The sequence below is a fragment of the Agelaius phoeniceus genome, chromosome 14, assembly GCF_051311805.1.
Source record: "Agelaius phoeniceus isolate bAgePho1 chromosome 14, bAgePho1.hap1, whole genome shotgun sequence".
Lineage (NCBI taxonomy): Eukaryota > Metazoa > Chordata > Aves > Passeriformes > Icteridae > Agelaius > Agelaius phoeniceus.
Window position 1 is genome coordinate 11,770,566 of NC_135278.1, and position 275,849 is coordinate 12,046,414.

The following is a 275,849-nucleotide window of genomic DNA, read 5'->3' on the forward strand; positions in this document are numbered from 1 at the left end:
CATCTAAAGAAAAAGATGTACCTAAAGAGCCATGCCCTTCTGCAGCAGGGTATGGATTTCTGCAGTGACTCAAGTACAAGTGCTTAACTGGGATGCCCCTGCTTCTTTTGCCAATTCACACCCTAGGACAGTATAGCTTCAGGCACTTGGAGATATCTGGAGTTTTTCTTGTGTTTGATTTTTGCCTCGTTTCTGACACAGGTTCATGCTCCCAGAAGCAAGTAATTTCATAAGCCCTTCTACAAGATAGTAAGTAAATACATTGTGGTTCTGCATGAAGGAACTGCAATATATACTGAAAATCAATGCTTGCATAATTCTGAGGGCAAGAACTTCAAGATGTAATTTTACTTCAATAACTTATGTATTTACATGCTCTCACTGGGTACCAATAAAAGCTTAACAGCATTCTGTTTGAATACAACTCTTCTATGGGTATGTACGTTTGACAAAATGTGTACTATTAAAGCAGCTTTGATCTATTCACTTTGTGACCTGTTCTTGTTTTCTACTTAAAGAACAAAGTCAGAATGATAGAAAATTATAGTCAGCAGATTCAAAAATACAAGCAACTGTGGGATAGCAGGCAAGCAGCCTGTGGCTGGCCCAGGAAATGAAGTGCCACTGGATCCTTATCCCACTTTATCTTCACATAGCCAGTTCCCATGATGGTTTTGACCTATTATGTCCCAGCAAGGGCCCTTGAAAGGGGCCCCCCAGCTGAAGAGCTGTAGGGTTTCCATGCAGCAGAGAAGAAAAAGAGCAAGTCAAGCAAGAGCAAAGGGCAGCAGGATCCTGAACAGTGCTCAGGGTGTGAAGCTGGAGCACACAGACCTTGCTGCCCAATAGCTCTGCCAGACAAAACCCAGGGACAGCACCACAGACAGACAGGCAGCAGACAGCTTGAGCAGCCTTCCATGCCCTTGCAAACATCTCTCTGGGTGGGAAGTGTATTACCACCCACTTTGCTCTTGCAGTTTTCCTGCCACTGCTTCAAAACAGGTACTGCAAAGCTCAGTTTCTCTGGCTAGGGTTATATGTAAGCAGCAGAGAGGAGTCATTTTTCCCAGAAAGCACTTGCTTGATATATCTTTTATTTTAAATCAGATTCAAAAGCTTTGTCTTCATCTTCAAAGATATTAGACAAGCAGCATAAGATTTCATGCAGGGCTTAGCTTACAAGAGACTATGTACCTGTCAGCCATCTTTCACAGCAGATTCTCTCTAATGCATCTAAACTAATATATCTAAGTGAGGGCTGAAAGAATGAAAAGCAATCTCTGCACTCACATGTCACTTGCAAATCAGTGCTCCAGTCAGACTTAAGGAGAGACATCTCCATAAAGAAAGGAGGTCCAATTTTAATATTCACAGACTTCACAATTTAGTCCACCTGATAAAATATCAGCAGGGGGGAAATTAACAAAGAAAATTAAGTATTGTGCTGCTTCCTTTCAGTTTATGAGATGTGGGAGCTTCTTTTATTTTAGTTTTAAGTCTGAAGTTAAATAAGGCCTGGAAATGTCTGATGGATTTTACTGTGATGAACCAAAGACAAAATCATCTACGGTTTCACTGCAACTGATAGAAGAGCTACAGCACACTACTGGGTTACAGCACAGTCTTGCACATGTATGTGCAAATTTGCACATGTAACATTTATCTGGAATGTGCTGTGACTTTTCCTAGAGGATATTCCACAGAATTTATCCATAAACCCCTGAAGTAAATGCAAAAAAATAAAAAAAAAAAAACCCCTTGGGAAAAGGTACATTTTAAAACATCAATATTTTTAGAAGGTTTAGTTAAAAATACATCGTTTTCCTTAAAATGACAAATTGATGATTTTTTACAGTGGAAAAGCAACTGCTGCCTTCTCAAGCCTTTGAAACCTCCCTGTTTGGCACCCTCTGAACACCAGGCAATTTTAAATATCTCATCAACTAGGAAATGCAGGTGGAAAAAGAGCATTGATTGAGAAGAGAGATTGAACTGTAACTCTGAACAGTTTCTCCTGTGAAGGAGACAGAAGAACAAATTGCAATACAGTTCACATGAGTGAAACTGTATAATTGCAAAATGCAATCTCTCTCCATGGATGAGAACAAAGTTTCCCTATCAATATTTATAAGCTTGGTATTTCTGAATCTCATTAGAACATGTCTGATACATCACAGGTTGCATAGAAAATAAAAATAATGGCATATTTGCCATGGTTTTTGAGAAACGCCAACTTCTTTTTAAATAAACACCATCCTGCATCCAGCACCCTGTGCTCACTGAATGTTCTGTCTGATGTTCTGCTTTAGGGAGTGTTTGTTGCTGCATGTAGCAGAGCATGCCACAGTAAAGTTCATCCTTCTAAGAAGTCAAGCCTGCCTAACATATATTGTTCTCCAACCTAGTGGAAATAAATATTTTAGTTATTTCCCCTCTTCTGCAGTCAGGCTGATGCTTTTCTTCTGCTTCTAGACACAGCCTTTTCCTTTGGGCCTCTTTCATTTACACAACTTGATAAAAGAAACACTCTCCCAAATAACTTCATTTAAATGAAAAGCCTGGTTGGCATTTCCTTCCCCTTTGTGCAAGATCACCAAAGCCACCAAGGAGATTTCAAATAAAAAATTTAAAAAGGCATGTGAAGCTACCATCCAAACTTTTGTACAACTCAGGGGGTGGGGAACAAACAAACAACAAACACACATATTTTTCAGAATTATAGAAGCCTCAGAGGCAGGTCACAGATTCCTGAAAGGGAAATGTACACAAGTGTACACCTTGTAACATCCCTGCATTAATCCAAGTGCAAATATTATGGTCTAATACATCCACAGGCAACATTCTTTCACAGACAAATCATCTTTACCCTCTGTTACTCTCTTTATAACAGAAACATTTTGAAAGTTCATTTTGAGCCATAAGAGTGACAGAGAGTACATTAAAGGCACTAAAATAATGAAAATCCTGCATTATTAAAGCAGATATATCAATAGAGGCAACACCCAAATATATATATATATCTCTATGTTATCACTCTGCCTTGAGCAGATCAGAACAAATATGAGCATTGCACATCATTCAGCAGGAGGAGATGGTTCAGCATGTTCAAACCTGGGCAGGAACAGTAATGAGAATAAGGGAAACTCTTATAATAGAAAAGTCTTCACAACAAATTCCATGTTGAACTACTCCACTAAAATAAATAGTTAAAATAAATCTTGACACAGCTTTACATTTTCAACTTCATTCTAAAATCTTACCCTGCTCTGCTAAACACCAAGAACTCCCACTTGGATTCTCCAGGACTACTTGGTATAAAATACACTCCTCTTCCAACTTTAAAAACAAGTACTCAGCTACTGCTGAAGAAAAGAGAAATTCAAGATGAAATTCCTCTAAGAACAAATAGCACAAATCACCACTACCAAACTCAGGGAGCCACTCTGCATGTTTGTAATGCACTGCCAGAAATATTTCACATCTCCCTGATATAAAAACAACAGCATACTACAATAATACTTCCTTCTCCTTTGACAGAAGTGCTTAGATATAAAAATCCCTAAAAAGCACAACAGAAATCTAAAACAATTCAAGAACAGCAAAATGAAAAGTAAATATGAAAAACTGTCATTGTAGTATGATCTTTCCTAATTAGGAGTAAACAATAAAATGTTATGTAAAGAGCACTATATTTTCCCTCTGTTAGTTCCACAGAAACTGAGCTAGAACAGGAAGGTTTCAGTGACATGTCAGCTTCTTTCCTTTCCTGAGTTGCTTCAGGCAGTAATTAATGCTTTTGTAGGGACTCAGCCATTCCCTTTACCCAGTGAAGTCTCAGCAGCCATTCTCCCTTTGAGCCTCAGAATCAATCTCAAAAAAGCACATGAAGTATCCACAGCAATCAGAGGTCAAATCCCACCACATTAAGTGAAACTTGCCTATATTGTAAGCAATCATTTGCTTGTCTGAATTCATCTCCAGAACAAGATCAAAGCAACACTGTAATCACAATCAAAAACTTCCTACCACTGTTAGTATCACAGCTGCCTCACACCAAACTCTTTCAGAAAGGAGGAAAAAGTGTATACACACATACACATTTCCCCACTGTTACAATCAGGAAGTTTAAAAGACAAAGCACTTACTTGGTCAGAAAAACAGCATATTAAGCTACTGCAATATTTAGTATTCATTATAGACAAAAACATCCCTCAGCAGGTATGTGTGTTTTAGGGACAAATGGCTACACTAAAAGGCATTTAACTGTTTTACTACCACCCTGAAATCAAATTACTCTCCATTATCATCAAATCAAGAAGAGTCCAGAAACTTCCAATGCCATGTTTTCTTCATAAGAATAGCACTGTCATAAAAAAAACTATGCATTTGCAACATTGTCCATGCCAAGACCAACAGCAGGATATTCACAAGGGCCTGTAAGATAAAATGGTCCCAAAAACACACAACTGCCTTCTCCCTCAGCAGGCTAACAAAGAAGCAGCAAGATCCTAGAGGCTTGGATAAGTGACTAAACAAAGAACTTTTTTAAAAGGCTTAGAGAGCCTTTTTTCTTTCAGAATTTTCTAGACAATTACTGAAGTCAGCAATGACCAGGAAATAATTAAATGCCTGTGGTGTGATAAAAGCCAGATTTGTAGGCACAGCAAGGTGGAAGAGAAGATGCCCAGATTGAGCACTAACCCACTGGGAGCCCCCAGTTTAAATCCTTATGGCACTGGTGTCACTTGGAGGACACAAGAGCTCTTGTGTGCAGCACTGGCCCACTCCTGGGGACAGCCCTGCACCTGCAGAGCACTAAGCAGAAATATTTTGAACACTGAAGAAATTCAATACGGTGTCCACAGGGCACAGGAACCCCTCACAGGGATGAATGCTGGAACAAGTCAGGAGATGGTGTTTCATGAGGCAGCCTTTCATCCTGAAGTCAGAAGTCAAAAGACATCTGAAGCCACAGCTGACAATATTTACCCTTTTTTTAACCTTTTTATTGTGCCCACACTGAGTCATTCCCACACCAGCTTCTCAGCATGCAAGGCTTGCAGCAGAGAGGAGTTTGCCCCAAAAGTTTAGGGAGGTATGGTGGATGATGAAAAGGTAGTTCATTGCAAGTTGTATTTCTGCTCTGCAAGAAGTATGGCCAGCCCCTGGGTGCCAGAAGGGAAAGTTTGCTCTGGACTTTCAGGTACTTAACAAGAGGCACAGAATGAAGCCCTTCCAGCCCAGCTCACAGACACCACAGCTCCCCACTGCCTCTGGGTGCCCATGTTTCCCAAAGCCCAGAAATAGTTGTCATTTACCAACCAAAATATTGACACAGATGAACAGCATCTGTGACATGAAACTGTTGATTTAAGTGGTTGTATCTGAAGAAGTGACAACATTTTGCCTCATTTTCCTTCCCAAAATTCAGGTAGCAAAGTCAGGGACCAAACACATAAACCCTGCTCTTACCATTTAAAAACACACCAATAACATTGTTCTGTAAAAGATTACTTGGGCAAACTGCACAGCCAGTAAACAGCACCTTTATTTTTTGCTCAGTGGTAAAATACCTGCCTTGGAGAAGGCTCTAAATGCAGATCAAACTGAGGGAGCTGCAGGCAGGTGTCACATATGAGCTGTAGCAGAGGGAACAAGATTGGCTGAACAGTCAGACACTCGGTAAACACCACACTGCAAACTCCTTCCACCCCTCAGCACAGGCAGGGTTGAAAAGAGCTTTTATCAAAATTACAAGCAGCTGAGACTAGTAATGCATTCCTTTGATATTTAAGTGCATAATCTCCACAAATTAGGCTTTTACTTTAACACCTGCTAAGGGCAGAGGTGTTAAGCACCAACAAAGCTACTCTCAATTGCCTATGCCACATGTGACTTTCTGAGGTCTGGGGATGGTTTCCAAGGACTAAGGAGAGATATAAAAGTCACGTGAAAACATTATTTATTTCTTCTCTGTAGCTTCACAGTAAACTCCTAGATTCAAACCCCACTTACTGGCAAAAATAAATATATCACAACATTTAAAGTCTCAAAAAAATTCTCAAAAAAGCTGAAAACTGAAGGGACAATCCATTAGAAGGATAGGTGTTTAGGATTTTCACTTTGGCATGGAACAAAACTCTCCTATCTCAAGACAGTGTGAAAAGATTCTACCCTTCTGTTCAGCCTCCAGAACTCCAGTTACTCACAGTGCCTGTGATGGAGACTGGCACTGTAGGCTGCCTCTCTCAAGGCCCAGTCTCCAACAAACCATTGCTCATGCTCTACTGCCAAAAGCTGTTCTATGTGGCTGGCAAATAAAGCAGAGAATTTCTAGAGAGAATTACTGTGCTGGTGACCTGGTTAGTTCCTAACTCTTGCTCTTGCACACCATATTGATTAGCAGTTCAGTCATGCCTAAACTGGACTGGTCTGCATGAACATCATCCTGCAGCCTGATTATATCAGCATTTGTTCTGTCATGGCAGCAGTTATTGGAATATTAATGCATTCTGACACATGCCACATCTTTTGCCAGCTACAGCTGCAGAGGAAAACAGGTAATGTTATCACTCTTTGGAAATAAGTGGATGGTGAGACAACATTTGCAATATTTGAGCAAAAAGCTTTCCTGTACAGAACTTCTCATTTTATATCATTCCAAATATGACTGTATAACAGAAGGTGCAAACTTCAATCTGTTTTAATTAACAGTTGCAGGGTTTTATAATGGGCATACCACATTTGGGATGACTATCCTTCAAAAAAAGCACTTTAGTAGGAAAGTGTTATTGATCTAATGGAAAGAATGACTATCCCTAAGGATTACTGCAAGCAAATCTAATAATATTATATCAAATATACATCCAACACAGTAAGTAAAAAGCCTGAAGTACCTAGGAACAAGCCACAAGAAATTGCTAAGTTTGTCTACAGGGTAAAACCAATACATTATTTCAAATTAACAATTCTTTTAACAAAAATCAGCATCATATCTCTGAAGTTATCCACTAGCTTAACTTTTAAAGTTATTGTTCCAGATTTTTAGAGAGATGATTGGATTGTATGCAAGTATTTCAAGAGTTCTTGTCCAGGCTCAGCCAAGACAAAAATGTTATGTAAGGTCAAGTCAACACTGATTTGCATCATACTGTCCTGCTTACCAGGGAGTTGACCCAGCAACATAAGTCAGGTTACAGCTGCATTTCAAGCCTGTCCCTATCACTTGCTAAGGACAAACTTCCTTGGGACTTCAGAGAGAATAATTCCAGAGGCAAGTTCTTCCCCCCACTAACAAGATTTCAGGGTGAGGATGACCCAAACAAGGGCACAATTTCTTTACTGCAGATAAGTTACCTGAAAACAGGCATCTATTGAGCCACCCAGAGGGCAGAGGTGCCTAGAAAAGAATGCTTTGAACAGACAGCCTGCCTGCCACTCTTACTGTACCTGCCCAGGATGAAGCCCCTCACTACAGAAGCAGCTCAGCACTGGCACTAAATGTGCCAAGAGATTTGAGTGTACTTGTTGCAACAGACAGTACCTGTGCACAAAGGGAAAAGAGCACAACCAGTCCAGAGGCTCTTCTGCCTGCCTTTGGGACTGGTTATACTCCAGCAGATGATGGGAAAAGTCAAAATATCTTCTGAGTTCTGAGCAACTCTGAGAATCCAGCAGATGAAATCCTGTTTCAGCTGAATCACAGCCATGGAGATTGTGCCAATGAAAGCCTGGCCAGGTGTGATTGTAGGAGGTACTGAATCACAACCAGCTCTCACAGATGATTCACAAATGCAGAACAAATTCTTCAATGCAAACAGGATGCAATTAGTGTTTAGGGATCAAGATATCTCTTCCAGCACTACAGTTAACTCAGCAGTGTTTTTGAAAGGGAAAAGATCATTCCATAAGGTGCTGAAGTACACATGATCTTTAGGCTAAAATTAAATTTTGATTCAACATGGAAAATTGGACACATCCTTCCTACAGGGAAGGATCTGCAGTAGTCCAAAGCTTGGATATAACCCAGAAAATCTTTCCAGAGAGAAATTTTCCCTTTATTTTTCTTTTTGTTATGAAGCATTTTCCCTGGGAGTTGCTCTATACAGATCTCTACATCAGCTTTCACTTGAAAGGGGCTCCTGGTGACAGAATCTTGGCCCAGGCAGAGTTCAGTGTCTGCATGCAGATACACACAGGGCAAAGCCACTCCACTTAAATTATTGGCAATTAGTGACATGGAAAGAGAACAGTCTCTGCACAGGGGTTTTCCCATGGTCCATTTTGCATCTGCTTTAGAAATCCTTGAGCTGCCCATGTTGGGACAGCAAGACAGGACCCTAAGAGTGTATTCTATTTGTCAAAGACAGAAAGGTCCTTGTGCATCATAACCAGCCTGGCCAAAGGGCTGGTCTGACCCTCCCCTGAAACCTGCTCTAAAGGATCAGAGGCCCCTTCATTTGTCAGTCCTTTACTGACTGATCTTCACCTTCACCACTGTGGTTCATGTGCCACCACTGCCCTTGGACAGCAGCACCAGGGCTTTTGCTTCCACAGCCAGCAAAGCAATGGGGGTTTTATACCCCTGCAGAGGCAACAGCCTTTCCTTACCAAGGAACTAAGCTTTAGCTGGTCCCCAGCTGGAGCCTTCCCCCTGCCTGATATTTATCTCCTAGATAGATTTACAGGCAAACATATCCCTCTCTTGGCCTTTGCAATACCATGCTAAGCAAACAAGCCAAGCTCTTCTAGTCTCCTCTCATAAAGTAAGCTCTCTGTTTTCCTTATCACACTAGCAAGCTTTCTTTGCACCAGTTTATTTCCTTGGACACGGGTCATCAGATCTGTACACAATATTCCAGAAGAAATCAATTCAGGTCCTTGTTAAGTAGCATTTATGCTCCCCACTGTAAGCAAATTCCAGCCACTCAGCCTCCTGCAGCCACTCCATTCCCATTTTCTACACTCCTGTCCCCACAAATGCAGAGCCCAACCACCATTTCCATACCCAAGGCACAAGTCTGCAGAGAGCAAAGTGAGGATCTCAGGGAAGGCAATACCCAGCTGACATTCCCCCCTCTGCAATAGTCAGGGATATTAGGACACAGATGCTAAAGTGTTGTCATCTTATTGCAGGGGTTCCATTCTGTTGTCTCCTTATTGCAAAAGTTTCATACCTGCTTGGTGTTTCTCGAGAGCAGCTCCTCAGAGCACTGACTCTTTCTCCTTCACAAAGCAGCCACTGACTCCAGTTCCCCTCTCACCCAGCCACCCCACTCTTTTATAGCATCTTCTTCTCATTGGTTACAGCTTTGGCCTGTTAAAGTCAGGCCTGTTCCTAATCTTTGATAATTTGCCCAGCTACAACTCCTTAGGGGTGAGATTACTTTCTACACTATCTTTATTTTCTTATATTCTATACCCCTACAGTAAAGTCCTGTCCCAGCTGGAATTTTGCAGCATTTGAGAGCTCAGTCTGGCCAAAGTTGGACAAATCTCCCCCAACTAGGAGCCTTGACATAAAAACTGCAACCAGATGAATTTGGTTTTTTGACTTTTCTTCCACACCAGGCATAGAAATACCAAGACAAGTTAAAGGGCTGCCCTACCTGTCTCACCTGTAGCATTTTCAGAGTTTCTTATGGGTAATATTACCAACACCTTTCTTTCACAAGAAATTTTCTCTATAATTTTTTTACTGGAATTCCTCATCTTTTTGAGTTACAACTGACAATATTATTGACCTGTTTTTTAAATTTTAACTAGAATGCTGGGAAAAAAAAAACCACTGAAGTCAGTATGCAGCAACAAGCACTCTGCAAGGTTTTACTTCTGGCACTGGGCAGTCAGAGCATGTTGCATTCAAGTCCTATTTACACCTTATTCCATTGACTGAAAGATTTCACTGGATGGATGCAGTTGCCTGGAAGCCCAGAATAAAATGCAATGTCTGCTATCTAGAAAAAAATTAGACACAGGAGTATCAATTAACTGTGTTTTACATTGTAATACACACAGCATACCTATTTTTGAAAGAATATGTACATGTTACATATATTTTAACCAGTAGCCTTTACATAATTCATTTCTACAATTGACCATATGCTCCAAAACTTGATGATTTTAACCTACTTTCATTTTCAAAACATAATTTGGGTTTGGCAAAGGAGAGTCTAATTGGAATGCTCAGTGCCCTTCAAATCAGACTTTTAAAAAAAACCAGGACTTAATGAGACTATACAATTAAATACATATATTGTTAAAAAAATAACGTATTGTTCATCATGTCCTACAGTCATAGCCTTCTGCTATTAACAGGAGCCTTCTCTGACCTTCAGCTATCCCATAAAGAAACATTAATTGAACTATACAAATCCTTGGTCAAAATACTATTTATAAACTCAGGAAACACTAAAAGCATGCAGAACTATTCTATGCTTTTTGTGAATAAAATTTGGGAATACAGTATGGCCACAAGTCAAAAAGAACCAGAGTTTCAAATCTATAGCAGGTATTTACAAGCCTGTAATTGAATTTTGAGGGTTTTTTGGTGGGAAGATACAAGGTCACAGAGGGAATTTTGTTAAGAATGAGGAAAAACCTGGCTATTAAATCAAGCACTATTCCTCTGAAGTATACAAGATGTCTCTTTTCAGGCACCAAGTCCCGATTTGGAAAGCACATTTCTCCCCTTGCCAGAATGAAACGTTGACTGAAGCTCTCTCAGTAGAGCAGTCAGTAGCACTGTGCTAGTTAAACACTGACATCTACAGTCGTGTCTTGGGAAAAATCTGGAGCAGGATCCAACAAAACCATCACCCCCTACTCACACTCAGCAGGCACCTCCCCTCCGCCACTGCCGGGTGTGAAACTCTGCCCAGGGTGAGGTCACGCTGTGACATCGGCCCTGCCACCGCCGCTGTTGGTGGTAACAGTGGAAGGACAGATTCGCACAACACCCACAGGAGGCAGGAAAAACACACTCAGCTCCAAGCCAGGCTTTAAAAACGTGGTTTTCAGTGCCTGAACTTCCATCATTTCACCTGATGCTCGTTGTGTGCTGGCACTACCAAGAGGAGGAAACACCTTGCCCCAAATGTGGGGTGAGGGTTAACCATACTATTGATTAGACCAGTAATTGCAGTTAAAAGGAAAAATAGTCAACTTGATAAATTACATAGAAGCAGAACCCCATATATATACATATATATATGAATGTATTCATATACTGCCAATATATACTACTTTTGGCAGTATATGAATACATACTGCCAACAGACATGAGAGGTACAAGTTTAATAATATTTCATATTGAACAAAGAAAAAAACAACATTCACAGCCAGACTGCATCTTTAAATTAGATAACTAACACTGGCTTGACCTTGAATTTTCCTCAGGTAAGACCAGATGCCTGGATCCACACAAACCCTCCCCAGATACATGTCGTTTGTTCTGGCTGCTACAGAAAAAGCTCTCAACTTTTTAAAATATCAAGGAAAAATAAAGCTCTAAGAATTCCAGAGCAACAGTTATTCCCAGGCTCTCTTCATCCCCTGCCATATTTTGACTCCACTGTCAGCTCCCCATTCCTTGCTTTGTCACTCCAGCAACACCACTGGAAGGATCACAGAAGCATCTCAGAGGTTCACTCCTGCTAAATTCTGGTAGCTGACAAAGTTGTTTTAAATATCTCTAAAAGCCAGAAAATAATGCTGGATAAAGGACTATTCTTGATGTTATCTTTCAACATCATGTCAGAGGTCTTGCTATTTAACCAAAAATTCATAAGAAAAACTTATCACAAATGATGTAGGATCCAGGGGAGCCAGCTTAGAAACCATTACTCTCTGAGCAAGTCTCCAGATGTATGAGGAGGCCAGGCACTTATGTTCAGTTCCTGACTGATGAAATTGGTATGCACTGCAAACCCACAAGACAAACTATAGGCAAAGTTCTAATTGCCCTGATTACACAGCTCTACAAGAAGCTTCCAACAAAATAAGACACAGCAGTTTTCCTTTATTTATATCCGACACTGAAGAACATCACAGGCAATCCATTTTTAAAATCTCCCCTGAAGAAGCTATCAGCAGAAGCAAAGAGTAATAAAAACAGGAGATGAAAAAGCAGTGATCTAGTCACTACCTTGAAGTATATCCTGTCTGCTTTAATGCTGCTATTTTGCTTTATTTATGAATGTGTAGGTTTCCTAAAAAAATGCATAACAGTTTTAATGACAAAATAGCAATTTATGTTATAATTTTTTGATGACAATGTAGCATGAAAATCTTTCTTGACATATAAAGAAATGTTTTCTCTCACTAAATAGGCTCACAAAGCAGGTGTGAGCTGAATTTCCCTAACTTGAGCTGAATTTGCCCCTCTACTTCTGACATAAATGTCAACTTATTCAAAAGCTTATACTGAACTGCCAAAGTCTTTTCCACACTTACTTTTCCTTCCTTCCTGAACAATTGAAGAGCAAGAAATCATATGAGCTGCCTAAGCCAACATATAGCCAAATATTAGAGAGAAGGGTAGGGGCGGAAAAGCACCTTCTAGAACCTTGAGAGATGAAATTCTCTCCCAGCTCTCTTCATGCTGCTGTGCAAAGGAGAGGTGTGCAGGGCAGCAACACTCTGACCCCAGTCCCACATGCATCCAGCAAAAGGACACAATGTTATGTCTTGCACTAAGGAAACCCTTCCTCTATCACAAAGGCCTGTTTCATCTCTGGCTCACAAGGTGCCTGCATGAAGAAATTCATATGTGCACATGGACCAGAACAAGTACATAGAAAGCACTGACATTTTTAAATTTTAAAAACTATTATTCATATACCCCATTTGCCAGGTATCCTAGAGCACAAATGGGAATGTATTGTCCTAAGAGTCAGTCTTGTCCTGCCACTTCAGAAGCTTCAAGTACTGACCACTCCTCTCACCAATAACAATAGGGGAACTTCTTTCAGGTATTTGTGATCTTCGTATTGAATTATGAATCATACTCACCAACATCACTTGGCCAATGCAATCAGTCTTCATTAAACACCATCATTTTTACCATTTTAACAGACTGACCAGTGAAACACAGCCTGACACATGCTAATTATTTGGAAGCAAATAAAAGGCTGAAAGAAACGTTGATCAATATGCAAATTATGACCCCAAATTAGCAAGCCAGAGCTGGCACAGCCTGGCCTCCAAATGAAGTCCCCAGCTGGAACACAGAAATCTAGGTGGAAATTCCTGTTCCATTCCAGATTCTGTGTGACTTGGAAAAATGCATCTAGCCCATAGATGATTTTCCCAAATGGTACTTGGTACTTCTTGCAGCTTTCAGGCAGGTCACTCACTCCCAAAGGAAAACACAACTTCCCTAGACATTTGTAAGTATACGTGGGAATTGATCTGCATAACTAAGTGCCTGAAAACAGCTTCGTTTCCCTGTCTTGACTGTCTCCCACTGAAATGAGACAGAGATTGAATCAGAAGCTCTGCTGGCATAAGTCTGGCACACATTTATTTGGCATAAACTTGGTCCAGCAGATTTGTTGTCTCAAAGTTTAAAATAAACTAAAAACAAAGCTGCTGAGTCAAAGCTTTATACTTCATTCTTGGAAGCCTGAGATAGTTCTGGAGAATTACTGTGAAAAATACAAATGGCAATAATACATTTTTAATAAAATTGCTGGTTTAAATCACTTGCTTTTAACATCTATTTTGCAAGTCTCAGAAGAAACCAAAAGCAATTTGGTGGCAGCTTCCTCATTTTTATATATTATGAAAAATCTCCAGCTATAAATATATGTTATGAATGGAGTTTGGTACTGAGGACAATAGCTGGAAAATAATTCCTGGGGGAATGAAAAATATACTGAGGTTTTGATATAATGCTGACAGGAAAAGGCCCAATGCATTATTTCACCATCAAGGTAAATTTTCTGTTCCAAGGACAATATTTTACACAGTGATTGCTTAAAAAAAACCACCAATATTTCTTTTATTACACTTGTCAGTATTTTTCCCCCCACACTTGCATATTGAAATTGCTATAAATCCTATTTGCTCTGGGGAACATTATCCATTTCATTCATTTGAAATGTTATTCATTTGAATATTTTTTCCACTCTTCTGCCCAAGTTCTCAAGAAAAATCTGCATATTGGGCTGTTTTAGTCAGTTAAGGTACGGGGGGGGGGGGGGAGCAATAAGATGCTCTCAACACAGTTTTAGTGATCCTGACCCCCAAAGAGATGGCATACATTTCATGTACAGTACATGAAATCAATGCTCTCCCCAGCCACAGCCACCAATTCTACTTGTGAAATAAGTCCTGTGCAAACTGCCAGCTGCAAACATTGTGCAGCACAGACTCAAGACACAGACAGAAATTCTTGCCTTTCAGGAGACACCAGGAAAAAAAAATACTTTACATACTCTTTAAGCACACCACCTCAGCAGTGCTGTGATTCACCACAACACCAGGCCATGACACTGCTAACAGCGGCTTGCTCTGTACCCCAGAAGGACACTTTTCAGACACATGCAGGGAGTTCCTCCTGCAAGGCTGCTCATTCAACAGCTGCAACAGCTTTTACACAATTTTCCAAATGCAAGAGGCATTAAGGGAAGCCTGGTCAGCAGAGGATTTCTGCCAAGAAAGCAGAGATCACACTGGAGCACAGAGCCAGCTGGACACGAGCTGTGCCTTGCACTCTCCAGCTGCACAGCAGAGGGCTGCTGGGCTCAACCCCATTCCCCTCTCACCCTTTCTCAGTTCAGGAGCTGCAAACAACCTTGGAAAGTTTTTCTCCTGTGATATTTCCATACATGAAGACTTTTCCCAGCTGAGCACTTTTCTAACTATAAACCCATTTTGTCCAATTCCCTTGTGCTAACACTGAAACACACAGACACGAAGAACATACAGCAGGTCTAAGGGGCACTTTCAGAGCCACAGGTTCCTCTGAAAGGAGGCTAGAGAATTTATATTTGCCAATGTTGGTTATAATTCTGACTGTATTCCAGCCAGGAAGTACAAACTCCCTTGACTACATTTTTCAAATTTCCTGCATCTTGAGTTTTAGTCACTGTCACCTGTGGGTCTTTTCTATTTCCATCACCTGCAGAGTAACATCTGTCTGAATAGGCAGAAATGACAGCAGCCCTGGGAAATGTCACTGAAACTTTCCTGCTTCAATCCAGGAGGAAGTTCCCACGCTCACTGTTGCTTGCAATGGCACAGTGGCCAATAAAACCAAACTGGGACAAGGAAGATTGAGTGCTTTTTTGTGATCAAATTACAAAAAACAAAATCAACAGTAGCTGAAGGGAACGCAGGGGATGCAATATCTTGACTTTCATCAAATATCCACTACAATGCCTCACAAATTGCTTGAATCAAATTGGTTTGGACTGAAGCATTGTCAGATGGCTGGAAAGTTAACTGGAAATCATAAGCAGTGAGTAACATTGGGCAGCAGTGTTTTGAGCAAGAATGGCATTTATAAGTGTGCTTCCACAAAGATTAACATTAGCCTCCATTTTATATAACATTTCTACTGAAGCATCTGGAAAACAAACAAGTAGCATATTAAATTTCTGAATAGTAAATGCATGGAACAAAGAGAAGCCAGTTTGAATTTAAAGTATGACCACACAACTATTTACAATGCAGCAAAACTATACTATTTTAACAAGCATGAAAGCATTACAGCAAGAAAAATAGCACAAAAGCAGTAAAAGCAAGAGATGCCTTGTCAGTTGGCCAGCAGAGTAGCCGAGCAATGACTAAGGCCATCTGTTTTCCAAATATGCTGCCATCTTCGTGAGCAGAGTAGATCAGATCACAGTAGACATGACAGCTATTTATGAGATGTACCATCATTTGGTAATATCCAAAGACTAGACACCTCTCAGTAAAGCTGAAAAGTTTTAAAGAAAGGTCTCTATGTTTATCACATATTTTGAGATTTTTCTTGTTAATTAGCAAGCGATTTTCCCTAAGCAGCAAGCAAGATGGAATGCAATAAAAGCTGACACTTGCCAACACTAGGCAAGGACCAGATGGTCCTGCACTCAGTCAGAGGGACCAGGCTATGGACTTGGTCTCTTGATGTGTAATCACTATCCCCTTTCTCTTCCATTATAATAATCTGGAAATAAGGTTCCATAATATAGTCTAGACATCATGGTCAAGCTGGGTTTACTGCTCTCAAATTCACCTTCTTTCAAGTTTGTAGCTGAAACACACAAATTTTCCTTTGATTTCTGTCTGCTGTCAACATATCCCAGGTCTTAACCATATCAGAGACATTTTCATTAACAGCCTACGATCTGTTTTGCACAGCCAGTCTCACAGCTGATCGAGTCACTAGATAAAACACACTAAATTTTCAAGTCCTAATTCCTTTTATCAACTGTAAGAAAACACTCCACATGATAAAATAACAATCTTACAGTTAATCTTCAGGAGGAACCTGGGAGGGAGTGGTAGTGTTATCTGTGATGTTCAGGGTTCTCAAATCATTACTGGCCTGACTCCTGTGGGTAAGTAATGGGAACTTCCAAGAGCACAACAGGTCTAAGGCTAGCAGTGGGAAGGCACAAAATCACAGAAAGCTCATTTCTCCAAAGTGCTTTCTTTTTCAGGCACAGACACGGACCTCAACATAAGTCAAAAGGTCTCACTAATTTCTTCAATGAAAAGAAGCCTTTTTTGAAGCACCACTCCTTCCTTCTTGGTTGTTCTCTGAACACCCTTCCCCCAGCTATTGTTGCAACCTGCAATGGTTTCTACTAACACACAAAAAGCTGTTGACCTGGCCAGAAAAGAACAATTACAGAGTCACTGGGAACTTTAAACTCTGCTATAAAGATGCTTAACTAACCCTGTGATAAGCACACAGAAAGTCATAGGTGCAGACTCCTCTCTGCCAGAGGAAACTCAAGCACACTCTTTCAAGGATAATGTTTCATCAACAGGCTGCTTGGAGCAAAGAAGAAAAAGCATTGCTTGCTCTCTTACAAACTGAGGCAGATCTACTCCATGTTGAGTAGTCAGACAACCACTGACCAGAGAGGAGCACAGTACACTAGCAAAGCAAACAAACTTAGAGTACAGTCCTTCTTTCCTTCCCCTGTCACTCCCTCAATTTAATTCTATTCTATGTATAGCTTAAGGTTCCCTGTTTTCTTATCCCAATAGTGCCCAAATCCCAGAGTGAAAACATTGTACTCACACTGACTTCTCTTAGCAGCTCCTGGCTGGAATCTGTTCCATTCTCCAAAGGGGATGTGGTTCAGCACTCAGAACACTGACCCACAAGCCAGTCAATTCATTAATATTAATTCTTCCTTAGTACCACTGTTCCTTCCTACAGGGCAGCAGAGATGCCATACACAGGCTCTAACAAACACCTCCTAGATCAGTGGCCCCAATAAAGCCACCCAGCACAGGTGGGATTGATCTCTGAGACAAACAGCAGAATTAAGGCACCTGTGACACTTCAGTAACAAAACCCAGAAACACCTGAAGACATGAGCTCTCCGGGGTTAATAGTTATAAGGATTTTAGCTTTGGACTTCCAGGCTGCAATAGTATCTTGTCCCATAACTGCCTTCTTGAGGATCTAAGCCCAAGTAAATTCAGAAAGAAGGGAATAAGCCTTTGCTAGACACCACTGCCTCCCTTTAAGTATTATTCATTTAGGGCTTGATGTGAATGTGGTGAAAGCTCAGACCCTCAAGTAATAACCACCATCAGCCCTTTCCTGTATGCAGAGACCTTGATAACTTTACACCACCAGTGATGGATTAATGAAGACTGATTAGAACCAGCTGCTCCCCATCTGACTATTTGCTCTGATCTTCCTGCTGGCATAGCTTTCCATTTTAACTGGTTCTGCCAGGGATGAGGCTGTTAAGGCAACAAAGCACTTTGCCAGAAAAAAAAAAATTAGTGCTAAATTTCACTACTACTATTAAGGTATTTTTCACAACAGTGAGAAGACTGACCTGACATAACCAACTTTCTGTCAAATGCTTGCATGTGCACATGTTATTGAGGCTACTAAAAGTTTAGGGTCAGCAGACTAGGCAATACAAGGAGAGGCTTATGCCACGAACAAACTCACATCCATAAAATATTATTGACAAGTTTCCCAGCTCTTTCTGTGCAACTTAGAGCTTGCTGTCTTTCAAGAAAAAAATTTAGTACTGCCCCAGGCTGCATCATGTACTGTAATAGCTGCCATAGAAATGCATCTCACTGCTTATCTGTCACACAAAGCACATTTTGTGGAGCTTTGTATGTCCACAAAGCCTAAATCTAAAGCTAGTGTTGGAGGCCCATCAGAAAAAACTATCATTAAATGACAGCCTCCACCAGGTGACTGAATGATGGGGCAGCACCAATCAGCTGCAAGAGACAGCTCTTCCCTCTGTGACCCAGGCAAGGATCAGCACAGAAAGAAAGGGAAGAAAGGCAATTTGTATTTGTACTTATCACATCTCCTGCATCAGAGAGAATATCCATTCCCTCTGATGCAGGAGATGTGATAAGTACAGTCTCTTCTAGCACATTAATGTGCCCACCCTGCTCTTTTCTTGGCTTATTTGACTGGAGGAGAAACATTTCCTGGGTAACATCCAAGTGTTAATGACAATATTTTGAACCAACCCATCATGGTAGAAACACCTTCAGTCCAATGCTCTCTAATACTTATGTCAGGAATAAGGCATTTATTACATGCACATCATAATGTGGATATTAACTTCTAAGCCATAAAGAGCATTGACATTTAAATTTAAACAAGAGTGTAGCTTTTAGGACACAAAATAGTAGCTTCCAGAAGAAGTAAAAAAAACTTTACCCAGCCTGTACTGTGTTCCAGATTGGTCCTTGGACCAAGTGCTGAAAGCAACACCTGAGCAAATGCTGCAATCCCAGCAGCCATATGAATCAAGACAAGTAACTTAATCATGCTGTGCCTCCATCCTCTCATAGGAATAATGCACAGCTGCTTCACTGGGGTAATGCAAAGCTGATTTCATTAGCATTCACAAACTGCTTTCTGCCCAGCAGAGGAAAGTATTAGGGAAATGTTAAGAATCTCTACTGCTGGGCTTCTCTTATAAACTAGCTCTTTTCATAAGTTATGTTTTACCAAGCATACAAAAATTTCTTAGAACCTTCTTAATCAAGAAAGCAAACATACCCTCATTTGCCAAATGCAGCCTTGTAATTATGTGGAAATGAGGCAGAAACAGCACATACATGCATTAACATTGACATGATCAAGAGATAACACCATTAATACATCCTCTTGGAAATGACAGTTTTCAGCCAGACAAACAGTTGGAAAATCACAAGTGGGGTCATTAAACGTTTTCTTTTTCAAAATTAATTAAACAAAAAAGAGAAAATGCTGCACTAACTCAAGGGAGAAAAGGACCCATGGTGCTTAAATGCATTAAACACATTCTAAGCTGTCCATCCAAATGGACCCACAGGTCTTACGTACCCAGAGCAGACATTTAATGGACTCTTGAATAGCTGTAAACAACCAGGTGACCTTGTGTGAGCTCCTTCACCTGCTTCAAACAGAAAAAAATCTCATTAAAATCATTAAAGATAAAAAACACAGGCACCTGATTAATCAATGTTTGCACCAAGGAATGGTACGGGATCCGGAAGGCAAGCAGAGAAATGGGCATAGAAACAGAGCAGTACATAAAACATTTGTCATTACAACACAGGTTACTGAAGGAAAGCACTGTGGAAACAGTGTTGGAATTGTGAATCTGTGTTGGAATCCATTTAAAAGTGAGTGTAAAATATAATCCACTCTCCATTTGTAACATTGAAGAAATTCCTACTCATATCATACCATAGATACCCATACAATTTCATAATGTGTTTCCATGTGCTGAATTAATTTCTTTTTCTTCTTCTTGTGTTTTTTTTTTATTAGAACAAGTTTATCTTTCCAATTTTCACCTTTCAGCATCACAAGTCACCATCAAGTTGTCATTTTAACTCTCATTATTTTCAGCTATGTTGACATTGAGAAATAGAGGAACAGTCCCTCTGTTTTTTATTTACTTCCAAACTCCATTGTATTGTAACCATAGGTGACCTTCTTTTTTTTCAAAAGTGACATATTTGGTAGATCTTTCTCTGTGAGACACAGAAGACAAAGCACTTTTATTTTAGCAATGTTTAAGATTGCATTAGGTTAAACAAATGCAAAGCACTTGGATCATTTTCTAAAACAAATTAAGGATCCAATATACTTTATTAGATCTGGGAAATACCGGATATTTCTCTAGACTAAAAGCTATATTGCTTCTGTTGGGTGATATTGGTACAGCTCAGGTGCTCAGAATTTGTATTAGCACCTTCCAATATCTTTACAGTTCCAGCATGTTGTGAAGCTTTAATTATCTTTTTGCCATTTTATCATTGAAGATCTGCTACATGCATCACTGTACTAAGTCACAGAACAGAGATGTGACTTGGGCAAATAGCACTGATGGGGAGTTCTGGCAAAAAAATAATCTCCTTAATTACATTAATAAGCTTTCCCCATAAGGCAAACTCAGCTCAAGCTGCTGCAGTCTTGATTTCTAAATTGTTTGGAATCTGGTTTGATTTTGTACCTCCTGTTAAATATAATTCTCTTCTGGGCTCTGTTTTATGCATTGATTTTTGCAATTGCATCCATATTACATTGGGACTCAAATCCACAGTTCTCAAATTCATGTTACACAGAAAAATTTAGACAAATAATCATAATTTTTTAATTAGTCAGATACTTTGCCTCTTTGAGCAAAGGTGGGACTCAGAGTAGTTACAGCACCATTTTTCTCCACAGTCAAGGATATACACGAGTAAGTGATGGACTGTTGACTTCTTAAGAGCACACTATAAACTTCTCTCTAGGCTATACTTCCTATGGGAGAAATTTACAGTTTAATGAAGTGAAAGCATTATTTTAAATCACTGTGCTCCAGAGTAGCAATCAGTGCTAGCCTGAGAATACAGAGAATCTCCTAAAACTCTCTGCAAAGGCTCCATCACTAACACAGCACATGGTGACTATTTCCATTTAAATAATCACAAGTGGGGCTGACATTTTCATTTCCAAAAAGTAATTTTTACTGATTTTTATGGCTACTAGGTAAGTTTTAACATGTGTTCATCTCAAAAAATACACACAGAGAAGAGAAACATCATTACCACAGCACAGACTGGTTTCTATTCCTAGCAAGTCATTTAGGGCTTTCTGGGAAATGTAGGTGCAGACAGAGGCAGAGTCTCCTCTCCCTGCTCTCAGCTGAGTTACTTGTGCCAGCACAGCACCATACCCAACCTAACCCAGTTGAAAGCTCAGGGAAAGCTTCTCTCTCTCAGGGAAAGCTTCTCCAGCTACCTTTGTCTTCAACTGGAATGTAAGAAGGCAACAGCTCTGATGATTACAATTCAAAATTAACTGAGCTTGAGACCCTCTCATTTGTAAGGGGTAAATAAGAATAAACGACTTTTTGGTGGTTTGCCAACTAAGTCACTTGGAGCTGGTAGAATTACTTTGTGGGTATGAAATAGAGAATGATATGTAAAAGTTGAGAACCACAAAAGTGGATTTTGGTTTTAGACATTTTGTCTGTTTTATATAAAAGCAATTAAGAATTCTGACTAGCAGCTGACAGTTTCTGCTGCTAGTAAATATTGTTTCAAAGGCAATGAAATCTTTGTGCCTACACACCCTTTCTTCACCCCCTTTGTTCAAAGGGTGTGATCCCCTCAGTTCAAATAAATATTTTTAAACTTACTTTATATAGCAAATTAGAATATTGACAAGAGTCTCCTTTCTCTTTCTCCTCTCATCTCCAGTTTCTTCCTGCAATGAATATGCCACAAGATAGATACTATGGCACTATTTCACTAATATTAAGACATTTCATTTCCTTTCTCTCAAAAACCAGCTGATTAGACCTAATTGCATGACAGACTGTTTGCTTTCAGAATAGTCAAGAAATAGCCTGACTGTTTGGGGGCTTGGTTTTGATGGGTTGGGGGGAATGAGGAAGAGCTCTCTTCTCACTCCTCTTCAAGTGGAGCATAATCAAGAATGGTTTTCTGATATACTGCTCCTTGTCTATGTTTACTCATCACATTGACCAAGGAGTCTGGAATGCTTTAAGTACCTTTATTGTGTTCTCATTTTCATTTCAGACAGTGCCTTCCCCATCATCTCAGACAGAAGAAAGCAGAGCAGTCTGTGATGTGCTACTTTGCCATTGTGCTGGCCACTTTGTACAGAAGAAGACAGAGTTTTCTATTGCTCCACCAGAGTGATCATTTTTGTGCCTCATTATTTCAAACCCTTTCCACTTCATTATAAAAACACCATTTGCTAGAGCTAAGGTAAGTAGCACAATGGCATTTCAAGGCAGCATGAATTAATCAATACAGCCTGTACAGCTGAGAAGTACAATGTCACTCTCGCTGGAAGATGTAGGTTTCATCTCAAGCTACTCTCCATCCTTCTAATTAAGTACTTTATAACTCATCTTCTACAAAAAGCCTCAGCTCCTAGGTATAAAAACAAACATCTCTGTTGAGAAACAGATGTGAATATAACTAAAGTAGAAACAAAATAACCCGTCTGTAGGAAGAAAAAAAGAGAAAAAGAGAAAAATTGAGTCAAACATGTTAGTCCCTACTCCATCTAGAACAGTTAGGCTTGGCCCATATATACCTGCTATTTTACAGTGTTCTCAAGCCTCAGGGTCATTTATTTGATCTGGCAAGAAGAAAGGAGCCAAGGGCCAAGAGAGCTTTCCTAGCCATCTTTTCACTGCCTAACACCTCATCTCATTGTCAAAGAGCACATTTAGCTTGCAGCCTGGCACTCACTAGAACTCAGACAGGTTTTTATTTCTAGGGCCACTATTGAACCAGGAAGCTGTCAGGGTTTAAGGCTCATGATGCTATTTCAGCTTCACTGAGTGACCCATGTGGGCCCTACATCCAACATTCAGTCCATTAGCTGCACTTAGAAAAATCTGAGTTTTGTTCTTGAAATAGGCTACTGTGCTCCATTGTGCACTGTGAGTGGAGATAATTTCCACCACCCACCCGGAGCAAACCAGAGCAGTGGGAGCCAGCAGAGCCCTGGGTTAATTGCTGTAGGAGTTGCCTACCAAAATCCTGTACAGCCCCACCAACACAGTCATCCTTTGTCATTCACAGCCCCTCTGTCCCTGCGACTTGCAACTCAGCCTCTCGAGTTAAGAGAAATGCTTTACAGCAAGAAAGTCAGCCCCGGTCCTTTCTACTTTCAAGACATTATTTTAAGATGTAGAAGAAGCCAAGCTCAGGGACTGTAGTCAAATAATAGATCTTTCTAATTGCATGACGAGGAAATGGGAGGAGTAGCACCAGTCCTTGAGAGCAGGAGGAGTTCATCCCTTCCTGCAGTACAGCAGCACTGTCATCTTCTCCTTCAGAAGGCTCAGAGGCACTAACTAGGAAGTAGCACTCACCTGTTTGCACCTTACCCTGCTGAGGTGGATCCAGCACACACTTTTACCTCCACTGATCATACAGAAAAAAGCAAAAAAATGGGAAAACATCCATGCCCTTGTTACTCCCAAATCTTTTATCTGTTCTGCAGTCAAGCTATAAAGCAAAGACTTTGAAGCAATAGCCAGTTTGTTCATTAACAAGAGGTCTCACCTAAGTTGTTTTTGTTCAGCTATGCCATGTACAGATCTGGTTTAAAATCTTGTAGAAGGCAATGCAGAGCAGACAGAGATAGAATAAATGATTTGAATAAGGAAATGTTGTGCAATTGTTTAATTTACTTTGTGGAAATCCTCCTCACAGACCAAGACTAATACTGTGCCAAGAGCCTTATACACACAACACTGCAGCTCATTCTGTACCACGCTGCTATTTTCCACTGTAATTAAATGTATGGGATTTTATCACCAGTCTTTCAGGTGCAGACCTCAACCAGAACAAAATGGCTCACAACATCTCTTGCTGGCAAGAGTTTATATGTCTGCTTGAAAGGCAACTGGAGTTAAAATATGACAGGCAGTAGACTAACCTTAACCAAGGACGAAGCTTTCAGACAATTCTTTCTCTCCCCAAACACAGCCAGTTCCTCTGGGGTCTGCTCTCCCTCTGTGTTATAAAGGCTGGTAACAGGGTGCTAATCCAGCCCTTGGGGGTGGCTCACAACAGAGATAGTGCTGAGTGCAGGCTTAGGAAAGGGCAGCACTCTTTTGACTGAGGTGAAGTTGGCTGGCTGTTATTTACTTTCTGCCTTATGAATAGATTTGCTTAAAAACAAATACAATCATGCATTTGACCCTGTGGCAGATGGAAAGCAACTCAGTTTTTAGCGACAATATCCCAAAACAGTTTCATTTTTGTTCAGTTTCTAAGTCTATCTAAAAGAAGATCCAGTAGAAACTTGCCTCCACAAAGTTAATCCTGAAGGAAGATGTGCTGGTTTTGCCTGGGGTAGAGTTAATTTTCTTCACAGTGACTGGTAGGGGGCTGTGTTTTGGATTTGCTGAACACAGGGCTGATGATATAGACATGTTTTTGTTATTTCTGAGCAGGGCTTACACAGAACCAAGGCCTTTTCTGCTTTCTGTACTGGTGAGGACATTCCCCCAGTCCTGACTCCGAGTACTCATCAACCCAGCCTGAGCACAACATTCTGGAGCAATGTAAATGGAGGGAAGAGAGCTCAGCATGCAAAGGCTCTTTGTAAGACTGCCCCAAGCTGCAGCACAGACACAAGTGCTGTCTTTGGTTAGCAGGGTCAGTTCCAGTTGCCCAGTTTCAGCCTGGGAAGGGTCAGAGAGCACAGTGACATCTCCCACTGTGCGGGTCTGACACAGCCCTGACACCTCCTGAGCAAATTGCTTTGTTCTGCAAGTGCAGAACAGCAGCTTCTGCAGCTGAGGGAAATGTGCTGGGCTTGCTGCAGAGCTGAAGAAGTGCAGACAAGTGCAAATGCTGTGGGTGCCTGCCAGCACATAGAATGGTGACTGCAAATGCACAGCACTGTCCTCCCACAGCAGAGGTGGCAGGGTGACACTGCACAGGCACACAGCTGGGGTGGGCTGGTACCAGCACAGCCCACTGGCTCTGAGGACAGCTCACACAGGGAGGGTCTAAGCCACAACAGGGCTCATGTGGCACTCTGAGCAGCCCTGCCCTAAAAATGGGAAGCACCTCTCTAGCACATTACTCAACAGGCGCTCACCAGGCAAGATATCTATCCTGCCAGCAATGCTCTTCCTGATGCTAGACAACATCAGAGCTACTCAGCTGAAATCCAGTTTTAATCCTTTTGCAGAGTGAGTTTACAGAAGTTCAAAAGAGAGTTCTCTATCATTGTTACAGACTTCATCTCCTGAGACAAGGTGAGGCAAGCTAATCAAAAGAGAAATGGTTACTAAAGCACAGGAGAAACTGGTGTATTGGGACTGAGCTGGTTTTCTAACTACAGCTTTGATTCACCTATTTTTCTCAAGCCTGTCTCATCTGTTAAGCGTTCTGAGGTGGTACCAATTCAATGCCAAGCTGAGCTATCAACTTTCCACTATTCCTCTGTCACTTCATGCAGCACTCAAGCCTTTACACTAAAAACACTGGCACCACATGGAGAGAATAGATAGTTTAAGTTTAATGCTCACTATGGCTAAGAGTCATTTATTTTAATAGACATTTTTGTTCCTTGGAATTAATCTTCCTCTGGGTTTTTTTTTTTTGGTGGCATAAATCAGAACAAATTCTTTCCCTTACAATTTAGAATACTCTTTCTCTGATACTAAGAGCAGAGAAAGATAATCAAAAGCAATCAAATTACCATATCCTAATGAACTACCATTTGTCAGCTGAGCCAGGATTACTATTTCCTTTAACATAGCAGGAAAACATCAGAGAGGCCTGAGGATGGTGATTAAAGGCAGTATGTTTAATTCTGCATTTGCAGGAGGCACTCTCAACCACTTGCCTTCAAATCTCCATCAATTGCAATCTCTTGTCCTTACTCAGCATTTTCATTTCAGCCTTTTCCAACTCCCCCAACACTTGCTACTCCAGCCAGTTCCTGCTGAATTCCCCACTGGCCTCTGAGTGCTGGACAAAGGCTTCCCTTCATGAGCTGCAAAACTTTTCACTTTTCTTTAAAGTTAAAAGAGCTTTCTGCTGTGCCACTTCCATGTCCTGTTTTATACCATCTGTGTTCCGCCCACTCCATCTGAGGGTTCTCCCTGATGCCCTTCTCCAGATCTGGGTCCCCTTTGAACAGTCTTTCTGTTCAAGCAGTGGGGACAGGAAAAGCACACTCCTCTCTGTTCATTCCCCATCAGCAGTGCTTCCCCCTCTGCCCAGAAAACTGCCAGTGCAGAGCAACCCTGAGTGCTGAGGAAGAGCTGCTCTGGGGGCACATCCTGGACCTTGGGCAGGTGAGAGAGACAACAGGAGAACCAGGCCCCCTCGAGCTGCTTCACACCTGCCTCCAGTAGAAGGGCACGTCCTTGCAAAAAGCAGAGCAGCAGGAGCTGGGTGCAGCAAAGAGGGAAGGTCCTGACACCCTGTCTAAAAGGATGAAGAATATCATCACTTTTAGCAAGATGGTGTTGCCTTTGTGCTGATATTTGACATACAGACCTAGCAAACAGACTCTCCAAAGCAAACAAGACCCATATTGCAAGCTGACTTCTGTAAGCTGCCATTTCCTGTCCTTGGATGGCAGTTACAGGAATATTGTCAGTATATTCATACCAAAAAGTCCAACCACAAAAGCAAAAAATTTAAGAAAAAGGACATTGCCAATGAAAAACTGACCTTTCTGAGATTGACAAGTACTGTAGATGTTGGATGACTCTGCTCCTAAGTACACCTGCAGCCAACCATTAAATATTGCACAATGAAACTGCCCCATAGTGAAAGTTTTGCCCAAGCCTTAGAGGTCACCCATCCTCTAGAGAAGCATTTCCATTCAGCAGAACTACAGGACTACCACAGACAAATAAAACAAATCTGTTAGCAGAGAGTTAGGTGACTTCAGGAGATCACCTTCTAAGAAACTTACAGATATAAAACTCAAAATTAGTGGTGCTAAAAGACCTCCCAGGTTTTTGTGTCCTTGATTGCTTCCTTTGAGCCAAGTCATGCATGGAGATGAAGCACTGGACATATTAATTTCCATGAAACTCACTATCCTGGCTGTATTTCTTACTGATTTGAGTAATTTCTTAGAATTGTTATTCTTTTAGTGATAATAATCTTGCAGGAACCCTGGCCATAGGGTAGAAGGGACCTCATGGGTGACTGAAACCAGCCTCCTTTGCTTGAAATAGTGCCATATAATCCCAGTCACAAGACTTGCCAACCCAGGCTTTAAATAGTAAGGGATCCTGTTCCCAGTGCTCTGTGGATATGGCTTTCCAAGAGTGTCCTGATGCCTAACTGGTTCTCTTGTGGTTTTAGCAAGTTTTATAGAACACTTACAGTCTTTACAGCTCTACCTGCAAAGCACTTCAAAAGATTCTGTTAAGACTTACCAAAGTAAACCTGCTGACTCCATAATACAAATTCAAAGTAATTCCAGGTCAAACCTTTAATCAGAGAGACCTCTGTAAGCTGCTTCTCACCCTTATTAAAGAGATTTAGGAAGCCATGAAGGAGGTTGGAGAGTTACTGCTGTGCCATTTAAAAAGGCTCCATTAAGATTTGGGTATTTTTATCTTTTAGCAAAAAGCATTTGCAGATTATAACTCTAAGAAGACAATTATAAGAGCATTCTGAGAGTCTTTTCACTTTAACTATATGGGGGGGAAATGGCACAGCAAAGTATGGGAAAGAAAATACATTGCCTAAGCCTTTTTCTTGAATAGGATCCTAACTAGCCATGTCACAGCTGCAGTGAAGTGTCTCATGTTCCTGTGATTTATTACTATAAGGGCCACATCATCTGCCAAAGTGTGCTTGTAAGAAATTAAATGGTTTCCAAAGGAAACTTTCAAATAAGACAGATTTTAGATTTGCATTTTCACCCTGATTAGTGTCTGTGAAGCTCCTTTGAAAACTTTTGTATCAAGCACAAATACAAAATTAATTCCAAATGCAGTTTGAATTGGGGAAGGTTTCAGGAAGGAAGCCCAGTTACCCACAGAAAGGGATGAAGAGACTGTTTAGAGGAGTGAGAAGGCAGAACAGTACTGAAAGAGAAAGGAAGTGACAAAGTTCCAACATGCTGTACCTTGGACCCAATTGCTTTCTGTCTAACATGATGAGTTGTTCACAGGCCTGAGTTACTCTGTTACCCTTTTAGCTTGACTGTGGACAATAAGCCTCAAATCAAGTGTAAGAAACAAATTAAAGGCTTGGTCCCATGCTCCCAGTTCCCTTTCACTTCAAGCTTAGGAGGGAGAATGGTATTAAGATCTATATTGATGTTGATCATGGGCATCCATCCAGAAAAATCCCAGAAAAGAAAACTCCCACAATTAGCCTAGCTACTGCAGAAAGACAATTTCAGACCACAGCAGAAAATGAAGCAGCAACATTTCCACTGATCCCAATGGCATCAGAGAACCTCAGAGTCAGCCTTTCAAGACTCTTGTTTGCATATGAGTGTTTCTGCCAACTTGTATCAAGTTCTCATTTTCAAATGAGAACTCACAATATTTGTCCACTGCTGTAAGACTGCTCTGTTTTCCTGATGTAGGTCAGCAAAACTGAGTTCATCTGTAAAGAAGTCCCAACACTCACCAGAAAGACCTTGGAAACATAAAATATTAATCTATTACACCTTTTTTTCATTAAGGTATGGAAAGAGCCAAAACAAAATAGAAATCCACAGAAAAGGAAAAAGTATGTAATAATCTAAACAGATTGGCACGCTGAAACACTGGGTATTCTCTGTAGAATGCCCAGAAGTTTACTACTTTAGTAACAGGCCAAACAAACATCTTGGTCAGTCTTAACTTATGCTATATAAATTACCAAAACAGCAGCAGTGAGGAAGGACTGACATCTCACTGGCCTAAACAACTGACTTGATTTACAGATGAGCCAGGAAGTTGCTGACATTAAATTACTGTTGTGTCAAATGACATGCACTCTGTAGAATAAATGCTTCAAATAAATAACTTTAGTTCTCTAGCATCAGGATCAAAAAGCACAGATAGTTGCCATGAGACACTGGGAACAAAGCAGCTTTGGTAGTTAGCATCAAAGAGGAGATTCTCCCCTGAGTTATAGAGTCTTCAGAGGGGATGTAACCAGATGCAGGGAATAACCAGATGCATGAATAGATGAAAATATGTGGCTAAGAATAAAAACAGAAGGGTTTTTTGAACTTGGTCTTTCTACCTTTATCTGTATTCCTGCTAGAAATGTTTTGCAGAGCTTCTGTAAGAGATTATTTCTGATTTTGAATTTGCAACAGCAGTTGCCCCCAGTAGCACCTCCCTATAAACCATGAATACACATTCAAGGAGCACAAGTTACACCACCACAACACCTCAATCCATTTGCTTTAGCACCAATCTGTAAAAGGATGACACACAACTGTTCAGTCTTCTACTTGCTTCCTTTTCTTCCTCCCAAGATAAAACAAGCGTTTCGCCTAAACTACTGCAATTTCCTTGGGGAGACAGGATTGCATTATAATGAAGCCCATCAAATTTGCTTTAGAACTATAAAATGCTGGGATCAGGCCAAAAGAATCCCTCCAGGCATATGGCATATTTTTCTTCCTATGCATTGTATCTACAGTCTCATTCCAATACCATGTACCAAAGCCTTTTCCTCATGCAGAGAAGCCAGGTAACACATGACAACCCATGGAGGACATGTGTGACAGATTCTTTGACAGATGCTCAAGACATGCTGTTGACACTATATTTTTTACCTGGTTGAGATTAATAATTAAAACTGATTCAGCACTGAGAATCTTCTGACTTTGTACTGATCAGGAAAAAACATGTTCAACTATGAGATGACTAGAATCATTAAAATTCTATTTCAGAGAACTGCTGTTAAGTGATAATTTTGCTCTTCAAATTGGAAGAGAGGATTAATAATTGAATCCAAAGACTTAGTTATATATATTTGGTGGGTTTGTTTCATAATAGAAAGAATGACTTGAACAGAAATCCATTACAATTTTTAGCATTCCCATGCTAGTCTGATTCTAAGCTTTTCCATTAAGCAGCACAGTTATAATGGCATTAACTACTTAAGCAGCAAAAACAGCACATAATTATCACTTTTAATTCAATCTTTTAGTGTGTGAATAGATACTGCACATCACTGACAATTCACATTCCTAGAGAGTTTTTTTCTATTCTGTCATAGCAGCTTCACCTCCTCTTGTACTGATATAACTGATCCAAGCATGTATAATTTTTTCCTCAATTAAAATTCCTCAGATTAATGAGATAGCAAATTTAAATCCAAAGGTATAGCAACCAACTACTGCTTTATTCACCTTAAGATAGATGTTTAGATATGAGCAGGAACTAGGGCACAATTACCCATGTACCAGCATATCAGCATCTTAAACCATGTGTGTACCCTCCAAATTATGAGTATGTTAGATATTGCACATATTAAAAACAAAAGTCCCACATAAAGAGTATAAAGTATATGGAAGCTCTAGAGAAATTAGGGGAGAAGAGAGAAGACTATGCAGCACATAGCATCCCATAATTTTCTGCAGAGGGCCTTTTTCAAATAATCCCAGACTGACAACACTAAGCTCCTTAAAGATGCCACAAAATCACTGCATCACTGTTTCATGCATTTTATTTTAAAGGCCTATTAAGAACCCATTCCTTCTAGTAGAATGGTATTTTCATCTTAACTTTTTTTTTCCTTTGGGATCGTGAAAATAAGATTTCCCTATCATTGCCTCTTTTTTTTTTCTGTTTCTGTTTGATCAATGATGATTTTTTTTTCCTGTGCTTCTAAGAGAGTTGACATTAAAATGCCTAGTTTATATTCTCTTTCTGTTGTACTTTTGCATTGGAGCCACTCACAATGATGTCAGCTCAGCTCCAGGCATTGTCTCTGATAGTTCAATTCCAGCTGAATTGCTGGAGCCAGCAGGACATTAGCATTCACTTGATTGATTTAGCATACTCAGAGAATCAGATGGGCTTTGTATTCAGGGACACACATGAAAAACTGAAGAAATTATAAAGCAGTCCCAAGTTCTTTTGGAGTCACATATCTTTTCCCTCTCACATATCTTCCTGTGCTTGAGGGCACCATCTAAATAACAGCCATTTCAATGCCAATCCCTTCCTTGACAGTGCTCATGGAAGAAAGAGGAGAGAAAAGCAATTTAAAACTTGTTTAACATAGTTCATCAATTTAACAGATTTCAAGTCTAAAAGATCATATTATGCATTACCTCCTATAAATACAGGAGAATTTCAACTGTAATTTCCACATTTTGTCCAACAATTGGAGAGAACGCTTTTTCACAGGTAGATACTTCAAACTGAGTTCTGAAGTAAGTATTAAAAATATAATATTTGATGGCTTTAAAATTTTCTTCCCTTGTCCAGTGCCTACCCTTATGACAAGGTTTTGGTGTTGTATATGACTCAAGATGCACATGACCTACAAAGAGTTTGTGTCTTTTCAGATTCCAGATTCTTAAATCTGGAAAACTGAAGTGAAAAAGAGAATGCAGGGCAAAATTTTCAGAAGAGGTGGCTAAAGTTTGGCTCAGGAATCTATCTGCCTCAAAAGAAATGCTGAGCTGAGCAGGTGCCTGTGAACTAAATGAAGAAATGTGGCTTTATTTTCCTGCAAACTAGAATCTCCACCTCACTATTTATGACTTCAAAACAGGGATTCCCAAAATTTTCAACAATAGGACTGAAGACCTCAGCAGATATGTTTGTTCAATTACACACTTTATGGGCTGCATGAAACAATTGGAAGGACCATACTGTAATAGAACATAGCTGACCCCTTCTTAAAAGCCCTTTTCTTGCACCATCTCTGTTGGCTCCAATGGGTGTTCAGCTACTCAAGGTGAGTTTGCAGCCTTCAGACCATAACCATACTTGACCCCTGTGACAGGACCTTTCACCTCCTGACACAGCCAAAGCTTATCTCTATTTCCCCCATGGCTAAGCTAGGCCAGAATGGTTTGTCTTGGGATGAATTATCTCAGCTGCAAGCACCTTCAGCCAGCAATAAACATCCTTCCTTGAGTGGTGGGAAAGGATAAGCCAGAAATAAGTGACTGACAGACAAGCACTTTTTACAGCTATAAAAGACCACTATGATTTTCATGAAACCAGAAATCTCCTCTACACTCTCTGAGTGTGTAGAGAGTTCTCCTCGATGTGGTGACATTTACATTGAGATACTTGCCTGGGACTCAGAGAAATTAGGAGACTCTTTGCACACCACCATCGTTTGTTGGTAAGTGACATTGGCCCCAATCTATACTATTTCTTTGCTAGCTGTAACATAGGTACCTTTATTACTGTGCACTGTATTTTTATATAGTAGTAGTTCTTTTGTTTATCCTGTGTTGTAAGTAAACTTGTTAAAGCCTTGAGTCTGTTTTCCTTATGTCTATTCAATGAATAATTCATGTTGTAATAGACCTGATTGGTCATTATTAAGGACTTGAGAGAGACAGTGGGTTATGGGGTGCTGGTTGCCTCAATAAAGCTACTGTCTAGTGCCAGAGAGCTGAGCAAAGGCAGGAACTTGTCTAAGCTCTCCCCTTTCATTCATTACAACCTCCCTCTTCTGATGCAGTCAAATGGACAGGTAGAATGTGTGCATTTTCCAGTAGATTCATCATTATAAATATATGGATGATGTGACAACAACATCAGCTGTCCCACTTCAACCTCGCCTTTGCATTTCTCTTAATTCCAACAGTATCTCCTAATTAGGGGTTCTTTCTCTATGACATGTAGCTCAACTGGTGTTTTAACTGCTCAGAAACACCTGCAATAGCTCTCCCTGGCTTCAGTTACCTGTTCTGAGTGCAACTGCAGGCTCCAGCCCAGCCTCCCTGCTGCACACACACATAACAGGAAGACAGATGGGTCTGGACACTCATTTGTGATCATTAACAAGCAGTGCCTGTAAAAGATGACAAGTCATGTCAGCTGAAACATTTCACATTAATTGGAACAAAGTTCCTATCAAATATATTTTGATAATAGCCAATCTCTCAAGGATATTTTGCACCACACAGCGAGAACCTGCTTGATGTCTTTCCTTGGAGGCAAGAAGGAGAACCAGAAGGCAAATGCAGCTACAGCCAGTGAAGAAAGACAAACAGAAAATAACAAAGAAACAGTTCTGTCTGTGGAGATAAGCAATGAACCATGGACCCTACCAGCTCTGTCAGCAGTGTAGATCCTGACACAGATCTGTAGGTTCCAAAGGCTGCTATTGTTCCAGAGGGTGGTACAGACACTATGAAGGATCAGTAGGAAGTAAGAGATGAAATTGCAGCCAACGAACATCTCCAGTGAGTCAGTACCCAGAGCTGAAATCTGGCAATACTCTCTATGAATACAGGAGTGCATGTTTTAATACAAAACTAATGCCAGGCTATTTGTAGTGATCTTAGGAGTCAGTTCTCCTGGTTCATTCCTACAATGTGACTGAACATTTCCCTTGACTTTCCTCACTTAACTTTCATGTTAGGCCTGGCCCTTTCTCGGTTACAAGATTTGGTTGGTTCCCAGCCAATGGCAGAGTCACTTCAAATATGTGAATAGTTCAAATCCCCTGAAGTTCTTAAGAATAATTTCATGTAGTAATTTGAGATGGATAGTTACAGGACTACATGTGTGTCTAAATGAGCTCCAAAATACTTCACAATTGTTGTTGGGAGACTTTATGCATTACTATGGCATTTTAGTCTTTTTAACACCAACCAACAACTTCAGAAGCCAGAGAGTCTCTCTGGGTTCATAGCATGCTTTCCATACTGCTTAGACTTTCTCTTCACTGATCTACTGCTGGATAAAAGCAATGTTGAAAAGACATTAAAGCAACAGTCAAGATCTGTAGCTACATTAGTCATTCTGTCAGAGACCTGGAAAGAACCTCACTGAAGTTAGGCAGGAAAACAATTTGCTGAAGCATCTGCTGAAGCAGTGAGTCGCAACTCATTCAAATCTCTCTAAAGTACCTGATCAAGCAGCTGCTGAAGCCCTGAAAGCAACAATTAATTCTGCAAAGAGGAGATACTAAAAAAAGCTTTGAACTCATCTCTAGTCTCTAGTATATGATAAAAACCTGACTGTCCACATATTTATTCCTTTAAAGCAGTCAGGTGGGGAAATACAGGATGAGTGGCGTTCCCCTAGCACAGCAACAGAGCAACCTGTACAAGCTGACAGTGCTCTCCTATCACTGTGTGTAACTGGCATTAGTTCCACTGAGCTGAGCCATTTTGGACATGCACTGACCCAACCAAAGGAATTATTTTGTAACAATTTTACCTGAACCTCAACCAATTGTTCCCCAGGCCCAGAAGAGCTAAGCAATCAATCATCTCACAGGTCTTTTTGCCAAATATAACATTGTTAAGCATTGAATTCTACAGTAGAGCCTAAAAAAAAACCTTACCAAATAACTGAGGCATCTGAGGGACCCAGACAGGTGCCATAAAATCCCAAGCACCTCAGTTGTAAATTGACTAATATAAAACCTGCTGAATTCATCCAATCAGGATATATACAAGATAGGGAAAAACTGTATAGGGCTTTATCATAATCAATGTCTTGGCTTAAGGGTACAGTTTATCAGCTAACAAAGAGATAAATTTTGTAAAACCTCTTTCTTTTTTTTTTTTTCCCAAGAGGCAGGTGGAAAAAGGGAGCAAACTGTTGTTCTGTGATGCTTGTTCAAATCAGGTGTCAACTCCAATGTTCTTGACAGTTGATGAAAGAGATTCTGACAATCTGGAGATCAGAACAATTATCACAGAAGGAAATAAAAGGTTATATCAGTTGTAAATAAGGTTTTTGGTTTATTCTAAATATTAACTAACTTTGTGTGTGTTGTGCTGTCTGCCAGAGAGGCAGAGGAACAAGTGAAATGTACCATGTTTTAAGCACAGTTTATTGTATCGGTTAGGAAATTTATGGCAGAATCTCCAGGATTTGACCCTGGATATACCTGAAATACAGATATACTTGATATATATTTGACCCTACATATACTTAGATATATTTGATTTGATCCTGGATACAGTTTAAGGCCAGTTCTGCCTTTCCAGGTGCTTGTGAGGTGGATGGACAGAGAGACTGGGGCAGGGGCAGGGGACTGAGGAGGGAGAGTGACACTTGTGGGAGGGGGCACTGTGACGGGATGAAAGCCCAGGGATTGCTTAACTGGGATTCTCCTCGGAGGCACCAGCTCGAGATGTGTAGGTGTTGCTGTGCCGGGAACAATGAGTGCAGTGTGTGGGGAGCCAAGTGGGGCACCCGTGATGTCCCTGGGGCCGCCATGAAGAGGCTTCTGTCCCAGCAGCGACTGTTCCTGGCGCTGGGAGCGTGACTGCCAAGGCTCAGAGCGGTCCGTGTGGGAAGGTTCTCGAACACCTGCGCTGGCACAGCAGGGCCCGCGGCTGCTCCCTTCCCTGAGGGGAGCTGAGGGAGGCAGGGCCGCGCGCGCACCGCCAGGCGGCGCCCCCGCCCCGCCGAGCGCGCGGAGCCCGGGGCGGCCGCGCGGCGCTTCCGGCGGCGCAGGAAGGGGCGGCGCGCGCGGCTCCGGTGAGCGGCGGGAGCGGCGGGGCCGCGGTCGGGGAGCTGCGGCGGGAGCGGCGGTACCGCGGGTCGGGGAGTCTGGGGAGCTGCGGCGGCTCCGGCACCGAGCGCCGTGGAGCGGGGCAGGCGGGGACCGGGCTCCGGGAGGGCTCCCCGCCGGCCGCGTCAGCGCCCGAGCCCGTCCCGCCGCCTCTCGGTGCTGCGGGCGAGGATACGGCGGGGCCGGGGCCGTGCGGTCACGGCAGCGGAGAGGGGCCGGGGCACAGGGTTCGTGTCGTACCGTTACCGAGAGCTCCGACCGGGAACCTGAATGTCGCCACCGCTTACACCAGCCTTGTCCCGGTGCGGGAGATAAGGGAACTGCAGCTGGGTTTAGAGATTGAGGACTGCATTAGAACCGTATGGAACCTGCACTAGTGCACTTATTCCTGTGAGTTCTTACAGTGCGCCTCTTTTCTAGGAAAAATGATTTCTGAAAGCAGCTCCTTCATCAAGGGTGTGGTGCTTGGAGGAGTCTTCTGCATGTTGGTTACGCTCCTCGGACACATTAAGGTGGGCCATGGGACCAAAGCACATCGCCACGAGCATCATCACATCCAGGCTCCCAACAAGGAAGATGTCTTAAACCTCTCAGAAGGGGAACGTATGGAGCTTAGTAAAAACATCAATGTTTACTGTATCATCCTTGTCAAACCAAAAGATCTGGGGCACTGGGCTGCAGCAAGGGAGACCTGGAGCAAGCACTGTGACAAGGCAGAATTCTACAGCTCGGAAAAGGTCAAAGTGTTCGATTCTGTGGCCGTCAACACAAACGATATGTGGGCAATGATGCGGAAAGCTTACAAGATCGCGTACGAACGCTATAAGGATCAATTCAGCTGGTTTTTCCTTGCATATCCAACAACATTTGCTATAATTGAAAATCTCAAGTATTTCTTACTGCAAAAAGACCCCTTTCAGCCTTTTTACATAGGCCACACTGTGAAATCTGGTGACCTTGAGTATGTAGATGGCGAGGGAGGGATCGTCTTAAGCATTGAGTCGCTAAGACGACTCTCCCGTGTTCTTGAAGACCCTGACAAGTGCCCAGAGCAGGGAGGTATGATCTGGAAACTGGCAGAGGACAAACAGCTGGCAATCTGCCTGAAGTACGGCGGCGTGTTTGCCGAAAACGCTGAAGATTCCGAAGGGAAAGACGTCTTCAACACTAAATCCGTGGGGGCCCTCATCAAGGAGGCCATGTCCACGCACCCGCAGCAGGTGGTGGACGGCTGCTGCTCCGACATGGCCATCACCTTCAGCGGGCTGGCCCCCAACCACATGCACGTGATGATGTACGGCGTGTACCGGCTCCGGCCCTACGGCCACTCCTACAGCGACGCCCTGGTCTTCCTGCCCCCTCCAGGCTCAGACAATGACTGATGGGGCCTCAGGGAAGGCCTGGAACCATGGGGTTGGCTCTTCTCACAACACACAGTTGTACTGACACACTCTGGTACTGGTGTACAGGTTCTTTTGCACACTGAGGGTTGGTAAAGCTCTTCATTTTAAAAGTGGAAGGAGAATTTTTTTCTAAATCTTTTATAGAGAAATGCTTCTGGCTTTTGACAGTGCTGGAATGAAAATGATAAAAAGATGTTAATGTTTATTATAAAAGGAAATTAAGTTTATAGGGGGGGTTTGTACATGTAAATATTTATTAATGAAAACTGAAATGAACTTTAGTCTACTCTTAAAAATATATTTTTGCAAGACTTTGATTATTTCAGTTCTTCCAGGCATTTCTAGAATGTCTTTATACCTTTCTAAGTTGTACCAATAAAACTGACTACAGATTCAGTCTCAAAGACTGTAACTTTATGCTGTTTCTTTTACACTCAATACACACTCAATATCTTGAGCTTATATAGCACCTTCCACCTCATGTACAGCCTTCTAACAGCAGGAAGCAAGGTGACAAGAAATCCTGCAGCAGAGTAATATCAAGTGCCCTTTGGACTACTGTTTCTAAGCAGACAAAAGAAAAAGATAAACTGTATTTGAATAGGTATTAACATGGTCAGAGAGTCTGTTAGCACAAGATTAACTCTCATTTAAAATTTCACTCCATCTATAAGCATGTTAGAATAAAGGGTCAGTATTATTTTTATTCCTGTTAGTGGATGCTAATACTGTTCACAAGGAAGAAGTTGATAAATTGTCAGTACAATTTGGTGTTTGGTTTGGGGTTTTTTCATGCTCTTTTTTTTTTTTTTTTTAACAATAGAGGGCACTCAGTTTTACACAAGTTCCTGGGTCACACTCCTACCCACCCACAGCCTGTGCAAACAGCACTTCAGTACTTACCCATTTAGAATTCAGTGACCTGACATGGGTGTTTCAAGACTTGAGGAAGGTATTACATCCATCTGTTACATCTGTCACTGTCACAGGCTTTGTTGGTATTACAATATTCATAAAACACAGGAGCAGACTGTTCTCTCAGCTTTAACCAACCAGTTGTCACACCCTACCCTGAGCTGCAAGTGGGCAGGTGGGGAAGTGAAACAGCTGCTTCAGAGCTGATGAGAAAATCCATCTTGGGTTTTTTGTTTTAAGCATCAGATTTTTCACAAGATAAGACTACTGCTCAGACTCCCATACAGGCTTCCACAGCTCAGCTGCTTTGAAAGGTGAGACAAGAAGCACCTTCTCATCCCCCCATCAGTCAGAGCTCAGCTGACAGCAACGCAATTGCTGCCAAATCCTAGGTAAAACTTGTACCTTTGATGTTTTGCTAATCTGGTATATAAATTAAGCCTGATTTGACTTGTATCTCCTTACAGAATAATACAGCTGCAAAAACTTAGACAAAACCAGATAAAGCAAGCAAAACTTTCAGTGTTTCTGATAATTAAAAACAGTTCTGACCCCCCTGCAGCAACAGCAGTCATAGGAGAATGAGAGTGAACAATTCCAACAAGAAAAAAATCTCATTTGTCACAGATTTGGGTGCTGTAGGACAACAGGAAGAGATAAGATGGAAGCAAACCACAAAAGGCAAGACTAGCTCATTTTACATGAAAAAAAAAAAACACCAGCACTGAAGCATTAACTGATTTCCCATAGTACCAGAAATCAATACATTTACAATGAAATCTTTAAGATGCACAGAAATGTTCACCAGCATTCTCAAGTTCTGAGGTATGATCAAAACTCTTTCTGCAACGCTGCTTAAATTTTGTCTTCCTACATTGATAAATAGTTTCAGATTTACTCTGTCATTTTCAGAAGTACAGTCTTGTTAATAATTTTACAGAATTTTAAAAGCAGCATTCTTTCTGCCATGTCTTAACTTGGCTTTAGAATCAGATGGAGAACACCTTGGCTACTATCATCTGTAAAGGTCCAGGGTGGGCAAACCAAGCCTGCAGAACAGCACCACAAGGCACTGGCACACAAAGTTACATTCTGCTGCTGTAAAATGCATGTGTTAGAATAAAACCTTGAAATATTAATAAATGCTTCCAGAGACAGTTATGAGTGGTAGACCTTAAGTTTCCTTAATTTATTACAGTATTCCATTTTTCCATAGGCATAGCTTTGGGTATGCTGAACAAAGGACTGGGTTATCCAGACAGACACACAGTGCTCCTGAACCCATTCTGTAGCTGTAGAGACATGTGGCAGTGTGCACAAGATGAGAGCTCTTCAAGTTCCACCTGAAAAAGTTGCTCCTGGCTACACTGAAAAACATGTTTTGCTGTCATGCCTTTATTTAACAGTGATTTTGTTTCTGCTCCTAAAATAAGGCGGCACACAGGGAGTAGAGAGCATCAGGCACCAGGGTGGCACACTCTTCACTGGCAGTGTGCCCACCAGTACTACAGACTCCTCTAGAAGGAGAGCAGTATCAAAGTGTTGGCAGGTAGAAATCTGAATGTACATACAGTCTTCAGATATGAGCCACCATAAAAGAATTTCTAATCCACATATCAGTCTGAGTTCATAAATCCTATACAGATAAATGCATATTAAAAAGAGAAAATCCTTAAGTAAAATGAAGTTAATGCTCTTAATAAGTTAAAAAATAGTGTCAAAAAACCTGATTTCTCCACATTCAAGAAACTAGGTAGACTAACAAGATGTCAAGAAAAAATCTGAAATGCTTCAGAGGTTTTGTAAACCATATTTATATTTCACACACACTTTATATTATGCTTTTAGAAGAGCACAAAAATGTAAACATTTCTTGGCTTTTTACTCCTTTCCACTTGAAATAGTCTACTCACAGTCCATGCAGAATCTTTCATCAAATATCTTCAGTCACTGAAGACTCAGGTTTGAGACAAAACAAAATAACTGTAATAAAAAGAAATCTAGAAAACTATTGTAGCCTAACAGTACTTTTGCATTCAACTGATTTATTTAGCATAGCCACAGAACAAAATAATTTGTACATTCAGTCACATTAAAAACAAGGAATTACAAAGCAGTCCACATTTAATCTAAGTGCATTCCTTTGGAGTAACAGTTCCTGTTGTTTCACTTGTATGTCTTCATATGCCAAAGGCCATCATTTAAATAGTGGATATTCTCAATACCAATCCCTTTGTTGACCTTCTCACTGTAGGAGCAAAAACATACAGAAGTATTAGCTAGGTTAAATATGAGAGCACTACAAAATACATTATTTCAAGTAGAAACTGCAACATTTGTCAACTGGAAAGGGAAAGCTACCAATCACAAAGTCATTATCTTCCACAGCAGGTGGACAAGAAACAATATTTGTTATTACATGTGCCCACATTGTTGACTGATAAGAGGACAATATTTGCCTTCCACATTTTTTCAACAGCTTTCCACAGTGCTTTTACTACTTCTTTGTGGGACACAGTTCTTCAGACAACACTTCTGCTACTTTTCTCCATTTTTACCATTTCTCCATCAAAGTAGCACAGCAATTGTGCACCTCCAATCCAACAAGATGACTGGAATGTGGAATCTAACAAGTTCTGGTTCCAAGTGTGCCAATGGCACAATCAAATGCAGGTGAGCTGCCTCACTTCTAGTTGCAGGTCATCTACCCACTTAATAAGGAATTAAAAATGCTAAATTTATGTGCCAAGGACTTTCAGCTTGTTAGAGACATGCTATCCTCCATAGTATTGACTATCTTTTGAGTTATGTCATCTTTTAAAAATTACTGGTTTATGTCTGTGTTTATTTTTTCAGTTTAAAAAAACCCACGAATGAACTAGTTTTGCCACAATAAACAAGACAAATCTCTTTCTGAGAGTGAGTACAAGTTTCATTCCCCTGGAGAATATAATTTACTCTATTTACACCAAGTGTTCCATTACTTACACAATCTATCCAAAAGTAATCAGGGAGGGAAATGCTACAAAGACAGTATTAACAAATTATATGTAGTAATTACACAAAGAGATTGAAATCCCACTGCCTAAACCAGAAAATTGTGGGAAAATGTCACACAAAAAAAAGCAGCTAACAGGCTGCAGAGAGGAGTATCATTTCATTTTCCTCTCCAGTTCATGTTGCTTCTCACAGGAACAGGATATTCAGCTGCAAGGCTGGTGGATTTGAAATTAGGTATACAAAGGACCTTGGTTTGCAATGATCAGTGTGACACTGCTCTCTTAGGACTGGGACACAGGTAGCTTGTCTTTCCACTTACTCTTGGACTCTTTTGAAGCACCACAAAGAATCCTTGAAGAACAGAATTCCTCAACAGCTACAGCAGGTCCAAATCCAGGTTTCTGCAGTCCCACTCTATCCCTGTCCTCCAAGACATTCCCCCCTCTCTGCCTCGTGCTACTATTATGACTTAGGACAGGCTTGTTGAGAATTAACCACACAAAGAGTGACTTGTTTTCACCAAAAAAGCTTCCTCACTGCCCCAAGTGACAGGTCTGGAAACCAACACAGCCCAAACCTGCTGGGTGCACCTCACATCCTGCAAGATGTTAATAGAACTTAAAATGACAAAGTGATTTAGCTACTTATAATTTAGCACTATCTGAAAGCCAAGAACAACTAACATCCATTTCCATTTTCTGTATCTCTTTTCCTTCTCAAATAGTTTTCTGTTTATCCCGAGCAGAACTCTAAATTTCACAAGAGGCTCAGCTAAGTTGGTCAGCACATCAAGCAGGAGTGCTGGGCTGCATGTGGGTACACAAAGAAAAAGAGCAGGCCACAGAGAAAAAAGCAAGCCTGGACAGGCAACCAAGATCCAGCAGGACTTGAGTCTCTGCTGTACCTGCAGACAAAAATCTCTTCAGTGTTTTCAATCCTCTCAAATCCAAATTACACTTCTTGCCCAGCCCAGGAGGTACTCGGTACTCAACACGTGCTGCAACAGCAATGCAGTAACCTTGACAGTGGTGCTTATACTCCAAACTAACATAAGAATAATAACATGGGACAGGTTATATTTCAGCTTTTAAAACACTTACATGTCCTCAGCTGACATCTTCATTACTCCCACACATAATGCATGTTGTTTCCCCTCTGCCATAATTGCCTATAAATTACTGCTAAGGAAAAGAGAGTTCCTTTTAAACTATTTCAGAAAAGTCAAAGCAATATGAAGAAATTACTTCCAAAAACACTTTCAAAAGCCAGTGTTGAACTTTTAATCCTTTAGTAATTCTAGAGTTCCAGTTCTTAAAGATAAGCAAAACAATGCACTGAATTTAACAATTGAATCAGTGTGTAGAACAAAGCATGCATTTATGAACTTGGAACAGCAATTACAGAAAAAATCTCCCAGTGCTAAATTTCTTCCTTTGTGTCTAATACAGAGATGACAGTCTCTGCCTTTCTGGAACAAAACAGCACATGTTTGTGGGGCCATTTTAGATTCCAAGGCACAGAAGAATTGAGACACCAATTTAAAAACCACAAGTACTGAAATCACATGCATCCTTTTCAGAGTTTAGCAACACGTGATGTTAACTGTTGATCTTGTCCAATGGCATCCAACTAACAACAAAAGCAGCACAGCTTGGTGTTATAAATGCTGTATTTGTTCAGGGTTCTTTTCTCAGTAATGTAAGGAGTGAATTAGCACACTTTCCTCATTTTACATACACTAACTTCAGACACAGAGAGCAAGTCCTGATTGCAGTAAAGCTGATCCTACTCACCTTTCCTAATTCCCTAAGAACAGGAGAGAATTCTTCTGAAGGGAATACAAGATTGACTAAGGAGGCAGGGCACAAATTGCACTGCACCTCATCTACTTTTACCATTCTGCATAAAATCAGTAAGGGGCTCCACTTACCAATGAGATTAATGGAACAGCAGCCCACCCAACAGTACAGCAGGAATAGTTATGTGGTTTGGAACATACAGTAAGTGAAAAAAAATGAACAACTTTAACCTTGCCAAGCAATATCTAAACCCCTGCAGCTCCTTTCTGATTACTAGTTATTTCATGAAATCCAATTAAAACACAAAGTAATACAGATAATAACCAACTGAGAACACAAGAACAGAAATGTAACTCATCTCACAGTGAGCAATAATTCATATTTAAGAAGGATACAACAACAGTGTCAACAGCAGCAGGGTAAAGCTTTGCTCCAGGAGATGTCAGGCCAGGGCACATTATATTAGCTCCACTCAGGACGAATTTAATGGCACCTTTATCAACCTGCTGATGCGGGAGAATAAATGGGTCTAGGAGGGGAAAGACACAGCATTGCCATTAATACAGCACCAGGACAACTTGAACAGCTCACTGTAAAGTCAGATTAAACAGGGCAATCAGACATAGAGTGTCCTGCAAGGGTAGGAAGTTTGAGAAACAATTACCAGAGCTCCTGCTGGGTGGTACCATCCCAAAAGGACACAAATACTGACCCAAAAGGACACAGGCACTGTCCTCCCAGACCACATCTTTTATCTAAGAACCAAAGGTAATCCAGCACTTCAGGCTATGGCTCCTGCACACTCTCAGACCCATAGACTGAGCAACAATTTTCCCCTAGGGAAAACAACCACACAAGTTCCCGTCCTAAGAGATCTTAAAACCAAGGGGTCTTAAATGCTGCAAACTCCATGTACTCTTACAAATTACTCCAACATGAAAGAAAAACAGTTTAATGTTAACAGAACAAAAAAGGCAAACACAGACAAAATTCATGAAAGCTGTCAGCTCTCCAAGCCATCCTTCAAGTGCAGGCACACTCTTGAAGCATTTCCAACACCAAGATCTGACTGAGTAACGTTCTTTGGGATTCAAAACAGAGTAACACAATCAAGCAGAACAGCAAGAAAAAAATTGCAAGAGTAAATTGTGAAAAGTAAAAAGCATGCAGCCCAAGTTCCTACAGGAGACAGATACTACCATTAAACTCAGGAATAGTTTTCTAGTAAGAACTTACAAGTATTTGTATAACAACAAGACTTGAAAGAAAAAAGATAGGGACCAACAATAGCAAACTTATATCTCTGTTCTAAGAGAGCCTCTCAAGATTTTTTTACAAAGCTTTACACAATTCAATTCTTACTTATCAAAGTTCAGATTGCTTAGCATATAGCATGGAAGCAATTAACATAGACACATGAAACAGAAAATAAATTCAAGTTAAGAAAGTATACTGTGTCTTTAACATCTATTCTGGAATATGCATATGCATGGAATACATGGAATAGAAGCTCTTTTTAATTTGTTTCTACAGATGTCCTGTGGAATCACACTGTCACCCTTCTCTTCCCAGCACAGCCACCCTCAGGAAACTTACATTTGTGAAGCAACCTTAGCGTTGGGTAAAAAATCCCTTCTCTTTGCCTGAAGAACAGCAACTCCCCATTCACAGTGAGGATTTCTATATGTTCATGACTGCAAGATTAAAAAAAAAGAACATCCAAGAGCTACTTAACCCTTCTACACTTTAAATACAGTATTTTACTTAATGGAGCCTGGTCTATCTTAGCATCTGAGAATAAAAACAGTCAATTAGGAACAAAATTTAAAATAAAAATATTATCTTTTTGTATGACTTGTTCTTCAGCAGTGGTGTCCTTCTTCCCCCTTTGAGAAAAAACAAACCTACTGACCAAATACACAAACTGCATTTCCTTGGTGTTGCTTTTTAAATGCAATACAAAGAGTAAATAATGAGGATTCAGTAAAAATGTGCTACCCTCTATTTAAAAAAAAAAGGGAAAATAATCAAGATAATACATGGAAGCCCAAAAATAGTACAAAATGTTACTGACAGGAATCCAAATAATTTTGAGTTTCCATGTGCATAAAGCTGAATGCTTCCCTTCAACAACAGGCTAATACTTGGAGAGACCCTGAGTACACTGCACATTAGCTACTAGGAAGCATTTTTAAGTTCCTCAAGCATCCTACCAGCATGTGCCTTTAAAGCACAACGAGCACATGCCAACTTTCTAATCTGGCCATTACAAGGACTACTACCTATTAAGGGATGATGGATGCCTATCAAAAGTGGTAGGTTTATTTACTGTACAAAGGAAACGTACAAAGGAGGCAGTCCTAGCACCTTGAAAGCAAAGTTTAACAGAAGAGATACTTACCATCTTACTATTTTGACTGGATCTTTCTTTGGCATGATTTGGTTTAGCCATGGTTCAATAACAGGAAATTGGTCTATCAGTTGATTCTTGATACCTTTAATAACTGAAGTCTTCAGCTGGATACAGTTTGATACATTCTCCTTTTCATCAAATCTGTCAAGTGAAAGTATTTTAGAAATGCACAATTTGCTGCACAAAATATGTATTTTCAGGAGCTGTCTTCAGGAGCTGTGTTTATAAAATCACTACAGAAGTCTAATAGCAGACTGACTGTCCAGCTTTCAAATGCAGGATATTATTAATCTTAAATTTGTCCCCGGGGAACACTTGGGCTGGGGGAAGGCAGGGGGTCCCCCCTTAGTAGCCTGTCTTCATTCCTAAACTTTTTGTACGGCCACAGCCCGTGTTCAGTCTCACAGATAAACCCCGGACCACGGCGCTATTTTATCCAACTCCAAGAGAACTCTGCTGGCAACACAAACACCCACAGCCCTGCTCCTATGCGAACCCTTCACGTCCACCACAGAAACACGACCGGCGCTCTGTACCACCCGAAGTTGGGCTAAGTTAATGACTCAGTTCCATTTACCGAGCGAGTGCCCAGGGCAAAGCCGAGGGCTGCGGGCGGCGCTGCCCGAGGAGGCCGCGGGGCCGCTCCCGCCAGCGCAGCGCCGAGCCCGGGGCTGAGGGGGCGCCGGGCCCCTTCCCCTCCCCTCCCTTCCCTTCCGCCGCGCCCCCAGCCCGGCCGCACTCACTTCTTGAACATCCTGCGGGCGGGCAGGCCGGGGCCGGCGGCGGGCGGGCGGCCACAGCCTCGGCGCTGCTCACACGCGGCTCCGGCCGGGCCGTGCCTCGCTCCGCGCCCGCCGGAAGCGCTGCTCCATCCCCGCGGAACGGGCGGGGCCTGCCGGCAGCGCCGGGGCGGGGCCTGTGCCGCCCGCCTCGGCATCGCCCCCTGCCCGCCGCTGCCCCTCGCACAACACAGATTATTGTTATTATTATTATTGGGCTTTCACAACCACCGGGTGCCTGGTACTTACAGGCACGGCGCTGTTTTCCCAGGTAATAGATAGATTTTTGGTAAAATGAGAAGAGCAAAGTGCTAATAGCTACTGGCATCATTTAAACACAAAATGTGTTTCAAGGGGAAAAAACACAGCCATCTTCGAACTAGCAGAGCAGAAGCTATCCTCGCGACAGCTTCAGAGAGGAACACAAGATACTGTCAGCAGCATTCTGGGGGGGAAAAATAGAGTTCTTGTCAAACAGCAGATACTGGAGCCAGGCAGGGAATCAGGCCCAGGTGACAGTGCCACATCTCTAGGGTGGGGAGGGAACAGAAGCCTGGATTGCAGAGATCTTGAGTGCCAGGCAGACAGATGGATTCTGGTGGGGAGAGCCATCCACAGTGTTTATTAGAATCAAATTAGGTTTTGCCATCACGATGCAGCAATCATGAATAGAAAGCCATAGGCAGACAGAATTTACCACACTGCTTTTTCACTCTTTGAGGAGCAGACCTGTGTTTGTTCTTTAGGCTGCTAACTGCTATACAAACAGACATGCAGGTGATTACCCAGTTTCTTTTTAGAATCATGGAAATGCCACCACTGGCATAAAGGGGAGGGAGGAGAGGACATAAAACACCAGGTTACCATTGTGCTCACAACCGAGTTCTTTTTTCTATACAAAACAATTTAATCACCTTTGATACTATAACACATAATTAAAACCTAATACTTAAAAGTTACATTAGCCAAACAAAGTAAAATCAAGCTTTATACATGGTATCATTTAAATAGTGCACAACAGCTTTGGGAACAACCACACTAATAACTTTTAAAAAGGATAAGAATTAACTATAGCATTACATAAATAGTCAAGCATTTCATTCATGAATGCCACCTTCATCTACTTTGTAGCATCATTAAAAATGCTGAGTGATGATCAAGAATTTAACTTTAACTGAAACACAGTGACACTGCTCATCCCCAGGATTAGAAAATGAGAATGGGAGTTAATCACACTGACAAACTATTCCATATGTTCTGGTGATCCTCAGAAAAATTTTCATCAACTAATACTTTGCTATGCAAACAACATTTTTTTTAAATGTAATGAAAAGTTCATCATATTCTATCTCAAATTATAGAAACAAAAGGTAAACTTCTACCCTTCTTAAGAAAGCACATCTCACTGAAGTCACCTGAGCCACTGTTTTCACCCCTGCCTAAAACAGCAAGATTAGGCCCAAATTTTCAAAAATTGCCTTTGTCAAGAGCAAGGTCTTACCTCTACACTTCTGCTACCTTAAAGCGCTGTTACTGTTCAGCCTCAACACCAAAAGGCTGGAGACATTTGCTCTGGTTGCAGGGTCATTTTAAGTACCACAATTTTAAAAGCATGGTACCTGGACAAGAGTGACAAAGCAAGGGGAACATCCAGCAACCGCTCTGACAGAAACCACCCCTCAGGATCACATGCTAAATAGAAAGGACTTAGAATTTCACCCCCCATAAACTTTGGTCAAAAAGGGGGGAAATCTATCACATCTGGCTCCTTCCTGGATCTCCAGAATGTTACCTTGCCTCCACCTGCTCTCTCATATCCAAAAGCTGAATATTCTAACTGATGGGATAAAGTCATTGACTGTCCTGCCCCTGAATGATTGCGCAGACAGCAACTTCAGGAAAAGGGACTCTTACTCATGTCTTTTTTATAAATCCAATCCTTTCAATGAACCAAGAATGTGTAGAAATTTGCCATCTCCTACATCTCTAGACCACTTATCCAATTTCGCATAAGTGAACATGACAGTTACTGAGGAGCAGAGGAAAACTTTAGGCATACTCACCTAAGTTTTATTTACTTAGCAAACCTATTTATTTCTGTTACATCTGACTTGGAATGTAATTCAGTAGCCTTGGGAACCATAGGCTGTTCTATGGCCAGTCAAAACCAGACTGAAGCTTTGTTTTGCTGGGTTTTTTTTCAAATGTACTTTTCTACACATCACAAGCATGACCTTCCTGGCCTCAGGAGGTGTCTGACAGGGACTCAGTCATAAAACATACTCCAGAAGAGCCTCAGTAACATTACATTCCTATCTCTACGTACCAGTTTCCATCAAGACAAGTTAGCCCATCTTTCCCTATCCAACATAAAAGTGCCACTAGACTTGCCCTGCTGTCTGCTGTACGAGGTGTATGCTCTCGGCTGAATCTCCTGCAACAAAACCTCATCACTTGGTTTGTTACTTTTTCCACAGCCATTTGTCAACAGTGTTTGAATCCTAACAACGTTCCTGGGGAGTTTACAGTCCCTTTGGTAACAGATCCACCAACATTCAAAAAGTGACTCTAAAGGCCTACGATTTCTGTTCTTGTTTGTAAAAGTTACAAATAAATAAGCAAAACAAAAGCAAACCACAGGCTGTAGCCCAGTGCAAGCCTGTATGTATTAAAATCATATCAAAAAGCTGACACAAAATTACTGTTCATAAATAAGTGTAAGAAAAATCATTTCCAAAGCAAGCTAACAGGCCTCGGCCTAGGCCGCAGGCTCCGGGGGAACGAGCCGTGCGAACGCCGCCGTGCACCGCACGGAGCGCTGCCGGAGCCTGCGGCGAGCCAGAGGCGGGGACAGGCCGGGTGAGACAGGGCGGGACCCCGGTACGGCACTCCCCGGTACGGAACTCCCGCGCCAGGGGGCGGCCGCACGCCGGCGCGGGGGGCACGGAGCCACCATCAGTTCCGGTGAGGCCGAGGGCGCCGGCGGGGCCGGGGGCGGGTCCCGGGGAGGATCCCGGGGCGGTCCCAGCGCTTCCCGGCAGCGCTTCCGTGCGCCGCGCCCCGTCATGCACGGCGGGCGGATGCGCCGCCATTTTTGCGCTCCCTCTGCCGTGCAGTGACAATAACAACCCGGCCGGGCCGTCCCCCCTCAGGGAGCGCGGGCACAGGCGGAGAGGGGGGAGCGGGGCCCGAGCGGAGCGGCCGCGGGGCGGAGCGGGAGCCGTGTGGGGTGAGGGGCTGGAGCCGAGGCGAGAGAGAGCCGCGCTCAGCCCTCCCCGCTGCTGCTCGGCGGAGACGAGGCGGCCGGAGCAGGAGGGGAGCGCAAGGAGAAGCCGGGGCAGCGGGCGGCTTTCCGTGGGGAATTCTGCGGCTGGAGAGGAGAATTGAAAGGAACTGGTGGGCGGCGAGAGGCAGGAACGGAAACGCTCCGCTGGGAAAGGAGTAAAAGCAGAAAGGCAACGACAAACTACGAGAAGAACCAAAGTAATAAAGAAAAGGGGAAGAGGAGATAAAGTGATTGCTCCGATAAAGAAGACCGCAAAGGAGAAGGAATACGGAAGGACTCCGCTGATGAGAAGGAGGAGTTGAAAGACCCCCCCAGAGACAGCAAACAGAGACTGACTCTAAAACTCTCCCCCTCTCTTTGTCACACCACAAGGATTTGATGCCCCTCAGCCTGTTCACTTCTGTGTGTTCATGTTTCCCACAGGTTTCTCTTCCCCCAACCCCCCAGCTGCAGCCCAGGAGGTCAGACCTGCCACTGATGGTAACACTAGCAGCAGCTCCTCCTGCAAGAAGAGAAAGTTAAATAACAGCAGCAACAGTAATTCCGAAAAAGAAGAATTTGATTCCATTTCCTCCTGCACCTCTTCTCCTTCCAAAAACACCTCCTCATCATCTTCCTCTGTCATCACCACTTCCTCGTGCTCCTCCTCAGGGGTTGCTTCCTCCAACCATCACCTCCAGAAGAAGCTGCGCTTTGAGGACTCCGTGGATTTTATTGGACTCGATGTGAAGATGGCTGAAGAGTCTTCTTCCTCCTCCTCTCCTGCTGCCTCTTCTCAGCAGCAGCACCAGCAACAGCTTAAAAATAAAAGCCTTTTAATTTCGTCAGTGGCTGTGGGGCACCATGCAAATGGCCTGACCAAAGCTGCCTCCTCTACTGTTTCCAGTTTCGCCAACAGTAAACCTGGCTCTGCCAAGAAATTAGTGATCAAGAACTTTAAAGGTAACAGGCCATAATTTGTCACAACCTGTGGGGATCTGACACTCGACTTTGTGTTTTGTTTTCAGCCTGGAAACCGGTTCCTTTCAAATAGCCCCAGGTTTTGTGGGAATTGCTTTTCTGTGGTGAACATTTCTATACTTATGTAAAGGGGAATCATGATTTCTGATGTGTGCTTGTCTGGTCATGTACACATCCTGGGCTACACTTTGCTGCTTGGAATTATTTTTCAGACTCCATTCACTCTGTCTCTTGAGAAGGTCTTAATTTGCATGTTAGGTGTAAGGTTTTACTGCCTAAGTGTGTAAATCGCCTTTGTTTAAACTTTTAACATTTGATACCTCTTTTCTAGTAATCCCGATTCAGAGCTTAGTGTATATTTTAGTCCAGTTTACGATAAGTGTTTGCATAGAATGTGGATTTATTTTTTTTTTAATTGGCCTTGAATCGGCATGCCTTGTCTCTATCCCTGTTGTCTGTTTATAGGATAATCTGCCTGTGCTTAGTTTTAAATGTTGAAACTAAGGTGATTATCGGGCTATTATGGTGGATTTCCTTTCTGGTTTCCCCACTTGCCTTTAAAGTACGTAGTTCAAATTTTTGCAGAATTTTTTCCTTGTAATGTCCTCGCTGTAATTTTAAATTGTAGTATCTTTTCTCTGTCTTAGCTTACTCTTACTTTACAAATTTACATTATTTTATAAATTCTCTCCAAACAAGTGTCTGAGAATTTTGAGTAGTGTTACTAGAGACCAAGGTAGAGAAATTAAACTTTTCTGATGTGATGCTTCTTCATTTTCTAGTAAATAAAAATACAAATAGGTAGGCAGAAAGCTTAGCTAAAATGCTGCCATTTTTTTTCTATAACGATGAGGCTGTCATGGGCTTTTTTTACTTCCTGCTTGCTGTCTTCCACAGTAGTCCACTACCTTGCTTTCTTGGGTTGCTTCTTTCTCCTCGTGTGTTTTGGTTTGTGGAGGGTAAAAGATATTACCGAAATTAAAATTAATTTTTAAATACACGATTGACAGAAATATTCTGTAGACATATTGCATTAGGTAAGGATTAGGACCCACTGTAATGTTTTGCAGGAATTCATGATCACAGTGTAACTCTTTGCTTTAAGGTTCCAATTCTCAAAAATGTTCTCTGCCCATCAAAGCATCATCATATAATTTGACTGATTATTTTAAAATAGAAACCTATGATGCATTATAGGCTGCTCTTCAGTTGCTTGTGCACTGTTATCTTTGAGGGAAGTTAACTTCTCACCTTTAAAATACCTGTTAAATGTCATGGATTGCATGGTGCTGTGATCATCACTGCTTATGAATTGGTATTTGAACCTTGCTTAAAAGGGATGTCTTGGTATTCTGACAGCCTTGCTTTTTATTTACTCACAGATACTAAACTGAATAATGATCTTAAGATTTTTGTCATTATCTTAGTGTGATAGCAATAATATCCTTTACAAGTTAAATACCTTCCTAAAATCCATAACCTTGGTGTTGCCTGCTGAGCAGCATAGTCAGGAGCTGCTAGTGAAAATAGGCAAGTCCATGGTCAGATCCAGATCAGGCAGCTAATGTTGGGATATTGCCAAAATTGTAGGGAAATGCTTGGAAGAACAAAATAATTACTTCTCTCTGTTAGTTATTTCTAAGGAAATCATAAAGCTTTAAAATTTGTTTTTTAGGTGTGTAAAAGTCAATTTTAATAGAGTATAAACTCTGGGCCAGTTTCACCTGTTGGTAGCATGAATGTGCATGTGTCATCTTCCTCCTCAGATTTTCTTCTTCTGTCTTCTCCATTTAGGAATGTCCTTATTAGAAGAAAAATGGTCACTTTAGGTAGTTACAAGAACATAACGTTTTTGAATAGCTCTTATATTTTGAGGATGTGACTTGGGGAGTATCTTAGCATGTTGTAAATGCTGTGGTCTTGCTGAAGGTGCTGCAGAGCAGGGACATCTCGAGAAAAGAGACAGAAAAAATAACTGAGGGTCAGATCTGGAGCTGTTGGAACATTAAAAGAGGCTTCACTCTAAAAAATATCCACTGGCCAAACCCAAGAGAGACATAAATGGATTCCTTTGAAATTGGAAGGTTTTCCTTGGGACCATAAAGCCTGTACAATAATTACAGTGTTTCCATGAGTGTTTCTTGAGGAGTTCTTTCCAACTGTTAATACGGAGTAGAATTAATGGGCAGTAAATAAAAAACTGGGATACACACAACTGTGTATCTTTTAATGCATCATTTTTGCCTTTGATGTTCCTTTCTTTTGGCTCTGCTGTCCTAGTAATGAGAGTTTAAGGAAGGTATAGATCATTCTTGCTGCTTTTAGCCCTTCTTGAGCTGCTCAGGCCCAGGATTGTGATTTTTGTAAACCACAGATGCTGTTTGGGCTACAAGTGCTGTGGTGTGTATATGAAGAGCAATGCTGAATTTCTTCAATATGTTACTCTTTCAAATGTGAATAAGATACTGCTTTTACACAAATGCTTTCTTTCCATGTAAGTATAAATTAAAAGCTGGACCATCAGCCCATACCTCTTTCCCCTCAAAGCTGCATCCTTTTAATTTCTGTTAAAAGTTCTGCTTTATTTAAATACATTCTCAAACATTATATCATTTATTTTAAAGATAAACCCAAATTGCCTGAAAACTACACAGATGAAACCTGGCAAAAACTGAAAGAAGCTGTAGAAGCTATCCAGAACAGTACTTCAATTAAGTACAATTTAGAAGAGCTCTATCAGGTAAGTGCATTAAATAAAAGTAATGGGTTAGGGCTTTTCTGTTTTGTTCTCAGATATTTTTGCTTAAAACACTTGATATGGTAGTAAGAATATGGCATTTTGCTTGGTAGCTGCTTTTGTCATTGAAAAACTTGTCACCAAATAGTTTCTTCATTTTTCAGTCGTGAGTTAGAATTTCACAAGACCTAGCATCAAACTCATGTTTTGTTTTGTTTTTTTACTTGTCTCAACAAAACCCAAGGTATAGTTTCCCTTGCAGCAGTTGATGAGAATTAACTAAGGCAAGGAGCTATATTCCCTTTTCTTTTTAGGGGGTTATGGTGTTTATCTGCTAAAGATTAAGGGGTTAATGTGCTAAAGATTAAGTCCTCAAATATTGGTGTTTAAGAATAAGGTGATTTACATTAAAATATAATTTCTTTTCTGAAGAAAGTATCTGCTCACAATCAAGTATCACAAATCACTCAAAAACTGAAACTTTCTATTGGCTTCTAGTAGGTAAATAGAACACCATTTTTCCTTCATGAATTGTATTATTTTGGTTTGATTGTAATTTTCGGTCATTGTAGCATTCATTCTATTCTAACAATTGAGAATCCAACTTTATTGCCAGCAACAACTCTGATTGTGTTTTCTTAAATACTTTAGGAAGTGATCAGATTGAACTGCATTTCCTAATGGTTTTTATAAGCTCCACTTCTGCTTTTCCAGCTGAGTGTGCTGGGGAGATTTCCCCTGCTTACCTTTTCCCTACTAACGTCACTTGCAGTTTTAGCAGCGTAGCAGTTGTGCTGCTCTAGCTGGGCATTAAGAAGCACTTGAACTTTTTCCTCTGCTTCTAAAGCCTTTATTACCTGGTCAGTTGTTTAATTTGTTCCTCTGTGTGTGTATATAGCCTTCTCACCACTACTTTTTAGTGTCTCTTCTTCCTCTGCCCTCCCCTTTTCAACAAAAGCTGCATTTTTATATGAGGAAAAAATCCTGTTTGTACAAGGCTTGGGGACAGATTTAAGGAAGAATTAATTGCTGTTCTTCAGTCCACGGCATTCTTAAGATTACTATAGTCTTTTGAAATGTTCAATTAATTAACTAAAAAAAACTGTTTTTAACAGTTTGTCAGAATAATAGATAGTATTGTTATTTTTGCAAAACTTGGTGGAAGTGATAGCAAATTACAACCAATCGTACTGGGTGGTAGTGTAAATTTCTTACTCTAGACTAATGGTGCAAAGAACTGTTAATTAAGAGCTTGAAGGCTATCCAAAATTGTTAAAAAATACAGAGTTCTATTGAAATACTTGCTTCTGTTTAACAGTGTTGCTTAATTTTTTGCTCAATCTTACCACAAGCTTAATTTAATATTGCTTGTGACCAGAAAACAAAAAATAAGCTTTTTGTTTTAAATCTCAGTGTTTCAACATTGTTATTACTTAGATACTTCTCAGTGAAATAGAGTGCAATGAAGTATGATTTTTTTAAATATAAATCTAAAAATAAATGTCTTGATTTAAAAATAGTAATAGGAATCACTAGTGTTTTTAGATGCTAACTAAACTAATGTCATTTCTGAACAGCTGCTTGGTAAAAGGATCTGATCCCAAATATGCCTTGGCAGACACCATTATCCAACATAGAGGGGAATTAGAAAAGAGTCTGCAAAAGTTCTGCTGCGCACCTCAGAAGAGGATCATTATTTTTTTAATGGAGTTAAACTTCTTGCTTTTGGTTTAACTCTTGTCTGTGCTAGAAAAATCCCACTGGGCAAACATTTTGAAGCTTTATTTCTTTGCAGGACCCAAGCTTCTTACTTGCTTTGTTCTTCCTCAGCAAACAAAATGATTCCCATCTTGGAGTAGCTGAAGTACTACAGAATTGAATGCTTCTTTCATAGAATAATTTTCCTTATATTAGTACCTGAAAGTAGAGATCTAGATCTTTGGTACCTGATACATAGCTTTTTTTTTTTTTTTAAATCAATCAGGTTCAAGTACTTCAGGAAAGTTCTGATTTTCTCTCATCAGAGTTGTGTTCAGTTCTTTTTCCATACCACAGACACCCAGGTGTGGATGCTGCAGTTAAAAGGGGAAAAAAAACCAACCAAAAAAAAACCAAAGAGAAAACCAGAAAACCACATCTTACTGCATATGTTACACAAAGGAGGTAGGGCTGTTCAGATTTTCTCACCATCATTAGGTGAGATTCCCTTAACGGAAGCATTTTTTCCACTAATTCAGAATAGGATAATTTTGTGAACTAGTGGCCCTAAAGTTTTCACATGTGTTGATGTTGATACATTTTAGATACAATCAGTATTGTCTAGCACTAGTAATTAAGCAAAGCATAATATTGCAGTAGGGGGTTAATCTCTTAAAAATTAAAGCATTTCTGTATATGTCATCAACAAAGATGCAGAAGTTTTGTACTTTGTTCAAACACCCAATCCTAGCAGCCATGTTTAACACTTTGGAATTTCTGGTAGACAAATGTAAAAGCTGAGCTTTATGTGAACACTCCATAAAAGTAGGTGTATGTTAATACATGCTTATCTCCCTCAGAGTTAATTGTATGCATTTGTCCATCTACAGTGCAGAAGCTAATTCTTTTAAGGATTTAGAGCAGCAGTGCTTGTTTGATAGCAGCAGTTGTAACAGTGTTGGGGTGAGCTGACCAGAAGTCCAGGACAGAGGCTGCTGGTGTCCTGAGCTGGTGGGTTGAAGGCAGAGTAGTGCTGGTTCTGCAGGTAACAGGCAAGTTCCAGCCAAAACATCCCTCCCAGCTCTCAGTTGGCTTCTCCAAAGTGGAAGAAATGAAGAAGCCTAGGAAGATTGCACTTGCTGAATTTCTAATCAGGCTCTTCAAGCTCAGTGTTTTCCATCCCCTTGGTGCACTGAATTAAGTATCAGGTTATATCCTGGTTTGCTGCCTGATCCTGCTTGTCCAATAGGAGGATAGAGTTGAGCAGTGCTCATAACCTCCTCTGACCAGTGAGCTATAGAACACATTTTCCTATCACTTTATTCTATGTTTGGTGTTTCTTAAGTGTTGAGGCTGAGAGTCAAACCTGTTGCTGTTTCCAAACATTAAGATGTGTATACTTGGGTGTTAATTCTGGCTTTCCTTATTTCTTCCTTCAGACCTGTTTTGGTTAATTGGCACTTTCACCCTCTTGCTATACCTGTTTACTCCTGATACTAAGCTCATGCAGGTTTGGGGAGTTTTGTGGTTATTGTGTGGGATGGTTTTGTTGTGGGGTTTTGGTTTTCATGAAGGTTTGGTTTGTGTTTGGTTGGGGTTTTTTTAACTCCTCTGTATGCTAGAGCCAGTATTAGATGTAGTGCACTTGCACTCAGAGTGATTCCTATTGGTATCCTGGGATGAACCCAAGAACTCTTGTTTAGCTATTTGGGTTCTTGCTGTGCTTTCAGTGGTGACTGCTCACTGTGCTTCCATTTGGACTGTTGGGAAATATTCTGGGGTAATGACATAGATCTGCTCTGTGTCCTTCTGAGCTGTGCTGTCCCTCCATGCTTGCCTGCAGGTGCTGGGGAACAAACTTTACCTTCCAGTCTTTTTTTTCCCAAGGAGTTGGTTGTACTAGCAACTGAAATCTTTTCCAATAAGTAAATAATAGCACAAAGCATTAATTGAAAATCAAGTATGCTTTTCCTCTAGCTTCTACAGGTGTTTTACAGAATAATCTCTTACTGTGTGTTTCACCAGCCTGCAAAGAATTAAAGTTGTTTAGTTGCTTTTGAATTCTGGACAATGGGTTTGAATTTTAGAAGTCTTGAGATACACTAATGGACTTAAGAATGATTGTTTTCTTGATCAGTCTCCAAGACATGGCCCCATTAAACTTCTTTTCATTTCTTACTGTGAGCACAGTGGTAATTCTTCTAATACTTGATGAGATCTCAAAATCTGGGATTGTGTCTGTAAATGTAGTCATGCTACTAATATTCAGGATTATAATTAAACTTATTCAGGCAGGGAGTTGGTGGATGGATAGATAAGATAGATAACATATGTATACATATGTACTTTTGGGGATGAGGGAAGCTTAATCAAGGAAAGGACTGCAAAAGGAAATTAATCTGGCAGTGCTTTTCCACTAATATCAGTGTGACTTGCAGAGCACAGCAGTTAATAAAATTATACCTTAAGTGACTGCTTTGAGATATGAAACCCAGCAAGCTACTGGAAGATATTAAAGTACCATCCTTGATTTTAGAGATGCCAGTCCTGCAGTTCCATGGGAGAGACTGACACTGCAGCTAAATTGATGGTCTGGGAGCTGTTCAGGGCACAGCCTGCCTTTATGTCCTGTTACACTGCAGTGCCATGTCTGTCTCTGGTGTTTGCATGCAGCAGTTAACTGGGTTAAAAGCTGGGAGAAGCAGAATTCTTTTCTGGGAAGGGATGTCCTCCTTTCTTGTAAAACCACATGTAAGAACATAGCAAGATTTGTTTGTTTCTCTTTCTCTTTACTTCAGGCTGTTGAAAATCTCTGCTCCTACAAGATCTCTGCAAATTTGTACAAACAATTGAGGCAGATCTGTGAAGACCACATTAAAGCACAAATTCACCAATTCAGAGAATATCCTTTTCTTAGCTGTTGACAAGCCAAAATTGTTTTACCTGCAAGTATATAGTGATTTCTTTGACATTAGGCCATGATAATCTGAATTCCTAGGCTTTGTGTAATTGGTTTTGCTTTTATTTCTTTGTGGGACCTAGGAGAACACTACTTGTTCCTTTATGCCTGTAACCACTGAGAAATTTCTGACAAAACTTCACTGGTATTTTTGAAACACTTTGACATCTTAGAGAAATCTGTGTTAGATTTGCAAGGCTTAAAAAGCCTTTATTGGGTCTATCATGTCTGCCTTTTTCATATTGAACTTGCCAAGGTTAGATAAAATTTAAAGTCTTCCAACAAATAACTGTTGGGTTTTTTGGAAAAATAATGGTGATCTGGCAGCATGTCAGGTTCTGAGGATCAGGATGTTTTGTTTTCAGAAATTTGGAGTTGCATCAGGTTGACGTCCTGTTAAGTGGATATTAATTAGTACCAGAACTATTCAGTTAGCTGAATAAAAGATGAATTTGAAGGACTGAATTTATTTCTTAATGTTAACTCTTAGCATGAGCTGAAATTACAGTGTAGTGGTAAGCCCTTACATGTATTGGGTACTATTGGGTTTTGAGGTATGGGGATATGTATGTTTGTTCCATTCCCCAGGGATGGGGATTAAAAAAAATATTCAAAATTATTTAGATAATTTTTTTAATTGGTTCAGATAATTTTGATTTCTCATTATTAACACAAAGACTCTCATTAAAAAATAAAAATAAATGTGTTGCAAGGAATTACCTGGTAGTTCTTTCTGAGAGTAGGTGAGTTTGTTGTGCCCCCTGCTAAGTGTCTTTAAAAAATAATAAAGTTGGTTCATTTCATTGTTTACACCATCTATTAATCTTGATTTTCTTAATGATTTCTTCACGGATTCATTGGATAGTGTCCTTTTTCTAAAGAAAATAGACAAATGTTGGCAAGATCACTGCAGACAAATGGTAAGTTTATCTTTTTAAGGAAACCCAGTTGCTTTGTCAGCCTGTTTTGCTTAACTTTGATTTTTTTTTTTTTCAAACTTCTGAAACGTCTTAAATTTATGTAAGGTTTCTTTGTGATATACAGCTGTATCTAGTTTGTTAGAAATCAAGCCTTGAAAATAACTTGCCTGTAGTGTGTTTCCTGGCATATGGGTCTGATCTTGGACACAAAGACCCCTAACTTCTCATTGTCAGTTTTATGCAAACCTTTCTCCTTTATACCTATTTTTAAAGGAGCTGCTCTGTAATACAGAAATATGCAAAGTGTCACATTGATCACCTTGCAGGGATTGGCAGAAGATGTTAAATAAATCAGCAGCATCCAAGAAAGCACTGCCTGAAACCAACTGGTGGGATTTCTAGTTGTTGTTGAGCATGATTGGTGTTGCTCTTCAGTTTCAAGAGTAAAATGATTGTGGCTGTTTTATTCCTTCTTGTGACAGATTATGATTAGAAGTATCTTTCTGTTCTTGGATCGAACTTATGTCCTTCAGAATTCAATGCTGCCATCCATTTGGTAAGGGCACAAAGAATTAAATTATTTGGGGGGGCAGAAATAAAATTATTTGGGGATGTGTTTCAACTATTGCTTATATCTTGCTGATTTTCAGATGGATTTTTTTAAATATAAGCCTCATAGTGACCTTTAAATTACATGGTGAATGCATGAATGCTTGTTAAAAAGGAAGATTTTTAATTTATTTGCCATAAATTATAGGATTGTTCTGGAATAGCTGTGATCCCAAATTTCAGTGAAGTAGATATCAGCCTCCAGTTTGCACAGTTAAAGGAAGGGATCTGGTCCACAACTGAAGTGCAAGGGTTTGGGGTGCCCAGTAACTGCCTTAGCAGGCACAGTATTTCAAGTTGGAAAGAGTTATTTAAAATAAAAGCAAGATATGCTTTTTTGGACCTCAACTTCTGCTCCTCTTATTATTAATAATTAGTATATGCCTTACTGTTCTTTGGTGCCTGAATTACTTTGGAAGAGGTTGATGGAGGGCCTGACTTTTCCTAAGCGTGACCGTACCCATAGTTCCAAATTCATGGAAAGTTTTAACTGGGATGGGCATTGCAGAGATCCTTGTCTGTCACATCACTGAGTTCTTCTAAGCTGTGCCTAAGAATTAGAGATGAGTAAAAAAAGGGATATTGTCCAGCACCATAACCATGGAATTGGAACCCAGGATGATATTTTTCGTTTCTCATGAAGGTTGGTGTTCCAACATCCTGTCAACCAACTGAAAAATAAGGATGTTGCAAAAGTTACATGGCTATTTTGCATTGGTGCTTAAAATGTGTAGCTTCATGGTGGTGCAGTGTCATGGTTTATTCTAGTGTTCATATATTTGTTCATCTTGAGTGATTTGGAGGCAGAGGAATGAGGAATTGGAAGAATGCTGGTGTTGGCCTCTTTATTAGATTTAGATCATGTTTTAATAAGAGATATCTGGGATTTATTCTTAAACCATTTATTGACCAGTCTTTGCTTTCTTTGTAGGGATATGGGACTAGAATTGTTCAGAACTCATATAATCAGTGATCAGAAGGTTCAGAACAAAACCATTGATGGCATTCTGCTGCTGATTGAGAGGGAAAGAAATGGTGAGGCTATCGACAGGAGTTTACTGCGAAGCCTTCTGAGCATGCTTTCTGACTTGCAGGTGAGTACACCTGTTTCACCTTTAAACCAGTAAATAGCTCAAATTCTTACTTGGTGCTCAGTAAGCTTTACCCTGGGTTTGTGTCATGTTGTTTCCCCAGATTTATCAGGACTCTTTCGAACACAGATTCTTGGAAGAGACCAATCGCCTGTATGCAGCAGAGGGACAGAGGCTTATGCAGGAGCGAGAGGTATTTGGGATGTTTACAGTGTTTGTGGTGCCTATTGCCAAAGCAGTGTCAGGGAGTAGAAATACTCTGCTGCCTCAGTGTACAAGGCAGTAATGAGACCTTTGTTTTACAGTATTCTGAAAAAGGAAATGCACGTGCAGTTGCCTTCAGTCACAGTGCCAATGATTTTTGACTAAAACTGGAGCTGCTACTTCTGTCAGACCAGTACTGTCTCTTTTTCCCTTCTTGTTGTTTGTTTTCTTTAACATACAAAACTACTCTGGCATTTTCAGGTTCCAGAATATCTTCACCATGTCAACAAGCGCTTGGAAGAAGAAGCAGACAGAATAATCACTTACTTAGATCAGAGCACACAGTAAGTGCAGTTTCTCTTTGCCTGGTGGTATGAGCTGTTTGGCTCCTCTTCTGCTGAGGGCCATTTAAGTAGCTGCAATTTATTTCTGTTATTGACTGACCATCAAATGCTTTTCACTTCCCACGGTTCCATGTTTACAATGAAGCACTGTCTTGGCTCACACAGCTAATAGCATTTTCTTCTTCTAAGTCACTGTTATTTTGGCATAAATGTTGTTAAGTATTTGCATGAAGAAGAATAGGCTGCCTCTCCCAGCCCAGATGTCTCTTTCCTGGTCAAATGTAATTAGTCAACTGTTGTCCTACCTGAAAATGATAAGGCTTGGCATAGAATATTCTTAAGCTAAAGCCTCTGAATATTTGCAAAAAATATTTGCATGTTGAGTCTGGGAAATTTTTAAATAATGTCATTCTCCAATCTTTTGTACTTAGAAGCAGGATTTCCTCCAACACAGTCAGGTGGAGGCCTTCTAACATAAAGCTACAGCTGTTGTGTCTGAGAGAAAATGTAGGTCACTGATATCAAAACCTTTCTGAGAGAGAGGTGTTTTATTGCTGCTGTCATACATTTTGATTTCCTTCCTCTTTCAGCTGTTAAAAGCCTTTAGCTTGTTCAGTGGCTTTCTTCTTCCACACCAATATTAGTGGCCAATTCCCTGTTTTGTTTTAATACCTCTTGACTTGAGATCTGTCCTTGGTTTGTCTCCCAAGACATGAATGTCCTCCCACAACACAGGATTGGGCACATTATTGGATAAATTCTCCCCAACTTCTTAACTGATGGAATCATTGTCCAGCTGCATGCAGGTCATGTACAACAGGCTTATTGTGTGAATTAAAATCATTAGTCAACAAACAGAAAAAAATATTGTTTACTGGGGAGAAAAAGGATAAATGTGTATAATCATTTTAGGTCTTTGGCCACAGATAATTAGAGCACTCCCAATGATAATGTAATTAACATAATCTCAAAAGAAGGATTTAAAACTGTCAGTAATGGAAAAAGGAAAAGTAATTCTAAACATTTCTTCTGTAGGAAGCCACTAATTGCTACTGTAGAAAAGCAACTTCTAGGTGAACATTTAACAGCCATTCTTCAGAAAGGTAATCTTTCTTCTTTATGGAAATGTTTCTAATTACTGCTTTGGGGCTTTCAGCTCCTGTGCTGAAAGAAAGCCATGGTTGCTGGGGGAGGACAAGCTGCACCATTCCTTAACTCCCTTTGCTCCTCAGTGCCCAAAATAGCACTGGCCATTCTGGTTGCAGATAAGGGGACACTGTGCTGTCTTCTGATAACACAGCAAAGCAAAAGGAAAATTAGAACAGGAGACTCAAGCTCAATGTATTAAGTGGCATTTTGAAGTCTTGGAGGTAAAGAAAGGAGTACACTTTGAATTATGGCTGTAACAGAAAAGGGAGATACTGAGTACTTGCTGCGGACAAAAAGCAGCTTATTTTAAAAATGTAGTATAATTTGAGCTGTGGAATAGATTGCCTCAGTTCTACAATAGTCTCTGTGGAGTCAAGTGACCCTCTGGTGATCTCAGAGATAATCTGGAAATAGAAACAGATGCAGCAAGAGTTGAATAATAAACAGTCAGGTCCTTAGTAGCCAGATTCTGAATGAAGCAGGTATGTGAGCATCTTCCTGCAAATGTGTAACAAACTCTTCATTGAGTGGAGTATCAATGTTTACCCATTTGAACCTTGCTCTAGAGCATCAGACTGTCTCCAGAAAGTGAAAAACTGAATGGTGAAGATATTTTTTGAAGCTGATTGCCTTCAGGCATCTGTAAGATTTATTTTACAGCTGGAGTTGAAACTCAGAGCTGTCTTGCCAAGGAATTTTTCCTGCTGATCAGTACAGTGTAAACTTTTCAGGTCTTTAGGGAATAGTAAAGCAGTAAGCAAAGATGTAGTGATAAGGTTGTTATATAAAGTACATGTATCCTAAGTGCAATAAAATCATGTGCAATAATAAGATTCTTAAGGTTTCAGCCAGATATTTTGTGTTTCACTGTTAAATTAGGTACTTTAAAATAAAATAAAAACCCAAAAACCACCACTACTAATGGTCTGATTAAAAAAACTAGTTTTGAAGAGGCCTCACTGTGGTAATAAGCTGTGCTTTCTTTGGGTTACTCTGGTTTTAATTTCTATTGAAATTCTCCCCTTTGCAGGTCTAAATCACCTTCTTGATGAAAACCGAATTCAGGACCTGTCTCTTCTCTATCAGTTGTTCAGTCGTGTGAGAGGTGGAGTACAGGTTCTCTTGCAGCACTGGATTGAATACATAAAGGTATTGTTCTAGAGCTCTGGAACAGATACCACTGCTGTGTCACTGGGGTTTATACACACATACCTGAGTCATCTCTAAACTATTGCATTTTTCTAAAAATTGAAGATATTTGCTTATGTATTTAATAGACAGCTTTTGAAACATCCCAGGAAAGGTACAATAACGTTCTAGCTCTGTTGAAGAAAACAGTGAATATTCAGTTGAATTATTGAACTCCAAATACATTTGAATTTTATAATCTTGCTTTTAGTTAGTTTGTGGGACAGCCATATTTCTTCAGTAGTTATTTGGGTAATGGCAGAATGTTTGTCTTCTTCCTAATAAAATTTCCTGTGAGAATGAGTGGTTGTTTAAGTTACCAACCAGATGAGGTACAAAAAGCACTTGAATATCAGTTAGGATGATTCATTTTATTCCTCAGTGAAAATGTCACAGAAAATTTGGTTGTTGTGAAGGAAGAGTACTATAAAATAAAACTCAGTTTAGTGGGAGCATTACCTATGGAAAACCTGAGGATATAGATGATTAAAAAGGATGTGTTAATTTTGTCATGCAAAACTTAATTTCTTTAGACAGAAGTTCTGAATCCATTCACTTTTTCATCAGTTGGTTTTGAATCAATATGCAAGGGCTAGGGATGATTATATTGTAAATACTTCATAATACAGTAATACATAATAAAGTAATACTTTTGTTGTTACTGGAATAATATAAGTACCAGAAACAACACATTGCAAAGGTAACTTAAGATTTTAGAACTCTTGTCATTTAAATTAATTATTCAGGCTAATTGAAAGATATGTTTTATTTTGCAGGCATTTGGTAGCACCATAGTAATTAATCCTGAAAAAGACAAAACCATGGTCCAAGAACTTCTTGATTTTAAAGACAAAGTTGACCATATTATTGATGTTTGCTTTCTCAAGAATGAGAAGTTTGTAAATGCCATGAAAGAAGCCTTTGAAACATTCATTAACAAAAGACCAAATAAGCCAGCTGAACTCATAGGTATTTTTCTTCAATTTCTTTCCTGTGAGAATTTGGGTGCTGAGTTGCTGATGCACTTACAGATGGGATATGCTGGAATTTTGTGTTAATACATGCACAGTGCACATCAGCCTGGGGATCTGCTGTGCCACCTGATGCAAGGGAATTGTCTGGGAGGGTAGCATCAAGCATTAAAAGCAAGCTGGTCATCACTAAACTGGCTAGGCTATAAAAAAAAGGGCAGAATATCAGAATTTGGGCATTCCAGCAATTGGCTGGTGTCCAGACATGAGAATACTGCTAATAATTAGAATTTTTCAGAAGCTTACATAACTGTGCCACCAGCATGTGTGCACAGGGGTTTAATACATGAAGGGAAGAGAGCTGAGGATGCACTGAACCTCTCATGGTGTGTGGACAGAGTCTCTGGTTTGCAAAGAATGTTACTTACAGATTTGTGCATTACATTCCTGATACTCTGCATTGGAATCATTTCCCCACACAATGAATAATAAATAAATAAAAACCTGCTTTGCAATTGGTTGTGCTGTTAGGCTTGTGGACTGATGATTTCTGCCCTCCTTTTTTATATTAATTCCCTAACTGTAATGTGCTTACCAGCCCATTTGAAATTAAAACAAACAATCTCGTTTGATTGAAACTGGAAATTAAAACAAAATAATGAAATGCTAGAGAAATTCAGCAGTATAGTCAACACATTTAAATAACTGATTTACATATTTTTATCTGATTTTTTTGTTTCTATTACAGCCATGTCAATCTGCAACAGCAGTGACTTTACTTTGAGATCACAACATAAACCAAGATTTTTTTTCATAGGCAAAATGTTTTTAGTTAAGATGCAGTCATTGCTTATCTGAAAAAAGATACTAGGCTGTAATGTTTGTATAACTTTATAACCTCTATGAAAATGTATCAAGGTAGCTATTATGAGGCTGATAGACAGTGATTTCATGATCCTTTCCCTTTTCAAGATTTCATAATATTAGATTTAGAGCTTTTGTTTCACTGTGATATTAAGCATGTGCTAAACTCTATTCTTCAACACTCTTTTAGCTAAATATGTAGATTCAAAGCTTCGTGCAGGCAACAAAGAAGCTACTGATGAAGAACTTGAAAAAATGCTGGATAAAATTATGATCATATTTAGATTCATATATGGTAAGTATTGGACTTTTTTTGGTGGGGATACAGTTATTTATCCAGTAACATAAAGGTACTTTGAAATTATTTTTGCAGTCTGGTTACATTTTCAGGTGTTTCTCTGTGGATGTGTTTTGTTGGTGTAGTGCTGTTTAACTACTTTGCCTGTCAAATTGCAAATAACAAAACCTGTGGAAATCTTCATATGAAGACTCTTTTTGTTTTTCTGGGCTTTGAATCGGGTCTGTTGTAGGTCATGTTTGTTTAAAACCAGCAGTGCTTTGTGTTCACTTTCAAATCTCATCTCTTACAGGAAAAGATGTCTTTGAGGCCTTTTATAAAAAAGATCTAGCAAAGAGACTATTAGTTGGGAAGAGTGCATCAGTAGATGCTGAAAAATCTATGCTTTCAAAACTCAAACATGGTAAATATCTATCTATCTATCTGTCTATCTATCATTTCTATCCATCAGCTCTTTTTTAAAAGTAGTATTTTTAACAAGCTTTCACAGAAACACTGTTGATATTTCCCCTTTCCATGAGGGCAAAAGCCTCTGTGCAGGTCCTGAATGACTGGTGGGTTTTGAGGAGATTCATTTGTTTTTAGTTTTGTAATCATAACAGGAAAAGCCAAAACCCAGGAACTTAAAAGTGCACAGTGTATCTTAGCCTGTGGGATAGAGTTGAGGTTCCCTGCTGATTAAATCAGTGATGTGCTCAGAGAAAAGATGACTTCCAGTTGTTATTCACTGCCAGCTAGTTGTTCTCTAGTCTGGTCTTCATTGTTTCATTGGATGGAGCCTTTGGGTGGTAAGGGTGAGATTTTTAGAGCTTGATCTAATTCTGCCACAGTTTGAAAGGCAGCTGATAGGGATTAGAATTTCATCTGTGTGACCAGTGGCCACCACAGTAAAAGGATGAACAGTCAGGTCCATGTAGTAAAACAACTGGGTTGCAAAATAGCTACCACATCAAAACATCTTCTTTTTCCTTGTTTGTAACCTTATTCTGTTCCTTAATTAGAATCCAGGTCTTTATGTAAGAAAATCTGGTGGAAAAGGTCATCTTGCTTAGAAGTACATTCTGGCACTGAGAATAAGTACTCTGAGGTGTTGAAAAGAAACAGATTAATTTCTAATATTTATATTTTCTCTTTTATAGAATGTGGAGCTGCTTTCACCAGCAAACTTGAAGGAATGTTTAAAGATATGGAACTTTCAAAAGACATAATGATACAATTCAAACAGGTACTGAGGGAAAGCCCTGTCTGTCTTGTCTGTGCTTTTGAAAATATTACTGAATTTATTAAAGGTTTTTCCTTTACAAGGAAGGAAGCTTCTCCACAAGGAGACAAGCTTCTTCAAACAAACAAACAACCCACAGCAATAAGAGAATTGTAAACTTACAAAACATTTTAACACCAGCTCTGAGACATTTTTAACACCACTGTATTCTGGTGCCTGGCTTGGAAGTTTTTGCACATTTAGTTCTGGTGATTTTGTAATGTTTTGATTACAAACAATTTTTAACATTCTTTCCTCTATTCACACTTAGTTAGATCTTCACCTCAGTCTGCTAAAACACTACAATTGCTGTTTTCTTCCTCTGTGGAAGTGTCTTTTGAACTTCAGAAAAGTGCTGGTTCTTACCTGCATTTTCTTGTATGTAACTTGCAGTTTATACAGCAAACACTTCATGTGGTCACTTGTCTTCTCTGCTCTTGCAATCCCTGTTCTAACTTTTCAGTTCTACCTGAAATATGTATAATTAACATAGCTCTATTTCAATTTATTTTGTTTCTCTTTGCAGTATATGCAAAATCAGAATGTCCCTGGCAACATTGAACTAACAGTGAATATTCTGACTATGGGTTACTGGCCAACCTATGTGCCTATGGAGGTCCACCTGCCCCCAGAGGTAATGAACTTCATGGGTTATACAACTATTGGCCTGTCAGAAATGCATCTTGGGGTCCACTGACACTTGGTTTTCAATATGCATAGAGAAGGAAATGCAGAACTATCTTTTTAAAATGAAATTTGTTTTCTTGCAATTCCCTTTATCATTCTAAGCCTTGATTTAAGGCTTAATTGATTGTGGAGGAGGGAAGGATGCTTTTAAAGTAGAAATTGTGTTTCAGTGTTTTGGGATTTTTCTTTCTTTAGATGGTAAAACTGCAGGAGATTTTCAAGACCTTTTATTTAGGAAAACACAGTGGTAGGAAACTTCAGTGGCAGTCAACACTAGGACACTGTGTGCTAAAAGCAGAATTTAAAGAGGTGAGTCTATTGTTTCTATTGCTCCTGTTGTGTTGTTGATTGCAAGTCTGGGTTGTACCTTAGGGATGTATGGGGAAGTTTTTTTGTGCTGTGATGGAAAACTTAACACTGTTTCTGCAATTACTTTTAACCTCCTGCTATCTTTTCCAGATATTGGTAGTTTCTGAAACAGATGTGTTAATGTCTAAGAAAATGCACTCAATTTCTGTATTGGTGGGGAAAGAAAAACCTGTTGGGGAAAATATCCACTGGCTTTAGCTCCAAATTAAAAACTGCCCTCATTTTTATAGTAGGGAGAAAAAAGGGGGCCATGCTTCTTCAATGGCCTTACTTCATCTGATAGCATTAAAAATCTTCACAGTAAGCTTTTCAGTACTGAAATATAGAAAAATTCCAGATTGTACAAGAACACAACTGTTTTTAAAGGGTTTCCAGTTATTCCCCTTCAGCATTTCTTCATGGACACAAGATTCTCATGAAATAGCAATGCTTACCACAACAATTTTCAGAAAAAGTTAATGGTAAAACAAGTATTATCAAACTTGGTTGTTTCAAAGATTCTATGGTTCTTTACACTGTGTTCCTTAAACTAATGTTTGTGTTAGATTTTGACTTAAAGGCCTTCCAAATTGTAATTTTTAGCACTCAGTGCTTTAAGTCATCTGATGCATGTCTTGGGTGAGTTATGTCACAGATAGAATAGTCCAGCCTTGTGGCCTCAAGCTTGTGCTGCATTTCACAGTAAATACAAGTGACCAGTACCTTCTATTCTTCCATATTCTCAAGTGAATAAAATAACACCCTGTTAGTGAAATAACTGACATGCAAGAGTGACTTGTTTCTCATGTTCCCCTCATTCCTTTCCCTCCACCCCCCAGAAAAAACAGCCTGGTGATGTCTGTTTATTTCCCTTGTGACAGGGCAAAAAAGAACTTCAGGTCTCCCTGTTCCAGACACTGGTGCTGCTTATGTTTAATGAAGGAGAGGAGTTCAGTTTAGAGGAGATAAAGCAAGCCACTGGGATAGGTTGGTATCAAAAACAGCCAAGTACTTCCAAGTGTTCTTACTAAAAAAACCTAAACAACTTGTTTCTGCTTTAGAGGATGGAGAGCTGAGAAGGACACTTCAATCTCTGGCTTGTGGCAAAGCCAGAGTACTGACTAAAAGCCCCAAAGGCAAAGATGTGGAAGATGGTGATAAATTCACATGTAATGATGATTTCAGACATAAGCTCTTCAGGATAAAAATCAACCAAATTCAGATGAAAGAAACGGTATATTTTTTTTTAATCTCTGGGGTTTAGATCCTTGGGTTAAGAACTTTATTGCCTGCCCTTTTACAAGCTTTTTTCCTCCTGGTTGTCATGTACATACTGATATCTCTGTCAGAGTTACAGGTGTAATTTGGATGACAGCACATACCTAACAGTGATTTAAATGTGTGCCTCTGTACTAAGACACCAGTGATGCTGGATGTCTCTAAGTAAGGTTAAGAGAAGTTCCAATTCTGAAATGCTCTTTTCATCCTTTATCATTCCATGGAGCTTTACTGACTGTTTGTGAACATGGAAAATTCACTGTGGACTTGTTTCTCTGACAGCTGTCCAATGTAAAATCTGAGCAAAGGTTTTAAATCTTGGTACAAGTGTGTTTTTCAATAGACAATCAGTCTTCTTATCTGTAAAGGTTTTATGTCAGATATTTGACAGCAGGCATTTCGCTGTCTTACACTGAGAATTGTCTTGGAGACTGAAAGAATTGTTTTGGCAGTGCTGGTGTTGTCATTAAGGCTTTTCTGAATGGGTCCTTCAGGTGGAGGAACAGGCAAGCACTACAGAGAGGGTGTTCCAGGACCGGCAGTACCAGATTGACGCCGCCATTGTGCGGATCATGAAGATGCGCAAGACGCTGAGTCACAACCTGCTCGTGTCAGAGGTCTACAACCAGCTGAAATTCCCAGTCAAGGTGCTGTGCTGATTTTAATACTTCTAAAACTCTATCAGGTCTTTTTATCTTCCCTGGCCTGCCCTCAGTTGAACAGTGCTTCTAAAATATGCATCTTTTTAATATTAGAAAGGGCAAATAGTCACTTTCAGGAGGTTTTAAAGTGCCAGTTGTTACTAAAATCTATTTACAAAGGATTTCAGCCCTGGAGTTTGTTAGCAGTAAGGGAGCAGCTGGCTCTCCTCGTAGGCTGTTCCACTGTTTGCAGTGTTCTGGCAAGGTACTCTTGGGCAAAGGAGAAAATGCTTCAGATCTCAAAACCAATTCTGTGTTGCAATCTTAACTTGGTTGATGCTTTTGAAGTACAGTGGTTTTTCTGGATGGATTATACTGGTTAATATATATACTCACATGTATAGGAATAAAAGTAAAATTGGTGAATGTCTCAAAGCTGAAGAAGCCCACAGTTGAGATATAAAATGACTGGCTTATTGTGTACAAATGGAAATGGGATTTCAAATAGACAGTGATGCATTGTTGGAATTCAAATATATGGTGCTTTCTATCAGTGGAATTGTAAAACAAAAGGTCCTGCTATTTAATTCCATTGTATTACCATGTTGAGTGCCTGCAGGTCTGTAAGTATTACATAAATTGCAGTTGGGCTGTGTAAGATTATAGCAGATCATTTAAATAATTTTCCTCACTTGTTATCATGAGGCATTTTTATAAAGTTCCTCCCCCAACAAAATCACAGGGCACACAAACTATTGCACAACTCATTTGCTTCAATAGGAAATGAAACTTGTACTTTTACTGGCTAAAAGTCCAAAATAGAAACACTTTGGTACATGATGCACAAACTGCACTTATTTAGAGTTCAGTTCAAACAGCAGCAAGTATCTTTCCTTCCTGTAAAAATCTGTTTAGCTGCAGGTGATAGCTAACTTTGTAACTTTCTCTTCTATCAGTTATACATTGCAGACTTTAGAAGCTCTGATACTTTAAAGGATTTTTTTAAGTGGGATTTCTGTTTCCTCAGCCATATCAAACAATATAGATATTTGGCTCAAGTGGAAAGAAAAGAACCAAGAAGCATTGACTGCAAAGTAATAATGCTGACATGTGCTTTGTTTTACAGCCTGCTGACCTTAAGAAGAGAATAGAATCCTTGATTGACAGGGACTACATGGAAAGAGATAAAGAAAACCCGAATCAGTACAACTATATTGCATAAACATATGTTGGCCTTTGTTTTACTGCACACTTGGTGTCCTACACAGTTGCCAGTGGATAAAGTAGCCTCTTGATCCCATTAATTGACTTTTTATACTACCGATGATTGAATGAAAGCAGTGTAATGGAAAAGTATAGTAGAGTGGACTTCTTTCAGTGGTTAACATGCCCATTTAAAGAGTAATATTTACATTTTAAGAAGAATGCTGTTGAACTCTTTGCATGTTATTTAGTAAGATGTGCAGAAAGCTGAAAGAAAGTACCTGGTCTTTCTGATTCCATTTGTCTCTGGGTCTGAAGAGGAGTCCCTTGATATATGACAGATATCTTTCACATCTTTAAATGGAAACAGAAGGTTCATTAATATAAGAAAATAGCCTTTAAAATGCTTAAACTGCATGCAAACTTTTAATTTACTGTACAGAATGCATTTCAGTTATACATACCATTGGTTTGGTTGATGCCCACACTTGGATTTGTTTCTCTTGATGGGGGAAAATGGGGAATAAGCCAAGCTATGCTTATTGCTGATCTAATGGCAAATATTCTTGGTTGCAATTAAGACAAAATGGTGCCATTATAAAAGGATGTATAAAGTTTGCAGTGTGGGCATATATACTGTATATACAAACACCATTCTTAAATAACTGCTACAACAAAACAAGTTCAGATTAGATTTATATGGCTTGCCTATGAGACTTGGTGTTCACCTTTGGGAATTTTAAGCATAAAACAGCCATAATGGAAGAAGTGACAGTTTTTACTAGTCATGGGTAGAGGAGGCCTTCACCTCTTGGCAGCAATACTCTAGAATAAAGATAATCTATTAACAGATGAAAAGCCACACTGTTACTGTGGTAAAGCTGTAAGAACAAAAATTGCAAGTGGATTTTAATACTTGTTTTGCTTTGCAACATTCTAAACTTGAACTAACCTCAAGGTTTAGACAGGGCAGCTCTTCTAAGACTGCCCTGCTTTGGATTGCTTTAACTTAAAGCTTTAAGAACTCAGCCCTAGAGCCTAGCAGGCCTCCTAGAACCCAGAAGCCTACCTCTCATATAGTAAGTTAAGTATTGCTACAAGGCATCTAAAATATATTTTCTTAGATGACCAGAGAGCATTCTTTGCATCTTTATAAGACATGGGAGAGTAAGTCACTTGAATGTAGAGCTTTGTTTCAACAAAATACATTTTTTATTGCTTATAGCAGCATGTGCCAGGAATATATGGAAAAAAAAAGATGTCAGCAGAAAAGGAACTCCTCCACGTACCAGTTCTTCCTTACCTAGCCAGGCTTTGTACCTATGATCAGCTGTGTTGCAGAGCACAATGAAAAACCTCATCCTCTTTCAGGCACTGATAGTCCTGGGGAATACCAGATATCTCTTGAAAGCAAGATGTTACTTTTGTTTAGTGGCAGTGTAACTTAGCTCTCTCTGACTCTAACTTCTATCACTGTGATCCCACATTCAGGGGTGTGCATGTGAGAGTGTGTGTGTGTTTTCTATCTGACACATCCCATCCTTAGTGCTTTTTTTTATCTGCTGTTTAATTCCATATATTCTCCAGCCATGTTTTCTCTCAGGCTCTTTTGTATGCAGTCCTCAGCTGACAGATTAAACAAATGTGGGTGGTTTTTTCCCTACTAAATTATTTGCAGTCACCCTCAACTAACCATCATACAGTTCTTTGTGATCTGCAGAAAATCTGCCTTGCCCCTTGACACTATTGCAGCATAACCACTGGTAGACATCCAGGGCCACCCCTGCCTCTGTGAGACAAATACTGACAGTAGAGTTATGTGGGAAGAACCTTGGAGACTCCTCCTGCAAATCTTCAAGTACTAGCTCAAATTGAGATCCACTGGGGAGGAAAGAATGCCTCCCACCATAAAAAAACTTCTGTGTTTTGCATTCAATGTTCCTTTTCTTGTATGTGTTTTGTATCTTCAGCCAATAAAAGATTCCTTTTAAAGAGAAATGGAGAAGAAGCATAAGACTTAACTCTTTGGGAGACAGGAGCTGATGCATTGAGCTGGTTCCATTCAGTCTGTTGTAGCATATAAATCTAACACCACTACACGTGTGAACACCCATTGTGGCAAAACCCTCCCTCATTACACAAGTGTCACATTCACTCAAACAAACTGCAAAGGACTGTAGGTTTATTTCATTTTTATCCTGTCTAATGCAGAAAATATTATACAGAAAATGTCCTGAAATCTCATCAGAATTCACAATCTGAGGCAGACCCTAAGCTCAATCCAGTTAAAGCAACCCAAAGAATGGACTTTGAGAACCCTGGCCAGACCAGGAGAGGGGTGAGTGAGGGGAGGGCAGAAGGCTTCTCCTTGTAGCTTCATGGGTTTTCCCCAAGAACTTGTTCATCTCTTCTGCTAAGGTCTGGCTCATTCCTGGTTCATGACAAAGCTGCAGCCAAGATCTGTCGTCGTACAACTCCGCAAATTCTTGCTGGGATCATGTGCCTGCTTCTTGAGCCATATATATCTCTGTAAGAAAAAACTGAAATGGGCTTGGACCACAACTCATCTGGCTAGAACACAGCTTGTCTTTTGGCCACACATTTTTAATCTTGACTCTTGCATGCAGTTTATAGCACCTTGTTCATAAGAAATTGCAGTTTATTCTTAGAAATATATATTTTAGGTTTTTTAATCTTTATACCCATAAATGGACTATTTTTTTGTCTTGGCTGGTTTCAAAAGTGACCATTTTGTTTAAATGCTGTAATTGCAAATGTGTTGTAAACGTTGTTTTGTTCTATAGTTTACACAAAGGTGCCAAAGTAAATAGTTAATAAAAAAAAAAAAAAAACAAACCCTAGCAAATTGTTAAGTTGCTTTAGCTGTTCTTCATATTTTGGTCTCAGCTTTTTTTTTTTTTTTGTCAGCCTTTCATTTTTTCCTAGACATATCACTTGCCCTAATGCTTTCTTTTAAAACAAAAAAAAAAAGTGCATCTAAAAAAATATTCAAATACCACTCTTTTTTTAGTGCTCTCATATAGTAGGAAGAACATTTTCTTTAAAACGTTACACTAAAATTGTAAGAGTACAGCAGCATTCAAAAATGTAATATACTTTTTGTATAACAGTCTTGAGAGTGTGTCTGGAGTGGGGGGGAAAAACTAACCCTGTTACTTTTCAGAAGCCTCTTCCCTCAGCTACCAGAATATGAAAATGTGCTTTTTCACAGCATCAAAAACTTATAGTTTATGCAGACTTGCAAACAGGGCATGTATCACCGTTGCATCCTTCGATGCAAAAAGCAGCAAAACCTTTTTTATGTTTCATAAGTCTGATATGGGTACAGAGAGTCTTTCTTAAGTTGGTAAATAATGTAAATACATGTCCTTTCAGAGAGTGAGTCTGTTATCTAGGTATTTTGTGTCATTTAATAAATATTAAACAGTTTTGTGTTGATAAACTCTTGTGTGTAAAATGCCTTCTTACTCCAAGTTCTGTATGTTGGGCTTACTAATGTTTATGGCTTCTTTAAATTCTTTAGCTTGTGCTTTGATAGCAAAATACTTGTTTGCTACTTAAATATAATAAGTAGTTCTTTATTCATTCAGTCATTAAAATCCCTTGAGTTTTCTAAGTGGTTCATTCCTGAATTTTTATTATTTTGGGTTTTTTGCTAAGTCTTCTATGGTTCTTGGAGGGGAAGGAAATAAGCATCCTCATAGACCCTGAATTGGGATTAGAATGTGTACAAGTGGCAGAATTACACAAAAACACCAGAGGTGGTGCCTTGTTGCTCCTGAAGGAGGCAAGTGAATATGCTGTGACTACTCCTTGTCTCCCACTTTATCATTATTTTAATGACTCTAGAATGATTATTGAAGTGTGAAGGACAGAGCTGTCCTTCATTCTCCAAAATACAGAATTTGCTTCTCATATTAAGAATGGCCAATTGGCCATTTCTTGATTTTTCTTCTTGGCCCTGAGCAGCTGGGTTAAATCTGAGCAGAAGGGCTGTGTCCAGCCTGGCCCTTCCCAGCTTAGGAGCACTGAGGACTTGGTGGAGGGAGGAGATGGAGTGTTTTGGATTTCCTTTTTTAACCCTGGAAACTGGGATGGCTGCAGCAGAGCAGGAGCTGATCCTGTTCTGGGAAGGCTGGCAGTTCCCTGCACTGCTGGAACCACACAAAGGCCTGAGGCAGGTGGGTTTAGATGGGTCTGGGAAGCATCTGCCACCAATCTTGCTCAGCTGCTTCCTTCCTGTCTTACAGCCTGGAGGGATCTAAATGCACAGGAGGGTTTTCCACCAACACTTCCTCCTTAAGGAGAATATTTCCTACATTCTTCACCAAAAAAAAAAAAAAAAAAAAAAAGTCCTACAGGAACAGATGATTGCTTGGAGACTGACAGGTTATCTGTCTAGTCTGAGAAAAACAAAAAAATCTACAGATTCTGTTCCTTCTAATGATATTTACAGTAACAAGGAAGTTGCAGTAACTGCTTTCAGTAGATCCAACATTTAGATGTGTTATGCAATTAAGGAGTGTAGAGGGTCACTGCCCAGGCCTTCGCAGGGCTCAAGGGCTCCTGTGCTGCTTTGCAAAGCTTAGTCACTATGACTTTGCAGAAAGGGGCTAGCATGCAAGTGAATTGCATCTGAAATGATAAGGAATAGATTGCTTGTTACTATTTGGAGCAATAGTAGTTTTGATTCAGTGTGAAATATCAGGGCTAGATTATTAGCAACATGTTCACTTAATATATAGCTTTATTTTCCCCTTCTGGACTGAACTTCCTAGGAAATTATCACTTTGCCTGCTCTGTTTCACCCTTGTGTAGTCTCTGAAGTTTGAGGTATAGCTGAAAAAAATTCATTATCATGGCCAAAACCAGATACCTTTCTCAAAAGCAGGCCCTTAATTACATCCACAAAGCCCTTCAGCTGGTGCTAGTTTTAGGCTCAAGGCAAAGCTGCTCTTTAATTAATTCATTTTCAGTGAAGGCTGGGCAGGGCACTGCACAGGCCAAGTTCTGCCATGTGCATGCTGGGGAGAAGGTGCAGCTCTCAAGCATGAGACAGGAACAAAAATTACAAAACAGCCTCTGCAGAGGTGAGCTGAACCTTGTCACTGCACAGGTAGAGCTGGTTTGTAGGATGTGGCTGGGGAGTAGGTCAGAACCGGTTCTGCAGCCACAGGGCTGCGATTCTGTCACTTGCAGAACTGGCACTGTGTGTGCATCCCTTCAGTTTCTCCCTTTCTATTCCTACAGCAGCAGTGGCTGCTTCAAATCCCCCTCTAAAAGCACAAAGCAAACACAGAACATCAAACTGGAGAGGGATCATTCCCCAAAGAGCTCTGTTTCAGGACAATGCAGTGAACAGGCATTAGCCTGGTGTGTGCCAGACCCGGTTTCTGATCTCTGTCAGAGCTGGAAACTATAGACTAGCTACAAATATCATTATGTTCTCTGTAAAAGGGATGTAATGTTATTCTAGGTCACAAGGGATCCTGGAGCACTGAAGTCCTGCAGTTAAAATATCCAGTTATGAAAATGACTATATAATATCCAGTTTCCCTCCCTGCCTTGTATTTTGGATGTAACTTCTTTTCCTGCTGAAATCTCTCAGAAAATGTTACAGCCAACACATCTTTCATAAGAGCTGGAAGTGGGCGGTGCCTTCTGTGCAGAGCCGTTTTCACACAATAAATTCTGCTCTGAAGCTGACAGATGTATCTCCAGCAAGTTAGCACTGTGTGCCTATCAAACCACAAAAGCCAGAGTATTGACACACCTCTACTTTGCTGGAACAAGCCCAAAGAACATGTTGTCAGTCAAACAAGTTCTTTTTTTTTTTCTCCACATTAAACAGAGCTACATCTACAAGCAGCTTGGTCTGACTCACAAAATGCATCAATCTCATCTGCTGCCACATGTTAACCCAGCTGCAGCACACACACATCACATCCAGCAGCAGCTGGAAAGGCTTTCAGCACCGCGGGGCATCCCAGGACTGCGGGGCATCCCAACACGGGCACCCCGGCAGCGCAGGAGGGGAAGGGAAGGGAAGGGAAGGGAAGGGAAGGGAAGGGAAGGGAAGGGAAGGGAAGGGAAGGGAAGGGAAGGGAAGGGAAGGAAAACCATTGGGACAGCGAAGGAACACCAGTGGTACAGCAAAGGGATACCAGTGGGACAGCGAAGGGGCAGCACAGGGACAGCTGCTGCCCCAGCACGGTGCCAAGGCCCAGCTCCTGCCCTGCTCGCCCCCCTGAGCTCCATCCAGCCCCGCCGAACCGAGCTGGGTTTCTGTACCAGCCCGTGCCCATCGCCGCTGCCGCCGCCCCCAGCCCGCCCCGGGAATGTTTTTCCAGCTGCGTCGCGACACGACGCAGGTTTTACAGGAAATTTCGCAGCTCTCTGCTGCAACCTGCTCTCTGATCCCTTCACCTCCCCAGCGAGGTTTCTTTTTTTGGCTTTTCACGTGATTTCCCCGGTCTTGACTCAGCAGTTTCCCGCAGAGCCTTTATTGGTTTGGTTTCCCAGCGCCACCTCCCCGCAAAGGGCTGCCGGCCGCTCGGAGCCTGCGCACGGCTTAGATAAGAAGGGTTTGGGGTTTTTTCGGAGCGGCCCCTGCCCCCGAGCAGAGTCACAAGCGCAGCTGAGGCCCTGCAGATGTCACCCTGTGCTGGACGCTCCGTGGTTTTCATTGCGGTGGCCGGAGCCCCCGTGCTCAGTGCCCAGGCTGCAAACCGGGCTGTGTGAGAAGAACTCGTGAATAACGCTCAGCTGTTGGCACAGCCCCAGGAAGGTCCCTGTGGTTCATCCCCCTCTGCCAAGTGACTCTCGGACCTCTCTGGCCAGCATTAATACATTCCTCTTTCCACCCCTTCCATTGAAATGGAACCAAATCTTTCCCCTGCCTCCTGGGAAGGAATAATTGTTCTGTCATAATCTTTTCCCTGAAAAAAACCCCAAGAGTTGCCCTTTTGTTTAGAGATATCTAAAAGAATAAATAAAAATACATTGGAATAAAGCCATGATTACTACATGTCCTAGGGATTATCTCTCTCTTCTTTTTATCACAACCTCTACTTTTCTGCACCAGGAATCAGAAACATTAAGTTACTCAGTGCTTCATTAAACAGTGGACACTTTGCTTCTGACCACACACATCCATCAATTCTGGCAAGTCCCAGGGCTAAAGAAAGTTTGATTACAGAAATAGTATCTAAACTGCTGAAACTGCTAAAGGATTCATGAAGGATTAAGCATATGATGCAAATGAAATTAGGCATGAAATTATATTCCTCAATGAACTAAAGCTTTAAAAAGAAATTATAATATTTTGATATTTGCTCTCATTACATGTCAATACCTTCTTAAAACAACTGATGTCAGGCAGTATAACATGCAGTAAAACTGTAATGCTGTACAGAAACATTACAGTCCTCCTTCTCACATCCAGCAATAAACATAAGGAATGTGAATGTCTTAGAAAACCAGGATCAGCTAAATTAATAAACTATACTGTTCTTTTAATCCCACACTGCTTGCTATTTTTCTTGTGTTATTACACAGAAAAGGATTTGCTTGTTATGTTTGCTGCCATTAGATTTCATTTCAAGCTTCACTAAATTGGCATAAAGGAAACAAGTTAATCAGCCTTCCCATTATGTCTGCAGAACATCCACTTGGTTCAGAGCCCATTTCCTACCGTGCAAGCAAGAGATCCAAACACTCAGAATTCTGAACAAGGGAGTGTTGGAACATATCAATGTATATTCATAAGTCCAGAAGTAAATATTCCAGCAGATGCAAAGGGTGCCATTCCACTGCATGAACTACCTGAAAAGACCAATCATTTTCTCCTCTTCCAATTAATTAACGCTTAATTCAATGTCTGTGTCCTAATAGTCAAATCCTCCTAATTTGATTGCTCCTAACTCCTTGTGAGATCACTTTTCAAAAAAAGTACTTTGTCCTAAAGGAGTGAAACCTGAGGAAATACAAAATCCCTAGAGCAGGACTCTCCCTAGCCTCTGAAATGCCCCACTCTTTGTGGTGGAGCTGAGAAAGACTTGCTGCTTTCAGAATTCGTGGTTTCATCTGTGCTGCTGTTACTGACATTTCCCTCCAGCCTACAGCAAGTCAGTTATTAAATATAAAGTTTATTTCTTCAAATAAATATTTGGTAATTAAGCCTTAAGGATAAATATAAATTTACTCTGTTTTGAAATTATGTGAATCTGAAAGTCACATGCAACCATACTTAGACAAGGGCATGTGCAGGTATGTAACACACGTGCTGAGTGGGCTCTAGGTGTAGTTACTAAGCACAAAAAGAAATGCAAAGAAGCAGTGAACTTCTCTGAGCACAAAAGCCCTTGTGTATGACCCTCATTTGATTGATGCTCTGATTTCTATGGTGGCCCTGACACACCAGTTTTGGTTCTGTGACACTCTATGGGAAAGTACAGGATTGCAAGCATGCAGCTGAGAGAAATTAACTGCCCTTTGATAACAAATTATTTCCACTTCCTCCAGACTGCATAACTGCTTCCCTATCAACCATCTACACTCCAACTGTCCCATTATCAGGTCAATGTGTTTTATTGTCTTCTTCAGACTCCATCTTCTCCCCCCATGACTGGGGATGTGTCTTAGAGCCTGACCACTGAAAATCCTCAGTTCTTCCACAGCATCACAGCCAGGAATATGCCATTCCATTAGGCCCTTCCCTGCTGAGCACAGAGCTCCTGTCTCCTCGGGCCATCTCCTGGCTGTCTCCCAGCCTCAATGCCTTCTTCATTTCCCCTTTCTCTACCAAGCCAGCCTTTCTGACTTGTTTTCATCGGCTATGGAGTTTTGCGGGTTTTTTCCCCCTAATCAATAGTGTCCATCAATCCAGCATCCATCACACTTTATACACACTTTATTCCACCTTCCAGACCCAAATCCACCGAATTTTTTCTCCAGCCGTCTTCTCCCCGCTTTGCACCGCAGGCTCTTCTCTCCCTCATTCGCACCAAACTCCTGTCATCTCCCATCGTTTCCTGCCCCACTTTCTGCCTTTCAGCACCCGCAGAAAACGCATTAAAGCTCGGGGTGCAGGTGCCAATCCCTCCCGCCGCAGGGGCCGGTCTGGAGGGGGTTTCTGCCCGGCCACCGGAGCACCGAGCGGCCCTCATGGCAGAGTGGATGGACAGCAGCGACAGCCATGGCAGGACAGGGGCACTGAGAGCCCACTAACCCTTTCTATTTATTGCAAACACGGGCAATATCTTTATTCTTTATTTGTTTTTCTCAGTGAAAGCCTCTGTATTAAACTTCCCTGGATGGGCACCTCTTGTAAGGTACCCCTTCCCAGACTGGAACAGCGCCAGGGCACACCGCAAACACTGCCGAGGGCCAGAACAAGCCGCCGCTACCCTTCCCCTGCAGAGGCCATCGCTGCTGTCCCCGCTGCCGGTGCCACCGCCGGATCGGGGCTGGGACAGGAGCGGATGAGACAAGACCAGACCCGCCCGCCCGAGGCAGCGCGCGGCGAGCGGCCCGTCCGCGATCCACGGAATCGAGCGGCGGCGCCGAGCGGCGATTGGCGGCGCGCGGGCGGCCCCGCCCCGCCCCTCACATGACCGCTAGCGAGGTTTTTGTCGCGCCCGCTCGCCCCGGCCGCTCGCCGTGCCCCGGTGTCCCCGCCGCCGCCGGCAGCAGCAGCAGCAGCAGCAGCACCACCGCCACCGCCATGGGCCCGCGCCGCTCCGCCGCCTCCTCCCGCGGCCGCCTCCTCCTGCCGCTGCTGCTGCTCGGCGTCTCTGGTGAGCGGGGCAGCGCCGGGGCCCGGGGGAGGGGAGTGGATCTCGGGTGTCCCCGCAGGCTCGCGCCGCTCCCCGCCCCGTCACGCGCGTGACGCGGCGCGCGGGCACCGGGGGTCCCGGGGGGGTCCCGGGGCCGCCTCGGCCCCGCGGCACCTTCAGGGGGCGGCCCCGGGGCGGAGGCGCCGCTGCCGCCCCCCCGCGCCGCCACCCACGGGAGGGGAGGGGACAGCGGCGGGGCCGGGGAGGCCGGGAGCCTCGGGGCGCTTCCGCCCAGGGCCGGGGCCCGGCGGCCGGCACCGCGGGCCCACCCGCGCGGCCCGGCCCGGCCCGGCCCGGCCGTTCTGTCAGCGCTCCTCGGTGTGGGGCCGCGGGCACGGCAGCATCCGTGCCGGGAGTCACCGCGTCGGGAACACAACAGCTGGGAAAAGTTCTCTTAAAAGGCAGAGGGGATTTAACGCCCGTGTGTCTCGAGATGGGAATGGTGGAAGCGCAGTGAAGGCACTGCCGAGCCCATCTCTTGGGGGTCAGCTTGAGCCGTAATCACGGATACACCACGTAAAATAATAAAAATAATAGACCCCGGTCTACAAGCAGCACATTGTTCAGGTGCTGTGTTCATGCCCTTTGGTTTACCCACTGTGTCACCAGAAAGCTGATGCTTACTTCAGAGTCAGAATTCTAGGTTGGAAGGGGCCTCAAGGTTCAGCTGGTCCAGCCTTTCTTGGCAAAGACACGGTCTAGACAAGATGGCCCAACACCCTGTACAGCCAAATCTTAAAAGTGCCCAGTGTTGGGCAGTCAACACTTTGCGATTATTAGTTTGTCAAGTAAATAGATTATAAAACATTCTGTCAATTTTTGCCAGCTTTGACAGCTTTGTGGTGTGCTTCTATTTTTGATGCTTTTTAGAAATCTAGCTATTCTTTTCACTCTCTGGTAAATTGAATATGGTCCTGACATAATTTACTGCTTTGTGATGAGCTGTCCTCTTAAGTGGTTCTAGAAAATTAAGAAAAATCAATGTCTTAATAGCTGATAATCATATCTTACAGGTTTTTTCCAGTCCTATGCAGTTGAAGTAGATATAAAGGATGCTTCTAATGCTACATGCCTGTATGCAAATTGGATGATGAGTTTCTTGATAACATATGAATCAAACAATGGTGATTATGTAAGTATTTAGGAGTAACTCTTGCTGAGAACTGGATTTTGACCTGGATTAAAATTTAAGCTCTTTTACCCAGGGTGTTTGATTTCTTACTTTTTTTTTTTAACTAAGTCGGTTGAGAGGAATATTCCTATATAGTCCTTATAAAGTAAAGAATAAGTTCTCAGTCATACAAATTACTGAAAGTACTCTGTTGCTCTTACTTAAATGATGTACACAAACTCACCAAGTCTAACCAGTATCAGTGTAGTTACGTTCTTAACCCAAGCAGTAAATGTAATTGCAGCTCAACATAATCAAGATTTACAGCCAAGTTGGAGTTGTACTTTTGTACTTGAATCTGATACAGCTCCTTTCTCAGGCAGGTGTCAAGGAGTCTTTACCATAATTTTCCAGAATAACCTAAAATAAACTCACTTATCTTGTGCAAGGTTTCAGCTAACTCCAGCAAGTTTATAAAGTTGTCATGGGGAAGAGCTGCATGTGAATGCATTTTTAATTCCCCTTTTCTTCTAGAAAAACACAACCCTGAATTTGTCACCCAATGCAACACACAATGGAAGCGTCTGTGGCAATGACACACAGGCTGCCCTTCTGGCAGTGCAGTTTGGAGAAGGTCATTCTTGGAGCATTAACATCACAAAAACCAATGAAACTTACCAGGGAGACTTCATCACACTGACCTACAACACCAATGACACAGCTGTGTTTCCTGATGCTAAGAGAAAAGGTAACATTCAGTTCAGAATCTGACTTGCAAAGCAATCTCAGCCAGAAGTGACAGACCTTGTGTACCTGACCTGGCTTGGCTCCTTCGAACTAAGGAGCAATCCAGGAGTTAGTAATGAATGTAATGAGTTCTGTACCACGTGCTGCCAGCTGCTGTTCCTTGTACCTGCCTGCTGGGTAACAGTGCAGGCCAAATGGCTTCACTGGATGTGTAATTCCTGTAAGTGGAAGAGAAAGGGAAGGATAAACAGCTTTGATCAGTGAGGTGGACAGCAAGCTCATGGAAGATTAATTTTAGTGGGCACTGCTTGACCTTCTACCTTGCTAAGCAATACAGTGTTAGGCTGTCTGTGTATTAATGCCTACTAATAATAGAACTATTTTCTCCTTACAAACTTAAGTAAAAGGGTTCACCTTTCTTATGGCTTGTCTAGTTCTGTAAGCTTGGTTACTCCTAGCTTTACTAGTAGCATTACCTATCACTTCAGGTCGGGACATACAGAAGAGAGATTAAGATTGTTAAGCTTAATTATCACTTAGTCTTTGTCTTATGAAGTTATAGAAAATGTAACACTACCTCTAAGTTCTTGTAGTTCATAACGCATTAAAATATTTGTGCTTATTTGTAGGACCAGTTACTGTTCTTATGAAGGATCCTGCAGGTCCAGTTCAGCTGAATACTGTCTTCGTGTGTCACAATTACTTTGTTATTGAAGCAGAAAATATAAAACAGATTTTCTGGAATGTTACTGTGCAGGCTTTTGTTCAGAATGGCACAGTCAGTAAAAAAGGTGAGCATTTCAGTTTGTGAAAGAGCTTTTTTGTATTGCACCTTAGTGCAGGGAGCAAAGTTCCATAATAAAAAATCCACCAATTATAAGATGTGTTGTATTTAATAATATCCATGTAAATATCCTCTAGTATTTCTTTCCTTGTTCCTGGAAAAATAGCTTAGGAGAACGGATTTAGTAGTGTGCTGTACTATTGATTGTTTGCCTGCCAAGGTGGGATTCTTCTCAAGTGTGTATTCCAGTAATTGGGGTATTAAAAATAAGCACTTCAGAGCTACTGTTGCTGAGTAAATCATTTGGGTTTGAGGGGTTTTAGCTGACTGCCTTCCACTTGCAGTGGTGGCCTCTGCTGTTGCATTTGATTAGTCCAGAGCCTGTTGTCTCATCTCATAGCTCAGGAAAGAGACAAGCACAGCATCCTGCTGCATGTAGCCTAATAGGGTCACTTACTTGGCTGAAAGCAGATACACGTCACACTTTTAAAACAACTGAACTGTCTTTGTGTTTTGCTTCCATGTGTCAGAGGCAAGTGGTACTGAGCGTGGATTTAAAACTGAGTGTTACAGGATTTCTGAGAATAAGTGGCAACTGTACTTTGAGTAATGGGACTTCAATAAAATTTCAGTAATGAGATGGTGATTAAAATGTCTTTTCAGAGACTAGATGTCCTGCTGATAGACCTACTTCTGCACCTACTGTTCCACCTACTATTGCCAATGTAACTACTGCACCTACTGTTCCACCTACTATTGCCAATGTAACTACTGCACCTACCACTACTGCGTCTCCTGCTCCAACTCCTCCCAAGCCTGTAGAGAATCCAGACACAGGAAACTATTCTCTTAAAAGTGGAAATAAAACGTGTTTCCTGGCAACTGTGGGGCTGCAACTGAATGTTTCCCAAGACAAGGTGCTTCTTTTTTCTTTTGAAGAGTAAAAGTTGCTGTAGTTATTTGGTGTGAAATCTGAATGCAGAGTATTGCTGTGTGCACTGCTGGCTGTCTAGAACTGCTTCTAAGTATTATATGTAGCACCTCTCTGACATCAGAATGGTTTTGTTGCATAATACAGGTATTCAAAAACCTTACATGGATTCAACAGATCTTTTTATTTGGAATACTTCTAACATGATTAAAAGTCTGGAACTTCCTTAGCTGTTATGGCTCTTATTCCCTGCAGATATTGTCTTTCCCCTCAGAGGGTAGCCTGTTCTGTTTGGGAACAAAGTAACACTTCTCGAGGAATTTGTTTGTTTCAGTACTGCCAGCATGTAAATTTAACTCAAACAGCCTTGGTTCCACAGCAGCCAAGCTCAGCTCTCCCTGCTGTCATATTTATGACAAGCTCTTCTAACCCCAAACTGTTCCTGACTGAGACAATGTATTCCAAAGGCAGCTGAATGTCTTTGATGTGCTTTGTCTGTATTTCAGCCTCTTCTGATCAACATCAATCCAAAGACAACTGTCGCAGATGGTGCCTGTGGTAACACAACAGCCACTCTGAAATTGAATGATGGAAATAGCACACTGATTGGTTTCACATTTGCTGTTGTAAGTAACTTCTTTTATTTTAAACTAAATTTATCATTTAACAGCATGCATGGTGATCACTTACAGTAAAATCCTCCTGTTGCTTGCTGGTGGTTGGCTGTTCCCATATGGGAAGTGTAACTGGCCAGCTGAGTGCCTCAGGACAAACGGAGAACTGGGTTAAAGTGGTAGAAAATGTAAGACTGGTAAATGTGTTGGCTTTTGTAAAGCATGTGTTCTTAAATTTACAAATGCAAAATTGCACACTAACACTTGGTTCTTGCTTCTTGAACAGAAAAATGCGAGTGCAAGTGTACAGAAATTTTATCTGAGGGAGGTGAATGTTACTCTGCTCAACCGTCTGAATGGTTCTGGTAAGAAACAGTATCTGCCTTAAACAAGGGTAATACTTTATTCACTATCTGCATCAAATAATTCTGGCTTTTCTTCAGTGTTGCACATGCTTACTGTTAGCTCCTACTCTATGTCTAGAAGTTGGTATGAGCAAAAATAATAAGCAGAAATGGCTGTAAGAGTTACTTTAAACAGTGTGGGAGCACTCTACGATTCCTGAAACTTCTGCTAATGGAGTCACTGTAAATCAGGAGGGCTTCTTTTCAGTAATGTAATTTTTTGTGGTGTGAAATCTAATTGTACCAACTTCAAAGCTTTTTTCCTAAACCAGTTGTTGTCTTCTTTGTTTTAAGATGCTGCTGTATCTTCCAACCACTTGTACTCTCACTAAAAAAAGGCCAGTCCTTCAGAAGCTAAAGTATACCTTTTTCCCAACAAACATATGTTTTCTTTTTTTTTAAATTGCTTGTCATAGCTACAGCAATTAAAGAGCATTAAAGCTAAAGCACTTGCAACTCTGCAGCACTGAGATCAGTGGAGGTATAAGGAAAGCCTGATGTCATGTACATGTGAAAGAGAGGTTACTGTAATAACTTCAGGTTTTGATTTCTGGTTAAGCTGATCATTCCCACTTTGCACTACTTTGTTTTTCAGACTAGTCAGTGTTGAAGTGTTGGCCCCTCTAGATTCAGCTACTCAGTCTTACTATATTAGCAACTGTCTTGCATTTTAAGTGAACATGTAAATTCTTTCTTTTTTTTCCTTCTTTGTTTAGTCATTTCAAGTGCAGATAACAACAACTTAAGCAAGTGGGATGCTTTCCTTGGTAGCTCTTACATGTGCCGAAAAGAGCAGACCCTTCAGATTAATGAAAATGTTCAAGTACATACTTTTAATCTATGGATTCAGCCATTCCTTGTGGAGGCAAATAAGTTTGCTACAGGTAAGAGTTATGGTTTTTTTTAGTGATGCTTGCAAAATTCTCACTTGCTAAAAAGCACCAGCATTAGGTAGAAGCACTTTATCTCAGAAGCTCTTGTTCCAATTTTTTAAACTATGTTTAGATATGCATGGAATGAAGAGAAGTTCTGAGAGTGACATTCAAGTTCAAGCAAAGCTTTGTTCTCACTTAAAAAATGTCTGCTAAGTGTGTGGTTCTTCTTCACAAAACTTGAATGAACTAGAAACACTGAATAGGGACTTAAGGGTTGCTGTGCAGAATAGGTTAGAAGTTACTTGATAACATCTTGACTTACAGCATTTGTAGCTCAGATATGTAAGAAAATTGGACAGAACTTTTGCAGAAGTTGACTTTGGGAATACTGTTAGGTGTTTTGTTTCTTTTTACCTGTCAGTCTGAGGAATAGGAGTGTTGGGGAAGAATGAACTGTCAGGACTTCCTTCAGAGGCAGTCTTGAGTATCCAGAACGAAAGAGATCCTGAAATGTTTGTTTGCTGCAATATCTTGATCTTGTCTGGAGAAAACTGAAATGTCTTAAATTACCTCTTAATATTTAGTGCAAACTGGTCTTTGTGCTTAATGCTAATACCTGCAGCACAGTCTTATTGGACTAGACTGATCTGTCGACACATAGATTGAAAAGTTCTGGTTTTAGACAGAAGTAAGATAACTCCAGATGTGTGTAGGATAAACAGTTTAGTCTTTCTAAAGAATTAGGGACCCATTTCACTCTGTAGTTAAAGTTGCAGCTAGCTTTCTTCTAGTTATTTTATCTGTGTAACATGTATTTTTTCTGGATAGAGTTTTGATACCAAATCTAGGTCACTTTTTATCCTTAATGAGTGAAAGTACCAACCAGACTTGCTTTAAGTATGAAATAGATAAGCCTGGTTTGTGAATGTAGAAGAATGGCTGCTCCCTTGCCTGGTACAGATCTTGTGGACAGAAAAACTTGTACACCCTTAACTTGCTATAGGTTATCAATGCTTAAATTAAGTAAAATGTTTAAATATGCTAAATGTATTGATGAGACCTCTGCAGTTCTTTCTCTCTTAGTTTAAATACTTGATGTTTTAACACCTTCATATTAAGGAAAACAGATTTTTATACCACACTTGGCAAGTGTTCTGTCTTTATTTATTCCTTATTGCAACCTTTTTCTCACCTACAGCCCAGGAGTGTTCGCTGGATGATGACAGCATTCTAATCCCAATTGTAGTTGGTGCTGCACTTGCTGTCTTGATTGCCATTATAGTGGTTGCTTACATAATTGGCAGAAGAAAAAGCTATGCTGGATATCAAACTTTGTGAATCTAAGTGTGATTCCTGTTACAATTTCACTCTAAACAAAGCAAGTGCAAGTTCTGAAGTCCAAAAAAGACCCAAAACTTAGGAGTAATTACTAGCCACAGCTAATTGGAGTTGAGAATAAAGGGAGAATGTTTATCTCAGATGAAGCAGAATTACACTTTGTTTTCCTGCCCTAAGAAGACCATGTGGGTTTCATAGCTGTCTTGAAGATGTCAAATCCTGGATGAGTTGCTAGGCTAAGGATTTTATCTTGCAAAAGTCCTAAAGCTTTTAGGATTTATTTCTGCTTTTTACAAATACTAGCCTGAAACAATAACACGTTCTGAACTGATGTGCATTGGGCATCTCCCAGAATAGCATAGAATTTGTACTTGCTTCTCTCCTCTGCGTTCCTTAGTTGTTGTTGTAATTGTGGGTTAAGCTGGCAGCATTAGTCACTCTGTTGACTTGTACAGTATTTAACAAGGATTGTCTAATGCCCAATAGCAACTTCGTTTTCCATAGGATTGAACTTCAGGCTGGTGATTAAGCGATCTCTGGAAGTGGCAGCAGTAACTTACTTGCCTTTGTTAGGATTTCAGTAATTTACTCCTGCCTTGGTGTAATTTCAGGAATCATTCCTATACAGTGGCTGTACAAACAAAATGGGTAATTTGCCAAATGGTGAATATATGGGAAGACTTCAGTGCCGTTTCCAGATGCTTTCAAAAAAAAACCTGTTAGGCACTGAATTCTTTGTTATACCTTGGCAATCATCTAAAACACTCACCTAAGGCAGACTTCTGCTAAATTAATGCAAGCTTTTTTTTGCTGGCATCAGTTTAAAGGGAATAACCTTTCTAAATATTCCAGAACTTTAAAGTGCACTTAACTTCATACCATACTCTGCACAGAACTGGTCTGTCTTGTTGCTTTGAATGACCTTTAAAGATGCTTTCATTTAATGAGCCAGTATCTGTTGTTGCAGCTTGAGCTGTTTTTAAATCTTCATCTTGAATGGTTCTCTGCCAGTCCAAGTTCACATTGTAGCTGCCCGCCATTGGCACTCTGAATGTTGAATGTTTGTGTTGGGTTGTTTGCGGTGTAGCATTTATTAATGTTAAGAATGCAAAAGCCAAACAAGTCTGAGATGGACCCACAACACCTGTTTTTCCTTGCTGTATGAAAAGAATAGGTAGGTTAAAAAAGTGCAGTGCAACTGGACTGTTCTTTAACTGCAGCTCTGTAGAGACTAACCCTTGATGCACAACTTTGCTCTGGGCTCCTTGTGCATATTCTTACTGCATGGAAAAAAAAAAAAGTCTTTTAGACTTTTAGATAATTGTGGCTTTTTTGCATATGTCATAACATGAGCTGCCTAAGCTAGTTATTTAATGAACATAACATTGTCTCCCCATTTAGAATGAGTTTAGCCTGCATCAAAGCTTCTCTAGTGTTTTATTAGTGTTCTCTAGGGTTGTAGAGATGTCTGTGGCATGTTTGTATACAAATCATAAAATACACTTCTTTCAGTAATGGTTTCGTTTGGTTTTTTTTTTGTAAAGACAGTTTACTCTTGACACTAGCCAAGGAAGCATGTATGGGTGGATAATGCTTACTATAGCTTGTAGTCTACAGCTTGAATTTTGCATCAGTTACTGAAATGCATTTTAATGAAAGTGGGGAACTGCTATAAGTTTAATCATGAAACAAGCTTCAAGACTTACCATTTTAATTTTTAAAAATGGATCTAATGACTTTCATATTAATATATCCTCAAATGCAGAAGTTCATATAGATTTTTTAGCTTTTTTTTTTTTTTTGTGAGTGATGTTCAGTGGCACCAGTTAAACATGCATCTCTGTTAAGGAGTAATCATCACACTATTCTTCTGACCTTGCAAATTTTTGAACTGTACACAATTTCCAAGTGATAAAATAGAAGATTCATGCAAACTGCTTCCTAAAATCAGCACTAGAAATACCATTGCAAAAACCTGTAAGTACATTGGCTCAGAGTTTTAAGTACTCCTAGACTGATGTGCAGGTAACTGGTTCAAAAAACATCAGTTACACCTGACTTCCTGTTGTTATAAAACCACTAGTTTTCCTGTATGTATTGCTCCATAGGGAACTGTCAATCTGTTTAACCTGTGCTCTAAAAAATAAAGATTGTTCTATTTCTTAAGGAAACTTGTTCACATTTTTTAACTGATTTGAAAACAGACGTCTTGTATTGTCTTTTTTTAAAGAAAATAAACTCAATGAGTAAGGTGAACTCTAATCAGTCTGTATCTGAGATTCTGTTTCATAGCTGGTTTTGTTCTGGTCTGTGGAAACAGCATTTAAATTGTGGATGTATTTAACGCCTGTGGATGTGGAATATTAATGTGTGTAATCTATTACAGAGTGTGGTTGGTTTTGTACCTTATACACAGTTTACTAAATAGTGTATTCTAATGTCAGGGTTTCTGATATTTTAGATTAAAGATGTCATGCTAATAGTCCTCAAAAGCACCATTTCTAGCCAGTGAATGATGGGATTTAGGTTTTGGAAGGGTTCATTTGTTCATTGTTTTGGTTTTTTCTTTGGCTGGTTTTTAAAATTTTTTTATTTACCACAGTGCTCTCTCTTCCTTAGCATATGTTAATAAAACACAAACTTTGGGGCTGTTAGTTGAATCTCATGATTGGAATTAAAAGGGAAGGCAGCTTTTATACTGGGCCTAAAAAAAATTTGGGCCAAAAATGTCTGACTTTTTTGAATGGAGACACGTTCAGCCACGTCAGTTGAAAAAGCTGTTCCTGCTGGCCCTGCTGTGTGTTGGGCTGCAGTTACCAATTCTGCACCTGAAGACACCTCTGAGGCTTCTAACCACTGTACGGTAGCCATACCTGGATTGATGTGTGCCAGCAAGCATGGAATGTTCCTGGTATGAAGCCTTAACCCCTATTTCACCCTGGGAATTGCCTGTAACAGTGCCACAGTGTGATGTGTGCTGCAGCCATCTCCTTCCTTTGAAGAAGAGGGAATTTCTGTCACTCCTGCTGGGCACCTTCATCCTTAGCAAATCCATTCATATTTAGTGTTAGTGTTTAGTGACCCATTATCCAACATCTAGCAAATTGTCTATGTTAATATTTAGTGAACAAGATGACTAAATCTCAAATGTATGTCTCTCTTTAAGATGTTTAAATATTTTCTCAATCAGGATTTCTTGAAGTAGCTGTATAAGGTACATAGTTCCTTTCTCTTGTTTTTTTTTCTTTTCCTTCCAAGTGTTGCTCTACTTGGTATTAGGTGCTCTCAGATAATCTGAGTTCAGTATTTTCAGCTGTTGAGCCTCCACGTGTTGTTCTCCTTGCTCTTAGTCAAAGGCCTGGTATGGCATTTCAGGGAGGGGCCATGGCAAGTGTGTGCTGGACTGTCATAAGCTAAAGCAGGACAATACATTTTCCATAATTAATGCTGATTCAGTGAAAAACAGCAGTCAACTTTTGAGCAAGCGTTGACTCTGTGTGTGATGCTATGTCCTCATTAAAAACTCAAACAAAATCATTTTACCAGGGGTGCTGCCTTATGAAATGCATCTAAAGCAGGCACTGTTCCAGTGCTGGAGAGCCAGGCACGGCCTCCTGCCTCAGCCCACCCCTCCTGGCGCAGGCAGGTGGAGCTCTGCTCTCCTTGCGAACAGCTGCGGTGCCAAGCCCTGCCCCCGAGCTGGAAACTGGTTCCCAGCATGGTGTGCTAATCATCGATGGGTGTTTGTACCAGCAAGGGGCTCCTCACCTTTTACAAGCTGTGTGTTAAAAACCACTGCAGTGTTACAGATGTCTCTTCCGTTTTCCCCTCTGGTGTGGATTTCAGTGAGGTCTGTGTAGTTCTCAGCTGAAACTGATAACCCTTTTGCATGGAAAATAAAGTTACCCACCCCAACAGAGCCTTCCAGTGTTTTCCACGCAGTGCCCAGAGGCACATTTATCTTGGCTGTCTCTTGCAGGTCTCAGTAAGTTTCTGCTTTCTTACTTCGGTCATCCCTTATGCCTTCATGTCTAGAACCCAGAGGAGTACTGGTGACTCCAGGGTTGGGAAGACCCCTGGACAAGGCAGCACTACAGCAGTGTGGGGTTTTTGTTGCTTTATTGCTGCTAACTCTGAGGTGTGATCAACTAATGCCTGCTCAGACTGCTGGTTTGTCCTCACATTTCTAATCTATCCTCTGCTTACTAGAGGAAGCTGAAATTAAATGTACAAATCAGAAGTATATTACTATAAAGGATGTATGAAGTAGGATGTGTTTAAAGAAATCAATCTTTCCATTAATTCTTTACTCAATACTGATTTTACTTTACATGCATTATTGTATCTAATACAATGTAATTTCTCAGAAATGCCTGTTTGCTCCTTGCTTTCTTTGGTTTCTAATGCTTGATTTCCCTTACTAATTTATTCTCCCTTGCTTTTTTTTTGTTTTTTTGTTTTTCCTCTTTCTGCAGCTGAAGAATGCATTGCTGATTCTGACCTGAACTTTCTTATTCCCATCGCAGTGGGCGTGGCGCTTGGATTCCTTATCATTCTTGTCTTTATCTCTTACATCATTGGAAGAAGAAAAAGTCGTACTGGCTATCAGTCTGTATAATCTCTTCATTCCATCTCTGTTGCCCACCTTCCCTGTTCTTTTCCCTTTCCCAGACTTCCTGGCCTGCTCCTTAAAAAACAAGAAAGAAAAACAAATTAATTCAAGGTTTCTTTATTTAAAAAAGTTCAAATTACTTCATGGCAGAATAACAATCACTTCATGACAGAATAACATGCCATGAGTCTGAAGATGAGTTGCAGAAGCTACTGTATGACTTTGGAGAAAGTAAGTGTTCTGAGGACCAGAGAATTGAACAGAGTTGGTGTGTCCCTGTGGGAAATGTGATTATTTTTAGTAAAGAAGACATCTACAAAACTTTCTGTCGTTTAATCTTTTTGTACAAGAAAATTTCTAGATGCCTACAGCTTGTCTTGGTTAATGCTACAGCTAAAACTATAATTAAAGGTGTGAATGCTGTGTCAAAAGGGACTGTACATGCAGTGGGAAAATGAATACCCAGCTCTCAACAGACTTTTGTTGGGAGCTTGGCATATGGCTGTTCTTATGAATCAGCCTGAATTTCCTATTCCTTCTGAATGTAAAAGTAGTACCTGATCTCACTAATACCCTGACATAATATGAGAAGAACATCTGATTCTTCTCGTGAATTACTTTGTTTAACATCCTATGGAGAAGCTGACTGCTAATGTAGGTTGAACAGCTTTGCACTACCCTGGTGTCTAATTTGCCAAGATAAGGTTCAGGTCTGGAGAACTTCAGCTACTCAGAAAAGGCAACAGTCTGCTGAAGGAAATGTCTCCTGTGCTATTTTGTTGAGCTCCATTTTCCTTTTGTTCCGAGCTCAATTGTGAGATGAGGGTGGGAGGCTGGAATTTCACTGGCTGCAGTTTCTCTCAGCTTTGATTCTGAACATAAAAGAAACTACACAGCGTTGGTCCATGTGAGGACCAAAAGTATTTTGAGAGCACTCAGGCTGGCTGAGAACACAGGTTGCTCAGAGATTCCTGCAGTTCCTTTGGACAGCTTGCATAGGTTAACAGGGCATCACTGAAAAGCTGTGATCTCTGAAAGCAAGTGGAGATATGAAACCTTTCAGGTCTGATAGAATTAATCTGCTTTTAACCTCCTCATTATTGCTGTCTCAGTGTAAGAGCACAAAATTTCTAGCATGAAGAATGCTGATCATAAAGCAGGAATGAATATATGTGTAGTGAAGAAAGTGACTTCCAAAGGAATAAGAGCATCTTTCCTGTTTGAAGATGCTTTCTTTGTTATTAGTGCCATACCTTTGCAATTCTATGTTCCATATCCAAACTGTATCAAAATCTAATTTAGTCATTGTGGTTGCGTTCTGCTTCGTTCCCATCGGGTCCATGTTGATGGAATGAAAGAAGCCTCTTGCTCTTCAGACCTTCTTGGTCCATCTTGGCAAAAGCCTTTTGTAGCCAATAAACCCTGAGGGCACCCAAAGTTTTGTCCTCTGCAGCAAGTGTTTACTAAAGCTGCTTCAATGTTTAATCTCCCTGTACATTGACCCTGTATCCATGTTGTGGGGGAAGCACCTTCAGTAATTCACACACACAAAGGTGACAGTCAGCGCTGATGTTTAAGTAACTCACAATAGCTGTGTATCCAGGAAAGGGAGTTTTCCAAAGAGTTAGTTCTGATGTTTGAGAAATACCTGTATATTCAATTATTCTTGTCCTCACAGTGACCAAAGATACACTCTACCTGATTCTGACAAAAGTGATTCCATAGTACAAATGGGCTCTTGGAGCAAGTTGTCCTATTTTTTTTTTTTTTTTAGGAATGTAAATCAATGCTGCTGGACTGTATGCTTTAGGTTTGGTTGTCTTGGTCTCTTGTATCGTACCTTTGCTCTTGCAATACTTGATTTCTCTGCCAGTGTTAAATGGAGTTATTTCAGGTGACATTTTATGAGTACACCCACTTGCCAGTGTGGTGCTTCTCTGCCACCAGCAGATGGATCACAGCTATGTTTTCATGCTGAGATTGCAGACTGAAGTATTTAATATCACTTTTGCTAGGCTATCTTAGTGAAATGTGGTCATTTCCTAGATGCAAACACATACATACGTATATATATATATATTGTATATACATAGAAAGTATTATTTTGAGCTTCAGCAGAAGTCAAAAATTGATCCAGCACTTTAAGGTTGTTGCAGCATGAAGAGTGGTGTGCAAAATTTTCCAGATCTTAAAATGACTGTACAAATATGCTGACAGCAGAAATGTGTATGGAAAATAAAGTTAATTAATATGTTTATTAAGCTTTGTTTCAGTGTAAGTAGACATGAATGCCATTTCTGAGAGCTTTTCCAGAGGGATTGTCAATGTGCTTGGATCTGGATGTTTGTGGAGAACCAGAAGCTTTTGCTTCTAAGCTATTCACACATTTACATCCAAATCAGTTGATTTTTGTGTTGATTTGGTCAAAGCATGGGTCTAGCATCTGCTAAAGGACCTCCTCTTCCATCAGAATCCTTCCAACAGACAGATAGGGAATAGATATTAAATAAAGCTTTATCTTGGTGCTAGTGTGAAGGCTGTTAATTTGATAGCATGAGACACAGTGAGTTTGGTTTCCTTTCAAGACCCCACAAAGACAAATGCTTTAAAAGAGCTAAAGCAATTGGCAGACAGAGAAATGCTTGTGGGTTTAACTTATTTCTGATGTCAAAAGCAGAGCCACTCCCCCAGCAGCATCCTCCTTGGCAGAAGCCAGTTTCTGCTGGTCAGAAGATGCCCTTGCAGATAATTTGTGCAGGCAGAATGAATACATTGCCCTGGTTCTATCAGTGCCATCTGGATAACGACAACTGAACAGAATTAGTTCCTAAACTACCTCTGGTTCAGGTATTTAATAGTTCTTAATAAATCCTTTTTGCCAGATGGTTGTGATGCTTGGTGAAGAGTGAGTCTTATTGTACTGAACTCTTTGGCCTGGGAAAGTTTATCAAGTGCTGAGAATTCCAGGATATTGTTACATGCTGCTTGGAAATTCAGTCCCTAACTGGCAGCACAAACTGCATCTCTTAACACCGGTGTTTCAAGAATGCCACCATAGAGTTAATTTTACTGTAGTCACTTTATTTTAAATAGAAAAAAATCACTTCTTAGAGACTGATATAGATCAGGAAATGACAGCAGATGAAGTTCCTTGGCTATGGATGTAGGACAAACATACCATAATGCCCCTGCTCAGGCAGTAATTTTAGTAAGTGTGCTTTCCCAGTGGTGCTTTACCCCAAGGTGTCCTGTCCTGCTGTGTTTGTAGCTCCCTGCAAGCAGAGTGCAGCTGGTCTGTCCCATCGAGGGAGGCTCAGGCTGCTCAGGGCAGTGCACCCTGTGCTTCATCAGCCTTTGGGGGTGACAGACTGATGCCTTCACTCACCCCAACACTGACCCCTTAACTGTGAGAGGACTGAGCATTTCCCTGCATTTTGCTGCAGCATTACAGCTGGGACCTCTCTGGAATGGGGAAGAACAGGTCTGAGAGCTTTGGGCACTTCTATGCCCGATCAGGAGGCACTGCCAACCGATGAGGTGTGACAGGAGAGCTCCTCTCACTCATCCCTGCCCAAGAGACTGGGTGAGGATTCCTGGGGCAGAGAGGAGTACTGGAGTGAGGAGGGGGGAGGGAGAAATGCATTCATCTTCCCACTTCAGAAAGGAACAGCTGGAAGGGTTCAAGGGCAAATGATTTTCTGTGGCCTTTGCTCAACACCTTGGGTGTGATCAACAAGCTGTGTAAAATGCTGCACTCAAGATGCTTCTGGGGCTGGAGATCCTAAAAAGCATTTTGAGAGCTGACATTTTCACTTTTCCACTCTGTTATTGCAGGAATAATCCAGAATTTTTGCTGTTTATTATTTTAACAAGAATGGTGCTAATAAACTGCCTCCTTTTTAGCTTTTGCCTGAGAAATGCATATAAAACTATTCTAAAAAAATAAAATTTAAAGCCAGGAAAGATGCATTCCACAGAGATCACTCATAAAAGACCTTATGAAAATAGCATTTGGATACCAGAGGTTTTTTTCAATCAAAAGTGAAATATTTTGCAGGTTCTCTCCCCAGAGGAAAACTTCTAATATTTACTAATAATGATTTACATCAGAAGATGAAAAATGTGGATCCACACTCCATTGTATCTTATTGGTTTCCTAACTATGAACAAAAATAAATTAACAATAATCTCCATGTGCCTGTTTTTCCTAGCAGAAAAAAATGCTGTCTTGATGCTTTAAAAAGGAAAAAGCCTCTGATTGACTTATCCTAAGTGCCTGGAGTTGGCAGGGGCTACTTCCCAATGCTGAGTGTGAAGATGATTCGGCCCAGGAAGCGGTCGCTGTTCAGGTCGTTGATAATTCCTTTCCCATTCAGACTGCACTGGATGGGGACCAAGTAATTCCTCTGCACATCTGTAAAGTGCATAGCCACCAGTGGGGAGGTGTAGTTGACCTGGAAAGAAAGGAGATTTAAGTGTAATTTTTGAGAGAGCAGACAAACAAGCAGGGCTTTTATGTTCAGTAAAATAATTTGTAAATGGTTCATGGTTCCAGCATGCTGAGCCTTTCTGTGCCTGTGCCTTAGCAAGATGGATCACTGCACATTGCCTCTTGGGGTCATTGCCCAGGACAGCACCACACCATGGGACTCACAAATGCTTTCTGCTGTCCTAAAAACCACACACACACTCACACACTCTTACACACTCACACACACAGAGTTACACACACATTTAGTTACACACTCACACACTGTTACACACACGCACAGTTTGTCAGAGACAGAAATAGAGCTCTGTAATCCCACAGCCCGTGGCCTCTGTCCTGCCCACATCTGCCCAAAATATCCTGACAGCACATCTGGAGCCTGTGCAGCAGCTCCTGCCCTCCCATTCCCAAGGAAGCAGAAAGAGATGCCAGCCCCTCACTCACGTGGGTGAACTTGCCATAGTAGGGATAATACATGAGGTCAAATGTCCCATTCCCAGGGTAGAAATCCACTGACCTGAGGTGAGTCTCATTGCCTTTCTGTGAACAGCAAAAAAACAGAGGCACACACACACATAGGACACAAAATACAGCTCCCCTCAGAGCTTGTCTCAGAGCAAATGTCCCTTGCCAGCCCCTGGCAGTCACTGCCCTGCTTCCAGCCAGGGGAGAGTGGAGCTGTGGAGCCATGGGCAGGGTTGCAGTTTGCTGCCTGCTGATTCTCTGCTGTGCCTTTGCTCTCCAAGGCAATGATCCAGGAGCTGCCTGAGCAGGGGGAACCCTTCCTTCACCCCATTGCTGTTGGCTTGCAGGGTGCCCCCAGGACTGAGGATGCTGCAGAGCAGCTGGAGACAGAAATGAGGAGTTCCCACATCTTCCCACTGAGCTCCAGGCTCCAGCTGGGAGCTGGCACCCAGCCCACAGGCTGCCCCAGGGGCTGAGCTTGGTGGTGCCCATGAGGCTGCAGGAGCAGAGTGGGAAGCAGGAGAGTGGTGACCTCTGTCACTGTCAGCAGATTGGCCTCCGGTGGTGCCCAGACACATGGGCAGCTCTGGGTCCTGTGGGTGTTTGGGGCTATTTTGAGGACAAGCTGTGCTGAGGTGAGGTCCCTCAGGAGGAGATGTTTGTCCTTGTCCCCAGCAGGCTGCAGGGCACAGAGGAAAGCAGTACCTGCACTTTGCACTCCACGCTCACGGGGACACCGGCACCAGGGCGGTAGCCTATGATCTGCAACAGCAAAAAACATCCATGCTGGTGTGAAATGCAGTGTCAAGCACGTGCTGCCTCCCTTCTCCAGAGCTTAAACCTCTCTGGGTGCCAGCCACATTGCTCAGGACAGGAGCTGTGTGTCCCTGCAGCTGGGTCTGCACCCCACACCGTGCAACCTGCCCAAGGCTGAGGGCCAGATTGCTGCCTGAGAGCAGGGGCAGAGCAGAGGACACAGAGAGGGTCTAGATCCCCTGGAGTAACACAGCCTCTTCCCCATACAGTTCACATCCTCCCCATGCTTATTTTCCCAGCAGTGAGCACTGAACCACCATGCTATTAAACTTAAATTAAATTCTAAGAAAATTCCCATTGTAAAGCACTGGGGTCTGGGGTGTTCCCTAAAGCTCAGTTCCTCATGAAGAAGGGACTGGCAGAAGACCCCCCAAGCACTAAGGCCTCAGCAAATCAAATAGAACAAGTTTTCTAGAGTTTTTTTTAATGTTTCCTAGCAGATATGGCCTGCAGGTTTGGGGATTCTAGTTCCCTTTTCCCCTGGGCCTGAAAAGTGAAGGAGTTTCAGTCCCTGTGTGGTGTTCATCATACTGGGATGCCCCAAAGGAAGAAATGAAAAGAAGCAGCTTTCTCTGTACCCTGTTCATCTTCAGCAGGATGCAGGGCTGGCCTCTGGAATAGCCAAATGTTGGGTCCTGGATGCCAGAGCAGTTCTGCAGCAGCGAGCGCTTGAACTGGCAGGCCTTCTTCTCCTCACTGTCACTCCCCCCTTGGATGAAGTACTGGCCTGGGACACACTCAATATTCTTCTCCTCCTGAACTTTGTCATCATAAGCTGGTGGAGACCAACAGTGTTGTATTTGTGGGGTTCCCAGACGAAGGAAGGAATGATGAATCTGAATCCATGTTCTTAGAAGGCTAATTTATTATTTTATGATACTATATTATATACAAGAATGCTGTACTAAACTATACTAAAGAACAGACAAAGAATACTTACAGAAGGCTAAAGGATAATAATGAAAAACTCATGACTTGCTCTTCAGAGTCCAACACAGCTTGGCCATGATTGGCCATTAAGTACAAACAATTCACATTAAACCAATGAAACAACCACCTGTTGGTAAAAAATGTCCAAACACATTCCAAAACAGCAAAACACAGGAGAAGCAAATCAGATAATTATTGTTTTAATTTTTCTCTGAGGCTTCTCAGCTTCCCAGGAGAAAATCCTGGGCAAAGAAATTTTTCAGAAAGTGTGACGGTGACACAACATACTAGTTAAAACCCCCTGAGACCTGCACAGACCCAAACTCTCAGAGAACATCCACATGTCAAGGGCATTAGGAAGTCATACCTGGAAAGGCAAAGCTCCCATGACCTTGTGAGCCTCTTTTTCCAGATGTGGCTCATGAGGTGCCCAGGCAGGAGACTCCTGCACTGCATGCATGTATCCATGGATAAAAACACCCTCCCCATGGCTCCCAGGGTGACAGAGAGCTCACCTGCTAGGAAGTGGTGCATGTTGTCCACGTAGGGCTGCCATGTGCTGGGCTGGGAGACGTTGAAGGCAATGGTGAAGCCATTCAAGTATGGTCTGATCATCACTCCTGAAGAAGGAGACAGACCCTGGTAAGGCAGATGCAGGTGCAGCATTCATGGGCTTGGGCTGTGTGCTGCAGGGCTGGTTCGTGTGACTGGGCTTGGGCTGGGCACAGGCATGAGAGGCAGTACCAGATCACAGATCAACTCTCTCCTCAACCCGCTGATCCCTCACCTTCATTTCACCCCCAGAGAACACCATACACATCAAAATATCCCAGAAAACATGGAGAGCCTCAGTAGTGTTGTGGGTTGGTGATGGGCTTGGGGTTGCACAGAGTGGCTGCTGGTCCCCTGTGTCCCCAGTGGGCAGTTCCAGACAAGGAGCAGGGCAAGGGGCCCTCTTCCCCACCAACACAAAAACATGGGGAAAATGCTGTGTCTGACACAGGGAAAGGATTTGCTGAGCATTCTCTTGCCAGAACTCCCCCAAATAATAATGCATAAAAGCAACTCACAATTTACATTTTATTTTGAAGGCATGAGGTATAAAGAGCCAGCAGCTGAAATGCATCAGCATCACCTATGAAATACCTAAACTTGGCTTTTGCCTTAAGAATAATGATAACAATAAGCAGTGCAATGAGAATAACAATTAGTATCATCAGGGTGAATGCTTCTCATGGGGCTTTTTAGGATGTCTGCTCCTGTGCAGAGAACCTGCAGCTCTGCCAGTGCCCTGAGGTGAGAACACCCTGTGCTAGGGAGGGCTGGGTGACTGTAGGAGGGCACAGCTCCAGCAGGGCTTTGCCTGAGGTGCTGGCCATGCCATTTTGGTAGGACACTGGTGGCAGAGGTGCCATCTGGCTGGGGTACATACCTGGTGGGGACACACGGTCCCGGTACCTGGGCGTGTAGGGGCTCAGCGTGAGCAGCATCACATACAGGCAGAAGGCAAACATTCCCGCCAGGCACGTGTAGAAGATGAAGTAAAACAGTAAGATCAAGCCTGCAAAACAGACAGGCATGCTGCTGTTAAGGCAAGCAGAGCACATCCCGTGGGATGTGTCCCACAGGGATGCACAGACGTGCTCAGCACGGCGTCCTCTGCAGCCCTGAGTCCGTGCTGGAGGTGGGAGCTTGCAGCCCAGCCCTGCACACACACTCTGCTGTCTGTGGCTGCAGCACTGCCAGCTGCTCCAGTGCTGGGGGAGCTGCTCTTTGGGTCTGTGTCCCTTTTGCTGCATGGCCCTTCCCAGAGCTGTGTCAGGAGCAGGTCTGTGTGCCCGCCTGCCTCAGCTCTCTCCAACAGATGAATCCAACATTCCCTCCTGCCCTTCCCACCCCCTCCTGGCATGGTAACATGCAAAGGTACCCAGTGGCTTCAGCCGAACTCCTGATGGGGCTGTGATGCTCCTGCCCTGGTTCCTGCCCCCTGCACGGGAGGGACCCTGGTGCTGGGCTGAGCAGGCAGCATGGCTCAGGGCTGCAGCACCACTCACTGCTTCATGGCCCAGACGTTCAGGGAATGGGTTTGTTTTTCCTCTGGACCAGGCTGTTGGCTGAGGATGTCTCAAGAGGCCAGAGCCTATGAATAAAACCCAGCAGCTCAGAAAGCAAAACGAAGCCCTAACCCAAATATTTCCCAGGAGAAACGTTGCGGCAGCTTGGAGGGAGCCCTGGGAACACAGATGTGCTCTCCTGCAGTGCCTCTGCCAGGGCCACCGTGCTGGGAACTGCTGGGGCTGTGTCCTGCTGGGGGCTGAGCTGGGGCAGATGGGCCAGCACCGTGCTGGTGGCACAGAGGGGACAATGTCCAGCCCTGCCAGAGGGATGCTGGATGGTCCCTCTGCCCCAGCCTGGCAGCAGAGCTGGTGCTTGTTGGGACATCTTCCCACTACTGCTCCCATTTTTGTGTTTCCTGCAGTGCAGCAGGGAGGAAAGCAGCCTTTCCTTCACCAGCAGAGAGGGGGTGCAGCCTTTCCCAGGGGCTGGGGCCTGCAGGGATGACCTTGTGGCCAGTTGTCTCCCTGCAGTTGGTGAGTGCAAGTCCCCTGAGGCACCCATTTCAGGGGACACCTTCAAAGCCAGCACAGGGGAGCAGCCCCAGGCTGGGCAAATTCCCTCTTCCCCACCCATGAAATGAGAGTGGAAAAGTTCAGCTCCACTCACCTCCAAATGCTCTCACTTTAAAATAAATTTTGATTTTGGTCGTAGCTTCTCCTGCCCCCATGTAGAGACAAGTGAGCACACGTGTGTGCACCAAGGGCACGTGGGGGGTCACATAGCACAGCACAGTGGCCCCAGGGGACAGGAGGATGCTGCACCCACCCCAGTGCTGCAGCACTGCCAGCAGTAGCCTGCCAGGGTCACAACCACACCACATGGGCAAATCCTCTCACAAGGATCTTCTCAGGACCTGGAGGAGGTTCCAGAAAACCAAACCTACACCACTAAGGACTCACCCTACTGCTCCCACACTTTGGTCTATGCCTTCCCATCCAGCAAAGAAGCAGAAAAACTGCTCTGCCTCTGTGGCCAGCAAAGGGCACAGGAGTGCAAACATGAATGTCAAGGTCTGTCCCAGACTCATGCTGGCAGGTTTTCAAACTCCTCTGGTGCTGGTGGGCAGCTTCCTTTGTTTCTCCCAGCTGCCACCACAGGCTTTGCAGAAGACCCAGAGCTCTTGGCAGGGGCATGGGAGGGCTGTGGGGTTTGTGGTGCATTGCCAGTGCCAGCCAAGGGCTGCAAGCACCCAGCAGCACCCCTGGTAGTTCACAGCCTTACACTGAGGGTGTGCAGGTGCCTCTGGATCAGGCTGGGATTTTCACTCTGCCAAGGGGGCTGGGTGCTGGCAGAACAGGGCTGCAAAGATGGGTGGCACCATGTGTGCTTATGGCACCTTGATTTTGGATCAAGCCTGCAGCAGCACTGACCCCACAGGCTGCTCTTAACCACCCTGGGCACCTCCAGACTCAGCAATAATTTTTGCAGGGCACATGGACGTGGATAAAGCAGACAGGGCACTCAGAACCATCAGAGCTGGCACATCCCAGTGCACTGGCTCTGGCAGCACTGTGGGCCCTGCTGTGGGCACCCTGTCACTCCCTGGGGGCCATGGGTGACAGTGCTGACCAGCCCTTCCCTTCCATTCCCTTTCTAGAGCCAGGCTCGTTCAGGCAGGGAGGGCTGCTCTGCCCCAGGGTGTGCACCCTGCACACAACACCTGCCACAGCCCAGGCACTCTTCCCCACCAACCTGATGGCACCAAAGCCACTGTCCCGGGGTCCCTGATTACACAGGCAGGGGCAGGAGTGCTGCTGGCAGCAGGGTGCACAGCTGCAGCACACTGACCTGCAGCTCCCCTGCTTCCTCAGGCTCTACACTTCTTTCTGGGACACACAGTCTGGGCAGCCTGAAATCTTTGCTTTCACACTCTCCCTCAACATTCACCTCCTTCTGCATGGTTTTCTGCTTGTCCTCCTCACTGGTTATTTATTGCACTAGTTAGAAACATTTAACACTAAAGAAATGGGCAGGGGTGGTCAGTCCAAGCTATCAAGGACACTCACAGGCAGGTGAATCTGTTGTGAAGCAGAAAAGGCAACAACCCCCAGAAGAGGGGCTTGAGCAAGGAGGACCTACCCCAGCTCTTGGCTGTTCTCCCCAAGCATGTTCTCTCCTCCGGGTTCCACAAGAATATCTTCATCTCCCCAGCCAGGTCTGCCCAGGTTTTGCTCCCCATGTCTGCCTTGGGCTCGTCCTTCTCTCTGTCAGGATCCTGGACCTTCTCCTCATGCTTATTTTCCTGGAAGAGTTGCAGAACACAACCCCCACAGGCAAGCTGAACTTCTCATTGGCCAAAAATAAATGCAAAAGCACTTAATATCTGGAAATGTTTCAAATTTCCATTTTCCCATCATCACTCTTGAGTTAAAGAGAGGCAGTTTTGGCTGTTCCAACTTAAGATCACTTAGAACCCAGCATCCATTTTTCCATTACATGTACGTCACTGCTGTCACACTGGGCACTGTCTTCTTGTGCTGGCACTTACAGAAACTCATCTTTTTCCACCTGCATGAACATGACCAGAGAAAACCTGTGGTCTGGGAAGGCTGGGACAGTTCCCACACTTCTGCAACATCTCTGAGTTCAAGTGCACATTCTCTGTGCTGCCACAGATGATAGCAGGCAGCAGTATTCAAGAGATCAACCAGCTTGTTTTCCTTGGCGTGTGAGCAAGAATTCAGCCTTTGAAGAAATCCCTGTGTTGTTACTCTTTTAATTACACCGAGTTCCAGGGAAAAGCATCTCCCCAGGTTGCAAGACTTTGTATTTTGCCTAAGGGGTGAAAACTTGTTTGTCCAGATCTCGGGAACTCAAATCCTGTGCCTGGGCCAGAGCCATTTGAGACACGGAAGCCGTCCCTAATTCCCCTTGGATCCGGGCAGGTCTCCAAACGCAGGCGGGTGGGAGAAGGTGCTGACCTTGCTGCCAGCCCGGGGCAGGGCAGGCACGGCCGGGGAGAGGGCGATGCTGTCCCCGGGACGGCACCTCCGGCCTTTCGGGGCGTTCTGCTGCCGGCGGGGCTCAGCGCCCGGGCCGGGCCCCGGCCGGACCCGCGGCCGCTCCGGGGCTGCTGACCGGGCACGGAGCCGCCGCTCCGCGGGACCGCCCCGGGGTCTGCGCTCCGGCACCGGCACCGGGCATCTCCCGGAGCCACGACCCACGGGTGTGCGACATTTGCAAGCCGTGGGCTGCCCCGGGAGAGCCGGGATGCGGCCGGCAGCTTGGCGAAAGCCTTCCTTGGAAACGCCTTTGAATTGGGGACGGGAAATTGAGCTCTGCTCAGACACACAAATACTGCAGCACAGTGAGAATGGGGGAGAATAGTGCCCCCAAAACGTGTCCCCTGGAGAGCCTGGGCAGAGCTGGGGGTTGTAAACCCTCCCCATCCCGCTGGCTGCCCTGATGGGCCGAGCGAAGCTCGGTGGGGCTCTCTGGGAGCGCTGCTGGCAGAAAATGCCCCCGGCTGCAGGCAGGGCCGGGGCAGTGTCGGGCACAGCCCCACAGCCCGGGCTGGAGCCCGAGCCGAGCAGCTCCTGCCTGGCCCGAGGGGCAGGGAACACGGGGTACAGGGCTGAGAGCAGCGGGGGTTGGAGCTGGGGAACAGCAGCCCCAGAGCAAGGACAGGAGGTGTGGGGGCTGTGTCTGCCAGGACATGCACAAGGGAACCAGTGACCAGCAAACAGGGAGAAGAGGAGGTGTTCTTCTTCCCACTCTCCCCATTAAATAAAAGAGCTACCAGGAGATGTTTTGGAAACATTTCTTCAGGCTGCCAGGGCAGGGGACACTGCCCAGATGAACTCCACACTGGTGCTTAGTGCTGCACTGGGGAAAGGCCTTTGAGTCTCATACCAGCTTCTCCTGGAGGCAGCAAGAGCCCACACTCAGGAGATGCTGCCCATGCTCAGGGCTGTGGGGGGATATGGGGACAGCTTCCCCTGTCATGGGGCCTCCCTCTGGGAACTGAAGGAGGCTTTTGTAAGGAGAGAAGTTTCCAGCTCTCCTGGCTCTGTGCTGTGTGATCCTTCACCAAGTGAAGGGTCCTGTCCTGCTGGCTGGAAAGGCCACGAGGGCTCCATGGCAGCCCAGGGAGGCTGAGGAATCCCCAGGCTCACCCTGTGGGGCAGCTGGGCAGGATGGGATGATCCCAGTACCAGGTCCCTGGCAGATGCCTCTCAGCTCAGGAGCTAGGTCAGGTCTGGAATGGAGCACAGGTGGTTTCTCTTTGCAGCCCAGGACAGAGATGGTCTTGGAACAATCCCTTGCACCTGGACAAGGGGCAGAAGGAGTGGCAGGAGCTGGGACAGGAGTGCAGTGGGGCAGGGAGAAGGCAGAGCCACAGCAGGCTGTGTTGGGACACTGGACAGCCCTGAGTCACTGCCTGCTGTGACAGCTTGGGAAGCAAATCTGGGGCTCATCTCTGGCAAAATCATTCTGTGCTGGCTGTTGTGGGTGGCCTGGGGGAAGCCAGGAGCTTTTCCCCATTCTCTCCTCAGACCAGGTCAGCTGTCAGTGTTGGATTCCTCCCGCTGAAGTCCAGGTATGCAGAGGGTCACCCTGCCCAGTGTTCCTGACCCTTCTAGTTCCCCTCACCACCCAGCACCACTGGCCAGAGCTGGCACAGCCCTTTACCCCCCCCTCCCATACAAAGTGCTTTGCCTAAGAGACAAAGCAGCATTTCCTAAAGCAAAGTAGTTATAAACCTGTCAGCCACAAAGCAGGTCCTTGCAGCAGCTCCCACCTCACCTTGTGAAATGAGGCCAGTAGCCCCCAAAATACTCACCACCTTCTGCCTGGGGCTCCTGAGCTGGCCCTCCACATCACTGGTGCTGGCGTTGCTGGCCATTCTTGGGTGGGAAACACAAAAAAAATGTGAGTGTTAGCACAGCAGCACTGTGGGTGTGGGTGCTGTGTTGTGCTGGCTCTGAGAGACTCGCAGACAGCCAGAGCCCCCTCCCCAGCACTGCTCCCCAGCCCTACAGCACCCCCTAAAACAGCAGCTGTGCCGAGACTGTGGGGAGCAATGCTGCTTTCCTTCCCTACCCTGCAGAACCTTGCTGTCCAGGAGTGGATCAAAAAATAACTTGTTTTCCTAACGGGGGTAAGCTCAACGCAGCAGGATCCTATCTTGGGTCCTCTGGCATCTGGTGCCCTTTGCAGCACCCTCACCGCATCCTGCCTCATATTTGAGCTCCCATCTCTGCCAGCCAACGCCCTACATGGGGAAGCCAGGCTGTTCCCCCAGGAGACCGAGGAGCTGTGAATAAACATTAACAAATCGCTGGGGCTTCCGATGGGAGAAGCGTCGGTCAATGTGTGCCTGTCAGTCACAGCGGGGCCGGGTTAAATTGCGAAATCTCTTTTGCGGTGGAAGGGGTAGTGAGAGGGGCAGGCACGTCTATATTTATCCCCGAGAGCGGACAGGAGTTCACAGCCCCAGGTTTAAGAGCTACCCACAGCCTGTCAGACACAATCCAGAGGCACACCTTGCCGTGCCACCCTCAGGCCGGGGCTGGGGAGGCTCAGATTTTCCTCCATCAGTGAATCTCAGGCAGGAGATGTTGCACTGGGGAATCGGGGTGGGTGCTGCGCTCCTGCTGCTGGAGCAGCTCCAGCGTGCGGGGCCGCCCTTCCCTGGCCGTGTCCACGCAGCTCTCGAGGAACAGTGGGGCTCGTTTTACACCTCTGTCCCAGCCTGAGCTCGGCACCATCCACCTGCTGAATCTCCTGGCCCCTTTCCAATGGGAGCGGTGACCCTTCCTTTGCCAGAGAGCCGGGCCCCGTTCAAGGGCGGGGAAAGGCTGCCTTGCCCCGGACTGGGACCGTGCCCGAAGCACGGGGACATGGGGACATGTGTGCCAGCCCCCGCAGGGCTGCACGGTGGCGAGGCACCGTTCCTCCCTCTCCTCTCCTGAGCGTGGCTGAAAGCCGCTCACCGGCTGTGCTGATAAATGGGCGCAGCGGGAGACAGAGAGCTCTGGCAGCTGCCCCGGGCTGGCCGGGGCTGCCGCTCGGTGCCGGTGCCCGTGGCCGCCGCTGCCAGCCCGCCGGCAGCTGTGCCCACAGCTGTGCCCACAGCTGGATCTCCGGGCCAGGCTGGCGCCCTGGGGCGAGGGTCGTCTTCCCCGAACTTCGGCAGGTGGAATGGGATGCAGCCAGGCTCTCGCAGTGCTGTCAGTGTACACTTTCCCTTCTCTCCTGGGAGAAGCTGGTCATTATGCTCTTATCCAGTGAAAGTGTGGGGGGTTTAAAGCAGAGATAGTATTCGTTTCTTTTAAGTTGATGAAATATGCTTGAAATAATTACACGACTTGTACTTAGCACCTCTCAGCCCAGGGCATTAGAGTGATTTACAAGCAATTACGAAGCCTGCTGGGAAGATGCTTTTATCCTCATTTTGCGGATGGGATGTGGAAAACAGAGGTTGAAGGCCTGTTCTTGCTCCTTGGCCATGGAGATTGCAGATGATTGCTGTCTCCATGGAGTAGGGCACAGACAGCAACAGGCATTGCCACCGGAGCGGAGATCTCGAAGTGCCGAGAAATGCAGCGCTGGGCCGGGGGCGGTGTCGGGGTGGCTGCCCGGGACCGTCACTTGCACCTCAGGGAGGAGGGAGATGGGGAGAACGGGGCAACAGAGACGTCCCAGGGAGATTTTGCGAAGGACAGAATGTCCTGGAGCCGCTGGACTGGAGGAGGGTGGGAGCTGCTGAAGGCAAAGGGATGGTGAAAGGTGGGGACAGAGATGGGGAGCCGCTCTGGCCGAGCTGTCGGTGCGTGTGCCGGATCTCCCAGAGGCGGGACGGGACCTCTGCCCTCTCGGAGCCGGGGCGGGAGCTCCGTCCGTCCCTCCCCGAGCCCCCCTGGGGACCGGGCTGTGCGCTGGTCCCGGCGGCGGCCCCGGCTCCAGGCAGCCGCTCCGGCCGGAGCCGCTGACCGCTGCTCGCTCGCGGGGAGCCGGGGCGGCCGCGGGCGGAGCGGAGCGAGGCGCAGGCGCGGCGGGGCCGGTGCCGGTGCCGGTGCCGGGGCTGTGCCGCCGCCGTGGCCCGGCGGGCTGCGGCGGGAGCGGCGGCAGCATGCGGCAGTCCCTGACTCAGCAGCGCCCGGCCGGCGTGGCCCTGCCCGACTCCGTGGGTGAGTGCCGGACCGGGGGGGATCCCGGGGGACGCGGGGTTGGCCGCGGGGCCGTGCGGGGCGCCGGGACCCCGGGGACCCCTCCGGGGCTGCGGCGGCCGGGCCGGCCCCGCCGTTCCCCCCGCCGTTCCCGCCGGCCGAGCGCGGCTCCGGCCGGGTGTCCCCGCAGCCCCGGGCGCTGCGGCGGGACCCGCGGCGGGGCATCCCGCACGGAGGCGGCTGCGGCCCCGCGGAGCATCCTCCGGAGCGGGGCGGAGCGCGGCCGCTGCCCCCGGAGCCCCAGTGGGGTCGGGGACCCCCCGTCCCTCCCCGCCATTCCCCCTCCCTCCCAGCGGCCCCGAGCCCCGCAGCCCCCGCCCGGGCCAGCCGGGCCCGCAGCCGGAGCCGGGGGTCACAGCGAGCCGAGTGACGCGATTGTGGCAGAAAAAGGGGACGAAAGGAGAGGGGCTGGGAAGAGGGAGGCTCGGTGCCATCAGCCCCCGGCTCTCCCGGGGTAAAAGTTGGAGCTGGATTCTTCCTTGAGCTGCTACTCTGTGCCTATTCTTCGCTTCTGGCTTTTCCCCCAAAGAACAAGATGGAGAAGTCGGTCGTGTTTCTGTGCCATCTTGTCCATTTTCTTCTAATAATCGTGGGAAAAAAAAAAAAAAAGTGACTCAAGGGCAGTTCAAAGATATGCATTAATGCAAACTTTTAAAGTAATCTGGAAAAACCTGCTACAGCCTTATCTTTAGAGTGGCTTATAGGGCAAATATAACAAGAGGATGTTTCTGACGCTTAAAAGAAAAACGATCATTCTAAAACCAGTGCCCGTTTGGAGTGCCATTTTAGCAAAAGCAATAGCCAGGCTATGGATGGCATAAATTTCTTTACAGCTCCCTAACAGAGCTCAGCACAGTGTTTTGGATCACCTTGTCTATTTATGTTGTGGTAAGCACTGTAAGTTTTGGGGTATCTGTTTGGGATAAATCCCAGAGAAAAGGCTATTGCTGCCTCTTAAAAGCAGAGATGGCAAAGCTGCTGTAGCTCAGCTTCTGTGGAAAGAACTATATCAAGCTCAGGAGCACACAGGAAGATGATCTGATGGGGAATATTTTCAGCAGAAATTGCTGTTGAGGGAAGGGATTTTGTGAGAGCAGCCCTTCAGCAGCTATTAGAGATATACTGGGTATGAGTCTGTATGCTGAAGCAGCTGCAGGCATCCTTACAGAAGTACAAAACCACTTCCTCTCCACACGCATAGCAAGGTGTTTTCAGAGAAGGAAAAAATGTAACTAATATCCCAATACAGAGGAGGTAGTCACCTTATCTCCTCAGTTTCACATCTCTTTTCAATATCAAGTTAGAAGATTATGGCTGGTTTTGTCTGAACTTGAAATAAAAGCTTTTTTTTTTTTTTTTTTTTTTTTTTTTTTTTTTTGTAATCTATGAGAAATATTGAAAAGCTTTGAGAAAATTTGAGAAAATTTCCAGTTGAAACCTTATGTTTCTGTTCTCTATTGAACATTGGTGTGTGCCAGTCCTAAGCTGGGAAACAACATAGAAATTAAGAGTGAAAAACACGATGGTGCTGAAACAAATACAGCATCTGTACATGGTGGTGTTTCAAGAGGCTCCTTTTAGAGTGGTTTTCATGGTAACTTTTGGCAGCATTTGTGGTGGCAGTACAGGAGCACTGGCTGGGGTGTGCAAGTGGCACCCCCAGCCCAACCCTGCCCACTGGAGCTGATTTACCCTCTGCTCATCTGCCAGCCAAACCACAGCAGTAATCACAAATTCGGTGATTCTGTGGAAGCAAGATGAATTCATCCTTTCTCGCCTTTCAGAACTCATCTATGTAAGAAACAGCAAATTTTCTCCAGGTTTGGCCCCACTGTTATGGATTTTTTAAGATGTTAATGGGACACTTGCATTTAAATGGTTACATCGAAACTGAAGTGTGGCACAATGATAGCATTTGTGAGGCAGTACCTACAGAATGGCTTCATCTCTTGATGATTTTTGAGTGATTTAGAAGCCTACATTTTCTATTAGTAACTTATTTGGCAGATGTAGGAGAATAACCCCAAATGTGACCTGCAGCAAACAGTCACGTACCTTTATCTCCAGCCTGTAAAACATGGCTTGAAAGACTAAGGATCATTGATAAAATACCCAGCCTGAATCTTGGGGTTCTTGAGCAGTTATTTAATTTTGTTGTTTGTTTGTTTGTTTGAAATTAGCAACTACCTAGCTATTTAATTTAGCTATTAGCAACTATCTAGCTATTTTTTTGTTTGAAATTAGCAACTATCTAGCCAGTTGTCAGGCTCCTTGCTCTGAGGACCAGTGATGTCCCAGTGGTGCAGTCAGACCTGTGCTCTGGAATATGAGCAGAAAGTTTGTGGGTGGAGAGCTTTCCTTCCAGAGACACCAGGTCTGTCAGAAAGATTGCTGCTTTATTTTGTTTTACAAACCTCTCTTGCCTTTCAGGTAGGGCAGGCAGGTTGGACTAGATGACCTCCAATGGTCTTTTCCAACCTTACCCTTCTGGGATTTTGTGCTCTCCTTCTGTTGGGCTTTTAAGCCCCAAGTTTGGCCCTTGTCTGTGATTTCAAGCTCATCTGTGGGTGAAATGATCCAGCCCCGTGCCCATGGCAGCCCAGAGCATGGAGAGGGATCCCTGCTGCCAGCAGCACAGCTCCTGGAGCTGGAGCTGGTGTGGAGGAGCAGGGGAGCTGCTGGTTTTTCCTGTGCAGAGCTGTCCTGGGGAGGAAGGGAGATCATTTGTAGCAGCCTGTGTGGGTTGGTGTGGCTGCATCATTGTTGGGGCGAAAGGATCTGCTGGGCATAAATACAGGGATCCTACAGAAGGGCCTGGGGGCAGCTGGGCTGTGCATCTGTGAGACAGAAAGCTGCCCAGCAGGGCCTGGTGTGCTCCTCTTTCTGGACAGTTTGGACCAGGAGGTTGTGCTTGGCCTGACCAAGTTTTCCCCCAGGGCCTTTCCGCAGCTGTTTCACTTTTACCTTGCTGTGCCCAGGCTGCCAGGGAGCCCATGGGGATTCCCAGGGTGGTTTCTTTAGGGAATGTACTCTGCAGTGGTGAAAGCTGCTCCTTGCCCCTGGGACATGTTCCTGCCCTTCTCTGAAACTCCCAGAGAAGTGCTGGGAGCTGGGAATACCCTTGCCTGCTCCCAGGGCCTGCTGGAGAGCCCCAGGCTCTGGGCATGGGATCAGGGTGGCCCCAGCAGCCCACAGGCAGGGACCCCTACAATCCATTATCCTCCCAGCCATTCTTGCAGGTGCTGGGTTGTATCTACGTAATAAATGGAATATGATCAAAAGGATTGTTCCACAAAGTGACAGAAAGATGGCAAAGCACATACAGACCAAACACACCTCTGAAGATGTTGCTGAGTGTAGTGTCACAGCCAGCTTTCCTCTTGGCTGGTGGAATCACTCTTTTATGTTTATGCTCATTTGGGAGATCTATAAATATAGAAAAGAAAAAAAACCCCTCATCATCAGGCAGCTGTAGATGAGTTTTACTAATCCACAAATTCATTATTCAAGCATCTAAAAATACCTGGTCCTTGCTGAAAGTAGAGGAGAAGTGGCTGTTACTGGTGATGTCTTATTTGCATGGAAAACTGTGGATGCCTTATGATTACAGTCAAAATTCCCCTCTCAGAACAAGCAGCATGCAGTGGGGTTATTTAGCTTGATGCAAGTAGACAGATCAGAAAGTATATAAATGTCTAATGTGAATATTTCTCATTAGCTCAATTGCTCCAGGCTAGAGGGGCTGGGAGACTCCAGTGTGTCTAAATGAGCTTTGCAGAGCTGCAGTTCTTAAGGCTCTCTTCATCTACGTCAGAGCAATGTTAGTGAAGGTGAAAAGTGACAGGCAAACCCAAAAATATTCTCGAGTCAGTAGAAGGGAAATTCACCGTGGCATGGTTGGCAGTGGGAGGAGAAATTTGTGGTGCCGTGACTCTCCCCAGATGGAATCAGCAAATTCTGTTGTGTGTGTGTGTTTTTAGGGTCGTTCAATAGAAGAAAAAGAAATTCCCTCTACGTAACTGTGACTCTCCTCATTGTGTCAGTGTTGATTCTAACGGTGGGCCTAGCTGCTACAACAAGAACCCAAAATGTGACTGTTGGAGGTTATTACCCAGGGGTTATTGTAAGTATAGAACTCCTAGGTAGGTCTAGAAAACTTATTGCCTACAAAGTCCCTCGTAATGCTGAAAATATTATAAAGGGTGATTTTGTCCTGAATATTTTGCTCAGCTACTTCATTACCATTTGATTTATTTGTTTTGTTATTATTTTGCACCTGCTGCACATTCCCATGCAAAAATCCCATCCAAGTGGCAGCTTCCTCTGAGCTTAGGTAATAACTTGATTTTGAGCTAGTGGGGAGACAGATAAACAGATTTTATGTCAGTTGAAGCAACTTTAGAACTTCTTTGTTTACATAGATCACACTAAGCAGAAGTAAGGCAAAGAGGGACCTTACTGCCAAAAGCAGTTGAGAGACCAGGTTTTGAAATACTGGTAACATGAACTTGTGGTCATAAAGTTTACTTGCAGAAGTGTTTAACAAATTGGAGTCCCTGGATGAGATGCTGTGGCAGCTTGCCAGGGGAGCACGTACATCAAAGCCACGAGCACATCCATTTCTTCTTTTTTGTTACCAGCAGCTGAAAATGGGAAAGAACCATCTTTTAGCTTCACATGGCTTAATTCAGAGAAGACCACTGGTGTCCAGCCTTCCTGCCATTAGATCTATGCTCTCTTACAGAAGCATGAGGGGCAGGTATGTCACAACCCTCCTGGCATGGGCAGAGGTCTAACACGAGCTGGACAGCAAGTCCTGCTCTGTTCCTGTGCATGCCTGAGACATGCTGAAAAAGAAGCACTGAACTGCAATCAAATTAGGTGTCTCAGTAGATTAAATGCAGCCAGTAGCCCCGGCTAGAGGCTCCTGGTGTAACAGCTGTAGGATGCTGCACATTTGATTTGGAGCCTTGAATTTGGAAGTTTGAAACCATTCCAGAAAACCAGGTGGAGGCTTGTTCTTGTCTTATTGCTGTTTGATTTATTTGCCATGCATTGCTGATCTCAGGGAGGTTTATACTTTCTGTGCCCATGTTCTCTTCTACAGGTGAAGAAAGCCCCTTTACAGCCATTGCAGTGTGGAACATTGTTACAGATTATGTTGGGCCTCTTTGGTTTAGAGTTTCTGGCTTGTCCCAGTATCTCCTGCATTTAGGCCTGATCTTTTTTGAAGAGAAGTGTAGAAGGAAGGTGTTGAGAAAGATGACAGACCAGCTCCAGACTCTCCCCACCTACTCTGCCCTGTGCCAGCCCGAGCTGAGCCTCGTGCTCCAGAGCAGGTCCTGCAGATGATGCAAATGTGCAGAGCCTGCTGCTCACATCCCCTTGACATCTCTGAGCTATTTATGGCCCAGGAACGTCAGCATCCCTTTTGCTTTTCTAAGGCTTTGTCTGCTCAAGGAATTAATGAAGTCCTGGGCTTGGGAAGGGCGTTGAGTTTCTTTATTCAGAGGCACCCTGGCAATTGATGTTTGTCACCAAATTCCCCAGCTTGGTTCATTAATCTGCTCTGTGGAAATGTGTGATGACCTCACCTGTCTCGCTGCACATTTCTGTGTGCTGCTGGGTGCTTCAGAAGGTGCTTAAAATAGCTGATGTTTCATAACAAGCTGGGATTTCTCCCTTTACTGGGGAAAAAGGGCTGGCTGCAGTGAGTGAGTGTTCCATGAGCTGTCCTCAAGCAGATAGAGCCAGAAGTGTCTTTGTGTGCTGGGTGACTTCTCTGTGTGTGGAGCAGTTCCATGGCTGGAATCATCTTATGGAACATAGAATCATAAAGTCATAGGATACTCTGAGCTGGAAGACACCCATCAGAATCATCAAGTCCAACTCCAGGACAACCCCAGGAATCACAGCATGTGCTTGAGGGCATTGTCCAAATTCTTCTTGAGCTCAGACATCAAATGTTTCATTGCTGCCATGCCTAAACCACCCTTCTTTCCTCCTTCAGCTTGTGTTTCTTGGGCAAGCACCTCTTGTGAGAGGAGGAAGATGCAAAGATGTGTCCTTCAATGCAGGGGATTATCTTCCAGGCCTTTGCTTCCAAGAAAGGACAGAACCAGGCACTGGAGACCTTCCACACATCAGTAGGATTTTGTTTGGTTGGGTTTTTTGAGGGTTTGAAGTTGTTTTTTCTCAAGCAGCTCAATTCCTCATTGATAGAACTGGAGAAGCTGAAGCAGAGGGTTCAGTGAATGTCCTGTGGCCAGGGTGCCTTCACTCTCCTCCATGACCACGCACACCTTCCCAGCTGCATCAGGGAATACCTGAGCTGTGTCTGTGTGGGAAACGCCCTCACCTGTGGCTGGATGAGCGAGCTGGCACAGGGGAGCCCAGAGCACAGCAGTGATGTTCAGCAGACAAGAATAATGCTCAGGTGCAGAAGACAAGGAGCCCTGTGGAAGTGAGACTGAGGTCTGTGTGTGTTGTCTCCAAGTTACAGCAGCTGCCAGAATCTGTGTGAATTACTGACCTTTCTTGGGCTTGCACTGGCAAACCTCTTCTGTGATGGTTCCTTGCCAAGGATGTTGGCTTGGGGCTTTACTCTGGAAAAGCACATTCACTTTGTGTCCTGTCCTCCTTTCAGAGAGATATCCCAGGGGATCACATCCACCAGCAAATAAATGATGTAACTGAGGAACATTACTGAGATCAATTTGTCCCATCCATGGAAAAATGAGTAGTTCTTCCATTAGTGCAATGAGAATTCCTGTTAATTAGAATCCATCAATTTATTTGGTCTTCACCTGCTGGATGTACAGACTTACTCTAATTTCTTCTTTTTGAATTATCTTAAATTATCTAAAGCATTTCACTTTTTGTTTTGAGGCTGCTCTGAAACACCATGTGGCTATTTCTCTTAAAGCTCCAAGGACACAAAACATTTTTCTTGAGCATTTGCCTTAGGTGTGTGTTACCACACAAGTTCCTTCTGCTAAACATCACCAGATTGAAAATTACACCTGAATCCACATCACTGTTAATGCCTGGATCTCCCAATCTTTTTTGCTTGGACTTGAACTATAAATGTGTTACTTTAGGAAGGTGGGGGTGTTGTTTGCCTGAGCTAAATAATAAGCCCAGAAGCACTGGCAGGTCAGTGTGGGGAGCTCAGCAGTGCCCTGGGTCTCTGCCCACCCCAGCAGAAAGCAGACCCTGGCTTCAGTGCAGTGCTTCCCACCATGGCAGCTTGTGCCTGGCGTGGGGACAGGGGTCTCAGGGGCTCAGAGTGCCAGCCAGGCAGGGGGGCAGCACAGCCTCATCAGCTGCTCCACTTTAACCCCTGCTGCTCAGCCAGCTGCCCTCCCTGCCTGCAGCACTGCACCAAAGGTTGCTGGGCTCAAGCAGGGCCAGGGGAGACTGAAGCCCAAGTTTACATCACATCTGTGTCTGCTGATGTCTGCACGTGCCTCTGCCCGTTAGTACTGGATTCATCAAACCTTTGTTTTCTATTCCTGCATCTCAAAGTATCGATTCCAGGTTAGTTGACTCATTTTTAATCTCTACAGCTTGTTTCATGCCTTGTTTTTCTTCCTGGGGAGCTGGCCAGTTATTGGGCAGTCTCCCATGGATCTTCACTGGCCCTTGCTCTGTTGTCTGGATTTGCACCTCCTTAGTATGACAGATCCAGCTGCAGGACTTTTCCAGTATTTCTCATTTTGCCAGCCCATGGAAGTGGGGTTGAATGTCCTCTACACCAACCAGTGTGACACAATTCTATTTTTGCATCTCCCCTCTTAGTCCATGGTTCCTGCTTGAATTCCCTGTTTCTGTCCTGGCTGAGGTGTGCTCTGTCCTAGAAACTTCTTAGTGTAGCTTAAGGCTATGGAGAAAGGAGGGGGGGAATTGCTCTCCTGGCTGACTTCACTGAGCTGAAATGAGTGTTGTGAGTCACAGCAGCCAGAAAAGATGATATTTTTGCTGCAGTGCCTTATTCTGTTGGGCCAGTGTGAGCTCTTCTGGTAGAACACCCTGGTTGTTACATCCTCATCCCTGGAAATGAGGGAGGAGTAAGAGAAGACAGAAAACTGCTACAACTTCCAAAGTATAAATTTCCTTTATTTCATGCTTCTCATTGAGGAACTCTCTGAGTTGAGAGCTGAGGTGGTTGCTCACAAGCTCAGTCACAGAATCCTGGTCCTGGGGGTTTTAGTGCACTGGTCCTGCTAGGTTTGCACCTGGAGGCTACTGAGTGTTTGTAGGGCTGCTCCAAGACAGCAATGCACATCCTCATCCACCAGCCATTCCTCAGCACCTCTGGGGGCATGGAATTCAGAACTCATCCTTTTGGTTTTACACACGCTTTTAGTGTCATATGTGGGTTACACCTGATAGTTCCTGCTAGTGGGAGACTCCACTGATTTCTTGCTGAAGGAAAAGAGCTCACACATAGGCAGAATGTTCTTTTGCTGCTTCTGGATTTAATTGTGTTTTGTCTGTTTGTAAAATATGTTGGGTATCATCCTGAACTAAATGCTAACACTACATTGTTTTGCAGCTTGGTTTTGGGTCGTTCCTTGGAATAATCGGATCAAACTTGATAGAAAACAAAAGACAAATGGTAAGTTCTTTATAAAAACTTTTCTAAAAAAATGGCAGTAACTCAAATACTGTGTGTAAAGAGTATTATTTTAGGTTTTCCTAACTCTTGCAGGGTAGTGTTGCATACCTCCTGAGAGCTGGGGCTGGTTCCTGGCAGCCCAGGAGCAGCCCCTGAGGGCACTGTGCCTCCTGTCTCACTCTGGGGAGCAGCTGCAGCCCCAGGCCCTGGCAGTGAGATCCCTCCAGCCTTGCTGCCCTGGGGCTGCAGAGGGCCCAGGGCTGGGGCTGTGCCTGCAGCCTGTCCTGCTGAGCTGCTGGGGCAGGGCTGGAGGGGGCTCAGGGCTCAGCTTAGCCCCGTGTGCTGCTGGCCAAGGCCAAGGCAGGTTCTGCAAAGGCAGATGGGAGAAATTCCTGTCCAAACCCAGAGTCTGCCTTTGCTTTGCACATAGCATGCTCCCTGCAGGGCAGGAGGAGAGGGTGAGGCAGACCCTGCAGGAGATGACATTTGCCTTTCCCACAGTCAGACAGGGTGCAGGGGAGGTGGGTTTCCCAGTGGATATTTTTGTTGTTTTCACCCTGGCTCTGCAAGAGCAACGTACCCCTGTTCTTTCTGTCCTAGCAGGGTTTCAGCCTCTTGCTCATCGTGTATTGGCAGCATGTCAGTGTCTGGTTGAGCAATGACCACATTGTGCCAGTCCTGGACTCTTCACAGGAGTGCCCACGAGTGACAGTGTGGCTCTGACTTGTTTGATTATTCTGAAGAGCCCTGGGTGGCCTGAGCTTATTCATTTAATCTCTCTGTCATTGTGTGTCCTAAAAAACATTCATGACCCAGCTTTGCAGGGATTGCATCACTGCTGCCTGGGCTGGCAGCGAGCTGTCTCCACTCTGATGGCAGAGAGGACATGCAGTAGCTGTCACTGATTGTCCCTGTGCTTTAGTCACATGTCCTCCTTACCCAGGAGCACTTCACAGTGGCAGCTTTGTCCATTGCATGTTTCTGTGATACCACTGGCTATGGAGGATTTATTTTTTTCAACCTCTCTGCATTTCCCCTGTGTCCTGGTTTGCTAAAAGGCAGCCTTGGCCTGGCTTGTTGTGCAGCTGAAGGCAGAAAAGCCACAAGCAGCTTGTGCAGCTGTGTTCTGGTGCAGGTTCCTGTCTGTGAGGTGACAGAACATCTGTCTGGCTCTGGTGGGTGTGAGGAGTGGAGCCAGCCAGTGTGGCTGATGGGAGAGCTCACCTGCAGGAGCACTCCTCACTCCCCCAGGCTGTGACAGTGCAGACCTCTCTGGGTTTTCTCTGCTTTTTCCCACCCAGGTGCACTGACTTCCATGCCATGGCCCAGAAGGGAAGGGAAGGGAGAGCTTTTGTGCCCAGGCAGCTCTGGCACACACCCCATTGCCCACTCAGCAGCTTCCACGTGAGGAGTCAGCAGTTTACACACCTTCATGGCAGTCAGCTGTGCCATGGAAGAGTAAGAACCAGCCCCTTCACAGCTCATCTGGGGCTGTACCATCACCTAAAGGGAACCTCAGCCCAGGACACTCCTGCCCTGTCCAAACCAAGTTTGTCTTTTGTTGTCTGAGTGCTGCTTGGTGTGGCTGACCTCATCTGGAGTTACACAAGTGAGGATCAGTCAATAACATCTCACAGCTCAGAGAGGGACTTCTGCTTGCTACTGTAACAGTATTATCAACCCCAAATCAAAAATAATAATCTTGTTGACAAGTTCAAAACTGGGATTTTTAAAATTAATTTTGTCAAGAAAATTAATCCACAAACACTAGAGATTTATGTCCAAAATGAGACAGAGCTTTATTGAATAAAGGGAGAGGCCATGGGTCATTTCTCCTGGAGTCTCTCAAATTTTTTAGGGGATGCAGCCTCTTTTTTATCCTCATTTCCCAGCCTCATTTCCCTCTCTTTTTCCCCATTGGCTGAGGTACATGAGAGGTACAGACTCCTGAAACACCTAATAATCCCTTCTAATGTATACCCCCCCTGTTTTTCTTTTTCTTGTGTCTCTGTTCTTTCTCTCTAAATCCAGAGATTCAGCACAGTCTCCAGTGAGTAACAGTCTGTGTCAATTAGTGGAATTCCTATGGAATTTATGGTTCTCCCCATTGCTTCTTTCTCCTCTCCATATCTGGCCTTATCTACCATCAGGCCTACAGTTTGTTTGTAAAAACATTATTTTTAAAGGCATTTCTTCTTTTTCATTCCTTTCCATTTGTATGTTTCTATTTGCTGTTTGATTTTTACTCTACCGTAAATTTGCAGCATTTGGTTTTCAGGCTTTTCTTTCTACATCTGAGAGGGAGAAAACTGTGTGTAAATAAAGTGAGCATCAGATACCTCTTGGTAGGGCTGTTATGAAAGTATCATTACCTTTGTATTTATTTTAAACCACCATATTAGCAGCTCCTGTCTGTGAGCAGAGATGACTGACAAATTCCCTATTGTATATATTTTGTGTTTGGCTCGCTTCCCATCTCTAAGGCTCATGCTATTTAGGGCAAATATCCTCTTTCATGTGTGTATGAAACAAAAGACAGTAAACCCCATGTCTTCCACCAAAAGTGGACTTTCTGTGCCTGGGTGGTTTCCCTGGTTTGGTAGTGAGACAGTGCGACCCTGTAGTGGATGGTGTGAGTTGGGATCCAGACATGCAAAGGGTGGGGCTGAGTGGGGAAGAAATGCAGGAGTTCACAGCTGACAGAAACAGGGTCAGTGTGGGATCTGGTCCTGGAAAACTTGTCACCTGCTGCCATCTGCAAGTACTTTGTAGCACAGCATCTGATATTGCAGGAACAGCCTGTTGTGGTCATGGCACCTTCACGGGGTCCCTGGGATCCTTCCACAGCCTGCTCTCTCTGCTGCTGCAATCCAATGAATGCTGAGCCTTGAATGCTTGCCTCATCTAGAAAACCATTTTATCTTCTCTCATTTTTAAATAAACCATTTCCACTGCCCCAGGTGAGCCCTCTGGGGTCTCCAGTCATTGTCCAACTGATCTGGTCTGTACATGAGGTTACTGGAACAAGATCTGTTTTTACCTAGGGAGATGTAGATAACACCAGTGTGATTAACCTAAAAATCCTGAGGTACTTTAAAAACACACATAGGATCCTTCTGGATTGTATTTGCCTGGGGGGTCGGCTTGTTTTTCTGAGAGCTGGAGCCTTGGGCAGTGGCAAGAGCCAAGGTTTTCAAGCAAACTTAGTACCTGGCTCTTTAAAACAAACATCCTCAAGTCAGGAGACCTGAGGTATCTGTCAGTGCTGGCAGGGATAACTGTTGGCTTTGTATTTGGGCTGTAAAGATTTTTACTATTGCTTACAGCTCCCCTATGACCAGAGTCACCTTTGTTCTCATGGAGAAACAGTTCTTACAGCTGCCAGCAGCTGACACTTGAAGGTTTCAGTCACCAGAGTTGGAAAGCCACCAGGGAGCTTCCCGTTCTTTACACCGAAGTACTGTCAATATATTGAAATAACATATTTCAATATATGTGAAGTAATATTGAAAGGTGTTCCCCAGGCTGCATTTGGTGACCCTGGCTGTCTGAATGCTGTGCTTGCCCTCCCCCTGCAGCCCTGCTGATACCCCCAGTGTACTTTGGCAGAGGGGATGGGGATCAGTGCTGGGAGCTCTGTGTGTGCAGAGCTGCTCAGGAGCCCAGGGGCAGCAGCTGAGCTGAGTCCAGGTGTGACAGAGGCTGTGTCAGCACTGGGGCAGGCTCCCCCAGCTGAGCAGGGCTCTTATCAGAGGTGCTGTTTGAAGTGGCATTGTGGGAATAGACCCTGTTTCTCATACCTGGATTGGGGATTATTTCTGCTTTACCTGCTGAATGCTTTCACCCTAATTTTAAGAGCGGGCAGGATGGGGCCACTGGAAAAGGATCATGCCTGTCTGACTGCCCTTGTCGAGCTGCAGGTGGAGGGAAGGCTCTGCAGTGGGAGCTGGATGCTCTGTGCTTGGCACAGCCTGGCACCAGGAGCCCAGCCTGGCTGCTGTGAGGGAGGGCAGCACTCACTGCATGGGCACTGCCCTCTGCTCCCAGGGCTCTGTGCTCATGCCTCATCCAGGTGCTGCTCCCTGAAGGCACCGTGACAGCAGAGAGGGTCACACACTGCAGTCTCCTGCATCCTCACAGCTGGGGAAGTGCCCACAGGAGCAGCTCCCCACAGCACTGCAGGGTGAGGAGAGGAGAACTCCTCTGTCTCTCCAGGGGAGAGTTAAGGACAGCAGCAGCCAGAAGAGGAGGTGTATCCTCAGCCCAAGTTTAGCCTATTGGAGTGATGAAAAAACCTGCATTACTCCACCAAGTCCCCAGAGAGCCAGTCTGGCACAATGCTCTTCTGCTGCCACGCTGCCAGGGCAGACACACACCCAGTGCCTCAGCCAGGGCAGGCTGTGCAGCCCGGGCCAACCTCTGGGTCACCGATGGCTCCAGGGCCCATGGGCTGTGCTTTCCACAGCCCTGTGCAGAGGGCACTGATCACTCACTTGTGGAGAGGCAGGTGATACTTTGCTTTGTTTTCCTTTCTCAGCTGGTTGCATCGATCGTCTTCATCAGCTTTGGTGTGATCGCCGCGTTCTGCTGTGCCATTGTGGACGGCGTCTTTGCTGCCAGACACATCGTAAGTGCTGCCAGGGAAACCCAGTCCTGCAGTGCTTGCACTCTGAGAAAACAACTGATGGGTCTGCAAGCCTGTATCAGCCCACACCAAACCCTGCAAATATGTATCATGTGCTGAATTCTGCTTTAAATCACAAGCTTTAGAAAATTTGTATCATTTTTTTAAAAATAGTTTTAAATTAGTGGAAAGCACTAAGATCTTAAAGCTTTGCTTTGGGGTTTTTTTTTGGCTTTATGTGTTTATTGAGTATCAGAACACTTAAGATGTAATGTGAATTACAGCTATTGCCAAGGGACAAGATATGAGCAGTAGCATCTATTTTGTTTTAAATGTTGGCAGAGCTGGTTCTTAATGCAGAGGGAATCACTGGATGCTGTAGTAGAATGAAGCAATTTGATACGAAGCTCACTGAAGCATTACAGTATAAACAGGAAACATTTGCAGTAGGTTCTCAGTTTCCATTTGGTGACTTAAAAAATTAGGAGCTACTGCTGTCATGACCAATCCCTAGTACAGTGGGATGTGCAGAAGCTGTAGTTATTATTATAGAAATAAAAAGACACAATTCCATTTCAGCTTTTTGATTGAAATTTGTAACTGCAAACAGTTTTTTGTTCTGCAACTCTGCAGTTTGATGACTTTTTTCGAAATTTTTGGCAAAAGGGGGTTGAAAAGAGAGATTTGGAGTTTATTTGTATCAGAATGGAAAGGAATCTCAGAAGGTCAGAATTACCCATGAAATGGAAACTGTGTCAGCTGGCTGGTTATTCTCCTTGTGAAGCTGGCTCTTCTTTCCTGCCCCTGAGTATTCCAGTGTGGAAAGGTGGTTGGATGGCAGGATTTGCTGGCAGAGCAAAGGGCAGCTCCTCTCACGTGTGTGATGGGTGTCCGTGTGTCTGTCTGAATGAAGCCAGCAAGTCTGGGCCATCTCTGACCCCCTTTGGGAGGGTGTGACCCATGGGTTGGTTTGTGGCATGAGCTGGCAGCTCCTCCCGGCTGGCTCTGGGGGTGGCTGCGTCTCTGAGGCCAGAGCTGAGCAGCTGTGGTGACAGAGAGAGGCTTTGGCTTCTGCCTCTTGGTGAACAGGTGGGCTTTTGGCCTCACTTTACCACCTGACAGTCCTAAAATGTCACCACCTTGCTGAAACGTGCTCCTGCCATGCCAGCCCAAAGGATTCTTCCTGTTGCCAGCTGCTGCCACTGCCCTGCCAGCCTGAGCTTTGGCTCAGACACCTGGAGAGCCAGTCTGGCTGCTCCTGGGAAGGGCTGGCTGATGTGGGTACACGTCTGGCATTGCTTTCCATGAGGTTTTGCCTTGGAGATAAAGCTGCCACAAAGGGGGGCATTAATGCATGTTTGCAGGCTGGAATGTTGATGATCCTCCAGAGCTTTCCCACAAAACACTGAAGAGCACAGGAAGGACAAATTTGTGAGGAATTAATAATAAATTGCTGATTCAGTAAGAAGAGCCCTCAGAAATAGGTCAAACAGACCTGGGATGTGTCTGTTCAGTTCAGGATGGCCACTGTCACCCAAAGAGCCCAGCTTAAGAGACTGCATCTCCCATGCTGGCTATAACAATTCCATGCCTCCAAGGTCCAGGGTTAAACATCACCCAGGGCACTGGGGTGGGGGCTGCAGAGCTGTTGCTGCATTAGGGTGCTGGTGTGAGATCAGGGTCCCTCTAAAGTGTGTTCCCTTTCCCAGCCCCTCTGGTGAGTTTGGTTTTGCTGCAGGGCTGAGCCTGGTGCTTTCTCTCTGGCAGGACCTGCGGCCGCTGTACGCGGGGCGCTGTCAGTACTACTCCAAGAGCACCACCCCACCTGAGGTGAGAGCAGCTCCTGCTGTGCCCTGCCAAGGGCCCAGCTGCTTGGAGCAGGGGCAGGAACCTGCTCCAGTGTCCTGGAGGTCTGCACAGTGAGGAGGGGGTGCGAGGCTGGGCCTGGGGTAGGAGCAGGGTGCTGGAGCACTCGGGACTTGGGTTCTCCCTGTACTGCCCAGTAGTGACAGAGCAGATGGACAGAAGGGGGTGTAGGATAGGAAAATTCACCAGTTTCTCTAGGTTTTCAGCTGTGCACCCATAGGAGCTGGGTGGTGGGTTAAGGTTTCAGACAGCAATAATTTCTGTGTACTTGAGCAACAAGTACCAGCACCTCTCCTGCTGTCTTGTCCAAAGAGAAGCCTTTGGGGATGGATGATCCTGCCACATACTGGTGGTGTATATGGATGTCTGCTGCCTTTGCTGAGCACTGCTTGTCTCTCAGAGCTTTCCTCACAAGTCCACAGGTAGTTAAGTAGTTCTGAATAGCCATTATATACCAAATAAGAAGGCCTGCTTGAGGGTGCAAAGCTAAATGCTACACAGCAGCGTGGGAGTGGTCCACTCTCCTTGCAGACCGATAACTGTCCATGTGCACTCGAGTGTTACCACCCTCAGGCATGCACAATTAACACTTTGGTCAGTTCTGCACCACTATTGGAATCTGCTCTCAGTTTGGGGGCATGCTGTTGACAGCTCTTTACTCTGCCTTGCCCTGGGGTGAGGTGGGTTAGCTCAGCAAGGCCCTGGCTGCTTGCAGGAGTTGCAGAACCTCCTTCCTCTGCAGGTACCTGCTTGTCTGTGAGCTCCCCATAGCAAAAGGAAACTGCTCTGCTCCAGCCGAGAGCATCTCTGTTCCCATAGGAGGGCTTTGTGGGAGCAAGATAAGGAAAGAAAAATCTGCCTGGGGCTAATGTGGAGATCACTGAGAATTCTACATGTAGAGCAGGCCAAATAGCAGCAGAAACTGTCTTTGGGGATTGTCGTTCTGCGCTTTATGTGGTTTTTTTTCTGTATTCACACAGGCGGTCTGTCACCCACAGCGCCGTGCCCCCTGCACACCGAAAATAAAAACCAACACCTGCTTCTGCTGTGACCTGTACAACTGTGGGAAGTAAGCCAAAAATGCCACTCCTGGCCGTGGGAAGGGGAGCAGTGGTCATGCTCCTGGCAATAGCTTGCAGCTCGTTTGCAGGATAGTATCAGTTAATGGCAGTGGCTGTGGGAAGGGACCTTGAACTGTGTTTGTTAGCAAGGGGGAGTCCCAGGCAAAAGCTAACCGAGTAAAGGTGGGTGTGAAATACACCAAGGCCATCCCGGCTATGGGTGAGCCCAGCTGGAAAAATGAGAGCACAGGAATTTCCATTACTTTCATGCTTGGTGTCCTCCTCAAGTTTTGCACCTGTTGAGTGTTGCTTAACACCTCCCTTTTCTTTTGGCACTGGGTTTTGGTTTTTTCTTTGACAATATCGAAGGTGCAAAAAACCCGGGACACTGTTCTTCTTTACCTTGCCACCATTCCACCCCTCACCCTGCTGGCAGAGGGGAGTTAACAGGCTGGTGCCATCTGTGCCTTCATGAACCAGTGTCCTCCCTGCCCAGGGAGTGTCTGCCATGCTCTCACAGGGATGGAAGGTGAACCAGCACTGTGCAGTGAGGCAGAAGGTGGTTCCCAATCCAGAACCACTGCAGAGTGATCACATCACTGAGATCTGGCCTAAGCCAGCTTAATTTACAGCATGTGCTGCTTATACCTTGTGTGTTAGCAAGGCATTAATAAATTGATTTTTTTACTGCTGGCTCTTGCCTGGGGCTGTTTCAGGCTTGGCATTTCTCTCAGTACTTAGCTGGGCTGGCCTCCATTAAATCATTGATTGTGGTGGAGGAAGATCAGAAGCTGCTGCTGGGAGAGGGTGGGTGGTTCCCTGTGCTGGGAAGGGTGATCCCGGCCTCTGCAGGACTTGTGTGTGTGAAAGAGGTGTGAAGCTCTTGCTTTCCTTGTGTAGTTTACAGATCACAATCCCTTTTTAATAGCTGAAGAGAGGATACTGATTGGAGAGAGAATTGATTGGAATAGAAAAGCTTGAAACTTTTCTGTATTTCTTCTGTTTTTGTTGGTATTTTGGTTTTCTTTTTTTCCCAGTCCCGGTTCTGGGACCCGCCCCTGACCCATTTTCCCCTCTACTGATGAAAGATATCAGTTGTTGTTATTTTAATCTTGCTTAGAACCACACAAACATGCTGCACGGAGGAGGTGCTGGATGGTGTCTCAGTAAGAGAGGCACCACATTCCAGGCTGGTGAGTGCACATGTAAAGGATGGGAATCATGGCAAACGTGACAGCAATCCAGCCTTGCTCCTGAGGCTGGGAACCCTGGCTCTGGCAGAGGGACAAGCCTCTTCTGCTGCTCAGGACCCGCTGAACAGCGCGGGATGCTCTCACTGAGGGATCCGGGCCCTCTCAATCTCCTCAGGAAGGAGCGCTCGCAAACAGCGCACGCAGGCTTTGTTAGAGGCTCACGGAGAGCTCGGGTTACACAGAGGTTGTGCCAGCCAATACACCGGTTTTTGTAACCTGTGGTGCCTCGATTCTGCTTGAATTCCTCATCTCCTGCAGTGGCCTCCTTAAATGAAATGTGGGAGTAAAAAGGGTAAAGAGGCAGAAGTTGAGTAATCAGCAGAGGAGGGTGACTCTTGTGAAAGGGGCAGTTTCCTGCAGGCCTTGTGGAGTCTGCTGAACCTGGATCTCCTGCTTCTTGACCTTTAATATGAGCCAGTTCTTCCCCCTTTCCCCAAAGCTCTCATGTGCTTTGAGCCTAACCCTGCATGTGAGCTGGGAGATAAGTCATTCATGAGCTCTTGGTGCTGTTTGTCCCTGATAAATATTTTCTGAAGGGCTATTTGCTGCAGGCCACTACATCTGATAAGCTGTGCTGATAAGCCTGTTCCCCACCCAGCAGTCAGAGGGGTCATTCCTGAAGAATTCTGCTGCAAGACTTCAGCCCACGTGCTGCAGGAGTTGCTTTTCCTTTTCCAAAATAATGACCTAACCAGATTTGACCGAGTTTTCTCTCTCTTTTCTGTGTGTGGAAAAGGTTCAGAGTGCGTGCAGAAGGACGAGGTGCCGGGCTCCAGCCAGCCCAGGCTGTTGTAGAGCAGTGAGGGCTGGAGCTGGAGCAGGGCATGGAGCTGGAGCTGCTTGGTGGCCAAGCCCTGCGGGCCAGGCAGGAGCTGTGCTGGGCCCTGGATCCCACCCAGCTGCCCCTTCCTGGGGCTCTGGGGAGCAGCCAGCGCTGCCTGGGGGCAGCTCCTGCTCCTCGGGCACACTCTGATTTCCCAAGGTAATTCCATGACCAGTTTGTCCTTGGTAAGCCTCCAGGACCTCTGTGGAGATTTCAGATGAAAGAAATAACAGGCAGGTTCAGACACAAAGTCATTTGTTTCAGAACAGAGCAAGTAATTTGTTTCAGAGCTCCCTTTGTGCAGGGAGCTGGATGCCACAAGCATGGATCCAGGAGGGTTTATCCCCGCTCCCTCAGCAGCAGGGCCCAGGTGATCACTGAGCTGCAGAATGCATTTTACTGTCCAGCAGTACTGCTTAGGTTTTATGATATGTTGTGCAGTTTTTTATCATTACTGTTGTTTTTTTTCCCTAATCTAGCAGAGTAGAGATTTCTGGAGGGTACTATGAGTACATTGATGTCAGCAGCTGCCAGGACATCATCCACCTTTACCACTTGCTCTGGTCGGCAACAATTCTGAACATAGTGGGGCTGTTCCTAGGGATCATTACAGCAGCAATACTTGGAGGCTTTAAAGACATGGTAAGAGGATATCAATTTCTCAGTGCATTAAAGAAAACAAATCAGGCAAATTGCCTTTAAAAATAATCATGGAAACTATTGGTGTTCCAATGCAAATGATCTATGCATTACTTTAGTCAGGGTGGGAAGAAGGGCAAGAAATAATTATAATGACAAAGTGGAAGTGATTCACTTTTCTGATTTTGTCACCATCTGAGCACACTTAGAAAATATGAACAGAATTGAGAGACTCTGTTTTCAAAAGGAACCATCAGAGAGGCATTGGCAATATCAGGATGATTGAAAATAAGCTCTCTCTTAAAAATTGATCTTCCTTTTCATAGTGTTCACATTCTACAAGGAAAAGTGTGGCAGTTGCTCATTAATTGATGATTTTATAGTAGCAGTCTGAGCTTTACAGACTGTTTTAGGCTGAAACTCTCCATCTAATTTCATCATGGTGCAGAAGGGTGAACTGGGGATCAAAACCAAACTTCAGATAACAAAAAAAATACTGTTCTAACAATGTGAGCTTTGAAATACCTTCACTTAACCAGGCTGCCTGTTACCTTCCATACGGTTTTGTTCTAAACAGCACAAATGAGGGAATAGAGCTGGATGTTCAACATATACATTTGGGGCTTTTTCAGTTGCTTGTGACCAATTTGGAATAACACAAAAATATTCACACAGAAAAGAGATTTGTTGTCCTGGCTATATGTTTTTCTTACAAAGAAATCTTGGGCCCTGCACTAAGGGTACGGTGTTTCAGAACTCTGAACTCTTTTCAGACTCACCAATATCTTCCCAAATAAAACAGGAGACACATTCCCAGCTGTGCATCACAGCCTTTTGAGATTTAATCCACACCAGAAACCCTCTGCAAACAAAGATTTATAGAAATGAATAGCAATGCACCAAATAACAGAGTGATTTTGAAGTAATGAATAATTTCTCCTACTTGTGAAGAAGTAAATCTGTTTTGTGTGAGTGCTGGTGTGCACTGGGCTGCTGCCAGCTTGTTTGGAATCTGAAACAATCAGAGGCTGTGGAATGAAGTGACCTTGGAACGTAGCTGCTGCCTGAGAGGGAACTGGATTGCCAGTTGCTAATGCAACAGAGCTGAGATCTAAAGACACACAGTGCTCCTTTAAATAATTTCTGCTTTCATTCAGCTCTGAGCTTTCTGTGACTGGGTTTGCAGCCTCATACTCTCTTTCTTTCTGTTTTGACAGACTCCTTCCCTCCCTACGCTGAACTGCAGTGTTGAGAATGCACACCCTTCAGTGACCTACTACTCCAGGCCACAGGTGACATCCTACAACTCCTACTACCACAGCACTCCTCACCTGCCTCCCTACTCTGCTTATGACTTTCAGGTGGGCAACTTTACAGGATGTTTCCTTGTTTAGCAGCAAGGTTAAATCCAGGCAGTCTGCAGGACTCTGGGGGCCTGTCTTCCTGTCATTCACACAATTTAATTTTCTTGTTCCTGCAGAAAATACCAAATTTTTCCTGCTAGGTATTGGTCATTGGCAGTGCTCTCTGTTACTAAGGCAGTGTTTTCCTGAAAGCTGTCCTTGAAGTGAAGGCAAGAGGGAGGACCTGCTGCCTGCCCATCACTTACTAGTAGAGATCACATTAAACATAGGCACTGCCTCTGCTGCCTCTGGCACTGAGGAGAGAGGCAAAGCCAGGTGTTCAGGCACTAGATTTTATTAGGCCAACTGCTGTGTCTGAGAGAAATAGAAGAGCTTTTGGAAACAAGCTGTTTGAGCTCCTGAAGACACATGATGCCTGAAAAGCTGATTTGTTGTGGTTATTTTCCACATGCTTCAGCTGGCCTAAGAGGGGTCCCTGCAAACATCCCCTCTGCTGTAATGCATCCCTTCCTCCTTGAGCTATGGAGCTGTGCTGTTGGAAATGGGGATTTCATGTGAACCTTGCTGTCAACATCAGCTTTCACTTGTTGAAGCAGATGAGGACATTTCCTCCTCTGCTCTTCTGGCAGGTGGATGTTACCACAGGGGTGATGTTAATTAACATATCACACAACCACCACGACAGGAAACTTCTTTTTTTAATTGAGAAGAGTTTAAGCTCTCAGTCATCAACAAAGAGGTGTGCTCTGTGACAGCCACCACATCCTTCATCATTAGAGGAAACTGAAATCTAAACCTTCCTGGGTCTGCTGTTAGTGCCCCTGGACAGTGCTGTTGTCAGGGCTCCTAAATATAATTGAACACTTAAGTCAGAACTTCTGGGATGTATTTGTGACTCATTTTTGAGACTAATGAAACCTGGGACAGTCACTGGTGCTGTATAACTTCCTGCAGTTACAAAAATGCCAACCTCAGTGCATGCCAAACCAAGCTCTGCTACAAAGTCCTTTTCTCAGTTTCTCAGCACTCTAAGCTCTGTCTGACCCAGAGCTTGCCAGTGTGGCAGCCCCAGCACCTGCAGAGAGCTCAGCATGGGTGATTTCCCTGCTTTGTAACTGGAAGTACTGCTGGGCTCTGCTAGCACAGCTCAGCCAGACAGATCAAAGTGTCTGGGTCTCACTGCTGTGAGCACAGGTGCTGGCTCAGGAGATGGCACAAAAGCTGGGCATAAATTCAACTCATCTAAATTTAATACAGCCAAGTCCCTCTTTAACATGAAATTCCAAGTCTGAGCTTTGCATATCTTGCAGGGAGCTTGGGAGCTGCATGGGAGCATTAGCTGAGCCTCTGCTGTGCAGACTCCCTTGCTCTGAGCCCCACTCTGCTCCAAGCAGTGACTGAACCACCCTGGCCCCTCTCCCCTCACACCCCACAGCAGGTGGAGCAAGCCCTGCCTCTCAAACCCCTTCCAAAGGATGCACTCCCTCTGAATGCCTCCCACTCATTCCACACATTTTTCACAAGAGAAAAACAACACACCAGAATTCCTGAGGAAGCCCGGGCCCTTGCAAAAACCCGGCTTTCACTCACAACTCTAAAATGGCAGACCCAGTTCCCTGGCTTTTGGAGCAGCTCATTCACTGTTGCTACTGGTTAATGTATGACACCCAAGATTTGAGAGGAATTTGTGAGTTTTCAGTTGTCCAGTCCTTGTGAAATACAGCAGGCACACAGAAGTGATGAGAATTTTTTTTTAAATATCTTCAGTTTTGGATCTAAGGAGCCTCATTTTTCAAAACCATTACTTACAGGCTGCGCTTACTTTGAATGCAACAAGTTATCTGAAGTGTTATTTGTGTGTGGTGAACCTTGAAATGTTCATTTTGAACTGTTTGGTAATGAAGTATCACTTTGATACGATAATTTCCATTAGGGAATGGTTACATTGCATCCTTTGCCGTCTCCCTGCAGCATTCCAGCGTGTTTCCAGCCTCCACTCCTTCTGGCCTCTCGGATGACCCCCAGGCCCTGTCACCATCCCCCAGCTATATGTGGGCCTCCAATGCACCCCCTCGTTACTCACCACCCTATTTCCCGCCTTTCGAGAAGCCACCACCTTACACACCATAAAGAACGTGGGAAAGAAGAAAAAAACGTGTTTGCCATCAAAATAAGTGTGAACATTTTGTATTTATATTTTACTGTGGGAGGGAGCAGGAGAATCCAGAAGATAATTGCAAATAAAAATATTAGATTGGACTGTCCTTTTTTGCAAGACTTATTTCAGAAGTTTTAACGATGGCCTGAGACAAAGGGGACAGACTTCTGATGTTTTAATGAGTCACTGAGCATCAGATGACCTAAATTTCAGCTTCTTTGGTTCATGTAGTCCTTGATTTTTAATCTAGTGATCCAACACAGATGACAGATTCTGGTCTGCCTTACTCCATCTTGTGCCAAGCTGAAGTAAGGGTAGCCAAGATCAGTAGTTGCTAGAGATTATCAGTCTGTGTGAGGTGAGGGTGCTTGCAGACAGCACCACTCAGCACTGGTTTTGTTTGGCCTTTGGGCTCCAGTTGCTGGGATTCTGGCTGGGAGGACACAGGACCTAGCTCACATTACTTGCTGGCCCAACACACTGGAAAAATTTTGGGGGGAACCATGACAGTGCCTCAAAATGTAACCCTGTTGAAAAGGATAACATCATAGGATAGCCTCATGCATGTGTAGCAAAATAATCAGAATATTGCATTTTTGAGGGGGGCAAGCTGTTTTTATTTCAGGTTGCTTCTTAAGATAAAAGATGAAATGGAGTTGTCTCTCTGAATTCTGTGTAGGTAATGCTGAAGTCAAACAGTTTGGGTGGTTGCACTGCCTAAATTGTCCTTGTATTCCTATATAAATCATCAGGAACCGTCTACAAATCACTGAAACAGTGCAGTAAAAATGTTATTTATTTATTTATTTGTTTGTTTACGTTTCCTGTGGTTGGGAATTTCTTTTTAAGCTTGTACTTTTAACTTTTTTAATGGACTGAATCAGCACCCTGAATAAGCACTGGTTTAGTAGCTGTATTATGGGCTGCACATAAGGAATATCCACTACTAGTTCTCCAAGATATAAGTCTCACATGGATGAAATTCAACACCCTGTAATATAGGACAAAACTGAGGAATTTGCAATTACTGTTGTGACTTTCATTTAATCTTCAGCTGATGACTGTGCTGATTGATTTAGATTCCAGCAGATTTTGCATGCATCTTGCATAACAAAAGGTCAGCTTTGATATGTGACACACTGACCTCTAAAGTGTGGTTCTACTCCAGGAAGTGATTTCAGATGACAGTGTTCAGATCTGACCTGCTCAACCTGAGCGTTCTCAACTGCTTACTTCAGGGATAAAAGCAACATTAACATTTTACTCCTCATTTCCTTGGCATCAGTTTGTTGACCCTAATCCTCAGTTGCCTTCCTTTACTTGCAACTGATGCAGACAAAAAGGCACCTAAAAGTTAAATCTGGCTTTCAGAATCAAAATGGAATACATGCTGGTGGGTTGGGGGAGAACCCAGTTGGATTTTAAACTGTGGCACCTACTTTTAATCTATAAAAAAAATTCAAATGCTGTCAACATGAAAAACAAACACTGAAGTCTCTGATCTCACTTTTCAAAGTACACCCACACTTTATAATGCTGTTTTTAATCCTATGCATTTGCAAAGCCTTTAGGCTAGACTATGTATTAACTTTATCATTTCCACTGTCAAATACTAATCAGTATATTAGTTCATTAAAGGATGACACTTTATCCAGAAGCAAGTGTGACTTTTCTCCAGTAAGAAGGGAAATAAACAGCTGGAGAAAGGAATGCAGTACACAGGATTTAAAGCAGTAGTGTATGTAGAACATATCCCGGTGGCATTTTGTTTTACTATAGAATGTTGAAGTGCAGCTCCTATAATTTGTGTACTGGATATAAATTTATAAACTGGGGCATCCTCCATTTTATATTACATTTTATTGAGTTAAAGAGATATAAAGAATCTCTTGATAAAGAGATCATGGGCAATTTCAAAACAGACAGTACTTCTCTTGATAAAACTCCCCACAAAACTAGAATCAGAAGGGCACATTAATTTAGTATCAGAAAACATTTTATTGCTTTATCTTTGAAATAAAAGCCAAGAGTCCTGTCCCACTTCTGACAAACACTGTACCATTTGTGCCTGTCAACCAATAGGGCTAGAAGGACTTAGGGACACCACAGGACAGGACTGAACATCCTGAAGAGAACATAACTTAGTGGCAGAGAAACAATTAGGAGATGAATTGTGTCATTGGTTTTGAGTTGAAAAATACTAACCTTAGGAAATTATCCAAATTCTCTTTTTTTTTCTAAGGAATATTTCAACAAAAATTACATTGCTGCTTTAAATTCACTATAAAAGGACAAGTACATTTTCACATTTAAAAACTTACTGGTGGTATTTTCTGTTGAATTACTTGTTTCATTCTGCTTGAGTAAAACAAAGCATTTAATGTAACTGCAACATTCTGCACTGTATTTGTCATTTCTTATGAGAATGTCAAGTTTGTGACTCATATGTACCCTTTTATTACTTTGCCAAAGTAAAATAAAATTGTGTGACTTTTGTAAACATTTACCAATTCTATTTTACATTTTAGCAACCTTCCTGTTTTAGAAGCATCTTTAAGGTTATTTTTAAAAATAAGTGAATAAAATTTAAAGAAATCAAAGAAAAAAACCAAAAAAACAAACAAACAAACAAACAAAAACCCAAAACCAAACCAATCTCTGTTCTCTGTATTTGAGACATATTTCTACCAGGATTAGCCAAAAACTCCTTAAGTTCTGTTTTTGAAGGCGCTCATGCCCCTGCACTTGATAATTCTGCAGTTTTACCATAACATGGTGCCCTGACCTCAAGCCCTCTAACATTATTACTGCTGATTTTTCACTTAACACAGATCTGAATAATCCAACCAGTGCAGTCTTGGTGTCTCCTTTGCTTACTTTGGGCATATCCTGTCCTGATGATGTCAGCAGAGTGAGGCAGAAGCCCTATGCCACAGAGATGAAGGCATCTAGGACATAATTTGGTATGTTACTTATTAAATTGCATTCCTACATGCAATAAGAAGTCTACACAAAGCAAGTGACTATTTCCTGTTGGCCCCAGGTCACCAACAATGGAACTCTCACAAATCACAACCTTTCACCAGCTGGGAAGGAGAGCCCACACCACGAGTGAGCTGAAAGCACAGCACTGGTCCCTGTGTAGGTTTCACTGGTCCCTAGGCAGGGTTTTGTTGCCTTTGAGCTCATTTGCAGTGCCACAGTCTGTCAGAGTATTGCACAGTCTCAGAGTTCCCATCCACCCCATCTATCACAGCACTCAGCTCACAGCACACTGGGGTTCTTGAGCTGATTTGCCTTCTTGGAAAGTGTTCAACAGAACAAATTAAACAGCATCAAAACAAACAAACAAAACTAAAGCACAAATAAAACCACATTGCCCCGTTCCCCCCCACAGTGGGTTCCCTGCTTTTCCCAAAGACATGGAAAAGGAAGCTACAAAAGTGTTAGACTGTAGAAACACAGTTGCCATCAAAAAGAAACATACTGTGCTCACCTTGAGAATTAAACTTTTTTATTTTTGCCATAGAAAGCTCTAAAACTAATATCACGTGTTGATTAATGAAAAGTAGAACACAACTTTAAAAAGTATGTTAAGGAAAGACTGTACAACTATATACACCACAGACTGGGGAAACCAAGGAATGTTCACATGGAACATTTCCTAGGCAACAGTTGTAGATCTCAGAATTCAATGTATATAGTTGTCAGCTTCTGCATCTTTTTATAAGCTGCATGCCTTAACAGAACAAAATAAATAAGCAGTAGATGTTATTCAATATTTATTTAGTTCACAGAGTGGAATGTTATGGTATGTATCCCCAAAGAAACCAGACAGTGAGGATGCAGCCACCATTACCATATTCTGCAGCAGATCTGTAAATGGTTTTATATGCATAATAAACGACTGAGAGGTTTGCTACCTTAGCCTGTTGAAATTTTTCATTTCTATATAAATGCTTTGTCAGATTCAACCTTTTTCTTCCATCATCCCAAAGCCAATTTCTTAATATTTACATAAGTTTTTTCATTAAGTTAAACTGGAAGTTAAATGCTTACAAAAACAAACAAAAACACAAATGTAAGTGCAATAGCCAGAAATCTAAATATAAAAGCTTACTCATGGCCCCATAAAAAGTTTTCAAAGAATGGATTTAACATGTTTCCAAACCAATAAATACTGGAAGTGAAATTAAAGAAATGCTTTACATACCTCTGGACTTTGGATATTAAAATCACTTCCAAGGAAAACTGAAGACCCTGAGACACATGCAAGCACGAGTCTTCTAGCAAAAATAGTTACAAAGCCCTAATTTTCCAGTTTTCCTCCAAAAAGAGACCTTTACTAGGCACAGTTTAATTTAAGGTTTTAAATATATCAGCAGCAAATAGTGATAGCCATTATGTTTAATTCTGTACTCTGTAATGTATGCTTAACTCCAGATCCCAACACAGGCCATTTACTTAAGAGTTGGGCTCAATGATCCTTGTGGGTTCCTTCCAACTCAAGACTATTCTGTGATTAAACATGTGTCATATCAATAACAAAAATAACATTGCATTTGTCTCCACAAAGCTGAGGAAGTCCCACCACAGCACCAGCCAGCTGTGCAACACAGGCAATCCACACTCACATCCATGAGGAAAATGTGTGCCTGCAGAAATGCCACCTCAGTTACACCCCACATTTAAAGCATGACCCATTGTATCCAAAGGGGTCTGCAATATGATCTGGAAATCATCAGGTATATCATGTTCTTGGCTGACAAAGAAGAAGTGCTCAGCATCACATGCACCACATAAACAAATCCTCCTCCCATCAGTGCTCACGTGGATTTCTGGTATCGTTTTTGTAGCTCAACTTAGATTTGAACTGTTTCCCATTTAAGTGCCTTTCTGTGAAGAGTACTGTGTGTCTAAAACCTTTGAGAGTCATAAAATCAAGATACTAACTTAAAACATGAAAAAGAAAAGAGAAACCTGTAACTGCAATTTAAGCAATTAAAGGTTTCCATAACTAGTACTATGCACAATAGTCTTTCCCAGTCACCTCCAGAACTCGAGTTTTCATATTACCATTTACAAAAATTCAACAAGTCACTAACTCTGAAATGCTAAACTAGGACTCCAGCAAACAGCTGTTTTTCTCTACCATTTCCTGATCAAGTTGGACATCTAATTAATCTTTTAACTGTTAAAACAGGCACGAAATGAAAGGAGAGTAAAATGGCAACATAATAAACCCAAACCTGGAAACACCTGACAACTAGACAATTGCAAAGAAATTATACTTTGGGTCATGGTGAATAAAGGGTATTTTCTGGTTGTTGGTTTAGTCCTCATCTTCCAAAATGTATAAATGGGGGCAAGTGTGGGGTGAAATCCAAATCCCTGTTACACTTGAAGATCTAGCCAAACAGGCATATAGGATCTTCAGCAGCCTCAGTGCTAAACCATGAATTCATAGTTTTGAGAAATCTTCAGCTAAAAACAAATAATAGTTTTATCATTTCAAAATTCTGGACTGAAGCCCTTCATCTTGAAGTGGAAAAAAAAAAAAAAGGAACAGCACTTTATATCAAACTAATTACTGGCATTTTCTCCAGCAGTAAGAAAATGCAACAATATTTCTCAAGCTGTAAGGTAAAATTATCTCCTTCCTAAGTGTTCTAAGCTTCTTCACTATTCAGCTTTGTAGGGTTTGGTTTTTTCCCAATGCAAAAAGAGTAAAATAACAAGGTCCAGAACACTGAATACTTAGCTCACCACACTGCCAAGTGTAAGTAAAATTTGTTCAAGTTAGCCCTAACTGAGTATTGCTTGTTGACAAGACTTTTTGCATGAAGACAGATGATTCATAATATTTATAAAAGCAGAATTAGGATGCTAGCTCAAAAACAGACTACTCCAGTGTAGTAGGGGATCGTGTATTTTGGCCCCTTGTTCACAAATGTGAGTTGTGGGATTATTTTTTTTAAATGGTTCCATGACCAAGAGACTATGATGAAAAAATCTTACTGTTTTCTTGGTTAACATCTAAACAGAATTCAGCATTAAAGTGCTAACATGAAAGAAAGGATTTACATGGTAAATATGGGTACAGGAAATACCTCAATTAGTTTAGAAATATTTCTAGCTCTTTAGAAGGAATTGTACATTTTCAAGCCACAAGTCCTCAGGTTTTGATCAAATTTAACATATCTGAAAACTCTGATAGCGCCTTAGAATGTCTCACTCTCTATTCAAGTAAATTTTCTGATTAATTGCTTCCACAAATCACTGCAGTTAACATGGTCCATCTAAGTGTTACCATTTGGTTACTTGGTAGAACAACTTCTTTTGACTTTAACCTTTGATTTTACAACAATTTCAACAGTTCAGTTAAAACAGCTGCAATGCTCCTGCACTGAACCCTTTTTTCCAGCATTTCAAAGATTTCAGTAAGATTCTGGTATCACAAACTCAAATTCAGTACTTCCCTCTGACGGGTTTTGTTTAAAAATCGTTTCATTTCCCTGTGGAACAAAAATGTCATCCCAGGTGATTTGTTTGGCTGGAGAGTTGGAGGCTGTTCCCTCAGTGCCATCCTTCCCTGAGCCAACCCGATAGACAACTCCCGCCTGGCTGATGCCCGGGACGCTGCTGGGGCGGTCGCTGATGTAGGCGTACTGCCGGATCTGCAGGGACCTGCAGGGGTGCAGCCGGTACAGCTTGGTGTCCCCAGAGGGGTCCTGGCTGTGCACGGATCTGATGTGGGAGATGGTGATCTGGTAGTTGATGAAAGATTTGCCGCACGTCAAGCACTGGTACCTCCGCTCGCCGGTGTGGTGCAGTTCGTGCTTGGTGCGATACTCTGCGAGGGCAAAGACTTTGTCACAGTAGCGACAGGGGTACTTCTTCTCCCAGGAGTGCACGTTGAAATGTCTGCGCAGGCTGGTCAGGCACGCGTAGGACCTCTTGCACACGATGCAGATGTAGTAGACTCTGCCGTCCACTATGAGCTCGTAGTGGTCGTCGTGCTTCACTTTCATGCGTTTCCCCTTTGGAGATTCCTCACCAGACTTTTTGGGTGTGTCATCGGGCTTGGCTTCCCCTTCCTCAGAGTCACCCTTCACAGGGATGACTATGTCATAGGTGTCCTCGCCAATATTTGCATACACCTTACAGCCTGTGGATAAGCCTCCTATTTCAGTTGCTGTATCTAATGTTATGATTTTCTGCCCATCTGCCACATTCTTTGATGTTAGACCTGAACTTAATTCCTTGCTTCCAGAAAGGACATCTGAGATTTTTATTTTCAATTCTCCAGCTTTAGTAGATGACTCTTGGGAAAATGTAACAACCTGTTTTTTCTGTACACCTGATCCTTCAGTGCTCCCTGCCTTAGGAACAGAAGATTGCTGAACCAAAGAGCTGTTGCTGACCAAACCAGGACTAGAGGAGCTGATGATATCGACATCATCTTCAACAACCTCTTCATCATCAACAGCCGTTGCTTCCACTTCAGTTACAGAGCCATTATTGGATGGCTGCTGGTTCTCCTCAAGTAAATTAATTGTAGGAGTCACATGTGTTTGATGCAAGGAGCTGGTACCGAGTGAGGAGTTAAGCAGAGGCTTGTTCAGCACGATGATATTAGGAGTAAAATGCTGCGGCGTTGCCGAGGCAAATGATTCAGCACCTGATTGTGTTTGGCTCGGGCTCAGCTGAGTGGCAGACAAAGTGAGGTTCTGAGCTGCTGTGCTGTTTGTCAAATGGGGAGAGCCACCACTGCCACAGGATTTTTGGTCAGAAGCTCCAGCTGGACTTGAGCAAGGCTGGTTCTGGCTTGCAGCATTTTTGTCTTTAGTACATTCTTTTGGAGGAACGATCTCAGAACAAAAAATGACATCATCATCCTCCTCATCTGAATCGCTCACTGTAATTTTTGTAGTCTCATATTCTATGCCATGTAAGGAGAATGACTGTGTTATAACTGGCATCCCATCTGCTGCCTCTTGACCCTCTGGCCTGATTACAGTCACCTGTGTTTCAGCATCTCTTTGATTTGGACTAGAAGCTGAAGTTTTTGAAGCACTGTCTTTGACCTCGCTGGGCACATTCTTGCCTTCAGCCGGAGGGATGCCCAGATCAGCTATGAATTTAACACCCAGCTCCTGCCCTGATTTAATCAGTTCATCAAGTAAATCAGACCGGACACTGATTATTTTGGAACTATAAATATAATTAAGAATTTCTGCAAAAATTTCTGCTCTAACAAAGCTCAGTTCAACCACTTGACCAGCCACTGAGAAAAGCTGGTGAAAATATGTGCTTGAGGCTGAAAGGATGTTTCTGTGAGCTCGAAATTTCCGGTCCTCCACAATGACTGTAACATCACAAAAAAGTCCATGGCCACGTTGTTCATTCAAAGACTGAAGGAGCACACTAGAATATTGTGTGTCTGTTGCAGAAATAAGTTTTTTCCCCTCCATTCCTACAAAAGGAAAGCAAAAGATATCGAATTAGTAAAAATGCAGATTTACAGTTTTAACCGCATAACAACATTCACATATTTACTGTCTACTCATTCTTTAGGAAAAAACAAATCTGAGATACTGTTCAGAAGATTATGTGCTACTGCACTCCGCAAATTTGTTTCTTATTGTTGTTTGTCCTTTCCTCTTCTCCACAAGGTAAGTGGAATTCTGAATATATCCTCTGCTCTTACAAGGTGAGGAACAAAGAAACAACACCTCATCCTAAGCAACAGCAAGTAAGGTTAATTGTAAAACCAAGAAGATGGAAGCTTTGGGTCCCAAAAGCAGCTTTAAACATTATTAGTAATTTATTTTTAATTGTGAATTATTCCATAGATTGTTATGAGAAAGCCCAATACCATGAAGTTATTTATGGCCAGACACCAGAATCTATCTGTGTGTCTGCATATTACCAGTCAACTGAGTTAATGAAAACACTATGGATAGTGCACTTCCTTCCCCAGAAAAATAAACTTTTCTTTCCTCAGAAAAATAAACTTTTTTTAACCCCATATCATATATTTGCAAGGCTATGTATGTCAAACTGAGGCACTAAAGCAGCACCATAGCAAAACATATCTGCTAAGTCAAACTAACCTATCTGCTATCACTGCCCAATCAAAGCCCCCCAATAAGCCACAAAAAGCAACATCAAAATACAGAACAGCGAACCACGGGCTCTAATTTTGCCCGTAAAACTTTTATTTCCGCAGGCCAGGCCGGGCCGGGCCGGGCCGGATGAGACGCCGATGCCGGAGTCCCGCGGCCGCCGCTCGCCAGCCCGGGGAGCGCGCCCCGCCCGGCTGCCCCGCGACCCCGGGGGGCCCGGCCGTGAGAGCCGCGCTCCGAGCGGAGCCGCCGCCGGGGCAGCAGCGGCCGGTCCGCGGCCGGAGGCCGAGCGGGAGCGGCGGCGCTGACAGCGGCGGGCCCGGGGAGCGGCCTGGCAGCACCGGGCCCGGGCTGACGGGCGGCCCCTCCGCTGCTCCCCGAGCCGTGCTGAGCCCCCAGCGGGGCGAGAGGGGCAGCCGAGCCCGCCGAGCCCGCGTTACCTGTGCCGCGCTCCGGCCGCGGCCCCGCCGCCTCCCGCACCTCCGGACCCGCCGCACCGCCGCCGGAGGGCGCTGCCGGCGCTGCCCTCGGCTCTGACCCGAGCGGCCTCGGGAACCGTCGGGCCGGGGCGGGGCCGGGCCGCGCTCCCGCCGCTCCCGACCGGGCCGGGCCCACCCCGCGCTCCCGCCGCCGGCAGCAGCCCCGAGGCCGCGGGGCTCCGGACACCGCCTGGGACGCACCGCCCGCACACCGCCCCCCGCCTGCCGAGGTGCCGAGCGTGCGGCCCCGACCCCGCTCCAGCGCAGGCCGTGGGACGCCCCGGGTCCCGCACACGGGCCTTGCTGCGGCCTCGGCAATTCCCGCCGGGCTCCCGGCTCCCCCGCGTCCCGGCGGCGGCAAAGCCCGGCACCTGCCCTGCGGCTGAGCGTGTGGATAGGGCCGTGCAGACGCTATTTGCCGCTGAGTGTCATTTCCTTCCCGGGGGTATCGGCGCTGCTCTGCCAACGCTGACGCAGCCGGCACCTCCGCCTGGCACCGAGGGGAGCTCACACCCACACCTGAGCTCAAAGCCCCCCCTGCTCCTGCTGCGGGAGCATTTGTTTGGAATCCTCTGCGCCACAGAGACACGTGTTAGACTCTGCCAGCACTGTACGGACATGCACGGCTTTGGCACAAACTGCCTTTGACCAAAATGACTCAAATGCCCATGCGACACGTGGCCACCAAAGTGACACATCCGCAGCGCGGCCTCTTGGAAACTCTTTCTGTTCAGGAATGCTCCAAGATCACCAAGATCATAAAAGATATTTTGCGTCTTTGGTTACTGATTTGTTCCTTTTTTTTTCCCCTATGCATTTTGTAGACTTGAACCACAGGGGTTCCTGATTTTTATTTTTCTTAAGATTCAAAAACTTTGACAAGAACAAATGTCCTGTCAAGTTCAACGAAAAACGTAACAGGCCACAGCCACTGGTAGACATGACTGCAATCCTTCACCTCATAAATCAGCAATGAAATGGTCCTGCCTAGGTTTATGAGCAAGAAATACATAATAATCTTTCTTCTAGCAAGAAAGTCACCTGCCAGGCTCCCTGTATTTGTGTAGTTAGTAACAAAAGTTCCTTTTTGAGGTGAGCCTTCAGATTTTAAATGTTACAAAAGCAGTTTCTGTTTATTTATAGGTTTTACCAGAGAGTCAATTGGATGAGGATAAATAATAGAACACACTCATCAGGAAAAACATAGGCTTTTCTTCCTCATATGACCCTTCAATTCTCTTCTCCTTTGATACAGGTTCTGCATAATTTTTAAACAGGAGGCTACATTAAATGAAAATAATACTATAATTGTTTTAATATTTAATCCAGTGCTTTTTTCCTCCTCCAAAAATGTGTGATGGCCCAAATTAAACAATTTCTTAACCTTTCATCCTCCAGCTTTAAGGACTTTTCTTCTCACTGCCTCTTCCCATACTAAAAATCTAACAGGAAAATTTACATCTACAGATGAGCACTGACTTGGAAGGATCCCTGCTCCTGAAGCATCACCAGATCTCAAAAATCAGGTTTGAACCACTTATTCTGAGGCACAGAAATGCTGCCTGATTTAAAAGCTGCTGGGAGAGCTGCACCATCTCCTTGGCTTTTACCTTTCTCACAGCAGCTTTTCTCTATGGCAACTCCTTCTGTCAGACATAAAATCTGAACCCCCTGTCACATTGCTGCAGTCAGGGCACAGAAAATGCTCTCCCCAGCTCAGCCAGTTTGACTGAAGCTGTCACCATCTTGCTGCACCTCAAAGCTGAATTTCAATGTGCATTTTTTTTGTCAACATGCATCTCCTATTTTAGAGGCTGTTTTTTCCACTTTTATGTTTAGATAAGCCAAGAAAGTGTTTGGTGATTCAAGTCACATAAAATCTTACAATGTAAATACCAATATGAAAGAACCATTTTATCTAAGATACTGACAAGAAACATCTAGGATACAGAACTACATGTGGTCTTTTTGGAACTACAAAAATAAGAGACCCAATAGCAACTTTTATCTTAATGTATAGAAGTGATCAAAAAAACTTTGGGATGGAGGGTCTGAAAATATGAAGTACAAATTTAAAGAAATTTATGTGCAGGCTTTTGCAAGAAGACAAAACAGTATGCAGTAACATACTGTTATGTATGTTACTGCATACTGTTTTGTAATTCAGTAACAAGTTTTCAATTAAGCAGTTTGAGAAGCTCTTTTGTTTTTAAAAAATCCACTTTGTGAGAATAGAAAATTTTTTTAAAGAGCTGAAAAAATTGAGAAACAAAGTAACATAGTAACATTCTTCATCATGAAAACATGTATTTTACATTAAAGTAAATTAAACTTTATAAGCAGAACAGTAAAGGGTTTTCAATAAAATTGAAATTCAATATTATCCTACCTAAGACTACCTTTAAGGACAGAAATATTCTTCCACTGTGGGAATTTAAAATAAAATATCACTGCTTCTGACTCAAAAATACAAATTTCCACTGTTTGTGCCTTGAAGAAATCTCTGAAAGTATTTCTCCTGCCAATCCCATTATATAAAGCCTCATATAACTGAATTAAGAGTCCAGTGATCCTTTTACTGACATTAGAGGTTGTTGTAGATGCTCTTATGTACTGCATGACATTATAACTTGTGCACTTCAAGTCACCTAACAATATTAGCTAACACAGGTGCAGAGTGCTCCTGAGGCAGATGTTTTAGTCACCATTTAGTCAGATCTAAAATCATTTAAAATTAGTTTGTCAAAATAATCCCAAGAAGGGAGAAACTGGGCTGTGCCCACACAGACACAGGTGGCAGTAACACCACACACATGGACAATCTCTGGGAAATCTTTTATGCATGTGGTTCTTTGCACCCAAAAAAATACACAATTTAAATAGGCTTCTTCCATCTTGCAAAAAATTTTATGCTGCTTATGGTAGGTTTGGGAGCTAAAATACTGTTTAATTTGTGAAAAAGAGCTGGCATACCCTGACATAATTTCTACACAGCATAAACCAGCATGGGTTTCCCAGGGTGGAGCAGCTGTCCAGAATGTCCCGTTTACCCGAGCTGGCCAGACCCAGCCGTGTTACACTGCACTTCCAGAGCTGAGCACAAACTCGGGTTCATTTAAGAAAGCTCCGTGGCAACGTGGTCAAACCTGAGCGGGAAGGGCGCTCACAGAAGAGAGAGTGTCTTATCTGAATACATAATTTGTATCATCTTTGTAGATAAAGGTTAAGGAAAAGACTTAAGATCATCAACTCCAACCGTGAACCCAGCGCCAGCCACATGTTCACCATCAAACCATGTCCTTAACTGCCACTCCACAGGGTTTTTAACATTTCCGGGGATGCTGACTCCACCACTTCGCCGGGCAGCCTATTCCTGTGCTTGATAACCTTTCCCATGAAAAAAATTTCGTAATACCCAACCTAAACTTCGCCTGACGCAACTCGGGGCCGTTTCCTCTCGTCCTGTCAGCTTTGCCCCGAGCCGCCGCAGCGGGACGGCGCCAGCGCCGTGTCAGGCCGCGCCGGGCGCCCGAACACCGAGACCGGGCCTTGCCGGGCCGGGCCGTGTCAGGCGGCGCCGGGCCCGGGCAGGGAGGGGGAACCCCGCCGGGCACGGTGAGCTGTCCGCGGGGCGGTGCTGCTGTCGGCCCGCCCTGGACAGCTCCCGGGGCCGCGGCCCCGCGCCGGTGCCCGCGGAGCGGGGCGGAGCCGGGCCCGCGCCGCCACCGCCCCCCGCCCGCGGCTCGCGCCCCGTCGGTGCCTCACCTTCCGCCGCCGCCGTGCGCGCGTCCATCGCTGCCGGGCGGCCGCCGCGGGGCACAAAAGGAGCCGCCGCCGCCGCCGCCACCGCCGCCGCGTTGCCGGCCGCGCGGGTGGGGCGGTGACCCCGCGGGCGGGGCCGCCCCGCTCCCGCCCCGCTCCCGCCCCGCTCCCGCCCGGCCGGGAGGGCACCGGAAGCCGCCGGAAGCGCCTCCGCTTCCGCCATGGCGCCCGCGTCGCGCTCCCGCTCCCCGCCCGCCGCCAGCTCCGAGCGCCGCGGCCGCCGTTCCCGGTCCCGCTCCCGGTCCCGCTCCCGGTCCCGCGAGCGCAATGGCCCGAGGCGCCTGAGCCACCGGCGGAGCCGCAGCCGCTCCCGCAGCCCCGGCGCGCCGCGCTCCTCCACGCACCACGGGCACCACCACCACGGCAAATGGCCCGAGTACTACGAGAAGGAGAAGGAGGAGATCCTGCGGCAGAGGTGAGCGCGGGTCGGGCCTGCCCTGCCGGGCCCCGCTCCCGGGAGGGGCAGGTGCCGCGGGTGCGGCCGGGCCTGGTTCCGTACGGCCCCGTCACGGACTCTCGGTCCCCTCACGGGCTCTCCGTCCCGGGGGGACGGCACGGAGCTCGGCTGGAAGGGGGTAACAGCTGCTACCGCCGATCCTCCGCAGTGCGCGGAGCTTTGCTGCCAGACCGCCCCTGCGAGCTTGCTCCTTGCTGCGAGTTGTTTCTTATCCTTCCTGCCGCTGATTCAGGCGATTAGATACACTGACGTGTAGGACTTTAAATGTTTGTGTGCTGGGTATTACAAAGTAGGCGCCAGTGACGGTGTTTTCCTTTACAGAAGACTCAATGAGAGAGAGAGAATTGGAGAACTGGGGGCACCTGAAGTCTGGGGACTGTCACCAAAAGTTCCTGACCCAGAGTAAGGCATGCTGTTTCTTCATGTTTTTTATAATATTAATGACATATCAGTTCAGTTTATAAAAATGCTTTATCCCTGTGTTAGTCATGGTGTCACAATACTTATTGTATCCGTTCCTTTCTGAAGCAACATATTGAGACTAGTATTTTTTCAACCAAATAATTCCAACATACCAATTATGCAGTATGTGATTTATCGTAGATCAGGTGACTGTTGTGTTGTGGTTCTAAATTAGCTCTTTAATATTTTACTACCTTGCAAAGGTTGACTCAAAATGTCTTTGGTCATATGTATACCTTTGATCTTGAGTACAACAAAACAGATTTTAAGTAGCAAACCGTTCTTTTATCCAGTTCCGATGAGCACACACCGGTAGAAGATGAAGAGGCAAAATCTAAGAGTAGTTCTTCGGATTCCAGCTCAGAAGGTATTTTGTTTGGCTTGCACAGCTTTTTTGAAAATGGGAAGCTATTGTGGTTTAGAATCTGCTGCTGCTGCTTGCAGGAGGTTCCCTGGCTTAGATGGGTGGAAGTGGCTGGGGTGGGCTCCAGCTCAAAGGAGAGCATTGCTTGGGGAAGATTGGGGAATATATATGGAACTAGATGCTCTTTGTTCTCTAATGTTATGTTTGAAAACATTCTAGAGGAAAAGAAGAAAAAGAAGAAGAAAAAACAAAAGAAGAAACGTAAAGCATCCAAAAGAAGGCGCAGGAAACATTCTGAGGACAGCGACAGTGACTCAGAGTCTGAGCAGAACTCCAGTGGTAAGACAAGAGGGTTTCAGCTTGCAGTCTGACCTCAGGAAAGGGGATTTCTGAATTTAGCATCCACTGGGCCTCTCATGCCAGACATCTGTTTGATATGTTCTCATACAGCCAATACTGTAGGGAGCTTTCTACTAACGCTTTTCCAGTATAACAATGTCCTATCAGGGGATGTACTGGGGCATTCTGGTAGAGGCAGTTAGTGCTGGGAATAGGCTCAGGGTTAGGGTAGTGGTTAGTGTAATTCTTAGCAGTAGGGTTAGGGGAGTGGTTAGACTTAGTGTTGAGAGAATAAAAGAGCCTTCGGCTCCAAGAGCACTGGGACTGGAAAAGGCATGCCAAGGCAATCCCAGCAAGGCCCCAGCATTCTACATCTACATATTTCTGACCTGGAAAACCTATATTATTGACTTTGGGTTAGGGCTAGGGCTTAGGGTTAGGGTTGAAAGAGTCAAAGAGCCCACAGCTCCATGAACAGTGGGGCTCTAAAAGGCATGACATGTTATTCACAGGGCAGTAAGCCACTTAGTTAAAACTAATAATTTCATTTTGATAATATATACACTTTCTTTTTTTCAGATGAAGATAAAAAGAAAAGCAAGAAGAAGAAAAAGAAGAACAAAAAGTAAGTGTCATGGTTGCTGTGTCATTTTGGCTGTTGTTGGCTGGAGGGTGGCTCAGTTTTCTTCACAGGACCTGAGGGAGCCTGAGGACCTTGGGTAATTTGCAAGAGCTGGCAAATAATGTTAATTTGATGGATTTTATTTAAATCTACACAATTGTGCAGCACAAACAACTCCCTGTAGAGCCACTTTCTAACATTCTGTGAAAGTTAAAACAGAACATATATATTGTCTCGGCTTTGCTGTAAAGTATGAAACAGCAGACAGCCATTCTTCCTATAGGTGGAAGTTGCCTTGAGAAACTAATTATTTGAGTATGATTCCAAGCACCTTCTTTAATCTTAAATTTTGATAAATAGCATGTCTGTCTGGCTTTATCGCAGGAAAAAGTATAAGAAAAAGAAAGCTAAGAAGAGCAGGAAGGAATCCAGTGATTCAAGCAGTGAAGATTCCGATGATGAAATGCTTCAAGGGGATGATCTCTGGATAGAGAGGTCAAGTAGGTTCACCTGACTTTAAACTTGGGTGGAAACTTCTTGATGTCCTTTTTGTGGATTTGTTGTTAGGTGTTGCTGACCTGTGCAACCCTTCTGATAACAAAGAACAATGGACACAAGATTAATCTTCCTCATTATTTGATTGTTGCAGAAAATACTGAAGCTGATAGTTTGATTGGACCAGAGGCTCCCAAAACTCACGCATCTCAGGATGATAGGCCTTTGAAGTGAGTAGCCAGCTCTAATGGTACTTGATCAAATCAAGTAAATCAAGTGTGAAAGTTACTGTTCAAAAGGGCTGTTGCAACAATAATGCATGCAGAGGGAGAAATGCTGTGCCAGAAATTCACAGGCTGGTTCTAGTGGTGCTAGGCTTTCCCCTGGCCTGAACTGGGGTAGAAGAGTCTGGTTTATGCTTTTTAGCCTTGATTCCTAGAAAAATCAATTGTAAGTGCCTTTACTCTAAAGGTTGGCAGTATTGTGACTTTGTAGTGTCATCAGAATGAGCTGATAATGTAAGATACTGTTGCTAGTGTTGCCATAAGGAAGAAACAGGTCAATATGTGGGAATGAACAAGAAAGTGTTTAAAAATGCAGCTGTATATAGTAGTGAAGAGGGAATTTGGATGTTTAGCTCAAGCTCTCTCTATCTGAAGCTACTGACGTCACCACTCTTGTTTTTTAGCTATGGCCATGCCCTCCTGCCCGGGGAAGGTGCAGCCATGGCAGAGTACGTCAAAGCAGGGAAGCGCATTCCCCGCAGAGGCGAAATCGGCTTGACCAGTGAAGAGATCGCTTCGTTTGAGAGCTCTGGTTATGTCATGAGTGGCAGCAGGTATGGTTTTGATGATGGCAATGGTTCAGTGGAATTTTCAAGAGCTGTTTTCTCTGCTGGCTGAACAGAAGACTGCTTCAAAGCTCTGCTTGCAAGCATGGAGGAGAAGGTGCTCTACTTGCAATAATCTACACTAAGCTCCCCATTGCTCTAGGGATGGATAGTGAGTTTTTCAAAGACACTTTCTCCTCAAGAGCAAAAGTTCTTTATAACCAATACTCTTCTAATTATTTCAAATGAAGAGGTGCTTGTGTCAGGTGGCTCAAAAGTGCTCTGTTTGGACAGCCCTAGGGATGCGCTGGCCCTTCAGCAGGAGACAAATCAATGTGTGAGAGGTTGGCTGCACTTTTTTCTCTGTGACCAGCAGGAACCTCACTTAAATTTTAGTGAGCCAGCAGCTGACACCCTGGGGGTAGGGGAAGCTTCTGGCTGACTGCCTGAGAACAGACATCCCCAGAAATCAGTTCCTTGCAGTGCCACACTCCTTCCTGGGAAGGTTAGTGTGCAGTTTGGATTATCTAGTTTAGATTAGCTGTTTTGCCAGTTGGCAGGGTCAGCACAAAAGATTCAGATACCAACTTCAAGGACTAAGTATAATTTGCTACAGTGAATTTTCTACAGTGCAAAACTGCAAAGAATTACAAAGGATAAGCTAAGTAATTCACCTAATCATTACTGCAAAAGATTGCCTAGAGTGATTAAGAAAGATACATCACCAGTTACCCTAATACTTTACCATCATTCAGTCTGCACATGAGCTGGTGAGCCCCAGTCACAGCAAAGGATTGGAGAACCATTCCTGGGAATTCCTACATGGTGTGTCCACCTGTAGGCAAGTCTTTACTGTGAGAGGGCCCAGCTTTTAGACTGTAGAATAAACAAGCTTACACAACTTCTAGTGCAGGAACATCTGGTTTCATCCTCCTCTTGGGTTCCACCCACAACCTGGCCAGGGCTCAAGGAGGAACCAAGGAAGCTGGCTTTGATCATATACCTTCAAACAAGGCCAGATGCCTGATTTCATGCCTTTGTCTAGTTTCTAAATGCAGAAAGACAAGTATATTCTTATCACGCTGCATGTTTCACTAATGATCATGGATATTACCTTAGTGAGTGGATACAAATATAACATTTTGTTGGGAGGTTCATCTAGAGGTCAACTTTGGCTCAGGACCTGTTGTTCAGGCCCTTGGTACTTCAGTATCTTTATTTAAAGCCCCTGAACACATTCAGGGCTGTTGATGGCTGGAAGCTGTGCCAGGGCACAGCTGATGTACCCCTGTTCCCCCACAGGCACCGGCGCATGGAAGCTGTGCGGCTGCGGAAAGAGAACCAGATCTACAGCGCAGATGAAAAGAGAGCTCTGGCATCCTTCAACCAGGAGGAGAGGAGGAAACGAGAGAATAAGATCCTTGCAAGCTTTCGAGAGATGGTCTACAGAAAGACTAAAGGCAAAGAGGAAAAATAATCCTTCATTTGAGCTGTACACCACAGCTTGCACTGCGTGGCAGCTAATGCAGTCCAGCTGTGATTTGAAGAAAGCTGCAGGTGCTGCAGCACCTTTCACCCAACAGGGCCAAGCCTCAGGAGTGGATTACTTGTGTCAAGGAAACGGAGTTATTTTCATCAGATTTTCTTGGATGGTTTGTTTACCATCTACAAGGAAGCCCTGTAAAGAGAAAGGCTACAAGGCAGGAACAGGCGGGGAAGATCAGAGGTGTCAATGTTCTGCACGCGCTTTGAATCTGACAAGCCAAAGGATCCCATGGGAAGGTTTTGTTACCTAATGTCTATAAGTGTGATTTTTTTATTCCATTTATTTTTATTAATCATAGGATCATTTAGCTTGGGAAAGACCTTTAACAAGCTACTAGCACCAGTAGCAAAAATGAAGGAACTCCTGAGTTCCTGTTTTAAGATCCAGAACAGTCCACTATTTTTTCACAAGTCTTTTAAATTTAGGTTTTTCCTCAAAACAGTTTAGTTTGGTTTGTGATTCAAACCAGACATGTACATATTTTGTAAATTAGTTTGTAATTTAATACAGATGGGCTTCAGTTACTTTAGAGGAAGCAGATGGCAACTGAGGTGTAAAGTAACAGTAGTAGGAGGGTCTGATATTCAATCACTGAAACACATGGTGAAGAACTGAGTTGCTTGCTTCTTTTTCTCCTATGTTATACATAGGCATCAGTGCAGTGGGGTGCAGTGATTGGAACCCCTGGATGTACACAGGTGGTAACAAGGATGTATCTTTCAATTTATTTGAAATGTTTTTGTTTATGGAAGTGTTCTAGATTAAACCCTTCTTTTAACTCCTGTAGTATTTTACTTTGGTCTGTTTCAGCAGTATTACATGGTTTGCTTTAAACTGTGCTTGGAGGCTTTGCTCAGGCAGTGCTTATGTGATGGTTATTGTTGATTCAACTGCCTATTTCCAAACATATCTCCTGGAACTTCTTTTTCTCAAATGTTTCTTAAAACAAAATGGGTTTTAGAGATGGGTTGTTTCTTTTTTTGTTCTCCTAATTTATTTTTTTTTTCCTCTAAGTCTAGCAACAGAGATGTCTTGTATATTTTTATCAAGAAAATAAAAGTCCTATAATGTTTTCCCTGGAGTTCCACAGACCTGGCATTCACAAACAGCAAATCCTGCCCAGGTACCTCTTCCCATTCACACTGTGGAACCTGGTTCCATCCTGCTGTCCCCACCAGGGACTGTCACACACAGCCAGCTGCCATGGCAGGGCATAGCTCATTTTGCACAGGTTCAATGCTTCTTATCTATCCACAAAGTAGAAATGCTGCTAAGGAAGAGCTTTTTTTTTTTTTTCCCATCATGTTTATTTGGTTCTCCACAACAGAGGACTGGTAATGGTGAATTGGAGCTGCTCATCGGGAAGCAAGTCTTTCTGCACACACTGTTTTATTTTCAATTATGTCCTGAAGCCACTTTTCTCTAAACTCACACTGTTCTGGCCTGGAGAATGGAATAAAAAGAAGGGACATTGTAAGCATAGTACTGAATCCAGATTTGGCCAGGTGAGAGCTGGCCTTTATCCACCATGTAAGGCTATCTGCTGCCCCCCACCTAGACCCATGTAAAGCAGGACAAATTTCTGAGAGTGCAGATGCCCACGGGGTAGCTATTCATGCCTCTGGGGGTGAGGCTAGTGATAAGCAAGGTCTTCATGGAGCAAGATTTTGACAGCTTCCACTCCTCTGCTGTTATTGCAAACTTATTTACATCAAGCCCCCTGTTTGGTTTTGGAATGGGAAAGCTTGCTAAATCAGAAGAGTAATAACACTTACCTCCGAATGAGCCTGCTGGACTCCAGTCTGTAGAACACCTCCACAGGTGCAGTCTGCAATACAGCAGAGACAGGGCAGAGGCCAGGTACAGCCCCTCAAAATGCAGACATTGTAATTAAGTGAGAGCTACTGTTTACTTTAAAAATAATCTGGATATTTGGTTGGGGCAGAAGGGAAGATGCTGCTCAGGGACTGGCTGGACATTGGTTGGTGAGTGGTGAGTAATTGTTTTCATTGGCACCACTTGTCTTTCATAGTGCTTTTTTCTCTGTTTTTATTTTCCTCAATTTGTTACTATTATTCTATTTATTTTTTAATATTATTACACTTTTTTTACACTTTCAATTCTCTCCCCCATCCTATGGTGTGGGGAAGGAGTGAGCAAGCAGCTCTGTGATGCTTAGTTGCCAGCTGGGGTTAAACCACAGAATATTATTTGGGGATCCATAGCTGTTAAGTAGAAACACTAAGGTTCAGTATGACTTAAGCCTGGAGGTAAGAAGTCTCCTCAGTGCAATTGATTGCATTTTTTTCTCTTGAGTTGCAAGAGTTCATTGTACAGGTGCAAACTTCAGGCTGATCAGGAAAAGGATTCTGAGACAGCTTGAAGAGTGAAGCACCACTCCTCTACTGAGCCCTCATTTTGTAACTCACTCACCTCTCCTTAGCACTTCTTACAACTGCCCAGAACAATTGTGGCTTGGAAAGAGAAGATGGTAAGAGCAGAAAGGCAGATGTAGGATCCTGCCAGATTCTGTTTGTCAAGTTCTGTCAGTCAATGATTTGGGAACTAACCCAGCCTCCTGCTCTGTGCCTTGCTCCCCTTGCCAACCAATGCCATGTTTCTATTAGGCTACATCTAAATCTCCTGCCATTGTTCTGGCAATGTCCAGGCCTTGTCAGCATCTTCACAAGAGCTGCTGGCTCCTTGCCAGCCTCTCCACTGTCCTGGCACTTCCCTGCCTCAGGAATGCCACTGTACTCTTGTCCCTTAAAGGATTAGTCCATCCCCACCATTGCTGAGTACTTACGTCAGGTTTGAGTTTGGAGATCACTATAACGAAGTAGACACTCGCTGTTGCTCGTGGGATGGGTTTTCTGCGTGTTGGGAGGCCCCAGCAAGCTCTGTAATGGTACCTCTTGCTGTCCTTCAGTTCTTCTTCCTCGAGAAATTCTGAGTGGTGAAGCCAGCTTTCATGAATGTCCCATGTCTGTTGAACAAACACATCACACTAAGACTCCCTATGTCTAGTAGAGCTGACTTGAGTGTGGTGCTAAAAAGGAACAGAGGTGCTCTGTTTTTATTTTTCATACTTCTTAACAGTGAGAAAGTGTGGCCTTCCTGAGTGGATGGAATTGTGACTCACAGAAATTAGTTCTTCAATTTGCTGCTGTCCTATCTCCACTGTGAAGTTCTTAGCTGTAGTCCATGGGATATTTTTGATGACATGCTTGCTTTCTGAAACAGATAAAATGCTAACAAATCCTCCTGAAAAGCACGTTCTAGTAGAGCAAACACAATACCTTTCTCTTTTTCCTCGTCCTCTGGGAGACATTCCTCTGTACTGCTGCTCTCATCTTCCGGGGGGATGTGATCTTTTTCCTCACTGCCAGCTTCTCCCTTTTCCTCCTCCATTGGTTTCACCTTTAGAGAGATAAACGCACAAACATCGAGCGAGCAGTGGTCTGAGAGCTGCAGGCCCCGTCTGAGGAACACGGGCAGCAGCGGGCAGTCCCTCAACCGCGGGCAGCCCCTCACGGCCCCTGTTCGTACCCCGGCCCTGCTCACCCCGCTTGGCGCTCCCGGGCCGGCGGCTGCTTCTCCCCCGCTGCCCGGCCAGGCCGGGGGTCCCCAGGCGCGGCGGGGGCCGGGCCCCGGGGCGCTGCGGTGCCGGGGCAGGTGTGGGAGCCCGGGGAGCTGGGCCCGGGCCCGGCGCTGTCCCCGCCGCTGTGCGCGGCCCCGCGGGCACGGGCGGCGCGCGGTCACCATGGCGAGGCCGGGCCTGCCCGGCAGCCACTGTCTCCCGGGGAGGGAGGGCGGTGTGAGCAGGAAAACAGCTCTGGGATCCAGGCAGGTTCTCTGCCTGTCGTATTTTTGCCACTCGGGACAATTTGGTGAGATGAGAGACTACATTTTGTTCGTCACGAGGAAGAGACCAGTGTGTTACAAGAGTTGTCTGCTGACTATTTCTGTACTACTTCATGAGATATGAGCCACAAGGATACCAGGGAAGGGGTTGCAGGAGCCCACACATGGTCCCACCCAGCAAATGGTACAAGCAGATAACTCACAGAAATAACGACCAGGGAAAAGCTGGGGAAGGGGCAGGGGCAGATAAACAGTTTGCAAGGCAGGATATTTGCTTGCTTAAGCTTAATAGGGCACATATTGCGTTAATCATAAGATCTTGGTAATTTTCCACGGAGAAGTCACCAAATAAAGACATAGGGTGAAGAAGACGCAGCTGAGGAAGACTCCGCAGCCTTCATCACCGACCACCAGGAGGCAGAAGGATGACCCCCCTAGCAACAACCAGCGCAGGCGCAGAGAACTCCGAGATAACATGGACTCCTGAAGGAGAGAGAAGATAAAAGGACTGAATCAGAAACTAGTTGGCGCGGCAGCTGGTGGAGCGGAAACTCCCCTGTCGCCCAGCGCTGAGCCTTTTGCTTACGTAGTATAACTGTTTCAATAATTAATAAATTCTTTGATTGGAAATTACTCGTTTTGAGTCAATTTTATAACAATTTGGTGCTGTGACTCGGATGAGAGTTTGGATCGGGTAGATCTACCCAGAGTGGGGGGCGCCTCATCCAGTGCTTTCTGGGTGGCCCCTCTGGGAGAACCTCCGCCACTCTCACCGACGACCCTAAAATATATACTAGTAAGCAAACGGGACAAATTATACCGGTGAACCCCTTAATAATCCGTGCACGGAGTCCGGACGAAGACGCAGGAGGCGTGAGTATAAAAGGGAATCCGTTCGGGCGGGGTTGGGATCCCGGAGTGTGGCGGTGGACAAGTGTGAATGAGAGGAGGGCCGGCAGCCGGACTCTCCAAGTGAGTGCGGACCCTTGAGTAGTGCGGTTCCCGTAGACCCGCGAAGGGCTCGGGCCACGAAAAAGGGGAAGTGAAAGGAATTTGAGAGTGAAAGAAGGCACTCCGGACGAATGGGGCAGGGGAAAAGCAGGACCCCAACCCAAGTCAAACTCCCCCCCATTCCAAGGGACAGTCCCCTAGGATTCATGCTTAGTAATTGGAAACATTACCCGGGGACCGAGACTAAGGATAAGGCCAGACTGATACATTATTGCGTGGAAGTATGGGGTGGGAAAGAGATTTCCAAAAATGTTTTCTGGCCCGTGTTTGGATCATCTGAAGACTGGGTTTGACAGGACTTGAACCTATGGGTAAATTCTAAAGAGCCCTTCTCGCAAGAGGAGACTGATTATGCCAAAATATGGGTAGTAAGACCCGAAGTGTATGTTTTCCAATTAAGAGAAGGAAAAGGGGATCCGGACAAAAAGGGGAAGAGGGACAATCATTTGGGCGACTTAATTATAGCACCGCCCCCATATGTCCCACCGCCAGCACCCAATGCCCCACCATCTCCACAACCACCTGCACCGAACAATGATGAGGAGGGTAACCAAGGGGAGGTTAACCAAACCGGTTACCAAGGCCCGATTACAAGGAGCCGCAGTAGGGTTGAGACGGGGCTATTCCCTCTACGGGAGATGCCCATGGGTGGACCACAGGCGGGTATAGGATTTATTACTGTCCCCTTGAGTTTGGCAGATGTATGAGACTTTAAGAAGGACATGGGACATCTATTAGAGGACCCTTTTGGGGTAGCCAAGAGGGTCGACCAGTTCTTAGGACCAAACTTCTATACCTGGGAAGAAATGCAGTCCATTTTGGGCATTCTGTTCTCTACTGAAGAACGGAATATGATAAGAAGGGAAGGAATGCGTATTTGGGACACACAGCATGCCCAAGGCCTGGCTGCGGACGCTAAATGGCCCCTACAGAACCCCCATTGGGACCACCAAAATGCGGCACATAGAACACATATGCAGGATTTAAAGACCATAATTATTCAGGGGATTAGGGACTCAGTCCCGAGGGGGCAAAATATAGATCAGGCATTCAACGATAGGCAAAAGAAGGATGAGTCGCCTACGGAATGGCTCGAGAGATTACGGCGGAATTTACGATTGTACTCCGGAATGGACCCCGATAGCCAAACTTCACAGTCAATGCTGAAAGTCCATTTTGTTTTAAAATCGTGGGACGACATAAAGAAGAAAATTCAGAAGTTAGAGGACTGGCAGGACAGGGGGCTGGATGAACTGCTTAGGGAGGCACAGAAAGTATATGTCCGTAGGGACGACGAAAGAGACCGCAGACAAGTAAGGTTGATGGTCGCAGCAACAGGTGGGGGGAGGTATCAAAGAGAAGGGCAAAAGGGAGGTTCGAGTGAACAAAAAGAGGAAGTTATAGGGGAGTCAGAAGGGTGAAGGTGTGTTTTTATTGTGGGAAAAAAGGGCATTTTAAGCGAGAATGTAGAGTCCGAATCAGAGACGAGAAGCAGTTCCAAATGGACTAGGGGGGTCAGGGGCTCTATTTGGTGGGGACCCGGAAAAATCATAAAGAGCCCTTGATAAAACTTAAAGTGGGTCCCCACAACCAAGAAATAGAATTCTTGGTAGATACGGGGGCAGAAAGATCCACGGTACAGAACCTACCAAAAGGATGTACCATCTCTAAAGAAACTGCCACTGTCATAGGGGCGAAAGGGGAACCTTTTGAAGTACAAATCATAAAAAATGTGACTATAGAATCAGGATCCAAAATAGGGATGGGAAATTTATTATTGGTACCCGAGTCAGATTATAATCTGCTCGGGCGAGACATGATTATAGAATTAGGGATTAGTATAGGTGTAGATAATAAGGAATTAAAAATTAAATTATGCCCTTTAAGGGTAGAAGATGAAAAGCAAATTAACCCCGAAGTCTGGTACACACCTGAGAGCGTGGGACAGCTAAAAATCACTCCATTTTTGGTAACTATCAAAAATCCGGATGTCCCCGTCCGAATTAAGCAATACCCATTATCCCCAGAAGGGAGACGAGGATTAAAACCAGAAATAGAAAGGTTGTTGAATAATGGATTGTTAGAACCCTGTATGTCTCCCTTCAATACTCCCATCCTACCAGTTAAAAAGCCAAACGGCACCTATCGATTGGTGCATGACTTAAGAGAAATAAACAAGCGAACTGTAGCCCGGTTCCCGGTGGTGGCAAATCCTTATACCCTCTTGACTAAACTGGGGCCTGAGAATTTATGGTACAGTGTTATAGATCTCAAAGATGCCTTTTGGGCATGCCCTTTGGCTAAAGAAAGCCGGGATTATTTTGCATTTGAATGGGAAGACCCCGATACAGGGAGGAGACAACAATTAAGATGGACGGTACTCCCTCAAGGATTCACTGAGTCCCCTAATCTCTTCGGGCAGGCTTTAGAGCAAATTTTACAGGATTACCAAGTGGGGCCAGGGGTTACACTAATCCAATACGTAGATGATCTACTCCTGGCGGGGCAGCAGGAAGAGAATGTACGGAAAGAAAGTATTAAGTTATTGAACTTTTTAGGATTAAAGGGATTGAAAGTCGCCAAGGCAAAACTACAATTTGTCAAAGAAGAAGTAAAATACCTAGGCCATTATCTAAAGAAAGGAGAGAAGAGAATAGACCCTGAACGAATACAGGCGATTTTAGCATTACCAATTCCAAGAAATAAGAGACAAATCAGGCAAATACTTGGACTAACTGGTTATTGTCGACAATGGATTGAAAACTACAGTAGTAAGGCGACTTTCTTGTATCAGAAACTTACTCAAGAGGGACTCCTAAAATGGGATCAGGAAGACACCGAAAGGCTGCAAGAACTTAAAGAGAGCCTAATCCATGCCCCGGTATTAAGTTTACCTACTACTAATAGACCCTTCTTTTTGTTCATAAACGTAGACAAGGGGGTCGCATATGGGGTCCTTACTCAAGAATGGGCAGAGAAAAGGAAACCGGTGGCTTATCTATCAAAGATCTTGGACCCAGTAAGCAGAGGATGGCCTACGTGCTTACAAGCAATTGTAGGATGTGCTCTTTTGATAGAAGAAGCCCGGAAAATTACATTTAATAGCAGCCTGAAAGTGCTGTCGCCCCATAACATACGGGGAGTCTTACAGCAAAAGGCTGAAAAATGGATCTCAGACGCAAGGCTTTTAAAATATGAAAGAATATTAATTGAGGCTCCAAATTTAACTCTAGAAACTACTAATATCCAAAATCCAGCTTCCTTCTTATATGGAGGACCAGAAGAAGCACTAACACATGATTGTATAGTGACTATAGAAGAACAAACAAAAATCAGACCAGATTTGGAAGAAGAAGAATTGGAAAAAGGAGAAAGACTGTTTGTGGATGGATCCTCCAGAGTAGTTGAGAGAAGGAGAAAATCAGGATATGTATCATAAGGGGACCCAACCTGGAAATGATAGAATCGGAACCCCTTAGTGGATCCTGGTCCGCCCAAGCATGTGAACTATATGCTGTACTATGAGCCCTGGAATGGTTAACAGGAAAAGATGGGACTATTTTTACGGACTCGAAATATAGCTATGGGGTAGTCCATACATTTGGCAAGATATGGGAGGAAAGAGGACTAATAAATTCACAAGGGAAAGATTTAGTTCACCGTAAATTAATATTAGATGTGCTCAGTGCCCTACGAAAACCCCGAAAAATAGCTATAGTTCACTTGAAAGGTCACCAAAAAGGACTGGATTTAAGAAGTAGGAGAAATAATGCAGCTGACCAGGAGGCTAAACGGGCTGCCCTGAGACTCCTCACTTTGCAGGAAAACATAGAACACTCCCAAACGCCAGAACCTGACCCCGACATCAAGTTTAATAGAGGAAGAGAATAAAATACAAAAACTAGGAGCAAAAAGGGATGCACAAGGAGCATGGAAATTACCAGATGGCAGAGAAATAATACCTAGAGCACTGGCACATAGATTACTGACTAAAATACATCAAAAAACACATTGGGGATCACAGGGACTGGTAGATTATTTTGCTGCAAAGTATGTGAGTGTGGGAATCTGGGACATTGCCAAACAAGTAACCAGAGGATGCCTAATTTGCTTACAAGTAAATAGAAAAAATTTGAGAAAATTACCGGAGGGAGGCCGACCGCTAGCGAAAAGGCCTTTCTCCCACATTCAGATAGATTTCACAGAGCTCCCCAAAGTAGGGAGAACCAAATATTTATTGGTCTTGGTGGACCACCTAACACATTTTGTGGAAGCCTTCCCAACCGTAAGAGAAACAGCCAAAGCAGTTATGAAAATATTGATAGAAGAGATAATCCCGAGATACGGGGTCCCAGAAGTCATTGACTCAGATAGAGGACCGCATTTTATTTCCCAAGTTACCCAAAACTTAGCAACAGCTCTGGGCATACGGTGGGAACAACATGCCCCCTGGCATCCCCAGAGCTCTGGACGAGTTGAATGAATGAATGGAGAAATAAAAAAGCAATTGACCAAACTGGTAGCAGAAACCAATTTGACCTGGGTTAAATGTATTCCTCTAGCGTTGCTAAATATAAGAACAAGACCTAGAGCTGATTTAGGGGTATCACCCTTTGAAATGATGTATGGGATGCTGTATAACCTAGAAAATCCTAACGAACATCCTGTCATTAATGACACATGTACGCAAAAATATTTGGTGAAATTGACAAAATACAGAAAGGCATTATGGGAAAAAGGTATGTTAGCACAACGGCCTCCTTTAGATTTTATCTTACACCAGGTACAGCCAGGAGATTGGGTGCTCGTGAAAAGCTGGAAAGAAAACCCCTTGACTCCAAGGTGGGAAGGACCGTTCCAAGTACTCCTCACCACAGAAGCAGCCATACGAACCGCTGAAAAAGGATGGACTCATGCTAGTCGCATAAAAGGACCGGTAAAACCCCCTCACAGCTGGGAGGTTTGCAGTCTCCCGGGAGAAACCGAATTAAAGCTGAAACGAACTAATAAATGATTTGGATAACAATCTGGGTTGGAGATAACCATTATCTCCAAACCCACCTAATAGAGAATCGGGAGGCTCTTGGATATTGCAAACTCTTAGAGGACGAGTCGGGAAAGCCCTAGTTTAAGTCTCCGAGATTAGAACATAAAGGGCACGCATGAGAGAGAGAAAAAGCACAGAACAAAAATATTAAGTTGAAGTGTAACTGGTTAGATTGTGACTGTCACCCCCTTGTATGCTTTTCCTGTAAATTGTGTCACGAACCTTGGTGGTCTCATTGTCGGACTGGTAGAACACCTAGGGGAATTTGTAGGCCGTGCTATGAGAAAGAGAGGAGACTAACCTCTATCATTCTTAGTAGCAGAGTTGCTACGGGGGAGGTAAAGCTTGGATCTGACGAGTGGTGGGAAACCTTTTCCAAAGGGGTAAATCCTGATCGGTTCTGCTACCACCCTAACAAACCGATCCCCTTTCTCCTGGACATCCTGGAAGTGGTGTGTCAGAAGAAAGCCCCCAATTTGCGGTGTGACCTCCCATTAATAAAAGCTGATAACTGGGCCGCCAGTGCTAAAAAGTGGAAACGGGAGGTTTATCCGGCTCCTGATGAATACCCCTGCTGCCGAGAAGATGGTAGACCCCGAGACTCGCAGCAACCGAGTCGTTGGGCGAGGCAGAGAAGTAATAACCAGTGGAGTCCGTCGGAAGCCCCGACCCCCATATGAGATGTCCAAGAAATGTTGGCCACCCTGCCCCAGGATTGGTAACCCACCACTGGGGAAACCAAAGGTAAAATTCAACCTGAGCTCCGACAATGACAGTCCCAAATTACAAGCGTTAATTCTTTTCTGGTGCATCGTAACAAGTTCAGGGGCAGAAGGGTATTCACATCAACCCTTCAAATGGTCACTGATTAGATGGGAAGACCAGTATGTTATCCAGACCAAAATCACGTCTGGCGCACCCAGCTTTTTATGTACCTTGTGTGATTTAATACCTGTAAATCCATGTTTAAATCAGTTTGGATATTATTTTTGTCCAAGCTCAAACCCGGGAAAAGGGTATTGTAACTATCCAGGACACTTTTACTGTGCTTATTGGGACTGTGTATCAGTAAGCTCCTTTGGGGGGAACGAGGACGGGTTTATCAGAACTGGATGGGGTCCATACGGGTGTGCACAGCCCACTTCCACATATACCCTGAAACAAGGAGGGTTAGATGGAACATGCAATATGATTTACATTAATGTGACAAATCCACATGACCAAGTCTGGTTATTAGGGAAAATGTGGGGAGCCCGATTATGGGAACCAGGGACAGACAGAGGGGGGCACTTTATGATCCAAAAGACAACCGTGCCACACGACCCCAAACCAATTGGACCAAACCATGTGATAGCTGGAGAACTAATGCTAGAAGAAAATAATGGAAATGAATCAGAAATAGCCCCAACCACTAGTTTTCCAGAAATGTATAAGCAAAACTTTACTAATTCGACCCGAAGACCTGAAAACCCAGGAGAAGGAGACTTGTGGAAAATATTACAGGCCACTTTCCAAGTCCTGAATGAGACTCATCCAAATCTAACTGAGGAATGTTGGCTGTGTTACACCGTAAACCCCCCGTTCTATGAAGCCATAGGGGTAACAGCAAAAAGCAGACGAGTAAATGGGACCAACCCAGCTAGGTGCCTATGGAAAAAAGAAGGAGAAGAATCAAGAGGAATAACCTTGGCAAGGGTAACGGGGAGAGGAAGATGTATAGGACGAGTACCAGTGGAAAAACGACATCTATGTCAGGTTATGGAGAATTTGAGCGACCCTAAGAAACCTGCCAGCTGGATACTGCCAGCAGCAAATACTAAATGGGTCTGTAACACTCTCGGAGTCACCCCATGTATAAATATAGACCGATTTAATGAATCCAGTGACTTTTGTATTCAAGTATTGATAGTACCCAGAGTCCTTTACCACCCCGTAGAGTACGTTTATGAACAATATCAAAATATAGGACCCCACATAGTGAAACGAGAAATATTCACAACCTTCACTGTAGCAATGTTACTAGGAATAGGTGCAGCTGGGACAGAAACAGGAATGGCCTCACTCATACAGCAACACCGAGGATTCCAAGAACTAAGAGCCTCTGTAGATGAAGACCTCAGGAGGATCGAAACCTCCATCAAAGACCTCACAGAATCATTAGATTCCCTAGCAGAGGTAGCCTTACAAAATCGAAGGGAGTTAAATCTATTATTCCTGCAACAAGGAGGACTATGTGCTGCTTTAAGAGAAGAATGCTGCACATATGTAAACAAGAGCGGAATTATACGGGACTCAATGGCAAAACTAAGGGAGGGGCTAGAAAGAAGACAAAGAGAAAGGGAAGAACACCAAAGTTGGTATGAATCTTGGTTTAACTATTCTCCTTGGCTAACAACTTTATTATCAACGATAGCGGGTCCACTACTTCTCTTACTATTGGGACTCACGTTTGGCCCTTGTATTTTTAATAAATTGATTAGCATTGTAAAAGGCAGATTAGAAGCTGCTCACCTTATGCTCATACGAGCAAAATACGAAACCTTGAAGGAGATGGATGATCCAGAAGAATCTCTAGAGCTCAGCAAAAGAGAATTAGAGCGTTTTGACGAACAAAATTGAGTATCAAAACAAAGGGGGGATTGAGATGAGAGACTACATTTTGTTCGTCACGAGAAAGAGACCAGTGTGTTACAAGAGTTGTCTGCTGACTATTTCTGTACTACCTCATGAGATATGAGCCACAAGGATACCAGGGAAGGGGTTGCAGGAGCCCACACATGGTCCCACCCAGCAAATGGTACAAGCAGATAACTCACAGAAATAACGACCAGGGAAAAGCTGGGGAAGGGGCAGGGGCAGATAAACAGTTTGCAAGGCAGGATATTTGCTTGCTTAAGCTTAATAGGGCACATATTGCATTAATCATAAGATCTTGGTAATTTTCCACGGAGAAGTCACCAAATAAAGACATAGGGTGAAGAAGACGCAGCTGAGGAAGACTCCGCAGCCTTCATCACCGACCACCAGGAGGCAGAAGGATGACCCCCCTAGCAACAACCAGCGCAGGCGCAGAGAACTCCGAGATAACATGGACTCCTGAAGGAGAGAGAAGATAAAAGGACTGAATCAGAAACTAGTTGGCGCGGCAGCTGGTGGAGCGGAAACTCCCCTGTCGCCCAGCGCTGAGCCTTTTGCTTACGTAGTATAACTGTTTCAATAATTAATAAATTCTTTGATTGGAAATTACTCGTTTTGAGTCAATTTTATAACATTTGGGAGCTAAAGCAGCCCCCAGTCTGTGCCCTGCCGGAGGCTCTGTCCAGCCCGGTGCGCTGAGGCACTGTAGGCTCCGAACAGCAGCGCTGGCAGCACACAGCCCCTCAGAGGGAAAGGATCACTGGGACTGTGCGGGAGAAACCAGAAATGTTTTAGCAGACCACAGCAGATCACCCTATTCCCAGCTGTTCCTCTTCCAGCATGACAAGAGGCCGTGGGGCAGGGGGTAGGAGCAGAGATTGCCCTGCAGCCTGTGTTGCCAGACCACGGTGAGCTGTGTCCTGGCAGAACCATGAGGGAGCAGAGATCCACCTGCATCCCAGGTATGATCCACGCTGGAGCAGGCTGTGACCCTGTGGAAGCCCATGCTGGAGCAGGCTCTGGCAGGACCCTTGTGCCTGTGGAGAGAGCCCACTGGAACAGGTTTGCTGGCAGGAAATGTGACCCTGCTGCAGCAGCTGGCTCCTGAAGGACTGCACGTTATGGGAATGTGTGGGACCCATGCTGGAGCAATTCATGAAGAACCACAGCCTCGGGGAAGCACACACAATAGAGAAGTTAGTGAAGGAGTCTCCCATAGGAGGGACCCCATGCTGGAACAGGGGAAGAGTGTGAGGAGTTCTCCCCAGAGGAGGAATGAGCAACAAAAACATGGGATGATATTGACCACAACCCCCAGTCCCCATCACCCTGTGCAGCTCAGCAGGGAGGAGGGAGAAAATATCATGAGTGAAGCTGAACTCAGGAAGAAGGGAGGAGTGGGGGGAAGGTGTTTTATGATTTGTTTTAACTTCTCATTACTCTGCTGTTATCTGACAATACATTAAATTAATTTCTCTAAGTCGAGTCTCATTTGCCTGTGACAGTAACTGATGAATGGTCTCTCCCTCTCCTTGTCTCAACTCATGAGCCTTTCAATGTATTTTCTCTCCCCTGTCAAGCTGACAGGACCGACAGAGTGGCTTTGGTGGGCACCTGGTGTCCAGCAAGGGTCACCCCACCACAGCAACACAAATACAAGGGTTGAACACATGTATAGCTTTATTTAAGAGTTAAATCATTTTCTATAGACAGATGAATTTTTCACAGCGTTGACACCTTTAGTTTATGTTCTCCAGACCCTGAAAAAGAAAAAATAACAGCTACATATTTGTGTCATTCTTTCCACTAGTGTGCAATAGGGCATACCTGAAAATGCAGATTTTCAAACTATATTTAATTACCCAGGTCTTAATTAGAACAAAATGAAAATGCACATCCCCAGAGGCAGGCCAGCTGCAGGCACCGAGTGAGATCTGACAAGAGCGACCAGTGCCCACCTCAGCGGCCATGCCAGAGCTCGGGGATGGGGGAGCAGCCCTGGGTCCCGCTTCCCCCGCGGTACCTGCCCAGCGCCCCCAAACCTGCCTTGGACACGTAGTGTTTGTTGACACCCGACAGCCGCCGGTCCCTTTCCAGCAGCGTCCACTCGTAGGGATAGCGGGCGATCCTCTTCTCCTGCAGGCACAGAACTGCCCGTTAAGGGTCGGGCAGGGACTCCCGAGGGAAGGCGGGGTAAGGGGAGCCCCGGGAGGAAGGGACCCCACAGGGACGCAGGGACTGGGGGATCAGGGCGGCTCCGCTGGGGAAGCGGAGCCTCAGGGTCCCGGATCCCGGGACCTGCCGCTCCGCCCCGCGCTGACCTTGCCGCCGTTACACAAGCGGTGCATGAAGATGGTGGCCATGCCGGGGATGCTGAGGCAGACGCCCATGATGGCCATGCCGGGCAGGATCTCGTACCACATCCCGCCGGTGCTGGTGTCGGTGTCGGTGTCGCTGTCGCTGCCCCTGCGCCGAGTGCCGGGGCACTCCCGGCCTGCCCCGCGCCCTTCCCGGCCTGCCCCGCGCCCCCTCACAGCCTAGCGGGCCCGAGCGGGCAGCGGGAGGGACGGCGCTGCCGGGGAACAGTCCCTGGCAGGAAGTGAGGCCGTGTCCGTGTCCCGGTTCGCCCGATAGCGCTCTCGGTGCCGGTCGCGGCCGCTGACCCCGCCGGGGACCAGGGGTGGCGGGCGCAGTGCACTCTGGGAGTGGTAGTCCGGCAGAGGCAGCGGCACCTTTAAGGCGCAGTCTCGCGAGAGGCGGCGGTGATTGGGTGCGCGCGGCGCAGCCCGGGCCGGAGTCAGGATCGGGATCGGGATGAAGGAGGACAAGGAGAACGCCAGGCCCAAGGAGCGGCGCGGAGCCTCCGCCGGGCCGGGCGTTCTGCTGCCCGCGGGACCGGGCTCGGGCCCCGCTGCCGGCACGGACGGCAGAACCGGCGCCGCCGAGCTCGATCGCCTGGAGCGGCCCAAGGACAAGAAGGAGACGCTCAGCAAGGTGGGGCCTGCGCGCCGCCGGGCACGGCGCCCTCCCCGGTAACGGGGCTCACCGTCTGTAACGGGCCCCTCCTCCCTCCGGTAACAGGGCTCCCCCTCTGTAACGGGACCTTCCCCCGCTAACGGGCCGCTTGCGGGGGCCTCCTGGGACGGGACGTGTCGGGGGAGGCGCGGTAATGACTCGTCCCCGGCGCTGCCGCCGCCCTGAGCGCCGGTCCTGCCGTGCCGCAGGTGGTGATCCGCCGGCTGCCGCCCAGCCTGACGAAGGAGCAGCTGGAGGAGCACCTGCAGCCTCTGCCCGAGCACGACTACTTCGAGTTCTTCGCGAACGACTCCAGGTACGGCCGCCTGCCCAGTCCGGGCGCTCCCGGGAGCCGCCGCTACCGCCAGCCGGGCCCCAGTGGCGCCGCCGCCTCGTCAGCGCAGCGCTCTCGGTTTGTGTCTCTGCAGCTTGTACCCGCACATGTTCTCCAGAGCCTACATCAACTTCAAGAACCAGGAAGACATAGTCCTCTTCAGGGATCGCTTCGACGGCTACGTTTTTGTCGATCACAAAGGTAAGTGAACGGCACTCGATGGATGTTGCTGCTTCCCTGCTGTCTGTGCCGTGTGCTGGCTGAGCTTTGGAGGGGTGGGTGTGAGCAGCCACGTCGGACTTGTTTGTGTTTAGTGCCTCAAAAACAGTTCCAATGCCTCTAGAAATACGTACATACATAGATCTGATAACATTTAAGTCCTTTAAATGAGCTGGTTTGTAGTGTCACAGCACACTGTGTTTGCCATACCCAGCTGGATTCGTGCAGCCATAAATGTAGTGTTCTTGTCAGAAGATAAAGCTTTAAAGCCTGCTTGTCTTGTGTTGCATTCTGCGATATTTTGTCAAAAATTGAGATTTGCCTCAGTTGTATTAGCTTAAAATATTCTTTCTTGCACAGTGAATGCAGAGTCTGTAGGATGAGGCCATTACATGGTGTAGTGCTGCTGAGGTGGTGGAACTGACAGTCATGGGCAGTCTTAAATCTAGTATGTCCTTCTTGTCAGCCTGTGAGTTTGCTGGTTTATTAGTATAGTGACAGTGTTAAGGTAATGAATTCTGCTGTCTGTAGAGTGGTTTATTTTTTTATTAAATGGTTTTCTAAATACAATAATGTTTTTATGCTGTGTAAGTAGTCTCTTCTAGTATTGCATATTTCTTGTGAGACTCACCTTTCTGCTTTAGATATGGACAATATAATCTATTTTATATCTGTTTCATCTTTATTTTAATGTATTTTTTTCTCTCAACAGGTCAGGAATATGCTGCCATAGTTGAGTTTGCACCTTTCCAAAAAGCTGCAAAAAAGAAGAGTAAGAAAAAGGATGCCAAAACTGGAACTATTGAAGATGGTATAACAGCAAGCTAGTTTGTTTTTGCATGTGTAGACTTGAAACTCTTAGAAGTAATTTGAATGTAATGTTTTTACTGTGACACTATAGTTCCACCAATAGGATGTTTGCTTAATTATATGTGAAGTTTATGAGCACTGCTTTGTCAGCTAGAAATCTATTAAATATGATTGTCCCAGACAAACAGCAGCTCATTTGAGCTGCTAACTTGTGAAAAGGTGGCATATAAACAACCCAGCTGAAGTAAATGTAACTGAGCAGTGCATGATGTAAATACTTTTCATGCTACAGTATCACTTCTTCCCCCCCTTTTTCCCTTCTCTTCTGTGTAGATCCAGAATACAAGAAGTTTTTGGAAAGTTACAGTGCAGATGATGAAAAATTAACCTCCACTCCTGAAACTTTGTTGGAGGAAATAGAGGCAAGAAACAAAGAGCTAATAGGTATGGAAATCTATGTACTATAGTTACATTTTCCTAGGTCACAAAGAAACAAACATGTTTTGTAATTTGAAGCTCAGCCTGGAGGAGACTGAATTCTTTTGTGTGCCTGCTTACTATTTGTTAAACATTTAGGCTAATATTATTCTGTGTTTTGTTTTGTTCCAATGCTCTAACTTCTTCTGTAGGCATAGGTTTTAGATGACAAAGTTCCTTCCTGTTGCAGATGTATGTTAGCCAGAGCAGGCTGTGGAGTGGCTGCATTTCAGTGAGATGGTGTTTAATGCACAGTGCTGTGATCATGATGTTCCATGCAGGCACAAGTTGAGATAGTGTGGTTGGGTAAAATACCACTAAAAATGGCCAGGTTGCTTTAAGTGTCTTACAGGGATCTGTTTAAAAATGAGTGTCTGGGAAAAGCCTAATGCAGACTGAATGTAGAGAGAGGTGTAAGGAAAATCCTGTTAGTATCCTAAAGAAGTTTATAGAATCCTAATAGTTGCCACTGTTTGGAGATAGGTTTGGAATACTTTTTTCACTGCTGTGTTGCTGTATATGAGAGAAGGGAAATGTATATGACAGGCAGGGGGATGTGTAAGGCTCTGTCACTTTATACAGAGCTCTGTTGTAGGTATTACAGTATTGGATAAGGCAAGATATTTACATTTGTTTTATCTATTCTCCAGCTAAAAAGACTACTCCTTTATTGAACTTCTTGAAAAATAAACAGGTAAGACTTACCTCCAGAATTTTCTTGTTGTTTGCAAGTACAGTTTGGTCATTGTATGCTGATACATTTCTGCCCTTCTTTCTGAAGAAGGAGCTTTTGACCTGACTTGTCAACTTCTGGTTCATATATTTTAAAGGAGTAGAATGTTGAAATGATGGTGCTTTGGATACATTCTGCTCACAGCAAAATACCTCTTTTTGCACTGACAAAACAGATTCATTGTAGAGCTTCCATTTTTAGTGCAGTATGGCTGAGGTCCTTGTAAGTGATCCTTCTCCTGATGTTATTTTAACTTTTAGCAATGGAGAAAAGCAGAGGTGGGGCAGATTTAATTAAAGTTGGAATGATAAAGTTTGAGGCCACTGATGTATTTGAGTTTTTTAAGACAAATTAAGTTTAAGACAAATTAAGTACAAATTAAGGCTTATGAGTAAAAAAAAATACTGCTGCAACATGTTCAGGTTCACAGCAGCAACAGAGATGACAGGACTTTTTTTTTTTTCCTTTTATAATAGAGGCAGCTTTGAGGTGAGTTGTTTGATGGCTTAAAGAGATGTTTTCTTCTGTGGAGAGACACTTTCTCTTTGTTTTTGCATACACAGAGACTGAGAGAAGAAAAAAGAGAGGAGAGGAGGAGGAGAGAATTAGAAAGAAAAAGACAAAGAGAAGAAGAAAGAAGAAAATGGAAAGAAGAGGAGAGAAGGAAGAGAAAAGAAGCAGAAAAATTGAAGAAAGTAGACAGATGTCCAGAAAAAGAAAGAGACAGATCAAAAGAAGAACCAAAGATTAAGGTCTAGAACAGTTCTTTATTATAAACTGTTACACTCCCTTTTCCCCTATTATTTGTATATCAGTCTCAAAATGTACTTTGGGTATTGTGTGAAGAATCATATGAGTTTGGTGTTAGTAAATGACCAATTTTTTGTAATATTCAGTAATAGGCATTGTAAAGGTTTACATGCTGTAATGTTTCATAGTAATATTTAAAGTTTTTGTCATGTGACTGTTGTACATGCTGCGGTAAACAGGATTGTGAATTCACTATGGAATGGAGACTATTTTTAAGCTTTCTAAAACAGCCTGGTTTAGGAGAAAAATCTTAGTCTGCTGTGTGAATAATGCTTACTCATACACTCCAGCTTTTAGAAATACTGTGATTTGCAGTAATATTTCTTTAATGTTTACTTCTTACTGGCCTGTGGTTCCTTTGATGCAATTTCGGTGTTGTGCCAGACAATATGTGTTAGAGTGAGCTTTTTAGTTGAGACTTCTGTTTTCTTTGTAGCTACTTAAGAAGCCTGAAAAAGATGAAAAAGACTTGGAGAGAAAAGAAAAATCCAAGAAACTGGAAAGAGAGACTCTGAGGGAGGAAAAAAATGCGAGTAGTGCATCTGCCAAACGATCTGATGGGGAGACAAAAGAAGAGAAGGCAAAAAAGTATTCTAGTACTTGCTATAAATATATATGTATCTATAACTTGTTTCCTGATTGTACTGAGGCTTAGGCTGCTCTGCCATGACCATGTTTTGAAATTCCTTTCAAATGCTTTTTCTCATATAAGGCATGAGCTGTGTTCTCTGTGCCAGTGCACATCCCCATGATTACAGAAAGCTCTGTGAATTACCTGGAAATTCTTCATTAGTGGACAGATTTCAATATTTTTACAACTCATTATAGGAACTCCACTAAGGAAGCCCATATGTAGGTGAATGCAGCAGGCTGTGAGCACTGTCCTTGCAATGAGATAATTATTATAACCATGGCAAGAGGAGAAGTGTTCTCCAGTTACCAGTTTCTCTAAGTCTTGTAAAAAGTCAAAGTGGAAAGTGTAATTCTCAACAGCTCCATGATCTGTTTGAGGTTCAGTTCTGCCATGTGAGAAATACAGATAAGACAGACAAATTCAGATGTTTTTTCAAAGCTAGAAGAGATTAGGCTGGGAAGCTCTAGTGGTCAGTGTCCTCTCTGGCTGTCATGCATGACTTGGGCTATCACAGCCTCCCAAGAGCTCCCTAGTACCTGCCAGTGTGTCATCTTCCTATTGCACATTTACACCACTATTACATTGATCTCCCAACTCTGTTTGATGAATCTTTTGAGCTTAATTTTCAGTTTTGTTTTCATACAGATCGGAAGATGAGTGTGTAAAGGACTACAGGGACCGAGATAGAGATTTTGACAGAGACAGAGAATATGAGAGAGCACAGAGAGAGAAACTGAGGCGCCAAGAAGAGGAGCGTCGGAGGCAGAAAGAGCGCTATGAGAAAGAGAAGGTTTTTAGAAGAAAAGAGGAAGAGGTGAAAAAGGAGAGAGACTTACTCAGAGAAAAGGGAAAGAAAAGTGATCTTACAGACTTTACCAGCAGCACGGACAAATCTGAGAAAGTAACCAAAGATGATAAAAAAGAGGATACAATTAAGAGGGATCGTATCAGAAACAAGGTGCTGGATTTCTTTAAATTCATGTGTTGATTCATAGGGATCTGTGGTTTTTAGGATAAAAGCACTTCAAGGAAAGAACCATGTGGTTTCTCTGTTGAAACTTCTCCCTGTTCTGCAGCAAACTCTGCCATTGCTAGAAATGTGCACTAAAATTTGCTTAACAGTGGTATTTCTTGTCACTGTGTAAGAACTAATCCAAGAAAACATGGGTTAAATTGTAAGACACTGATCCCTTTTTATTTGCTGACTTGTGCCGTAGGCTGTCTCTTTAAGGTGTTGGTAGAGTATCAGTAATCTGTTTGTGTCTGCTGATCTTATGATGCCTGAAAATGCATCTCAGAGTGGGAGTGTGATTGAACAGGTTCCTTAAAATAGGAAACTGCAACTTGCAGAATATGACATGTGCTCTAGGTTCAGGAAATAATGTCTTGAGTGTAATTTTATGTACTCTACAAAATCTGTTTTTGCAGTATCTCTGTGCTTGTTTTCTGTATCACTTAAGACATTGTCAGGTACAAATGAAATTCAAGGTTTTGAAACTTCGAAGTTGGCCTCTCTTCTGAGAGGATGTTAACTGAACTCAACAGGAAACTCGTTACAAATAACCTCAACTCTGAGCAGTGTTCATTGTGGTTTGAACAGGGACGTTGCTTTTCAACAGAGACAACCTTGATTTGGGACAATTGAAGTTACTTTGCCACCACTGTGGAATAATTAAACTTAGCCTGAAAAGTTTGAATTTGAGCCATTTCTAATACCATAGAAATGATGCCATAATAACCCTGAGAGCAGGGAGTTATGAAAGAATCTAAATAGTTTTGATTTATTTCAGGATCGCCCAGCAATGCAGCTGTACCAGCCCGGGGCCCGAAGCCGGAGCAGATTGTGTCAGTATGAAGACAGTGCTGCAAAGCCCCCAGATCAGGGAGTGGATAAGAAACAAGAGGGTGAGAGCAGTCACACGAAGGAAGAGGAGTGACTGACGTGCCAGCCTTATGTGTTCTGACTGTCTGTGCAGCCAAAGAGCATGTACTACGCAATCCAGAAGTGCCTTCGGAGCGAACAAGGAACAAAGGAAGACAAGGGGGCATTGTGCTGTTGGATGTTTCTGGTTAAAGAAACTCAGTTGTAGATTCCAAATTTGAAATGTGTTCTCATTGTAATATTTTCAGTTATTTGAACTTATTTTCCCAGCATCTAACTACAGCAGAGAAGAGAATCCTTGCGAAATAGAAAGACTTTATGGCCTTAAGTTTGATAATAAATCAGTTGTGGTCAGGAGGGAATGACACCTGGATCAAAAGCCAGAGCTCTACTCTAAGGCAATTAGAGCCAGTGTTGGATGCACTGAAGCAGAGCAAGCTTGGAGTTGCCTGGAGTTAACACAGGTGTTGCTGTGTTCTGTGGCGCTCCTGCGTGAGGCAGTGAAAGCTGAAGTGTGTCAGTCTGGCACTGAGACACATACACAGGCTGGGGCTGTTGAGGTACCAGTGGATAGGAGCCTTTTGGCACACAAGGAGCAGAACATCTGGCAGTGCAGTAACCATGTTAGGGAGGGAGAGACCGTCCTCTTCAGTGGTTCTCTGGATAAAGTAACTTAAGTTGGAGTGTATGAATAAGCTGGCTTAATAGTTGAATATGACTTTATAAATTCTCATGTAAAGTCTCCCTACATTGAAATGCTTATTTTTCATCAAATGTAGCTGGTTTGGGCATCCTGTTCTTTTCCAGCATCTTCCCTTGACTCAAGTCTGAAATGTTTCTGAACTCCTGCCCTCTCGGAACTGCTTCCTCTTCCCTCATAACTTGAAGTATTGTTTTACAGTCCAGAACGAGACTTCGCCAGTAGCAGGTCCTCCCAAGCTAGCGAATTTTAGCCATAGCTGTTTTTTGTACTAAACCCAAATAAACTCGCACAAACTCGCTGGGCCGCCGCCGTCCCTCTGTGCGTGCGGGGCCGCCGGACCGGCAGGGGGCGCTGCGCCCGCGCCGCCGCCGCCGCCGCTCCGCCCTTTCCGCCTCCTCGGACGCCGCCATCGCCGGGACGCCGCGCCGCTCCGCGCCATGGTGAGACATCCGCGGCCATCCGCGCCCTCCCGCCGCGCCCCGAGCCCTCTCCCTGAGGCCGCCGTGCTCGGGGGTCCCGCGGGCGGGCGGCGGGGTGGAGGGAGCGGGAGGGAGCCGGGGGCGGCGTTCCCGGCTGGCCGAGGCCTGGCGGCTGTGCCGGGCTGGGTGAGGCACTGACCGCTGCGCTCTCTTGCAGTCGTCGCACAAGACATTCAAGATCAAACGCTTCCTCGCCAAGAAGCAGAAGCAGAACAGGCCCATCCCCCAGTGGATTCGCATGAAAACCGGCAACAAGATCAGGTGAGGAGCTCGGCCGGGGCTTCCTGAGGAGCTGCGGCCGCGCAGGCTGAGCCGGGCGGGCCGGGCTGAGGGCGGGAGCTGCTGGCGTTTGTGCCGCCAAGGCGCGGTTTGTGCCCGGGAGGGCCGGGCAGGGATGGTCGGGCAGCCGAGGCTTCCATGCCGTTTTTTTCTGTAGTGGTTTTGCGCCAGTTCTCTGCAAATGCCCACAGACGTTCAGCAGTCGTACACGTAAAGTGAAAACCTGAACTGTACGTGTGGATGATTTATTCCAGATTTTGTTCTCTGGTAGCTTCTCTGTTCCTGACGTTCACCGTCCCAATACCTGTCTTCTCTCATAGCTGCCTCTTTGGGCTCCTGCATTTTCAAGGAATGGTTCCCGAGCATGGATGCTCTGGAGTTCAGGGAGCAAAGGAAGCAAAGGACTTGTTGGATTTATGGGAAGTTAGATTGATAGTATGAAATGCTGGCACCTGACTGTAGAATTAATTTGTCATAGTTCCTTGCTTTCCTCTTGTGTTTGTTCTCGAGCATTGTGCTTAGGGAAACGCTGAGTGCTCTGACACACTGGGGGCACATGGTCCATGCACATGGTCGTGCCTGTCCAAGCCCTCTAGTTGAAAACTTGCAGCATAGGTTTTTATTTCATACACTCCTTCGTCTGGGCTTCTTAAGGCAACAGAATTCCCTCTTCTCTTTCTCTCTTTGTCCTAAGTAGTGAGGAGAGCAGCAGCAGCACTGGCTGGCTCAGGCAGTGGCCCAGCACAGCATTGCAGGGTTCTGTTCCTGTAGCTGCTCCCAGCTTGTTTCTAGGTGGGATCAATGGTGTGTGCACTCAGTTGGATCCTTGTGTGCCAGGTTACAGCTGGGTTCTCTTTCAGCTGAATCACAGTACTCTGAAATACTTGACCATAGGAAAAAATCACAGATCTTGGTTTCCTGGCTTGAGTAGCTGGGCCATGGGTTCTGTCCAAGCTTTGTGTTAAAGCAGGCTGCAATTGCAGTGCTTCCTGCTGTGGGAGTGCTGCCATTTTCCTGCTGAGAGCAACTCTGTTAACACTCTGCTTTCACCCACACCCTGGTGAAAGCATTTGTTCTTAACATGGACAAGTACATGCTCACAAATTAGTGTGCTTTCATGGAAGAGACTTCTTCCATGTGCTGTTCTGCTTTCATGTTTAACAAATGTGTGTGTGCACTTTGCTAATTCACTCTGCTTTTGTCTTAGGTACAACTCCAAAAGGAGACACTGGAGGAGGACCAAACTGGGCTTGTAAGAGAGACTGTCCCAGGAGCTCTAATGAACATTGGTCTTTCTGTGTCAGATCCATAACAGCCTCAAGTCATTCCTTCTGTGGTGCTGGAGTGCACTCCCCAGTGTGGGGTTTTTATAAGCTGGTCTGGGATGTTGTTAACTGGGAAAATCTTTGTATCTGAAACATGGAGACTGTGTTCTATTAGTGTTCTTTCAGGCATCACCGTGAGCATTGGCACTGTACAGGCTTACTAATAAATATGGACCTGAATGACTTTGGGTTTGGAAATTATTTCATATGTATGTGGTGGGATTGTAGCAATCAAATTAATGGTAATGTTAGTTATGTTCTCACTTAATATGAGGAACCTTGGCAGCTCTTTTCAGGTAGAGTAGGCTCTGTCTTCCTTTTCACTGACTGTAAACCTTCAGGAGCAAAGCACCAATTAAAAAAAAAGTCAAAATCAGACCTGAAGAAAATCTCTTACAAAATGCAGTACTGTAGAGTGCAGTGCATGTCTGTGTATATAATATATTATTAATTATATAATATTAACATGAGTTTTGCTGAGGAGTCTGTGTTGGTTTGATAAATCAGCACCAACCAACTACACCAAGGTGCAACTTAGTATAAAACATTCTCAGCAGACAGGTAGAAATTTAAGATGGGGTTCAAAAGGAGAGTTTGCAGCTATTTAAAAAGGGGGAGAGGAAAAAGGGGATTAAGGGTCTCTGGTCTCTGGCACTCCAGCTCCCCTGTGCTGGTATTCTCTGCTGGGGCCTGTGAAACCAATTTACTGCAGGGGAGTAGAGGAGCAGCTGTGGCTCTGCACCCAGTCCTCTCTGTTCACTGCTCTGAGCTGGGGTGGCAGCTCTGGTCAGCAGGAAATCCCTGCTGCTGTGAGCCTGTCCTGGGCTGTGGCCAAGCCATCCTCACACTGAGGGCTGCCAAGGTGCTGCTTCATTCCCAGCTTCAGCCTCAGCTCGTGGGTCTGTCCTGAGGGGCAGCTTCCTGAGGAAGCCTCAGGCTGCCATACCTTCTGGGTTGCTGCTTTTCACACTGAAGGGAAATAGATTTATCTCCTTTGTATTGCAATCTTGAGAAAATAATTCTAGTACAGCATGTGCCAAAGAGGTAAATGCTCAGAAATACACATCTCACTCAGAGGTCATGAGGTGCCTCCTTCCTAAGGTGTGCTGCAGGGTTCTGTAAGTCAGGGTGAGCAAGGCTGGGATTTTTACCAGCTTCAAGATACTTCAGAGGTATCCTCTAGCTCCATATCCTGTCTGGAAAGAGTCTGGACTCCATCATCAGGGGGAAGCAGTAAGTCACTGCAGCAGGAAAGCAGCAAACAGCAGTGCCAGAGGTGTTTGAACAGAGGCTCATGTGCTGCAGCCACTCTGACCTCAATGATTTTTAAAGCTTTTCTGCACTCTTTTTGAAGTGAGTATTCAGGAAATAACAGTACTGCTGAGAACTGGAGTTCTGCCTTGGCATCCAGCTTACCTCCTCCAGCCTCTCCACATCATTGCTAGCAGGCAAAGCTGCTCATAGAGTTTCTCTGTAATTGTGTCTATGGGGATCTGGCTGAGGAGGAAAACAGCAATTTTATGGACTTGAGAATGGAAAGAGACAGTTTTTTCCATGGCATTTGTGGGAAAACTTTCCTGAGCAACAGATTGGACAATTTATTACTTTTTATTAGAAAGTCTCCCTATTACTATCATGACTAATATTTTTATTAGGTGGAAGTAGCTTCTATTAAGGAACTTTTGGAAAATAACTCCTTGTATTATTTTCCCTGTATGACTGAATCTGCTTTTCAAGCTGGACATTAAGGGATAGCACAAAGTAAATTGAGAACAAATTAAAGTTAGGTTAAAGTCAATCCTCTGCAGAACCCTAACCAAACAAATATCTCTGGGTCTGAATGTTTTCTGTTGTCTGTGGCAGCTCTCTTTGCCCTCTCCTCCCTGTGAGAGGGGATCAAGAATCTCTGCAGAACTGAGCTAACATATGATAACTGAGACATCAACAGAAGCTTTAAAGAAAAAATATTTGGCTATTTAATCCATTGATTTTTGTGGACATGTTTTGTTTTCTGAGTGAAAAGCAAAGTTGGAGCTGATTGTATACTTGAAGAATATTTTTCTAAACATGTCTCTGTATCCAAATCAACTGCAGGTATGAAAATGAACTGAGCGAGACAAAGGGGACAAAGGGGTGGGTCACTGGAAGGAAATTTTTTTTTTTTTTTTTCTCAGTGGAAAGGGACCCACCCAGGGCAGGGGGTGACATGGTGAGGATGTTGTAATACATCTAGAGAAGCAGAGTTCTGGTCTTGCTCTGAAGTCCCCACCTAATTTGTCTCAGCACAGAATACTGGGTCAAACCCATGACCAAAAGATGAGGGCACAAGCTGTCTTTAGAGGGTTTTGGTTATCTCTCAAGAGGAGGTAATAACTGAAAATCATTTTGTGGTATTTAGGTGCAGCATTTGTCAGCAAAATTTTACTTTCAAATGGAACAGTTAAGTCCATGTTTCTGGGTGGAGCATGACTAAGCCACAGGTACTATTGCCAAGGAAATGGCTCCTTCAAGGAAATTTTCAATTCCACTGTTTACTCTGTGTCTTACTCAGAGGAGGAGGTAAGAGCCATCCTGTGCCCCTTCCCTGACAGCTGTAAAAGGGTAACAGAAGACTAATAGGTAAAAAAATATTTTGTCAGTCCTGTCTATCTTATCAATGGCACTTTGGTTACCAGAGCTTGACACCAGTGCTGTTCATGGAGTTTGTGCTGGCATGAGCACACTTGTGAGAAGCCAGCCTGCTCTCCCATGGCATGGACGTGGCCACAGCAGTTCAGAAGGAGCTGCATTGTCAACATCTTCAATCTATTAGAGCTAAAGCATTACAAGACTGTTGTAGATCAGGCATTAAATCTAGTTCTAGTGTGTTTTGTATGTATCTGCTGCTGACCTCAGGGGTTAAGACATCCAGACACATCTATATATCCACCAGGCACCTGGACTGGGCATTATCCAGTCACTGGATCCCTGTTCATTCATGTGGAGGTTGCTCTTCCACATGTCATTACTGAGGACTGGGTTGGTTTGGTGTCCCAGCAGTCTGAATATAACTGGAGTTTACTCAGGATCTGTGAAACCCCCCCAGCTCCAGTTCCCCAGAGGAAGTCACCTGTGTGTCTTTGTGTATCTTTCTGCATCAAGATGCAAATGCACCTGTGTAGCCAGGCCAGATCACCTTGAGTCCCTCAGTCACCCCTGCAGGCCCCCTGAAAGGCAGCTGGAAAGAAAGAAAACCACAACTGCCCCCCTAAAGGAGTTGTCCCTGCAAGGGCTGCCCTGGGGAACAGAAACTCCCCAGTTCCTGTCTGAGAAGCATTTCTCAAACACAGCTGCTATTTAAGGGTGTAGGAATAGTCTCATGCTGATGAGAAAGAGGAAGGGGCTGTTGTTTTTCTGAAGATATTTTGAAGCAGTACTGGCCTTTGAGAATGTAAAAAGCAAGTTGAAATCATCAGGGCAGAACTTCATTTGGTGAAGAAAACACAAACAGGTGAGCAGGAGCAGAGGCTTTGCCCTTTTAATGCAGTGACTCAGACATACATGCACTGTTGCACTGCTGCAGCAATGTTCATCAGTTTCATTTTTGAGCATGACTTCAGTAGCAATAAAAATAATCTCAATCTCACAGCCTTCACATACCTTTTCCACAGTTTTTGAGGATGAATCATCTCTCCAGAGCTGTTCCTGAACTCTAATCCCCACAGCAGCCACCACATGCTGCCCCCGTTGTGTCCTTCCTGCCTCCTTTGCTCTGGCCCCCATTCCTAATGAGGTTGAGCATTTCAGTCTTCCTGGGATGGAGATCTCAAGGGAAGGGCTGCCAGTGTGAGTTGTTTTGCAGTTTGAAAGGCTTCTCTTGGCCTGAACTCTTCTAACAGGGCCCTTAGCTCTTACTCTACTGAGAATCACTTTATAATCAGCTGTCATAAACAAACACCAACCCAGAGAAGGTGCCTATGGCAGAGATCAGGAGATCTCACAGGGAGCTGGAAGGTGTTTGCAGCATGAGATCCACACATGGTGGGTCAGCATCCTCCTGTGGGCATGCAGGGTGTTGGAGCAGCTCCCCACAGCACAGCTGACACGTGAACCCCAACCATGGCAATCTGCTGGGATGCAGCAAGGAGTCCCCATCCACAGGGGCACAGGGCACAAACCCATCTGCAGACAGGCTTTTTTGGAAGGGCTGTCCCAAGGTACTGCTCCCAATGGCCATGGTGCTCCACACACACACTGGAGTAGCCCCAAAAGACCACAAGACCCAGGGTGGCCAAGGTGCCATGGCTTAACCCCCACTTGGGTAGGATTTTGAGTAGCCAAGTTCTCAGCTCCCTGCAGGCTTTTCCAGCTGCTATCCAGCATGGGTTTACTGGTGAATGGAGCCAGGAGAGCTTCAGCGCTCATGGAAGAAAGCAAAGGCCTGTCTAACAAAGCCTCGCAGGGTCGACAGGCCCCAGGAGTGCTGGGCAGCTTTTCCCTCAGCCCCAGAGTCCACACAGTCCTGCCCTGCCCCAGCCTCTCTGGATGACTTACAGTTGTTGTTGGTGTTGTGAGAGTGCAGCTGGACCAAGTCCTCCTCCAAGGCCCCTGCCAGCTCCTTCAGGTCCCTGGAGGTGTGTGCTGGCAGGTACTGCCAAGCCTTGCGCCCGTTGTGGTCCCTGCAGGTGGTGTCTGCCCCGTAAGCTCCCACCAGCACCTTGATGAGCACCTCGTGTCCCTGCAAGGCAGCCAGGTGCAAAGGGGTGAGCCCGCCGCTGGCTGTGGGGATGTTCATGTTGACAGGGTAGCCTTTCTTCTGGGCGTGGGAGATCACCTGGATGAAGCTTTCATGGTGGCCATGCTTGGCAAGCCAGTGGAGAGCGGTGAAGCCTGTCACAAAGTCTCTCCTGGTCAGCAGGCTGGGATCCAGGTCCAGCAGCTTGATGATGCTGTCCGCATCACCCTCGGCCACCGTCAGCAGCCACGCGTGCTCCAGGGGGTCAAGGACAAGGGGCAGCAGATCAGGGCTCTGCTCAGGCTTCTGCTCTTGGTGCAGCTGAACACTGCTGCTGCTGGATGTCTTCTGGGCAGTGGCAAACCGCATGGTGCTGCCAGGACTGTTGCTCTGCAGGAGGATTTCCTTCAGCTCCTTCCTCCGGGTACTGCTGGGGCTAACGGAGAACCTGCCTGAAGTCCTACCCCAGCTCCCCAGGCTGTGCCTGCCCCAGTTGATGCTTTTGTTGGTGTCCGTCTTCTGTAGCGTATGGAAATGCTCCAGCGTGGCTGGCCAGAGATGGGAGCTGCGGGCCGGGCCGCCCGCTCGGGGCTGGGCGCCATCCAGGAAGGAGAACCTCCCGGAGATGCCAGCCACCTTCTGCTCTGCCTCGCCCTTCTCCCGCTCCTGCCGGGCCATGGCGGTGCCTCTTGCAGGGCTGTCCCCAGCAGGGCACGGCTCACGCTGCCCGGCACTCAGCCCGCGCTTCCCCTGCCGGTCCCGGGCGAAGGAGGAACCGATCCGCACGGCGGCGGGGCATGGCGGCGGCGGGGCGGTGCGGTGACCTTTGCTCGCTCACGCTGTGTCCGTGAGGCACGGCTGGAGCACGGCCGGCTCTGCCCCCACGGACCGCCACCCTCCCGAGCCGGCACCGAGCGAGCGCTCCGGGCTGCGGGAACGGGTACGGATACAGGGAACGTGCGGGAATACAAGGAAGGAGCGGGAATAGAGGGAGCGTGCGGGAATAAAGGGAACGTGCAGGAATAAGGGAACATGTGGGAATACAGGGAGCGTGTGGGAATACAGGGAAAGTGTAGGAATACAAGGAGGGAGAGGGAATACAGGGAGCGTGCAGAACCGCAGGACCGGACAGAGGCACGGGGGTCCTGGGCAGCTCAGTGCTGACGCTACAGCAGAAATTGCTGAACTATGTTCTCCTGCCTGAACGCTCTCGTTTAGCACTGCTGGCTCAGCATTAGCACCTGAAGCAGCCAAAGCCTTGAGCTGTAAGAGCTGACCAGACATAAACTTCTGATAAAATGATGCTGCTAACAAAAAACTCTTGGAATGCAGCAGATATGAGCAGAATGGAGATGATAAGGGCTAAGGAGACTATCACAGGAGAATAAGGTAACATCAGAAGGCAGCCAGCCCAGCTCCAGTGAAATCCAGCAAGAAATCAAGATACTGCCAACCAGAACTTAGTGATTGATGTGGATTGAGTAATGAGTATCAGGGGTATAAGTGAGAGGTGTGAATTGGGGTTGGGGTTCCTCTCTGGAAGCACCAGCCTAAGCTGTAACCAAAGAACTAACAAAAGACTCATTGGAAACATTCACTTGAACCCAGCATTCTTCGAAGGGTCAGACCCTGTTACATTGTCTGGTGTGTGTAAATCCATGACACTGGTCCCGGGACACTTCCTCTGACCCCAGCAGCACCCCAAGGTTGTCTCACTGAAGCAATTGCCTTACAGCCCCCTGAAGCAGCCCCCCATGGCTGCAATGCTTCTCCTTGATGCTGTGCTCAGGAAGGCCCAGGTTACTGCCCCCTGAGCCCATGTCCCAGTGGCTGATGGGCTTCTCTGATGTAAGGGAAGCCCAGCCTGGGACACTGTTTGGCTCCTTGCCACCCACTGTTTCATCCCACTGATAATTTGGTCTTCCTCTTGCCATAATCCCCTTTGTAGCACAGCCCATGCCTGATGTTGCTGGCAGCTGCAGCCAGTAGTCTGTACCCTAATTTTGTTATCTATCAGGACTAATTCTTCTGCCCCAAAAGCTCTCAGAAGTTTCTCTCCAGAAGTTTCTTATCCATGACTGCTCTGACACACCCCTGGCTGAACTGTCACCAGGTGGTTTTGCAGCTGGTCAGGCAGCTAAAAGCCACAACAGCCCCTTGAAGCTTTTTTCTTTGCGTGCCCTAAGCTTTAGCCCTGCTCTGACTTGCCCTGAGCTGGTCGTCAGCCTTGAGGGCCTTTGCCTTTTTCCAACCACTTGGACCAGTTTTTCTGGGATGTGTGGGGAGTTGGCGTAGTCTCAAACCCCAAACAACTGGTGGTAAAATCATAATTGCCCCCTTGTTCCCTTTCTGGAGCTGCCTGATTTTGTCACTGGGTTTTGGTGGCTTCTGTGGGCTCAGGGAGGCAGAAAACTTGAACCACACAGCCATGCGATCCTGGTGAACAGTTGAAAACACTTGGGTGGCATCCGGGGAAAACAAGGAGGGAAATAACGAGCTTGGGGTATGAAGGCATTAATGAGCAAAGCAAGCCTCCCATTCAGGGCCACTGTGGTCATGCCTGCATTAAGGACCGGACTCACTGGTGAGCTCTGACCATGATAAAATCAGGGTGACAACCTCGGGAGTCAAGGGGCCAGGAAAGTTACTTTGGGGAAGGGCTGAGTTTCCTCTCCCTCAGCCTCGTTTGGTGCTTGTGCTGCCATCAAATGAAGGGAAACCCAAGCGGCACCAGCTACAGCCTCGAAGCTGCAGCTGTGCTCAGACAGGCCGGGAGCTGAGGCTGCACCGCCGGGCCGAGCGGGGCCGGGCAGGAGCGGCGGTGCCACAGGAGGGAACCGGGCCCAGCCGCACTCGGCCGGGGCCCGAACCGTCCTGGGACCTGGGGCAGGGCGAGTGCGAACCGCACGGACATCCCGCTTGAAACAGCAGCTTATCTGCTGAGCCTGGGGGACCCGAACGGCGAACCCCAGCACAGCCTCGGGGCTGCACGGCTCGGCCCCGGCCCATGTCACCGAAGGGGCCGCAGGGCAACGGGGCGGGTCCCCCCGGGCCTGCCCGAGGAGGCAGCGGGGAACAGCTCCCCGCGCTGGGAGCGAGCAGCGCGCGGGGCAGGCGGAGGGCCTGGTGGGCCGGGGCTCGGGACCCCTGGCCGGGGCTCGGCGCTCGCCTGGCCCCTCAGCCGCCGCCCCAAACCTCCGCCCGCCCCGCCCGCAGCCCGGGCTGCACCATCGCAGGCTGCTGCGGGGAGGGACCGGCGGCCCCGCTCCTCACAGAACGCGGCGGCAGAGGCGGCGGGACCGGCGGGACCGGTGGGGCCGAGCAGGGCGGGGAGGCGGCGGGGCGGGGCGGGCAGCGCGGGCAGGGCGGGCTCGGGGGCGCGGCGGGGCCCCCCCGCGCGGTGCCGCGGTGGGCGCGCCCGGAGCCGCCCGCAGGCCGGGGCGGAACGTGCGGCGGGCGGGCAGCGATGGCGGCGGCCGAGGTGGCGCGGCAGGTGCGGGTGGGCGCGGGGCCGCCGAACCGCGGGGGCCGGGCGGTACCGGGGCGGGGGGCCGGCAGCGGGGGCCGGCAGCGGGCAGTGCCGGGGCGGCGGGCGGGAGAGCCGGGCATGGCCGCGGCGGTGGGGCCGGATCAGGGGGCGCCGGGCGGGCTGCGAGGACACCGGCCTGGGCCTCCCGCGGGTTCCGAGAATCGGTTCGGAGCGGCGGCGGCGGCGGCTCCCGGAGGGTCGGGCTTTGGGGGCCGACCCGAGGGGAGCTGGGGTTACCTGGGGTAGAGGATGTTGCGGTCCCCCCCGCTGCAGCCCGGCCCGGCGACCTTGGGCTGCCCGCAGCGCGGCGGGCCGGGGGTCCTGCCCCGCCGGTGCCCCGGGCCCGGCCCGGCTACGGCCGGACCTGCCGCGCCGGCCGGGCTGCAGCGCTGGGGAGGCCGGGCCGTGCATCCCTTACCCAGGGCTGGGCGCCCCTCGGCACGGCAATGGCATCCCTGCCTCTCCGAGGATGCTGCTCTCCTCCCAGAGAAACCCTCAGCCCGTGCTCGGTGATGCGGAAAAGGGAGCTCTCCGGTCTGGCTCCGTGTCCCGCGGAGGAGCTGCGGGAGCCAAACACCAGCCCCGTGTCCCCGCTGCGCTTTGTCCCCGAGGGTCCCCGGTCGTGCCACCGGCCGCTGCCGGGCTCGCCCGCCTGCCTAGCGCGGCACAAGATCCCTGTGTGTGTGCGGAGAATTATCCAGAAGAGGAGCAGAGGGAGTTGAGCCACCTCTGCGCTTGTCAGAGACATGTTAAGGAGGCATCTGTAACGCGTTTGCATGTGGAAAGGTTTTGTCTGTGGTTTGATGGGCTTCCAACTTTCATGTCCGTGTGTTAATACAGAAGTAATAGTTGAGGTGAATGCTTTCCAGTTTTGTCTTCAAAGCAGTATGTTTTAGCATGGTCCTAATCTTGCTGAACGGGTAGATGTAGCCATTCCTTGCCAGTTTGTGATGTTATTTCCTCCTGGACATACCCATTGCCTTGTATGTGACTGCCAAAATATGTAAAGTGACTCAGTTGCTCCCCTGTCTTTTAGAGAAATTGAGTGTTATGCTTTCCTAAGATAATGTACAGGAGTTTGAGACATCTGCTTGTGGCCTGGAATGAATTTATGGTTCTACACAGCCTTGCTTTGGAGGCAAAAGGGAAAGCTGGCTGTCAGACAGACTTGAAATTAGTCCTTTTACAAACAGATAACTTGTCAGCCAAGGTCTTGGGCATCTGGTCATGTCTGGTTTGTGGAGCAGTAATGTCCTGGTGGTGCAGAGGGCTCTGTGTGTGCCAACAGGGTTGAAGGTGTGAGAGCTGGGTCTGGGTCTGGGGAGGAGCTGGAATAACCACCCTGCCATTGTCCCAGAGAACCCTTGATCAAGCCCACACTCACTGCAGGGATAGTCAGTGAAACCCCCTTCTCCCCAGGTGGGCAGGGTGGCCTTGTCACCACCAAGCTGAGTCCCTTCTGTCCTCTGCCAGCGGGGAGGATGGGGGCACAGGAGCCTCTTGCCAGGCACTGTCCAGCTCCCCGTATCCAGCAGAGGTCAGAAACATGATTGAGACTGCTGATAGTGATATGTATCTTCTAACTGCTGACTGCTCCTGGGAATGTATCCAAACTGCATGGCATTTCTGCAGCCTTTTGTCAGGGGCATAAAGAAGTGTAATCTTCTTTAAGTAATCTTAAGACTGTCAGAATTTGAGATTTCGGAAGCACTTGACTGTTTGTGAATGTTGAATGGCTGAGTGATGCAGTGGGTCTGGAGAGGGTGGTTGATGGTCAGGACCTTTGGTGAGACACTTCTTGCTCTCCATGGGGCCTGATTCAAAACTATTTCCCTCCCACTTTTCTGGTGTTTTATGTTCTCGATGATCTTTTATCAGCTGAGCAAGGAAAAATAACAAAGTCTTTATCTAGACTTTACATTCCTGATTTACATTTATCTCATAGAGGGTAGAGGATGTTTACACTGTCTGCTGGATAATTCTTTCATTACATAGGAGAATTACATACTTGTACAAGTGAGAAATAATTGGTACAAGTGTTGCTCTAATTTGCTGTTTAATCAGAACCAAATGCAGTCTGGGGAAGTGAATGCCATAACTCCAAGGTCACGAGAAGGGATCTGATGTTGTTCTGGCTTAAAGACAATGTGAAAAACTGTGGTGTGGAAACCTGAGTTCAGGTTCTGCCTTGCTTTGCCATTTCACTTCTTGTGCAAGAGTTGTCTCAGGTTTGGGGTTGAGCCCCAGGTTTCAGCATTAAGGGCAGCAGAGGGGCAGGAGGTGGCTGCTGTGAGCCCTGGCAGCAGTGGTGGAGCTCTGTGAGTGTTGCTTTATTTGGTTTTGTTGCAGGATGGTGCTGCTGTGTTGGTTGTGGCAGTCTGGAAATCTTTTTAAGGGAGTCTCCAAGGCCTCAGGGTTTGAAGTGGGAAGAGGTGAGAAATTGTGTGAGAAGTACTAAGTGTCAGTTGTCAGTGTCCTAAACAGAAACACTCAACTGATGAAATATTGTTCTGCAACCTCTGAGAGCAGTTTTGTGCTGTGTGGGCCTCATTTGGACGCTGGATCCCTTGGGTTCAGAGCTGTAACATTCTTTATTTTCTTTGCTGTGCTCTGCCTGAATATCACCAAGTGGAGGCCTTGCCTTTGCCATGGAATTCTTTCTCATCATTCCTTTAGACCTGGGCACAGACACAGTCCCAAATGTGCAGTGTTGACATTTGCAGTGAGCAGCCCCATTGCCTGTGCTTTAGCTCCACAAAGAGGCAGTGGCTTCTCAGGGCTCTGGGGACAGGAGGTGACAGTGCTGTACCTGCTTGTCCTGCTAAGCAGATCAGGGCACAGTTGTGCATTCAGCAAGATTTCCCTCTAATCGTATTTTCATCCCAGGGACCCTGGAGTGATTGAAACACCTGAAGACTAAAACTTGCCCCTTTTATGTAAACTGATGGTTAATGGATGGTGCTTTCAGGCTTGGGACCATTCATTATAACATCTTTGTATTTTCCATACGATTCTGATAGTTTCCTGTAAGAATTAGAGTAGGTGGTGGTGGCTTCTGTGGCATGGAGAAGCCCTTACAAAAGGCTTTATAAATCCTTCTAAGAAGGGAAAAAGTAAAATAGCTTATCCAAGTGGCCGCTCCTTACTCTCCTTACTTTCACTCTGCAATAGCCCTGCCTGGTAATACAGCAAGAGAATGTGTTGCTCTTTTTGTTTTTTTAATCTTGTTTGTGACAAACACGCTTTACTTCCTCCCAAGCAACAAGAGCCCCTTCTGTCTAGGCAGGGGGCACTCTGTGTGTGTGGGGAAAAAAAGGCATCTGGTATCTTGGTGTGGTGCCAGTGTTCACACTGGCTTTCCAGAGATTCCATCTTTGTCTTCATTCCAAGAAGATGTAACCTTAAAATAGACAGCACAAAGGACTCTCAGCCATCCAGCACTCACTGATGCTCCTGGAAAAAGCCTTCAGGCATGCAGTAGTTAAACTTTGCTTAACTTGTTGGTACCTCTTTATATGTTTTAAATTTGATCTGGTTTGGATGAATGATGGAAGACCGTCTTGAACACCTTATCAGCAAAAAGCTTATAAGCTTAACTTATTCTCCTTCAGTGTTGAACAAGGGGATCCAAACCTACATTTAATATACACCCAGGATGACTAATCAGTGTGTTCATATGTTGTTTATGGTGGTGCTGTTTATATATAGCAGTGCTCCTGTACAGAGACACCACTTGGTGCTCGAAGACTGGTGACTTGCACTGTTTCTTGGTGGATCACACAGAAAATGTTTCTTTTCTCTCCACTGGTTTGGTAATTACTGTCAGCTTTCTGATGAGTGTCAAAACCAGGCTGATCTTAAAATGTTATTTCTTTTTTTTTTTTTTTTTTCCCACTGCATCCAGTCTCTTGATGCCTTGGCCAAGGAGGCTGTAGATTTTTAGGCAGAGTAGCACAATCTACCTCATGGCTGTGTACTTAACATGGAGGCTTAGCTGCTGTGACTGGAAATCCCATTTTGCAGTAGTTGTTTCCTGGCCTGTACCAGATGTGAACTGTGGTTTAGCTGCATTGTAAAACCACAGGTGACTAGAAAAAGAACCTACAGGAAATGACTTGCATGCTGAATTCTGTGTGATGGCAAATGCCTCCTCTTAGCTGAGAATGGTTTAACTTCCACAATTTATTTTGTTCCATCTGGATCACACTTATATTTAGGGATGAGGGGATGATTTGTTCTTAATGAGAGCCCACACTCCTGCCCACGCTTCCTGGGGAGAGTAGTGTTCAAACAGTCTTCCAGTGGTGTGGTTTTAGGGCTGGGTATTTCAAATACACTTGATATTTCTCCTTCCCCAGGAGGTGTCTCGGGTCGTTCTCTCTCGCACCTTTGTGGGCTCTGTCCCTCCCTCTGTTCTTCACCAGGACCTGGGGCTGTCACTGCAGATCCAACACTGCCATGAGATTCCCCAGGGCTGGGGTTTTGTTTGGGTGAATGCAGTTTAGGAGGGTTTGAGTCACAAAATCTGTGTGTCTGACACTCTCACTTTCTTCTGCTTTAGCTGGTTCTGCATTACTGGGCCTCACAGCTGCATTGTCAGTAGGCAAAACCAGAATCTGCTGGGCAGCCTGAGTGCCTTCCTCATGAACATGTCATTGGGAGGGAAGGTGCTCAGGAATTAATGAAGTGCCATATTTGGTGAACATCTTGTCAAGAAGAGTCAGACTAATACACAAAATATGGCTAAGGGGAAACATATTTACACATCTCAGGCTGGTAAATGTGGTTAATTATTGAAGTGTATTTGGAGCCTCATATCTGAAAAAAAAAAACATTCCAAACCCACAACAGCAAAACAGTAACATGACAAGAAAACATACTGACAGGCTACTGTAGTAAATGTACTCCTTGGGGATGTTTTCCCAGCCTAAAATACCAGTGCCATTAGCAGAAGAGGGAAAACCAGTACTCCTGTCCCTATAAACAGGCTTTCAAGATATGTGAAAGAATGATTGTGAATGAATAAATTCAAAATCACACCCTATAAACTACTGCCTTTTGGCTGTAGTATTTTTTGCAAATTGATGGAAGGCTGGAGGGGAATTTTCTGATTTTCACACTAAAATCCATTTTTAAGAAGAGTCTTTGCTTCAGAGAGGGAAATACCTTTTTGGGGCTGCAGGAGGACAGCTCTGCAGTACACACCAATACAGGGGTGCAGCACGGGCTCCTCATTTTGTCTGGTGCCATTTCTGAGGCTGAGCCTCTGTGTGTTGTGTTTTCCTCTTGGCTGGGCAGGGTTGGCTGCCTTGGCACAGACTGGCCAGGTGAACATTCCTCACCCCCTCCCAAAGCCCACGGCTGTTCTGGGCATGGAGCACCCCGTGTTCTGCTGGGCTGTGGAGACCAGGTTGGTGGTGTTGAGCACAGGAGAGAGCAGAGTGCAGGAGCAGCTCCTCAGGGAGTCCTTTGGGTGCCTGGGCAGGAGCAGCCCTTGCTCCCAGCAGGAGGTTTGAGTACCTCCACTCCCAAACCCTCTTTGCAGGCTCCTTCAGGCCTGTGGGGTTGTGAGCAGCTCAGTTCTGGACACTCTGCTTGGTTTTCCTGTAGGTGCAGTTTCCCTGATTTCTATAATTGCAGCTGTGAATGGGAATTACATGTGAGTTCCAATTCACATAAAGTGAATGGTAATAGGCTTGTAGGAGGTGTCATTAATACATTGCTTTGCACACAGGATTCTTTTTGTTTTCAGTATAAGGTGAGACTTGAGTTTCTGCATATTTTTTGAAGAAACAAGTGTTTTTCACCATTTCAGCAGCTGTGTTTGTGTACACGTTTTGCACAATTTAGTGTTATTCTGTCTCGGCTACCTTCAAACATTTGACAAATGAAATGTTCTATTTGTGCCTCCTGGAATTGTTTTAGAGAGGAGTGAAGCATGCTGACATGATTGATAGATCTGTGCAAATCTCTGCTTGGACTGTGCAATTGATTCCACTTGGGAGGTCGTAGGGGTTTATACAGAGAAGTGTATTTTGCTTGAAAGTGACACAAGTATTTCATTGTATTTCAGGGTGAAGGCTGTCGCACTGTCCCGCTCTCTGGACACGTGGGATTTGATAGTTTGCCTGACCAGCTGGTTAATAAGTCAGTTAATCATGGGTTTTGTTTCAACATCCTGTGTGTGGGTGAGTATTTCCATTTTGGGAAGTTCTCTTGCTGAAAAGTTTTCTGCAGCTGGATGTAGCTCATAGCTTACAGCACTAACAAGGTAGCTTTGATTTCAATTTCCCCAACTGTTCTATTTTCAGTAACAAGATTTTCTGGTGCTCTGGGAAATCCCTACTGGGGTTCTGCAGTATGGGTTTTTACAAAGCAGTGAAATAAAATGCCTAAAATCACAGGCTGTTATTATGATCTTTCTTTTCCTTATATGTTTGAATTTCACATTTTTAAAAGAAAATAAGTACTCATGCCAGAGTACTTTGTCATGAGGTCTTGTTTGGTTTAGTATTGAATTATTATTATAGTTATTTTAACAAAATACTAATCATGCTTCTCTTAAATCACTAAAAGCTATTTTTTTCTCCTCCCTTCTGTGCATATTTGAATTAAGATAGTGTCTGGCCAAGCCTTAACTCTTCTGACAATAATCCAAGCTTCCATGTGGTGTGGATCACAGCTGGGGCCTGGCACTGTAGCAGGACTTGGTGTCTGTCCCTGCAGCCCATCTCACAGGGTTAAGATCCCAAATAATCCCTTCTCTTAGGTAACAGAAGTAAAACCCTGTATGGCTTTGGTACCATACTTTAGGAAGGTTAATTAGGAAGTTAAAAATGGTGAATTAATCATTGATGGGTTTGCTGCTGATGCCCTGCCCTGGGAAGCAGGAGGCTGTATGGCCATGGCTGTAGATGATCCCAGCAGTGCCTGTGTGCAGGGGCAGAGCAGCAGCTGGGGATATCTCCTGGGGACTCAGCTGCTGGGCAGCCCTGCATCCACACAGAGTTTTCTGTCCCCTCCCATGAGAGATGCAGCTCTTGGGATGGACCTGGTGTTTGCCCACAACAGGGTTAAGTCTGAAACGAGAGTAGTGGAGCAAGGAGAGGAGAGCTGAGCCCTGTTAAATGGAGCTGAGAAGACAGTTTTCCTTACAGCCACATCTTACATTCCCCTGAGATGATAAACTTTGCTGACAAGTGGAGGTCACTGTCAGGCTGAGTCTCTGGGTGATTTCCACAGTACATGAATGTGATATGACCTAAGGAAACTCCCGTCCCCAGGACTGAAGTCTAAAACTGTTTCCTTTTCCACTTACTGGGCTGCAATGTTTTTTTTTACAAGTTCTAGGTATAGCAGTGGGTGCCTCCTGTAGTTATATCTTCACTTTGATGTGTGGAGAGGAGTTGAATGCCTGTGCTTTCTTCTTTGCAGGGCAGAAATTGAATACATTAATCACTTGTTGAGGTGAATAGCAAGGACTCGCCAAGATAAATGTACATTAGTTACTAATGTCAGTTTTTTTATTAATATTAATAACACAATCTTGAAATAAAGAAACTTTATAGAAAAATATAATAAACTTCATTAGAAAAAGATTTGCAAATCTTTACCCCCACACTTAAACATGCTGGAGAATAAAAACCAAAAATTCCCAGTGTTCATCTGTCATTTATTCTGTGGGATTTCACTTGTACAGCAGAGTTTGGGATGAAAAGTTGAAAGAACAAGGAAGCAAATGAAGATTGGATGAGGATCCTGTAGACAGCCCACTAAGCATGACAGAAAGGGACTTCTTTCCCCCCATTTTTTCAGCTGTGTGTGGCATCTGTTGGAGGAAAAATCCAGTGATAATTCTACTCTTTGTCATACTGGATCTGAGCCACTGATTCCTGCAGCTCTTGCTGGAGAAGCCAAGGAAAGCTTCAGAAATGACTCTCAGCAGCATGTCCAGAGTGGAGCAGTTTTTAGCTCTTCCCATGCTGAAAGCTGTCTCCCCTGTGAGCCTAGAGCCAAAGCTAGAATGAATGAGAAAACCTCTCATTAGATGTTAGGGGTTGCAGATGGTTTCTCTGCTCTTTTATTTCTCAGCACCATTTTCTTCCTAAACCTTGCATGATAAATTTTTAGTTGTCTCTTAGTTCAGTGCAAAGGCTAGAGAAGTGTTTAATGGCTGGGACTTTCTGTGCTGACTGTATTGCTCAGTGAGATAGGGGGAAAAGAGGAGGAACAGGCTGCTGGTTTTTGATGTAAACTTTCTCAGTTTTTGCCAGGGTGGATTGTAGTTGCATTAAACTAGTATCCCAATTTAAGCAGGATTTTGCTTCTTCCTCTCTCCCAGGATTTGCAGGGAATTTGTTCTAACTGGCCTATTCAGTGCAATGAGAAAGGCTGTTTTGTGGCAGAAATACTTCTCTCTCCCCCAGGACTGTTTGAGGTCTGTCTCTCCAAAGGAGTGAGCCTGTGATGTGCAGGGCTCTCACCCTGGGGAGGGAGGGAGGGAGGGAGGGATGTGCACAGGATTCCTGGTGCTCTCCAGCAGGCAGCTCTCTGGGGTGATGAGCTGTACAGCCTGGAAATTGCCCAGTGCTTGTTTCTGTGGTCACTGGTGCACCCAGCTGAGGAGAGAACAGTTTCTCTAATCAAAAATCCATCTGTCTCCTCAGCCTCAGCCTTCTCCTGCCCAGTGCCCTGGGGTGGACACCAGGAGCTGGGTGCTCCCCTGAGCTGCTGTTTCAGTGTATTTTGTGAGCCCTTGTTGCCCTCCTTGCCCCTGCAGCCCAGCCTTTGCCTGGCTGTGGGGAATTGTGTGGTGTCTCTGCCTGCCTGTCACATGGAACAAACCATTTTCCCCTCTCTCCTTGAGAGATGGCCTTATCAGTCTGAGTTGCCTCAGGGCTTGTCTCAGCAAACCTGCTACATTGGATTACCTCCCATTTCTACACATGAAAAGGCTGTGCATGCATATACATTTTCTTTAAAATTGAATTATTTGATATCTGGAGCCACGGTTGTTAATCTTGTGAGGGGCAGGTGCTGCTCTCTCATGAAAGGAAGCTCTTGTGAAAGCTGCTCCTGCCTTTGAACAGGGAAATACTCCAAGGACTCCTCTGTCCTCCCACAGAGTCGATTGATGATGATGTGATTGGGGCCTCTTAAATCCTGAGTGTTGTGGGAAAGGGAGGCAGTGAGCAGTTGCTTGTTTCACTTAGCACATGCTAGGGAAAAGCAAATGAAATTTCCAGGCACAAAAGAAGGAGGTACAGCTTTTGTGGTGCATAATTCAGCTCACTGCTGCAGCTGCTTAGGATGCTAAAAGTTCTGTGAGAAGAAGCCATGACAGTTCATTCAGCAGGAAGATGCCTGTCTTGGTTTGGGGAGTTAGGAGCTTGTCCCAGCTGTAGGTTTGCAAGTGGTGCCACCACTGTTCCATCACTGTGGGATTTGGTGAGGCTTCCCCAGAGCAGTGAAGGTACCACGTGCACGTGGAGTTGGAGCAGGGAACGTCTCAGGAGAAGGAGAGGCTGTGTGGGGAGCCCAGCACAGCCAGGCTGTTGGGCATGAAGAGTGTTTGGTGCTTTCTGAGCACTGATGTAGGGCTGCTGCCTGTCCAGAACCTGCAGTGGTGGCTCTGGCCATTTTTTTTAAATGTCCTTGAAAATTGTCAGTCTTAACAGCAAAACTCCATCCCATGATGAAAGGTACAACACTCAAGCTTTTCCATTGCTGTCACATCTTCCTGGTGCAGAACTCTACCAGTAAAGGTCACTCTCTCTGCCCTGTCCTCCCCAGAGAGCTTTGTCTGCCCTGTTTTGGGACAGCAGACCCTGTCAAGTTGCATAATCCCTAAGTACGTTTTGGAGATAAATCACATGTGTCCATAAGCCTGACATCAGGGAATAATCTCCCTGCCAGGGATGCCTCTCACTCAGTTTGTGTACACTGCTGCTTTTTTTCAAAGTAATTCTGCCTCTTTTAATCCCTGTTCATCATTCCTGTTTTTTGGGGAAGATTCCAGTGCCATTGGCTGCAACAAGCACAGACCACTTGTCCTTTTTATCAGACCATCTGTTCCATCTGGACTCCTGTCCTTACAAGAAGCAGTTGGCACCATTCACTTCTTTCAGCCAGCAAAAAGTTGCCTTTGTGTGAGGCAGAAACTCACAGAAGATTCAAAAATTCTTCCTTCTGTCGATTTGGCCTTCAAAATAGCACTGCTCCCTATCTCTGCTCATATTTAACACAGCAGAACACTTTATTAGTGTCTTCAGTATTTTACTATTTCATGTCACTCTGTCAGTGCTAACATTCTTTCAGCTGAGACAGTCTTTCCTCTCTACTCTGCCTTCCCTGGCAGGCTTTAATTCTGTGTCAGGTCAGTGGGGTTACACAGTGCAGGGACAGGGGTATCTGCTGGCTCAATGTAAATTTGGGAGTGCAGGCTTCACATGAGATGCCATGTTAGTGCCTGGATGTTTTAATCATGAAGGTGTTTGGATGGGCATCTCCCACCTGTGGAAAAATGCCACAGTTCTGATCTTCCCCTTCCAAAAGGAAAAACTCAGCGGTTGAGTTCAAAGTTGCCTTTGCTGGCCCTGTGTTGCTGGCATGAGGTGGGGTGTAGAAGCATGTTCTGCATCTCTTAAACACTTCTTCCCTGACAGTTAAAGTCACTCCTGCTGGAAAAAACACTTGAGATGGATTTAAGTAGGCAATTATTAACAGGTTCAGGATGTGTTTAAACAATAGACTTGGCCTCATGTGAACATCTTTCACCCAAAAGGAGAGAGGCAGAAATGAGAGGTGATTTACTGTCAGCCCAGAAGTCAGTGTGGTTTACAGATGACCTTGTGTGTCCTGCAGAGAGCAGCTCCCTGCCCTGTCACTGCTGCTGCTCCCCTGTCACCCTGTCCAGGGCCTGCCAGGCTGTGGGGCAGTGCCCCAGGAGGAGCCTTTGCAGGACTGTGTGGGGGTGATGCTCCTGCACTGCAGGGCTGAGGGGCTCCCCTGTGCTGAGATGTGCCATCAGGGTTCCTGGCATTCACAGGCAAGCAGCCAGCTCACTGCTCTGTCCCACCCATCCCTTGGCAGGGGCTTTGGAAATGCTGCAGCCTTCTCAGGCTGTTTAGATTTTTGTCTGTTTTTACACTGCTGTTTTCCTGGAATCCCTGAGAACGGCCTGGGAGGTCATACAGGCTGTTGCTGTTAACTCTCAAAATCCCTGTCCAAACCATGGCAGTGCTCTGGCCTGATTTGTGCACCTGCTCTGTTTTGGAGGCCAATGGTCCCTGACAAGTCCAGGCAATGAGATTCCAGGTCAGTGAAGGGCTTGTAGGAGCAGCTTATTCTTCCAGTGACAGAGGTAACCTTGTGCTTTGCTGGGTCCCCCTCCCTTGCTCTGGCCAGAGCTGTTGTAGCTTCAGCTGATGCATTGAGGTGGCACAAGGGACTGCAGCCACACCAGCTCCTGCTGCTGACTCCTTCTCCCCTTTGGATTGAAAGCCAGATGGGTGCAAAGAGCAACTGCCCTGGTGAGTGTTCTGGCTGTAGTTGGAGTTGATTGGTGATGGAGCACAAGCTCTCAGCTGGCTCCCAGGCAGTTCTGCAGCTCAAGGTGTACACTGACTTTGAAATATTAATGGATCTTGCTGCCTCTGGATGACATCCTGGCAATCAGGGACTGCTCAGCTCCCAGAGCAGGGGATCTGGGGCTTGGAACTAGACAATCTTCCTTCCAACCCAAACCATTCTGTGATTTTATAATTCTGTGTTTGCCTTGCTCTGCCATGTACTTCAGCTCTGAGTGAGGAAAATCCCTTCTGAGGCCAGAAGAGGAATTTGCCTGCCTGCAGGAGTGAGGCTTGGAGATTTGGACATTTGGACGGGGGAGGATGGGGAGGAGTTTCCCTTTCTTGAATTGGGCATTTCATGCAAGTTTGGATCTGTTACAGAGGTCTAAACCTACAAAAATAAGAAGCTCTTTTATTCTGAGCAAAGTGGGAAAATGGTGAAGTTGTTTTGGTTGGGAGCTGAGGGCTGGAGGAAGGAGGGGAATGCTCTTGCAGCCAGACACAGTCTGCCTGTGGTCCCACAGTGGGATGGAGGAGCAGCCTTCACAGAGGGTGGGGTTCAGCTGCTCCTGAAGTTTCTCCAAAAGTCATCTGGGCAGCTCAGAAATTGTTGTTTCCCCAAAACACAGCAGCCCTCAGAAGGCAGCAGACCAGACTGTGTAGGAAGTCAGGTCCTGTGAGCTCAGAGAGCTGGCTCTGTTATCAGAGCCTGGTAAGGGAGGCTGCCCTGTGGAATGTTTGCACAGGGGATTTGTTTTATTCTTCCTGGGATGTATCTAAAACAAATTCAAGACTGGTCTCTGGGATTTGTCTCTTCCTTCCAGACAAGGGAATAGTTGCCCGTTGATAAATGAAATCCAAATAGCAGTACAGTACTGATAGAATACTAGCAGAATACTGACTAGAAGAACTTCTGGAAGCAGATTTTGCAATATTTTACAGCTTGTGTAGCCCCTAGGGTACAAAACCAGATTATTACAGAAAATGCCCCATCCCAGTGTAGAAGGCTGATTGTCCAACTTGTTGTGAGAAACCAACTGCACAACTTGCTGTGGGATCCAACCAGCTCTCAGGGTTTCTGCATGGAAGGAAGCTATTTCTGTGGCTGCTTATTAGAGACATTGATCTGGAGCAGCTTTTTTTGGAAATGGCAGTAAGCCCCATTTCCTCTCCTGTTTTTTAATGAAAACAGCATCTTCTGTAGTGTAGCTGTGGGTTTAAGCAGGATCTGAACGATGCTTTCCCCTTCGCCTTTTCACCTCTTGCTTTTCATCTCTATTTTCTAATGACATTAATGGCCATTAGACTGTGAAATGTAATTTGCCCAGAATACAGAGCTCCCATTGTTCATGGCTTTCTGTTTACCAGACGCTCCCTTGGGAGCATGAGATCTACTTTCATCTGCTACAATTTCACCCCTGTTAATGTTTGGAAGCTCAAAGGCCAACCCATATTAATATTCAACAGAATGTTTCAACTCTCTTTTTCTCCAATAGGGGAAACTGGCCTTGGTAAGTCCACCCTCATGGACACCCTTTTCAACACCAAGTTTGAAGGTGACCCAGCATCTCACTCACAGCCTGGGGTCCAGCTGAAATCCAGTACCTATGACCTGCAGGAGAGCAATGTCAACCTCAAGCTGACTATTGTGAGCACTGTGGGCTTTGGGGATCAGATCAACAAAGAGGACAGGTGAGTGTGGGGGAGAGAGGCTCTATTGTGACCTGGCTTTTCATTCTCCCTCTGCCCTAGTTGGGCCTGACTGCACTGCAGTTTTTCTGCTTGCTTCTTAGGAGTTGTCCTTGTCACCTCTTTGGGTTGGGGCACGTAGAAGAGAGGACAAAGGCTCTGGAGTGTCAGCACTGCTTCAGCTATAAAGCAGCTTTTATCATGCTGTCAGAGCAATTTCTGCCCTGCTGGCAAGCTTCTGCCCAAATTCATCTGGTGGGGAGACTGAAATGCTCCAGGGCATCTGGGCTTGTTTTGGTTTGTGCTGACCTCAAGCTGCTGACCAAACCACTAGTGTGGTTTAGTGTCTGCTTGGCTTAATATCCACTTTTGGCAGGTCTCTTCCATGAAAAGAGCCAAAGGAAGCACAATAAATGAGCAGTGAGATACCCTGGGGGAGTGTCTCTGGCAGCTCAGATCCCAGAGTGTTGGTTAAGGGATGTGCAGTTACACCAGACAGTCTCCAAGGTGCTCTGCAGAGACATTGCTGATGGGATTGCTTTTTTGTGGGTCTGCTAGATATTTTTTTAAAGTTTGTTTAAAATGTCCTTTACTTACATTATAGCTCTGGCAGGCTCTGTATTGAAGGCCTTGCAAGGGAGTTGCAGGAATTTCCTGCCTCAGAGCGCTGGGCAAAGGTGGTACTGAATGAAGCTGTGTCTCCACCAGCAGCACTTGGGGCTCTGAGAGCAGCAAGCCATTCACTCCCTGAGTGCTGCAAATGAGTCTCCATTAGACTTGCTTTAGAAAGTCTCTCACCCTCACATTTCAGAATATGGGAGTCTGCTTTCCCTGGAGAGGAGGGTGCATCTGCTGTCCTCTGCTAAATCCCAGTGCTGTGTTTTGACAAACAGGCTGCTAGAGTCTGATGTAGGACCATGTCTCCTTGTTAGCAGTGCAACTTTAAAATTTCTTACAGGTGGGGAGCAAGGGAGGTAGAGAGATTTGGTCTCAGAAAGTGGAAAATGGAAAGTGAAATCTATCAACAGCTTGTTTCTTAAAAGCAAGCCTGGGGCATTGTCCTATTTGTTTAGCTCTCTGACTTTTTAGGGGTTTTTTTTTCCTTTCACCAAAGCTACAAGCCCATTGTTGAGTTCATTGATGCTCAGTTTGAAGCCTACTTGCAAGAAGAGCTGAAGATCAAAAGGGTTTTGCACAACTACCACGACACCCGGATCCACGCCTGCCTGTACTTCATCGCTCCCACCGGCCATTCCCTGAAATCCCTGGACTTGGTAACCATGAAGAAGCTCGACAGCAAGGTTGGCACAAGGAACTCTTACTGGGCAGATTTACTGTTTGCATAGTGGAAAGGCTGCTGCTTTTCCAGAGATCTCCCCACCTTGGATAGCCCTTCTGGTGGAAGTGGCTGAGTTGGCAGATAATTCTGTAGATTTACTGAGCATTTACAAGTTTTTGAAGGTTGTATTGCAAACTTAGAGAAACTCCCAGGAGCAAAGTTGATTACTTCTTACCTCTGTTTTTTTTCTAGGTGAACATCATTCCCATCATTGCCAAATCTGATGCCATTTCCAAGAGTGAGCTGACCAAGTTTAAAATTAAAATCACAAGTGAGCTGGTCAGTAATGGGGTGCAGATCTACCAGTTCCCAACAGATGATGAATCAGTGGCAGAGATAAATGGGACAATGAATGTAAGTGCCTCAGTTCTTCCTCCTCTCCCAGAACAGCACTGTCAGTGTAAGGGTTGGTGGCCATATTGGGATGTTTCTTAAATCTACTTTCCCTTTCATTTTGTTTCTTTAAAACAGAGGATTTCACAAGAATCTCATCCTTGTAGTGTCATCCTAGGCTAGGAGAGCTTTGTGGTAGGCTGCTGCCTCTCTAGTGGGCTTTTCTAGTCAGAAAACAGACTTTTAATACCCTCCTTGTCCTTGTGTGTATCTGTTGAGGGACATGTCAGAAATCAGTGTTTAAATCCTTTTCAGCTCAAGGGTTTGTCATTATTCCTGTCCTGTACATCTCCTGATGGCCTCCCACCAGTAAACTTCCAGTGGCAAGGAATTACACAGTTTAACCAACAGGGTATGAAAAACAGTACCCAACCTGGGCCAGACATGCCTTGAGGTGCCTGCAGGTTCCCAGCTGGCTCTGGCCTCCCCAGCATCGTGGGTGCCAGTCTGTGTTTCCCTGAGGATGAAACAAACTGTCCCTTGCCTTTCTGGCAGCATATCCTGACCATGGTGCCTTTTTCCAGAAGGCTTTTCAAAGGAAATCGAGTAGGGGAAGTTGATTGCTTTACTGCTGTGGGTGTGGTAGAGGTTTAGCTGATGTGCATTTGTGCCACCTCTTGATAAAGCATTCATAGTTGTAGAGTGTTCTGGAGAAGTCTGGAAGAAACATGAAGTTTGTCCTGATGTAGGAGCTGTGGTTTCCTGGTCAGAGCAGTTCAGTGTTAGCCCTTCTGAGGGTGGAATGAACCTCTGCTTGCCTTTCCTTTCAGCCATTTACTTGTCTCCTGGGAGGGAACTGCTGTCTTGGGTTGCAGACATTCTGGGCTGTGTCATTTGCTGCACAGACAAATAATTTCTTACATCCTCTATTACAGTCAGAATTACCAGGTTTATGGGGACTAAGCAGGCCAGAATTTGACCAAGGCAGTTTTGCAGGTCTGGAAAACTTGTATCCAAATACTGATATTATTAGAAACCTAAGACAGATATTACTCTTACTCTGTGCGTGTCACATGTGAGAGCAGGGGGCTGAGGAATACAGGTGGAAGAGCCCATCTCTGTGAGTTCTTTCTGGCAGTTTTGCTTTGTTTGCAGTTTGACTGTGTGAGCCACACTCTGAAAGCAAAAACATCATCTCTAAAATCTTTTGCTTGTACCAGCTGTCATGAACTTGTCCAAATTTTTGGATAACCTATGGAATTCACTTCCTGCTCCTGACAGCCATCCAGGGTCACTGATCTTCCATGGAGTTGGCTTCCTGAGGCCCTTTCAATTGTCCAGAATTTGGTGCACTTTGAAGCTTTGCTTAACAAATGTCACTTCACAAAACTCAGCAGAAAGGGTTGGTGCAAGGAGCTGGGAACTCAAGGTGCTGAAGCTTTGCACTTGACTTCCTTGCAGCTTGGCAGAATGCAGTATAGCTCCAGGAGCAAGGGAGGCGGGGAGAAATCTCACTCCCCCAGTGCAGCAAAGTACGATGGCAATGTCTGGGGGGTTTGCTTGGCTGCCTGAGTTTTGGAAATGAGAGGACTGTAAGGTGAGATCTTCAGAGCCTAGATAGGTGTTGGGAGGGTTTCAGTTCCAATTTTGCTGAGCTTGCACTGGGCAAGTCTCTTTTTGCCTTCTGCAGAGATCATCTTTACTAAGAAGTGACTGTTTCTGATTTCTGAGTTTTTGAAAAGAAAATCCCTCTTGTTCTTAGTCAGCCTTTTTGTAATGTGGAGTGCATATCTCACTTGAAGAATGTGACCTTGGGTGACACTGGACACAGTGGCTGAGGACATGTTCAGCCCTTCCTCACCAGGGCAGAAGCAAGCAGGGAGGAAGGAGCTGTTACTCCAGGAGTGAAGGATGGACTTCCACCTCATGATCTGATGGAGCAAGGTGTCTTGTGCTCCAGCATGAGCTGAAGGAGTGGTGGGGGGATGAAATCAAGAAGGCTCCAAGACCTCTGACTGCTTCTGTGCTTGTGCAGATGTTCTCCTCAGGCACGGCAAGCCCTGGGACAGCAGCGCAGTCCGAGCCGCAGCCCTCTGTTCCAGCTGGCACTCTGATGCCAGTCTTGCACTGGCGCATCTCACCTGGGACTCTGTGGCTGGGAGGATCAGCCAGGTAGAGGATATAGAGTGGTAGCACTAACAAGGTTTTCAAAAAAGGATCCACCCTGCTACCCCTTGTCTTGGACTAGTGGCCAGTGACTAGACTCCCTGAGATTAGCATGTGCATAATGACTGTCTTGCTCAGTGGCTGTGCTCATCTCTGTGTGCTGCTGCTCAGCCAGGTGTGAGAGGGACTAACGTGGATCTCATCCAATGTGTTCCAGGCCCACTTGCCATTTGCAGTGATCGGGAGTACGGAGGAGCTGAAAATAGGAAACAAAATGATGAAAGCTCGTCAGTACCCTTGGGGCACAGTGCAGGGTGAGTTGAGCCTTGGGATTTTCATGGCATGAATGGTGACACTTGTGTAAGGAGGCAGTGGGCATTCATAAAAAGAGCAAAAGCCTGCTGGATGTGATTATCCATGGGGAATTATCCTGTGTTAAATCCTTGTGTCAGGCCTATAGTGCCAGTTTTCTCTGCTTGGAAGGGCTGTTAAACCTGTTGGAGGAGTAGACAATTGAGGAATGTGAGAAGAGATCTTAGTTTCTGCCCCCATTTTCCTCCTTCCCGTGCATTCCTGCAGTGGAGAACGAAGCTCACTGTGACTTTGTGAAGCTGCGGGAGATGCTGATCCGCGTGAACATGGAGGACCTTCGTGAGCAGACCCACACTCGCCACTACGAGCTCTACAGGCGATGTAAACTGGAAGAGATGGGTTTCAAGGACACTGATCCAGACAGCAAACCCTTCAGGTGAGATCCCTGAAGGAGACAGGAGGGCTTGAGAGAGGCATTGTGGGTGCACTGTGTGCCTGTGTGTGTGTGTCCTTGGGGGAGCACGGAAAAAACCAATGCAGCAAGAAAAACTGCCAGGTCAGATAAATCCAGACTTCAGCAAAACTCTGACTGGGAGAAGGTGAAAATACAGGGAGGATCTGCAGGACTGACTGTGAATCTGCAAGTATGGGAGAGAAATGTCTGTGCTGCAGAGAGGCAGTGATGCCTATTTTGAGCTTACCTAGAAACAGAGGCCAGACATCCTTTTAACTTAACTTATCCTGTTAACTTAAAGGATAAAAGTGGATATATTTAATGAAGGGCCTCCAGGTACACTAAGGCAGACGAAGCCTCCCCAAAGGGCTACACCCAAAATGGACAATGGTCATGAGGTTTTCAGACAGATACAAGTTTGGTCTATTTACATATCAGGTGTTAATCCTCCAATTATGGCTTCAGGTAATGAAGTCATAAACCCCCAGTTTGCTCCTCCCCAATTCACTTTTGTTTTTACATTTTGGGGCCTATAGGGTGTTCTTGGATCTCAGGCCCAGAGGGATTGTTTTGTCTGACCAAAATGTGAAGACAGTTAACTAACACTTTATATGGAGTTTGGAATTACGCATTAATGCAGTACAGGATTTAAAAATACAAAGGCTGAAACCTTAAGGCATCAAAGGCAGTGTTCCTCTGAACTAGTGTTTGTTGCCAGCTGGTCTCTTTGAATTGCCCAACATTCAACATACAGAGAAGTGCCAAAAGTCATTGGATAAAGAAGACCTTTACATGTGGGTAGTGAGTAGCAAATGTGTTGTGCAAAGCAGTAGTCATGGTGAGGGCCTGATATCAGAGGGTGAGGGAAAGCAGTTTGTCCCAAGTCTTATCACTGGCCTTTCCTTCCTTTTCAGCTTACAAGAAACTTATGAAGCCAAAAGAAATGAGTTTCTGGGAGAACTGCAGAAAAAGGAAGAGGCAATGAGACAGATGTTTGTCCAGAGGGTCAAGGAAAAAGAGGCTGAGTTGAAGGAGGCTGAAAAAGAGGTAAAGACTGCAGTACTTGTGTCTTCATGGCTGTGAGTGATGGATTCACTCCCAAGTAGGTAGTTGTTGCCAAAGCACTTTCTTACCAAGAAGTCTAAGGTTTAACTTGGATGAGGATGTTAAGGTGTTCAGTCTGTAGGACAAAACTGAATCACAGTGCTTGTTCTGCACAACTTACTGCACCAGGAAAGGACCAGAGTCTTGATTCTGATGGAGAGGTGCAGTGTGGTAAAAGTCAAGGAGAGAAGCAGCCCTTGAGATGAACTTGTTTTACAAAAAACGCACCCACCATACAACTTTCCTAGCATTGTGAAAAATCCATTAATTTACTGACCTATAAAGAGGAATAAGGCAGAGACCCCTGAAGATGGATTAGGGGTTTTTTTTTACACTTATGCTCACCCAATCCTCTGTTCTCAGTCTGCACAATGATGCATTACTGAACACTGCCTGTAAGTTGTTGTGGAAGGAGGCTTTCCCTGCCCTTTGTCAGGTAGTGCCACGTCCTGCTCACCTCTCTCCTTTCCTTTTAGCTGCATGAAAAGTTTGATCGCCTGAAGAAATTGCATCAGGATGAAAAGAAGAAGCTGGAGGATAAGAAGAAGTCTCTGGATGATGAAGTAAATGCATTTAAACAAAGGAAGACAGCAGCTGAATTGCTTCAGTCACAAGCTCAGCAGGCCGGAGGATCACAAACTCTTAAAAGGGATAAGGAAAGGAAAAAGTAAGTTGCTAACCCAGAGGTATTTACTTTTGGTAATGGCTTTCCTTTACTATTTTTCTGGGTGTTCATATCTCCCTCCAACAGAGCCAGTCCTTATCAGGGGCAGGCTTGCAGCCAGATTTAAACCCCAGTAAGGCTGAGCAATATCTGGAAGCTTGTAACATCTGCTGTCATCCTGAAGAGCAGGGAGCAGTACTAACCTCCCTCTTTGCTTTCTGGCAGCATGGGAGAGGATGAACTTGTGTTTATTCCCCAGGATTCTGTGCTCCTCCCTTGCTCTCTCAGTGCTTGTAAAGAAGTGGAACCATACTAGCTGCCAAGGCTAGGGTGTGGGTAGCAGGGGTGTCCCATTACCCTCAGAGAGGAGTGTGTTTTAGCTCAGGTTCTTACTTGTTTAGCTTGAGAAAATTGTGGAAATTATTCAGGCAGACTAACAGTCTTGAATTCCAGAATCTGCAGAATGTGAGACTGCAAAATGAGGGGACAGGTCATAGCACCTTGTTAGCACTGGTACTGTTCTGCTGTCCTAAATCAGCTTTTTGCCCTCCACAGCAGCAGTGGGAGATACTGCATGGCTGTAGCAGGGGATCCCAGTGCCAGGGACTGGTGTGACAGGATCCAGCCCCTCGTTCAGGGATCTGGGCTGTCTGCAGTGCCTGTGCTAGGCTCCTGCAGCTCTGCAATTGCTCAAGAGCAGCCAGCAGTACAGTGAAACAGATCTCACACTTGTCCCAGCACTGAGATGTTCCCTTCCTTCTCAATGTGGCACATTTCCCAAAAGGAGCACTGTGCCACCTGTGCAGGTGTGCAGACAAACAGGGGTCTGGTTTTGTACCACTGCCATAATCTCCCCTCTGCACAGCACTGAGGCAGTCCTTGCCTGCTCTGTGCAGTCCTGAGTGCATGAAGCAGTGCTGTTAAACTGGAAAGTATGGGGCATGCCCAAAGTGCTGGCAGCACTGTTTGTCAGGAAAAAAACCTGTGACTGTTAAGCTTGGGATCAAATGAGACAGAGGACGAAAGACCCCATTACAAGAATGAGATCCTGGCTTAGTCTTTTAGTTTAAAGCTGAAGCTGCTTCAACATGAATGTTCTTTGTGATGAGCAATTAGTGCTGCACTTTTCTCACTTGCCCATTCCTTTTTCCACTGCCTGATTTGTTCATTTGAATCACATTCAGGGGGTTTTAATATATTTTCATACTGAGGAGTCTGAGACTGACTGGGGACAGACTTCTCTCCCCAGGCTGGACTGTGTGAGGAATACCCAGCTGAGTTCTTTCATGCTTAGAGCCCTTACACATCTGCTCACTCAGGACTGCAGATTTCAGCCTTGAGATCAGTCAGGGTCAGGAATGCAGAAAAAGGAGGCAACAGCCTTATAGTATCAGCAATTAGTTGCTATGTCCCAAGTCAGACTCTTGGTCCTTGAAGTGGTTCTCATCTCAGAACATCTCCTTGACACCAAGCATGTCGATATGGAAAAGCTTTAGTATTGTCCTTATCAGTTAAGGGCACAGAAAACTCCATGACAGAGATAGGTCAGTGCTTCAGTAAGGCTTGAGAAGATAATAGGAAGCTTCTTTGGCCTCTGGGAAAATTGCTAGAAGTGGTGCTGCTTTCTTTGCTCTGTAACTGCTCTGAGTATCCTTCATAGTGGATTTCAGTACTTGGATCATATTTTTTTCTTAACAATCCATGAATTTTGCAAGCTGGAGCTTAATTGTAGCTTGTTTACTACTGGCTGGCAGTACAATAACCTTTTTCTTTCACAGGTGACTTGTTTAAACCCAAGCTCTGTAATTTGCACTAATCATGACTCAGTTATTTTTTTGTTGTTGTTGTTACATCATTATCATCATTATCAGGCCTCACATGTGTGCTGTTTTACAGTTAGCTGCTGTTTGGCTGCATGGTGCATGAGGCACATTGTCCTGGTAAGCGTCATTAACTCATAGAGCCTCACAGTGGGATCACTTTTTCCTAAAAAAAGCAGACCCTGTGCAAGTCCTGAAGCTTATAAATATTATCTCTGTCTTCCCCTGCTTTCACCCCACTATACATGCTCTACCAGTCACTCTCTACATGTGCAGTTGTAGAAAACGTATGTAATTATATTTAAATATTCTGCAAAGTTTAATTCAGAGACTTAGGATATGGAACATAGAAAATTAAGGATTATGTCTTCTTCCTTTTAAATCTTCCCAGCACTTCATTGGCTCTGTTCTCTTTATTCCATCTCCCTTAAAAATAAATTATATTCTTTAATCACACAGGCCACGTTGACACTATGGCAACAATTGCTATGGAGATGTGGTGCTGATGATACAGCCCAGCTAGCCATGAAAATGTCTCTGTCTTTCCTTGCTCCTCCTTCCCTCCCACTCTCCAAGCTGTAATGTTAACTTGTGGTTACAGTGAAGGTAGATGCAAGACTAGTTTCTGTCATCCTCATTAGGGTTATTAGTTAAACTGCTAATGACAGTGCTCTACTTACAGCTAGGTTGAGTGGGTTTAATTGAGCATTTTTAATTTGCTGATGATTCTCTGGTGAGAGGAAGAGGAAACCTCCCACAGGAATGTCTTACTTCTTGACAGGGCAGCAATACTCATTATCCAAGACAGTGCCCCAGGGGCTGAGGGGCACAGGCCTCTCAGAGAAGGTACCCTGTTGGAAATAAACTCTAAAACACCCTAAAAACTTATCCTTGAGTCCACCCTGCCCTGCAGACAAAGCTAAGACTTACATTCTCTCCTGGATAGTCCAAACTAAATTACAGTCTACCCTTAAACTGGGTGAAGCTGATTCCAGGATTCCTTCCCTCTTAACTCCACCAAGGGAAATGGCAAAGCAAGCAGACATTATGCTGCCAGTGAGAGGCATTTGAATGTAATTTAAATGGGACCTTCCACTTAACAGAAGAGCCTCAGAAGGGTCTTGCACTGCCTCGAGCTGGCGCTTGCAGTTGTCCTGAGCTGCCCAGTTGAGTGAATGTCTCTGCTGCCAACGGTAACTGTAGAACAATGGGAAGAACAATTCTCTGCTTATCAAGCTCTGAATGTGGAAAAATAAGCTCAAAGAATAACAGTGTTCATTCTGGTGCTGAGTACGAAGGCACAGCTAAAGTGCAGCTAGAGTGAACATTACTGATTTTTGTTGGTTTTGGATTGCTTTTGGCAGTCCTCATAACTGTACACTGTTGTGTGCTGGGCTTTGAATCAAATGAAGTTCTTTGTTCCCACTACACAAATGCAGACAGTGCCTTTTTCAATGGGCATTTGTCATTGCTAAATTAAATATGTATATGTGGTACTTTTCCAGGATTTAGAAAAATACTCTCCATATTGATCCATAAAGTGTTGCAGGGCTTCACTGTTTTGCAAGGATACAAACAAGTCACAGTTGATGAGTCCTGTAGCTTGCAAAACTGTGAAAGGATTGTTTTAGAAAATAAATTTGGTTCATCCCACTGCTGAGAATGTGTGTGTGTGTCTGCATAAAGCATGTTTTGTAGTCAGATTAAACCTTATTAACACTTAGCAACATTTTCTTTTTTGTGTGTGTGTGCCCATTAGAAAAACTTGTATTTTTATTTTGTTTTTTTTGTCATTAATCCATAAAACCATTAACCTGCCTTTTTCTTTCATTTTCAGTTCGGGTTTCCTGTAGAACCTTTCCCTTGGCCCCAGAGGCGAATGCCCCACCCTCGGCTGTGCCTGTTTGCTCACCTTTCCCACTGCCCCTCCTGCGCTCACCAAGGGCTCAAACCAGAGCTCTTGGCTGCTGAGCTGTTCCTGTGAGGGACCCTGCTGGCCAGGGGGGTCGTGCCAGGTTCCTCCTGCCCCTGGGCAGCAGCAGATGCCCACTGCTCCTGGCCGAGGGTCCCCTGTCCCATTGCTCAGCTTTTCCCTGCTCCTGCTGTCAGAGCTGCTCGGGGCTGCATTTAGCTCCTGCTGGGGTGGGATGTGCTCTCTCCAGACACTGGCTGCCCTCTCCCCGTGGTAATTTGCTGTTCCTAAGCCCTCATTACCCCCTGTGCTGCCATGTGTGACTCAAATAACTTTCAAGGACTTTCTGCAAAACTTGACATCCTCACAGGCATGGGCCTGAGTCCAAACCTCTAGTTCCCAGGCTTGAGGAAATCTCAAATTTGGATCCATGGTTTGCAACTAAGTGTTCTCTGAATGCTGCAGGGGTCATGAAGGATCTTTTGCCTGGTCTCCCTCTCAGTGTGCTGACCTGGATGCACATCCTGGATCCAATCTCAGGGAAAGCTGGTCACCTTGCTGTACATATCAGTGTTTCTGAAGATAGACCATGCTGTTTCATTGACTTTCTTCTCAGTGATTCAAACAATTCCTGGTTTTAATGCAAAAATACCTTTATATTTTTTTTTATCTGATATCTCTTTAGAACTGTACAGATGTTGACAGGTTTCTTCTCATATTTTCTATTCAGCAAAAGCCTTGTTTTTATTGCAAGATTTGCACTAAAAAGGAAGGGGTTTTGCTCACTGGGCCAGGAGCTCACTCTGGCCAAGTGCAACTGTGGTTTGCCTGCAAGTGTCTTTGCTCTGTATTTCTGGCTGAGTTTTGTTTTTAAATAAAGAGTTCATCGGACAGTGAATTCTGGTTAACATTTACTTCTTTTGTTTTTTGTTTTTTTGCCCTTCTTTTTCAGTAACCCATGGCTCTGTACTGAGTAATTACCCCTGAATACAAGGCCTGGAATGGACCTTCATTTACTTGTTAAATCGGAGGGTCTAATAAAACATGACAGCATTTCAGCTGTGACCTTTCCAGGGTGTTTTCCTTGCTCTCTCCTATGTCCTCGTTGTGATTCTGTCTTTACTATGTACTGGTGGTTATTGCTTTTATTAAACAATGTAAAACTAGTCATAACAAGGTTCTGGATGCTACGACTTTAAATCCTGCTATTCCCACCTCCCCCCCCCCCCCTTACAATTAATGGATTCCCCTTTTTCCTGGTCTCGTTCCACCCAGCTAAATAAGGGATATGAAAATAAGTTCTGTGAGTTATTTTTGCTGGCAAAATAACAACGCAGTTTAAATATATTTATTGATGACATTAAAATGACAACACCATCTTAGTTTAATTATCACATAGTTCAGAGATAAAACACTCATTTCTCATTCTATTTGTTGTCATTTTCATGACATCATCTGTCTTTTTTAATTTGCTTTTTATTTCTTTTACTAATTCATGCTATCTGAAGACTAGCATGTAAATCCTGGTTCCCATTTCAGACTTGTTTGTTGTGGCCCCATCCTTCAGAGCTCTGTGTGTGCTGAACCCACCTGTCCTGCCCCTGCTGAAAGATCAGATGTGTGCTGCCTGCCAGCCTCCACAGCCCCCCAGATCTTTCAGAAGATGAGCACACTCAGGCCTAGCCCTGGTGGTGATGCTGTTCAGTGCCAGCTGCTGCTGAGGTTTTACCTGCTGGGGTTTTACTGAGCAGAGCTCTGTGGTGCCAGGGCTCAGGAGCAGTCTCAGCCCTGGCTCAGCCTGGCTCCTGCTCACAGCAGCAGCCCCAGGTCAAACCACGGCTCCCCCTTCCCAGCAGTCAGGGCAGCCCCAACTCTTGGTTGCAATTATTTTCTCAGGTATTCTGTTTAACCATAAGTACCATTTCATTTCTCATAGAGCTCTTTGATTGCTTTGTGGTTTGTTTGGGATTTTTTAAGCAATATTTTCTTCTTCCTCTGCTTTTGAATGTTTCCCTGCTCTCAAAACCAGTCAATATTAATCTGTCAATGATTTCTAATTATCTGCTAAAAGGACAAATGAATGTGACATTTTTTTACCATACTGCAGGTCACTGTCTGTTCTTCCTGACCATTTGCCTTATTAGAATGCTATTTAAAGTTATGTGAAATCTTTTTAAAGACTTTAAAGAAAGAAAAGTTTTTACTTGTGTGATTTTGCTGAAGTACTTGAGATACCACAAGGAGGTTTCATCTCTCCTCTCTCAACTGTTTCCATGTTGCATCTCTTTTTCTTGCTTTTTGAATGTCTTTCTCTTTTTTGCTAATCTTCTGTTTTTTCTCTTTTTTCCCCTTTTCTCTCTCTGTAGCTTTTTTTAATCTGTCTTCGCCAGCTGCACTGTGTCTGAGGGAGAAGACTGCCACTTCTAGAAGAGTCTAAGGGTCTTATGTCTGGGGAGGGGGGAACAAATCTTCAGTGTTAGTGACTTGGAAAGAAGCTCTTTTACTGACTTGCATGATACTTAAAATTGAAGTGTCTTGTAATTTGTGTGACAAGACAGGGCGATGCGGGGGAACCGATGACCTGGAATTTTGAAGAGCTACAGAAATGTGATGTTGGGACTAATGATGTAGCGAATACATTTTCAAACGTTGTTATGGGCATATGTTTTTTCTAATGTTGTCTTTAATAATATAAATGTCACGGGCTTCCCTGAGGTGTGAAGCCTAAGAAATATTTTCAGTATGCTGGTGGTTTGATTGGTTTTGGAAACCTTGCATTCAGAGTCAAAGCAAATACAAACATGGTGCAACTTGCTCTGTTGGCAGCCACAAAATATTTAATTTTATCAAAGAAATAAAGTAAGAACTGTGTGTTCTCACTGGTGTCCTGCTGTGTCTCACCATCCTGTTAACAGAGCCCCATCGGCTGGTGGACGTGAGTCAAGTGGTGTTCTCCCCTTCCTTACCCCACCTGCTCTTGTTTAAAGTTAGGGGCAGCCGGCGGTGCGGGGCGGTGCGGGCTGAGCTCCGTGCCCGCCCTGAGCGGAGCTGGGGCCGCCCGGGCCCCGCTGCCCCCGAGCCCCGGCCCGGCCTCGTTTGCTCTGCACGCACGGAGAGAACGGCACCGGCACCGCGCTCGGTACACACAGCAACGGCTGAGGAGCCTGCACTGTTCCGCTGTCACCTTTCTAACTTTCATGTACATTTGAAATAAAAACCACGAAAGCCAGCGCGGCTGCTGTGGTGTATGTGTGTGTGTATGTGTGTATATGTGTGTGTGTGTGTCTCTGTGTGTGTGTGTGTGCGTATGTGTGTGTGTATGTGTGTGTGTGTGTGTATGTGTGTGTGTATGTGTGTGTGTGTCTGTGTGTGTGTGTGTGTCTGTGTGTGTGTGTGTGTGTGTGTGTCTCTGTGTGTGTGTGTGTGTCTGTGTGTGTGTCTCTGTGTGTGTGTGTGTGTGTGTGTGTGTGTGTGTGTGTCTCTGTGTGTGTGTGTGTGTGTGTGTGTGTGTGTGTGTCTCTGTGTGTGTGTGTGTGTGTGTGTGTGTGTGTGTGTGTGTCTCTGTGTGTGTGTGTGTGTCTCTGTGTATGTGTGTGTATGTGTGTGTGTGTCTGTGTGCGCTGCCCTTGAGCCCGGCGCTCCGCACAGCTCCGGGCGGTCACGGGGAGGCCGGAGCCCGGTGGGGATGGCGGACCCCGGCCCCGGGCAGCGCAGCGCCGCCCCTGGGGCAGCCGCGGCTGTTCGGCAAGGCCTGGGGCAGATCCCCGGGGAGGGCGGGACCGGGGGAACCCGGCGTACACAGTGAGAACACCATGAGGACACCGTGAAGCCCGGGGCTCCCCCGGGGCCGCTCCGGCCGCGGCCCCGCTCCCAGCAGCGGCCGCCAGGGGGCGCTGAGGCTGCCGCGCTGGCCCCGCCATGGCGGCTCTTTCTCGCGGCGTCTCGCGCGATCGTGACGCGCGGCCACGTGACGCGGCGCCGGCCGGGCCGCGCCGTTCGGCCCCGCGCGAGTGACGGGAGCGGAACCGGGAGCGGAACCGGGAGCGGAACCGGGACGGCACCTGCGGGGCGGGGCCGCCAGGCAACGGGGCTGGGCCGGGGCAGGTGACGGCGGAGCTGAGGCTGGGCCAGGCCGGCGCTTCCCGGCGGCCCGCAGCGAGCCGCGGCCTGGTCCACACGTGGGGCCTGGTCCCGCGGTTCGCGCCCGGGCCCGGCGGGTGCGCGCCCCTGGCGGGGTTGGGCCCCGCGGCCTTTGCCCGCCATGCCGCCCCCGGCAGAGCCGCAGCCGGAGGCGGAGGCCGAGCCGGCGCTGGAGCAGTGGCGGCAGTACAACGAGACCGACCGGCAATGGGCGCTGCGCCGCCGCTTCATCCTCCGCCACCTCCCCGCGTACCCCGGCGGCGCCATCGACCAGCTGCTGGCGCTCTCCGTGCTCTGGACCAACCACGTCTTCATGGGCTGCAGGTGAGCCGCGGGCGGGCTCTCGGCGCTCGCTCTCAGCCGGGGTGCCCGCAGGACACCGGGGCTCGGGGCGCTCGGCGGGACGGGCCGTGCTGCGGGCAGGAGCACGGTGAAGTCAGGCGGGACGGGAGCCCCCGCCGGGAGAACGGGCTCAGGCTCCCGTGGTGGCCAACTCTCGGCCCCAGATGCGCTTTAGAAAGGAGCCGCAGAACAGCTGGGATGGAAGGGGCTGAGGCAAGAGAACTTCTGTCCCTGGCAGGTTTTGTTGGCTCGAGTATGCCGGTGTTTGTATGTGGAAGGGAGCAAGCCGCTGGAAAAGTTTATGGGTGTTTTGCAAGTAGTTCTTGATGTCCCGCCCCCAGGACTCGTTAAGCTTGCGGTGCTGTGCTGTGTCATTTAAATGAGCAGAGAGCTTCCCTGGGAGCACAAAGCAGCCCGTGCAGTCCCCTGAAGGCTCAGCTTTTCGTGGAGAAGGGGAATCCTTTCATCCGCCGTATCGACCGTAGCCAGGTTGTGGAGATCTGCGGAAACGTCACCCACGTTCACAGACGCCTTTAATGATGAGATTGTTTTGTTTTTAACTGGGCGGAAGCAATTGCTTAACGACCAACTTCTGCAAACTGTGGCACAGAGATGGACTTTTAATAATGCTCCATCCCGCAGCCTTGTGGGGGAATATTTTGTGTCATCTCTACATAGCAAAATCAATATCTTTAAATACACATCTGCCTGTTTCCTCCCCCCCCCCCCCCCCCCCAGGTCAAGTACTAAACTGTTCTGCCCTGCAAGCACCAAAATTTAACATAGATTTTAAACAGTTTCAAATTTCAAAGCTTGAGCAGTATGTTAAAAATGAGAATATATATGTATTCTTCATATACAGTCATATACAGTGGTCCATCCTAATGTGTTTGTGTGCTGTCTTAATGGGGACCTTCTCTGTGCCAGGGCTTTTGGGAATGGTGCAATAATCACCTACAGGGTGCTGCTAATACAAGTGAAAACCTCTGTGGGAAGGTTTCAAATCCCAAAAACTGCTGCAGTTTAAGCCTGTCAGTGCACATACTTTCTGTGATGGACTCCTTCACCTGCAGCTCTCAGGGGAGATGAGATTTGGGCAGGATGCAGTCTGGAGCCATTATCAGTGAAGATGTTTCCCCAGAGCTGGTGTGCCTGGCTGGGAGCACTGCAGGGAATGTTCTGTGCTGTTAAAACAATTCTAGCTTACAGTTGCCTGGGGAAGGAAGGGACCTGCAGCATTCCCTGGAACTGCCTTTGGTGTTTGGGAAGAGATGTTGTTGATTTATCGAGTAAATAGCTTCAAAGTTTGAGGGATTTTTGTTGTTTTCCCTTAGGTTTTTTGGCTGGTGTTTGATTTGGGGTTTTGTTTTGTTTTGTTTTCCTAATGCTGGTTTCTTGCCAGCTGTTTGTCAGAGCAGCTCAGCTGGTTAGAGTAGGGTGTTGATAATGACAGTGATGTGGGTTCAGTCCCTGTATGGGCCATTCAACCATGACTTGAACTCGATAATCTCTGTGGGACCCTTCCAACCCAGTCTGTTCTGTGGCTCTGGGAAGAACAGATCAGAGTCTTTGCTATGAAATCTGACTGAGTGTTCTGCTGGGAGATGATGGGGAGAGCATCCAGAAGGCTCAGAACACGTGGTCTGTGAGGAAGGGGTTAAGTAAAAGGCTTCATTAGTTTAGGTGTGGATGAGAGAAGGTGCTCCTGTTCCCAGATGTGTTAAAGGTGGCTGAGAATGGGGGCAGTGGTGCAGGAAAGCATTATGCTCCAGAGTTACAGGGATCAGGGTAAGGGGTAACCTGTGAAAGTCACAGCAGGGAGACTCCCGTTGGGTGTTGGAGGCGCTGGGTTCCTCTGGCCAGATGAGACAAACACATGTTGAGACTGGCTGATCTCCCCGCCCCCAGCTGAAATATGAGCCCCAAAGGTCTCTATCCTTTGTGAAGAATGACAGGTGTCAAATCTGACACTGCTCTGGCACCCTGCTGGAAATGGACATTGCCCATCACAGGTAATGTCATCTTGTCCCTGTAAGTCAGGGAGAGAAACAGATTCCCACTGCTCTCCCCTTTGGCTGTGAGAGGATGGGGGCGTGTCCTGGTTTGCAGGAAGGCAGGAACCTCCCTTGGAATGGAAAATATGACTCCTGTCCCCCTGAATTATTAACACTTTGAAATTAAGGGGCTTTCAGGCAAAGGTATGGGGAAAGGAGCAGCAGTTCTTTACTAGAATGCGTGTGCACACCCCAGAATGTATCTGTACATCCCATAATGTATCTGTACATCCCGAATGTGTATGCACACCCCGCGTGTGTGTGTCCATCCCCATGTGCACACCCCACGTGTGTGTGTGTGTCCATCCCCATGTGCACGCACCGTGTCCGTGTGTCCATCCCCTGTGCACACCCCACGTGTGTGTGTCCGTCCCCATGTGCACGCACCGTGTCCGTGTGTCCGTCCCCATGTGCACGCCCCGTGTCCGTCCCCATGTGCACGCACCGTGTCCGTGTGTCCGTCCCCATGTGCACGCACCGTGTCCGTGTGTCCGTCCCCATGTGCACACCCCACGTGTGTGTGTGTCCGTCCCCATGTGCACGCCCCGCATCCGTGTGTCCGTCCCCATGTGCACGCCCCGTGTCCGTGTGTGACGCTGCCAACAGCCGAGCCCGAGCCAGCCCCACCCGCTCTCGGTGCAGTTCCGGGCACGGCCGGCAGGGGCGCTGCTGGCTCCCGGCCGGCAGGGGAGCGATGGTTCCCCGGGGGGCAAAGAAAACAAAACAAAATAAAATAAAATGTAACAGAAACTGTGCAGCCTTAGCAGGAGCTTCGGGGTTGGGTGGACGTGGAGTGCAGGGTTAAAGTGTAGCAAAAAAGCCCAAGGCAGTGCAGAAAACACCAGGGCTGGGCAGTCCTCCTTCCATGCCAACAGGTAGAGAGGGAGAGGAGCTGAGCCCAGCCCCTCACCCCTGGCCAGAATCTCATGGTATCTTTGCCCTTCCAAAGAGAAAAAACCCCAGGTAAGAGAGTAGCAAGCTGCACACTTCCCTCACCTTGGCCATTTCTTTAGTCTCTCTTGAATACTGGTCATTATTTTCTCTTAGTAACAGATGGGACAATATTCCATGAGAGAAAGAAACAAAAGGAAAAATCCTAACCCCCAGCAGAGTATCACCACTATCTCATCTCCCTTTGATCCCTCCTGGAATTTTCTTCCCATTCCCATTCCTGGTTCCACTGCATCCACTGAAGGCTGCACTGTGCTGGTGAAGCAGGGACTGCAGTAGTCCGTGCTCAAGAGTTCTCCCAGGAGTTAATATGGATCTAATTTCTGCCTGGTCCTTTAAATCAGGAGCTTGAGTAGATTTCCAGGGTCCTTGGAGGAGCAGTATTTAGAAGCTGGTGCAAATCACTGCAGCCCTGGCTGTTGGGACATTGTGGGCTCCTGTCTGTGGGCAGTGCCCACAGGTGCTTTCTGACTTTGGAAGGTGAGCATACCATGGAACAGGTGCAGCATTGCTCTTCCTCCTCTCTGAACCATGGTGTGAAGCTGTCAGAGGGTGGTGTCAGGCTGTGTTTGTAGGCTCTCCTTGGATAGAAAGGTTTGGGTTTCTTTCCTGTTCAGCCTCAGCATGCAAATGGCTCAAAATGTTGTGACAGATCCCCAGAGCAATGGAAAACTGAGCTGGTGGGGGATGGAAGGCCTAGAGGGACGGGACAGGGCTGTGCCCTGCATGTCCTGCTTGTGTGGGACTGTGGGTCCTGCAGCTGGGTCAGGGTTTGCTCAGAGCTTGTCACAGCCACCTCACCTCTCTTGTGGTTCAGGAACCTAAAACATTTCAATTACAGCATCCAGCCAGAATTTAGTTTGGCTTTTCAAAGAGCGGTCGATGAAGGCTGAGCAGTGCCTGTGTCACCTGACATGGCAGTTGTGGTGTTGTTGGTGACGTGCAGGCTCTGGCTGCTGCCCCACACAGGACTCCACTGCCACTCTGAGCTCCTGTGCTTGATTCACTGAAGCTGCTGCTCCTCCTTCACACCCCAGTGTTCATTAGTGCTCCTGGCAGCTCTGCCAAATTCTGTATTTTGTCAGATAATGTATTTAAATTTCAGTTTAGCACACTGTCAGTGTGGTGGCTGCAGGGTTTAATGAGAAGTGGGTTCGTGCAGAGCCAGGTCAGGGTGTGTGTGGCTGTGTGCCTGTGCCAGAGCAGCTGTGGCAGGGGGACAGTGGAGGAGCAGAGGAGCATCTCCCTTGCACCAGCTGCTGTGTCTCAGGGGGCTTTAGTTCTTGTTTTACACAATAAAAGCTTGTGTGTGCCTGTGTGCTGCCCCTGGGGCTGGCTCTGACGTGTCCTGCTGTTGGCCCCTCACAGGTACGGTGTGCAGGTCATGGAGAAGGTTCTCAAGATGGCTGAAGGCATCGACATCGGGGAAACGAGGTGCTACGAGCTGGTGCCCAGCAAGAAGCTGAAGAGATACCGCTCTCCATCAGACAGTGAGTACATCTGCAGTGTCAGTGACCCCTCCCTGTCCCTATCCCTGTCTGGGGGGCAGCCCTGGGAGCAGGGGGATGCCAGTGTGCCATGGGGCTGCCTCTGGGACAGCTGGCACAGCAAAATGGGGGGAAGTGCCCGTGGTGGGCTCTGCTGGACTGCAGAGCAGTTCCCCCTCCTCTGCCATGTGCATGATTCACACACAGTTTTGTCTTTGCCTAGGAAAATACCATTTTTCATTTAAATTGTCAGGTAATTGGTTTCCTCTAGGACTGGTGTCTGGAATCAAATACCTGTCTGGCTTTGTCTGCTGTGGTGAAGTGTGATGTTCTGACCCTAGGAAGGGTTGTACATGTACATAATGACGTTCAGCTCATTGATTTTGAGTTACAACCTGCTTGGAGCTTTGAGGGAATGGAGAGTAGACGCGATGTGTAATTTTGGAGTTTTTTTTCCCCCTGCTGTGCCTGGAGGAGTGCTGTATATGTCAGCCCAGTCCATGGTCTTAGGGATCAGTGTTCCAGCTGTAGCTTTTCCAGTGGAGGACATGCAGCAGGCAGGGAGTGCTGGCAGTTCCATGGCTCCGTCTGCTGGCTGCTCCATGGCACCTTCAGAGCTGCTGCTCTCCCTCTGGAGAGGGGCGGGAACTGTGCAGGCCCCTGTGTCAGTCAGCAGTGCCTGTGGGAGGCACAAATGGCCAGGCAGTACAGGACTCCTCTGGGCTTGGGTAGAATTTCTAGCTCTGCCAAAGTTGCTTCCCTTACTTTGCCAGCCAGCAGTCTTTCTGTGCTTCCATGGGCCAGCTGCAAAGCTGAGGAGATGCTGTTCTTCTGTGTTTTGTCTGTCACAGGCAGCACCCTGAGCGTTCTCCAGGGCTTGTTGCACAATGAGCTGTTCTGCTGGCAAGAGCCTTTAGGTGCTGCTGCAGTGCAGCCATCAAAAACAGACAGGGGAAGAAATGCAAACCTTGCCATAATTCATCAAAACTTATGGGCAAAGGATTTAATGTATAAGAGCTTTTTCACCTGATATCAGCAGGAAGGAAGGAAGGGCTGTTTGTGCTGTGTGCAGGTGTTGTTTTCACTTGCAGTGAGCTGGGTGGTGATACCTGTGCTGTGGTGGTTGATGTCTAGACAGCCTGACCTACAGCAAGGCCAACACATTGGCACTGGATTAGGCAGCACTTCCCAGCACTGAGCTGGCCTTTTGCTCCTCCGATGAAATTACACACATGGACCACGTCAGCATGTGGGTGCTGAATCTTCCACAGGAGAAGCCTTGTGTAACCATCTCTTAGATGTAACATATTTGCTTGTCAGCTATTTGATTCTTTGCATGCACGCCAGGATAGTCCATCTCATTTGCATTTCTTCTGGTGGAGAAACAAGAGGTCAGTTAGTACTGGGGCCCTCAGTTGCTGCAGCTGTCCCTTGAGGCTCAGGCAGATTTCTTCATGTTTGCTGCCCTTTAGCCCAAAGCAATTACACTGAGAGAAAATGTCCTTCTATTAAGGCAGTAACAGCCCTGTGTGTTTTGGAAAGGAGGGTTTGGTACCACTGTGTTCCACCTCAGATGAGGAGACAGGATGATAAAGTAGTTTCTCTGACATCATCCTGCAACCCTGCAGTAGAGTCAGAGCTGAGGTACTAGTCCTGCTGTGGTGTTCTGTCTTGTTGACCATAGTTTTACTTATTTTAGTAGATTTGAAGGGATTAACTTCAGAAATGACCAGATGGGTCAGTGGGCAATGCTGGAAGGCAGTGTCATGTGACCAAATATGTAGAGATTTTTGTGTGGTAGCTGTGAAAGTGGAAATCCCACTGTAGTGACCTGCACAAGAATGACTGGTTATCTTTGATGAATTGTGAATGTCTTTTGGAAGGAAACCTTTTGGGTTTTGACTAAGGAATGCAAATCCTGTGTTCAGAGCCTGCAGGCTCCTCTAGAAGATCACTTTCTGAAAACACTGTCTCCCTGACATATTGGTAACTGTGTAATATTCTTCCATGTCATAGGTCCAGAGCCAGAAGAGACTCCTGAGCCACCCAAAAAGGTGGTCCCCAAGTTCCGAGTGCGACCACGCTTTGAGCCCATACATTTTGTCACCAGCGCTGAGAAGGATGGCAAGAAGGACAATTCTCTGGATAACCAAAGGCAGGAGGTGAACCAGGAGGCAAATACAAACAGCATGGCACAGCCAGCTGAAAACTGTATAAATTCTTTTGTGAATGCACGAGAGGCGAATCCCCAGCTCTCCAGCTCAGCTGGGCTTGGCTTTACAGGCCCAGCAGCAGCAGCCAAGAAGGCTGTGAATAGTGTGGACTCTACCACAAGCAACACCGTGCAGGTTTCTGTTTCCCCCTCAACTGCCCCATCTGCATCAGAGACTTTCCCTCCATCAGCAATAATGCTGAAGCAGAGCTTTATGGAGAAACTGTCAGCAGCTGTCTGGAAAAACCTTACTAATCCGGATGCAAACACTGGGACGGATAAAATTAACTTCACGTATCTTTTGACGCGTTCAATTCAGGCATGCAAGACAAACCCTGAATATATTTATGTTCCTCTGAAAGAGATTGCCCCTGCTGACCTGCCCAAGAGCAAGAAGCTCCTGACAGACGGCTTCGCTTGCGAGGTGCGGTGTCAGAACGTGTACTTGGCCACCGGCTACGCGGGCAGCAAGAACGGATCCCGGGACCGAGCCGCGGAGCAGGCAGTGAAGCTGCTGAAGAAATCCGTGGAAGTTCGAGTTGTTCAGCGGAAGTTCAAGCACACCTATCACGAGGACCTGGTGGTGTGTGAGGCAGGTGTGTGTCGCCCAGATTTCCCTCCCGCTCTCAAACCTCACGAGGAGTTCGTAGTTGCCAACAGGGACTGTGTCCCAATGCAGCCCGGTACTGAATCCATGAAGGGTTCCGCAAATGCCAACAAAGATTGGACTAGTTTTGTCCTCACAGAGAATGCCAGCGATGCAATAGGAATACTTAACAATTCTGCCTCATATAACAAAATGTCTGTTGAATATAAGTATGAATTAATGCCCAACCGCTCGTGGCGTTGTCAGGTGTATCTCCAAGATCACTGCCTGGCCGAGGGATTTGGCACAAAAAAGACCAGCAAGCACGCGGCAGCTGAGGAGGCACTGAAAATCCTGCAGAAGATGCAGTCAAATATAGCATCCCTCAAAGTGACCCAGGTGCAGAAAGTGGGCTGCTCATCACGGGGCTCCGGGAGGAAGAAGGACCTGAAGGACCTGGTGATCTACGAGAACTCCACTAACCCGGTGTGCACCCTGAACGACACCGCCCAGTTCAACAAGATGACGGTGGAGTACGTCTTTGAGAGGATGACAGGCATGCGATGGAAGTGCAAGGTGATGCTTGAAGATGAATTCATTGCAGAAGCAGTTGGAGTGAAGAAATCTGTCAAGCATGAGGCAGCAGAGGAAGCCGTGAAAATCCTCAAAAAGACTCAGCCAACTGTTGTTAATAACCTGAAGAAAGGCACTGTTGAAGACGTCATCTCCAGAAATGAGATTCGAGGTCGATCAGCAGAAGAGGCTTTCAAACAGAAGATCAAAGAAGACAACATTGGGAACCAAATTTTAAGAAAGATGGGCTGGACAGGTGGTGGCCTAGGGAAGGATGGTGAAGGGATTAGGGAGCCTATTTCAGTAAAGGAGCAGTTCAAAAGGGAAGGACTTGGGCTTGATGTGGAAAGGGTGAATAGAATCGCTAAGAGAGATATTGAAGAGATCATTCGAAACTATGCACGTTCAGACAGTCACATTGATTTGACTTTCTCTAGAGAACTGACCATGGATGAGCGGAAGCAGATACATCAAATTGCCCAAAAATACGGTCTTAAAAGTAAATCCCATGGGCAGGGACACAACAGATACTTGGTGGTGAGCAGGAAGCGGCGCAAGGAAGATCTGTTAGACCAGCTGAAGCAGGAAGGCCAGGTTGGGCATTACGAGCTTATCATGCCCCAAGCAAACTGAGGTGAGGTGTCCCCTTAGACCAGAGACTGAGTTTCCTGGACACTCGACTAAAGAAAGAGATGCTGCATTTTTCTCGTGGGTAATAATGACATTAAAGTCTTTTACTTTGGCAATATAATTTCTAAAATGTTGTTAGTTGTTTAGAACCGACCAAATTCTGTTCAAGCGCATTAGCACAACCCAAAAGCAGTAGTGCTGTTCCTGTATGTGTCTTTAATATTACTTGTTCCTTCACATTTTACTAGTTTTGTAATAGCAAACACACATGTCCAACGAGAAGGAATCTGACATAATTTAAAATTATAGGTCCCTTGCTCTTCTTGAGCAAGAAAGGAGAAAAAAAAACCTTTTTAAAAGAAATTTAAAAAGCAAAGGAAATGCAGTCTGGGGGCATAAACTTGTATGTAAAATTGGTATTAATTACAACAAAAATAAAGTTTTATTTCTGGAAAAAAAAGGTTTTGTCACACTTTGTATTAAAAAAGTGTGAAAACTGATTATTCTTGAGAAATACATATATCAAGGTCTTGTCTCTGCTGTGTTTATGTACAGTATCTAAACCTTAACCAGTTTAGTGGTAGTTTTATTCATAGATTTCTACCTTGAGTCTCCCATTCTGAGAGTCACTGACAGCGCCTTCACTGCCAGCGAATGGGACTGAGAGAATTCCAGCGTTCCTACCTTGGAGAACGGTTGACATGTGCAGATACCATGGTGAAGTGTGAAATATAAAAACTGGAGGTAAATGCAGAGCCCACGCTCAAAGATGCTCATGTAGCTTGTGGGGACTGTTACATAACTTATTTTTTTACTTGGAATATCAGCTCTTTAATCCTGAACAAAACTGAATCTGTGCCTGGTTATTTCTCTGCTCCATCCCTGTACTGCTGCTTGTGTCTGGTGAGGGGGATTCCCCAGGAAACTTCTGGCCTTACTCTGCCCACGTGTGAGTGTGGAAGCTCTCCAGGGCTGGAGAGCTTATGTCACTGTGAGGGCAGAGCACTCCCCTCCTTTCTGGGGAAGCAGCCTCTGACCGCCATCTGCACTGCTCTGCTGGCAGGGTTACAGGTGCTCTGTGAGCCTTGGAGAACACTCCCTGCGTGCTTAGGAAGCTTAAAGGATAGCAGCTGACCTTGGAAGAGCCAGGACTGATGCATGCCTAGAGATGCTGGTTATTCTGTCAGCAGTGGGGTCTGCAGATGGGATTTTCATCCCTGCAGGGTGATGAGGAAGAGGAGAGACTGCCCTGGCAGGTGAGACTCAGGAAGCAGAGAGCAAGAGTCCTCTCGTCTCTGGCTGCAGCACAGCTTCTGCCTGCTTGGTCTGCTGGGTAACAACTTGCTGCTGCTGTGAAAAAATAATATGGCAGTAAATTCTGAAATTAGTTTTTTTCCCTTTTGTTTGGGGTTGGTTTTTGTGCATTTCTTCTCCCTGTGTCTGAATTCTGCTCTCAAGAACACTGGACTGTAGCAGATGGTGCTGTAGGAGTGGAAGAAGCCTGGTACTTTCTAGGGAAAGAAGTGAAGCTCTTCCTCCCTAGCTTGGGTCTGCACCAGGTGCTTAGAGCTTGATGCTGCCAAGGAAGGCAGCAAGAGTTCCACTGGTATTCATGATGAAAAATGCCTCTTTTGGGAGAGGTGGGGCCTTGCTGTAGTCACGGTCGCTCAGCAGGGGCAGCAGGCCCAGACAGGCTGTGCAGGATGTTCCTTTCCTGTCCTGGTTGTGGCTGTGACCCCTGTGCCACACACGGGGCCTGTGCAGCACCTGCTGGGGGCTTGGCCGCGTCGCTGTGCCTGGGGGCTGCAGAGCCTCAGCCTTCAGGAGAGGCACCACGGGCCATGGTGGAGGCTGTGGATAAAGGCCTTGCCTGAGCAAGGCTGAAGGTGGGGTTGATTTTCTTTGGCAGCTCTGTGCTGCTCATTTCTGGCTGCAGTAAGAGTCCACTCTGTTGTTTTGGGTTTTTTTTTTAACTAGTGAAACAAACACAAGAATGGTGGGACTGCTACAAGGGCCTCAATGGCCTTAGAGGGACTTGGCTCCTTCAGAGGGGTTGTGGCATTACAGCTGCTCCAGGTAAGGCACAAGGCTGTTTCAGGGTACAAACTGTCACTGCAGGTAAAAATCTGCATTAAGTTTTTTGAAAGAGCCCAGCTACTTGTACAGAAACCAGCTTTTGTTATCTGCCACTCATCATAAATGCTGTTCTCCACCTGCTAAGACAGGAGGAAAGGAAATGCAATTCCTGTAATAACTGAGCCAGCCCTGTCTCCATCACTGCCCTGCCCCTGCACTACCCCAGGCACGCCTCTGCCCACAGGAGGAAGTATCAGTGCTGGAGCTTCCCCCCACACCCAACTGCTGGCAGCCCAGTTAAATAAGCACAGTTATACACTTCTTGCCTATTTATACAATAAGCACTAAGGTTACACTTTATTTACAACTTTTGAAAAATGTACAGTTTCTTACATGGGTTACTTGTGCAAAGTTATACTTTTCAACTAACAGACCAATGTGCACACAAAAGACACTGGAACAGTGGACAACACAATTGCAGGTTCCATCCCACACTGCTGCTTAAGGTTCTGTATCCAAAGGTACAAACTTGCCTTACAAAAAAAGTGACTGGACTTACAAATGTTTTTTTCAGAATTGAAAAAATACTTCCATAAAACTCAAGGGAACGAACTCAAGCATGCAGCAGTAGCTCACACAAACCACGCTGTCATCTACGAAGAGCAGAAACTGCAGAGACTCGAGTGCCTACCCTGGACTTAATTCAAACTTCCCACAAGACAAAGTTAGATCCCAAACAACTTATCTTTCTCAGCTAAAGATAAGGGCCAGGAGAAAGACACCGAAGGAGAGTAATTCCATCGCTGGAACAGGTCAGGTTTTACCTCTTCCTTAATGTGGAAGGCCTTTTGCCGAGTACCACAGCTCTGCCTGGTTTTGTCCAGTAATGCCTCGGTGACAGGACTATAGAAACCTACTGACAGTTTCTGTAGGCATGTCCTTTAAAATAGTAATAAAAAAAAATAAAGGGCTTGTTTCTCACCCTCAGCAAAGATCCAAGTACCACAGCCGTAGTGATTTATGTAGATCTGTACATAAATCTTGCATGTGAAGTGCAGAAGTAACAAGCATTCCAGGGTCTTACTGAATCTTTGAATTGGAATCAATCGAAGAGTTGATTTTTTTAACATGAGTAAAGGAGTTGATAAACCAATACAAAAGGGAAACAAAAGATGATTTCTTCACCCAGTACTTAGAAACGCAGTGGGGTATAAACCAATAGTAGAGGTGAGTGACCAGCCCGGACACATCAGCACTTTAGTTAATATCAGTTAAAAAATGTGTATGTATATAAACATCCCTTTTATCAAGCTACACATAAGCATCACTGTGTATAACACAATTACAATTAAAAGCTTAGTGTACACTACAGAAATGCACAATACTGCCCTAAGACTGGAGAGGGACCACAGAAAATGAATTCAGCATCAGTAACTCTTTTGCAAGTAACCCAAGTACAGAACGTTTGACTTCAAAGTGGGTGCGTTCTGATGTCCAAGGAGAAGAAGCTTCAGCAAGGGAGGGTGGCAACAGCACAACAGCTATTTTGCTTGCAAAGTAAATGCTAGGAGGAAAAAGATGACTCGGACACTTTGTTTATTTTCCTCATCAACAGAGTGTTCATTTGCATCATCCTGGGTCAACAGTCACGCCAGCTCTGTTCTACTATTGCAGAAACCCGTTTTTCATATTCCCGCTTATTCTCTTGGTATAGCTGAGCTGCCTGGCTGTTTGCTGGACTGTTCGGATTTGGCTCATCCAATAGGGACTGTGCAAAGAGAAAAACATCCTTAGGCACTGCTGAGTACAGTTTCCAACACAGCCTCTGAACTGGCCATGCTAGTCAGAGCAGAGCTGTTAGTCCAGGTGCATCCCTGCAGCTGGAAGGCTTTAGAGGCTTTGGCCACCAGTGTCACCCCTGCACAGTGCAGGTGACTTGCTGTGACAGCCAAGCATTGCTGGGGGACCCCTGCAGTGACCACCTGTGTCACTGCCTGGCCAGTTTACACCTGGGAGGGACTCACACTTTGCCAATATTGTAGCTGCTATACTGGCTCTTAGGAGAGGGGGAAAAAAAGTTTCCTGAGCTGTTTTTGTCAAAGCATCCTAATGTAATTCTGTCTCTTCATGCAGAGTTCTTTTACCTGTATGGATGTTAAGATGGAGGAGACATCATAAGTGGGGCTCCAGCGATTCTGAAGGATATCCAGACATATACTACCGTCTGCATAGACTGGAAAGGGTCAAAAAAACAGCTTGAAACACAACTTGTACAGCCACTGGCTTTTCTCCCTAGTACTGCCCACTCCTGAAAACCTGTGTACAGACACACTGCAACAGTCCATACTGCAAACAGGCCTCTAGGTAGGAAGCACTGAAGCTCCTCACCAACAGAAACCTGAAGTATTTAAACTCAACCCCTGGTTATTCTCTCACAAACTTCTCTGTGTCATTGCAACTGCCGCTGTGGAAAACCATGAACAGATTTTAAGGCAAAAAAAAATTTAGCTACCCAGAAGTGAACCAAACAAAGAACACCCACAAACAGTTGCTCACACTCAAGGTTTCTCCATGAAGTCTCTGCAACAGAGTCCAGTCACCTTACTCACAACAGCTACATGAGAACCTTCCCTCCCTGCACTGTACCCACACTTGCCATGGTGGAAGGTTTCTGGTATTTCTGCACAAAGGCAAGGAATACCTCTCCAGCCTTTAGCTACCAAGGAAGGGGATTAATTAAACAATCTTACTGTCACTGGCTCTAGCTGGACCCTAACACTACATTTCATGGTGTATCATTCTTACAGGCATTTAGGGGAAGTGACAGATGACAGCTGCATTCACCGGAGTCACTATGCTATGTCTACAATACATACAGACAGAAGTCCAAAGCACTGCTATTAAAGTACAAAACATTCTTCTGTAAGGCTTAACAGGCAGTTGAGTGTCTCATCAGTACTGTGCTGTAACACCTGAAAGGTAAGAGGCTCCTTTTATTGCCCCTTTCTTTTCAAGCCTGAGCACTGCTCACATCCATCCTCACCAAAACTACACAACTACTGGAATTGTGCTGCCTTATTAGTGGAAACTTTTATAATAAATAGACCTTTTATACAGCAAGCTATAACAAAAAACATCCCAGCCCTCTCTTCCCCCCCATCAAACCTCCAACAGAACAGCAAAACTAAACCCAAGCACTGTCTAAGTACTTACCATTTGGATGAAACATTTTAGAGACAAATCTGACAGTAGGTGGCTTATTTGGGTATTCTTCTGTGAATTCTATTGTAAGTTTGAAAGTTCCTGGAGTTGAAAGAGAGATAAGCAACCTTTATTCAGCATGAATTTACACAAGGGATGAGTAAGTAGCATTTCCCCCACAATACACACTGACACTACAGTGCTCACACAGGCATGATGGGCATGGAACACACATTGTGCAATCCCACAGCAATTCCTTTACTCTCGTGGAGTTAATGATTAACACTCAAGTCCCAGACAGTACTGGTACAAGAGTATTTCCTGGGACTTACTTTTATTAAGGCAGTCAAAAGGTTTATGTAGGGAAATAAATCTGCCCTTGGGGGTTTATTCCAGAGAGCCTAATCCCAGTACACTGTACAAACAACAGCAGTGGGTGTAGAACCATCTGTGTACATAACGTCATTCCGTGAGTCCTATCTATGGAATATGCTGTCAGAGCAAGGACCTTGTAATTTATTTCCTCTAAATTAAAAAAAGGCCTATTTCTCAACAAATGTAAGGTAATCAGGTCTTGCAGAAAAGTAGTATTGAATGCAGCCTCCAAATCTGACACTTTCAAATATAAACCTGACCATTTCCTTCATGCTAACTGGTCATCCTTAGTTAAAGACTGAGCAGAAACAGAAAACTGTAGCTGAGTCTCAATCCAACCATTTTAACAGCCTGCACCAACGAAAGTTATTTTAGCCCTTCTCCTCAGGCTATGACAATCTGAGAATAAGAAGTCTGTCAACTAAGCTGCACATATGGGTTCAGGGGATTAAGGCCTACTCCTGATTGAGCTCGGTAACCAGGGAACTCTACCTACTCCACTGCAGACCATGGGAGCTCCTCCAGCCACGCTCCCAGCAGGAGCAGCCGGCCCCAGAGGCAGCCTGGGATGTTCCTGGGTGTGCCCAGGGAGAAGAGCTGAAGCACATCCATACAAACACACAGCTCTCCTGCAGAAGGGCTGCACCTGACACTAAAGCTGGAACAAGCTGCTGGTGGGGCATGTTGCCTTTTTTGAAAGGGCACCCTTATGTATCAGTGATGGATGAGTCAGGTTCCCCACATCCCCCCCATGCTCAGTGTCCTTGCTTCCTATTGTGAGGGAGTTTTCCAGCCCCAATATAATGAAGTTATTCCTTTGGCTAGCAAACGTGTGCCAATGACTGGTAAGCCAGAGAACAGATTTTTGGTTTTCCTTTTTTTTTTTTTTTCCCAGATCAGCAAGGACCTGCAAGATTTCCCAGGGACTCCTTTCTTTATAAGGAGATAAACTGTAACACTGAGTTGCAAGAAATGAAGGTCATTGCTTTGACGTTCCAGTTAGCAAATGAAGACACAGCACAGATGCTTTAGCACTTTCTCTACAGCAGTGGGAAGTCTCAACACCCTAAAAATAAGTTTATGCATGTTTGGTTTTTTTATTAGCAGCCTAACAATGTAACAGCAGAGAGCCAACACTATGCTATCTCACTGTGAAACAAACGAGCCAGAACAGTAGAGTTAGGATTGCTCAAATTAGTGGAAGTCTGCAGTGGGGTTTTCAAGTTTACTTCAGCTTAGTCCAGTGGCACAGAGCCAGGTGTGAGGTCAGCCTGAAACCCAGGACTGGGGAGTTAGAAACAACTTCTACCAGCTGCAAACATCAGCCCTTTAGAACCAAATGCTTAGAGATTTGACTCTAGATATTCTCAGCTCTCCCTGCCCCAGTTTGGTTCTCAGGAGCCTCCTCCTGAAGGAGGAGTGACTAAGCAAGCAGTAGGCTGAAAACCAAGCACAAACCACCACATAGGTTCGACAGTAACAGGAGCAGTTTAGTCTTAGAATCTATTTAAAACCACTGAAAGAAAGGGAAGCTATTGTCCTACCAGAGATAGGACAGCGCTGATTTAACACAGATCTGAGCAAGGGGCTCCTCTGCTGCAAGACCCAGCTGGAGCATCTATCTACCTACTGGGATTTCCAAGTCAGGGCCCAGAGTGGCAATGGCTCTTTGGAAATGCTCCACAGTATGCAAACCCTCACTACTGAGCTTTATTAAAGGGAAAATCCAGAGATTTGATGCACCAAAGTCCAAGGGTCACCCACACTGAAAGCCCACAAAGGTATCACAGCACACTGCTGGGGATGAGGCCTTCAGGGTCCAGTCCCTTCTGTCACTAATTTTAATGCTTTCAACTGATATTTCTCACAACTTACCCTAGACAGACATTTTAAAACCATGAATTATCATATTTACTGTCATTATTGATTTTGGGATCACCACTAATCTTAGGCAAACATTCTCTTTTCTGCTCTGTACTTACCTTGTTGATCACTCCTACCTCAGGATTTGAGACCCTGACACAGCCAAGAGAGGTTTCTGCCCAGCCTGTGCACCAGCCCCAGCTGCTCCAGAGAGCAGAGCCCGTGTCCCTGCAGGGCCCCCTCACTGCAGCCCCCGAGAGCAACCCCTCCATTCCACTGCCCAAAAACCAGGGACAGGCTCTTTCACTCCTGATACAGGATCCATATTCCACGAGCAAGGCATAAACCACACAGAAGACAAATGCCTTGTGTTCTCTGCTCAAGCCTCCTGCACAATCACAGCAAGGCAGGATACAATGGCTGAGCTACTTAAATCTGCCTGAGCCAGGAATCCTTACCCTAACCACAGCATCATCATCCAGCTTCAGAGAAACAGGACTGGGACAGCCTGGCTCTCCATGGCTGTGCCAGCATTACCACTTCAGATGCCACACACAAAGATTCTTAGAAACGTGGTGGAGGGAGGATAAATATCCCCAGGGTCCCACTGCAGACACCTGCAATCGAATCCTCTTACCCAGAAGATGGAAGTTATGCTGCTGGTCTAAATTAGTGGTTGCTCCTAAGCTGAGCCAGCCTGCACACTGAGTTGTGAAAACACCCTCCAAGTCTGGGGGTGGAGAAGGAGGGATATCAGCTGCAGAATGCTGCACAGCAAGTAAACAAATGTGCTTCAACTTCAGGTTTGCAGCCCAGACAAACTACAGCAGCTCAGAAGCTGCGAGCAGAGAAGGGCCTCACCAGAATGACGATAAAGAACAGTAACTCTCACGATGTTGGCATCATTATAGCTCTAGAATAACAAACCCCCCTAATTTCACAGGCTTCTTTTACAAGAACTAAGCTATCTGAAGTTTTACAGTATCACCACAGAGTGAAAGAGCCTAAAAATGAAAAACAACACTGACCTGCAAAGGCTTCATGAGAAAGATTTATAGAGTTTCAGTGTATCTTTGAGTCACAAGGGCCCGTGCAGTTGCAAAGCCAGTCCAAACTAACATGCTGTTAAATTAAAATTTCCTTATTACCTACATGAAGCTGAACTGCATCTGGACTGCACTACCATGATCTGAACTGTGCTACTTCACCCACTGAGTGGGAAAGCACAGCTGAGGCACCAACAAGCCCTATCTCCAGGCTCCACTTAGTGCTTTGTTATCTGGGAAAGTAAGATCCATCCAGGGGGAGGAGATAAGCAGATATCCTGCTACACAAGACACATCTGTTTTCCTGAGCACACAGTGTGAAAACACAGACTTTGCTAAGAAAAGAGCAATCCATCACACCTTGAGGCTACAGATGACATCAGCCAAAGCAGCAGGACAGCAGCAGCAGCCTCAAGCATCTGTCTGAACCTCAAACTGCTGTGAGTGCAACATGTCCTCAGTACCCAAGACAGAGACACAATGCTGCCTCAGGAAGCACAGAGGAAATCAATATGTCAGGGCTCTCAAGAGCAGCCCTCAACCTTCTGCAACTAAATGGAAATATATGGAAAAAAACCCCTTAGAGCATCTGTTAACCACATGCTGAGCTGGAAGAGCCTGAGCATGGGAAGAACCTGCATTTCAGCACACTGCAAGGAGACAGCTTTCTGCTCCAAACAGTGAATCACTCTATTAGCAGCAGTGCTCCAAGAGCCTAAAGCAGCTCTAGCAACCCCCACAGAAGTTTCAGTGAGCCCTTCTTTAAGGGTTACCAGATGAGACAGCAAAATACATTTAGTCTAGCTGCTCTATTATGTGATGTTTTAAGTCCAAGCTCTAAACATCAGACTGCTGAAGCAGCTACTCCAGCAAATTTCTTAACTAATGAAATACATTAAAAAGAAGTGAGTCTTCATAGCTTTCTTAGGCCTGAAATATTTGAGGTCTTCAAAATGTTCACAGAGAAATACAGTCTGCAAGTCAGAGGCACATCCACAGGTGCTACCTCCACGGATAAACAAAGACAAGGGAGTTAGCCAAGAACAACATAAGAGTTAAGGAATTTTTCCTATGCTTTTGTCATGAGTCATGGAGATCTAAGATTAATTATAGCCTACACTGAAAAGTACCTTAAAAAATGCATCACTGATTTCAGTTAGACAGTATTTCATGTCTAACAGGTTTTCACAAGATGCTGAAGTACTCATACAGCATCAGTAAACCTATCAAAGTCGGTAAGGCCAGAGGGAAACTACAGGTATGTCACCAGGACCTATTTGGTCAGCTTTTAAACTTAAAAAGTCTTTTCAGTCTCAAGCCCTGAATGATACCAATTGTAGCAGAGCAAAAATCAATGACAAGAAAAAGCCACTCTTCTGAACTTCCTCAATCATTCAGCCCATTTCCTACTTCACCTGACTCATGTTGGAACTTGCTCACAAAACACTTCCAGCACCAGAAAAACACAGAACTCAAACAAAAGACAACAGTTCTATGCCAAGTTATTGATGGTTACCCAAACATGAATGTCCCTAAAAACACGATCCAAAGTTCAACAGAAAAGTTTGTAGAGGCCTTTATAATGACTTATAATAGATACAGCTACTACATCCAAGACTGTACAAGCTAATTTGTATGTTTTTGTAAGTCAACACAGCTATCTAAATCTATAACACTTTCTGAGAGTAGGATTAGAAAACTAATATTTACAAGAATCAGGCACACGTGTGTGGTCAGGTGAACATGCACCCACTCCCCCCTCTCCAAGCTCACACCTGTTGCAGAGTCTACGGCAGTGACACCAAGGCCGTGTCAAACCGCAGCAGTTTACCCCGAAAAGCCAAACACCAGCCCCGCACGCCGCACTTACCGTCCTCGAAAGGGGTCCCCTCGGGCCTGGAGAAGGGAAAGCAAAGCACAGCGTTACCCCGCTGGCAGCCCGGCTCCGATCCCCCGGCGGCTGAGCGGCCCCCCGGCCCGCCGCCCCCTTCCCCGCCGACTCACCCGAAGATGACGGCGTTCCACACCATGATGTTGTTCTCAGAGGGGGCCCCGCTCACCCCGGCCGGGGGATCCTCCTGCAGCCTGCGGGGCACAGGGACGGTGAGCGCGGCTGCGCCCCCGCGCTGCGCAAACGCCGTAACCCGGCCCAGGAGCGGCCGCCTGCGCAAACGGCGTAACCCGGCCCAGGAGCGGCCGCGCCACGCAAACGGCGTAACCCGGTCTAGGAGCGGCCGCTGCGCAAACGGCGTAACCCGCGGCAGGCAGCGCCGCCCGCGCTACGCAATCAGCGGAGCGCGCCTTGCCCCGCCGCCATGTTGTGCTGCCCCCTCCTCCCCCGGTAGCGCTCGGCCCTTCGTCCTCCTCCCGCCCGCCCACCCCTTTCCCCTCGGCCCGCGGCCTCGGTACCTCTTGAAGTCCCGCATGAGGCGCCTACGGGCCGGAGTGGACATGGCGGGCTGAGGGTTATAGCTCAGGCATACACTGCCGGAGGGAGCGCCGGGCGCGGCTGAGGTTCGAGCTCCGACTGAGGCGGCGGCGGCGCTGACGGACAGGAGCGATCGCGGCCTCTACCACTACGGCGGGCGCGGGGGGGGGGAGCCTGGGCTGCACCGACTCCTGCGCCGGCAGCCCGACGGTCCCGGGATGTACCAACGGCGCGGGGAGAGGGGGGCGGAGCCGGATGTGGCTGAGCCCCCGGCCCAGCCTCTACCACCACGGCGGGGGGCGGGGCCTGGGGCGGCACCAACGGCGGCGGAGGGCGGAGTGTGACGTCAGCAGTGGCGTCACGGAGGGGCGGCGGCGCTGCGGGATCAAAACAGTTCAGAGGGGAAAGCAAAGGACGGGCCCAGGAGCGAGCCAAGGCAGGGAGCGCATTCCCAACTCCTCGCGGCACGCAGGGCTCCATCGCACCTAACGGTGCCTTGGGAAGACAAACACCATCATTCCGAATATGTCCCCCTCCCTCCTTCTGTTCCAGATTTCTGTGCTGAGGATGAGGCCCCATGGTCTGGGACATCCCTGGGGTCACTTGGGATCAGCTGTCCTGGCTGTGTCCCCTCCCAGCTCCTTGTACACCCCCAGCCTCTCGCTGCTGGGGTGGGCTGAGGGGTAGAGAAGGCTCAGCTCAGGGTAAACCCTGCTCAGCAGTAAAAAAAACACCTCTGAGTTATCTGCATCCAGCACAAATCCAAACCACAGCCCTACACCAGCTACTGTTAAGAAAAGTAACTCCATTGCTGCCAAAACCAGCACAACACTGCATTTTCTGCTTCCCCAGAGAGTGATTTCAAGGGAAAAATAAGTTATTTTATAAGTTTCTTTAACAACTTTTGGAAATAAAGAATCTCTCAGCTGTCGTGTAAAGCAGGCTGGCTGGGCTGTGTTTCTTGAGTTTATCCTCACTTGTAATTTCATATAACCCAGCTGTGCGGAGAGGCGGCTGAAGAAAGAGACACGGCAGAAAACCCCGTGACAGAAAGTTAACATTGTTATCACGGCCGCACTGCGAGCCTGCCCTTCCGGCCCTTCCCCGCTGCACCGGCCTGTGCAGTCAGAACCGTGCGAGCTCGGGGTGATTGTCAAGAAGAGCTCGGTCCAGTTTTGCCGGGCCTTTAGAGGCGCAGGAGCTCCGGGAGCCGCCCCGGCGGGCGGGGCTGGGCGCGGGGGCCGGGCTAGGCGGCTCCGGGCCCGCCGCCGCCGCCATGCCCAAGGTGGTGTCGCGCTCCGTGGTGTGTTCCGACACCCGCGACCGCGAGGAGTACGACGATGGGGAGAAGCCGCTGCATGTCTACTACTGCCTGTGCGGGCAGATGGTGCTGGTGCTCGGTGAGCCGGGATCCGGGGCACGCCGGGGCCGGGGCAGGGACAGGCCGGGCGGGGGCAGGCCGGGGCGGGCAGGCCGCGGCCCGGCGGAGCAGAGGGCCCGGGAAGGCGGCGGCGGGGTGCGGGGTGTGGGTCCGGGATGCGGGGTGCGGGGTGTGGGATATGGGTGTGGGTTGGGGATGCGGATTGCGGGTTCCCGTGCGGGTGCCCGCCCGGCCCCGTCGCCAGCCCGGCCCCTCGCTCCCGCAGATTGCCAGCTGGAGAAGCTGCCGATGCGGCCCCGGGACCGCGCCCGCGTGATGGACGCGGCCAAGCACGCCCACAAGTTCTGCAACGCCGAGGAGGAGGAGAGCGTCTTCCTGCGCAGGTGGGCCCGGCCTCTGCACCCCCGTCCCCCTCACACCGGCCCGGGGAAGGCGCTGCCCTCCGGCCTGGCTGGGAGCCGCCAGCCAGGCACGGAGACAGACCCTGTGTGGTGCCCGTGTGCTCTGCTCAAGCGCTGCCTCTCTCCCCAGACCCGAAGGCATAGAGCGGCAGTTCAGGAAGAAGTGTGGCAAGTGAGTGACCTTTTTTAGTCTTTTGAGTGACTTTTAGAATCTTTTTTATAAGGAAACCATAGGAACCCAGAATCTGGGTTTGCTCTCAGCTATGTATATTTCTGTTTCCAGGTGTGGACTGCTGCTCTTTTATCAACACCAACAGAAAAATGCTCCTGTGACGTTCATTGTTGATGGTGCTGTGGTCAAATTTGGCCAAGGTTTTGGGAAAACAAACATATATACTCAGAAACAAGAACCTCCTAAAAAGGTGATTGGCTTTAGAGAACAAGGATACCTTTGCTTTTCTAAAAGTGTTGTGTAAAAATAGCTTAATGGTGAAGGTAGAGGGGAGAGAAAAGAAAAAGAAAAGGACCTCTGAACAATAACTCAGTTTGGTTGTCTTGTCCATGTCTCCCTTAAGTTTCCCTTGACAGAGGTCACTGCAGCTTGGAGTCCTACCACTAAAGGAGAGCAAAATCAACTCTAAAATCTATACTGTGCCTGATGTTTAGGCTCAGTTAACAGAAATTTTCCAGTTGTAAGTAGGTCAGGTTGGTAGTCTGCACAGTGATTCTCAAAGTCTGGTTCATCTACTGTAGATCAGTGAGCTTGTTTCTGGTAATGACACCTTTAAGCCCAGAAATCACTGAGCATAATTCCCCTTTGCCACCCACAGAGTTCAGGTAATCTTGATGGCTTGCATAAGAAGCCTTAAAACCTTTGGAAGGAAGAAGCAATCCCTGCTGGCACAACTGTTGCCAAGGTTTAACAAAACATTCTTTTTTTTCACCCAGGTGATGATGACCAAACGGACCAAAGACATGGGCAAGTTCAGCTCTGTCACAGTCTCCACAATTGATGAAGAGGAGGAGGAGATTGAAGCGGTGAGTTTTGGATGCCCTTAGTGGCAGCCACATCTGAGCTGGGCAGAGCCAGCAATGTTTGGATGAGATGTTGTTCCTCTGGGGTTTGCTGTTGCAAGGTGACGTGTGTCTGTTTCAGAGGGAGATTGCAGACTCGTATGCACAGAATGCAAAAGTGATTGAGAAGCAGCTGGAACGCAAAGGCATGAGCAAGAAAAGGCTACAAGAGTTGGTGAGTTTTTCTTTGGTGCTGAACATAAAGCTCTGAGATGTGCTGGCTTTGTACATAAAAGCTATCTTGCAGATCAGTCTGCAAGTGTAGAGAGGTCCTGGTATAGTCACAGGCAGCTTGCAGCTTTGTGGGGATGAGATTTCCTTTACAGGTTTTATAAAGATGTTCTAGTCCCCCTGAACTTCAAATTGCATGCCATTGCCTGGAGAGCTAACTGAAGAGCAGCAGCAGAGTGCTTGCAGGGAGGCTTTCTGTGACCTGTTGGACAAGGAACAAGGGAAGGAGGGCTTTGCCAGCCTGTGCTCCCATGCCTGCTTGGCAGAGCAGGTCATTGCCATGAGGCTCCTGGGCAGGATCTGCAGCTCAGCTGCTGCTGCAAGGGGCACTCAGAGAATGAATGGCAACAACATCACAACTGATCTTACCTCCTGTGGCAGGAGGGTGGTAGATGGAAAGGGGGAAGGAAATGTGCAGCTTCCACCTGAGGATAGAAAGTATGAAATTGCCTCTTGGGCAGTTGGTCTTGGGCTTTTTACAATTTTAAAGATGGTCCTTGTTTTGTACATCAGCAAAGCACTTAAGCTACTCTTGCTCCTGGTTTTGGAACTGTTTGCTTGGTCAGACAAGAAGAGCAAACTTAATTGGAGCACTAAAAGGAAAATTATCCAGACATGATTTAATTCTACCTTAATTTTCCTATTCAGGCTGAGTTGGAAGCCAAGAAAGCCAAGATGAAGGGAACCCTGATTGATAACCAGTTCAAATGAAATGCTGTGTATCTGCTGGGTATTTGGAGACAGGAGAAAACTACTGAGAGCTATCACAGTTCTGTCAACAAAGCAGAAGTAACAGACAACGTTCAAGAGTTGCACTGTGCTGCAGCCAGCTTGGAGGATGAGAACCTCTCTGGATCCCTCTGTATAAGTGATACTCTGGGTACCTCTGGGTACCAGTCTTAACTCCAATGGCACTGGACACTTTGCTCAAACTGCACTTCTCTACAGATCCAGTGTTATGAGCAGGCTGTTCCAGGTAGAATATTTATTTTCAGAAAAATCTTTGCTTGGTGCCTTCCCAAGTTCACCTTTAGATACCTGTCTTTTTATTTTGTAGTTTTCAAATGTGTTTCCTTGAATACATTAGGACAATGGGTAACTGTACAACAAAGAAATCCTTACAAAAGTAAGCTCTATGCCTGTTGTTCATTTTAAACATTTATTTTAAACATATCCAAAAGGTGCAGCAGCCTGAGCCATGCCACTCCAAGATGGTGTGGAATGACTGGGATGCAAGGCTTGGGCATGGTGCTGCTGCTCACCCTGACCTGCCAGCACAGACTGGGCTGCTGACTGCAGTCTCAGCTCCTGCTGAACATCACAAGGCTGCAGTTGTACAGAATTACACTGTCACACCAGAGTGTAAAATCCAAGCCTGTAAACTACTGTAAATAAAACCTGCTACTAATGAGTTCAAATACATGGTTGGAAGTTACTGATGCAGCCAGTGATCATTAAGGAATAGAACTGCACATCTGAAGTAGCCCATTGGGCAAAACACTATCAGTATTTGGAGTTGTGAAATGTGAAGGAAAATTGTTTTGAATGTACTGACCACTAAGGCCTTGGCTAGACAACATTACACACCAGTTTTTAAAGTACCTTGTTTGGGTAATGGTACTTTGTGCCTCTTGCATGATGTAATAGCAGTGCTCTCTAGCCCATATCTTCATTGCTCTACATTGGATTAAATACCATGTTACAGATTTGAACTAAAAATACCTCTCCTGAGATGTTATTGCTCTACCAAGTAAATGCATCATAAAATGCAAGCAATGAACAAGATGCTTCCATCTCCCACAATTATTATGGAAAACTTTCTATAATCAATAAAGATTTTTCATCTGGCTTTATAACCCTGACTGGGAAAACTCAGATCTGTGTACCTAAGGATCTATCCTCTCTTTCTCAGGAAAACAAGGAATAAAAGAGGGAGTGAACTCTGCCCAGAGCTAGCAGAGATGGGTTGGTAGATCCTGGGACAGTTTAATGCCAGGCTGGTAATCAGGTGTTCACATTAACTCACCCAGTGCTGATCTCGTTCCCTGCTCATCACCTCTAATCTGGAGCCTATTTCCAGAAGCCTGTGGCCAGAGGCCCGTGGTGGTGTGCAGTACTCGGGAAGGGCAGGAGGTGTGTGAGTACAGAAGGCCCTTTCCCAGTGTGGTAGCACAGTCCAGCCAGGCGAGGGCCTCAGGCTTCCTCTGGGAGTGATCCAAGCGTGGGGGAATTGCAGGTCACTCTATAACAATTCAGACTTTTTTTCCCAAGCAAAAGACTTTAACATCTGAAAATAGGTTTGGAACCATGTGAGATGTGCTGGGATGCAGATGCTGAATCTCCAGTTGACCAAGGATGAAGTGTGGTCTTGCTTCAAGTGACACCAGAACAAGAAGCTGACTTGGGGATGGTGGGATTTATTGTCAGGGTCAAGGCTGGGAGGGACAAAAGCTGAGGTGGGCTGTGAAGGGGCTGCCAGGTGGGGATAGGACCATCTCTGCAGTTTTCTGAGGCACAAAGAAAATCTGGTGAGTGCCCCAGCTCAGCACAAGCTGTCCAAAGTAGCTGTTACCAACTGCCATCACCTCCCTCAGCTGCCTCCTGGAGCCCGTGTTCAATCAGTGTTTGTCCTTCTCATCATTGGAAATCTGCCTACTTTGGCTCAGGACTTGTGCATGGACTCAGTCAGAAGGGGAGTGCCTTGTATCTTCTGAGGTGCTTTTGATATCCTCTAGTTATGCAGGCCATGGCTGAAACAACTCCAACACAGAGAATCTGATCCAATACATTATTATGTATTTCTTCAACTGGAGCTAGTTCACAACAATGTAAATCAAGTTGGGTTTTTCATTTCTAGATCTAAATGAATTAAAATATATTAGCTGACTGTAGCAACAGGAAGCAGGGTCACCAAGTTCCAGCAATTGATGAAATGTCCTGTTAAAATAGATAAAACCAGCTGTCCTGCAGGGTTTCCCATACCCTGGTGGCAAATGGACAATCTATAGCAGAGTTCAGACCAAAGTCAGATTTCATGTTACAGTCAGACATGTAAAAGTCAACATTTGTTTTTATAAATCTCTAGATACAGGTAAATGATAGATTTGTTTGTTTAACTGAGCACCATATTGTATGTAAGAACTTGTCTAGATGCAGAGGTATCACAAAACGTGAAATAAAAGCGAAGGAGGGAATCTGTTCCAAAAGTAATGGCACACATGGACAGACTTACCTTACAGTATTTCATGACTTGGTTCAGACCAGTTTCCAAGCACCTTCACAAAACCCTAGTCTGAGTTATGGTGTCAGAACAGCTCTGGATATAACAGTGCTGCCTGGCTCCCCATAACCTGTACAAAACCTCCACACAATTTGTAAACACTCAAGAGAAGTGGTAACAGTGAATCCAACCTCCTCCGTGTTCATCACAGCTGTGCCTGGGGAGCAGCATGGAGTGAGGGGAAGTTTTAGGGTCAACCCTTACAGCTCTCCTTGTGCTCCATGTTTGTGCCATTTTACTCAGTGCAGATGGCTTGCTCTGACTCCCTAGACTGTTGCATTGATAAATGCACATTGATAAATAATGTGTATTACAAAGTGATCAACTTGGGAGCAGCACTAACTGATCAGCCTGAATGTCAGTCTCAGCTTTTGCTGGTGCTATCCTAAAGAGGCTATGGAGCTTTGCCACATCCAGGCATTTTAAAAGTATAAAATTATGGGCTTGTTTAAAAGGCTCCAGGGCTGGGCTCCAAGGGTGGAATGGAAGCCTTGTAACTCCCTGCTGAGGAATCCTTATGACCCTGGCTGGCCACAGCACCCTGTGGGGTTTTGGGTAGATTTCAAGGCACAAGCAGCCAATCTCTCTTTTGTTGTCGGCCAGAAAAACTCCATCCCCACGCCAGCAGCCAGGGCTGTAACTCCTGTCAATCCCAGCAGGATCAGAAAGCAACAAGCAGCAAACCACTGGTGGGATGACACCTCCCAGAACCTCCCTGATGCTGCCACTCTTGCTGTGGGGTCTTGGCAGGTCCTGAGGCCTCATTGTTCCCAAACCACCCCCAGCAGCTCAGTATGGCTGCAGGGTGTGCACAACTGGGGCTGTGTCCTTGCAGGCATGTGAGCACAGCTCTGTCTGTCCCCACAGCCAGGCCCCCCATGCAGTGCTTTGGGCAGCTGATGGGCCCACCCTGCATGGCTGGGCAGTGGCAAAACCAACCCCACTGGGAACAGCTGATTTTACCCTGCAGGACAAAGCCTCTTGCCCTGCCCCTCTGCACCAGACCCTGCCAGTCATGCAGGCAGCACATGAAAGATGCTGGGGCAAGGGTGACAAGGGTGACAATGCCATAGAGGCAGGGGCACTCCTGGCTCCAGCCAAAGCCCAGAGACACAGCCTGGAGTGACCCAACGACTGCTGAAGGGGACAGTGGAGAGGATGAGGTGGCACTCTGGCCTTTTACAAGTCAAGTCCTTGGGGTGGGATGCTCTCCACTGCAAGACTGAGCCGGGCACAGCCCAGCTGGGGCAGGCTGGTGCACACTGAGCCATTCCAGCCATCCCACACCAGTCACCACCTGCCCCAGGCACTGACAAGCGTGTCACACGATCCCCTGCACAGCTCTGCTGCGTCAACACTTCCTAAGCCTGGATTTATGGCTGCTGGGCAGGGCTGAGACAGAAGCAGCATTACAAGCATTCATCATCCCTGTCCACCAACAAAGGAGCTGATGCACCAGGCTGGACACAGCTCCTGTGGAGGAAATCACAAGGTGTGTGATGTTCAGCCCTTCCCACAAGAGAATCACACTTAAAAGGAAAATCCACCCCCCTCCATGTCATTCTTGGGGCAGCACAACCAGCCCAGCAGACAAAATACTGTGCTGGAGGGACTGCACTCAGCTTGCTGCCTTGCTATTGGTGGGCCCCAGTCCTTTTCTCATGCCTCAGTTTCCCCACAAGAACAAAGCCCTTAATCCCTGAACAGTGTGCTCCTGTGGCAGGCAACAGCAGCAGCTGAACCCCTTTCCTGGTCCCCAGATAAAGCTGCTCTCAGGGAGCTGCCAGGAGGAGGGCAGTTAAAACCCCAGAAGGCCTACCAGCCTGTAATACCCAACAGTGGAGTGCAGGAAAAACCCCTTGTGGGCTCTGCACTGCATCTCCCACCTGCCAGAGCTAAAAGAGCTGTGAAACACATTCTTGTTTCCTGAATTTCCAAAGCAGTCAATAGGGCAGGTAACTAAAACCCATTTCATTCAGTGCCAGCCCTGCATCCCAAGTCCAGTGCACAATCTGTAGGTCTTAAGGACTTAGGGATGCCCCAGCTCAGCTCCTTTGCAGCCTGGCACAAGAGCCCAGCTCAGTGCCTCAGTCACCCATCACTGTGTGCAGGAAGAAATGATGCACTTACCTTATTGTGCCAATGGCCTGGCCATGCAACCCCTGTGGAGGAAAGGACAGGAAAGGATGCCCCATGCTCAGCAACCAGCAGCATTTCAGAACAGCCCTTGAAATCCACGAGAGCTTAGCAGCAGGAGGCTGAGAGCCCTTACTTAATAAGCTGGCACTTGTACAACAGGAGAGGGCTCCTGGGTAAAGCTGCCCCGTGGCACAGTCTCCTGCCAAGCTGCTGCCTGTGCCCCAGCACTGCCCACTGCTTGTGGCATTGCTTCACATCTCACCTTTACAGCCTGTTTCATTTCCACAGCAGGCACTGGGGGATCTCACACTGCAGCAGCCCAAGGGCAGTTGAAAGGACAGTTGGCTCAGCTGAGAGGCACACGACTGTCTCCCATCAGGAAGGCACTGCCCACTCACAGGGACCCTGGCAAGCCAACCCTACCTGCAGCAGGAAGGTGCTGTGCTCTCATGCCTGGCTGCCCTGCTCAGATTCAGCAATAAAAACAACTCTCACCCTTTGCAACACAAGGTCTTGTTTAGCTGCCTTGGGCAATGGCTGAGATTGGTTTCAGTGATTGAAATCAACTGCTTTGAGCAGGCCTGGGCAGCCAGAAAGGACCAAAGGTATGGGGAAAGTGAGGAGACTCGCTGGTCTGAAGGGCAGAAGACCAGGAGAGCATCCCCTGACCACTCCAGATCTCCAGGCAGAAACCAGGCAGCTTTGCTGGGGTGACTCACAGACCTACAGAGATATCTGGGTAAAGGCCACACCACACATCTTGCAGTTTTCCCCAAACTGTCCCAGCAGCATAAAGGAATTTTCCCCTTCCCCTGGAATTCTGAACCTTAAGTTCCAGGGGTAAGGAATGAGCCTGGGAATGCACCTCCCTGCCTAGCAAGCACAGCTGGTACAGAAGCTGTCTTTGCTCAGCTGCTGCACCCCCACAGCACAGCACAGCACCCTCTGTGAGAGCAAGGCTAGCCAGGGAAGCTGCAGAGCAGCAGCAATCAACTGCACTTGTGTCCTCTGGCTACCTACATACCCAGTCAGGTAGCTCAGTTTCTAAGGCAGAGAACATGATACCAAGCTCTGCTCCTCCAGGGAGCAGGAAACACCCCCTTAGACACTCTTCCAGCCTCCCAGGCATTCAGTGCCATAGGGAGTGCTGTGCTTTACAGACAGTTTAGGCACTTGGCACCATCAAAATCAGGTTTCACGAGCTCCAAGGAGCAGACAGGCCAGAGGCAGGACTGTGGCAGACACTCAGTCCATCATCTCTGGTTAGTGGAGTCTCAGGGAGGTCAGCTGGGTGAGCACTTCAGAGCTGCCAGTCCCCATTCCAGCCTACACCATGGCTTCCTCTGGGGAAGAAACACTACCTAGCTTCCTTGGCAGCCTGCACTGTGTTTACCTGCCAGTACTTAGCAGGTATCAAGGCTTGCAGGATGGAGGTGGCTCATCTGCCTCCTTCTCTACAACTGCTGAGCCTCCCAACCCCCTCATACTTCAACTGCTGTAAGAACAAACATGAGATGAGGAAAATTGGTTTCAGATTTTTATTTCTCTGTACTTTTTAAGCAGGAGTGACTGAAATAGAAACCATCATGAGTCCCATCAGGGGGAATAGTTTGATAAAGACAGGGCAAGCAGTCACCCCTGCCCCATGCCAACCTGTACAAATATCAGCTGCCACTGTTTAGTAACTAGATGGTTTTCAAACAAGTCCATGAACAGTCATAGACTACATAGAACAACATGCCAGTTCACAACAGGAAACAACTTATGTATACTTCTTGATTTCATCATACAGGACTAAGACAAAAGCACCACCCATTCCTCGGAGTACGTTTGACCATGCACCTTTGAAAAAGGCCTTGGAGCCCTCATCCCGGGCAATCTTCCGCCAGCAGTCAAGAGTGCCAGAGTACATTATGTCAGCTGCAGGAGACAGACAGCTTTAGGAACTGGATGCCCACAACCCCCAACATCCAAGTCAGAAACAGCCTCATCTATCTACTAGCTTTACAACCTCAAGTGCATCCCATTTCTTGGCTGACTTTCTGCAATACTAGCACATCAGAGGATGAGACTGCCCAGGAGAGATGGTGCTGCTGCTGCTGCATTGTCTCTGGGAGACACTGGAAGGACCAGTTCAAGCAGAACACAGCAACTCCTTGTTTTGACAGCAACACTTCCAAACCCAAAAGCTATTGCACAGTTGGCCAGGCTGTGCCTGCTATGGAGGCTGTCTTTTCTTGTCCCAGAGACACTGGCTTGCAACATTCAAGGGTGAGTTCTGCTGCTCCTACCTACTGACAAATACCTGACTTGTGCATGCCACCTTACAGGTGTGCTGCACGACCAATTTGTGCCCCTTCCTGTCACCTGCTTCTGCAGCCCCTCCTACATCCCTCCTTACAAGAGATGAGGATATCTACACAGGCTGATGAAAGCCAAGCCACTCTGCCTTCCCCTTAGCTCCACCACCAGCTATTGACTCAGGGATGCCCAGTAACTCTTACACAGGAGGAGAAACTCACCTCCTTTCCGGCCAGACTGCATCATCATGCGACGACGAACCGTGTCGAAAGGGTAGGAGACCAAACCAGCGACAGCAGTGACGGTCTGAGCAATCATCCAGCTGACAACAATGTGGGTGTTCTTTGGGTCTGGAAGCATGCCTGCAGGAGAGAGGCTTTGATGAGAATGGCAGGTAAGCCACCAGCACTATCGAAATGCACTTCAGGCCTGCCGCAGCCTCGCATCTCCGTTTTTGTGCCGTTTGAGTCAACCTACCCTTGGCGGTGTCGTAGATGCCAAAGTAGGCGGCTCTGTAGATGATGATGCCCTGGACAGAGACACTGAAGCCCTGGTACAGGCCCCGAAGGCCATCTGAGCGGAAGATTTTGACCAGGCAGTCACCGAGCCCACTGAACTCCCGGTCGGCCCCGGCTTTACCCACATCCGCTGCCAGGCGGGTTCGGGCAAAGTCAAGGGGGTAGACGAAGCACAGGGAGGTCGCGCCGGCGGCACCCCCGGATGCCAGGTTACCGGCGAAGTACCGCCAGAACTGGGTTCGCTTGTCCACGCCGCCCAGGAAGATCTGCTTGTACTTATCCTTGAAAGCGAAGTTGAGGGCCTGGGTGGGGAAGTACCGGATCACATTGGCCAGGTTGCCGCGCCAAAATGAGAGGATGCCCTGCTCCCGCGGGATGCGCACCACGCAGTCGATGATGCCCTTGTACTGCTTGTCGGCGGAGATCTGCTTGCTGGCGTGCTGCACCTGCAGGGGCCGACACGCCGCCGTCAGCGCCGCTCCCCCGCGAGCCCCCGGCCCACCGCCGCCGCCGCCCCCCCTCTCCTTGCGGCGACCTTGGGACGGCCCCGGCCGCCGGCGCTCACCTGCAGCAGCAGCTTGACCCTCTCGATGGGGGCGACGGCGGTCTTGGAGATGGCGGCCGCCACCCCGCCGGCGAGGAAATCCTTGGCGAAGGACACGGCCGCATCGGTCATGGCGGGAGCGGCGCGAGCGGGAAGCGATGCCGGGCGAAGGAGGCGGGAGGCGGCGCTGAGGGGGCGCCGCAATGGCCGTTAATATAGGGGCTGGGCGCGAGCGTGGGCGGGGCGCACGTCCCGCGCGCCCATTGGCTGCGGCAGGGGGCGTGGCCGCCGCAGGGGGACGGGGCCGCCGTTGGAACTGGTGGGGGGCACATGGCCGCGGTAACGGGAGCGGGAGCGCCGCACGGGGAGCCCGGGATGGAGCACACCGGGACGGGACATCCCGGGATGGAGCACACCGGGACGGGACATCCCGGCACGGGGCACACTGGGACAAGACATCCCGGGATGCGGCACACCGGGACAGGGCACCGCGGAATGGGGGATCCCGGATAAAGCACACCGGGACCCGGCATCACGGCGTGGAGGATCCCACCAGCACCGCGGGCAGGACACGTACGCGGCGCCGGCCCGGTCACACCGCCTGTCCCTGCCCCGGGCACAGCACATGGCGGTGACGGGGCCATCCGGGCCCTCTGCGCCATCCCAATGCCATGGCGAGAGCAGCCGGGCTCAGCACAGCTGGAGCGGGGCGCGCTTGAGGCTGCCTCATTCACGGACACGCTGAGGCCCCATCTCCGTCCCCGCTCTCAGCCCTCGGGCTGCTGTCACCCCGCACACAGCAGTGACCGAGCTCCAGGTCGTCTATGTCCTTGTGCAGCCCCAGCGCTGAGCTCAGCTGAGATGCTCGGCACAGCCCAGCTGGTACCACCCGTCCCCATCACACAGCGGCAGCCAAACCTCACTCGAGTACAACTTCACCTGTCCGAGAGTTTGGCCTTGCTATTGACTGGTTCTTCATGGTCATACACCATTGCACATGTTAGTGATCCACTGATGAAGGGCTTTCTTTCAGTGACATCTTAAATATTTTAGTGCTGCCTTTGGGGATTTATCACGTGTATTTGTGATTACAAAGGACATGCTTGGTTGATAAAAGGCTAGTTAGTGCCTGATAGGTCATAGGAGTGCACTACGATACAAAGGTGGTAGTAGCACATCAGAAACAAGTTAGAGATAACTTTTTGACTCACTTGACTCTTACAAGGTTTGAAGAGTTGATCAGACATTCATATGTGCCCATTCAATATTTAAAATCTATTTAGAAATACAGTGTTGGTACAAAACATACAGGTATGCTTGGACAAGGCTAGAAATCCTCTCCTCCCCAGCATGCTTACAAATCACATCTCCACATCCATACATGTCCAGTAAGTCTCAGTATTATTACCTGTACTGTGCCCATGAGAAAACTGAGGCACAGAGAAAGAAACATGATCACTAGGCAGGTTGATTAGAACCAAAAGCACTTACAGCCTCAGTGTGATGCATGAGCCACCAGATCTGCTCTCTACCATCTTAATTTTTTTGCTTTCTTTGCCTGCATTTCTTTGCTGAGAAAAAAATCAGTATGAAGCACCACTGCAGCAGAACAGAGCAAGTCCATTAAGAGAGACACTGCAAGACTTCAGCTGTAAGATACATCAACAATTAGTTCTAGGTGCAAGGCAGGCCTTAAGTTATCCCAAATCTTTCTGCAAGTTTCTCTCCACAGTTACAGACTGCTCCTGCATGGATTTGCCAATGCCTCATCCTGCTGTGACATGTTCTAACCGAGCACTTTCTGAGATTTACTTATTTTCACCCATCAGGGGTTACAAACAGTGCAAAAACACAGCTGAGAAGCTGTGTAAAGCAGCAAAGGCTGTGCTGAGCCCAGGCTGCTGCAGCTCAGGCTGGAGCCAGTGTGCACACACCTTCTGGGCTGCTGTGACTCCCGTGCTGCCAGGGGCACAGCCAGCTTCCCACAAGGACATGGGCTTTGGGTTTTCTATCAGAAGGCACTGGGATGGGGCTGCTCCACAGCTGAACTCTGGGGTTGCTCCACAGCTGGAGCAACACCATGGCTCCTCAGGTATAATATGAGATAATATTTTGTTGTCCAAAAGCTCCCAAGAGGCCCATCTGTGGCAGTGGCACTGGCAGTAACCTGGTGCTCTTGCAGAGGTTCCTTCCTACAGGACCCGTGTGCAGCCCCTGGAGCCCAGGGTGCCAGGGATCAATCACAGGGGGTGTGCATGGTGCTATTCTCTGTGCAAGTTCAGGGCAGCATAGTAGGCTTAGGTCTGTGCACTGGAACTAAAAGTGGTTTAATAAAAAAATAGAGCTTTAAAAGTACCTAAACAACATGACAGAGTTTGTGGCTCTGAAATATCTAACACATTTAAGAACTGCATTTTCCAGGAAATATTTCAGTTAGAGGACTTCAGGAAATTATTTTTCAAAGTGTGAAGTAATTCACATACATGCAGTAACAATGCACGACAAAGGGAGGAATATTTTTGAGTATGCACTTAAGTTTTCAAGATTGTCATTCCAGTATATTACAGTCCATTTTGCACATTACAGTTCTGTCTTAGCAAAAGCACAGCTGCAGCAGCATACATTCATCTTTGTGCTGGAGATTCAGATAAAAATATTACTCTCAAGTACATCTCAAAAACTAAGGAGTGGATTTGGGAGTGTTTCTGAACTAAGACTAATTCTGACTCTGTAGAATGCCATGTCCACACAGTATCACTAAAAACCCTGGAGATTTCAGTAGAAATTCTTGTATGTTGCATATGTTTTATTCTGTTTTATTATTTTTGGCTGACTTGGTATCTCAGATTGCTTTAAGCAAATCCATTTTCTTAATGCTTTTGGAGATAATTTATACTCCCATCTCTATTCTCTTGCCTTTCTGCACCTGGTTTAATCTCAAATGGCTATTCAGTTTTAAAAAGCACCTAAAATAATGCCATTTCAAATTCAGTAGTACAGAGTTTTCAAACTAGTTGCATCTTTCCTCTTCAGTATGTGCTTGCCAAACATATTCTTTAAATCCATTCAGCAAATACAATACAGATTTATTTTTTCCAGGTGTCTCACTGAAGTCCACTGAAATGTCAGTACCTGTAGCTCAGCATGTCTTTCTTGCAAAGGTATTTCTGTATCTGCAGTGGACACTCTGATGTCAGTTTTCAAGTGCTGATTTCCTCGGCTCAAAATTTTCCCTTCGGAGGAGCTTTAATTCTCTCAGTTCTTGGGGGTGTAAGCTCTGGTCAACACCAGGTGTTAGCTTGTAATTTAAAGGAGATTGAATATAACCATTTCTGTAGAGACAAACCCGCTTGCAGAATTCAAAGGTGCTAAACATAACACCAAAGTATGGCACAATCTGATAAAAAAGCAATAAAAGAAAAAAAAATTAGACTCACTAGCAGCATCCATAGCTTAGATGTTTTAAAATAAGGGAACTTCTAGGACTTCAGATCTGATCTAATAATAGACCTTGTCCTCATTTATATAAAATCAGTCTCATCTCAAGCTATGCTGGCAGCTGCAGTGTGCTAAAAGTAGGAGTTTATTGTTGTTACATAACTAATTATAGCAATACTGGGAGAAAGAAGGTCTATGCTACCCAACAGATTACCAGAACTTGTCAAATACCCAAGTACATCCTAAGCATCTCAGCAAATCCTGGCAGGAAATGTGGAATTTATTCTACATACACTGGAGTGACTCCACAATTTTCTTCTTTTGCCCCATGCAGACCCAGCAGCTCCAGAGCCACTGCCTTTGTATCAGCCAAGGTAAGGCAGTCACAGGCAGGCCATCACAATCAATCCTACTGTCACTCAATTAGCACTCATTAGCTGACCTGTAGTACTCTGTGTAGGTAATCCTCATCACAGCACTGTAAAACGTGTTTATGTAAATTAAATTACCTTCTGTTTAAGCTACCATGCTTTATTTCATGCTTTCAACTCAGCAAAGGCTGCAGTAACTGATACACATGCATTAAAGAGCTGGCTCAAAGCACTGCTTTGGACTTCTGGCCAAGTGGCTTATACAAGCACACTTTTTTTTACAGCTCACTACAACATGTCAAATGACTGAAGCTCAGGTCAGAAGCAGAACTTGTTTAGCTGCCCTAAGTGGATTGCTTGCAATCCCCCAATCCAAGTGTGTGCTAGGAGCACCCACTTCTTCAAAGATGTTGAAATGAACTTTCAAGTGGTGACATCTAGAAACCAAGATTGGATTTGGGGAAATACAACCAAACCAAGTGCCAAGGCTGGTTTATAACGTGTCTTGTCACTGTCATCTGTCATCTATAAATTACTAAGTACAAAGGTATGTCATAAGCTTTCTATCCCCAACAGCCCTAAATGTCTTGATTCCTTCAGGATAGTATTTGACTGGATGAAAGCAAAACCTCACCTTGAGCAGACTGGGTGTGAGTCCTCTCCAAAGTCCAAGCACACCTTTGTGCTTCACAGTTTGCCGGAAGCAGTCAGCCATGCCAGTGAAATGGACATCAACTCCTCCATAGTGGGGAAGCCAAGGACTCTGGGCCTGTCAAGAGACACCCAGAGGGGTTTAGAACAAGCAGAGAAAACCAAAGTAATTCATTATTTTCTCCATCCTGCTATATAAGGAACAGTCAACGGCAGGTTTCAACAGACAGATCTGGATTCCTCCCAAAAGTATCTAATTTGCATTAAAATATAAATTAAAAAGGGAAAGAACTCACTCTTTGATAGGTACGAAAGTGAACGGTAATTTCACACAGTGCCTCCTTTTGTACCATGTCCCTACTAGAAATAAATCCCACCCTTCTGAGGACAAACCATCTGAACCAGAGCCACATATCCCATTGGCCCCATGCCTGCTGCTCAGGTCCACGTAGAGACATTTCCCACTCCTGGCAGTGGAACACTATGAGAGGGAAGGTTGGAGCCACACTGCCTTCCTGTAACTCTGATCAAACCAGCTGACTTGTTCTGGCTGCTGAGGCTGGGTCTGCACTGCTGTGACCAGCAGGAGCTGCACTACAGGCTGAGGAGCAGCAGCCCAGCAGAGATGGAAGGATGGAGATTTCAGCCAGGCTGTTTGGGCCACCAAGGGCTGCAGGTGAGCAGTTGGTGCCCATGCTCCCACATCCATGTGCTCAGTTGATAAGGACTAGCTAAAGTTACCTGGGCTGAATCCTGCTGGCTGGCAGCTGAACTCCCAACTGCAGTACAGCGTCTGTTCACATGGAAGAAGTGCAGTTGGTCATTTTTAACAGCTAAATCCTTTCTTCATTAATCTCCTTCTGCGTTAGCACAGACAGGATAACCTGACCTTGAATAATCCCATCCTCATCCATCTGTGCACATGCAGCCATGGATTTATTTTGCATTGACAAATCAGGGTTTCACTCAAACACATGGCAAGTGACACTTAAGTGTCAGGGGCCCCAGGACACAGATTGATGCCTTGCAAACCGATTATCCTAAGGCAGAAGTTTGATAAAAATGGGGCTTGTACAGTTAATTGATGGATGAATATGGGTATCATGATCTCCACATTGGTCTGGAACACCACATAGTGTAGTGATTTTTCAGTCCTCCTCTAGACTAGCCTGTAGCTCCTCAGAGCTGCTAAGCCTATGACAAGCCTCATCAACTGGCAAGTGGTGATGAGATTTTCTAGGTGCCTTAGCTATAGCACTTCAAGTACTTGGCAACTGAGATGCTGGAAAGGCAAACAGATCAAAACTCACACTCTATGTATATAAGAGAAATTGCTAATCAAATAGTTATGGGCAAGTCTACTGTTAAAATTTAAAGGCTGAAAAAAAACCCCTGACAATCCCCCACACTAAGGGCATGTCTTCTTTGTCTAAAAAAAACACAGATCATAATTTTTTCTCATTTTTTTTCTGCCTGATTGAAATGCATGTGAAATACCTCTTATGGCAGGTGACAGGTAAAAACCTTCTGCACAAAGATTTTCATGTCTGTACTGCAGAAGATGCTGAGTGCTCAAACTGAGACTTCAGAAACCGGTTCTATAAGAATGGTGACATTAGCACCAGCAAAGCTTAGAAGAAAACGAAAATGATTAAACTATCCCTAAAAATGCAACAGCAGTCATAGGAGAACTGAATTCAAAACCCTGTTCTGCTTTCTCAAATGTCAGTCAGGTTCCACAAGGTTTTTGGTTTTTTTTTTTTTTTGTAAATGAAGTTATAAGCAGCCAAGCAGTAAAGAAAGACAGGTTTCTGAAATGTTTCAAGAACACAAGAATGCTATTAACATGTGATTCCCTTCCTTTTTCAGTCCCTTTGTGGTAGGCAGGGCATGGCCTGCCAGAATTTAACTGTGTGAGTTTGACTTAATCCCCTTCATTACTGTACACATGCAAAGGCACAGATCAAAGGTTTGATTACACTACTCCTGCCTGCAGCACCAAAAGAAGTGACAAGCACAGTGCAGGTTTCAGTAACATAGTGAACACCTCCAGAAGCAGTTTAAAAGGAACAGGTAAGTCAAGCCTCTAGATTTCCAATCTGCCCATAGACACTGACCTTTTAAGAGATTTACTGAAATTATTTATAGTACCATTCTCCACAGAGAGAGCTGTTTCTAAGATTTCAGTCTGTGAAGTAAAGCATGTGCTGCCAGCCTTTCTGCTCTACAGGAGCTGTATGCTTCTAGGATAAAATATAGCTTCTAGTAATTAAATAACAATTGTTCACAGAATTTCAGAATCACCTACTGCAAGAGGAAAATTAAAAACTGTATCAGTGTTGTAGTTAAAACTTCAGCATTTTGGAACACAGCTAAATGAAGTAAAAATGCATTAATTACAGAATAATACTGCAAATGTGTTTCACTTGGCATTGTTAATGAAAAAAAGTAGCTGTGGGTTTTGGTGGCTTTTCATCTAAGCATGTCTCCCACACTGCAACCCTCACAGCCACCCTATGGCACCAGAGCCAGAAAATGGAAGGAACAAAATAGACCAAACTGGTTTTTCTACCTCTTTTGCAGAAACCTAGCATGACATACAAATCAAACAGCTAATCTCATCCCCAAAAGGTCAGGTTTGTGACAAAGAATTTAATGCACCTCAAAGCAGCTGGAATTCCTTGCTTTTGACACCCCTTCACACTATGGGCTGCTGCATGGAAACCTTTCTCTTTTGAAGACTTCCTTCCTCCCAGCTGCAGCTGTCTCAAACTGCAGGAGGCTGGGATACAGCTCCCTGTGCTGCTAACAGGGAGCCAAGGGGCTACTCATAGTAGTAGCAGGGCCAAGTTGCTTCTCTTTTTACCTGATGGACAGTGGGCTCTCAAAATGATTAAAACACATCAAATGCAGAATTGCCTTCACCTGATCTCTCACAAACACAATATTTTTACATCCAGAGCCCACCAAGTTGATTTTGTCACTGCAACACATCCACAGAGGTAGCACTGTTCTACTGCAACACCCTAAACCCAAGAGAGACGTACAAAAACTGCCCAACTACCTGCACACAATATTCTTTTAAAAGAAACAAAATATTTAAATAAGGGTGCAGTGTCATGGCTGCAGGTGAATTGTTAGAGGTAATTGTTACCTGAAGACTCTTCAGACACCATTTCTCCCATTGTCTGCATTAAGAGGTGACTGCCAGAACAACATAATCCCATTTTGGGAACTGATCTCACAGACCTTTCCAATGACCTCCCTCAGCCCCTCTCCTGTGCAGATAAAAACTTTTCACTTGCTTTTTGGGACATTTTGGTTTGCAATTATTTGTAGTCACATGTATCAGAGACTATGAATTCATGTATTTAATTCATGTACTTCCCTCCCTCTCCCTGTTAATAAAGTTTGTTGGTATATATTTACCTTTACATATATTACTTTACATATATTACTATACGTATATATATACCTTTACATATTTTACTTTACATATATTTACTATTTATTTTTGAGTATGCATTACTCTTGGCACAGAGTATGGAAGATAATTAACAGGGAATAGCTGTCATCAGTGGTATGCTACCCTGATGGTGGATAGAGTAAAACTGCTTGTTATTTACATATTTTCAGCAGATGCAGGTGTCCTACATTTCTGATTGCTTAAAAAAAAAGTACAGGAAGACAATTTACACACAGCTCAAGAGTTCACACTCTTAATCTGGAAGCTAAAAAAAGAAATCTTTGCAGTCTGGGTTAATAAGGGCACATGTAACAGGCAAGTGCAGCTGTAGTTCAAAGGAAACTGAACGTGAAGGATTCAAGGTAATACCACTCCAGTTCACAGTAATTTCACTCAAGTGAAGACTGGATGCTTGAAATGTAGTGGATTTCATTCCACTACAATGAAAAAAAATAAAGTGTAAATATGTGTTGATATTTTGGGGAAAAAGGCATCCTCTTGGGCTTAATCAATTCTTGCTCCTCAAGGTCAGCCTTACTCAGCAGTCATTCCCTGTCAGTGGTTTAGTAATGCTGACTTACCCCTGGCTAAAGTCCACCCAAAGGTATTCAGGCACAGAGGAAGGTAAACCATGGCAAGCTATCAGGAAATCAGTTCAGAGCAGCACAGTACAGCTGACCTCTAGTGTACTGCACTCCAGGAACACCTTGTCCCTTCCTCTGTAACCTGAACTGGGAACAAATCATGCCTTTCTGGGAAGAATGGCACCAAGTCAGCAAAACAGCTTCATGCTTGGTCAAAAGCTTGACTCTTTGCTTTAACTATATATCACCAGGCCTGCTGTACCCTGAGGCTCCACAGTTTGTTACAGAATTCCTCCTTTGTTGCTGAGCCTAAGCTTCCTCTGCTTTAACACCTGCTGTGTGAAGAAGTCTTTATACAGAATACAGAATTCTTGTTCCTCAAGGCAGTGCAAACCTCTTGCATGGGCAGCTCTGGGTGGCTTCCAAATGCCTCATGATGGTTCAGCTCAAGCCCTACAAATGGGTGCATCATTTTCATGCACATTAACACTAATTTATTTAATGGTGCAAACCCCTAGGCAGACTGCCTAGACTGCCTTGGTCCCACACTTCACACAGTGGATGGCAATGCTAGTTCCTGCATCTCCTGCTGCCTATCTAGGAACTGAGGAGAAAACAAATTTTTAACAGGACTGGGGCTTTTCATAGGTGATACTTTCATTTACCTTATGTGGATGAGGTAAGCATTTACCCAAAATCAAAATAAATCACCTAAAAAAAGAATCACAGAATGAACTAGGTTGGAAAAGACCTTTTGAGATCATGAAGTCCAACCTATGATCTAACACCTCCTCATCATCCCATGGCACAAAGTGCCAAGTCCAGTCTTTTATTAAACATGTCCAGGGAGAGTGACTCCACCATGCCCCTGGGCAGATGATTCCATTGCCCAATCACTCTTTCAGTGATGAATTTTTTTCTGACATCTAGCCTAAATTTCCCATGCAGAGGGGAAAGTTTAACTCAGTCTTAAGACTGTGTCCTCTTGTTCTGTCAGTTGTTGCCTATGAGAAGAGACTGACCCCCATCTGACTACAGCCACTTTCAGGCAGTTGTAGAGAGCGATAAGGTCACCTCAGAGTCTCCTTTTTCCCAGGCTGAACAACCCCAGATCCCTCAGTTGTTCCTAATAGCTGTACCTCCAGAGACATCATTGCATTACAGATATGTCTGTAATAGCTGTGTGTGAGCAGCTGTGTGTGACCTGTGTCAGGTCCTGTCTGCTGGGTGAGTTATGGAGTTTCAAAAGGTGGGCTGAGTTAACCCATCTGGTCTGTCCCAAGCAGATTACAGAGCTCTCACTCACACCACACTGATGACAAGGCTGAGGCACTGTAAGGGGCTGGCAGACATGATCAGCTGGCACTACCAAATCTCAGTTTGGGGGCATGGAGGCCACTTTAGTGTCTGGGGAGATCATTTGGAGAGAATTGCATTCTGCCATCCCTCAGACTTCCTGCACTTCAACAGCTGCAATGTGTTCTCCTGCTTTTCTTCAGCAGGCCACTGTGTTGCAGTGCAAAGCTAATCTACCTCAAGGTATTACATAATTATCACACCACAGCTTTTTGGATGAACAGGTTTAGAGTGAAGGCAGACCTCACTGTTAAAGCAGCCCAGTCCTGCTTCCAGTTCTTGATCTACAATTTCTTCCTCTTGTCCAGTTTTCCTACTAACACTGTTCAGTGTTCCAACTTGTCACAGTCAGTCCTCATGCCTTTCTCCTGTGGAAGTCTGGGGATCTAAGAGAAATGCTTCTGAGATTTGTTCAGATTCATAAAAGCTGATCTAGGCTGTTACAGAAGGCAAAGCCTACATTATGCTCCATAGCTTTTTTCAGGAATTGTCTCAACCATTTGCCAGACCAAATACTTCCCTAAGCAGCAGAGCAGCATTCTCCAACAACTTCAGAAACTGGTATAAAATATCTTTGTAACATCAATGAAACAATAAAAATTGCAGGTAGCTCGAAGTATTCAGATATAGTATAAAAGGAAAGAAGGGATTTTGTAGAAACACTACCAGTGCTTCCTTAGACCCAGACTCATTCAAAATAAAATTTCCCTGCTAAAGGCAGAAAAAAACCCCTCAAAAACTGAAAAAGAAAAAAGTGTTCTTGTATGCAAGTCTGCAAGGTAAAAAGGGCAGTACTTGAATATACTTAGAAACTGGATTTACTATATTGTGAGGTAAGGAAGCCAAGAATAGATATGAATATATATGACAGTCAGAACGATATAAAGATCAGTTAGATTTTGTTCAGAAATTGAAACATCATAAAAGTAAGTCAGCAAAACACTTACTATAGACATAACCCTCTCTTTCATTAATCCCCTCCTACAGATGCACAACAAAAGCCATATTTCCATGCTGAAACATGCATACAGTACCTCTGAATTCTCTAACATGCCAATCAGGAGCAAAGTGAAAAAGGGAAGACAAAGGAATAAAATTAGGATAAGCACAATATAGAGGACTCAAATATTCAGTAAGACTCACTCAGTTAACATTTATTTTAAGAAAAACATTCAAGTATATATAGCAAACACAGCATCTTTTTTAAAGAATAAACTTGATAAAGCTAATTCTAACAGCAAAGGTGGAAGAAGCCATGGTTACAGAACAAATCTGACATCATAAAGCATCACCAAAACACAATTCTTCCTCAGAAGAGCTGAGGAAGCAGGAACTGACAGTCAGCTCCTACTCCCACAGCTGCCAGTGACAGAAGCAGCCAACGTCAGAAGTGTAGGATTCAGGATTCAGATATGTAAGGTAAGAAAGGAGGAAGCAAAATTATTACAATGGAGATCAAAAATAGCACCTTATCCTTATGAATTCTCCCACAGCAGAATTCATTTCCTAGTCTATGTGAACAATTCAAGCACTGTCCAGAGGAGATGAATGGAGCTAACTCTTCTAAGATTGCCTAGCACATCAGGTAAAGATCTGAACGGGATGTCCTGGTCTCCTGCTTGTACTCTTACCCCAGAATCAATGGAGACAACCTTCTGTCCTAGTTTCTCAGTTTTTGAAGCTCCTGAGATTGTCTTACAACTCCCTGGCTCCCCATCACCAGCAGCTTCACTGGAAAAACCTTCTTTAGCAACATACTCCCTCCATTTATCAGAATGGTGGAACAAAAGGGAGGGGAAAGGAATCTGATACCCACCTCCAAAGTGTGCTGGGTTCCTCTTCATACACCATAAACCCAGCATTCACTGCTTCAAAAAAAGCCCAGCACTTCTCCATGTGCACTGCAGAGCACACACAAGGCTCAGAGGTAGATGAAGGCTTTGGTAGCCCCCTCTTCCTATCAGCCAGAAAGCTGAATCACCAAATAGAAGCTGCTCAGAATAAGATGTCTGAGAAAAACTAATCAGAAGTATCTGCTCCCCCATGTTCTACAGAACTCTGAAATGTCTTGAAGTTCTTTTCCTTTTCTTTGTTTTCTCTTTTCTCATTATACTTTTCCTGGTGCTGTACTAGGCATTTCTCTCTTCTGACCAGCACCCTACAAACTGCACAGACCAGCAAGCACAAAGCAGAGCAGCTCTCTGTAAAGCTGGGCCATACCCTGGTGCTAATTGGAAACCCCAAACTTCTTGGATAACCTTGGAGTGCAGGAGTTCCAGTGCACTCTTGGTAACAACGTGGGTTGCAATTTCCAACAACAGGTCTCTTTTCTGGACAACTCTACATGAATTAAGTAATTTTCAGTACCCAACAAATTACAGGATTTCACACTTAGGGAGCTTGTTCTTTTGAAATATCTTTGCCTTCTCCCATGCCTTCAGAATAAATCACTGAACAGGAGGTGTTTCTCTAAGCTCACAGAATCACTATTCAGTGTTGCAATGCACTTATGAGGAAGAACCCTCTCTGTTGATGAGCGTTTTGTTTTCACACGAAGTATTTTTAGCCTCTCCAAGTCCTACGTATTTAGGCAATAAATCCAGTTCCCGTACTGCTGGAAGTGCCGAGCAGATGATTAAGCTCCCCTCGGTGGAAGAGCACGGCCTGGTGGCAGGAAAATGAAACGCAGGCCTGTCCCACTTCACATGCCTGTCACAACCCATCGCACCAGTTACAGCCAAAACCTACTTTTGAACTGATTACAAAAGCTGAATGTTCAAGTAACTGTTTCATCGACAGAAAATATTAAAAAGGAAACAGCACAGTAAATGCCTTTATTTTCTTTTATTCTTCAGGGCAACACTATTGCTGTGAGACTAAGGATAAAAAGTAAAAGAAGGCTTGTAAGGAGTATTTGCTTTTCTTAGATCCACTGGTATAGCTGGATAAAATGATCAAGTTTTTGTGCTCAGAATCTTTCTTGTCTGAAATATTTTATAAGATACCTGATGAAGTGCTCAGTTTAAACCTTGACTTCTGGACACACCAGCTACATGAGCTGGTCTGATAAAAGCCCCTTACTCCTCCTGCTGAGGTTCTCTGCTACAAGATGGAGAGAGGGCAGTGAAGGCTTCTGTGACAGCATCTGCACCCTGAAAAGGGGAACTCGGGCAGCAGGAGAGGGAAATGCAGAGTTTCACTGACCTTTTGCTACCTTGTGACTTGCCAACCAGGCAACCACATGATGAAGGGGGCAAGGACCTATATAAGGCTGCCACAATTAGTGACACTGTTTTTTTAATAAGATCACAAAAGCTTCCCATAAATCTGCATTCCCAGGAATTGGGCTGAAAACCCAAACTCGTATGCCCCTGCCAGAGAATGACCATATGATGAAAGCTATTCACTGGCTCTCTACTGATCAAGTTCTAAAGAAAAGTCAACATCAGCAAGTGAATTATGTCAGTGAGATGGAAGCTGTGGGATAATGGTTGTTTTGTGGGGTTTGGGTCTTTTTTAGATCACTATTGTTTAAGTTCTGGAGAAAAGATCAGGAAGATATAGTAACTCATTTTGTTGATGCTCCAGGAAAACAGCAGCACCTGCAGCTGCTAAGTCACTTGTTAACCAGAAGAGTCAGAAATAAGAACAAGGATAATGATCCTTCAGACTTAATACTGAGCAAGTTTGTTTTGTGGTGAGGCATAAATGGCAGACACACAGGCTCTGAAAATCACATGGACCTCATTCATCCTGCCTACCACCAAGGGGACTGAATTTCTTCAGCTGGCAAACTTTCAGCCTGTATTTCACTGAAGGTTTGCCAATTCTGAATTTTGAGAATTTGATGGAACTGCTATGGAAAAGGAAAGAAATAAAGATACAGAGATTGAGTCTGAGAGCATACACATATCCCATGATAGTACTTGAGCTGACATTAAAGGTGTAACAGCCCATTTGTAGCAATGATTTCCAGAGTTTAAAAACAAAACAACAAACAAACAAAAACCCACTAATGAGCAAAAAACCCAACAAAACAAAAACCAAAGTCTCTGTAGCCTACTGGTAAGGGAAATAAAGTGGTACCCATGATCACCTGGCTGTCTTGTCCCAAGCTCTTGCACCAAGCACCTATGACAAAGAACTGGTAACATGAATGTTCTGTACCTGCATCTTCCTCTTGACAGTCTCAAAGGGGAAAGAAAGTGTCTGTGCCACAGCAGCTGCTACACAGCCATTTACAAAGTTCTGAAGAGGAGTGAAACGAACGATGGGTTCTTGCCAGATTGTGTCCAGACTGATGTAAACAAAGAATGAGCCTGCAGAAAATGGAACAGCACCTGGAAAGCAAACCAGACAGGATTATATCAACACACTGCACACAAGGAGAGGAGAGCTGCCCATCACATGACTAGAAAGATGGGAGGAGCTGCTGCCAACTTCCACCTCACATTCCACAAACCCAATCCAGATTTTGAAGAACTTTACTCTTTAGTTCCTGTTTTACCACCAAACACCCATATTGTACCATCTAGATATGCTGTCAGGGGCATACATTTACCTATTAAAATGTGCATGTTGTCAGAATTATTGACTGTTATAGTCTCATGACAGGTCAGGTGTTTCTCCAGGTTCTCTCCTGGGACAAGCTCTTTCCCAGTCCAACCCAACCCTAGCAGTGGCACAGGTAAACAGAGCTATGTCTTCAATCAGGCTGATGAGGGATACTTCTGGCCTCTTTTGCTTGTTTCATGCTCTCATTAGTTTTATAGTGGGATTATACATTTATTATTATTGTTATTACACATTTTACATAATGTCATATTGCAAAAACATGGACTCAGTTAAATGGCATTTTTAAAGGCTATGCAGAGTAAACAGATAATTAAAAATTAATTTCAAGTAAAGAGAGAATATAATTAATCTTCATTTTTCACACCTATTATACACTACAGCTCACACTGGTTTCACTGAACAGCTCAGGAGACACTCTCACACTCGACAGGAATTACAAGCACTCTGTGTGTGTGTGTGTGTATAAATGTGTTTTAAGAATTTAATGGTGAAAATTGTGCATCCAAACACAATGAGATAATCTATAAAAGAAGGAAAAGAGTACTTTCTGAACACTTAACCATATATAAAATGCTACGCACTAATTTGAAGTAATAAAGCTGCAGCAAAGGTTATCAGTGTTGCAGTGCCTTACAAATCTCCACATCTTCTACAAGAAAACATTCCAATTTGCTCTTGAAATCCAGTGAGCAAGTGAAGACACTCCAGAGCTGCAGTGAGGTATTTCAGCCCGGTGTTGTTTTACCTAATATTGCTGGTGAAACACCCCGGTAGAGTGCACGGAGCCCCTCCTGGTGATAGATCTTGTAAAAGGCGTGGAGAATGCCTTGGTAGGATGGCTCCAGCCGGTTCTGCACGATGAGCCGGGTTTTAACCACGTCGCTGGGGTACGTCACGGTGGTGGCCACCATGCCAGCCAGGCTGCCTGCCATGATGGCTCTCCAGTGGGAAATATGGCCCAGCTCATCCATGAAAACGGTAACGAGTCTAAAGCAAACACATAAAGGAAGTACTGTTAATGATACTATGAAGAAAACCCATGAAAAATTAAGGCAGATGATTCTTGATGCAAATGTTCTTCTGTCCACAAGCCACTTCAGCAGCAGGAATTGAAATTTTAGCATGTGATTCATCCAAGATCTTATTACACGTAACACCACACAAGCATCTGCCTACAGGATGAAAATCTTCCTTTCGTATTTCCACATACAGGATGAAAACTGCCATGATTCAAAACACATCTGCAAGAAATTATCTGATCATCAGTTAAAGACATTGGTCCAACCTGTCAGTTAAGGTTATCATGTAAGAGGAAATATGTAGATAATGACATCACAGGCCTTCTGAGAGCAACTGAACCTTCTTCTGCTACTTATCTGGGGACAGGAAGGTTCCCAGGGACACGCCTCTAGAGAAGACTTTTGTCCAGGCACTATTATGCTCAGGAGTTTAAGTCTTAATTTGAAAATTTGAAATTGAAGCACAGTTTTAAAAGCTACACACAAGTCATACATTTGTGGTGCATTGAAGGACTTTTCTATGACAGGAAACTCCTACATCAGGGACTAATATCCTGGAGACAGTAAAAAGCAAGTAAAAACACTTCAGAGTTTTAGCTGGAGGTAAAAAAATGTATTAGTATATTTTGGTAGCTTTAACTGAAACATCTAAACAGCACATCTACATTTAACCTGCATGGTGTAGAATGAAATAAAGTGCAAATATTTACAAGTCACTGCTCGCTCAGTCAATATTTTTTCATTTGAATGTGCATTTTCTACTGCATGACAAATCCCTGCATCTACTTGCCTTGAGCCCTGGGAGTGCCCAGGACAGAAAGCCCAGCCAAGCAGAAGCCAAAGGGCATCAACCTTTCTTCCTGTGTGTCTTATGCCATTCCTAAACCCACACAGCCTAATTTTCCTGCGTGTGGACAAATGCTTGGAGAAGGTGGTGGGGTGTCTCAGGCACTACCTGATAACATTTAAAACTGCCATGGAAAGACAAGAGTCTGTGCAGAGTAATTGCTGAGGGAGCTGATTGTGCTCAGTCCTGCTCCTCGTGGGACTGTTTACCTAAGCTGCCCTGTAACATTTCTCTTTTTGTGTTTCTTGCCTTTATGTACACCATTCTCCCAGTAGAAAACACTTTCCAGAACCTCCAAATAGCATATCAAGTACTAAGCATAGGCACCTTGTATTTAATTTCCTGGTAGCCTACTTCCACCCCTAATTCAGAACACCCTGTACAAACTAGACACAAACTTTAGCCTTGCAAAAGGAATACACTGTTTCAAGCTGAACAAACAATAAAGTTATTTTGCTCAAAATCAACTGCTGTATGTTGGTGCAACACACTGCCTTTTCTGTGACCTTTAATTATATTTAAATTACTCTTTGTACCTTCCCACTCACATTATCTTGCTCTTTGTTTGACCATTGCATCTATTATGGCACAAAAAAGCTGCCCAGTTTTAGGGTCACTTCATTTGTGGTCTCCTGAAGGGCTTGGGCAGTCATGGGCACATGACTTGCTGGGACAGATGAGTGACAAACCCAGCAGGTTGGCAGCACCAGCAGGGCTGTGCTGCTGCCCAGAACAGAATAACTGAGCACCCAGCTGGGTGCAAATGTCATGTGCTACCATGAACAGCTGACTGCAATAAAAAAAAAAAAAAAAAAAAAAAATCAAGCCCAGCCCCCAGAGTGGCAAAACATTCTGGTGTGTGCAAACAGTCGGGCACTCTCTGCAAAGGCTGGGAGATACTGGCAGCAGAAGGGAATCCTAGGAAACAGCACGGCTGGCAGAGCTCCACCAGCACTGCTCCATGTTCATCCTGCTGCAGTCCTATCAGCACTCACCTTAGTTTAATATCTGTGTATTATCAAAAACAAGGTCTTAAAACAAACAACGTCACATGTCAACGTCAAGACCAATCAAATTTGCTTAACAACTCCTGCATGATAGGGTAAAAATATCTGACTTGTAATTTTGTTAATTTTCTTTGATACGGACAACATAAATACTTGAGAGTGTAAAAATTAATTAAACAAATTGGTTGCAAAGAACAGATGTGACAGCCACACCTGCAGGTTGCACTATAATTTCATTTCCAAATGAACCGGAGCAAAAGAATTTTAACAGCCCATCAACCCTTCCTCATGTGAAGAATCCCTATGATTTTAGAAGCAGCTGCTGGCATATCACCAGGCCCGAACAATCGCTAGGCGTTGAACCAATTAGGCAAATAAAATTACAAGCGAGGATCCGGATCTTTGGGCAGAAGGGGCCTCAGCACACCCGGCAGAGACAGAGCCATCAGACTAAACCCGGCACTCTCCATCCCTCCCCAGCTGTTCCGAAGTCCGGCGGGGGAGCGCAGGTCCCGGAGCCCCCGGAGCCCCCGGATCCCCCAAGCCCCGCGCGGGCCGGTCGCTTACCGGCGGGAGGCGGCGAGCTGCAGGGCGCTGTAGGGGCAGAGGCGCAGGCAGGCCGTGAGGTTCCCCTTCCAGAGGGCCCGTACGCCCTCGGTGCGGCACAGGCTGCGCCCGGCATCGCGCAGCCCCCGCCGGCAGTGCCAGGTGCCCACCTGCGCCAGCACCGTCAGCAGCTCCAGCGGCGCCGTCAGGCTGAGGCTGAGCGCGCCCGCCAGCCCGGCGCAGCCCAGGCGCTGCAGGGCGGTGACGCGGCCGTCCCGGCGCAGGGTGGCCATGGCCCCGCCGGAGCGGAGCGGAGCGCACGGAGCGGCCCGGCCCGGCCCGGCCCGGCCACAGCGGCCACAGCCACAGCGGGGCGGCGCCGCCCGCCTCCGCCGCCGGGGGGCGCTGTGGCGCGGGGCTCCGCGCGCCCCGGGTGCGCGCTGCGGAGGCGGAGGGAAAACCCGGAGCGGAAGCGAGCGGAACGGCCGGAGCGGAGCGGCGCTGCTCGCGGGTGAGCCCGGACAGTGCCCCTGGCCCTGTTCGCACCCGAATTCATGGATCATTACATTATTGACATTTATGTAGCTGGAAAAAATGCCCTCGCAACAGTGACCCAGCTGCACTCAGGAGACGCCCCTTTCTCCTTACAATTAAATGTATTTGTGCAGGAGCGAATGAGGCAATGGCACGACTACACAGAAACATCGAGTTGAGCTCCTGAAGCACTCTGTGTTGGTGCTGGAACTGAGTGATCATCATTAATAAGATTTACGAGGTCAATTAGTTCAGGTTTTCTTGACGTGTTGCCTGAGGAAAAAAAAAAGGCACAGGGAGAGGAGAGACGAAAGTGAAAAGGAGAAACAACTTGAGACCAGAATCTGTGGGGGGAGGAGATAACAGCCAGGACGGAGGTAGTAGCAGAGATTTGCTCCGAAACGGGATGTTCTGTTTCTTGTAAGAAAAAACCCCAAACAAACAAACCAAACCAAACCAAACCAAAAATCCTCCCCCCCCAAAAAAAACCCCCGCAAACCAACAAAAACAACCAACCGAAAAATTCCAGTCAAACTGAAAGCTATGTTCAGTATCTTCTTACAGCGCAGCCAACAGAACAGTGTCAGATGACTCAGTCTGCATTCTCTGGCAAGAATGCTCTGCTGCTGATCCAATGGACTATTCCTAGATCAATAAAAGAGCTAAAAGACAGCTCTCTAGAATTGCATCTCTTTCCAGGAACTCAGCTACCTTATGGTGTTGTATTTTCTTGATGAGAAGAAAGCATTTAACATCAAGGAGGAGAAAATCAGCAATAAATGGGTATAACTTGCTTAACATGATTAGTGCTTGGAAACAGAAGATTTCAAACACTACTTCAAGACTTCAAAGAAAAGGGTGATATTTCTTCCAGGGTTTTTCTTTTGTTGCACAAGACAAACCTCAACTTAAGATTCTTACTGAGCACTGGTATTTTCCATACAGTCTTCCCATTTCCATTACTCATTTTGGGGCAAGTTTTTCCATACTTGTTCTGGCTGATAAAATGAATCATCAGTTGACCTCAGCCTCCTGCAGCAATCCTTGGAGAAGGAGGTGGTTGGTGTGAGTCTGTTATTTTTTCTCCTATGTAAAGGGACCTGCTAAAATAAAACCAGTCATATACTAAAAAAATGGATATGTTCAAGGTCAGGTTGGATAGAGCCCGGCTGCTGTGGTGCTCGGGCAGCCCAAGCTGGGTCCACACCTGCCCGGGGTCCAGAACGACCAAGGCAGTGGGGACGGTACCATCAGGACCACATGGGCTGCACCACTGGGAGCCGACAGCCGCACCATGCAGAGACAGGACAGCGCCTTCCCACCGGGAAAACACCAAGAAGCCAGTGCTAAACCAGGGAAAGGCAGGCATGAACCCTCACACACCTATCACTGGTGAGCAGTGATGGATGAACTATCTTTGCTCCAGGACAAAGGAAAACACGGCATTGCACCACAACCAAGCCTTTGCTCTGCCTGAGCGAGGCAGCTCCGAGGAGTAACTTTCTCTCTTTGGCTTATTTTTAATACAAGGCACACACACGATGCCCACAGGCCGAAGATGCCGGCAGCAGGCGGCTGCAGCCGGGGCCGGGCAGGTCAGGGGCGAGGGGCCGGGCAGGAGGAGCAGCCGCTGGCACCTCCTGGGCCTCGCTTCGTGAGGATCACCCGTCAAAGCGCTCAGAGCGCCCGGCGGGCGGGCAGGGGCCGCGCTGCGGAGCGGGCGGAGCGGAGCGGAGGAGCCGCGCCCCGGGGCGGGCCCGTGGGCGAGCCGCGCTCCGCCCCGGGTGGCGGCCGCAGGGCTGGCGGTGCCGCGGCGGCCGGAGGGTAAGGGCGGCCGGCCCGGGGAGCGGGACGCTGCCGGCGGAGGGCGCTCCGGGCCCGGGTGGGGCGAGCCGGGCCGCGGTGCTCGCTCCGCCAGGGAAAGTTGTCGCGGCTGCTGGGGTGGTTCCCGTTGGCTCCGCTGGGGCTGCCCGGAGCCCGCAGGCCTGCCGGGACGGGCGGGCCTCGCCTCCCTCCGCTCCGGTGCTGGGGGGAAGGCGGCGGGCTGGGCCGGGGGAGCCCGGCCCGTGCGGAGGGCGCGGCGGGCCTGGGCCTGGGCGTTCCTGGAGCGGGAACTGCCCGGCCCGGCCCGGCCCGGCCCGGCTGCTGCGGCTCTCGGGCAGCCTGAGCTGGGTCCGCACCTGCCCGGGGCTCGCAGCCGGGGCGGGGCAGCGGGGCCCCCGGCCGCGGCTCCCGCTGAAGCTGCCGAGGGCTGAGCCCTGCCCGCCGGGTGCCCTCGGCCGCTACCGGAGCTCGGGGGACTGCGGCCTTCAGTGGCTCCATGCATTGGGCTGGGGGTTTGTGTTATCCTCACCTCAGCGGTGCTCGGAGGGTTCGCTTCAAAACGCTCCTTTATTGCAATGTTCGTGAGAGCAGCGGCACTTGTGATCATCGCTACTTTTCAGTTAATTTTGCATAGAGCGGGCTGGATAAACTCATTTTTTAAAAATCAGTTTAAAGCTCTTCTTTAGACTTCTCCAAGTGAGTTTCTGGTAAGTGCTTGTCATAGAATCACTAGGGTTGGAAAAGCCCTCTAAGATCACAGAGTCTAACCAGTAACATTTACCGTGTTTACTGCTAAAGGATACCCCTAAGTGCCGTAGCCACAAACCATTTGTAGGCTTCCAGGGATGGTGTTTACAGCCTCTTCCAGTGCCTGATCACCATTTCAGTGAAGTTTTTCCTAATATCCGATCTAAACCTCCTCTGATGTAATGTGAGGCCATTTCCTCTCACATTACTTGAGGGAAGTGACCGACCCCCACCTGGATCCAGCCTCCTTTCAGGTGGTTGTAGAGAACCATAAGGTCCCCCCAAGCCTCTTTTTCTCCAGGCTAAATAACTCCAGCTTTTTTCCCCTGCATGATGAACTCTGCTGCTGGGGATCAATACATACAGATGCCACATTGCATTAGCTTATAGTGCTCCTACATACCCACCTCTGCAGAATTGAAGTATTTCCTCTGCCTTGAGCTTGCCTTCACCTCTGCTGGTGAGACTGTTCAGGGGCTACACTATCCATGAGAGCATGAAAAATAACCTAGGAAAATATGATTTTTTTTTTCTCTTTAAGATAACCCTTTATCCTGACCTGGTTGATGGTATGGTCTCTGTTGTGATGGCCCAGGGCCTGGCATGAGTGACCAGCTGGGAAACTAGGGATGGTAAGAGCTGTTTGAGGTAGCAGTACAGTGAGCAAATTTGAAGGGTGCCTTTGGAACAATTATTCCCACTACTTGCATGTTGCTCATATGAACTATGTGAGTGTTTCAGTTAGATATTACCAGGTTGTTAATTTCTCACAGAAGTGTAAATTTGTTTTAAAGTACGAATTTAGGTTACACAATTTCGCCTGTTGTAAGATAAGGACAGTTCAGCCTTCAGTTATTGTAGTAAATCCTAGTGCAAGGGCAGATGTGTTCCAAAAGTTTTTACCATGGCAGAGTGGCTAAAAGGAAATAATAATCTGATAAAGGGGTTGAAAGTCAAATTCCTTGTGATTTGTCAGTTGCAGCAGTTAAGGCAGTGGCTTATTGATATGTCAGGGTTGATTCCAAAAGGCCATTCTGCTGAGCAGCAATTCAGTGGATCAGCCAGTACATAATTCTATGCCTTGTTCACAGTTATGTAGAGAGAAGTTTCTGATGCTTGAAGAGCTCCTGGCTCTGAGCACAAGTGGGGAAGAGCAGGGGTAATGGTGTGCACTAGCAAACCACTGTAGCTTACTCAGCTCTACGAAGAGAATTTAGGGCTTTTAGGTGATTTATTGCATATGGTTGCAGCTGTGATGGTGTAAGGATATAAATGAAAGAAGATTTGCAAGGGCAGGATAATATATCAGTTGGTTTAATAGAAGATGCAGTTGCAAAACAGAACAAGAATTTTGTGTACACCAAGTGGTCTCCAGGCTTGACATTCATATCTCTGCAGGTTGTAACAACAGAGTCCTGGAGGTTTTAGCCTGCTGCACCACAAATCTTAGTGGGTGGCAGAAGTTTGGCTGGCACTAACTTGGTGGAAAGCTTTTTATCTTAATGCACAGTGGGCAGAAAGGACTTTAGAGATCACTCACTGCTTCAGTTTTATAGAAAGTGATTGGGTATCTGCTTTGCTTATATGAGACACTGGAGGTGTGTCTGTGTACATACACAGATGTGTGAAGAGATTAATCCTGAGAGATTCAGTTGTGCCTGACAAACTTACAATTAACTTACAATTCTGGGTGCATTTGGCTGCAGTTCCCTAAGAGGAGTGATTCTGTGCTGTAGCTGCTGCTGCCACAGATTCCTGATTATTTTATGTAATGTTAATTGCACTAGCCTTTTCTTCAGTACATATGTGGGTTTTTTTCTTTGTCATTTTCAATAAAGTGTAGTCACCCTCTTTTATCAAACAGTCTCTGAGCTTGTCTTCCCTTGCACATGCTGAAAGCAAACAGGCATTTTTCAAGTAACAGTATAGTTTATAACCACCTCCCCAGGGCAGCAGGAGTTCTGCATCCCCAGGACAGCAGGGCTCCCCCCCACATAACAGTGACTTGGGAAGACAAACACCATCACTCCACATGCCCCCCTTCCTCCTCCTCCTCCAGCTTTATTGCTGAGCATGAGGCCATATGGTCTGGGATATTCTTTGGGTCAGTTGGGATCAGCTGTCCTGGCTGTGTCTCCTCCCATTTCCTTGCTCACCCTCAGCCTCCTCACTGGTGGGGTGGGTGAGGAGCAGAAAAGGCCTTGGCTCTGGGTAAGCCTTGTTCAGTGATAACCCCTGAATTACTCTTGTAATACCTCTTAAATGGGACCCTCCTGCTAATCTGTAGGGGAGATTTGTTAAATTAAGAATTAGATCCAAATGATTAGTCTCTAGTTGTGTCCTTGGGGACAAACAATCATGTGATGCTGTTGTCTTGGCAGTGCTTATAAAGAAAACCCAAGAGTAGAAACTGTTTGAAGAGACAACTTTCTAACTGTGGGGATCAGTTGGGTGTGTGTAATTTATGGTTTTTTAAAACATGTTATTTAAGCAAACGACATTCCCTGTTAGCCGCATGTAATTCTTGATGACTGTTTGCTTATTATTAGCACTTCAAAAACTTACATCCAATTCCCCAGGATGCACAATGTAAAACAAGAGTCATCTAAATTGTCCCATATTGATAATTACCTAGAAAAAGACGTGGTGATGAAGTTCAAGAGAGAAAAAGGAAAGCTAAGCACAAGAGGAGAGAAGAGAGGCAGATAGATGGAGATGAGGAACATCCCCCAAAGCAGCAGAAGGAACCAGCTGAAGAACAGCACTGGCCAGAGAATATGCCTGAATGGGAAGAAAGGAAATCCCTGCTAGCTCAGAGAAGAGTGGAGTCTGTCAGACTGCTTACAGTGCTGTTAAATCGTGTGAAAGTAAGACGATTTTAAAACGTATTTTAAACTTTTAAGGATATCTGTTAGAGCTTGAATAATTCACTAGACATTTGATATCTTGATGCTATTCAGGAGACTGCTTTGGGGCTGACTGGACACTGAGAAGTCCTGAGGTCCTTATTTTGTGACAATCTGTTCTCAGTCTTGCCCTGAGAGCAAACATAGTGCATTTTCACCCAGAAACTTTGCCTTTGGTGCTTTTTCAAGACCTTGTCTTTACTGAGTAAAAAAATAGGGCTGGAATGGCTGTTTTAGCTCTATTAGACTTGATCTAGTGTTGCAAGCAAGGAATTTTGGAGTGGGGACATAAGTGATACTCTCTCTGCTTGTTTTGGTCTCAGGTCTACAAGTGACTGAACTAAATTGGCACAGATTATACCCTTTGGATTTCTAATAGCCTCTTCTTTTTTCTTGGCCAGCACTCATTACCAGGCTTATTTGATTCAGATAATGTCTTGAGAAAGTCAGCAGAGAAGTGATAAAAATTTGAGTGTTTTGCACACAGATTAATGTTTGCAAGTTTAATTTAGTGCTTTGGGCACAAAAGGTTTCAAATGAAAACAGGGCTTTTAATTTCTAATATGGCTTTGTCTCCACTATTTGCAAAGAAAAATTTGCTTGCAGCTTTTAACAAGTGTGTAATGTAAAAGATTTCTAAAGGACTGTAATTTACTATGAGTTGAAGTCAGAGGCTACCCTTGCCATTCTGTGTGAATTTTAGGGCCCCATTACATCTGACATTGGCCTTCTTTAATTATGACTGTGATGTGTTAAATAAATTTCTATTTTCTTGGTTTCGCAGTTGGCAAGTCAAAAAGTGGATCCTTCACTGGGTGTACAGAAGGACAATTCATTTTCTGAAACAGCATTTAAAGACATACAGCAGGAGCTGATTAACTCCCTTTATCGTACGCACAAAGAACTGAAACGTGTGGAGTTTAAGTGCCCATTAGCCCAAAAAGGTAGTGCTTTATGCTGTGAGGAAGGAGATGTGAGTAACTTCCATGCACCTGCTTGTCACATAGTCAGGACAATTTTAAATGATGCCTCTGCAGCCCCGAGCTCTGATGGACTGCCTGGCAGAGATGTGTGCAACTCCTCCCCCAGAGGCTGCGCGCCCCTGCTGATCACGGTCACCCAGCACGGCAGGGTCATCCAACCTCTCCCTGGAAGGCACCACCCAGCACTGGATGTAGTTCACACCCAGACAGTGTCTGAGGAAGATGATTGCAGAAAGCAAAAGGTTTATGAGACTGATGAATTCATCCATTATTTACTAAACTACTATCAGACACCACACTATGCACGTGTTTGCTTAGAGCCAAAAACCACTGTGAACAAGTCCCAGTGGAAGCGAGTGGTGTCTGATGATGGTGGTGGGTTTGACAGCAGCTTGAGTAACAAACATGGTCAGCACTTCAGAGAATTGAGTCCTGTACAAAACCTTCACAAGAGAAATTGTAGTAGTGATAGTAATTATAGCCTGGTGATAACTCTTGGGGAACTTGAGTCAACAGACAAAGTGTTAGAAAGCAAGGTCTATGGGGGCAAGCTTGCAAAAAAGCTGCAGGTGCAGAGGAATGACTCACTCACTGTTGATACTGTACCACATGCTGGACTGAATCATTCTTTGGAGTGCACTACTGTTACTCATAATGAGGAATTCAAACAAGAAGATGGTAAAGATGAAGGCACTGTACCATATGGAACATGTAGATCTGCTTGCAGATTAAAGGATTTGCTGGAAGAGATCAGTGATTCTGAGTGCTTTAGAGAGGCATGTGGCAGCTCAGTGAAGAGAGCAGAAAGAAGGTATGAAGAAATTTACAGCAGTTGTAATAAAGGGTGCTTGTCTGCAAGAGCTGGGGAAAGAGAATTACTGGTTTGCCATAAAAATGTAGCTCTGGAAGGTCAAGAGAAGGAAATCAGCCAATGTAACTCCTGTTCTAATTCTGTCCATGAGGGCTTGGCAAGGCAGTGTGAACGTAAACTTAAAAAGTCATGCAAGAGGTCTAGTAGTAAATTAAGATATGAAGGAAAGAAAAGTGAGAGACAATCCAGGGAAAAGGAGAAAAATGCTCATAAAATGAAGAAAAAGCGAAAAAAGCTTTCTTCTAATCTTTTATCTGATGAATGTGGCTTTTCAGAGACGGACAGTTGCATGCAGCTGGAGTCGCTCAGAAAGATGCAGAGAAAATGTAAGAAAATATTGCACAAAAAAGTGAAATTCAAGACACATCACACCTCTATGGCAGAACCAGATGTTACCCCTCATGATGGCTCACCCCTTCAGGAGACCCTCCAGAGGAGAGGTGAGAGAGGGGGACACCACAGCTAAGGGGACTCAGTTTGACAGCTCTGTGCTGGTGAGGTTGCCACAGTTCTCACAGTGATTAATGGTTTTTGATTTTAAAAGGTGTAAGAATGGCATTAAAAAAAAAAACAGTGCAACTTCTCTGCAATTAAGGTTTTGTTCAGTTTAGCTCTGAAACATGCAGCTGCAGCTCAAGAGTAATATTTGTCTAATTAACTTAGCACAGTATCTGTCCTGGGCATTAGCAGATAGTGGTTATTCTGGTAACAACATGCATGGTAACAACATGCTTTAGACAACTAAAACACTGATAGACAATTCAATGTGTGGCTCAGCTGTGTAGGAAGTACTGTCTCAGGTGAGTAAATTTTTACACAGCTAAAATACATCTGATGTTCATACAGGATTGCTACTTGCTGTTCTTACAGCCTTTTTTACAATTTGCTGTGCTTCCAGTTGGTTGGTGGATACCCTTACAGCCTGACAAACTCATTTCAAGTAACTTTTTCTTATCTACAGGAGATGAGAGGAAATTAATGTTGAGAAGAGAGATGGATGCAGATGTCAGAGGATGCCCTCTATTTCCTCTTGAGATAATTCAGACAAACCCCTTCTCAGATACTTTCTGTGGAGGAGAGCCCAGAAGAGGATGCTGAACAGCTACTGTATTATAGCGCTGAAGTTTTTATAAACAAGTGGGAGAAGAAAGCCCTTTGATCATTAAAAGAAATATGAACTACTGGGTTGGTTTTTGATTTTTTTTTTTTTTACATAATTCCTTTGGTTAGAATATCTAACTGGTGAAGTGAGCCACAGAAGCAGAATTTGTGTTTGCCTTTTGGATAACTTCTGGACCAAAACTTTCCCCAGAGCCAGAACAAACTTTCATGGACTAGTGGCTAAAGAACTTGAAAGGACACAGACTGAGATCTTGGAGCATTACACTTTGATTGAATACAGAGAATCATGTAAATTACAGTATTTACTAATAATGAGTCATTAGGAGAAAACCTAATTGTCAATCTTAGAGCAAGCATATGAAGTGCCTCCTCTATCAGATTGTTATATTGGTGGGACTGGAAGGTGTGGGGGACATTTATACTCAATTTTAAGAAGTAATAGATTTCCAAATGTGAAAAAAGTCCCATCTTCTGGAAAAACCACACTAGAAGAATCCTTGTTTTCTATTCACAATTCTAGAGGTGTTTCTGAAAACTTGCTGGCTTTTGGAGGATTTCACTGAACTTAGGCTCGGTGTAGTGCTCCCAGGAATCTGAATGGTTGTCTAAGCAAAGCTCTGGGTGTTAGATAATGAAAGGGCAGTGCATCTCAGCCTGCTGACAGTCCCCATGTAAATGCAGATTGACAGTTCACAAGATTTTGAAGGCACATATAGTGAGGTAGCTGTTTAGTATGAGTTTGCCTACAAATGCTTTCCAGAGGAATTGTGAAATGTTGTCAGAGTTGTGCTGCATGTAAGATAAAAATGGGAAAATGCAGTCTAGGAGCTTGAGTTATATCCGTATTTATTCATCTGGCTATATCTAGAAGACAGCCACAATTGCTTTTGGACGAAGTCCCTTAGCAAGGTACAGAGTTGAAGTTCAATACACTGATTATTACAGCTTTCATTTTATTATGCTTTATTTATTACATGTCAGTAGACAAAGTTAATGTGAAAATGTTGCCTTCATTACATAAGATCTTACCCATGTTTGTAACTTCTGCTCTAATAAATAGTAATAAAAAAGAATAATTGTAATTGCTCGTGGTAGATAGATTTTCCCCCAGTCTTCAATTCTGGTGATTCCTACAGGCTTCTAAGCCAGGTTTTATCAGTCTTTCTGGTCCTATGTTCAGATGTTGAGTGCCTTTTCAGGGTCATGAATGACAAATGGTTGCTACTCAAAGTACTGTTAATCTATTACTTCAATCTAAAAAATGTTATTTTCTTGACAGAAATATTTTTTGACTATTTTGGAGAACCTTTATGCCCCTCTTAAGTCTCCCCTTTAGTATTTTATACAGCTATAATGAAGAGGGACTATTGTATTTGGTGACCATGTAAAATGCTTTCAGTTGCACTGATGTGACATACCAAGGGTGTTTTCTCTATATGCAATATTTGCAGATTAAAGATAACAAAACTTCCCCCTTAGTCAATCTATAAAACACAGTTTTATGTCCATGAGTACCCATTTCCCATGGACATGCCTTTTGGTGACAGGTGAGGAAGGAACTAAAGATTTCCTTCAGTGTAAATTTCTAGTGTTTTATCAACATGCTGTCACAACAAACAAATATTCCATTCCTTTAATTGCTTCAGGCATTCACCTGTATTGACTGAAATTGATAGAGGATTTGCTTTGTCTCCCAAGTCCTCATTCCATGTAAAGCATTGTTAGTTAATAAAATATGCATGCACTTTAAAATGTGAGACATCATTGTAATCTTCATACCCAAAGAGAACTTCTGTGTTTCCTATTTGACATTATTTAGAACCTGATTTCAGGTGTTTAAATAATAATTTCACTTTTCACAAAATCATAGAATGGTTTGGATCAGGACATTAAAAACCATCTTGTTCCAACCCCCATGCCAAGGGACAGGCACCTTCCACCTGCTCCAAGCAGTGTCCAGCCTGGTCTTGAGCACTCCAGGGATGGGGCATCCAGTTTCTCCTGGCAGCCTCTGCCACAGCCTCCCCACACTCACAGGGAAGAGTTTCTTTTTCCTGTCAGCACATTTACTATGAGCCCCACCTTTTCATACACTGGACTACTTAATATGATTTTATTATCCTGAAGCCTAATCTTTAAAGATACATGTAACAGCTTGCTTTAAAACTTTTAGAATGCATGGCTTTGTAGATTGGATTTTAGTTGTTATAGATACAAATGTCACATCCCACGCATGAAAGTTACAGAATGTTTTGGCAATTAAAATATTTATTAGATGAAAAGATGCATTAAGAGCAGTGTTTATATAGTTCAGCAATGGAAATGTAAAACATTTCTGGTATAATTTCACACCTTTCAGTTTGAACCTGACCTGTGCTGTTGTGCCCAGCTGCTGTTTCAAGAGGCTGGGTGCTTTTTATTGAAACACTGTTTACTCTGACATGTATGAAGTTGGGCCTGAGACTGCAGATCTTGCTATCAAATCTAATTTTCTGTACAGAACTAGTGAAAATGCCTCCTCATAGAGCTGGTATGAAGAGAAGTGGGCTGAACAATGCTTTGTTACTGAAAGTACGTGACCTGTGGGTAGTATGTACCTTGTGCTGAATGCTGAAGCCAAAATCCTACAGGCTGGTTTGAAAGCAGAAGTACACAAGGCCCATTATTAAATCAGTCCATCTGCTTGAAATACAATACAGCAATTATGATATAAAGCCTTTTCTTCTTAATCCAGGGATTCCAGGCAATGCACAGAAATGCCTCACCTTTCATAAAACCCCTTACATAATTTACAACAGAAGCATTCAATACTGAACAACTTTTTTGTTTAACTGAAACAGCAGGAAGTAAGAACTAATAAAGGTGATTACAGGTAGGTGAAGCCCAGGTAAAAGAATATCTGAATTTTACAAAGCAGGTAACAGGATGGTTGAAAATAAGATACGACTCAATTGTTTTGGTTTGTCCTGGAATAGATCTTTGTGACAGGTGTTGGACACGTCAGATGACTGAGATTAGTGATATTGTCTGCCTTGAATTGGTCATCCTGTCCTGCCTGGTTAATGTACAGCCTGATAAGCTGCCATGGTTCTTTTTGCATAATCATTGCTGCCAGTCACTGTTGAAGGAAGGGTTCAAGTTGTAATGAACAGACTAAAAAAGAACCTAAACCCCATCCATTTTCTTCAACACTTTGGAAAGAAGTAAACCCCATGCCTGCTGCTTTATGAGCATCTTTTGTGACACACTTCTCCTTTCACAAGAAATTTTCTCCTTTCCTTGAAAAAGTAACAATCTTACCAAAGTGTCATACCTCCTCCCCAAGAAGTATTAACAATGAGCTTTGTCTTGTGTTACTGCATGTTTTCTGCATAATTTTTGTTGCTATTTTTCTTTGTGACGCATAATGTTCTGATGTACAGACTAATCCTTAAAATAGTTTTCAGTTCCTCAGAAGATGTTACAGAGTAACTTTAGAGTCAGGTGGTTGAGTCCATTCAGGTTACAGTCTTCCAAAGCTCCAGCTTTTGCTCAGTATTAACAATTACTTGGGGTTTTTTCTGCAATAGAGCATGTTCTCTATTTAATATTCTGTCAAAATTTTACTAGCAAACTGCATTTACAAGCATTCCATTAGAACATATATTACTCAATCTATGCATTGGATAATGTGACAGATCAGAGAAAGACAATATAAAACTTGAAATATTAGGGGAGTATTAAATATAATAATAAAATATAACATTTGGTTGCAGTAAATAAAAACAAACTCCACCGTTATGCAAGAGTATTTTATTTTCTGCCTTAAACAAATAAAAGCCCATTTCCAATTTGAGGTAAACCATTAGTAGTAGTTTGCAAAGAGTATAAATGTCTCTAAAAATAAAACAGCAACACAAAGGTCATGACAAGGCCTATGTGTGTCTCCAGACCTTTGTCAGGTAGTTCATACAGTACCACTTTACACAACTCTGCTCAAACAACCTTGCTCTTCATTGGAAGGCCCAGTGCAACCAAAAGGAAATCCCAGGACGGTGTTGGGACTGAGGGAGAGTCAGTTGTCCTCACCACAGATGTTCTCAGGCACTTTAATATGTTGTGTCAACTCGTTTATGAAAGCTGCTGTTGTGCAACACACTCTACTTCAGAACACTTCTGCCTAGTTTGCACCTTCCCACCCAGGACTCAGTTCATCCTTTTGGGCATGTTGCCAAATTGAAACAACCAGATAGTCGAGTCAGAGAAATGAAACAGAGGGAACTACACCAGACAGGCACCCTGGACATTCTGCACTAGCAGAATCACCTGGACAATAAACAAGTTCACAAATGATCAGGAGATTGTTAGTTATCTTGGAATTTTTATGTTTTACAGAAGTATTTTGGATGATAAACATTTACATTTTTCCTTGGTCACATCCATTTATCCAGCCCTCTCTGGTAGGAGGGAGGTCACTTAGAAAAAAACCTAATAATTAAGCATAGAGGTAAGCCAAGAGAGCAAATAAGTAAAAAGCAACTCAAAGGTCAGGTCCACAGGTATAGCACTGCTGGTTATGCATGAGATTGTGTCATTTCTTTGAATGGCAACATTCCAAACCAACAAAGGCCTCAATGCAGAAACAGCTTACACTGTTTTACTTCATACAGGAAACTCCTGTAAGTTACATTGACCAGTAATGTTTTTCTGCTAGGTAAAGGTGCATGTACAAGAGCACTTGCTAATCATGCCATACCAGCAACTTCTTGGTTTTTAGGCCTAGGAATCAAGAGCAGCTGATCTTCCATGTTTAATATAATTCCATTAACATTCATAGGAGCACTTTTTGCTGAGAAGAAAATCAAATGAACAATAGTCAAGTCACACTCCATGGTGTACCTTTAGGGATACCTAGTTCCACTCATTATCTAAACTTTTGTAACACTATAAATGTACTTTAAAAGTGAACAGAGAATATTAGTCTATGCAGAATTATGCATGTTGAATACATCAAGCATTCATCAGTCTTTATTAAATACTTAAAAGTGATTTAACCTCAAAAAATTCCTAATCTTTTTTAAAAGCAGTTAGTGTTTCATCTGTAAATCACTAATGCAATGACTCAAAAGCCAAATTATCTTACATAATAATGAATTACACTGCACAACAAATAAGTACGATGCTTTGTGAACAAACAAAACATAGTCCCTTTTCTAAAGGAATTACAACCCAGGTAAGATCTGTCAGATCCTGCAGAAGCTAACACAAAAGAAGATTTAGTGGTGTTTGTGTTGCATATGTGAAGTGAGTCATGTGCTTGTCTCCACAGTGATAGGTTGGTAATGAAAAACTTGATTCCAACCTATTTTGCACTAAAGGGTGATAGCAGGAAAACAGTCCTTTATTGCCAAAATTGCAGTTTACTTTTGCACAGACATTTGTCATGCATACTTCTTATGTGGGTTTAAAGGAAGACAGATCATAGACCTTAAGAACCTTCCCACTGAATTTGAAAAGGAAATCTTTGAAAAGAAACCATTCACTGTACCTCTGGACCTTTTGTAAGCCTTGCTGCTGCTGCACCTTGTGAAACAGAAGTGGAATGTTACAAATGATCCATTATGGTTCAAAAATAGATTGTTCCACACTGCAGTATCTACTCTTTCTTTGCATCCTGGGCATCTTTCTCGTCTTCATCAGAGTACACAGTGGGTTCCTCCCCCTCCTTCAGCAGCTTACCAACATGATGATACTTAACTGGGGAAAAAAAAAACAACAAGTAATTTTCTGTCCTGAAGAGACACGTTTATAAACTCCTCCAACTGTTTTCTGAATGAATAGGATAGCTATATTTCAATAAAACAGCTCTGAGCAACTTGTTCCAAACACTGGGGGAAAGGAGAAAAGCTAAGATCATCTACTACCTGAACTACTATTACTGCTGTCATAAGAATCATGTGAAGTGAATGTAACTCTCATTTTATTGCCTAAACCAAAAGATGAATAAACACAAACTGAGGGAACCACCCAGCCAAGGAAATAGAATCCTGGATTAGATTATTTCTCTTGCCAATGTTAAAACCAACGGCGTTGTTAGAATATTTACATTATTAAACATGCACATACATATGTGCATACATACACAGCTTGGAAGGGGTTTTATTTTCTGTAATGTGTATTACAAATATTCAATAGGATAGAAGGGAGATAATTTCTCCCAAAGATAGAGATGGGTCTGTAATATGATTATGTGATTAAGTCTCTGATTTATTTTCTATCTCCTTCTGAGCATGTAAAAATGCCAAGACATGTAAGGACTGAGAGCTATATTATGTTGCCTATCTGTCAACTTCAACAAAGAAAAAGAACCCCCTGATTTCAGGTATTTCAGACTAGCAATGTTGTTATAACAATTTAAAGCAACTATTTGCCATATTTAATAGCAACACAGTAATAAAAACAGTCAGTCAGTCCTGATGCTTAACACTTGCAAAGGTAGATTTTAACACTAGCTCAAGTCATACATTTGATAGCACAGTTCTGGTTTCTGCAACAAGCTTGTTAGCATAATAAACCAGCCATTCAGTGTGGTGTGATCAACAGTCTTAATTAAAACAGGAAGAGGGCCAAAATAGTAGGGGCACATCAGGTCAGGATGGAGATTTCTAATGACATCAAGTGGAGAAAACCCCATTGTAGCTGGTTATAGTAAATCTTTCAACACTAGATTTAAAAAGAAAACATATTTTATTTCCACTATACTAGTGACTGGTATATGCAATTCCCATCATTCATACAGATATATACACATATATACACATATATATGTATATATATATATATATATGATGCTTCCAGCTGTTTACAGCCTTTTAACTATTGCTTTCCCTATTACCAGTGAATGACTTCTTTGTAAATAGGTTTAAAATTGCTTACAAGTGAATTGTGACTCCCAGTCCCTCAAGGTCTCTTGCTGGGTAGCGTTGAGGTCAGAGAGGTCATCATAGGTATCCCTCAGTGCCTCCTTATCCAGGCAGAAAGTGGCAAGACCTCGGGATGCATCTCTTCCAGCAAAAATCCCATAAGGGCCCTCTTTGAAATAAAAACATAAACAGCATTATTGCAGAGGCAATGGAAACTATGTTATCTTCATGAATCAGAGTGCCCAAACTAAAAGAGATGATGAGTTTCTACCATGAGCTGTGCATCAGATGCCTCAAGCTTCTGAAATGCTTTAAAGTTTTATTCTAATTGGTAATAAGAGAAAACAGAGGAAGAGGACAAGAAACAAAATAATGGAGAAGGATACTGAGGTTTGCTGAAACATCAGGACAATGAACCACACAATGGTGCATGGCATATATAAACAGGGTAAGGATAAGCATACAGACTGGGACACACATCCTTAGAATAAGGAACAGAGGAAGGATTTCTATGTCTGGGGTGAAATGAAAATTTTCTAATGGATACTTCTGATTTGAGATGAAAGGATGGCTTGACAGAAAATATAGTGGAACTATGAGAAATTACCAAGTTGGAGGAAACATCTATTAAAACAAAATGTAAGATGAACTCAAATGATCAAAACATTAAACTCACAGCAGATAAGAGACATCAAGATAAACTGTTGCTAAACTTCATTAATGATTGACTTGCTTGCATGACAAGCCAAAAATTGAGATACTGCATGTTCAACTAGACATTCAAAGTTCTTCTAAAAGGAGCTTAAAGAAGTTAGATGTGAACTCTGGTTATTGCAGAGCACATGCCAACTTCCAGAGTGTGCTTTTTCCTAAATTAATCAAAAGAATCTTACTTTTCCATTAAAATGAAAATCAAACTAGCCAGACATTGTGATGAGCCATTCAGCAATCAGATGCAACAGACAGCTTTTGCTATCATCAAGGAAGGCAGCATCTAAAGCTTGGACCTTATGTCAACTGGATTTTAGGTTGAACAAATACAGAACTGCACATCTAACTCACTGTACATATCATCCTGACTGCTGCACAATGCAAAGTTACAGCCTGGCATCATTCAGTCTCGTCTATGTCCGGCCCAAAAGCAGTAACTGATAACACCTCCAAAAACATGATGTCTCCTGCATTTTTCTCCTTGTCTCTTAAGCAGCACTGGCAGCTCACTACTGCAGCTACCAGGCTGTCTGGACAGCTCGAGAGTGGTTATGCCAGGCAGATCCTGATACAAATCAGCAAGCCTCAGTGAGCAGCTTTAACAGGCGGTCTCTGATAA

At 45.1% G+C, this 275,849-nt stretch overlaps 21 protein-coding genes, 3 long non-coding RNA genes and 1 other non-coding gene across 43 annotated transcripts in view; 14 read left to right on the plus strand and 11 right to left on the minus strand.

The window, feature by feature from the left end:
• Positions 1–35,755: 35,755 nt before the first annotated feature.
• C1GALT1C1 (C1GALT1 specific chaperone 1) lies at positions 35,756–37,660 on the plus strand. Of its 3 annotated transcripts, none has more exons than XM_077185940.1 (2): positions 35,756–35,819; positions 36,274–37,660. In XM_077185940.1, exon 2 carries the CDS (start codon positions 36,279–36,281, stop codon positions 37,233–37,235), a length of 957 nt encoding a protein of 318 aa, XP_077042055.1. In that variant the 5' UTR covers positions 35,756–35,819; positions 36,274–36,278; the 3' UTR covers positions 37,236–37,660. The 3 variants fall into 3 exon arrangements, with proteins under 3 accessions (XP_077042055.1, XP_077042056.1, XP_054497280.2); XM_077185941.1 differs by having other exon boundaries at positions 35,810–35,872; XM_054641305.2 differs by lacking the exon at positions 35,756–35,819 and adding an exon at positions 35,880–36,155.
• A 2,305-nt stretch (positions 37,661–39,965) lies between these two features.
• MCTS1 (MCTS1 re-initiation and release factor) lies at positions 39,966–46,284 on the minus strand. The gene is made up of 6 exons (XM_054641424.2): positions 46,127–46,284; positions 45,372–45,524; positions 44,567–44,664; positions 43,366–43,499; positions 42,272–42,339; positions 39,966–40,419 (listed from the first exon to the last, which is right to left on the minus strand). Exons 1-6 carry the CDS (start codon positions 46,135–46,137, stop codon positions 40,338–40,340), a joined length of 546 nt encoding a protein of 181 aa, XP_054497399.1. The 5' UTR covers positions 46,138–46,284; the 3' UTR covers positions 39,966–40,337.
• A 2,913-nt stretch (positions 46,285–49,197) lies between these two features.
• On the plus strand, positions 49,198–74,495 carry CUL4B (cullin 4B). Its single transcript, XM_054641750.2, has 20 exons — positions 49,198–50,390; positions 53,033–53,148; positions 57,642–57,745; positions 58,653–58,722; positions 59,205–59,278; positions 60,263–60,425; positions 60,526–60,615; positions 60,888–60,970; positions 62,006–62,073; positions 63,150–63,268; positions 64,084–64,276; positions 65,333–65,437; positions 65,733–65,843; positions 66,580–66,665; positions 67,228–67,335; positions 67,584–67,697; positions 68,618–68,723; positions 68,798–68,970; positions 69,509–69,661; positions 70,782–74,495. Exons 1-20 carry the CDS (start codon positions 49,859–49,861, stop codon positions 70,875–70,877), a joined length of 2,664 nt encoding a protein of 887 aa, XP_054497725.1. The 5' UTR covers positions 49,198–49,858; the 3' UTR covers positions 70,878–74,495.
• LOC129126031 (uncharacterized) lies at positions 73,024–77,158 on the minus strand. The gene is made up of 2 exons (XR_008535028.2): positions 77,044–77,158; positions 73,024–73,398 (listed from the first exon to the last, which is right to left on the minus strand). It is a non-coding gene; the product is annotated as an uncharacterized LOC129126031 (long non-coding RNA).
• Positions 77,159–80,473: 3,315 nt separating this feature from the next.
• LAMP2 (lysosomal associated membrane protein 2) lies at positions 80,474–94,392 on the plus strand. Of its 2 annotated transcripts, none has more exons than XM_054641752.2 (9): positions 80,474–80,676; positions 81,729–81,847; positions 82,361–82,574; positions 83,203–83,364; positions 84,021–84,274; positions 84,795–84,914; positions 85,189–85,267; positions 86,023–86,190; positions 91,995–94,392. In XM_054641752.2, the coding sequence occupies exons 1-9, from the start codon at positions 80,490–80,492 to the stop codon at positions 92,135–92,137; spliced, it is 1,446 nt and encodes a 481-aa protein (XP_054497727.2). In that variant the 5' UTR covers positions 80,474–80,489; the 3' UTR covers positions 92,138–94,392. The 2 variants fall into 2 exon arrangements, with proteins under 2 accessions (XP_054497727.2, XP_054497728.2); XM_054641753.2 differs by lacking the exon at positions 91,995–94,392 and adding an exon at positions 87,374–89,781 and having other exon boundaries at positions 86,023–86,184.
• Positions 94,393–95,191: 799 nt separating this feature from the next.
• Positions 95,192–103,219, minus strand: ATP1B4 (ATPase Na+/K+ transporting family member beta 4). Its single transcript, XM_054641754.2, has 7 exons — positions 103,029–103,219; positions 100,264–100,392; positions 99,347–99,451; positions 98,480–98,676; positions 97,791–97,847; positions 97,065–97,160; positions 95,192–96,585 (listed from the first exon to the last, which is right to left on the minus strand). Exons 1-7 carry the CDS (start codon positions 103,126–103,128, stop codon positions 96,424–96,426), a joined length of 846 nt encoding a protein of 281 aa, XP_054497729.2. The 5' UTR covers positions 103,129–103,219; the 3' UTR covers positions 95,192–96,423.
• Positions 103,220–107,589: 4,370 nt separating this feature from the next.
• TMEM255A (transmembrane protein 255A) lies at positions 107,590–133,035 on the plus strand. Of its 3 annotated transcripts, none has more exons than XM_077186109.1 (9): positions 107,590–107,681; positions 112,102–112,244; positions 116,679–116,741; positions 121,279–121,368; positions 123,133–123,195; positions 124,212–124,300; positions 126,848–127,010; positions 128,225–128,368; positions 130,343–133,035. In XM_077186109.1, the coding sequence occupies exons 1-9, from the start codon at positions 107,672–107,674 to the stop codon at positions 130,499–130,501; spliced, it is 924 nt and encodes a 307-aa protein (XP_077042224.1). In that variant the 5' UTR covers positions 107,590–107,671; the 3' UTR covers positions 130,502–133,035. The 3 variants fall into 3 exon arrangements, with proteins under 3 accessions (XP_077042224.1, XP_077042223.1, XP_054497522.1); XM_077186108.1 differs by lacking the exon at positions 107,590–107,681 and adding an exon at positions 107,789–108,082 and having other exon boundaries at positions 126,851–127,010; XM_054641547.2 differs by lacking the exon at positions 107,590–107,681 and adding an exon at positions 107,791–108,082.
• Positions 133,036–134,026: 991 nt separating this feature from the next.
• Positions 134,027–144,121, minus strand: ZBTB33 (zinc finger and BTB domain containing 33). Of its 4 annotated transcripts, none has more exons than XM_054641756.2 (2): positions 143,902–144,121; positions 134,027–139,005 (listed from the first exon to the last, which is right to left on the minus strand). In XM_054641756.2, exons 1-2 carry the CDS (start codon positions 144,119–144,121, stop codon positions 136,967–136,969), a joined length of 2,259 nt encoding a protein of 752 aa, XP_054497731.2. In that variant the 3' UTR covers positions 134,027–136,966. The 4 variants fall into 4 exon arrangements, with proteins under 4 accessions (XP_054497731.2, XP_077042222.1, XP_077042221.1 ...); XM_077186107.1 differs by lacking the exon at positions 143,902–144,121 and adding an exon at positions 140,512–141,096; XM_077186106.1 differs by lacking the exon at positions 143,902–144,121 and adding an exon at positions 140,508–141,096.
• On the plus strand, positions 144,120–150,145 carry NKAP (NFKB activating protein). Its single transcript, XM_054641761.2, has 9 exons — positions 144,120–144,373; positions 144,737–144,817; positions 145,171–145,244; positions 145,461–145,580; positions 146,160–146,205; positions 146,587–146,702; positions 146,852–146,927; positions 147,386–147,535; positions 148,829–150,145. The coding sequence occupies exons 1-9, from the start codon at positions 144,120–144,122 to the stop codon at positions 149,001–149,003; spliced, it is 1,092 nt and encodes a 363-aa protein (XP_054497736.2). The 3' UTR covers positions 149,004–150,145.
• Positions 150,146–150,193: 48 nt separating this feature from the next.
• On the minus strand, positions 150,194–153,773 carry AKAP14 (A-kinase anchoring protein 14). Of its 7 annotated transcripts, none has more exons than XM_054641763.2 (6): positions 152,637–153,773; positions 152,372–152,492; positions 152,215–152,306; positions 151,879–152,058; positions 150,848–150,900; positions 150,194–150,515 (listed from the first exon to the last, which is right to left on the minus strand). In XM_054641763.2, exons 1-6 carry the CDS (start codon positions 152,835–152,837, stop codon positions 150,428–150,430), a joined length of 735 nt encoding a protein of 244 aa, XP_054497738.2. In that variant the 5' UTR covers positions 152,838–153,773; the 3' UTR covers positions 150,194–150,427. The 7 variants fall into 7 exon arrangements, with proteins under 7 accessions (XP_054497738.2, XP_077042229.1, XP_077042227.1 ...); XM_077186114.1 differs by having other exon boundaries at positions 152,215–152,252; positions 152,637–152,837; XM_077186112.1 differs by having other exon boundaries at positions 152,215–152,267; positions 152,637–152,837.
• On the plus strand, positions 153,674–162,237 carry LOC143695231 (uncharacterized). Its single transcript, XR_013184311.1, has 2 exons — positions 153,674–153,809; positions 158,731–162,237. It is a non-coding gene; the product is annotated as an uncharacterized LOC143695231 (long non-coding RNA).
• Positions 162,238–163,293: 1,056 nt separating this feature from the next.
• NDUFA1 (NADH:ubiquinone oxidoreductase subunit A1) lies at positions 163,294–164,244 on the minus strand. The gene is made up of 3 exons (XM_054641764.2): positions 163,953–164,244; positions 163,678–163,767; positions 163,294–163,391 (listed from the first exon to the last, which is right to left on the minus strand). The coding sequence occupies exons 1-3, from the start codon at positions 164,052–164,054 to the stop codon at positions 163,371–163,373; spliced, it is 213 nt and encodes a 70-aa protein (XP_054497739.1). The 5' UTR covers positions 164,055–164,244; the 3' UTR covers positions 163,294–163,370.
• A 131-nt stretch (positions 164,245–164,375) lies between these two features.
• On the plus strand, positions 164,376–171,546 carry UPF3B (UPF3B regulator of nonsense mediated mRNA decay). 2 transcript variants are annotated; one of them, XM_054641758.2, is made up of 10 exons: positions 164,378–164,625; positions 164,856–164,962; positions 165,075–165,181; positions 165,912–166,010; positions 166,343–166,453; positions 167,137–167,180; positions 167,783–167,971; positions 168,466–168,617; positions 169,309–169,621; positions 170,454–171,546. In XM_054641758.2, exons 1-10 carry the CDS (start codon positions 164,446–164,448, stop codon positions 170,598–170,600), a joined length of 1,449 nt encoding a protein of 482 aa, XP_054497733.1. In that variant the 5' UTR covers positions 164,378–164,445; the 3' UTR covers positions 170,601–171,546. The 2 variants fall into 2 exon arrangements, with proteins under 2 accessions (XP_054497735.1, XP_054497733.1); XM_054641760.2 differs by lacking the exon at positions 169,309–169,621 and having other exon boundaries at positions 164,376–164,625.
• On the plus strand, positions 171,533–173,515 carry RPL39 (ribosomal protein L39). The gene is made up of 3 exons (XM_054641765.2): positions 171,533–171,688; positions 171,885–171,988; positions 173,214–173,515. The coding sequence occupies exons 1-3, from the start codon at positions 171,686–171,688 to the stop codon at positions 173,260–173,262; spliced, it is 156 nt and encodes a 51-aa protein (XP_054497740.1). The 5' UTR covers positions 171,533–171,685; the 3' UTR covers positions 173,263–173,515.
• LOC129126051 (small nucleolar RNA SNORA69) lies at positions 172,970–173,097 on the plus strand. Its single transcript, XR_008535037.2, has one exon. It is a non-coding gene; the product is annotated as a small nucleolar RNA SNORA69 (small nucleolar RNA).
• Positions 173,516–176,834: 3,319 nt separating the features above from the next.
• Positions 176,835–181,426, minus strand: SOWAHD (sosondowah ankyrin repeat domain family member D). The gene has a single exon (XM_054641619.2). The coding sequence runs from the start codon at positions 178,721–178,723 to the stop codon at positions 177,725–177,727; it is 999 nt and encodes a 332-aa protein (XP_054497594.2). The 5' UTR covers positions 178,724–181,426; the 3' UTR covers positions 176,835–177,724.
• On the plus strand, positions 181,389–207,816 carry SEPTIN6 (septin 6). Its single transcript, XM_077186021.1, has 10 exons — positions 181,389–181,538; positions 187,648–187,762; positions 194,641–194,836; positions 195,948–196,134; positions 196,365–196,526; positions 198,889–198,985; positions 199,251–199,419; positions 200,352–200,484; positions 201,018–201,208; positions 207,304–207,816. The coding sequence occupies exons 1-10, from the start codon at positions 181,512–181,514 to the stop codon at positions 207,311–207,313; spliced, it is 1,287 nt and encodes a 428-aa protein (XP_077042136.1). The 5' UTR covers positions 181,389–181,511; the 3' UTR covers positions 207,314–207,816.
• On the plus strand, positions 201,215–205,835 carry LOC143695218 (uncharacterized). Its single transcript, XR_013184281.1, has 2 exons — positions 201,215–203,145; positions 204,863–205,835. It is a non-coding gene; the product is annotated as an uncharacterized LOC143695218 (long non-coding RNA).
• A 1,067-nt stretch (positions 207,817–208,883) lies between the features above and the next one.
• NKRF (NFKB repressing factor) lies at positions 208,884–218,447 on the plus strand. Its single transcript, XM_054641722.2, has 3 exons — positions 208,884–209,401; positions 213,793–213,914; positions 215,928–218,447. The coding sequence occupies exons 1-3, from the start codon at positions 209,199–209,201 to the stop codon at positions 217,913–217,915; spliced, it is 2,313 nt and encodes a 770-aa protein (XP_054497697.2). The 5' UTR covers positions 208,884–209,198; the 3' UTR covers positions 217,916–218,447.
• Positions 218,448–220,317: 1,870 nt separating this feature from the next.
• On the minus strand, positions 220,318–229,172 carry UBE2A (ubiquitin conjugating enzyme E2 A). The gene is made up of 6 exons (XM_054641727.2): positions 228,883–229,172; positions 228,478–228,558; positions 228,344–228,369; positions 223,202–223,291; positions 222,133–222,221; positions 220,318–221,756 (listed from the first exon to the last, which is right to left on the minus strand). Exons 1-6 carry the CDS (start codon positions 228,924–228,926, stop codon positions 221,628–221,630), a joined length of 459 nt encoding a protein of 152 aa, XP_054497702.1. The 5' UTR covers positions 228,927–229,172; the 3' UTR covers positions 220,318–221,627.
• Positions 229,173–230,118: 946 nt separating this feature from the next.
• STEEP1 (STING1 ER exit protein 1) lies at positions 230,119–233,844 on the plus strand. The gene is made up of 7 exons (XM_054641726.2): positions 230,119–230,301; positions 230,548–230,665; positions 230,814–230,855; positions 230,967–231,105; positions 231,632–231,721; positions 231,840–231,932; positions 232,637–233,844. Exons 1-7 carry the CDS (start codon positions 230,178–230,180, stop codon positions 232,697–232,699), a joined length of 669 nt encoding a protein of 222 aa, XP_054497701.1. The 5' UTR covers positions 230,119–230,177; the 3' UTR covers positions 232,700–233,844.
• A 5,087-nt stretch (positions 233,845–238,931) lies between these two features.
• On the minus strand, positions 238,932–240,994 carry SLC25A5 (solute carrier family 25 member 5). The gene is made up of 4 exons (XM_054641725.2): positions 240,792–240,994; positions 240,186–240,672; positions 239,930–240,070; positions 238,932–239,327 (listed from the first exon to the last, which is right to left on the minus strand). The coding sequence occupies exons 1-4, from the start codon at positions 240,900–240,902 to the stop codon at positions 239,170–239,172; spliced, it is 897 nt and encodes a 298-aa protein (XP_054497700.1). The 5' UTR covers positions 240,903–240,994; the 3' UTR covers positions 238,932–239,169.
• Positions 240,995–243,072: 2,078 nt separating this feature from the next.
• SLC25A43 (solute carrier family 25 member 43) lies at positions 243,073–259,029 on the minus strand. The gene is made up of 5 exons (XM_054641723.2): positions 258,652–259,029; positions 255,957–256,198; positions 254,804–254,976; positions 245,214–245,348; positions 243,073–244,167 (listed from the first exon to the last, which is right to left on the minus strand). The coding sequence occupies exons 1-5, from the start codon at positions 258,921–258,923 to the stop codon at positions 243,964–243,966; spliced, it is 1,026 nt and encodes a 341-aa protein (XP_054497698.2). The 5' UTR covers positions 258,924–259,029; the 3' UTR covers positions 243,073–243,963.
• A 1,250-nt stretch (positions 259,030–260,279) lies between these two features.
• Positions 260,280–268,699, plus strand: LOC129125817 (A-kinase anchor protein 17B-like). Of its 4 annotated transcripts, XM_077186025.1 has the most exons (5): positions 260,305–260,988; positions 264,371–264,602; positions 265,426–265,585; positions 266,771–266,935; positions 267,457–268,699. In XM_077186025.1, exons 1-5 carry the CDS (start codon positions 260,723–260,725, stop codon positions 267,591–267,593), a joined length of 960 nt encoding a protein of 319 aa, XP_077042140.1. In that variant the 5' UTR covers positions 260,305–260,722; the 3' UTR covers positions 267,594–268,699. The 4 variants fall into 4 exon arrangements, with proteins under 4 accessions (XP_077042139.1, XP_077042138.1, XP_077042140.1 ...); XM_077186024.1 differs by lacking the exon at positions 267,457–268,699 and having other exon boundaries at positions 260,280–260,988; positions 265,426–265,866; positions 266,771–266,904; XM_077186023.1 differs by lacking the exon at positions 267,457–268,699 and having other exon boundaries at positions 260,304–260,988; positions 265,426–266,435; positions 266,771–266,906.
• Positions 268,700–271,394: 2,695 nt separating this feature from the next.
• Positions 271,395–275,849, minus strand: part of PGRMC1 (progesterone receptor membrane component 1) — a 5,544-nt gene continuing 1,089 nt past the window's right edge. The window contains exons 2-3 of the mRNA XM_054641471.2: positions 274,533–274,688; positions 271,395–273,353 (exon numbers count right to left, since the gene is read on the minus strand). Coding sequence (XP_054497446.1) covers positions 273,253–273,353; positions 274,533–274,688 — 257 coding nt within the window. The 3' untranslated portion in view covers positions 271,395–273,252. The remainder of the gene's footprint in view (positions 273,354–274,532; positions 274,689–275,849) is intronic.

What these genes read in the sequence shown, in the direction of transcription:
- STEEP1 (XM_054641726.2), top strand. Translation starts at nt 230,178, where the DNA reads ATGCCCAAGGTGGTGTCGCGCTCCGTGGTGTGTTCCGACACCCGCGAC. An exon ending in AACAAGAACCTCCTAAAAAG is followed by an intron (nt 231,106 to 231,631) that starts GTGATTGGCTTT and finishes TTTTTCACCCAG; the next exon opens with GTGATGATGACCAAACGGAC. An exon ending in AGAAAAGGCTACAAGAGTTG is followed by an intron (nt 231,933 to 232,636) that starts GTGAGTTTTTCT and finishes TTTCCTATTCAG; the next exon opens with GCTGAGTTGGAAGCCAAGAA.
- ATP1B4 (XM_054641754.2), bottom strand. Translation starts at nt 103,128, where the DNA reads ATGGGGAGCAAAACCTGGGCAGACCTGGCTGGGGAGATGAAGATATTC. An exon ending in GAGAACAGCCAAGAGCTGGG is followed by an intron (nt 100,393 to 103,028) that starts GTAGGTCCTCCT and finishes TCTGTTTTGCAG; the next exon opens with GCTTGATCTTACTGTTTTAC. An exon ending in GGACCGTGTGTCCCCACCAG is followed by an intron (nt 99,452 to 100,263) that starts GTATGTACCCCA and finishes CTCCTTCTTCAG; the next exon opens with GAGTGATGATCAGACCATAC.
- RPL39 (XM_054641765.2), top strand. An exon ending in AAAACCGGCAACAAGATCAG is followed by an intron (nt 171,989 to 173,213) that starts GTGAGGAGCTCG and finishes CTTTTGTCTTAG; the next exon opens with GTACAACTCCAAAAGGAGAC.
- NKAP (XM_054641761.2), top strand. Translation starts at nt 144,120, where the DNA reads ATGGCGCCCGCGTCGCGCTCCCGCTCCCCGCCCGCCGCCAGCTCCGAG. An exon ending in GAGGAGATCCTGCGGCAGAG is followed by an intron (nt 144,374 to 144,736) that starts GTGAGCGCGGGT and finishes TTTCCTTTACAG; the next exon opens with AAGACTCAATGAGAGAGAGA. An exon ending in GTCTGAGCAGAACTCCAGTG is followed by an intron (nt 145,581 to 146,159) that starts GTAAGACAAGAG and finishes TCTTTTTTTCAG; the next exon opens with ATGAAGATAAAAAGAAAAGC.
- MCTS1 (XM_054641424.2), bottom strand. An exon ending in CCAGTCAAAATAGTAAGATG is followed by an intron (nt 44,665 to 45,371) that starts GTAAGTATCTCT and finishes TTAATCTTGCAG; the next exon opens with TCATGAACATATAGAAATCC. An exon ending in CTGCTGTTGACACTGTTGTT is followed by an intron (nt 42,340 to 43,365) that starts GTATCCTTCTTA and finishes AGTAATTTATAG; the next exon opens with GCAATTATGGCAGAGGGGAA.
- SLC25A5 (XM_054641725.2), bottom strand. Translation starts at nt 240,902, where the DNA reads ATGACCGATGCGGCCGTGTCCTTCGCCAAGGATTTCCTCGCCGGCGGG. An exon ending in CATCTACGACACCGCCAAGG is followed by an intron (nt 240,071 to 240,185) that starts GTAGGTTGACTC and finishes TCTCTCCTGCAG; the next exon opens with GCATGCTTCCAGACCCAAAG. An exon ending in GCAGTCTGGCCGGAAAGGAG is followed by an intron (nt 239,328 to 239,929) that starts GTGAGTTTCTCC and finishes TGTCTCCTGCAG; the next exon opens with CTGACATAATGTACTCTGGC.
- SOWAHD (XM_054641619.2), bottom strand. Translation starts at nt 178,723, where the DNA reads ATGGCCCGGCAGGAGCGGGAGAAGGGCGAGGCAGAGCAGAAGGTGGCT.
- NKRF (XM_054641722.2), top strand. Translation starts at nt 209,199, where the DNA reads ATGCCGCCCCCGGCAGAGCCGCAGCCGGAGGCGGAGGCCGAGCCGGCG. An exon ending in CACGTCTTCATGGGCTGCAG is followed by an intron (nt 209,402 to 213,792) that starts GTGAGCCGCGGG and finishes GGCCCCTCACAG; the next exon opens with GTACGGTGTGCAGGTCATGG. An exon ending in ATACCGCTCTCCATCAGACA is followed by an intron (nt 213,915 to 215,927) that starts GTGAGTACATCT and finishes TCCATGTCATAG; the next exon opens with GTCCAGAGCCAGAAGAGACT.
- AKAP14 (XM_054641762.2), bottom strand. Translation starts at nt 152,837, where the DNA reads ATGGTGACCGCGCGCCGCCCGTGCCCGCGGGGCCGCGCACAGCGGCGG. An exon ending in GGACGAGGAAAAAGAGAAAG is followed by an intron (nt 152,307 to 152,371) that starts GTATTGTGTTTG and finishes TATCTGTTTCAG; the next exon opens with AAAGCAAGCATGTCATCAAA. An exon ending in AAATTGAAGAACTAATTTCT is followed by an intron (nt 152,059 to 152,214) that starts GTGAGTCACAAT and finishes TTTGTTCAACAG; the next exon opens with ACATGGGACATTCATGAAAG.
- NDUFA1 (XM_054641764.2), bottom strand. Translation starts at nt 164,054, where the DNA reads ATGTGGTACGAGATCCTGCCCGGCATGGCCATCATGGGCGTCTGCCTC. An exon ending in GCTTGTGTAACGGCGGCAAG is followed by an intron (nt 163,768 to 163,952) that starts GTCAGCGCGGGG and finishes CTGTGCCTGCAG; the next exon opens with GAGAAGAGGATCGCCCGCTA. An exon ending in ACAAACACTACGTGTCCAAG is followed by an intron (nt 163,392 to 163,677) that starts GCAGGTTTGGGG and finishes TTTCTTTTTCAG; the next exon opens with GGTCTGGAGAACATAAACTA.
- C1GALT1C1 (XM_077185940.1), top strand. Translation starts at nt 36,279, where the DNA reads ATGATTTCTGAAAGCAGCTCCTTCATCAAGGGTGTGGTGCTTGGAGGA.
- SEPTIN6 (XM_077186021.1), top strand. Translation starts at nt 181,512, where the DNA reads ATGGCGGCGGCCGAGGTGGCGCGGCAG. An exon ending in CGGCCGAGGTGGCGCGGCAG is followed by an intron (nt 181,539 to 187,647) that starts GTGCGGGTGGGC and finishes ATTGTATTTCAG; the next exon opens with GGTGAAGGCTGTCGCACTGT. An exon ending in CAGATCAACAAAGAGGACAG is followed by an intron (nt 194,837 to 195,947) that starts GTGAGTGTGGGG and finishes CTTTCACCAAAG; the next exon opens with CTACAAGCCCATTGTTGAGT.
- TMEM255A (XM_054641547.2), top strand. Translation starts at nt 108,025, where the DNA reads ATGCGGCAGTCCCTGACTCAGCAGCGCCCGGCCGGCGTGGCCCTGCCC. An exon ending in TAGAAAACAAAAGACAAATG is followed by an intron (nt 116,742 to 121,278) that starts GTAAGTTCTTTA and finishes TTCCTTTCTCAG; the next exon opens with CTGGTTGCATCGATCGTCTT. An exon ending in TTGGAGGCTTTAAAGACATG is followed by an intron (nt 127,011 to 128,224) that starts GTAAGAGGATAT and finishes CTGTTTTGACAG; the next exon opens with ACTCCTTCCCTCCCTACGCT.
- UPF3B (XM_054641758.2), top strand. Translation starts at nt 164,446, where the DNA reads ATGAAGGAGGACAAGGAGAACGCCAGGCCCAAGGAGCGGCGCGGAGCC. An exon ending in ACTTCTTGAAAAATAAACAG is followed by an intron (nt 167,181 to 167,782) that starts GTAAGACTTACC and finishes TTGCATACACAG; the next exon opens with AGACTGAGAGAAGAAAAAAG. An exon ending in GGGATCGTATCAGAAACAAG is followed by an intron (nt 169,622 to 170,453) that starts GTGCTGGATTTC and finishes GATTTATTTCAG; the next exon opens with GATCGCCCAGCAATGCAGCT.
- LAMP2 (XM_054641752.2), top strand. Translation starts at nt 80,490, where the DNA reads ATGACCGCTAGCGAGGTTTTTGTCGCGCCCGCTCGCCCCGGCCGCTCG. An exon ending in TTGGTTTCACATTTGCTGTT is followed by an intron (nt 84,915 to 85,188) that starts GTAAGTAACTTC and finishes CTTCTTGAACAG; the next exon opens with AAAAATGCGAGTGCAAGTGT. An exon ending in GGCAAATAAGTTTGCTACAG is followed by an intron (nt 86,191 to 91,994) that starts GTAAGAGTTATG and finishes CTCTTTCTGCAG; the next exon opens with CTGAAGAATGCATTGCTGAT.
- CUL4B (XM_054641750.2), top strand. Translation starts at nt 49,859, where the DNA reads ATGTTTCCCACAGGTTTCTCTTCCCCCAACCCCCCAGCTGCAGCCCAG. An exon ending in GCATGCTTTCTGACTTGCAG is followed by an intron (nt 60,426 to 60,525) that starts GTGAGTACACCT and finishes TTGTTTCCCCAG; the next exon opens with ATTTATCAGGACTCTTTCGA. An exon ending in TAATGATACAATTCAAACAG is followed by an intron (nt 66,666 to 67,227) that starts GTACTGAGGGAA and finishes TTCTCTTTGCAG; the next exon opens with TATATGCAAAATCAGAATGT.
- UBE2A (XM_054641727.2), bottom strand. Translation starts at nt 228,926, where the DNA reads ATGTCCACTCCGGCCCGTAGGCGCCTCATGCGGGACTTCAAGAG. An exon ending in CTCATGCGGGACTTCAAGAG is followed by an intron (nt 228,559 to 228,882) that starts GTACCGAGGCCG and finishes TGTGCCCCGCAG; the next exon opens with GCTGCAGGAGGATCCCCCGG. An exon ending in TGGAACGCCGTCATCTTCGG is followed by an intron (nt 228,370 to 228,477) that starts GTGAGTCGGCGG and finishes TCCCTTCTCCAG; the next exon opens with GCCCGAGGGGACCCCTTTCG.
- LOC129125817 (XM_077186022.1), top strand. Translation starts at nt 260,723, where the DNA reads ATGCCGGCAGCAGGCGGCTGCAGCCGGGGCCGGGCAGGTCAGGGGCGA. An exon ending in GGTGCCGCGGCGGCCGGAGG is followed by an intron (nt 260,989 to 264,370) that starts GTAAGGGCGGCC and finishes ATAATTACCTAG; the next exon opens with AAAAAGACGTGGTGATGAAG. An exon ending in GGAGACCCTCCAGAGGAGAG is followed by an intron (nt 266,936 to 267,456) that starts GTGAGAGAGGGG and finishes TCTTATCTACAG; the next exon opens with GAGATGAGAGGAAATTAATG.
- ZBTB33 (XM_054641756.2), bottom strand. Translation starts at nt 144,121, where the DNA reads ATGGCGGAAGCGGAGGCGCTTCCGGCGGCTTCCGGTGCCCTCCCGGCC. An exon ending in GCGCACGGCGGCGGCGGAAG is followed by an intron (nt 139,006 to 143,901) that starts GTGAGGCACCGA and finishes TTCCTTTTGTAG; the next exon opens with GAATGGAGGGGAAAAAACTT.
- SLC25A43 (XM_054641723.2), bottom strand. Translation starts at nt 258,923, where the DNA reads ATGGCCACCCTGCGCCGGGACGGCCGCGTCACCGCCCTGCAGCGCCTG. An exon ending in CAGCTCGCCGCCTCCCGCCG is followed by an intron (nt 256,199 to 258,651) that starts GTAAGCGACCGG and finishes TGTTTGCTTTAG; the next exon opens with ACTCGTTACCGTTTTCATGG. An exon ending in TGTTTCACCAGCAATATTAG is followed by an intron (nt 254,977 to 255,956) that starts GTAAAACAACAC and finishes TTTGCTTTCCAG; the next exon opens with GTGCTGTTCCATTTTCTGCA.